This window comes from Solenopsis invicta, chromosome 10, assembly GCF_016802725.1.
Source record: "Solenopsis invicta isolate M01_SB chromosome 10, UNIL_Sinv_3.0, whole genome shotgun sequence".
Classification (NCBI taxonomy): Eukaryota; Metazoa; Arthropoda; class Insecta; order Hymenoptera; family Formicidae; genus Solenopsis; species Solenopsis invicta.
Window position 1 is genome coordinate 15303900 of NC_052673.1, and position 245549 is coordinate 15549448.

The following is a 245549-nucleotide window of genomic DNA, read 5'->3' on the forward strand; positions in this document are numbered from 1 at the left end:
TGTATAAAACAACTGAAAAATGCTATAAATCATAGACGGATTTAGAACGGAAGGGCGGGCGGCGGTGACGACGGTGCTTGGAGAGAGGCTAAGCCTTGTCATAAACATGTCAATAAATAAAAGATATACAAGCTTTAGCACAATTTTTTCGGTTTACTTTTCACGTGAGATTTCTCGATGCTAGTTCTTAAAATTGTGAGGAAAATTTCTGCTTACGCTACAAGTTAAGAGAAGAACTTTTTTTTACTTTCTTAAATTTATATTGTGAGAAAGGTGCAACATTTTTTTTTTTCTTTCTATTGTAAATACCAAGTACCGATCTCGCGGAATTTTCTCTCCGAAGAGATACGAAAGATACCTCAAGCTTCAAGCTCCTCGGGCGTAATTTGCTAAAACGTGTACCGGAAAGAACGGTATATTATTAAACAAAAATGCTCGCTTATCATTCTTTTCTCACGAACGAAAGTATTCGCGTATAACGATTTAATGTAACGCAACCGATTCGAAGGGTAACGATTCGTCGCGACCTATCACGGAAACTTTTGTCTTATTAAAGCGATTTATTTTCAATCATTCCTAGAATAGACGAGGTGCTTCGAACTCCGATAGGACGGAAGTTATTGGCGTAAAGAAATACGGCTCGCCGGGTCATGAAATATTTTTAGGTTCGTCCCGGCTTGCGGAAAATCGGCACGTTGCAGGGACGGGGCACGGTTAGGCAACGAGAAAGAGAAGGAAGGAATGAGGTGAGGCTCGGGTGTCCATCCCTTCGAGCCCCTTTAACGACCGTCCGTCCTCCTTGAGACACTCGTACGAACGCGGGAGTCGTTTTCAGCTTCCACGCAATTACCGTGCCTCGCATACCGGCGGACGGCACATTTCTGTGCCGGCCGCGCGTCCACCAATGCGACACCGGGGTTACAAGAGCGGTACAATCGTGGAAAGAGAGACGCGGCAGGGCTAATCGATAAGTACACGTCCCCGAAACGCGAAACTAAGAAGAATGCGGACGTCGACGATCGTGCCAGGCGACGTACGCTCGGCGACCGGCCGAGATACGATTGGACGAAATTTTCTCTTTGTTCTTTTCTGAGAGTCTGTCGAGATGGTTTCTTAATCTTCTACGAACCGAGTGGAAAAGATCAACATGGCGAATCATGTGGGACATCTCATGCCCCAACGCTACCCGGTGCTGCACGGACAAAATGATTTTCCTGAAGTATCTAAAAATTCAACTAGATACAGATTTAAAAATAATTTTGTTGGACTATATAAATAATTATGTATTGAGTTCCCTATATATAATTATTTTGATGTAACAAAATTATTTTCAGATATTCGTATGCAACTAAACTTTTAAATATAGGTACTTCAGCAAAACTGTTCTCTAGATACTTCAATAAAACTGTTCGTGTATACTTCACCATAAATAGGTATAGCAACTTAGCGCAACAATCATAACATCGCTTCTTGTCCACTTAAAGTATAAAAATAAAACAAAATAATAAAAAAGGGAAAAACTACTCTTTTAAAATAAGGAAACGAAAAAAAGAAAAAAATTATGGTATTTAAATCTTGCTGGGATATATGTCGCACCCCCCGTAGTTCACCGAAGATTAATCTCTCATGTATTTTTCCAAACGCAAAGAAGTGATAAATATCGTTAGATCGAATATAACAAACTATGTACGGAATCTGCTTCACTTATTAGACAAGAAAATTTACTACTTTTTTTTCTGAGTATGATGATCCTGAAATCTCAAAGGTGATTTTTGCATTTCTATTAAAATAGACTATCTTGTATATTTTTCCACGGTAAAGAAAAAATTGCGAGCATCCCATAGCATCCCATCTCGTTTCACAATTAAGCTCGACAAATTGTAAAGATTTAAAAAGAAAGATAAAAAAAGATTTGCGTAACAAAGGTTGCGTAAAAAAAGATTTACCGTTTAATTATAAAAAGAACTTGTCACATCTCAAAAAAAAAAAAGTTTCCTTGTGGTTCAAAAAGTAATAATTGTTATTAAAATAAAATGTCCCCTGCAAATAAAAAGGAGATCGGTATAGGGTTGATTCTTGGCTCGTTGGCATGACCGCTTCTCGCAGCCGCTTAAGAAATGTTAATTAAGGGCGGATCTAGTGTTAGTGACCGCTTACTTGCCTTGTTGAATACTGACACGTACGATGGTTATCCGCCGGTAAGATTAATCACCCTGTTTGAATATTAATGTTTTTCGAGCGACTTTCCTCAAGTGGTGGATTAACCGGTCTAGTGGGATTCTGGTGCATGAAGTCAAATGTACGTGCTGGCGGACCAATTTAATTAAATTAATGTGTCCTTTGCGATTAATACTTTTCGTTGGCCATAACTCGAGGCAATCCAAAAATCCTTTTTTTTCGCCAGTTATTTTACTTATCACAGGGGATGCGGGATACGTTAACATGAATTTTACATAATCGAGACCGGCCGAGCTCCCCGCAAATCTGACGGATACGATCTCGCGTCATAAACAGAATCGCAGAGGAACACCGTACCCCATTATACAGGTCTGTACATTCGTATACGTGAAACACGACGCGTATATTGTTAAACGGCGCATCGTTATCCCGATAATGGATAACCGCATTAAATTGTACGCATAATCTATATACATGCCAAACGTATAAACGCCCGTGTAGCTAATCGATAGGCATGATCCCGCGCCTCGACCCCAAATGGTATCGTCGTTGACGAGCGATCTGTGCGTGCTTTTTCCAACCGTAAAAAAGGGGAGGAATAAATCAAGAAGAGGGATATAATCACGGGTGCACTCTGTGCACTAGAAATTGTCCGCATGCGAATTGCTCTATCCAAATTGTTCAATGTACACTTTATAGAAGCAATATAATGATTTTTTCTGAAAATATCTTTAAAAATACAATCTCTGTCACATCTAGATATTTTTTTATATTTATTTATTATATCAGCTTTTTATTATATTATAGTTGTATCCTGTAATTACATACAGTACTTTGTTATTGCAATATTTTACAGTATATACATTAAATGTTCTGATATTGCGATTTTTAATCCACTTTACGTCTAATTTTTATTAAACGTATTTATAAAATAAATTACGTTACATTATTATTACTTATACAAGTAATAATACGATATGCACAGAATTTGTTGCAATGAATTAAAAAATACCGGTATTTTTATCAATTTTTTGTAATTAGACGGTAAAAATTCAAGATTATTCAATTTTATTCTTTCTACACGAGAAATATTAAATTTGAGTGAATTGAATTAAGACAAATCGGATTTGATCAATTCATGTGTAAAAAAGTAATTATAAAATAATATAAAGAAAGTTATTTTTCTATTTGTTATTGAAGATCGTGACCTAAAAAGTTTGTCATTTTCATGCATCTTCTATATTAGGGTTATAAATATATTTATCGAAGAAAATTTGTATTCTCATTTGCCCGATAAATTGCAATTTTGATTAATCTAGATATAAAATTTAAAAGAATATTACGTATCTATAATCTGATTGAAAAAGATACATAAATTTATCAAGGGAAACTTTTGCTTTCTATTTATACTTTACAAATGGCAATCCGATTTTATTTAATCCAGATACAAAATATGGACGCGGAGGAACGAAACCCGGCAATTATTTTTCCGTGCGTTGAAAGGATGTCTGAAGAGCAGCTGAAGTTTTTTCATGTTCGCTTCATACCAAGATCATAAATAAATTTATCAAAGGTGATTCTTGTTTTCCCATTTGCCCCAGCAAATGCACTACCCTATGGTGTGTTATTAGATTAGACTTACACTGTGTACGGAAGGACAGCCGGCGTAGGATTGAATAATGGCGACCACGTGAACCGGCCGCGGTGGTGTTCGCTTCTCGATTGTGCAGATTGTATCTATTGAGTCCCGTGAATGGCTCGGCTGCCGTTGTTATAAAGCGTGAACTGATCTCTCTGTTTCTCATTGCCGCGCGCGCTATGTATACCTGCCATCAATGATACGTATGTACATCTTTCCTCTCTCTCGCTCTCTCTTCATCCTCCCCCCCCCCCGCTCCCTCTTCCTTTCTCCCTTCGTGTGTGTGCCATAGAAGCGTGCTAACGAATTCCGGCAGGCCGCAATTAAAAGTAATTTGTCGAAAACCGTTGCCGACAATGAAAATGTACGTCGGCTATTCATTTCCCGGAAATAAAACGAACGTTGTCTCGCGGCGCGAAATATAGTCGGGTCGTTTTGCAGAGCTGCAATCTCTGAAGCGTGGAATACACATATAATATTCTTGCTCACAGCAGGCTTCCGGGGCAGTGTCGAAGAAACGTCTTTTAGGTCTAACGCAGCTGTGTTCAGTTATCGCTGAAAGTGTGTATTGGACGACTTGTACGACAAATGTTTTGGGACATCTTATCGGAACACGTACTCGATGCCGATGTCCTTTCTCTTGAATTCTTGGTAATCTTTTACTACCACGTGTCACGCGTGTACAAAATCGGAAAAATTTTATAGTATAATAATTCATTCGCGATAGCGTAACACGACAATGGGAAAGTTAAACAATGGCGGAGAGTTTCATTCTATTTTAGAAATTGGTAACACACAACTATAGAAAATTTACTTCGGGCTAGAAATAACATGTATAAACGAAAGATAATTCTCTATTCGTGCTTTCGCGGCAGAAATTACAAATTGAAAAATCAAACATATTTTCGAAACAGAAGGCGCGAATAATAAGATAACGATGAAAAATCGGCGAAAAATGATACGACACGATTTGCGCACGCAGCGGACGTACAGATTGCTCCTATTGAAGTCCATTAATAGCCCGACATTGTTGTAAAGCGCGAAGCGATCCTTGTCTCTTAATGACTGCCTATATATGTACGCGCGAAGCCATTGACGTGTAATACCTATTTGCTCCTCTGGTTCTCGCTTCTCGAGGTACGTTGCGGCGGCGGCCCGATTGATTTATACAATATATTGTGCAACAAAGTGGCAGAAATGAGCAGACGATCTCGAGGTAAGAAATAAGCTTAGGAACTAAACGAGGATACCAATTATAATTAAAAATGAATTTAGTACAGATTTTTTGATTTTCGGATTGTTTTAATTGAAATTACATTTCGTAAAATATTATATCTCGTTGTCAATTATTCGGTAAGCTTAAGCTTCTTTCTGTTACATATGTATCGCTGAATGAATTATAGTGTGAGATGCCATTTCACATTGCGTGGGCATTATTAATGTTCGCTTTGGGGCTTTGAAGTGTTAACACGTTGTATGTCACATTGTAGTCATCGATGACTGGCACTATGCTATCAATGCGTCTCATTGATTTACGTACAAAATACAACCAATCATACTCAAGAAGTTATATATGTATACGTATAAACAATGACTAAATAGGCTAATCATTTTATTTTATGTTTAAATATTAAATATATATGTATATATACATGGAAAGGACAATTTTGTTGTTGAAATACAGATCTGAAAATAATTATGTTATAAATCATTAAAAAATTTATATTGTATGTTTAAACAAACTGACCGCTAGACTGTCAAAACTTTTTGCATCAATATCATCATGATTGAACTTCTCACATAATTATTTTTAGTCCAGCGTAAAATTATTTTTTGATCTGTATCTAGTTAAAGTTTTAGATATTACAGGAAAATTGTTCTTTCCGTGTATATATTGAAAGTTTTATTATTATGATATTATTAGATATATGATTCTTTTCATTTATTATTAAGAAAATTGATGTATTGGTTTCATAATTAATTATGGCGATCAATTTTTACATTGAGATTGCCTGTTTTTTTTTCCTATTGAATATTTATTAGATAAGTGCAAAAGTTTTGATAGGTTTTCTATAGATTATAAACCAACATTTTCGTATTACATTATTGACAGACATGTTAATAATACATTGCACGTCACTAAAAAGGCAACACTGTCAGCCGTCGTTTAACAAAGAAATTTGTTAAACTCAAGTAAGTTAAGGTGCTTTTAATAAAAATGAAAATGAGCAGGAAAATGTTTCATGTACGTGTCATAATGATGTATGAATTTTGAGGAGGGACAAATATTCGAAATAGCGTGAAAAATAACCGGCGGAAGTTGGTTCATCAAATTTAAACGAAGTAATTTCAACCTCAAAGACAAACTACGGTCTTCCGATATTGATGATGACAACATGCGCGATTTAATAGACACAAACTTATGAATTTCAACTGAAGTTACCGATATGTAAATTAAACATTGAAATTAATTACATTAAAAAAACATTGGTTACAATACCTATGGAAAACTCATCAAAATTTTTGCACTCAATTAATTTAACTGTTCAACTCTGTGTTATTTTTAATTTAATTCTCGGAAAGTTATAGATAAAGCGAAACGTGTAAAGCGCGATATGTGTTATGTAATATGGAAATTTTTATCAAGAATCAGAATATATATGTTCGGGTTTGAGTCGTTTGTGTTAAATGTGATGTAAGTCCACTTCTTGTAAAAAATCAATTTTACTATATTATACGATTATAAATATTTCTCTAATCACAGTCGTGTATTTTTAAAAATAATTAACTCATATAAAATATATATATTAAGATACACTTATACAAAATTTATAACATGTAATAGTCTAAACCGAATTTTCTATTTGAAAATCTCATTAATTATTGTCTCAAGTGGACTTTAGTACATTTTGTGAATGCGAGTTAGAAGATCAAATTTACAGATCTCTCGATGAAAGGGCAACCAGAGGTAAAAAAAGTCAAACACATCTTCAGAAAGCGGGATATTTGTCGTTTCTAAGTGAATAATTGATTAAAATGAATAATTGCCCGAGAGTGTACAACGAAGATTGCGATGGGAGAGAAATACGAGCGCACAATTTAAATAATTACGTGAATACTGATGATCGGAACGTCCCGTTACCTAATGCAAATTCGCTGGGTTTCACATTTGAATTGATCACGTATGCAACGCCAACCGCCATTACCTCGTACTTGCTCTCATTTCTTTAATTCGATCTTCGAATTTCCGGGCTCTAGTAATATTTCTAAATGATCGAGATAATATGTATCTCGATGGTGTGTAAGCACGCATCAATTGGATCGCTTCTCAGGGGAGCGTGGCTAGTGATGGGTTTAAGATACATCAAATTATTTCGATTATATTCGACGCTTTGAAAGTCACTTTGCATACGCAAGACAAAAATGTTTTAAATTGTAAAAGTCTCAAGTTGAAAATTCTGAATATTTTCAACACATATGTTTTCTTCGTAACTCTTCAGCATCTCAATCGGCAGATATGAATTTGATTTTTGTAAGTTATAAACTTCTCTCTAAATCTGAATCAGAGAAATCTTACTGACTTACAATGCTATACTTATAATTGTGATCATCAGTGACTGTTCACTAGTTTTCTGTAATTCTGATTAAGAAAAGGATATTCTCATTGAGAGACCGGAATTGGTATATTATCACTGAAGTGTATATATCATCCACATAGCATCAGAAATCAGACTATTCACTCTTTTTTTTTATAATACACTGACTGATTTAGAGAGTTCATATGCTTCTGAACATCTTCAGAGAACGATTTTTCTTTTTAAATATTTGCGACTTTTGAACAAAGTCTCGGGACAAAGTCTCGGAGGTTTTTCAGGACTTTCAAGAATCTCCGACTGATATTCGAAACTTTACGCGATCGAATTGTTTGAAAACTTTGAAAAGAAGTATTCGAATACACGCCCATCGCTACGTGGCGGTTCGTAGCCGGTGTGCTCGTAAAGCGCGAACCGGTCCCCAAGCGTGGATCCAGCCGGTGTCACATCGCGGTCCGATCACGCCAAGTACGATATAATCGTTCGACATATGCCGCCGCGATCGCGCGCGGGAAACCGATCTGACTCACCGATCCGTATCGGTGGAAACTTAGGCGATTCCGGTTTCAGTTGAATATATTGCGGACAGAGTAAATTTCTCCTTAAGTGCACGGCCTGTTATAGCCTCGCGCGTTTGTAACGCGCGAATGCGTTAGAAAGAATCGTAATTACTAATGGAAGTTCTGCACACTTTTCCCCGATACGTCATCGGATTAAAAAGAGCTACGCGACCGGTTTCCTGCTTGTTCTCAAAACTATGAAATGTGGTAGGATGAAATGTGGTAGGAAGTATATACGCTCTTCGAGACTAGGAAAGTGTTATTATTCGTACGTATGCAGTGAAATATGAATCTAAAGTATTTTTTTATTTTTTTATTTTTTTTTTATAACAAACGTAGCAATAGTTATATGATAGTGTCAAAAAACTGTAATTACTCATTTAACAAATATCAGAATGTTTGCGTTTAATTACTTCAATGTTGCAATTACTCCGATCACCCTTGTGCTTAAAGAAATTGGCTTTTGTCGGGGAAGGAGTAAGGTGGCAAGATAAAGACAGTAACACGAGCGAACGTTTCTGTTCAAATTGAAATAACAACGGATCTGGTGACTAATTGCGGCTAGGGTTGCAATCTCTCGCTATATCACATTAAGGGTTTTAAATACGGGCGTGCGCCGCGTGAAAAAGTCGGAATCGCCAGGTGTCGCGGGTATATAACGGGTCGCATAAAATATCTCGAGTTGAAAACGCCGGGAATAATGGCCGCGTAGTAATATAAGCGGCGACACAATGAAAATGACCGAATAATGGCCGGGCGCCCCGGGGACTCTCTATGGATCTCTCTCTCCTAGAATATAATAAATTCCAAATTAAAAATCGACCGAGACGCGATGACGTGCGTTGCGTTGCGTTGCGTTGCGTACGCACGCACGCACGCATCGCGCGTACCCACCGCCATGCGCGCACGCCGCGTAATGAAATCTGAGCATAATGAACGAACGAATAATACATCGCGTGGAGTCGGCGCTTAGGCGCAATAAATTCAAAATCGGCCAGGGAGGTCGATAGGCGGGAGGGAGGAAAAGAGAAAGAGAGAGAGAGAAGAGAATGGGGAGGAGGTAATGAAATACAATGAAGCGATACAATAAAAAGTGCGAGTACAACGATTCGCGACGCCGAGAGAGCGTAATGCCCCGACCACGTGGGCGAATTCGAAAATGGATCGCTCCGCGAATGTATAAATCGCATCGTTGCCGGTTCTCGCACAACGTTCGACATCGTCATAAAACCCGAACCGGTCCCGGTTTCGATGCTCGCGAGCGCGCCCGCACATACGACTGTATTAATATGTATTATCAGCCTCTCTCTCCATCCTTCTCGGTCTCTCTCTCTCTTTGCTTCCTCTCTTTCTCTCTTTCTTCCTCTTTTTCTTCTTCTCCCTCTCTTTCTCTCTCTCTTTCTTGCTCGCTCACACGCTTCGCGAATGGACCGGCAATTCTGAGCGTATAACGCGTTATCCTTCTAGGATCGCGCACTTGTCCGGTGGGAAAATACGGCGTGTCTCGTAAAATTTGCGTGAGCAAACCTCAGCGAGATAAACGAATGAGAAAAGTTAATTTTTTCGGTAATTTGGAGCGAAACACGATATCCGTTCGTTGTGGAATAACACTTTGCATAAGTAACAGTTCGATTCAAATTGTTGCAAAGATATCGATTCGAGATTCTCACTTTATTCGCAGCTGTGAAACGTTCAATGAGGAATATCTTTAACAATTAGGTTTCAAGTTTATATTAAGCACGCTTCTCAAACTATTTAAGCAATAAACTTCCGTTATCCGTTTATTAATTTCTAATGTTAAATGACTCGATAATCTCCGTTTAAGTATTCACGCAACCCCGACGATCTGTTCCAAATTCTTACTTTCTTCAGCTTTTAAATTTTCAACGCGATAACTTGAAATTGAGACCCGAAGTCTTCTTATCTTACATTTCATTTTTTTTTTTTACACCCAATTCATCACGGGCGTTAATTATGCACGATGCTAATAACTTCTCGGTTATAATGACTTTTGAACTTGTACGGATGAAAAAGATCGAAATCGTCGGTGAGGATGATATTTCTATGCAAAGTTCTAGCAAGTCAGGACGGTGCAGTCTCGGAAGAGAGGTGCGCGATGCAAAGCAACGAAACGGAACAGCAGATCTTATAGCTCCGTTACAACCGGCTAGCTGACCGATCCCAACGAGTACGACCGGTGGTACCACACCCGCTCGAGTATTTCGAGCGGAATGATGGAGAGATAAGCGAACTCGCTAACTCGCTCGCTCGCTCGTTCGCTCGCCCGTGAGACGCTCGCTCTGGTAACGAGCCTCGGAGTCGCGCTCGTAGACGACGCGCCCTCGAGCCAGATGCCTGTTCTCTCGCACCGCGATTCGGCGCGACGACACGCGCCGGTCCGATATTTAGCTCGGCAGCCGCGGCAGGTGGTGATTTTCTGGCCGGCCGACCGACCGACCGGCGCGCGACCCGATAAATGAATCGCTCGCAGTTAAAAGCGCGCAATTTCACACACGAAACAGTGTTTTCGGAGAACGTGAGGCGGAAAAAACCAGGACGGCTTTTTCTCACTCGCAGAAACGGAGGCTTTCTTTCGTAAAATCAAATTTTCACGGAGACTCGAGGAAGAAATAAGAATCTCTTCTTGTTCACAGAGACGGAGACTGGATCAAGTTTTTGGGAAATAAGAAAAACGGTTTTTTTTTTATTTAGAATTAACGTTTCTTCTCACGAAAAAAACACTGCAGTTTTTTGCGATAAGTACGTTACGAATATTCTAGCGAAAATTGCCTCAATCAAATTGCTTTATTCTTAAATCTTTTCAAAACGACTAATAGCGTTTCGTTGAATGGTTACAATTTTAAACAGAACTATGGATTTAAAAAATCTCTGACTACATCCAACTCACATTGTTAATCATATTTATAGAAGCGTATTCAGAAAAAAAAAAAAAATGAGTGTTCGAAAGAAAACGTCGACTGATATTGATTTGGTTCGAATATTGATTTTGGTTAAATTTCTCGTACATGCAGCAAGGAGCCACAGAGCACAAATAATTTCTAATACTTAAAACAGCTTCGCCATCTGCTTCGTTTTAAAGTAATTCTTTTCAATAAGTAACAACCTGGGTAACGACTATTGACAAAAGTGCCAGCGTCATTAATAGTTGCTAACGATTTAAGAAAAATTTTACTTCGGGAATGTAACACGGGAATATCAACGAACTAATGGATATCTTGTCTTGTTAAACAGAGCAAGTTGAAATTAGAACAGATTATTCTGCGATACGAATGTACTGTGTTACTGTTATTTCAAGAGATGCATATAATAATTGTGCACTATAATGCAAATTACAATCGTAGACGTTAATTTTAAATGGAATACACATTATGCATATATGTTGTTAAGAAAATCTACGATATGATATGCATTAAGAATGTATGCAAAGTAAAAAATAAAATGTCTCAGAAAGTCCACTCTAAATTTTAAGTTAAAATAACTCAAAAGTTAAGTTAAAATAACTCTTATTTTAATTTATTTTAACTTAACTTTTGAGTTATTTTAACTTAAAATTTAAAGTGGATTTTCTGGGACATGCAAAAATTTTAAAATTATATTTTATTTTTCACTGTGTGTGTCGTGTCTTGAAACATTACCAAAAATATAAAAATTTCATTGATTGTCCTATTATTACGGTTGAGTGACTATGTAAAATTTAAGCACGATTCTCTTATTGGTTTAAAAGTTATTTAATTTTCGGTTACTCTTAATTCTTATACAAAATCACGTTTTGTACTTATTTAAAATTTAATGAAGGAGCAGCATTACGAATTAAATAAAAATATTTACAAATTGCTAATAAAATCTAATAAGTATTTGTGTAATTTATTTAGGCTACTAACTCGTTTATTTATTTAAAACTGCAACAAAATATAGTCATTTTTGCTTCAAAAATCATTATAAATTAAATTTTTTGTTATTGATTAGGAAAAAAAAAGAATAAATCTAAGAGCCTTCAGTTTTTAAATTTTGATAACTTTTAGCTCGTATGATAAGTATAGCCCAAACATTCTTAAATGGAAGGAAAAGGATCTAATGGCGCAGAAAAGATATTGACCTGCCGGAAATAGAAATGATTTCCGATTCTAGCCCTAATATAATTCATACTCGCTTCTGTGCTATGATATGCAGCGGTGTGAAAGACTATCTTGCTCTAATTTTCCTCCAGCATATCTACAAAAGACGTGTTCTAAATATTTCCCTGCCATAAATATCCTCTCCTGTCCGAAAATATAATATCTTTCTTCGCACGGTTTTGCTTGGGTGCTGTTCGTCATTAGCTGAACCATATCTCGACGAGAATGTTCCATTTAAATGTATAATTAAAATCACGAAGTTTAATCTTGTTCCGCGTGTCACAAAGCGTATCAAGCGGCGCTTTAAATATTACATGACGCCGGATGGGCGCAGATGTTCCGTTGTACATACGTATTCAGTTCGAGAAGTCCTATATGCTTATACGGAAATACATGGCGTATACATACAAGAAATCGATCTATCGACGGCTCGCGGTTCTTCGGCCGTTTTAATGCCTTTTGCCCTCGAGAGAAGCATGCCCCGGAATCGGCGCGGCGTCGTCGACAAAGGCGACGATGTGTTACAGCGATCTTAATTACCGTTTGAGTAACGAACAGCGGAGTGTGTGTACACTCCGTTTGATAGAATATACCGGAAGCAATTAGAGCCGCCGCGAAAACGATCTTTATTCCCGTGCGATAGCTTCGGCGGCGGAAATAATGAACCGACAACCTGGGAATGCGCTAAGGAGTAAACGAATCGCCGGTAAATCTTCCGTAAAGGCCTGAGCCTGAGTAAGAGGATACTGGCTTAATTCCAATGGAGATGCGGAGGAAGGCGCAGTGAAATATAGATAAGCAAATGGATGCGCGCGCGCTCGCGCTATCGTTCGCGCAAGTAAATTGGTACACAGATCGGTAGACACGCGATCTTCGCTATCTCGCGACGCATTTTTTCCAGAGCGATTATTCTCTTAGTACTTTTCGTACGTTAACCTCTTAATAGAGCACGTACGAAAGTAACTTAATGAACCATGCACGAAGCATGGGGTAATTGGTCTCAGTGCTCCCCGAACGTTGCGTGAAGTACGGTTGTGCGTGTTAGAAGTTACTTTCGTAATTACACATGCAAAAGGTGAGAATAAGCGGATATTTTTACGTATTATTACGATAATCACGATATCAGCCGCGATCTTAACAAACAAATTTCAGATCACGCTCAATGAACGCAAATTTATTGCTCAAGTTTTTGCTTTTCGTTTCATGGTGCGTCGATTTTGTCCAAGAAAAGTTTCGAAAATCGATATTCAAGTCTGCAACTTATTGGGTGGCAATAATTCGTGAATAAAACAACGTCCGTCGTGCGGGATCGATGTTTTTCTTCGTCTTCTTCTCAATATCATTGATTTCCGTCCTCTTTTTCACGGAGATCAACGTTAATGCGCGAAATGTGAACGTCGAGCGTTAAGTCGCGTTCAAACCAGTCGCGGTTTTCGATGCCCGATGCTTGCCGGAGGTCACGTGACGTCCTCTCGTTCGAGCCGCGTCGCTCCTTGCGTATTACCCTTACTGCTTTTTTCTCCGGACGCCGATATATTCGCCGTGCAAGAGTTTCGTCGAATCTAATCGAGTCCAACGCGAACAAAGAAGAAGAGCACAATTAAAAATAAACGCGTTAATATCGAAATGCGTTAAATTGTAAAAAATTTAATACGAAATAGTCGCGCGCTAAGATTTTCGATAATATCGCCACTGTAGATATCGATTTTTTAATTTTTTGTAATTGATTCTATAATTTTACAAGCGTTCTTCAAGATCAATTTAATTTTCCAAGTCACGGAGAGAGAGAAAGTTGCGGAAGAGAAACGTTACCTACCGATTGCCGCGTTTCCATTGAGACGAAGCGCAGAGAGACGCGACGTCAATTTTCACGGTAGAGCATTATATTCCGAGATGAATCACCGCGGCTCGAGTCTCGGTGAATTTCGGACGAGCGAATTTTGAAGGTCGTGGCTGTGCCGAGCGATGAATCGAGTGGAGCTCGAGTAGCAGAGCTCGGTGAAGGCCATGACGGTGCGCCGAGCGTGCGCGAGCGCGCGTTTCAACGGCGTAGCCCGCCTTAGTAGCCCAGGCTCTCTGTTTGACAAGTACGCGCGTATTTTGCGAGCGCGGCCGAGCGCAGTCGATGACGGCCGACTTCGGCCGAACAGCCAGCGGCCCCGGTGTCCGTGTCGTGCGTTTACTCACTGTGTGTGTGCGCGCGCGCGTATATCGGACGGAGAGCGTACGTCGGTGTTAATAGTGTATATGCGAGAGAGTCGGTGCGCCTCTCGGCCGTGGGCACAAATCGCGAGTAAAATGGAAGCGGAATTTCGCTGCGAGGTTGAGGTCCGTCGTTGAAAACAGGTGAACATGGGAAGGTCCAAGTTTCCCGGGAAGCCGCCGAAGACGGCCACCAGGAAACGGATCAAGGTGCTGGGCCAGCCTGAGGCAACGCAGAATGATCCGGTAACTGTCGCCGAGAACATCTACTACGGACTTTCCCTGTTCAACGAAACATTCGGCGACAACGAGAAGGTGAGGGGGGAAAAAAAGCTGTCGCGCCAAGGCGTTCGTCGTTGCCGTCGCCGTTACCGTCGCCGTTACCGTCGCCATCGCCGTCGCAGTCGCCGTCCCCGTCGTCGTCATTGTCGTCGCGGCCGCTACCGCCGCTGCCGCCGCCGTCGCCGTCGCCGTCGCCGTCGCCGTTGGGCCTCTGGCCGCCGAGGTCGCACGAGCTCGACGAGCGTCGTGTCGCGCGACGCACCGCGTCTCGCCGTGAACCGCTGGCGTAATATTGTCACGAGGACACGCACTCGCTGGACTCGCGATTCTACCGCGGCCTGATGTAGCTTTGGCGCGGCGTAGCGCGCTGGTTAACCTATCGCGCGGCGATCGTGGAACGGCAGGTGCGCCGCGATGCTTTCTACTTGCCGTTCGACGATTCGTTTCTCGCTTTAGCATTACCTCCCCTTCCGTATGTCGGTCGAGTAATAGCAATTTATATATATATTTTCTCCTGGTTGCTTTTGGTACGGAGTATGTCACAGAGATGTACCTGCCTTCTGCGATTCTTACTCCGTAACTTGTTAGTAGCCAGAACAGACTAACAACTGTCAGTTGTGAATGAGAGTTTGTAGTAAACAAAAGTTATCATGTAGAGAAAGTAAATTTTGTGTACTTGGCCACTTGCGCTTGTTTACTTTTGTAACTTGACCATTAGTTTGTTTATTGTATGCTTAGGTATTGCAATAGCTTACTGTAAGATGATATTTATAATTGGTGGATGTGTTTTGTTGATTCTAATATTTATATAAATGATCTTTCCTTAGGAACATCCACCATTCCACGGATTTAGCACTAAAGAGGCTAATCTTTCTGCATCTTATATAAAAACACAGCAACACGATGCAGAGAAGACCAGCGATAAATTGCCATGTGTCACAGTCGAAAATCTTGCACCACAATCCAGCACGAAGAAGGACATTACTGTTATTAAAAATTCTCCTACAAACATCGAAAATAGCACAGAGAAGTTTACCGAGGCAAATCCAAAACCAGTCAAAAATATTACAATACCAGTTACAAATCAGAATACTAAACATATTCCAAAGATTCACAGAGCTAAAAATCGTAAGAATTGTAAAAACATTAAATTTTCGAATTATTTGAAAAACCCAGTGCTAAAATCAGTGAACAACATCTTGGATCAGCATCAAAGAACCAGACAATTGCGTAACAGTACTGCAAAAAGATTGCTTCAAAGGGCAAAATCTAATGGAAGTAATACACGTAATTTGGTGGTGCAATCTGGAGAGAAGCCTAGCACAGTGAGAAAATTTGTTTTGCCCGTTCGTAGTGTGCATTCGTCGAGGGTTATAAAACCAAACAAAAGGTTTATCGAGGAATTGGAAGAAATTTCTGGTACGGAGCATAGCGAGAATGAAATTGGTACACATGTCAAAAAGACTAAATTAAATTCAGATAAGCTTAGCAACTTGGAATCAAAATTAAAAGAGGATGCAGGTAATAGGTCGTGTACAAAATTTAAAGATAAAGATACGAGAAACAAGCCAAAAAGAATGATTCAGAATGTAGACTCCAATGTCGAGATTATAACTCAACCAATAAAAAATATGGAAAAATCAGCGAATTCTGTACAAAACGCACAAATATCAAAACTCACTCCTAGAGAAGTAAAGAAATCTCATATTATATCGTGTAAAAATAAACTATCAAACAGCACATTCGACAACTCTAATAATAATCAAGAATGCTCACAAAATTTGAGCAGGACGGCACAAACTGTGAAATCAACTATTCTCAGAAATCAGAAACAGATTTCTATTCCTACAAAAGTTCTTCCCGATTCCAATGTTCCACACTTCGAGTCTTCCAGAGTTCAGACAAGATCAGGAACTCAAAATGAAATAGCGAGCGATTTAAATAATCAGGCGAGCTTTGAGAGTGGTGCAGGATTAACGGAAAGTGGCTGTGCAGAAACCGAGGATCAAGCACCTGAAAATGGTAATAAGACTGTGGTTAGTACATTGAACAATTTTGAGACGGAAAACAATTTATCTGAAAGCGAAAGCGAGCACAGTAATCACTCGGAAAATGAGCAATCCGAATTTAGTGGAATGAAACTCAATGGTGGGAAAGTTATATTAAGGAAAGCAAGATTAAAATTGGATAACAAGTGTTTAGCTGGAACAGAAGGACCATTTTCAACGACTAGCACCAGTAATGCTATGGGAGGAAGCACTATAGGTATATATTTTGCATTTTATGATAATCTTAGAATTGTGTTTATTATACTTATATCTTTAATGTGTAAGACTATATTTTATTCTTTAATTATGATTATTTATTATTTCAGGATTAACAGGAACTATAAAATGCGGTGTTTGTGGCGCAGTGAGATTTTATCGATTCGTGAAACAGGCTCGCAAATTTGGCATTCACAGTTGCGAATCTTGCCGAAAATTTATAAGCAAAATGATCAAACATCAAGCTTGCGCTAAATCTTCAAACAATGTTCTTCCTATTCTCCAGTGTCATAAAGGCGACGGTCTGTGTTTAGTTCCGCCCGTTGTAAGAAGTCAACAATGGAATCTCATGAGATGCGTTTATAGAGCCAGATGCCCGGCGTGTTGGTTGAAAATGTGTTTGAAATGCTACAACATTCCACCCGCCTTGAGGACAGGTTTAAACGCGTTGTTACCACCATTAATGAGAGACCCTTTAAGTATTTCTCTGCCCCTCGGTCAAGATGAGGATGGACAGGGACAAAAGTTGGGCTCGTCTAAACTCAGTTGGCCCGCAGAAGATAGTTCGGAAAGAAATTTGTTTAAGTCTGCCATGAGTTGGAAAAATTTTGAAATGGGTCAGAAGACAAGTTATCAGGGTACGGGAGGCTTTCTCTACACAAAAATAGACAAATGTAAGATAAATTATTTTATAACAGTTTTATTTTGGGATTGCATTGCTATTTATTTTGTATTTACGACATGATTTTGTTGCAGTCGATTCTTCGATGAGTATATCGCCTAACAAAAAACGGAGGAAAAATAACAGGATTAAAGTGAGAAAGAAAATTAATAAAAGTCCAGTGTTAATCTCTTCTACCGATAATCAACATTCGCAGCCTCTCAGACAAAGGCTTGAGTTGAAAGGGCCAAGAGTTAAGCACGTTTGTCGAAGTGCCAGTGTCGCGCTTGGGCAGCCGATTGCAACTTTTCCTACTGCAGACGCGAAAGAAGACAACGAACATGGCAAAAACATTCCAAAGACGGTGAAAGAAACTGAGAGAGCAGAGAAGAGGGACGATGTTACGAAAGAGAAAGAAATGCAGAAGCATAATGAAGATAATAATTTAAATCTTAGCGTTAACATGACACAACAGTCTCATTCGAGAAGAGGAAAACCGCAACAGGGTGTGTCAACGTCGCATTTTCCAGTGGTAAGATATCTTGTAGACACAATCGAAGGAAGTGATCTCAATGTATGCTATATTTATTGTGTCAGTGGCACGCTGATTGAGCTTATGTTATTTTATTTTTGCTGTATAACATTTATACATTTATACATGTTATTTTTTTGTACATATGTGAATTAACATTTTGATTAAATGTAAAACAAATATATCATACATTTGAATTCAGTGAAAGTAAATAATGTAAAATATTTAGATGAAAAAGTACTAAAAAGATATAATTATAATTCAGTAGCAGCGTACGTATGAGAAGGAGAAAGGCTACATTTGAGTTCTGGCTAGAGAGTCGATATTTTTTTTCATGTTAATAATAATAATGTATTTATTGCAGGTGTCTAAGGTAGCTATGGATACTGCATATACAGTTTCCATAGATTTCTGGGAGCAATACGATCCTTCTGAAGTTGGAGCGAAGGGTTTTGCTCTTATTGGTTCTGAGTTATTTTACATACCTGCTATTTGCTATTTGTGCGGAAGCGCTGGTAAAGAGCCGGTAAGTAAACATCATAATCGTAAAATATAGGTGGATGAAATAAATGGACATGTAATAGTATCATGTTATGTCTCTTTGAGAACTATCAACATAACGATCGTTCTTTGCAGCTGATCCACTGTCAATGCTGTTGCGAGCCATACCATGCCTTCTGTTTGGAACCCAGTGAATGGAATGCTTGTGCACAGCCAAACTGGTGTTGTCCTCGGTGTACGATATGTCAGTCCTGCCATCTCAGATCCGGTCCGAAATTATCCTGCATTCGTTGTCGACAGTCGTTTCATCATTCATGTTTGTCAAAGTCCGGTATTAGCTCCAGATTGTACAGTCCCGATCGACCCTATGTTTGTCAAAGTTGTATTAGATGTAAAAGCTGCGGTAGCGAGGGCGTTAATGTTCACGTTGGTAATTTACCTCTCTGCTCTATGTGCTTTAAGTTAAGGCAACAAGGCAACTATTGTCCTTTGTGTCAGAGGTGTTTGTGTCAGAGGTGTTACAACGAAAATGATTTCGACACGAAGGTGAGTATATATGCGTCTCGATATAGAGTAATTTATATTAGTAAAATTGATCTTGTATCTGCAACTTATTGTTATGTTTACATGTGTTTTTTTAGATGATGGAATGTAGCGAGTGTTCCTGCTGGGTACATGCCCGTTGTGAAGGCCTTTCCGATGAGCGTTACCAGATACTTAGTTACCTGCCCGATTCGATTGAATTCACATGCAGTCAGTGCTCTTCCAATTCGAATTCCTCTATCTGGAGAAATGCCATAGAAGCGGAACTGAAGGCGGGTTTCATCTCCGTAATTAAATCTCTGAGTAAAAACCGCAAGATTTGTACGGCTCTCAAGTGGAGTCCCAGGAAGGAGTGTCTCTGCAGGCCACTTGCAAGCGTGAGGAAACTCGAGTTTCCCGAGGACAAGAACGAAACGAACAGTACGAAAGAGAATGAGGAATTAGAAGAGTACAATGGTGATAAGTCTGTGGATACCGACTCGAATTCGGGTGTCAATTACAGGGATGGTATAAATAAGCCAGATTTAGAAGAACATTTAACCGATGGTACCGGTAAGAAAGGTCTGCGACGACTACGACAAAAATTTCATCTAAGAGAATGCTCGGTTAGAGTGAAGAACTGTGTTCCGAAAGACTCTCAAGACAACGAGAGAAAAGACTGGACGAATCAGGACTCGTTAGTTTCTTCGAATGACGTCACGGAATGTAACTGTTCCGAACAACAAATTATCGTGAGGCCTTCGCCTACTTTAATGTCTGTGAAGCGTAAGGTGAATGGTAACGAGTACAAATCGTTATCGCAATTTCATTGTGATATGGAGCACGTAATCAATCGTGTCGGTTCGACGAATCTATTAGAAACGTATCACGATATTTTGCAAGAGGTCTTTCCATGGTTTATTCCGAAGGATTTCAAGAATAGCGACGATAACGACGAAATATTAACGCCTACTAAAGATGTTGGTAAAGACACCACTCTAACGACAAAGTTTGATGATTCTATCTTGGAAGCGTGGAAAGAGGAGGTGATGAAAGCGCCAAAAGCAATTGCAGCGAAAACGGCGAATCTGTACAATATTCACGTCGAGGACAGCAGATCGTGTTGTTTATGCAAGGGCTTGGGCGATGGGCATGAGACAAAAGAGGGCAGGTTGCTGTATTGTGGACAGAACGAATGGGTACACGCGAATTGTGCGTTATGGTCAAACGAGGTGTTTGAGGAAATCGACGGTTCACTACAGAATGTTCACAGTGCCATTTCAAGAGGTCGTTTAATCCGCTGCTCCGAATGTGGCAAGAAGGGTGCGAGCATTGGATGTTGCGCGAAAAACTGCAGCAATACCTTTCACTTTCCATGCGCGAGGAATGTTGGGCTTGCTTTCAATGATGACAAAACGGTATTTTGTGTCTCTCATTCCGACAGTCACGCCTGTAAATCTCTGCAAAATGAGAACGAATTCAGTTTGAAGCGACCAGTATACGTGGAGTTGGATCGTAAGAAAAAGAAGTTTGCCGAACCCAACAAAGTCAAGCTGATGATAGGCTCTTTAATGGTTGATTGTCTTGGTACCATCATTCCGGAATTCTCTGATACTGCTGAGAAAATAATACCATGCGATTACAAATGCTCTAGATTCTACTGGTCCACAGTGAATCCTTACAAGATCGTGAGATATTACATTAGGACTTATGTGCAGGTATATATGCCAGATATTTCATCTGACATGGAGAATAATATCACTATCGATCACAGCAAGGAGGAGGAAAAGGAAGAAGTGCCGACAGATGCTCAGAGAATCGACTATTTGGCCGTTAAACAGACCTTAGATACGCTCATCGATATGGTGTGTAACAAAGAGGTCGATGAGAATTTAGTGGAGCAGAATAACACAGATCTTTTACCGCCAGAACTAAAGGAAGCTATATTTGAAGATTTGCCACATGACCTGTTAGATGGAATCTCAATGCAAGACATTTTTCCAAAGATGTCGTACGAAGATTTTTTAACCATGGATTTAAAGAATGATAGTTCTTTTAGTACGGATTTGTTTAAAGATGATATGTTGTCGTCGGAAGTCGAAGACGTGATAAAACCGTCGGAAAATAAGATCTCCAAAATGGATTCATCTCTGCTGGAACTGGGAACGCATAATGATCTCTGGGTGCGATTGGACACAAAGACCGCGGTGCAGGATCTCATGGATGACTTATTTAATTCGAAGAATCAGAAACGCGGCGGCAGGGAACTGAAAAGATCCAAATCCGAAGTGATGTCAAATAATCCGCTGATTGTCGGCGGTCAAAGGCATCATCAACGCTCCTGTAGCCTTACCTGGAGTTGCAAATTAGATAACACTTATGGTTCTAATATAAAGAGGCGGAAATTGCCCCGAAATCCATCGAGCACAAAGTCCAGTGAGACCGGTCTCATTGTTCTTGATACTCAAAACGAACGCACGTCGATGTTTCATGAATTGAGAATCCCAGAGATTATGGTTACCGTAGGAAGAGGGAACACGTCTAATATACTATCCGATTCTGTGCGCGAATTCAAGTACTGCATTGAGGATTCCGCGGGACTGAATCGCCGCGCGTTACCAGCCAGGGACGATGCGAAAGAGCATAAGAGGCTGTTCTGGCATCCGAGACAGCAGCAACCGCGAATAGTGCAAGTTGACGGGTCGGCTGACGCTAATAGCGCCAGTGAGTGCAGTTCACCAGAGTACAACGCCGAGGAGAAAAATTCGAGCCTTCAAACGTCCAAATCATTATCGATCCCTCAATTGGACGGGATTAACGACGAACATTCTTGTGACACTAGCGAGCCGAGCATGGAGAAGGAACTTGGCTCGTACGCGCGGCCTTCGAATCTTTTGCATTCAAAGTGTATCTTTGATTTTATCAGATCGCATGTATCCAGTAACTGTGACAAGTCGCAGAAGATGAAAAATGGTAGTGGTAATTCCATAGCTTCACCAATCGCCAGATGCACTTTACACAAGACGGGAGTCTTGTTCAAAGAGAAGAATCTCAAGATGAATTTGCAGATCCCGCAGGTGGATGGTGCAGGTGATATCTCGAGCGACGATGAGTGCGTTTCATCAGAACATTTAATGACACATGAAAGACTGATTCATACTTCGTACGAGTCGTCATTCGAACACATTGATGTCACTTGTAAGAGGTGTCGCAGTACGTACCGCACTGAGGAGAGCTACAATCGTCACTTAGCTAACTGCGATACTATGATTACCAGCGATAGCGATTCGGAGACCATGGACAACAAATTGACATCGCCAGAGTCAGGATTTTCGCCACATATGCGTTCAGGATCTCCGCAGTTCATTACACTTTCGCCGTCCGAAGGCCACACCCTGACGACTGATTACACGGATATCCAGGCAACTTCACCCATCGAGGCATCCGTAGCGTCACCTCACCCAAGTATCCAGATTGAACCAATCGCCCAGGCGATCATCACGCCGCAGATCCATGCGACACACGCTACCGTCGAGACTGTACACCAGACAGTATTAACGTCCAACGATGTGATTGTACAGACTCAGTACACCCGCAGGACCACCACCTTGCCGAACCCAACAGTATTACCTCCTCAGGAAAGTACGGTGCAGATAACAGAGATTACAGATTCGCCGTCCGTCTCCAGCGATTCTAACGTTACTGCGCATAACATGGTGAACACGCCAATGAATTCGCCGGACAGCACGAGTTCGCAGACCGTCCCAAGCCCGGAAATATCGCCCAATTTCTCGTCCACGGGTGTACCAAACGCGCACGAATCTGCGCAGATGAACGCACAGATCTCCCGAGTCTCATCCAAGTCGAAGAATTTACGGGTGGCCAAACCTAAGACCAAGAGCGTCAAGTCACAACAACATATTCTGAAAAACGTAATGCAAACGCCGCACAATGCCACGCACAATACCAGATTCCAACAGACGGCGATGACGAACGGTCCACCAGTAATCCAGTTACATCAGACCACCCAGAGACCACCACCTACGGTGATCCTTCAGCAAGTAGCATCGCCAGGCATTGTATCTGCTTACGTGGAGGCACTACAGCAGCAATCCGGCCAAAATTTACAATATATCACGACGATAGGCGGGCAGCATGAGACCGGCTTCAAGCCGCAGCTGATCGCCGCGAATCCCTTGATGCCGGGCACATACATACAGACACCGTCCCCCGACAATCTATTAACGTTACAGAATGGTGGTATATCCATATTACCGAGCGTACAGATCGCGCAAGCGCAGCCTACAGTATTGGGCACTATCATACAGCAACAACCCAGTGCGATCCAATGTGGCGTCATATCATCGGAACAGTTGCTGTTGAGCTCCACGCCTACCCTAGAAATGTTCACCGATCCAACTGGCGGTATGTTCGTGTCAAATCAACCGATGTATTACGGCCTGGAGACGATTGTCAGCAACACTGTAATGTCGTCAAGCCAGTTCATGGCGGGTACCGTTCCCCAAGTGTTGGCCAGCAGCTATCAGACAACCACACAGGTGTTTCAAGCGTCTAAGTTGATGGAGCCCATCGTTGATGTACAGGCTGTACCGGGTGTACCTACTGTAACGGCTATGCAGAATGTATCTAATATGCCGAACATGTCTGGGGTACCCAACATAGCCGGCGTGCCTAATATAGCGAGTGTACAGAGTGTAGGTGGCATGTCCAACGTGCCTGGAGTGCCTTATGTTGTGGTGAATCAATCGGCACCACCGCTGCCACCAACAGCTGCTCCGGCACCGCCACCAACACCAGCATTGGCGTCAGCGTCGATGCCAGCACCTGCATTAGCATCAGCGTCGATGCATGCACCAGCATTAGCATCGGCGTCGATGTCAGCATCAGCTTTAGCATCGGCGTCGATGCCAGCACCAGCATTGGCATCGGTATCGATGCCAGTACCAACATCAATATCAGCACCAACGCTAATGGAACCAATCGCCACACCAACGCAGATCAACATTTCTGCCATGTCCCAAGAACAAGTTTACGGTAGCGTCGCGTGTAATGCCGTGTCACCGATACCGTGTCAGAATACGACTATGGAACATCCAATGATGTCGATTCAGATGGCAGACATATGCTCGTCAAACGCGACAACGGCGAGCGTGGTGACGCCAACGAGGCTATCACCGCCGGCACCACCCCCGCCGCCGCCGCCAGCACTACCACCGCAACCACCTCCGCCCCCGCCACCTCATGCGATACCGACGATACCTCGCGTTGCTGTGAGACCCAGTCCGGTTACGCATTCGGTTCAGGCGAATCACGGAGCCGCCTGGAAGGTGACCGAGCCATTGTTTGGCTCAGAGCAACCGATGAGCAATAGCGTGCGGCCATATTTCGACTCGAAGCACGTATCGGAGAACACTAGCATGATCAAGTCTAGCATATCATCATCCAAGATACCGCCTCTATCGAATCATTATGTCACGCAAAGGAATCTAGGAGTTGTAAATAATAAGTCGAACCATGATGTAAATAATATACAAAAGAGCTACAGCGGCAGTACCGCATTAAATTCCAATTCGGCGAACACAAGCGTTAACAGTAATAGCCTGATTGTCGTCTCCAATTCCAATTCCGTGCAGAACAAAATCACGATGCCCACGAGTAATATGCCGACTAGTAGACCGATGAACAGGGTGCTGCCGATGCAGGCGGTGACGCTCAAGCAGGATCCGGTAAAGAAAGACGATTTGGTGATTGAAGAACCAACAAAGCCAGTAATCAAGCCAGCCGAACCGGAAATTGTGGAATCGAAAAAAGAAATCACTGAGCAAATCGTACAGATAAAAAAACCTGAAACCACGCTCAACAATATCAGTGATAATATTAAGCTGAATACAGAGACCATAGAAAAGGTAAAGGAGAATCTTAAACTGGAACTTGATAAGGAAAAGCTGCAGAACACGTCGTTGAAGATAGTTTTGCAGAAGCAGCTACAGGATGGGTCTTACAAGATCACGCGCAACATGAAGGCGGTCACCCAGACCAAAAAGTCCCCGCAAGTGACATCTGTAGAGATTTTGCCGTCGAAGCAAGTGCCTCAGATTGCGTCGTTACAACTGCTGCCGATTAAAACGTTCACCCTCAAGGCAAACAAACTTGAAGACAAGATGAAATCTGTGGATTCGAAGATAAACGTACTCAAAGCGAAAGCGCCGCCTGTAGCTGTCAAGAAACCGAGAATAATAACGAAATCGATCAGACCGCAGCAAAATCCGCCGCAAATGCAGAAAAACTGCTCAAAGGGACCGATCCTGATGTACGAAATAAAGTCACAGGATGGCTTCACCCACACCGCCTCATCTATGTCCGAGGTCTGGGAGACTGTGTACCAGGCAGTGCAGAATGCACGCAAGGCTCATAATCTGCCCCCTTTACCTCACAACCCTTTGTCCGAAAGTCTTGGTTTGGAGAACAATGCGGCCATTTACCTGATCGAACAATTACCGGGCGTCAATAGATGCAGCAAGTATAAGCCCAAATTCCATACTCTGACGCCGCCGAAACCCGATGAGATGGAAAATGAATTGCCGGCGGCGTGCATCAATGGAGCGGCACGAGCGGAGCCCTTCAAGGGTAGGAAAGTCCACGACATGTTCAGCTGGTTGGCGTCACAGCACAGACCGCATCCTAACATAATTGCTATATCGGAAACGGAATCTAGGTAAAATTCATTGCATGTGTACAGGCAAAATTTCATGCTGTTTTATTATTTCTCAAAAATTAATTTATAATTTTTTAATTAATTTCTGATATATTTGATTATTAATAAGAGTTTTAACGTTTTTGCGTATTATGCATTATTAATGTGATGCCTTTGCATTTTTATATTAATAATCGCATCTTTTGATACACGTTATATATTGAATGTAAATTGTACTTATGATCTCTGAGTTAAAAATAAGATCTGTAATATCTCTAGTTGAAAAAGTAAGTGCCGTTAATGATTTGTTTATTCAATGTAGCGTTATGAATACTGTGTTTCAGACGAGCCGCGAGTACCAATTTGCCTATGGCAATGCGCTTTAGAATACTTAAGGAAACTTCAAAAGCATCTGTTGGTGTGTATTATTCCCGCATACATGGTAGAGGACTGTTTTGTTTAAGAGATATTGAGCCTGGTGAAATGGTCATTGAATACGCCGGTGAAGTAAGTAGCAATCAATTATTTATACGTGTTGAAAGGTCACGTCGCGATACTTATAATCAATATTGCTATTATTATTACTATTGAAATTATTAATTATTATTAGGTCATTCGATCTTCCTTGACTGACAAAAGAGAAAAGTATTATGATAGCAAGAACATAGGCTGTTACATGTTTAAAATTGACGATCATCTAGTTGTTGATGCTACTATGAAAGGAAATGCAGCTAGATTTATCAATCATTCGTGCGAGGTATGAGATTTTTTTCTTTTTACTTTTTTCAAGAATTCATCTATAAATATGCATTGACAAAAACTTTTATGATTCAATAATATTTTCTATTTGTATTGATGTTTTTAAATGTATAAAAAATAATTATTTTTAATTGCATTATAATTTATGATATATAATCAAATATAAGTTAAGTTTCTGCTGTAAATTCTGCTATTATTTGAAAATATAACGTATGTTACAGCCAAACTGCTACTCGCGAGTGGTGGACATTTTAGGTAAGAAACACATACTGATTTTTGCTCTTCGTCGCATCATTCAAGGGGAGGAGTTGACGTATGACTACAAATTCCCATTCGAGGATATCAAGATCCCGTGTACTTGCGGTTCTCGCAAATGTCGCAAATACCTCAACTGAGACTGCGTATATACAGCTTATCCTAAGCAGCCGACCGATGACAAAGAAGTAAATTATGTGCTATAATTGCGCGCGCGCTTTCGAATAGGATTCGTTTTATTGAATGTTATTCATTTTACTCATCATCAAACTATTTTCAGAGATTGCAGCTTTTTATTACTATGAGAACATAGATTATACATTTTAAATATTAGAAGGCCAGACGTAATACGCGAAGCACGGCGATTACGATGATGTTACTTTAGACAGCTACGTTCCTGTAGTTGATTTAACGGGGGGCGGGGGAAGGAGGTATATGTGCACGTATACCTATAGCAATAAACCATTCGAGTATGTCCCGCTTTCGTATCCGACAAAGTCGTGCGTTTTACTAATGCGCTTCAGACTTTTGAAAGTGTTACTTTATTCACGCCTGTGCTTTCTCGCACGACTTTTAGACTCTACCCATTATCTACTATTGAGGCTTAAGTGTACAAGTTATCTTACACTTTACACTAAATGCGAGTGCTCCTTAGTTTGCATAATTCCTATGAATCTTTCATAGATATCTCTCGATGCTTTGATCGGGTTTGAAAACAAACTCTTCCTCTTAGATGTACGCATCATAAGGATGAAAATGGAAAATCGGTACAAGTACTATGAGAAAGCAGCGGGTTTTCGCCGATAATCGCAGCTTTCAAGAAATCACTTATGTTTCTTTCGAGTGTCCCAAGATAAAATTAATATAAGCGTCATGTACAAATGATCTTATGAAGCGTATGAACCTAAAACACGCGATAAGTGTATATTTAAATTTGTGTAAATTTTAAATTTAGTGTACAGTGTATGACTAACTTTGTGACATTTCATGTCTGCTGTAGGGCCAGATTTCAAATGTTTTTGTAAAATATGTAATTGTTAGACTAGATATATCGTCTTTGATGTAAGTACAGCAAACCAGTTTTAAGTTAGGAATGTAGGCATTAAGGAGAGAGATAGAGAATGGCAAGCAAGAACAGTCTCCTGTAGCAGGATATTGTTCGAAGGTGTACCTACTTTGGCAGACATTGATACAAGTTTGTTTTATTATTTACGTGGCATCATTGACGAGAGAATTTGTTTTCGAAATCACTTATTCGTATTCGTGAAAATGAATAATGCAAGTTCAACATGATTTTTTTGTATATTTTTTTTAGATATCGCGTATATATTTGTGCTTCCATCTTGCCAAAATCATATTCACATCAAGTTTATTATCCGAATTTTATTGTCTGAATGATACGTGAGATTTATTTGACGAATATTTCATAAAAATGCTAATGATTTAATAATTCTTTTAAAAGAGTTTCTATTGAAAAATTATTTGTTCGTTCAAATCGACGAAGATTTATGCATTGTTTGAGATAAACGTCTCCGGACACATTCCCGGTGAACGTTTGTGATATTTTCCCATAATGGGAAATATATTAGAAATGCTTTTATAGGAATATATATTTTACATTTTACGGATATATATACATATATATCATGTATTCCGTACCAATATCCTTCTGTGAAGTCCAGTTTTGCCTTACTTTTACATGTACCTACGCTTTTACCCGGTGATAGATTTAGATATATATTTACGCAAATGATATTTTATATTTGGAACTAACACATAATCGCAACGGCGTGGCACGGCGCCCTCCGATACAACTACGACAATGTATTTTAGCGCAATTAATCAATTTCTGCCGAGGTGGTAGTCCCTTAAACTTTGGTGCTCCATGGACACCGTTAAGTGCACTTTTCATGAAAAAATGGCCTAGAGTAAGAGATAGTAAAGTTGCAGTGCGGAAGTGTTTGATAATAATAAGAAATGCGTTATACGAAGAATATTGATCGTGAATTATTTAAAGAGGTAATATAAAGAGGTGAAATGATGGCAGGTGCACATTATTTGAGCACGCAAATAATGTCAGACGTGCTGCGATTTTAATCGGCCTGGTTTGGTACAAAGCGCGTACGCTGAGTTGTAAAAAGTTATAAAAACGAGGGAAACTTGTTCTGGTCACGTGAAATTGCCATTTTTTAGATATTTTGTGAATCTTTTTTTTTAAATATTATAATTACCGATAATTAATAATTATTATATTCGAGGATGAATATTGTTAATATAATGATAATTAATTTTAATCTGTACATGAAAAATAATACGACTAGTAAGGATGGTAACTTACTTGAAAATATAACAATGTTAGATATTTTATTGATATTTATTGATTATGAACGAGACGGTATTAGGGTTGACGAAAAAAATACTAACGTAAACTGAACGATTTAGAACCGGTGCACATATATGGTAGTCGCATTGATTGACGCGGATATACAAGGATCAGATCCTTTCTTTTTTTTCTAACAGGCGAGTAAATGTGTATTTTTAATTCGCTTCCTCATCGTTACGCTACGGATGTCAGAATTAATTTGGACTTAACAAAATGTATACTCTGTAGGCATGCATACCATGTAATCCGATTTTTACATCGCTATATATTATGATTATAGACTTGTAGGCTATCTATCATTGATTTCATTGCTACACTCGTGAATAGACTTAAATTCTCAATACATCGTTTTTTTCTTATATTATTTGTATCACTGACGACTTCTGTAAAGTACCCACACGAGTACTTCGGCAAAAAAGTATGGAACAGTTTGAGCGTGTACTTGTAACGGGACAAAGTGTGAGAAGAGAGAAAGAGAGAGAGAGAAAGAAAGAAAGAAAGAAAGATTTTTACTTGTCTCTTGATAATCTTTGCCTGATTAATACGGATGAATATCGGGTGCTTTCTGGAACATACTCTGTGTCTTTTTCAACTCTTTAAACTGCGTGGAAAGGGCGTATGACCCTCCTTAGTATTACGCATACAGCTTTCATTATTATTATTATTATCGCTATTAATTATAATCTATACACACATAAAAAAAGGAGAAAGAGAAAAACATAATACATCACTACTCAAGTCACTCGTATATTTGGGCACATTAAGCACCGTTTGTTTACTACACCCATCAGCACCTTTCAAAAATAATGCTGCGTGTAAAAAAAAACGAAGGACATCCGATGAACGGTACGATGAATAAACGTGTAGTTTAACAATAATTAAAGAAAAAAAATGATACTAATGTATAGATGTAATAAGTAGATCGTTTCTCTCCGACTTTTACGCATGTTTTACCTCTCGACAGGCAAACTCGCTTCGAACGGCGATTCAAACGTAACGTTTAAAATTACGTGATTAATTCGCGGAAACGATGAGTATTACCGCGTTCTCGCGACACGACGCGACGCAGTTTCGGCATATCGTCACGTTACGTGCGATCTCTCACAACCGGGAATTTTGTCTCTCATTGCACTATTTAGATCCTTTCATTTCGAGATATAAGGATAAGCTGAGAAAATTAAAATATTCTTACGATTTAAGGAATTAGAAAAAAGGGGAGAAAAAAATTGAAATATAAAACGCTTCTTAAGACGTGTATAAAATTACTATTCTAACGTTTAAACAGAGTGTAGAATTTTGAAATATTGTACTTGTTTAAAAGAAAAGTGAGAGGAAAGATAAATAACAATTACTGACAAACTCGACGACGGTATGAAAGGGAAAAAGAAAAATTGAAAAAATTGTCTGTGATTATCAGTCATAATAATCTTTAGGTCGACATATTTTTTAGAGAATATTTTTTAGGAAATTACAAAATTTATGATATATCCCTATTATTGATATGATATTGGATCAGACACGCGCTATACGCATAATAATATTAAAAGTGAATTTGAGGAAAAAAAAAGAAAGAATGATGAATTGTAAAAGTTGCAAACTGTTTAAATAGAGTTACAAATAGTTGAGATTCGATGGCTGTTGTAAAATATTCAGTGTTTGGACAAATAATTATTAAAAAAAACTATTTATAACTAATATCGAAGTACGGTAATATTATATCATATATTACAGTAGCGTTTTTATCCCTTCTTGCGTTTGCATATTTATGACGGACATAGGTTGTAGAGAGAAAGAGAATTTTCGGTAAATGAGGCCCGACCGAGCAAAACTGGTGATTAAATGAATGCGATTAATCGAACGAACGAAAAACGGAGTCGAAACGAATTGGAAGGGTGGAAAGGGGGAGGAACAGGGGGCATTTGCCACACGTTTTTTGCGTGTAAATTGTCGTTATCAATCCATCTACTTATCGTAGAGAACTTATGAAGTTTAATCGTAATATCTACATTAACCAGAAAAAGGTACGCGTACCGCATAGAAAAAAAAAAAACACATAGCCGCTTTCATCACAAAATACATAAATATACATACACACACGTACATGCATATACACACACGTGAAACGAACAGATATGCCCATGTTTTGTAATTAAATGTTTTGTTAGTATATATTATACCAGAAAATTAACAAAATAAAAACACAAGTGGAAATATGAGAGAAACATGTGCGTGTACATTTTGCCATGCGCGATGTATTCCTCTCTTTTGTGTAATTTGTTTGTTCCAATGTCGTGACGAACGGCATCATGATTACAGATTGATGCCTTTGATATCGGTCTCAAATACTGGGTTCGCACAAATTAAAATCACATCAGAGTACCTGCGCCATGTGAAATGTCAATTTCCTTTTAACGTGGGTTTTGATTTAGTTCTAAGAATTCAACATAAATTGAGGAAAAATATTATTAAAGTCATTCAATTTTTAATTTAATGTATTGAGGTAACATAAAATTATATATATTGATGTTACAATATTTATCACATATTAGAAAATTAATAACGCAATATTATTATAAAATGCAATTATAATATTATACTATTCATTATAGATAGAAATATGCTATCAACACTTTTTTTGGTTTTCTTGGGTGTGTGTGGCACTAGATTCGTGTCTCAATAGTAAGTATAAGACAATAATCGGTTAGAAAAATAATTTCGGAAAAGTGGATCGAATGTTTTGAAAATTTTGGAGAAGTATATTTAAGAAAAAGAAAGGTGAGTATTTCAGTATCCATTTTCTTCCCCAATGATATACAAAAATTATATTTTTTTATACTTTGGAACTAAATAGTAAAAAATAAAATTTATATAAAATGAAAAATTGAAAAAAATTCTTACTAAAAACTAGATATAAAGGAAAAATAATACTTATTGTATTTGCCTTTCGATTTTTTCAAATCGTACGCTGTATGTTTCAAGTAACGTGCTCATCTCGTTAAAGTAATGTGTAATTTCATTATTTAAGTTACGGCCCATATCGAGAACGATCTGGAGCAAATTATTGTACATCTCAACATAGACGTTATATATTTCAAAGACAACAGACTTTTCATGAGAGATTTGTATATCGTTTGTCGATTATTTTCTACATGACGCTTGACTTTTACAAATAAGTTGCAGTAGCGCACAAGGGCACACAACAATGAATAAAACATCTTTAGGAAAGATATGTGTAAACTTTAAGACGAGCAGAATTGTCTCGGTGGTAATGATATATTTTTGTACGCCACTAGTTCGTTGGCTCAACCAAAGGACGAGAACTTTTCCGTCATCTCCTTAGCAAAAAATACGTACTCTTCTATAGAGGCATGCAATATTATATGACGTATTATGTGTTTTGGATAAACAAATTTGATAGAGTGCACGATGGAATGATCGAGCATTTTGGACTCGGATGTTGGATTATCAGGTAATACTTGACAAGGGCGAGAGCATTGTGCATTCTGGTTGTCGATCACATCATGCATGTAATTGGATGTCTTCGTATAACTCAGATGTATATTTCAAAAATATTTTATCAATAGGATTTATGTCATTATTAATTTTTAAGATCTCGTTACGATCACTCATTGTCAGTAGATTGGGCGCAGCGAATAGAAAGCGTAATATAGATGTTCCACAATCCAACAAACGGTTCACATTAAGTTTAGAGTAGTAGGGTTTGGATTTTCTGAGCATTGATATTCTCTTGATTAATAATGAGATTAGCGATACGTAATTTGTTTTGTCCGTTGTTGATTCAACATAATTCACTCTTTCCAAACGTTCTATTTTTTTTCTCAGAACACAGCTCATGTGCATCATCACACAGAGCAGATTGGAGCAATTCAACATATTACTAGTCAAGCAAGGAATATAAAAATTGTTTAATAACTCGTCTGGATTTATTATCTGTGGAAAAGAAATGTGAAAATGAAAAATAAAAAGAGTAAAGTTTCAAAATAAATAAAAATAAAAACCAAGAAAAAATAAAAATAAAAATTACTATTATACAAATAATGAATGTATTTAAATCATTACTAACGGTAAATTTTGATAATTTTATTTAGATAGTTTATTTCTCCCCTCGGGTTTATACATACAGTCCGCTCTTACAATATCTGTGACTTAATCTAACGCAACGCACGCCGCTCCATCCAACGCACCCTCTCGCAAGTTACGCACTCCAGTTATCTCACGCCTTTTCTTTTGCCGTATCTCGCCTCCTAATCTCTCGCAATTTTCGCTTCTATCACTACGCAACTTTTCGCTTCCTTTCTCTAATAGCGAATTCGGTCGGATGCACTAGTGTGCACTAGTGCATATTAAAGCTGTTTGTACATTGATCTAGTATAAAAATAAACTGCAAATATCTCGACTGAAGAAATTTTAAATACTTGTATTTTATCAAATAACATAAAAGAGTACTGAAGATTTCATAATTTAATCTGTTTATATATTTATACTGAACACACATCTTACATCAATTCATGTACGTTGACTTTAATGTGCACCAGTGCACACTGGTGCAGTCCAACCGAATTCGGTATAACGCATCGCATCTCCACGCAGCTCTGAACATTGCCCATCAATCTCCTCACAATCTTCACTCTCCATTCTCGTCTCCTCACAAATAATTTTACTTAAATATACTAACAAAATATTGACTAAACAGATTAGCTATAAAGTAATAATAAATACAAAACATAAATTGTTATAAATAAATGTCACTAAAAAGAGTTTAATGAAAGAAAATTGCTTAATGTTTCATAATTAAAACAAATATACGTGCTAAATTTTTAATATCATTATTGCATGCATGTGTTTCAACTGCAAAACTTTAGAAAGCTGAATAATTTTGCCACGAAATTCATCTTTTCGAAAACAGTTTACTATATAGATCTACTCTAACATAAAAAAGAAAGAAAAAAATTAGAATTGATATATATTTTAACGCATAAAGAATTTTAAAAAATAACATAAATTTTTATTTAAACGATAAAGTTGATAAAAATTAGCTATTATGTTTATCTCATTTACCTCACTCTGAAGTATGTCATTCATAAAAATTTCAAATTGCACGTTGTTCCATGTAGAGTGATTACAATTCCAAGCGTCATTCATAAAATACGTCAGCATGTTATATTGATTATTTAATTGTGACATAAAAAATGAACGTAAATAATGGAACTCAAGATTTTTTAACACGACATTTTTATATTTCATCTGAGTACTACTTATTTGGTCTCTCACCAAAATGCTTAATACCTTCTTCGGGTGCAATAGAACATAGTTTAAAATAGTATAATAATTTTTTATGTTTTTATCGTCTTCTATAAAGCTCTTGAATTTTTCATTTTCGAACATACATTTTAAAAGATTGTCGTTAAAATGACGTAATGTATACCATAGTACAATATAGAACAGATCTGATAGCTTTTGCTCTTTTAACACATACGATATTAACGTATACGCTTCCTTTTTATCTTCGTAATCCGGCAGTGCAAGTTTATATTGAAGATATTCTAGTAGAATACCAATGTTATCCCTATTTATTATTTTTGTTTTTCTATAAACAAATTTTAATGTGGATAGGTGCCAGCTCTTATAGTGTCTTATTAATTTTTACTCATTTTTCTTAATATTGTATAGTGAAATCTATTATGGCAAAACTGGATCAGGCATTAGTTACCTTACTTCTCAATGAAATCAAGAAGATTGATTATTTCGAGGCTTGGACGGAGGTCACTGATGAGAAGGTCAATGATGAGGAGATTATTCCGATTTCGCTACAGCACGCCTTCATCACCGAATGCCATTTCCTTTATGGAGTTTATGAAATAGGATTGCTAGATACGGTCATCTCCATATATATTCCTCTTAAATCATCTATTCAAGAAAAATACGTGCAGCATGGTATTTTCCTAAAAAAGATGTTTCGTTGTATCAAAAACGTGCATGCATTATAAGATTGAGAGTTTGCCATACGACTACCCATTGAAAAAATATTTCAAGATCACGTATGACGATTCCGACGATACAAAATACCTTAAAATGTTTTTTATCGATGAACCAATTTTAATGTGGATAGGTCCTAGTGAATATTTATGTACAAACGAGCATTTGCTTCAATGCCTGCAGCAATTTATAGGTCCACAAGACACATAGTCCATTTTATCTGTTCAAGAACTCACCAGAGTTGGATTCGCCAAATCAAGTAAAGTTTTCAAAGCAAATGCAAAGACTTTTATGTGAAAAAGAGCAGGAATATGGACACCAATTAAAGAATATTTCTTTTCGAACTACAGAGACTTCGTATTTTATCAACCAGCTATTAAAAGCCATTGAAAATATTACAAGACAATCAACTTGTACGAGATTACGTTATTCTTTGACGAAGATACTTCTAAACCAAGCAACTGCATTACAAAGGACATTATTAAGAGTTACAATTATATTCTGTTGAATACTAACTTTTTTTCGCGGCTCTTTGTCATGCGGAATATGGAAAATAGTCATATAGGTAATTCGTGGCCTACTCTATCACCATATCTCTTCATACAGGTAATTCTTGTATTACTAATAATAGTAGTTTATTGATTTTGCTATAGATATAGTGAATATTGACGTTCTATTGCAATTGTTTATAATATAGATAATATGGCATATAAAATGCGAGGATCTAATGATTGAATCACTCATGCACTTACCATTATATCTATGCATGGAAGTGCTCATAATAACGATCAGATGTATAAACGAGTTGGAGATATCTCGGGCAAAACGTCTTATTTTTCTTTTGATCTCTAAGATATATTATAAATGTCAGTGTCTGCATTTAGATACGTTGTCATATAAAGATATAACGAAATATTCACAGCAACTACTAGAATATGTTCAAGCATTGCTAGATACAGTCATCTCCATATATATTCCTCTTAAATCATCTATTCAAGAAAAATACGTCCAGCATGGTATTTTTCTAAAAAAGATGTTTCGTTGTATCAAAACGTGCATGCATTATAAGATTGAGAGTTTGCCATACGACTATCCATTGAAAAAATATTTCAAGATCACGTATGACGATTCCGACGATACAAAATACCTTAAAATGTTTTTTATCGATGAACAAATTTTAATGTGGATAGGCTTAGTGAATATTTATGTACAAACGAGCATTTGCTTCAATGCCTGCAGCAATTTATAGGTCCACAAGACACATAGTCCATTTTATCTGTTCAAGAACTCACCAGAGTTCTCGAACAGATAAAATGGACTGTTTGTCTTGTGGATCTATAAATTGCTGCAGGCATTGAAGCAAATGCTCGTTTGTACATAAATATTCACTAGGTCCTATCCACATTAAAATTTGTTCATCGATAAAAAACATTTTAAGGTATTTTGTATCGTCGGAATCGTCATACGTGATCTTGAAATATTTTTTCAATGGGTAGTCGTATGGCAAACTCTCAATCTTATAATGCATGCACGTTTTGATACAACGAAACATCTTTTTTAGAAAAATACCATGCTGGACGTATTTTTCTTGAATAGATGATTTAAGAGGAATATATATGGAGATGACCGTATCTAGCAATGCTTGAACATATTCTAGTAGTTGCTGTGAATATTTCGTTATATCTTTATATGACAATGTATCTAAATGCAGACACTGACATTTATAATATATCTTAGAGATCAAAAGAAAAATAAGACGTTTTGCCCGAGATATCTCCAACTCATTTATACATCTGATCGTTATTTTGAGCACTTCCATGCATAGATACAATGGTAAGTGCATGAGTGATTCAATCATTAGATCCTCGCATTTTATATGCCATATTATCTATATTATAAACAATTGCAATAGAACGTCAATATTCACTACATCTATAGCAAAATCAATAAACTACTATTATTAGTAATACAAGAATTACCTGTATGAAGAGATATGGTGATAGAGTAGGCCACGAATTACCTATATGACTATTTTCCATATTCCGCATGACAAAGAGCCGCGAAAAAAAGTTAGTATTCAACAGAATATAATTGTAACTCTTAATAATGTCCTTTGTAATGCAGTTCCTTGGTTTAGAAGTATCTTCGTCAAAGAATAACGAAATCTCGTACAAGTTGATTGTCTTGTTAATATTTTCAATAGCTTTTAATAGCTGGTTGATAAAATACGAGGTCTTTGTAGTTCGAAAAGAAATATTCTTCAGTTGGTGTCCATATTCTCGCTCTTTTTCACATAAAAGTCTTTGCATTTGCTTTGAAAACTTTACTTGATTTGGCGAATCCATTTTAATAAAAACCTGGAAGTTGAAAAAATAATTTTAGTGCATAATTTAAAAATAATAAAATATATAAAATACTGGGGTGTTTCATTTATGTATTTCAAGCTACATTTAATGTATTTCAAGTTATTTAATTTAACATTAATTGTTTAGCTCATCTTTGAGGAGAGAGGAGATCTGTTTAACACACCTAGTATATTGTTTTACGATAACAAAGATATTGATATCATGTTATTAAATTATATAATATAATTGCTATATTAGTGCATTTATTTGTGTATACCTAAGGACAATAAAATAAATAAAATAAAGAAAAATCTATAATATAATATAAGCATGTAACAACATATAATCATAAATGTAACTGTTGTATTTTCTACGAAGGGTATTTTAAATCATAAAATCATTAGAAAAAAAAAATTAAAAGAACAAAAATTATGTGATATATAAACTATAAATCATATGAAATTAAAATCACATATATAAGTTGTCTTATTTTTTAGAAGATTTAGAAATACAGATATACGTTCCATGTTAACGTAAGTAAAGACTACGTTCCGTGTCACGCATGATGCGCATGATGTATCATGTTGTTTTGGTTTAACATTTGGGGAATTAGGATATGCCACGCGCATTATGCGTGACACGGAATCCGACACGTAGCCTAGAATCTAGTTAAAACAGAATAATATAGAAACAAACAATAAACCGTAAAACAAAGTCAAAGCAGATTCTTTTTCTTCTTCTAAAAAATATTCGAGGTCTCCTCTGTAGCCTGAGAAGAAATAAATTTCAGTTAGCCATATTCTTGCCTTTTTTTTTAAATTAAAGTTTCTGCATTTGCTTGGAAAAGTCTACTTGAGCTAGTATATCCATTTTAAACAAAAACCTGATAAATAAAGTTGCAAAAATTATTTTAGTGCATAATTTAAAAATAATAAAATATATAAAATACTGGGGTGCTTTATTTATGTATTTCAAGCTACATTTAATGTATTTCAAGTTATTTAATTTAACATTATTTTGTTTAGCTCATCTTTAAGAGGAGAGGGGATCTGTTTAACGCACCCAGTATAGTGTTTTACAATAACAAAGATATTAATATCATAATATTAAATTATATAATATAGTTGCTATATTAGTGCATTTATGTGTGTATGTGTGTCTACGTACAATAAAATAAATTTAATTAAAAAAAAAATTTAATAATTGTTCATAAGTCAAAAAAAAAAAGCGCGAAGCACTTTCTTTTCTCTGGCGTAAACGAGAATGCCAGATCCGTTCCACGAGAGCGCGAGGGATGGAACACGGCAACGTTAAGGGTACTATTACACGTGTCATACGCAAAATTTTTTGAGCGCGTTAATTGGTTGCAGGATAGAAAATTTCTAGAGACTCGAAAAATTTTCTATTCTTCAGTCAATCAACATGTTCAAAAAATTTGTCGTACGACACGTGTAATAGCACCCTAATGTGGCGAGAAGCAGTCGGAAGATAGAGAGAGAAAGTCGATAGAAGCGCGAGCGAGAGCAAAACGTTAGTGACGGAGTGAGTGCACTGTTACTCCGGAGCGCGGGAATGAGACCGGGCAACAAAATAAAATAAGGCAGCGTTAATGTTCATGAACACACAACTATCAATTTACTAATTGTCGAAGTGATCGTACACACAGGCGTCTCCGAGTAAAACTCCGCGTCTCACAGAATATTAACGTACCTGGGAGGTTCATGATCGTTGCGCAGGCACAATTTACCGCAATTTCTTCCTGCTCTCGATCACGATGCACTGCGGAGCTCTTGGTTCAAAAATATATAAATTTAACATTGAGTCAATTAAGTTCCAGATCACTGAATTCTTAGATAAGTTTCTGGTTCGGCGGCTCCCGTACGAATGTCACGAAAAATGCGGGATTTGGCTCGTGTTCCCTACTTTTCCAGTAAGAAGGGGAAGTGGTGATCACGGATCATTCGAGTGATCCGTGTCTTACAAGCTTGAAGCAGCGAAATTTAACGTGATACAACAAGTGCCCCTTGTTGTTCTTGACGGCTAAGTTTGACCCGAACGAACCGAGCGAGAACTTTCGCAGGTATTTTTAAATGTTGAATGCGCACAGAACGAGAAAAATAAAGAAATAATCTAGACTTTTAACGATACAATACAGGAATTAAATTTATGACTAACTAAATTTTGCGCGTATGACTCGAATAAATTGATTACGCGAACAGTCTTTAACAATAATATAATATAAACATGTAACAATATATAATCATAAATGTAACTTTCGTATTTTCTAGGAAGGGTATTTTAAATCATAGAATCATTAAAAAAAAATTAAAAAAACAAAAATTATGTGATATATAAACTATAAATCATATAAAATTAACGAAAACAATGGGTTGACCAGTAATATATGTCATTGTGATAGCTGATAGATATAATAAATATATTTATTATACATATGTGATGTTATATGTAAAATACAATATTTTATATTTTAAGGAAGTATTCTCGTATGGGCTTTAAAAAAAATCAATTTAACATTTTTCAATAATTTGAATCTTAAAAAAGAGATAAGAGAGAGAGAGAGAGAGAAATTTTTCCCCAAAAAATCCTCAAGAAAAAAATATAAATATGATATTGAAAACGAGACTATTCTCTTAAGATAAATAATATTTAAACAGAATATTATTAAATTGGCAAATCAAACTGTCATGGTAAGAAAGCTTTCAAAAAAAAAGTTATGAAAATATTTGCCATTTTTTATTCTAGGGAATAGTTTATCTTACCTTATCGTCGATTCAAATTTCGTCAACACAATATCATTGATAATATGAGGATTGGCGGATTGACTGTAGTCAGCCAAACCCTGATTGAATTTCGCCAGCTGATCCACAGCCTCATTGTCAACAAGAGCTTCTCCAACAAATAACACCAAGTCCGGCTCGTTTACTTTAATCAGCTTTGCCAGAGCTCGCATTAGCGGTTCATTATCCTGCATTTTACTAGCAGGACAACATCGATTCTGGAATCCTTCGCGAAGCGTATCATTTCCATGGCGATGCCCGCGGCATCCTTACCGTAACTCTTCTTTTACAGTTGCATCGATTGATTTCCGTGCTGGTGGATGTAGAGCATTCAAATGTCTCAATTGTTCAATAGCTCTGAATCATAAAATTATTATTATTATAGGTTATCGATTGTTCAAGTATATATTAACTTGTTAGAATTTATATTGTATAAGATGAGGCACATTAAAAAGTCTTAAAAAATTAAATATTAATGTGTTTATAAAACTTTTGTTATTAGCGTAAAATAGCCTTTTGTCTTTCCCATTTTTTTGAGAACTTTAATTGTATAAAAAATTCAGAATCTTTACTATAAAGCTAATTTAAAAAATGTCTAATAAAAACATCAGTAAATTTCATCTTTGAAGAAAAAAAAATATAAAAGAGAGTCTATTGTTTCAATAGACATGTTTGTGATAATATTCATTTACCGGAATGTATCATATGCGGCTATCACATGCGAAAATTATTTTCTATTAACCAGAAACAGATTTTTGCCAGATTCGTTGACTTGCCGACCCCATTAACGCCACAGGTCATCACATAAGGCTTGCTACTCTTCTTCGCTGCTAAAGCGTCTCGTAGAATATCGATTCTTCTCTTAGATGACAGTACCTGTACCAGAGCGTCCGTTAGGATGGCCTTTATGGTGTTTGCCATGCTGTCGAAAGTGCAGAGTATTTTTCCTTTCAGCTTAGTGCTGACAGAATCGTATAACTTCTGCACGATATTCTCAGTGATTAAATGGTCCTTCAGCTTCTCCAAAATCGGCAACATGTCATCCTGTTTTAGAGATTTGCTACCAACCAGACTCTTGAACTTAGAGAACATACTCGTCTTCTTTTGCACTTGTTGTTTGGATTGCTCTATCTTTTCTTGATCAGAACTGTCTTCAGATTCGCTGTTCACTTCGAGGTCGCGTATTTTTTGTCTTTTCTCCACCTTTTATCTGTCCAACTAGCTACAGAAAGTAATGAAAATATAAATAAGAAATATAAATAATAAAAATATAAATAAATCATAATTTTATCAACTGAGAATCAGTTGGTTCAATGTATTCTTTCTCTTTTATGTATTTTTTTTTCTATTTTATTTCAATGTTTATATTTTTTTATCCTTTATAAGAAGAATTAACTCATTCTATATTTACTTTTATATTATATATTTTTTTAAATTTAATGTCGCAAAAATAAAAAAATAAAAAACAGACTTTATTATTAGTTGGAGGAAAAATATCATTAAAATCACTCAATTTTTAATTTATTGTATTGAGGTAGATTTTTTGCTATGTGTGTTTCTTATACTGTTTATGTATATATATCGGAATATATATTAAAAAAATTTGTTTGCACAAATTTTACTTAAATTGGAATTTTTTAAATTAAAAATTGTGAGATTGTTAAAAAAGTGTATCATTCAAAATTTTTGCTGATGCAGGTAAATTTCTAGATGTTATAACAAAATTTTTTCGCTATTTTTTGTATCTGCCAAAATATTATTTGTCACATATAAAATGTATTAAGTAGCAATATTTTAGTAATCCTAGAAAATTTAGGTGTAATTGCCAATTATGTAGTCAAACATTTTATAAGAAGCATAATTGGCCTTAACATGAGTAAGTGCCACAGAAAAATTTTTTTCTAAATTTCACAAATCGTTTAGATATCAATTCTGTCTGTTATTTAGATTAGTTGAGTACCAAACATATACGATACACAGTCAAAAAATTGTGACTATATTTGCAAGACCATTTTTTAAAATAATTTGAATTTAATATATTAGAATTTGAATTAAATAGTTGTAACGAGAAAAGTCATTGATCCGAGAAAAGTCTTGTGTCGCAAAAGCAAGCGATAAGAAAATCATCTGCCAATATTTATATTAGAAAATGAATCAGGACTGATGCTTTTTTTCTGCAGCAAAACTCGCGGCAAGACGAGTAATGATAAAAACGTGGTACTACAACACGCCTAATTACGGGGACGTGTAAAATTCGCGAATCATCATCTTCCGATCATCCTCTGCGATTATTGCAACGAAGCAACGAAGTTGCATGTATGTAGCCGGGAGGGAACTCGAGGTCGCCAGTCCCCGTGTGTAGTATCTCGTTAGTTTCAAATATCGCTGGTGCGCGCAATTAGTCGCGAGGCGCACAAAGCGGCCAATCTTATCTCGCTTTGTCTCGTTCTCACGAACGAGAGGCGATGAGCGGCGCGCGGACCAGTGTCTCGGATCGACAGCGCGTCGCAACGTCCCGTTGTGAGTTGCGCTTTTCATGCGGTTGAGAATTTTTCGCCTACACGTCCGTATGTAGGTGCAATTACGTACACACGTGCGTGCGTGCGTACGATCGAGTCACGCGCGACCGGCCACGGCGATGCGTCACGGGCGACGCAACGCGGCCGGCTGCGCCTCTCCGAGGAAATGCACGGCGCATCGTCGTTGCGCGCGGGCTTATTCACCGAGCGAACAAATAAATGCATACGATCAAACATGGGACATTCCGCGCGACTTGACGCATTCGACATGGTGCATCAAAAAAAAAAAAGAACCGCCATCCGGGACGCTCTGTCGAAAGCAAGAATTCGCACTTTCATACGATGTAATTTCCATCGCGCAGCATCTAGCGATGATGTAGCCGGACGTAGGTGAAAATTCTCTGTTTTAAGAAAAAGATGCATGTACAAGACATTGGATGCATATTCCAAACAACTTACGTAGTTTACAATGCAAAAATGTAGTAATTCAATGTTGAAGTAATTATATTTATTTTAACATCATTTCGTTGATTTAAATGAATATTAGCTAATATAAAGTGATTCATTTTTAAACTTGGGAAATATTTTTTTTAATCAAGGAAATGATGTTAAAATAAATATATTTACTTGCTCACAAAACATTTTTTTCAGTAACATTTTTCGTTATGATGCTGATGATGAGTTCATGAATGTGTTATATTTAAAAATGAAAGAAATATTTGCTACAGATCAAAGTATCAGTCCTCGTGAAGGGTTAATTCATGAAATTTAAATTATACTCGATTGCTATTTTGATTAATTCTCTTCTTTTGTCCAACAACGCGCGCAAGTAATTACGCGTTGTTTCGATCTTCCGACAATGCGCGTGATCGGCAGAGCGTTTTGGCGAATGGCGGCGCATGATGAAACGTTCTGCATTTGTTTACACGCAAATTACTTGCTTTGCTTACCGCGCGGTCGACATAACTCACCGTAACGATTCAATGGAACCGTCGGTTAAAACAGATGCAGTTTTGATGCATTCAGCGCGTTCGGCGGGATGTTCTGTATTCTGGTATTCAGGTCTGATTTACCCTAAAGATCGTACGCGCTTTTACGCATCTCGACGCGAAGCAGATCAGAAATAACCGAGGCAACACTGATACACACGCACACAAAGAACGACGGGGGAATTATATTTGATCGAAAGAAGTTCTTTCTTTCAGTGTTATTATTTCAGCTCGAAAGTTACCATTACCGTTGTGAAAAATTGTAATGCCATTACCAAATTGTTATTATAAGAAAAAAAAGCAACGGTGACTCGTTAAATGTAACACGTTCTCACTTCCTTCTCATCGATATACAATTTAATAAACATCAGGTCATATCGAAAGACATCGCGCGTTGGAACAAAAAACTAACTTCAATTTTTCTTTATCATAATAGTATGAGAATAAAGCTTAAGCGAATTTATATTCACGCACCGACATTTTTCCTTTTTTCGCGTTTTCTAGATTTATCTCCGGAAGCATCGATGAACAAGGAACGCGTAAGGGTAAGAATCATTCTGCACAATCGTATCTCTGCGTGACAGTTGTTTGTTCGTTCAATCGAGCCTTCTCAAAGTCTTATACGCACGAATTTTTTTATCTTAAATTTTTTTCCGTCGTACACCTCCTAAATTAAATTCACGCGCAACCCAATCCGTCTATAAATCAGCAGATTCATGGATTTGCGGATTTTTGTTACGCCCGTATTTCGCCGCATTCCTCGATCTCTCTTTTCTCTCTCTCTCTCTCTCTTTCTGGTTTTGGCGACCAACAGCCGGAACCGTCCAAATTACGCGACGACTAGTGCGCCAAGAAACGCGCGCGCCCGCAACGTACGTGTACATTCACCGCGTCCCGCGTCTCCCTCGTTTTTGCCACGCGATCGCCTAGTCTTACGTCACGATTGTTCCCTTAGCGCTTCGCGCGCAAGCGGACCTCGCTCGAAACGAAAGCGCGGCTGCCGCGTCGCGCGTTCGTAAACGCATGCATGTGCACGCGCGCATGCATTTGTTTCCGCGGAACAGTGAATAACCTCTCCCGACAGTTCGTTCTCACATCTCGCGCGCGCGCGCGCGCCTGCGTATGTACGCACATATACGTATAAAGCGTTCGGGAACCAGACTGTCCCTCCCTTTTCGTCTGTGCCGTCGTTCCCGCCACTCGTCCTCTCGCCGCCCCCGTCGTCGCGCCGCACTGCTCGTTTTCTCCGGCGATTTCAAGAAAGCTATACGGCTCCTTTCTGCCTTCGGCTATCCCTACCTTCCCACCGTCATCCTCCTCCCTCCTCCTCGTCGTCTTCCTCCTCCTCCTTCTCCTCCTCCTCCGGAGCCTGGCTCCGCTTGACGCGGTTTGAACTCCAACTTCATCGTCGGCCGCGCGTCGCGTGGTTCGCCGTTCGCCTCGGCAACGAGAGTCCGCGTGTTCTCCCCTCCTCGCGGCGAGTATCGCCCGCTCGCCTCTCCTTCGTTTCTCCTGTTCACTCACCCTTCCGCGCTCTCCCCGACAATGCATTCGTACGTTCAGGAACGTGACTGCGTAAACGCTCGCCCTCGAGAGAAGGAATCGAGCCAATTTGGGATACGTTTCAAAATTCTATTCATCGGGTAGAGTAACTTTGAGTAACCAATCAGGATGAAGAAATCTTATGAGATCTCTTCATCCTGATTGGTCACTCAAAGTTACTCTACCCGACGAGTAGAATTTTGGAACGCACTCTTGTATTCGCGAATCTCGAGAACCGCGCGGCTCGACAGGGTTGAAAAGGATAACAACGTTGCGGTTTGTTGTTGAAGATGTAAGGGCAAGGTCGTAAACTCGCCTTTACTCCGCTCCGCGTTGATATTGTCCAGTTTCATTTGGTTCATTTGAAAGTTGTTTACGAGACGTTTTCTTCCCTCTCGTCACTGCAAAGGAAAGATGTTTACGTACGAGAGAGTAGTACCCTCAATACGATAGGCGCGAAAACAACACGATCGTAACGATATCGTACAAAGGATAAAAGTACGCGATAGGTAACAAGTTGTGAAAACTGTCGTGTCCACCTGTCCTCTCTCTCGCCGCGTGAGTTTACATACGTCGGTAATGAAAACATGTGCGTCTGGTAATACGAAACGGCGCGGCGTCCGCGAAGCGTCGTGGCCTACATACGTCACTGTTCTCACGAGCAGCGGGCGACGAGGTGTTAGTCACCTCAAGGACGTTCGTTGTAATTGGGATAGGTCGGACGGAACCGTCGGTGCAACGAGGAAAGAGCGCTACGCGCGACGTGAGGAGTGAGCGAGCGAGCGAGAAAGAGAGACGATTGTGCACTTCAAGGTACAGTACAACGCATATCGTTGGAAGAGCGCGTGGAAAAGAGAAAGAGGGGGTGGCATCGGGTGAGGGACACGGAGCGGAGAGAAGAAACGAGCGCACGCGCGAGAGAAAGATAAAGAGAGAGAAAGACGATTAAATTCGGTTTCGACATGGAGGAGAAACACAAGTGCGAGAAAAGGAGATGCAACGATGACGCGAGGATAACGAGCGAGGAATGAAGAGCGTGAACGATAAAGACAGAGAGCGAGGAGAGGCTGAGCGTAGCGCGGAGCAAGGGAGAGAATGAGAAACGGGACGAGGAGAGAAAGGGAGAGGCAAGACTCGAATGAACGCGGTAGGGGGGAGTCACTGGCGAGCGTGGTGGGGGAAAGCGACGAGACGGGGAGCTCGCGCGCGCCGGTGCTGCGAGTATCTGTAAATGGCGCCTAGCCGCGAGCGTCGGCACGTCACGGACTTCTTTCACTCCACCCCGTCTTTCTCTCTCTCTCTCTCCATCGTTCTCGGTGGTCTAGTCCAGTGTGAGAGCAGCGGGCTTTCTGTGCGCATAGTCCGCGGTGGAACAACGTAAACGCGCGGCCGCTTCTACTTCAGTACGAAATCGTAACATCGGGGAACCCGTGGCCGTGGTGTAGTGCAACGCGCGATCGCGAGTGCGTGTGCATCGTCGTGTACGACGATCCGTCTCTCTCTCTCTCTCTCTCTCTCTCCCCATCTCTTTTTCTCTCCTTACCCCCCCCCAGTCTCCTCTCGATTCCTCCGTAACCCATCGTCGTCCGCTACCTGCCTCATTCCACCCATCCACCCACCCTCTCCCATCCCCCTCCTCTTTCTCTTCCTCTCTATCCGTGTCTCTTTTACTCGCCGCCAACGACGTGACCCGTGTGCGTTCGCTTGTGTTTCCTCCGCGATTCGGAGTAATCGTGGGCTACTCTTTCTGGTGTGTGCGCGTCAATGCTCAGTGGCGCCCTTCGTAGAATTCGCGTGCAGGCAACATGGAGGAAGGTGCGGTGGTGCTACGATAGTGGTTTCCAGGCGAGGAGAGTGCTACGCGACGACAGCAGCGCCGTCGCGGTGCCTGGAACGACGAGTGTATCAACTCCTATCGTCTGCTGCTTACTCCTTCGCGACCTCCTCCTCCGCTTCCTTGCCCGTCGTTTCCTCCGCTTCTTCCTTCTCCTCCTCCACCTCCTCCTCCTCCTTCTCCGTCACCTCCTTGGCCGCCTCTCGTGCCTCCTTCTTCCTCTTCCTCTGCTTCTTCCTCCTTCCCTGGCGACTACAACGACGACGACGGCGGCAGCGGGCAGCAGCAGCAGCAGCAGCAGTGGCGGCGATTGCAACAGCAACGACCAGTCAAAGCACCGGTTTCCTCGCCTTTGTTCGGGCCGGCGATCACGTCGCCGCGGAGCCTACAGGTAAAGAACATACTCTCGAGATTTTGCTATCCTTGCCCTCCCCCATCCCCCCCCGTCTCCGTAAATACGAAACGCTCGCATCTTACTTCCTCCTCTTCCTCCTCCACTGCTCCCTCCCTTCGCCCCTTCCCTCCCCCGTTCCGCCGCCTCGTTACAGGACTCGACCATTCCAGATCGGAGTGGTGATGGAAATGTTTATGCTCGCGATGAGGGAGTTCGAGGAGTCGACTCCGACTACCCTCCTTGCCATTGAGTCGAGCGCGAGAGAAAGGCGTCTTTAACATATTTCTTTTTACATTGATTATTATGAATGTCGAGGAACGGACATGCGACGAGCGATCTTCTCTTTGTCCTTCACCTCGTGCTAGGTGAGTCTTTCCGTCTCTCCGGAGGACTCGTCTGTTTATCTGAGTGAAAAGCCGAGGTTATTGTTCGCGAGGACGATCCTGTGCGGCCGATCGTTTCGCGCTTAATTAAATAGAGCTGCTCCTGTCGCGAGACACTAGCGTGTTTTTAAATGTAGAAGAAAAAGGAAGAAAGAGAGAGAGAGAGAGCACATGATTTTGGATACGTATCCGCTTCTTACGGGGTATTTGTCTCGCAACTTGTTTGACTGGCGCGTATTCAAAAATAGGTCACTATGGCACCTAACGACATGTAGTAACACATATTCGAGATTAATAACGGCAAACAGATATGTCACGTTACCTCAAAGTTAGATTCGTTAGAGGATTGAGACGGATGGAAAAACATTTGCAAAGCAAATGGACAAAAGGATATTTCACCGGTGTTAAACGTTAGTACCAAGAGAAATAAATGTCGAACGAGACTGCCGTGAGTGAGCAGCGTGCGTCTACAACTGGGAGACGACGCGAAAATTTTCCGAATCAAAATCTATTGATTTTACGTCTCTCGGAAGAACGAATCGATTCTCGCTTCTTTACTCGGTGCCACACTTTTACACGCTTCCGTATTTACGCGTTTGATTCAAATAGAGATTCCTAGAACCCTTTCGCGTTACGACTTCGCACGACGAAGCAGGGGAGTCTTGCGGGAAGGCAGGAAGAAAAAAACAGCGGATTTCCTTCTCGCGCGTGCGATGCACCGGCTCTCGTTTCGCGCGCGCGAGTTCATCCCTCGGGAATCGCGCGCGGCACGGCGAGGCGACGCGTCTCTGCGAATCGATACGCCGCTTCGGCCAGTTGCACGCTGCCTCGCCGGCTCTTTAATGTGTGCTGCATCGATAAGAGGCCCCCGGAGGCGTTATTATCGCGTGAATACCCGCGGCTGCCGCGAGTCGTCTCGTGTGCCGTAATATATTTCGCGACCCGGCATCTTCGTGGTGGTGTTCCGTCGTCCAGGGTGAAATTTCCTCTAGGAACGGGATGGAGGGAAGAGAAAGAGAAGAGGGGAAATTCGAAATTCGATTGTGTGTAAATATACTATTTTTCTTTCTTTTTTTTACTTAAGCTCGCGACACTTTCCGGTGTGTTCCATCTTTTGTATTTATTTTTTTAATTGAATCGTTGGAAGAGAAAGGAGGAGAATTTCCAAATGCTCTTATCGTGTTACACTCAAAGAAATGATCTTGTGAGTACAGCCACAATTTGTTGGCTGCAAAAAATTACCTAAGGTAGATAAATGATGTGCAAATATTGTGATATCGCATATGTTTGGTACTTAACCAATCTAAATGACAGAGACAGAATTTATATCTGTATACTGTTTGTGAAATTTAGAAAGAAAAAATTTTTCTGTGGCGCCTGTTCATGCTAAGGTCACTCATGCTTGTTACGAAATTTGACTGTACAACTGATAATGTGATCTAAATTTTCTTGAATTGCTAAAATGTTACTGCTATGAATTCTATATATATATGACAAATAATATTTTAGCAGATATAAAAAAAATAGCGATAAATTTTGTTATGACATCGAGAAATCTATCTACATCGGCAAAATATATATATTTTTTTTATGTACAGCGAAATAATCATTATTAAATTTCTTAATAACATATTTAACATAATTTAACACTTATGAGCTAACGTCCAGAATTAAATACACATTCACGTACAACCAAGTAAGATCGTAACAAGGAACGAAGTCAGGGTCGTTGCGTGTTGTCAGCCAAGAGTTCTTTGTTTAGGAGGGACCAGCAGACGATGATCCCCACGGCCGAGTTACGACAATCAGGTGAATCGCTCGGTTACTGCGCTCGTCTTATCGTTTACTCATCGGTCGGTCGGCCGATCGGTTTGTCGGGGGCTCGACGATCCGTGAGACGATGACGACGACGACGAACACATGTGTTCCGCTCGTCCGTTGAATCGCGGATAAGGTCGAGAGAGAAAGGGAAGCGCGCGTTACGATCGCGTTGCACGCGTCGTGAGCGTCGGCCGATTCCCTCTTTACGTATGAAGAGTTGCGTGCGAGAGTCACTTTCGCGTAACACAATGGGAAAAGTTTACTCTTGCGGATCGCATCTCGTTGCGTCGTCGGTCGGGCGTATTGTACGCGTCGTTACTGATAAGGCGGCGCGCAACGAATAAAAATGTAATGTTGAAAAAAAATGATGTCTTACGACATGCATGAATTTTATTACGTCGCAAGGTTGACATTTATACTTAATTATCTTTGTTCTTCTGGAACGTGCCGCTGATCGATATGTGGTGGAAACATGGTCTATTATCGCTTACTATTTATCCTACTATTTGTATTAGAAGACAAATTTTTTTATACCTAGAAAAAAATTGTGTTGAAATCGATGAAATTGTTTTTCTTTGATTTAGTTTTTCTTTTTAAATTGAAGTCAAAATATATTTGTGGATAATTGAGAATAATTTAAGGATAATAAAAAACTTATGTGATTTCAAGAAATAATTAATTATCAATCTTTTTTAAAGAAATTAAATTATTTGTTTAAATTTATTTGTGTAATTTAAACCAATAATTTTTTTAATTCAAGAAAAGCACCGAGAAATGTAAGAAATAATTCAGCCTCGTGTTAAAAATATCTCTTTCATTTAAAAAAAGATTTGCGTTGCACAGTCAAACTATTTTTTTAATTCTAATAAAAGAAATAACCAAAAAAATTTCTTTGGATGAAAGAAGCTTTTCTCTGATAATTCGATGGATTCAAGGTATAGATAGATTCATATGTAAAAACATCACAAAGAGGAGTTTTAATAAATGAGGGATTATTTTTTGTATAATTGGTACTTATGTATTATGTAATTTCTCTAGGTAATTACGTGTGCAGTATAAAAAAATAATACCGCAACTTTGAGTGAAAGGTAAAACAATTTTACACACATAATCTTGAATTTTTTTGAAGCGTGAAAACTCTGATTTATAACATTAAGACTATTATAGACTTCTATAAAAAAAGTTTAGAAAACTGTAAACAAAAATTATAAATATAAAATAAGTAATTTGGAAGAAGATATAAAAGCTTATTTATTTTAAATTTGAGATGAGACGTTTCGAAAACTTTCCGTTTCGTTATAAATAAATTTTTATTTATATATTTATTCATATAGATTATATTTAATATGATATATATTTTATTTATATATTACATAAAAGTTTTTTATACAACATTTAGTACAGCATTTATTTCATACAATAAAAAAAAATTATCAGGACAGATTCAGAATAGGTTCACGCTCGGCACGACCATGCGAATAACTTCCTTTTCTTTCGATCTTTTCGAAGCGCACTGGCTGCTCGATTTCATCACACTTACGGCGAGGTGAGAGAAGGGGAAAGGGGATAGATAGGAAAAGGGAAAATTGTTAGAAACGATCGTTCGTCGGTTGAAGGCGTAGGTGAAAATGCAATTAGGTTCCGTGTTACGCGCGGCTGACGCGAAACCGCACGCGTAACGTGACGCGGCGTGCGTGCGTGCGTGCGTGCGTGCGTGCGTGCGTGTGTGCGTGCGTGTGTGAACTGTAAATTCGAAATGTAAATTTGTCGACCACGCGAGTTATACGGAATCTACTTGGAAATAGACATCGCAGGAGGGGCAAGCAGGTAGACGACCGTCGGAATCGTTTTAATCAACCGGCGACGTAAATACTCGCGGATCGTTATTCGTCTCTGCGTTTCGCGGCTCGCCTCGTATCGCCGTCCAACTTAACGTCGCCCGCTAATTGCGCGTAAACGCCGCGGATTAGATTACTTTGAGACTTTCGCTTCTGGACCAGGCGAAAAGATTTCACTACATTTTAACGCGCCGCAACCGTAATACCGCAGACAAACCCACCGATTTGAACATCTCGATTTATTCTCGCGAATAATTCATGTTCTTAATATTGATAATTTAATTTTCTAAAATTTGTAATTATGCATTGATGGAGAGAAGTGACCAATCAATTGTGTACTAACGAAGAATTGAATTTTCCAACGCATTCATCTTTAATACCTCTCTTTGCCTTATTTTTAATCGAATTATATATTATAAAGTTTTATTATCGTATTAACGACTTAATCGTATTTTAACATTTCACTATAATCGGGTTAATTGAATTAGAGTAATTTGACGAATCGATCATCTTCATTATTAAGAAGTGTGGCTCGTAGTGTGGCAGCGGGCGAAAAATAGAGCCGTCGGTGTCTATTTACGAATACCTATACAATATGCACCACCCGTTTATCCGTGTGCGCGCGCGCGCGCACGTGTGCGACCCCCGTAGAAACCTGTTTCTTCGTGACAAGTTATTTGGATCGCGGACGATTCTCGTCGCAGGTTTAATTTCTGCACCGAGCGTGCCGGCGGGCGCATGCGTCACGACACAGCTCCTCTCCTATTCTCACCGAATAATTTACGGCACGTGAGCTCCACGGGATCGAACGCGTTTATGAGAGCCCGGCCCCGGCATCGCGGATGAATCAGACAGGGAGAGAGAGAGAGAGAGAGAGAGAGAGAGAAAAAGAAAGACGGAGAGAAAGGGTGACGTGCGCGGAGTGTGCGCCTAGCACGACAATCAAGCCCGTACTCTTTTTATCTAAACGTTATCGGTTATGTACTATCAAGTATTTTGTTTATACCGTACATAAACAAAAGTTTACATTTGTCACATAGTTGCCGAGAGTTTACTGAAAAATGAATTTTTTACTAGCCCAATATTTTATATAAACATAAAGATTATTTAATTTTGTGTTAAATTTAATTTTTCTCTGTTTAATTTCACGGAGAAAAGGAAAAATATATTATTAATTTTTTATATAATTTCTAATTATATGTTACATTACACAACGTGCCAGAAGAAGTGACTTTTTGCTTTAGTAAAATTGCGTCTGAACAGTACTTAAATGAAAGTAATTTAAAGCTTATGAACGAGTTGCTTTAGGTGAATCGCATGAAGAATTAGAAACGACACGCTTAAAGATGAATGTGCATATTTTATTTTATTATTTTGCTAAAGACTTTATAATAATTATGTGTGATATTTAATTATCACTGTTTTGAATATAACATAATAAGAGAACATTTTCTAACGGTGATATTATTGAAGCAATAGCTGAAAGTAAAATAAGGAGATTAGATAACACGTGAATAACTTTGATACAAATTGCTATTTTAACATTCTAAAAAAGTTCGAAATCTTGGCATAACAAATTTTGAATTCAAATTATTCACAAATTATCTAATTTATTTTAATTTCAGTAATTTTTTGGTAATATTAGCTGAAAAATGTTCTCTTATTACATAAATTATATCAAAAATAGATAACATGCATTTTTAGCAAAATAAAATAATGCGCTTGTATAGTATGTATAAGAGAAATTTGCAACAACATTGCAAATGTTACAACGTAATATATTGCAGTGCAATGTTGCAGTAATGTTTAAAAAAATCATGTGAAAAATAATGTCCTATTCCGAGCATCACGAACGATATGATGCATTAACAACATCAAATAACGTTATTTTATTTCTCATAATCAAAATTTACATAATATACAATAGAGAAAAAAGCGTGCAGTATTATGAGATTTTTCACTTATATTTTAATAAAGTGATTCGTTGAAAGGTCGAATCCTGAAAATTGAATTTAAAAATGAAAATAAATGAAATGTACTTTGATAATATACCCAGAGAAAAGTTACGTTTACTTTGATGAAATTGTTTCTTTAAATTGGTTTAAGTTGAAGTGAAAATACTCTTGAGAAAAATAAAAAAATTTGATTTCAAAAAATGTTGTTAGCCTTTTTTAAAGTAAATAACTTTTTTATTTAAATGATTTGTTTAATTTAAACAAATAATTTTTTTAATTAAAAGTAAATATTGATAGAAACGTAAGAATACTAAATAAATATATTAGTTCTTCTGGTTTTAAAAATATATTTCTTTCACTTAGGTACAAAAGATTAGCATTTCACAACCAAACTATTTTTTTAATTATAATAAAAGGAATAACCAAAAAATTTCTTCAAAAAAATTTTTTAACAATAAATTTTGTAATATACTTTTTTTATGCAAACAAATATTTTTTTAGTCGAAGAAACTTTTCTCTGGATGTAAAATTTTTTATTCTTCTGTGTAAAAATTAATTCAGAAGCGTACAATATTCCAGGACGTACATACCAGAATGTATTAATGTAATGGAAACTGAAATATTAGAAACACACTAAACATATTATGTAGTAATATTACTTTCTAATATTTCTAAAGACATTTTATCAAGATTGTAATCTAGAATGTTCGTTCGTTAGTTTTAAATTGTTCTCTTTAAAAAGCACAACTGAGATGCAATTTTGCAAAAAAAAAAAAAATGGTTTCTTCTGTCATAGACAATTACACTATGCATTCCGTGTCTGCAAATTTTAGGACGCCCTGTATTATCATGTATTTATTGTTTTATTTTATATTTTTTTAATGAGAATAGCTTTTATTAAAACTACTTCATTTTTTCTATTGTTTTTTTAAAGCATCGTTAACAATTACAGTAAAATCTTATTCTGATAGAGAATTCTTTCGCTTTAAAGAATTGTGAAATTTTTATATAAACTGTAGTCTATCTTTTATTAATAGATATCTATTATTATGCTTTACATCGCGCATGTAGTGTTCGCTATATGATGACAATGAATAGATGATGATTCTGTTCTACGCACAAGCATTAAGCGAATATTATGTACGCAATACTTACATTAGGCGCATCGCCCTTATGTAGAGCGTTTCGCAAATGCGAATCGCGTAAGCGCATGGGATCTTGATTCATCGGCGAACAAAAGAACTTTCGCTGTGCACGGGTCACCGGTGCAACACGCACGAGCGACGAACTAGGTGGTCGCAATGCCCCCAACATACGATAATACGTTGACGCATCGACGTGTATCTTTTTATTCTATAGAATCTTCGCGAGATCGAACTGAATCTGCACGAGACGGTGTGTTCGCCACTTGTTCCGATATTGTCCCGAATCTTGACACAAGATGCGTCTCTCGGTTTCCCGGAAAACGTTATACCTGCAGTATTGAGCTAAAACAATCAATGTCATTTTGCGCTTTAGAGATAAATGAACGAATGTTTTACACCTGAATACCTGACACTTGTAGGTGATACGATAAAATGAAGAATTGACTAAAAATAAATGAGAATTTTTAAATCGAAAAACATTTCTTGCTGGGAAAGAGAATTGTATTTGAAGTGTAATTTATACATCACTCTAATTGTATATTTATTAATTTAATTTTATTGGATATCACGTGTTACAATAGCCTCTTGATTTATTTATATAATTCTATTAGATATATATATTCAGATATATGTTTACATTGCATCATTCTTTCATAACGAAAAATATTAATTATTTAGTGAAGAGAGATAAAAATTGTTTGAATAATGAAAACAGCTGTAAGATCCTACTTTAATTAAGAAATGAAATCGACTATAAATATCGACCCCAAATAAAGAATTAACTAAAGTTGAGATGTGATATATTTTTTTTATAAAATAAAACTTTCTTAATTTAATTTTTTTTCCTTCTCATAAGTCACCTCATATTAATTTATTATTGTATTAATAAATATTTACTATTTAATAATTACATTTACAAGATCGAAAAAAATATTTACACACACATTACATTTTCTATTTGCAATTGTCGATAAATTGTGTCTTACATTCTTTAATACGAAAATAAAGGGGCATGCGAAATGTAACATTACGTATTTCGTGAAAGACAAGTTTCTCCTTCCTCATACTCTTAATGATCGACTTGCGAGACATCGTTTCGTAAGCGAAAGAAGATTATTAAATGTCAAGCGATGCGCTCACGCCCGCACTCTTCGTTCCATATTCCGGTTAGAATCCGAAAGAATGTGTCGCTCAGAGTATCTTCGTTCGTAGTAAAGCGAGTAGGAGAACTCTTTCTTTCCCTCTCATTTTCCTTTCTCTAGGCCACGGGGTGCCCGGGGTCCTTCTCATTCGATGGCTCGTCCGATCCTGGTGAAATCTGTTGCTAACCGGGCGGGCGACGACGCTTCACAAAGGCCACGAGGAAGCGCGTCGAGACGCCCGCGAACACGCAACCGCCGTGGCTCGCGCACACATGTGCACGCACGCGCAAGCGCGTACCACACACGTATATAACGACATACACATACACACGCTTACGTCGCGCGTCGTACGGATGGTGGGTCGCAAGCGCACGGCAGGTACGTGTAATCGCAAGATTGCGGCCGAGCACTCTTTTAATAGACGATAGACCAGTCTTATAGACGCGTGCTAGACGTCGTCGTCCACGGTCAATGCTTGGCACATGCTGCACATACGGTGCATTGAATGAAATATTTTCAGAACGAGCGTATGTCCGTTCGTGTTGCAAATACGTGAATATCGTCCGCGTGTCAAGGCGGACCCGAACCGTAGGCTAACAAGGACGAGTGATCACGAGCGAACGTACACGAACGAACGTTCACGAACGAACGTTCACGAACGAACGTGTAACGAATACAGCGAGCGCTTTTCCTTTGAAACTGTGACTCCACCGACAGGGAGAGAGAGAAGTATATTCGTTGATGTGAATTTGAACTCGTTTGTATTCGCAACGTTATTATCCATATTCATTGAAATAAGTTAGTTCGCTCGTGTCCGTTCACGTCTTTGTTTGGTCTGGCCAATCATAAGTGAGATAGCACAATTATGATTCAGTTATGATTAAGATATTGAAATTGAAAAAAAAGAACATGTAAATGATTTGTTTCGAAAGATCAAGAAATTCGAACTTTATGTGTGTGAACAGTGAACTTTTGTCAGTTATGATTAAGCAAAATCGATAAAAAATCAAATAATCTGTTTTGTTTTTTAAATCTTGTCTGCAATTGCACTAATTGATGAAACAAAATTGGCGTAATGCGAATCTGCAATTGTCTTTATGTATTTCATCTAAAGTATCTTTTTTTTATTACGAACAATTTTTAGCACAGATGTTATAAATTAATAAAGTTATTCGCTATTAGGATTGTATTATTTGTGATGCTGTCCTAAACTGGATTTTTGTTTTACGAAGTTAGACATATCAAAAAATCTTGGAATGCGATGCCAAGCGCAAATTTGTGCCAAACTTTTAATGCTCCGTTTACCGACAGACTTCGCGGTATTTTCAGTGTAAATATACTACCATGAATTAAATTTGTATGACAATATTCTTATCAATGGATGATTTGCGTAGTGAGGGGAATGGAAATTCCGTAGTAGGTAGTCACGACACGTTGCTATACCTAACTCTTTATGACTCACGTTTTATTACTATTCGTAAAAAAAAACTACGATAGAACGTTCGTCGTACTCGAGAACGTTTAAATGATGTGTCAATAATTGTGAGCGTCTACGTCAGCAAATGTGACGTGCATTGCATAATTACGCTTTTCACTCGGAGTTAAATTTTTCTTAATCACCATATTTTTCGGCTGGAAAACTTTGAACAGATGACTGTACGTTCTCGTGAAACGAGATTTATCGCGCTTGATCTATTATTTCGAGTGAAATGTCACACTTAAAAATACCATCTACTGTAGACGGAATATCGTTTAATCTTGTCCACTGCTTTCGTTCCACTGCACTTCTATCTGGACTAGTTCGTGGATATAGTTTTCCGAAGTCGATAAAACGACGGTGAGTTTTTTCACTCCGCGGTGATAAACGATACGTCAATAATCAATTTACGCCATCACGCAAAAAGATATCAACAAAAATTGAATTTAATTGTGACAGTGATGATATCATGTGCCTGTAATTTTCTGGAAACTAATTAAGGATGTATTATACTTATTTTAAATGTATTCTAACAGACATGAATATGTGAAGGTATAGCGACAAAACTCTGAATAAAATTTTTTCACATAAGTGCTTTAAGTTAACCAAGATGATTTGTTTTTTTAAGTACTGAATTTTTCTGTACTGTGATAATTAACTAAATTAAATAACTGAATTAAATAACTGAATTAAATGATCTGTAATAATTCAGAAATACAGATTAATGAAAGCATTTAAATGGTTTCTGATAAACGTTGATTCACAGAAACGAAGAACACAGCGATTGATGAAAGCTTAAATGATAAAGTTAAATGATTTGTTTCATTCAATTCACGAGTCACTTATGTCGCAGTTCGTAGATTTTCATATGTAGAGATTGCGTATGTGGACAAAAAAACGTAATAATTTCTATTATTTGAATCTTCATTAAGCATTTGAAAATTTTACTATTTGAACGTTTTATTCTAAATGCAGAAGCTGCACGCGGATTCTTCATAATAGAGAGGTATATTTTTATATGTTCACACACACATACACGCGCGCACACAAGAAATAGGAACGTTTCGAGTAATATTTAATAAAGATGGACATATGAGTCTTCTCGTTTAAAAGCTCACTCACTCGCTTAATCCGTACTATGATGAAATGAGCAGTGAAAATAGTTTTTCCTCGGTGTTGTACACCTCGAACGTCATACTACACGCTTCGATTACGCGTTTCAATTGAAGTGTGTCGCCATATATATATATATATATATATATATCTCCTCCTCTCTCGATGGGTGATTAAACAAATGACATGCTGCGTTGGCCGTTCCCTCGAAAAAGGCCCTCTATTATGGCACGAGTCCATGCGTGAGTATAGTATTTTTACGCGAACAAAATGGCGAAAAAAAAGTATTAATGAACTAATACTCACTTAAGAATGATATTCATTAACGTCTCGATTGATAGTTTACCCACTATTTGACTCTTTGACCTTTGTTTGAAAAGCAATCTGCATTAAACGAAGCGATTAGAATCACTTAAAACTGTCATTAATATACTAGAGTTTAGTAATCAATTAAAAGATTAGCAATTAATTTTTAATAACCGGATGTTACCGTACAGAAAAATCGTGGCAATCGACTTTGAAACACGCGTCTGAAGCTCCATATAAATATAAAAAGGATCAGATTTTACCGTAAAAAAAATAATTAATTTCGAATAACGTGGCTCCTGTGTAGAAGATGCCGTTTCAAACACGATTTGAGATTGTGCAGCGATCTCGCTTTTTTGTAGCTTTCTGCCAATTTAATTTCAATAACGTAGTGTTCATTCGTCGGAAGCGACGACAATTTGGCTTCATAACATGTTTGCAATATTCGTTGCTTTCGTAAAGGTTTTATCTTCAGTTGTCTTCAGTTCGCCTGTTAGTTATATCTTCTTCGTGCCATGAGCTTGCCCACGTTCGCTCGCGAAGTAATTCTGGCAAGTATTCGGAAGAAGCAAAACGAGCGTGCAATGAAATGTAAAGAGCAAAGTCCTACCAGCGCAGTTTAAATATCTTAGCTTATACGCTTGAAGCTCACTACTTGGAGTCTAATGGCTCCTAGTGTGTGACTCTAGAGCTAATGAAGTTGTCCTTTGAATACGCAAACTGTAACTTTTACGATTATGGCCTCATGTTGTCTATACGTTACTTTTTACTCAGTTTTTGAAATAACGTTCATTGTAACTTTCATTGTTGGCACAAAAACCGAATCTTCTCCATGTTTACAAATATCTATATACAAAAGCGAAGGTTGAGGAGTCTAGAGGAAAGGTATTTAACCGGAGAATTGGTGTGAACGACCTATCTTTGTTAATTTAGAGAACTTCAATACGCGAGAAAGTCCGTGAGAAAGCTACATTTTTTCGAAATAAGAAATCAGTTTTTCGATTCCACTACACCGGAAAAAGAGTTTGGTAATAGCTATATCAAATATTAAGTAAAATAACGCCAATTAAATATTTTGTTAATGTAACCAGAAATATTTTTACTTTTCTGAATATTTAGCAAATTGTCAAAATCAAAAGTAATTTTTACAAAATATTTAGAAAAGTAGAATTATTTTTTGTTATATTACCCAAATATTTAATTGGCATTATTTCACTTAACAGTTGGTAGCTATCGCCAAACTTTTGTTCCAATGTATACAGTAAGCGTATTCAACTCGGACAACTTGGAAGTTGCGAAGTGCTCGGGAATTATACGAACGTGTTAATCGGCGCGGGTATAAGTAGAGTAATACGTGAAAATGGGGGAGATACGCGGATGACGCAAGTGTATACGGCAACTTTGGATTGATTCTGCGTCGGTTATAATAATAGCGTGTGAGATGGGGTGGTGGTACCGCTGCCGGGCAGTCTGGGCTTCCGTGCGATTGATTACGGGGTGCGGAGGCTATATCGCAGCAAGACGATCGACTGTCGTCCACCAATCGCTCGTCGGCCAGCACCACGATCGCTACTTCGAAGATACCTTCTCAAGTAGTACTTTTATCGCGTCGCTCTCTGTCCCCCCTCTCTCTCTCTCTCTCTCTCTCTCTCTCTGTCTCATTCTCTCTCACAGAATGCAAATAGCGATGTAAAACTGTAATCAACATGCCTCAGTTAACGGCAACGAGACCTGTGTCAATGACGATTATGATTTCAATTCTCATAGTCATCTCGCGAGAAATAAATGCGGAAATATTATTATCGTTCCGTTACCGGGACATCACGCGATGTAAAAGAAGTCGCATTAAAGACCCTGACCGAGAACACCGTCTTCCTCGCGATATCGAGATAAAGGCGAGCGTAATCTAGTGCTCTCGCGCGTCTTTACCACCGTTAAGATAAGTTAACGGAGTCCGCGTGAGACCCGCCATAAACACCACTCGAAAAGACGGTGACCGTAAACATCGGTTATTGTCATATCTTTCTCTCTCTTTCTCTCTTTCTCTTTTTCTAGATCTCATTTTTTTCCTTGTTTTTTCTGCGTTTGTCATCGCAGCACGTGAGCACGTTAGTTTAAAGTGGCACTCGGAATGTCTGTTGCCGTTAGCGACACATTTGCATTTGCGACATCATTCGTTCTCTCTCTCTCTCTCTCTCTCTCTCTCTCTCTCTCTCTCTCTATCTATCTATCTATCTATCTCTCTAGTTCTTCTTTTTCTTTTACTCCCGGAAAGGATCTCAACAGACTTGAAAATTATTCAAATTCGAAACAGACGTGATTTATTAGATTCAATCCGGACAAAAAATTCAAGCTCGTCTTACAACATTCAGACAGAGTGTGAGCTCATAATTTCTTCAGGATTTATTTAATCACGATATTATCTACTTAAAACGGGATTTACTGATTCTGAATTTATCTTATTCGCAAGCGAGAGATATATACAAATATAAATCATATTTATTCGGATTATTTTTTCATAATTTTTTGCATTATATATCTGAAGTGGCTTTTGCTCCGAACTATTCGAGAGGTGATATTTTTCGCGATCAATTTCCAGATAATAATGGAATGTTTACTGAATGCTTGTTATCGATATCATAATAATAAATTTATTATTAATATCAATTTAATCACACAAGAAGATGGTTTGGCTTTAATAGATAATCACGTTTAAAGACTGTGAGTAATAACTCACCAATGACTCTCTTTCTTTTCCTTTTCGGAGTCCTGTTTACATTTCCTTTTGAAATACAGCAGTAGTGTTTATAACTCGTAAATATTAATATCAGACTGACAGATGATTGAAAATGTCCAATTTATATTTTTTATTCTGTAATTTAATTTTTTTTTGCTCGTCTCTCTCTCTCTCTTTAATATTTATTTTTATCTATCATTTCGCGTTCGATGAAGAAAAAAACCGATGCTATCGGCAACGATCGCACGCTGCGTTGCCACGCCATTCAATCTTCCTTCCCTACTCTCTCTCTTTCTCTCTCCTTTTCTCACTCGCTTTGTCTCTCGCTATTTGCGACTTTTCATTCATCCATCGCTGTTGCAACGACAGCGACGGACAAGCACTCGACGATTACGCGCTTTCAACGTGTCGGCGGCTTCTTAACGATCCGATATGACGACTCCGGGATCCTTTTGCGACCCGCCGCCACGACTGGTTATTTGCGCGACTTAAATAGCGATCGATACGCGCGCGCCCGCGGTGTGCAATGAGCAATGAAAGAAAAAAAAGAGGGGAAGAGGGAGCGGAAGGGGAAAAGAGAACCGGCACGTCACGGACACTCGTAATCGTCCTACGCACGCATGTACGGAATAAGCGAGGCGCGTGCGACGTTATATAATTTACTATTGGCCGCTCGCGCGTCCGCTTCGTAATCTTCGGTAAGCCGATCGTGACTTTGCAAATCGTCTCGAATCCATCCTGATAGATCCCGCGGGAGGTACGACGCTCGCGCGAATAACCCGGGACGGTAATCGACTTTCGACTGTATGCGTTTTGTTTCCAGAGGTGCACTCGATTTCTGAAATTTTCGATAGAGTACCGTCTTACACGGTCAATAATACCGTCAGCATCAACAAATACTGACAATATTATTGATCGCGTATGATTAATTTTGATGGATTGATGTAGAATATTGACAGTGATCCAAGTTTCTTGATTCCATACAGTCAAATTTTATAACAAATACTGACAATATTATTGATCGCGTATGATTAATGTTGATGGATTGATGTAGAATATTGACAGTGATTCAAATTTCTTGACTATCAAGCATTAGTATCGCTGCGTGATACTCTCTGAATCTCATAGAGTCAAACGCGTTAGTATTTTCATCAGCACAGTTCTACAGTCATCATGGATAACAAAATCGCAAATATAATTTTAGGCTGTAATAATATTGATGCACACTGTCAGTATTACTATACTTAAAAAAAAAGAGTTTAATAGCTATAATAATTTTATTTTTCTGAATATTTAGCAAGTATTATCAAATTTAATAATATTAAAAAATATTTAGAAAATAAAATTATTTTTGGTTATATTAACTAAACATTTAATTGGCATTATTTCACTCAACATTTATTATAATAGCTACTACCGAACTCTTTTTCCAGTATATTATTGTCTCTAAAAGTTTTCTACAAGTTAACATAGTCACGCAAAAACGGACATTAGCTTGCATCGTAAAATTTAATGTAAAATTATGTCACAAGTAAATATCGTCTGTGACGGAAAAAAAAAAAATATTTTTGTTCGTTAAAAGTCATATAAAGTTTTGCAGTTGTTTACATGTAATTTTATATACTTTTCTCATTGTTGTATGAACAGTAATTCCCATATATAAAACTCATAAAGTAACTCCCTTGTAAAGAGGGAGTATTAGGGTTTAAAAGGCCACGTGCTATTTGCGGACAATCTTTCTCGCGCGTTCTCATGGTGTCGTAAAAGTGATTTGCGGCTCCTCGCGTTTACCCTTTACCCATCTTGCCGTAGTAAAGGTGAATTCAGACGAACGATCACGGATGAATGCGAACAATTTCTGTTCCTTTGACACATTGACGAGAACGCGGGATTTGGTAATGTAAATTTGATTTCGTTCGCATTCGCGGTGCCGCATTCGCGTTCATTGGGGCTCGTTTGTTCGCGTTCGTTCGCGCTCCTCTTCCCGGTCTGTGAATTCACCTTAACGCGTTCAGGTGCTCGTGTGTACACCTTCGCGGTGACTGTGTAGAACGGGCTTGTCATATCGGTGGCGGCGACGGCGGTCGCGCGCAGCCGAGGCATGCGTGTGCAAATTATACGCGGACCAGTTGCGAGGGGAGAATGAATGTCTAGCAGTGTGCACGTGACCCGAGACCAGCCAATAGGCCGCGGCCCATTCAACAGCATCTCACCGACCAGTGCCGTACCCGAGTATGGCCAGTGATGTTACGTTTGTCGTTCGACAATTTTTTTTTAATCGTGTCGATTGATTACAGAATAGAAAAATTATCTAAAAATTTTCTGTCCTTCAGTCAACCTGAAGGAAGTTCACACACCTGAAAAATCTATCATATGACAAATTTAACATGTTATTACCTTATATAGCACGTCGCCCGTTCTGATTTATCTAGTTTGTCTTCGTGATCTCTAATAATTCGTTCTCTTTCTAAGAGATAGCGTTATTTTTTTTTACGTTCGTTCAACTTTATTCCGGAATTCATCTGGCGGAATCTTATTCATTTTTAATCAATCGTAAGCGTGTTCTCGTGAGACTCGCACAGTTCTCTTACGAGACACGTTACAGATTTGACAAATTGGCCACGGTTTCTCCCAAAATAATCTCGCGGAAGAGGAGATGCACTTCTCCCAGCGAGTTTGGCACAATGGCACAATCGCGACTCTATGTTTATCTACTACTTCAATATCTGTTTGCATTTTGATACCGTCAGTGAGTATCGGTGCGCGATAATTCCCGGACCGACGTCGAAAATTCTCAGAATCCGCTTGACAATACGCGCACATTGCTGTGCGTTGGCATACGCGATGCTAGTTGTTGATTATACACACACGTACATATCCCTTTTCTCTCTCTCTCTCTCTCTCTTTCTCCTCGCCTTCTCTCTTTTTCCGTTTCTTATTCCAATTGCGTACGCGTGTGTACGGCAGCAGGGCCGCACGTGGCCTCGATCATTTGGTCAAGCAAAAAGAAGGATATAATTATCCTCCGCGAGAAGTATACACAACTTGGAAAGATTGTCCCTCAGTTTATAAACGAATATTTTACAGAGGCTTTATTATTGAATTGGTGACGAACGAAATAAAAATGCAAATGAAAAAAAATTCATTCTCTATTATAGATCTAATTATAAATCTCATTTCTCTCTAATTTTATTCTTCGAAATTGTTTAATTATATTTCGTTTTAATTATTACGTATTCGATAAGTTTGATCATTTCCCAATAATCTATTTCTAAGTAATTCTGGAAATGAGAAGTCTTACTATTACGTTTATCTTTCCTCGAGATATATCTTCTGTAAAATTAATGCAATTATTACAATTTTATATCAATTTTATTATTAGATTTCTCGAGATATATCTTCTCCTATAAAATTAATACAATTGTTACAATTTTATTTTTTGAAATTGTTTAGTTACGTGCCTCATGTTAATTATCACATTATCTTTGTTTCCCATTTTTTAATACAATTCTATTTCTGTATAATTACGTGTATCACTTCCTCCTCCCTCCCCCCGTTATACATTCTTTATTGTGAAATTAATTCACTTCTTCGTGCGTTTGTTGTTGCATCTATTACGGCACTCTATTTGTTCTCGCGTGTAACGACCGCCTCTGCTCATGGCTATCCAGATAGCAAGCATGTGTACATACACATGCAAGTGTGCGTCATGCGCACGAATCATCCCGCGAGCGTTTACGCACAGCGTACGAGAGGCCACTGTTACGCCAGATGCGTCTACTTTGTCTATGAGCCTCTTTGCTCGTCGATCTTAATGTCGCGATCCCGCGACACTTGACGACGAACAAAAACACAGATTTCTCCCTACGAAGAAGCGCTTTAAAGAGAGATTTCCGATACCCTTCTCAGTAACGAATTCACGGAGCTGCACATTTTCCGCTACCTGAAAAATGTTTCAGAATCGAAACTTGACGAAAGAATAAATAATTCAAAATTACGTCAACTTTTTGACAAAATACATTTATTGAAATAAATCCACGAGATTTCGATCTCAGAGTTCAGGTCCTTTTCAAGTTGAGTCGAAGGAATGTGACAAAACGGAGAGAATAGATATAGCGCTCGATAAGAGACAAAACCCGTGATTACGTGAATGATTTACGCATAGTTCGTGCGAAGCGTGATTTGTTCACCGAGAAAACGGTTCTCTCAATATTCGTGGAATAATAAACCAGGAAGATGCTTTTTCTCTTATGCAAAACGTTTCGAGATCTGAAAGATAGATAGAATTTATGCTGTTTTGAAAATCAAATTTTCTACACAATGAAACGACAGATAAGAAAGAAGGAATAGGGAGCGTAGAAAGTTTAAGTGATATAAACTACGGAGAAATAATAAAAATGCAAAAAGCTAAAAAGTCGAAGTGTGGCATGTCGCACAATAAGATTTTACGTTACAAAGAATTGAGGCGGAATGTGTGTCAATGTACTGATCCCTTGAACATAACGGCAATGATAATAAATGGAATCAAGGAATAGATCCAAGAAATTGGATTCGTTTTTGTTTATATTTATTTTTTAACTATTCGGAAGCAACTCCGAAATAGCATATGACCTGGTCTACCGGCGTGATTCATAATGTGTCGCGATCCAACTAGCAGTTAGTTGCCGATGCGAAGCTATCAGCTGTGTGTAATCAGCTCGCGAGTAGAAGAGAAAGAGACAAGAGCAGAGACAAAGAGAAAAGATAGCGAGATTCGTAATCGTCTCGCTAAAAATATATGCATAACGTAACGCAGGCTGTAAGAAGTTGCCCGTTGTTTTATCCGTAATCTATTATAATGATAATTATTGATACAATAATGAATCAGTCAAACAGTAAAATATTTTGCAATTATTTTTTTCAAAATCTATTAATAATAACTAATTAAATTTATATGTAAAACTAATTGGACAAAGAATGTTTTATTTCTACTTTGTTTCCTTACGTAACAGTCTTAATGTAGGCGATACTGTGGATTTAATAACGTAATCTGTGTTTAGTATAACTCTTTACAATAACTTTACATATACTTTGTTTAACATGTAGTCAAAATTTTTGATTGAATGCTGTATTTTTTTGTACTTTTTGTGTCATTTTAAATATCTTGATAGTCACATTTTGAAATTCTTTGTCTCTCTCTTTCTCTCTCAAATTTCAAGAAAAATTTGTTTAGAATTAATTGAGCAAGATATTTTATTATCAACTTCTGAAATGTATACTAAGAAAAAGATACTTAAAAATTTGTTTAATATAAATTTATTTCATTGAAATAAATCTTTATTTAAATACGGCGAAATACAATAACATTTTATAACATTTTCTAGCAAATCTTTTAATAAAAACAAATGAAATATATTTTACAGAAATGTATATTTTACCATTAAAATTAAATTTGTTTATGATTAATAAAAATCCAAGAAAATGTCACAAGTAATATTTGCTTTTGAATATATTTTGACTTTTTTTCTCAGTGTATAATTTGTCAAATCTTCCAGTAGACTTTCCAATCCTTGAAAAAACTACTCGTGTCTCGACATTTTTGTTGCGGAAATATTATTTCCATTTCTAATAATACGAACGTTGCTGCGTATACCATTAAGCTCTTTACTAAAGTTGATATCTACAATTTTCGTTCAATATTGATTTAAAAAATTTCTGTATAATAACGGCTCCCGTAGAGATTTGAGAGAAAATTAATTTAAATGTTCCCGATTTTTATATCAATTTTTAAGTTCTTAAAAAAGTTCGCAGATTATGAGTTTTTAAAAATAAATTGGCCCAATTTGTTTCTTCAACTAACATTAAATAAAACCAATTAAACTCCTTCCAGTTGCCGAGAAAGCTAATCAATATTATCTTGAAAAAATTAAAAATTAACCGAACTTAAGGATGTATAGGACACTTTTCAAAACATTAAGAAAATTACGAAAAAGTTATATATTGTTTTATATTGCATTTGACAGTAGTAGAAAATAATTGGCAGTGATTTTCTATCTGGATAAATAGTTATTTTAATAAGTAGACATGTGCTCTAATAAAAATATAATTATATTTAATGAAATTGATTTATTTACAAAATAACTAAACAGGTATCACAATAAAACTTTGTATAAATCATTTTGAATACTCAAAGTATTTACAAAAAAAAATTAAGATTTTTCTTAATTTAAGAAATTATTTAATTTTTAATAACAAGTGGAGTAAATAAATTATAAAAATATTAAACAAAAATATTTTATACCACAATCATACGTACATAGTTTATTTTAAAGTGTTAAAACATTTAACGAAATGAGTTTCAACGAAAGTAATAAATATATATTTAATAACTGGAAAAAAATTCAATTTATACCTAATTCATTTCAACAGTAATTTAATATTTCAAATGTTGGAAATTGAAAAGATCGTGGTGCGAGTTTCGTGATTTATCGATTATTTATTAGGGACGAAAAAAAAGTGAAGATTAGGTCGGGGTAGCAGCGTACAGTGCGGGCGGACTACGTTCCTGGAAGGCTCGCAAGTCCGTCGTGGCGACGACGGACGGACCGCCGCTGGTGGTGGTTGGCCGTGTGTGCGTAGGTGTGCGCGCCGCGCGCCGGGTTAGAGGCTCTCCGGCGTGCACACGCACGTATGTACGGTAACGTACGCGCGCGTGTCAACGACGACGACGTAGTCGTCGCTGCGCGCGGAACGCGCACAAGTGCATCCGTCCGTGTGAGCGTGCACCGCCGGGGACCGTACGTACGTGCGTGGAGGCAGACGCATGCGCGCGGGCACGCAGGCACGCACGTATGCACGCACACGTATACGTATATACGCACGCGGTCGAGATATAGCAACTGTCAGTGGGAGCAGCGTGTCTCCCCCTCTCTCTCTCTCTCTCTCTCTCTCTCTCTCGGTCTCTCAGCTGCGTGTGCATATGTGCGCGCGTGTGAGTGAATACGTGAATGTAGGGACTGTCAGAGAGAAACGAGCATGTCGTTTTGGCTCGTCCGAGTGACTCGGTGAAGCGTATGCGTGCACGTCCATCGAGATACACGAGCGTAGAAGTGGAATCATAGAAGGAGGCAGCGGTCGGAAAAGGTGAAGGTGAAGGAGGAGGCGCAGGAAAAGAGGTGGGGGAAGAGGGGGAGACGCACAGCGGGGCGCCGATAGTAGTAGTGGTGGTGCCTCGAACGTACACGATGTATGCCAATCTCTCTTTCTCTCTCTCCCTCTCTCTTTCTCTCTACGTGTGCATACGTGTGTAGTGCATGCGCGCGCGTGATCGGCAGCCTCGGTTATACGACTCCGGCTCGTCGCAGGCGGTTCAGTTGAGCAATCGAATTCGGAGAGTAACCGGTGCACGCGCGCGAGCGAGGGAGATCATCGACAGTGATACACGGGCGGTCGAGGGGAAGGGAGGTGCGTCCACGAAAAGATTCATCACGACGCATTGCATTCTCTAAACGCGTACGCGGCAACGGCGATGTCAATAATTCGGTGTCGCCGGCTCGACCCTCGCTCGCGTCCCCGAGCAACAGCAACAGCAACAGCAACAGCAACAGCAGCAGCAGCAGCAGCAGTAGCAGCAGCGACGACGACGTCGTTGCCGTTGCCGTCGTCGTCGTCGCCGTTGTCTCAGCTGCGCTGCTCTCCCGGTCGGTAAAGACTATCACCGCGTAGCGGCGAACGTACTTGGTGACGCGTGACGTGACGTGCGCCGCTGGTGCACGCGGACGCGCTTCGAGAGGCGCTCTCCCGAGCGGCCGTCGCGCTGGAAACACGGACGGGAGTTACGGGAGGGCAGGTAGGTAAAAAAAAACGCGCTGTGCGGCTCCCAAGCCGTTCATCGACGACGACGACGACGACGGATCTCTACTCGTTTCGACGTGCGATGTACGCGCGCGATTCCGTACGACGGTGACGTCTCCTCCTCCTCCTCCTCCTCCTTCTCCTTCTCCTTTTCCTCCTCCACCTCTCCCTCATTCATTCGTCTGCCGTGTATTGCGAGTATGGAAGTGAAAACGCGGGTGGCTCGGCGACAGGAATCTGAATACAGAGTGCGTAAAACGACTGCGAAACGGCGCAGGAAGCAAGGAACGTTTTGAGAGTCATGTGCGCGGCTAATATTCATTATATCATGGTATTCACGCGAATGCACGAGTGAACTCGGACGCGCTATGATGGTATCGCGCGTCGATGGTGTGTGTGTGTGTGTGTGTGTGTGTGTGTGTGTGTGTGTGTGTGAGTGAGTGAGTGAGTGAGTGAGTGAGTGTGTGTGAATGTGTGTGTGTGTGAATGTGTGTATCGTCTACTCTCGCGCCCTTGGCTTCGTGTGCGTGCGTGCGTGCGCGAGTGCGTGTTTGCGCGCGTATCGGTAACTCCCGATGTTGGTGCTCACGCTAGGTGGGAAGCGAGTAAGCGCGCGCGTGGAGTAGTCGCATGTTACGACGAGGCAGGCAGGCAGGCATCCACACACTACCTGCCCTAGGAGTCCGTACTATACGATGCCTATATCGCCTCTCTCGTCTATTTATACGACGACTATATACACGCCTCGTACTCTCTTCCCTCCCTCTCTCCCTTGTTCCCCTCCCCCCCCCGTCTTTCTCCCTGCCCCTCCTTTGGCATGCATTAATTCCTTCCCCACCAAACGTCCCTCTCTGGCATATCGGCTCCTTTTCTTTTTCCCTCGCCCCTTCGTTTGCTACTTACCTCCCACCTTACTCCCACACACACATACACATGCATATACACTCTCGTTCTCGCTCTTGCCCCTTTTCTCTTCGAGGGAGGGAGAGAGAGAGAGAGAGAGGCACATCTTTCTCTTTCTTCTCCACCTTTTCCGTCTCTTCCTTCGCCCCGTAACGACATCCGCGAACGCGAACTAGTCGAGTCCGAGCCTGCCTCGACACTCGCGGGGACTCTCTTTTCCTTTCTTTCTTCCTCTTTCTCTCTCTCTCTCTCTCTATCCGTCCCACTCGCTCATTCACTCCTTGTCTCTCTTCTCTTCTGCTCTTCTCTCGTACTCTTACATACACGCGGAATGCGCCGCCAGGAATTCTCCCTCACAATGGATTTATTGTGTTAGTGAGAGCGCTTCGTGAGCGCGCGCGCGTTTCCCCGGCACGCTCTCGCAAGAGAGTGAGAGCGGACGGACATACCAATGAACGAGAGCGAGTGAGCGAGCGGCACACGGCTCGGAGTATGCGCGCGTGTGTTTGTTGTGCGTTGCGTGTGCGAGCGCGCGCGCGCGCGCGCAGGCAAGAGGCAGAGAGGGAGTGAGAGAGGAACTGACTCCGAGAGCGCTGTGCGACCGCCGCCGCCACCACCACCACCACCACCACCACCACCACCGCCGCCGCCGCCGCCGCCGCCGCCGCCGCCGCCGCCGCCGCCGCCGCCGCCGCCGCCGCCGCCGCGGACTTGAGCGAGTCAAGATGGAGCTGCTAGACGCGTCGGGACCGCACGAGTTCCACGGAGATCCTCCGGCGTTGCGTTCCTCCGCGGATCCCAGCCTCGGCCGTCAGCCGTTTGTTCTCGCCGCGTGAGAGAGAAAAGTGGTCTCTTTCTATTTTTCCCCGTTTTTTCCGCCGTCGCAGTGAAACAAGGCGCCGTAACTTTCGGACAGTAACAATCGCCCTCTTCCGCGATCTCCCGGTTTCTCCTCTTCGCTATCTTTACGCCGAAATCTGCGTAAGTGTCGTGCTCCTCAGAAGTGCGTGTGCGTGAGCGTGTCCGTGTGCGTCTGGTGTCTCGCGTTCGCAGTTTTCGTTTAACCGTACGTTTTCCGCAGACCGACGATTGCTGCAATGTGAACTCGGAGTGCTCTCTTTATCTTTTTCTTTTTCTCCTTCGTCTCCTTTTTTTACTCGTCTATCTCTCGTGACGACTACTCGCCGTAGCGTAGCACAGGACTCTCGATATCGCGCTGCAAATTGCCGAAAATTCGTCGATGCGTTTCGCACGAGACGCTCGAGGCGCGTTCTTCGTAACGCGATAGTATCGCGCGATATTATTCTCGCACATACCGTGTAGTAGTTTCCTCTCCGTTTCTCTTTTTTTCCCCTTTTCCTTCCTCTGCCCCTCTCCCTTCTCTCTCCCTCCATCTTTCTCTTTCTCTCCACCTTCGTAACGAGATTACGCTCGCCTCTTCGCACAGTGCATCTTCGTAGCTTGGGACACGGCGTGTGACGACTCTTCCTCCATCTCTCTTTCTCTCTTTCTCTCTTTCTTTGCCGTTCTTACGTGCGGATGGATATGTGCAACGAGTGCAATAACGCCTTTGCACAGTGCGATTGATTACGCTACGTCGTCGTCACTTGAATGGAAAGTGCACTCTCGGTGCGCCGGACGCGATTCAACGACGAAATGGTGGTGATCCTCTTTCCTCACGTCACCGCCGTCGTCAGTTGTGGGCGGATTTACCGATCTGGGACTGCCGTTGATCCTTGAGGCTACCCAAACCGAGTAAGTTCTCGACACCTTGGCCACCTTAGCGCAAAGCGTCTCGAGCCTTAAATCGCCGTTGCACATTCCCCGCTCGACATCTATCTCGCTGATCTCGTCGAGCTTCGCGAAATACAGTCGGCAACGGGATGACGACTGCATTCCTGCGTTACGACACAATTGTATGTACGTTATCCCCCGGTGATCATTTTCTCGGCGGTCCGAGATGTATTAAAAAGGCTTCTCTATTACACCTTGTAACATTACGAGAGATTAAAAGTCACACTGTTACATGGCTTCGCTCAGTGTGATTTGAGTATAATATCGTAATTTAACCGCACGATTCTCTCTCTCTCTCTCTCTCTCTCCCTTTCGAGCGTTATCTTCATCGAACATCTAATCGCGCGGCTATAGGTTTCGAGCGATGTTGATGAAACCGATGATTAATCGTTTTTGTTTGCCGTTTCCTCGACGGTGATCTCAATCGAAAGGAAATCGGAAAAATGTTCCTTCGGGATTTGCGAAAATACCACAGACCCCGTGTTATTCGCGTTACCTCTGAATCGAACCGTGCCACCTCGATGGCCGAATAATCCGCGGGTATATTTTCGTCCGACGGCCGATGGAAAGTTCAAAGTTGAATCACTCACGATCGACGATAAGATTATGATGCCGCACGCGCGCGCGCGCGCATCATGCATATCCACTCCGGCTCGTCTCTCTTCCGCTCTTCCTTGTCTTCCTCTCCGGCGAATGGCGCGATCACCGAATATTCATAGTCGGGTTCATTGATCCGCTTGATCAGGGTTTATCGAATACAGTTTTAATATTTTGACCAAGGCGGCTACGCTCTAAATCCAAGTGTACACTTTTTACACATTTAAGTGTGTAAAACGTAATATATAGTCACTTTTTACATATTTTTATACGTGTAATTTTACACGCTTAGACGTGTCTAAACTATCAATGTTAAATTAAACGTGTAAAAAGTACAAAAATTACCCGCATAGGGATGTGTAAAATGTGATTACACGTTTTACACACTCAAATGTGTAAAGATTATGTACATTTGAATTTGGAGTGAAACTCATGTATAAAAAAATCTAAATGTGTAAAGTTATTTTTTATGCATGTACTTTTACACATTTAAATTATTTAGACGTACACGTATCCACATTAAATACGTATTATTATTATTGCACACGACGTGATAAACTAGACGTTTAAACGTGTAAAATTACTTTTTTATGCGGTATAGTATAGTATTTTTATACGGAAAACTGAATTCTGCATATAAATGTGTAATTTTACACACGTAAGTGCGTACTTATTACATATTTGGATTTGCGGTGTATTTATTCGCTCAAGTACATACTCAGCTGTCAGTCTTTATGCGAAAAGCTACAGCTCTGGACGAATGAAATGGAAAATTAACAAAAACGCAATGAGACGTTCTTATGAATGATGGTCTTTAGAACAAGCAAGCAAGCTCAACTGGCTAAAGTTGGCTGCTCGAAGTTCTTCAAAGAAATGTGTAAATTAACTCAAACCGGAGTATAAATATTCACGGTATCTCTATTTTCAATTCTCGTTTATCGTATTTTGCTACGATATATATATATATAAAATGTACGTTGCAACCATACGTATATATACGTACAAAGAGAGAGATTTGATATTCCGCAGATTATTCAATTCGGAGAAGATGTGCGACGATTTCGTAGGAATGATCGGCGAAGACAGCAGTCGTTATGCGCGCGTAGAAAACGTTTATCGGTTGTTACGCGTACCGATACAGATTTATGAGCGAACTGCGTTATCTGCTCCGATTGTTAAGCAGTAAGCCGGCCGTTGTGTAATCCAAGAAGCGAGTCGATCGCGATCTACGATCTGGGACTGCGACACGATCGCGATGAGTGCCAATATTGAAACACATGGTATCGCGTGAGAAACGTGCGCCGCTTTCCGATAGCATAATCTCGCAGCGCAGAATGATTCCACATGGATTTAATTGCGTATAGGATGTTGTCTCGTAAGATGCGTAATCTCTCGCCCAGTAGCGTAATCGCGGATTCGGGATTCTTAATTCTGACTTTAAATGGAAAGTTACTCGGAATCGCTCGTTAAATTCAATTTTCATTAGCAGGGAAATTGACATACCCCCGGTATTTGCCCGTATAAATTTTGCAATGACGCATGAGAGGTAATCAATAAATCCTCTACCCCCCGAGTTTAATAACGTCAATTTACGTTAGCGAAAGCTAAAATAATGAAATGTTAAAAATACGAACTGCATAAAATTGTTTCGCGTTTTGTGTCAATTCGAACGAATTACTCCGCTCTTCTTCGTACAGTCGCGCGTTTCGATCGATGGAACAATCTGTGTCTCTCGTAACGTGTAATAATACGTTTCGGAGTAATGCAAAATTAATACCAATTTCTTTTATAGATCCATTATACTTTTGCAAATTTATAAGATTACGGCGCGTCTCGAAACGGAAGGCGACGCGGCGACGGACGGGGGAACGGCAGGCGGCTCGGCGATCCTGACGATCCGCCGAAAAATGAGCGTTCTTCGCCGTAGGCGTACGGGTCACGATAAGACGGGTTTCTTTTTCGTTCTTTTTGAACGACGCTTCGAGGCGCGAGTCCGCGCTTATTATTTCATTGCGTTATCACGCGCGAGTCTAGAATATATACTTGTGTCTCTGCTCCGTGCACGGACGTATCTTTACGGCACACATTACTCACGCTCGCAGGGCAGGAAAGTCTTGGAGATGCGCCTCATTGAAACGTCATAAATTGTATAAAAGCTGTTTCATCATTATCATTCATTATCATTCATTATCATTAGCGCTCTTGCTGCCAATCGTCACGAAACTGAGAATCGCTTTACGACGAAACGTTTACGACGGTCTTTCTTTATTATCTCGATAAATTTATATCAATGTTTCTTCGTTCCTATTTGATCAGTGTTTCCTTTTCTTTAAAAGACAGAATTCTTTTTATGGAATTATCACTGACAATAAGAAAATTACCGTACTTTTTAAATGGCCAGAACTATTTGTTTAACCTGCCAACAATTGGCAAAAAGCACAGCCACAATTTCTCAGTAGTTTCCGCTAAACTCACTGATATCAAAAATTTTCCTCCCTCCTTGCCTCCTTTCCGCTCTCCCTCCGTCACCTCTCATTCTGTTGTTTCTATGCGGGAATCAGTGGTTTGCAAAGGTTCATATGTACGTACATGATAATCGTTATTGATTCGCGTTGCGCATCATTATCAGTGATTGGCAAACGTATGTAACGAGCGCACGTTACTCCTTCCGGAAAGTAGATTCTGAATACGTATCTCTCCGATTGATTATGTTCGATTAACACTGTCGAAATTAATTATCAGCGTGTTTGTACGAGTGGCGAGATTAATAGTAATCGGGAAGATCCGAGATCTGCGCCCGAGATTTCGGCGCATGTTGACGACGACACACTTACACAACTAATTTGCAATGTAGTTAACCTTTCTTTTTTTTTATTGCCGATATGCTCGTCTCGGACTCAGGGACTTGATCTTCTTTGGAATCTCTCTAATCGTCCATGAGAGTTTTCTTACGCCAGTAAGATTGTCGCGTGTATTGTGTAAGAAAGTGTTGCGTTATTAATTATATATACATGAACGATACATATATAAATAATGCTGGAATAAGATAATGAAGTATAGTAGTTTTACATAATTGCACAATCTATCAATAATAATGTAGAAAAGGCTTTAAAAAAAAAAACGTAAAAAGAAATTGCTTAAATGTCACTAGCGTTTGTGACAAATGTAACAAAACGTTGCATCTTTCATCGTACTTACGTGATTAAATTTTTTTAGTTCAAATATTTATGTATCTAATTCAGATACATAAAATACTTGAATGAAGAAATTTAATCAAATTAAAAGTTTATAGATAGTCGAGTTAACAACTTTTTTCTCGGTGTATGTAATTAGAACATATATTCTATATAATGCATTAAATATGGTTAAACGTATATAAAATATATGTAAGGAATTTCATTTAATACATGGTATTTTATTTCTTAAAGATAGCTATTGCATCACGACTTATTACACGAATTCAGTATAAATTAGTGGTATAGTGTGATTTACAGAAATCTTTGATTGCACTTTTGCTCTATCCTCCTTTTTTTTGTCTTGAATCTCTGTACATACAGTATCGTTTATGAGATAAGCCCCTTCAGGCATATTCGTTCATATTTCTGAAAGCCCTTTTAATTTGAAAGCTATTCATTGATTAGAAAATAGATAAATACAATTACCTTAAAATTCTAAAACAGATAATCATTATCGCCTGAAAGAGACATTTTCTGGATGAATAAATATTCATTTTATTTTAATAGCCGATGAGAAAGCCTTCGTAAATGCAGCTGAAACGAGTAGACGCATAAAAACGATCCTCTTACGACTAGAATGAGTATTTATGTGAGATTTTTTATTTCTCTTTTACTTTTTTACCTTGGAAAAGAAGAGCGATTTCGCGTGTAGTATTCAGTTATTTTCTCGAGCAGCTTTCATCATCTAGCTTCGCGACTTCCGGCGACATCATAATATTGACTCCGCGAACATGATTCTCTTCTCTCGCTTCTTCTTCTTCTTTTCTTTCTACGATCGGCGTACACGTGCGCACTCATGTGCACACTGCACGCGTTTGCTCATTGGTCGTGATATGTTGCATCGCGACGTTGCGTACGATGCGGAGTTACGTGCGTATTGCGTACGTGTTGCGGCACACGTGGTCACGAGGCTGAAGCGGTGGCGTCGTCGACGCAAACCCGCGATGATTGGTTCGCGGACTCACACTTAAAGCTAAATAAGTTTGATAGACAACTTTTGAGCGTTAATTATTTTAATTTATTTTTGCAATGTAGTTAAACTTAAAATCACGCAACTAGAAATACTGGCACAGTAATGTTATGAAGCTGATAAACGTTGCTGCATTACAGAGTTATAAGTTTGGCTTGCACATCCAAGGATCTGCTCGAAAGACCGTCTATGACATAATTTGTGTGACAATAAGTAGTATTTTCGTCAATACTATTTATATCACTATTATCTTACCTCTCTAATCATATTCATTATAATTATGATAAACATTATTATGCTTCTTTAATTTGTATTAATTTTTTTTTACCATAACTTATTAATTTTTTTTATCATAACTTTATAATGCATAGTTGCGTAAAATGTTCTTTCAACTTTTTACAATTCTTTTTCTGAGTGTACAAAAAAGATTGTAATCGGAATTAGCGCATAACGAAGCATCTTTGACATCGGAGGCGTCTCGTTATTACACATTTTTTAAACGTTTAACAAGATCTTTTTGTATATTTTTTAGCGAATCAGAAACTATTTTTTTTTACTTTTTCGTGACTTAGAGAGTTATGCTCCGGACAACGTAAACGTTACCGTTGGATGCATCCGCGATTACGCAAGTTACATGTGAACTTTATTTCTTCATAGCACGTTATTATCCCAGGCGCTAAACTTGCGTCCAATATATTTTGCTGTTTTGAAATCTGTTACACGCGATCTTTTATATGTTCTATCGCTCGTACGTGCGTGTATTGCAAGTGTGTGAGCACGTCTGTTTCCCCGTGCAGCACGATAAACCTCGCGAAGATTAGGACAGCGCTATTATTCGTCTTCGAGAACAATCTTGCAACGCGTCTAAAAGTTCCCTCGCTTCGTCGTTAATTCGCTCGTAATTTTAACATAGATTTGTCCAGCGAGATAACCGCGAATAAAGGGAAATAAATTTTCTTGCGCCGTGAGGACGTGAGGGAGGGAATTACGCTCGTTTTGATGATTCTTCGTGGCTCAACTGGGTACTTGAAGACTCAAGTGAATTTTCAATTTTGAATTATTCTGCTTCAAATTCAAACACGTACTTAAAAAAAAAAGTCTGGTCAAGCAATGAAATCGTATTTCGCAATATTGTAAGAGTGTACCAGAATTTTTTTTCAGATTTTTTTTGAAACCGTCGAAAACTTTCAAAAACACTTTCAGGCACTAATGACCCAGTTGGACTAGAAAAGTAGTGGAAAAAATATTGGACGACGAAAGGTTAATGTCCGTCGAACTCGAAATTTTCGAGTCGACTTTATCACATGTTTTACGATTTTTTCGAGAAAAGGCAGGACAAGTAGTCGGTATTAAAAATATTTCTAGTTTATAGTTTGAGATACCAGTCGTAATTTGATATTTGAGAAATATATTTTAACAGACACCCGGTATGCTACATGGAGAAACACATATCATAGCCGCAACACGCGACACACCAACGTATAACGTTCGGTCGATGTTTCACGTTTTCTCTCCTTCTCTCTCTCTCTCTCTCTCTCTCTCTCCCTCCCTTTAGTTTTGCTATGGAATATGACGTCATAACGGTGCGAGCGTGTGCTGGGCGTCGGTCAATCTGTTTATGGAAGAGACTCGCGTGTAACTCGATTGCGATTTGTGTGCTGCGAAGCGGCCCTTAAGAGCCTCCGCTTTTACGTAGACGTAAGCGCGCGTGTGCGTGTATACGCGCGTATAAGCGTGAATAATTTGCGGCCACCTCGCATGCAACCGCGGCTCGAGTGCACTCTCCTCTTCCGAGTAATGACTATTATCACCGGGAGACGGTCGCTTTCGTTTTCAGCCACCCAATGCTGCCAAGATCGGCAATGAATGGCGCGCACGTGCGATTTATAAGTATCGAGTCGTCGTCGTCGTCGTCGTCGTCGTCGTTGAAGTTTGCGTCGCGCTCGATTCCAGCGTGTTTCAAGGTACTGGAACTAGTTTCCTGTCACCGTTGTGCGCGTTTCTTTTCTTTTTTTATATATAATGACTCGATTAAAATCCGTAGCAGATGTTATAAACTTCTGGTGCTATAGAGTTGATATCGATTCCATTTGCAAGAAATTTATTGAATGATTTATGAGGGAAAGATTTCAGCCATATACAGTATCACCTTATCTAAAACATCGCTTTCTTTTTGATTTGCATCTTACTACTAATTATAGTTATTATTCCTTTATGCTATCACAGACTTGGAAAAATTCCATGATACATGCGTCGTATGTAAAAAAATCATTTAGAAACGCCTGAATATTTGCTATATAATAAAAAAAAATATATATACATATGTATACATATACATACACATACATACATATATATATATATATATATATATATATATATATATATATATTTCTTCTTTGTCTCGACACGTGAAGATTTACATGACGTCGTACAACACGAATGCACGCGCGCACATTCGTGCACACGTGCATACACGCGAGGATACAATGTGTGAATCGTGTGTGTACGTGACGATGGAACGTTAAAGGGCAATGTCACGCCGTAATGAGTCTGGAAATTCATCGATGCCTCGCTCAAATCGCTATAAATGTCACTTAATGCGCCTAACACGTCACTTTCCCTGTCGCGACACCCCATCAAAGTGCCCTTATTCTGCGGGGAAAGTATAAAATGTATACGAAGGAAGAGACGTGCTACGGAGAGAAAGAGAGTGTGGTGGTACGTAACTTGACTCTTCAAGAAACTTAAGAGTCGCGATTTAAGATAAGATCGCGGACGTTTCATCTCCGGTCTCCTCCGTATCTTGTTTTACTTTTAATATGCGGGATAACTCCGGTATGTACGCCGCACCGCGATCGAAAACTTGATTTATCAAATATTATTTATTACATTTAGGGAAATGAATTGTACCAATAAAAACTTTATACCGTTTACTACTCTGAAAAAAATTAGAAATACGAAATATTTATGTTTTTTATATTTGGAAAAAAAAACTTTGAGAAATCCTTACATTTTTTCTGTATGTCACAAGTGGTGGGATTTATGGCCACTCATGAATAGGACAATCAAATTGGAGATAGAATACAAGAGCTAAGCACTTCGTGTACCCCATGCTTTACTGCCTACACTTACGTACTATGAAATAATCAAACCTTTTATAATTTGAATCTCTCGTTTTTTCAAAATTTGCAGTAGATTTTTGCCGAGGGGTAGTTTATACTAATTAAAAAGTGTACTCTTTCTCCTCGCGTCTTCGTAATTTATCGGAAATTAAATTGTTTTCGAAATGGAAAATTGGCGGAAAGTGGCATTCGACCGCGAACTAAATTTCCATCAAGGGGGAACGCGAAACATAAAACCATGTTGGATGTCGGGATTTGTACGGTCGGTGCGCGTTCCTCTTGGTCTGTATTGCGCGAGCAGATAAAGCGACGAGAAATCTTGCCAGTAATTGAATGCGAGGCGACGTTGTGCGTGTCACGGGGAACGGTGTCTGTAATTTTTTTTAACGAGACGTGCATTCCGGCGATACCATTATCTATGGTACACGCCGGAAGTCGCACCGTCGTCGTGTGTTTATGTAGACGCGAGCGTTGTTCGCGCATGGCGGCAACGGCGGTCGTATACGAAAACTCACGCGCCGGTCTCTCGCGGCAGTACACCAGCGTATTATGTATACGGCGCGCGTCGCCGGCAAAGTTGCGGCTTGATTCACGGAATCGTACGTGCGCCGCGGCGTTTTGCGTCCTCATCGCACATTTATCACTGAACGTATTGTTCGTATCGCTCTCGCGTATGTAGATAGGCGAACGAATGAAATGTGATATAGATAGACACATAACATTTGTTTGTGATGGCGCGCGCGCGCGCACACACACACACACACACACACACACAAACGTGCGCGCATTCTAAGCGTGGATTAAAACTTTAAAAATTATATAGCGATTGATGTATATTTATGTATATTTACACATAATTTTCTCAGTTTAAAATACGAGATCTTTTTTTTGGTACAAAATTGTTAATGATATTAAATGCGTTTGCCATGAAAATAAGTATACGATGCTGCAAGATGAAACATGTAGAAAATGTACGGTCATTTAAAATAATCGTATTTTAATTGAGACGATCTAGTTGGTTTACGATTTATAATTAACTTGATTAGAAGGAAATGTACAGTAATCATTATATTTACATATTGACCGCTTTGTGTATTACTTTTCGTATTAAATTAAGAAAGTTTTTTTAGAAACTCTTGCAGTTGTGTGTACGTACGTATATGTGTTAATCACATACATACACATACACATGTACACGTACAGTACCGGCCAAAATTGTATTATCTTTCGATTTTTGGAGCATAACTTTTCGAAGTGTATCGAATTTTATAATAAATACTTGATGAAAGGTATACATAAAGTATAATGAGATTTGACAACATATACCATGATCTTCGAATTTTTTATTAATTTTTTCATAGTTGCACTTTTGTGCTTTCTTTGCTTTTGTGTCGCAATCATTGTTTTCACCTAGTTTTAGCAGTTAGATTTAATATTTCACATTATTTATACTTGTTATGACTCAAAATTAATTATGATTAAAATTTTATATATTTTGGAAATTTCAAATAAAAAAAATTTTTCACAAATTGCTGTTTTCATTATTTAATAAAAAGTTATTATTTACATAAGTTGTATTATCATCAAAATATTATTTAATAGAAATTCGTGCCTTTTAAAACAAGTTATGCTCAAAAAAAAAAAAAAAAATCGAAAGGGGATATAATTTTGGCTGGTACTGTATGTGTATGTACAAATTTTCCAAAACTTATTTCAAAAATTATTAAACTTATATATTTTATGTAATAAAAGTTAATTTAAAATGATAAAACTATCTAAAACGCGAAAGTTTATGTACTATTTAAAAAAATAAAAAAGAATGTCCTGCTTTCTTCTGCCGGATTCTGTAATAGTATTCATGTTACATAAAAGGTCTCGAAAGCATAAAATACAAACGAAGCTTTTTGTTATATATAATTTCCGGAAAAACAGCTTCTTATACATTTTACACAAGACATCCTGGTATACATGCCGTTTTCCTGTTTTGTTTAGAGCTGCAATGTATCATAAAATATTGAAATTTACTGAGAATCTCCTAAGGTCGACTTTTTCTTAATATGCTAACAGTTTCCATATTTTTATTCATTATTTTATAAGGTTTCGGAAGGATTAGTATACAGCCATTGTGCATTCTTTTATAGTTTCTGCCTACTGAGCACCGTAGGAATTAACGTGATTTATACATTTACCATTTTACTTTCCTGAAAATCATAAATGCATAATTCCTTACACATTGTGTAAAATATTGGATTCCATCCAACTTTTACTATACAGTATAAAAATATCTATTTACTATCACAGTATAATATGTGAAAATCAGAAATATTAATAATTTGTAGTAAATAATAAATTTTCATGATACACGAAATTTTTTTTATGTAAAAGGGACACAGATCAGTACATAAAATGAACGACGATGAGAAAAATGAGTTGTGAACACTGTTTACCGTAAAATGTTACGAAATGTAGAATCATACTCTGTCGAAATTGATGCTTGTTTATAAATAAAGAAGTATTATATACATTGTTATATAACGATTATATAATGATATAATATGTTAAATTCCATCAATTTCATAATATCTCTAACTTTATATATATAGAAGTTATGTAGAAGCAATCTTTGGAACGTTGTATTTCAGAGATGCAAATGGGTAGCGATATTTCACTTAATTTTAAGCGAAACTTTCTAAAGAAATACACGGAAATATCAATTTTATTCCAGTTCTTTCAAATTTTAATTTATGAGAATCAGACAGTTTTTCTAAATAATTTATATGGACAGTTTTTATAAGATAATTTAGATGGAATATTAAGAAATTATGAAAGAAGAAACAAAATATATTTAGTCGAACAAATTTACTAGCGAAAACTGACTCGATTCAATTTTAATGCGATTGGATAGCCTCTTGTGTCGCCAATAGAAAAATTACCAAAGGTATTAGGAATTTAGCGTTTTTTCTTCTCGAGATGCCGCAGGTATAAGATCTCTCGAAACGACACAATGACAGTACTCGAAGACGAGAATTGTTACGGTCACAAAATCCGCCCTTCTACCTGGCGGTCTATGGTAGCATTGTAGAAATACCGCGTCAAACACCAGCGCCGGCAGGTGTCTGATTTACGCTTCTGGCCAAGCACCGTATCGTCGGGGCTCCTAATAATCGGATTTATTCCGTTATTACGGGGTGTTTTCTTGACACGAAGTACATTCCATTTCGGTTAGTAGGTGGACGAAAAAACCAAGCATAGGTTACAAGTTGCGAAGAATTTTCATTAAAATAAGAGAAATTCTTTGAAATTTTCATTCACAATGAACAATAGAACTGTAGGTGGTACGATGTCATTGAGCATTTCTTTTTCTACCGTATACTTTACTATGCTAACTGACGCCACTCCAATGTCTCTATGTGTTCATTTAGTATATATATATCTGTTTGATAAAAAAAAAAAACTTCCAGCGACAGAACAGCTTAAGGGATAATACACAGTTTTATTAAATAACAATTTGTATGAGGACCGGCATCATAATAATCTTCCCAGGATTATATTTTTAATGAATATATAATCAAATATTTTAGTAAAAGCGATGCGATAAGAATATCATTTTCGAGCAACGAGACGTTTTCTTGAACCAAGGCTAAAACTTTCCCATTTTTTTTTATGTCTACTCTGCATAAAAGGGGAGTTCTTTTTAAATATTGAAATTTTTTCCAGGAATATTTTAGAACTCTGCCGACATAATACGGGAGCTTAATATATCTTTCGTAATGTTTTTATAAAATCGACGATAATGAACTTGTAAAAAAGATACTTGTTATTAGCAGAAAAGTTTCATCAGTTTATTACGAATGATTAGATAAAGATTGCTTCGATCTACTTCTATAATTATAATATTTTGATAGATGTGAACACTGAGCGTGTTGTGTCACACGTTGTGTTAATTATTTTATTGCGTTTCTCGGTAACGTATGTAAAATTTAGGCTGACAATATTATTAGCATAATTAATAGCGATATTATGTGATTAGGTTAATGGTAACTACATGAAATGTGTACATTAATAATAACTCCGAGGTGTGAAATATTAAATTAATGTCACGATCGTGTATAATATGAAATAAAATTCATGAATTTCATAATAAATACTATGGAAAATACAGAATTTTAAACAATAATTTTGATTATAAAACCTGACTTGTAAATTATAAAATATATAAAATTAATGTGTATGACTTCATTAATGTGTACAATTATCGTGTATGATGCAACGGAAGCTATAAAATTAACGGTGATTGTAGTACGTAATACAACTGAGAAGCTTGTCGACAATTGTTTTTTTTTTTTATCTATATTCTATTACTCACAGATTAGAGGATGCGATTAGTATCTTAAACGATAATTTCCCGTTAAATTTCTCGAAGTTTGGCATTTTAAGCAGTCATCCTTGCAAGCGTCTGCACTCGCGAGGAAATGCGAAGAAAGGGTGCGTGGCCAGGGCTCGAGAGACGCGGGAAAGGGATAGCAGAAACGAACGAACGAACGAACGAACGAACAAACATGATACACAATGGCAGATTCTCTCTCCTGGGTATAGGCGGGTGAGTCGAACGAGTCGTGAGTCAGACTCAAGGGAGGGAGTAACAAGCTTGATGCATTCTCTCTTCCACACTATCGGAGTAAACGTGAGAAAGAGAGGAAGAGAGAGAGTGCTCGGTTAACATACGATATTAAGAATTGAGAAGCTGCTTTTTGGACTAATAATAGATTTTTTGTGTTTCTAGTATAAAGACTAATCGAAACTAATAACAACTACCTTTGATCAATATATGATATATGTCGAATATATTACAATTGTTCTGCTTCTCTTTTTAAATTTTCCGAGAGTCGCAAAGTCATAATTGTTGAAAAGTATAAATTATTACGAGATAGAATATTCTTTCATAATTCATAAATTTCTTCAATATGTATAATTGATATCTTCCGTTTTCTAATATAAATATTTTCCTTTTTCATAATAATCTTTTTCAAAGGAATAAATCGAAGTCACTGATTATTGACAAAGAGAATTTTTTTAGTTGATCATCTCGCTAGAATTCTTCAACGTCCTATGTATCCGAATTTGCATTTGCCGACGTTTGACAGTTTTTGTGCGATCGAACTTTCGAATTATCGAAGTCGTCGAAAGTAATAACAAAGTTAAAGATGCCTCGAGTTTTACTCGAGTAATATTTATCTAGCCGTCGAGCAGAGCAATCGCACGTTGTGACGTAGTAATCGAAAAGAGACATGCGTAACCGCAGTTACGCGTGATTTCCGATTGACGCGGGGTCGGCCTTGTCTCACTTCGTCTCGGATCTTTCTACGCTTCTTCATTTATCTTTATTGTTGCGTATTGTCTTGTTGCGATTCGCAACGGCTTTCAAATAATCCGTTCGCACTCGATTTATGTCGACCACTTAATTTACCATTTTAGTGCAGTCGTTCATTCCTTCTGTACTACAATGGAATCGCTGGTTACTATCCTTTTCCCTTTTATTTCGAGAATACTCGCGTATTGAAAGAAATACCGTTACTTTGTTAACTTTTTCCACGTTTTATTCGTGTCTCTTCTTCCGCATATGTTCTTCTCTTCTTCCAATAATTACGAAGGCCACGTAAATGCGCTTATACCTGTTCGAACTTGTTCAAGGCCGAAAACGTACGAAAAAACTTGAATAGTAAACGAATCGACCAATCGCAATCGAGCTCGTTCCCTCAAAGATACGCCCAGAAAAAGATTGGAGAAAACCATCGACTGCGATTGGTAGATTCGTTTGCTGTTGGCGGTTAAATTTCTTCTTGCCTTCCACGGTCTAATCGTGGGTTTCTCAAATTTATGCGAAATGCGACTTAGTTTTTAAAATGACAACCATCTGCGACCTATCTAGTTTTAGGGATTGCAAAAAAAGCGGAGTGAAATGAATTTATTATTTATTTATTACACTGCTGTATTTCTTCTACTTTTTAATTTTTTATCAAATATAATTTTATAAACCTATTAAAATAGATGTGGTGTGAAGATTTGAAGAATGCACTTTTTCTCTTTCTATCAATAATATTAACATTTTGCACGTCGCATTGAAGCGTATCATTTTCATGTTCAATAATTGATGTTTATTTCGAAATTTTATGATTTTATTATTTTAATTTTTTGATCTTGATTTCTACCACGGCCGAAAAAATCGGTTTACGACCCACTGGTGGGTCATGATTCATCCTTTGAGAATTCCAGGTCTAATCAGTTTACACAACTATACATGAACGGTTACGTGGTTATACATCAAAATAATAATTGTAATAAAGCTGTTTAAAACAATGAAAAAAAATATTTTTCTAATTTTACCAGCGTGCACGATATTGTATTAATTTTTCCATTGAAATTAGTTTATCCTACGGATACGTTACTTTGAAATTAAAAAAAATTAATCAAAAAAGTAGTTGTAATCTATCCGAGCAATCATTCTTTTAAATTCATAGAAGTTAAAATAGCCTAGCTACATGAAAATCGTATCATGCGTAGTTATCGAAAATTTCTCGAAAAGAAATTACGACTACGGGATCTCGGGGTTGAGAAGGGTAGAAGGAAAAGTGACAGGTCGGCTGTTGCCAAGTCCGATGGTCGAGCTTGAGGCTATAGTGTCTTTCTTTTTTTTTTACAGAGTATTCAGTGGAGACGCGAAACAATTAAAGAGGAGACGACGAGTGTCCGCCTAAAAAGAGAATTTTCGGAGGAGGATGCTTGGCAGTTGGGGCTGGGAAGAAGAATTGGAGTTGGGAGAGGGTACGACAGCCCCGTCGCGAGAGAGACAAAGACGAGAGAGCCCAGACTCGACGCATCCTGTCCCCGACAGTCGGGTGCTGAGGTATGCACCCAGCCGGTGTCACCACCCTCCCAGCTACAGCTCGCCACATTTCAGCACGCAGCTTCCTCTCGACTGTACGGACTGTGAGTATCGTATCAGGGGTTTATCGTATAACGCACGCGCGTGCTGGCCCAACGATAGATACGAGCGATAGATAGTGCATCCATCGGAATGCTATCCGATCCGGTAGTACCATGGGAAACATTGGCCCTAGCCGATTTTGCCATCGTTTTCTGTTATTCGAATTATCCCCGAGGAAGCAGGGCAATTGATTTGTAAAAGTTGTTTTTTTATACAAAGATCAGTTAATTCTTAGAAGATATGTACCATATAATTATAAATATTTTTGAATTCATAGATTACTCACTGTCAATTTCTCAAACTCAACCGGGTATTTTTTACATAATTTTACTGAAAACGTTTTTCAACAAACTCTTTTTCCAAGAAACTGTCAGACATCGTAGAATATGGCTCATATTTAGAACGTCCCGACCGGAGCAATATGCTAACATATAAAGTTAGCGCACTATTACGTTATTTTATTTTTATCGTTTATTAGACTTAAAACAAGTATAAATTGACAAAAACAGGTGCGATAATGTTATTACAAGCACACGTTCTAAACGCAGGTCTATAAATGTAAAATTAAAATTCACGTAAACTAATTAAGTTGCAAAATATAACATTTCTAATTGCGACATAAACAAGGTGTTCCAAAATTTGTCAATTAAAATAATACAGCGAGAAAATTTTTGAAAAATGCAGTAAAATAATTATTTATAGGTTATTTGTAGGTTTTTTTATTTCCAGAAGTAGTTTTTGAAATATAAGGAATTAAAGCTGACCAATCACAAACTACGTTTAACAGTCACATGTCCGTGAGTCATCAAACTACTACTCGCGCGGTAGTATATCAGTCCAGCGGCCGCATGGCAGGCAATCGTCAAGTAATGTCTGATTGACCAGTTTAAAACCTTTATACCTCAAAAACTTTCTGAAACAAAAATTTACAAATAACTTTTTTTTAATTAGTTTTTTTGAGAACTTTTTTGTTGTAGTATTTTGATTCGCGAATCTCGGAACACTTTGTATACATATGGGTACACTCTTTTCAAGTAAGGTTTTTTTTTTTCTAAGCGTGTATGAATGTGTGTATTTATATATATGTATAAAATATATACTTCTTCTGTGGTGTTAAAGACTTAATTGATATAGTCGTAAGAATCAACAACTTGAAATTTTCAGTGAATCTCATAAATCCGTGTGCATAATTGTAGGATTAAATGAAACGAGGATAAATGTGTGTAGTCTGATAATTAAAACACAGAATGTGGAAATAGGTTTCCAATTTAAGTACGCGAACATTTGCGAAATTCAAGTCGAGGTCGAATCTGATTATTCTTGTCGAGTTCGATTCGTGTTCGGGTAATCGATAACTTCGGCTAACTTGAACGTTTGCGATTACCCTGTATCATGTATTCCCAATACAAGTATCTGGCACACATTAGGTCTATAAGAAAAGTTCACAGAAAGAAACAATTCGAAAAATATCACCGCATTATTTTATGTTATTTTCTGTATTCATTTTGCATATATAATACATATTATTTTTTTAAATAAATATTATTTAAATAAACATTTAAAATTTTTAAAATGTTTAATACTATTAAAATATTCAAAGTCGTATTTGTTGTGATATTATTCGATATTACTCTTCCGTGAAAAAAAGAGTATTTTATTTAACGGAAGATTTATTTTTTGAATGAATATTAACGATAGTTAACGTAAATCTTCAGAGCAGCGTGAGGTGGCTAAAATGCTGACTGCTCACCCTGAGATGCACGAGAAGCGGGATGGCCTCGGTAGCGGGCAATATGGGGCAGGCGGGGGTGGTGGTACTTCGATTGAGGAGAAACCTATTCCGGAACAACCACCCCCGCCTCCTGCACCGCCGCAACGAGACCTGTCGGATCCTACTATCAGCGCTAAAAAGCTTCCAAAAAAACGAAAATTTGATCCATCCGAGCTTGAGGAGATGGACAAGACCAGCAATGTCACCAGCAATATCAACAATATGGTTCATATTCGCGCGCCAGCTATACCGCTTGGCGGTCAGCCGGTTTTAGGACAACAATCCAACTTACCAACTACCACCAGCCGGCAATCGCCGCAACAACAGGAGTCTGATTGTTATCAGGTACGTTGATAATTAGACTAGTCAAAATTTAATATTACAGCAATGCTAGCAGCAATTTTGGTAGATATTTGAATGTTATGAAAAAATTTATTACATGAAATCAATTTTATATATATATATATATATATATAAAAGAGAATATATTTGTATATTGTGTAGCGACCTAAACAGAGAATATTGGATTTGACAAAATAGAATCTTGATTTATATTTTTACAAGCCAATCTTGTATGATGACAAAATTGAGAATGTTGATATTTCTTATAAGGAGAGCTGTAATTCTACATCGTATAAAAAAATATTTTTTATATTTTTAAATCTATGTAATCATTTATGTAAAAAGATGTAATTATAATATTTGATTTTAAATTATTTTTTCTTGGAAAGAGTTGCGTTATATATGAATTTTTTTTCTTTGTTTCAGGTACCCCCAGCTCATTCGGTAGTAGTGTTACCTCCTCAAAGTACAGCGGTGGATTACTCTCTCCGCGAGGAACCCTCTCGTTCTCGTCCTCGGCTTGCTATTGATCTCAGTGAGTGGTGCGATCATAGAGTGTTAGCTTTAAGGGATTCATTTTATTTCCCGGGTGTTATACGTAACGTTGTTCACGGTGAGATTTTAATTGAATTCGATGGCGAAAGGAAGCTAGTGCGTTATAGTGACGTTTTGGGTGCGAGACGGTACGACGTGATAGGAGATGCAAGCCCTTCTCTACAACAAGTAACTTTGGATACGAAGGTGTGCATCAGATGTCCGCCTACGAACAGTCATGTGGACACGTCAAAAGTATTTGTAAAGGGGACAGTGTGCAAGATATTAACGAAGCCTTATCGTTTTGTTGTGAAAATACCGCGAGAAGACGATCAAAGTGATAATTATGTTGTGAAACGCGCGGACTTGCGGTTAGTACAGCCTCCATGGGCGGACGAGTTGGAGGAGGGGCTGGAAGAATGCGATCCTGCAAGAGTCGAAAACATTGGTAACAAATTATTTATATAATCAATAATATCAATTGTTTTTTGACTGGATAATTTATAGCGTGGTAACGTTTGTCTTTTTGAAATTTACCAGAACATGGGTATCGCAATACCACGGAAGCTCCGACAGCAGTGCCAATTTTGCAAATCCATCATACTTCTCATCATACATCGCATATATCGAGTCATAATGACACCAGTTATTATAGAACGACCGGTACCAGTCCTCTCATGACTGTAGGCACTCCTGCGCATTCTGCCACGGCGTTAAGTAATGGCAGTCGGCCGTATGACGATTTAGAAAGCGAAGATGACTTAGACAGAGAAGATATTACATTTCCCTCAGACGCAGGTTGGATATAGCATCAAGTTTTTACTATCATATCACTGCGATTCAAATATATCGGTTATATTGTTACATGCGTACGCGCAAACGTGAGACATACGTAAATGTTTATTTATATTTTAATAACAAATTATTAAAATATTGTTCGACATTTTTCTGAAATGTATTTCTTATATTGTAAGAAAAGCTAAGGCTTTTTTTAACGAGAGCAATTTAGTCAAAACAATAGTATAGTAATTCAAGTATATTCAACTGACAGATGCAAAATTGTCAGGAAGCAGCAAAAGAAGCAGCATGCAGAGCCGGGGAAGTACCAGTAGCCTAGTTGAACAACGTAGTATAACGCCTCGTTCTCAGGCAGCCACACCTCGGTATTAATTTTATCATTAATTTTATCAGTAGCCTTCTATAAGATAAACTGATTAAAGCGTATAATAACGAAACTTTTAATTAATAATTATATACGAGTCTACTTTCTTTTTGTTAAACAGATCTCAGGCGGCAACGCCACATAGATATAAAAAGGGTGACATAGTGGTTACACCAAGTGGAATAAGAAAAAAATACAATGGGAAACAATGGCGTAGACTTTGTAGTAAAAAGGACTGTAACAAGGAAAGCCAACGAAGAGGATATTGTTCTCGTCATCTTAGCTTAAAAGGGTCTGGTCTCAGAGGTCCAACAAACACATTTCCTGGGTATGAACATCCGCTTAGATGTGACAGACTTGTGTCCGCGATTACTTTTTATTACAGTAGTACTTTGTTTATCCAAATATATTAGAGAACAAGATAGTTCCAGTAATCGAAGTTTGGATAATAGCGGTTTATAATCTCTGCCAGTATTTATTAATTTTGAAGCTAATATTTGGAAAATTTAAGTCGAGTATGTCAAGTTCTTATTATTCAAACTATCCAAATAGCCGCGTACGAATTTGTTTATATAAATACAGAGAGGATAAACGGAGTTTTACTAAGTTTGGATTTTTGTCCTTTAGTGGACACAATATTACGGTTTATTATTTATACAGTCATCTTGAAATCTGTTTTAGTTTTTATTTTTGTAACACGTGTTACAATATTATTATTTTATATTTTATGTAATATATTTTTTTACTTAAAATTTTTTATCATATATAAAGTGACAAAAAAAACTGGTCCTTTTGTTTGATAAGCTATTACTTTATTACTAAACTATCTAGTGTCTCGACAATCACTTGAAATATATGATGTAAATTTCTTTATCACGATTTTTTTATTTACAGTAGTAAAATGGATGGCGAAGAAACATCAAGAGATTCTGATACCTCGCCAAATTACGTTGACAGAAGAATAGCAGGTAGATTCGATCAAGACGAAACTGAAGCTGCTAATATGCTCGGTATATTCTTTATATATTCAATAAAAAATAAGAATCGTTAATATCAGAAAAGATTAGAACTTTATTGTAGATTATCTTGAATAAAAAAATATTTATCATATATATTGTATTTAACTGTCGATAATTTGTTTACTTTCTAGATTACTTTCTAGATAGATTAAATTTGTATTTTCGTTATTACAGTGTCTTTGGGGAGTTCTAGATCGGCTACGCCAGCTTTTTCGTCACCGACAGGCCAGTCTTCTATTTCTCCATGTATAAACCAGTCACCGGTGCCACCGGTGGGGTTCAATCAGAATAATGTTTTTATGCCTATCTCAAGCCCCGCTCACCATGCGACTCCACTGATCTCGCCTGGCGCAAAATGGAAGCACTCACCTACACAATCTAACTTTTTGGTTCAGTATCCGCAGCAAGTAATAAAGCCCGAGCCGAATCGGGTAGATAGAAATCGACCGATCCCGATAACTGGTGCAATCCCTACCAGTTTAGGGACAAGTGTGATAAGAATCTCCCCGGTGAGCCGTAGCATGCAACCCGGACAGAATCCGACTTTGTCGTGGTCGGAGCAGAGTCCGCCATCAACGAGACATCCTTCGGTTGTGACGTCGATCGCTCAGCAACAGCAAAATATAATTTTGCAACATGCGTTAACATCGAGCAACGATTTTCCCAATCAGGCTGAGATATCTGAACAGAGTTCTCAAATGATAAAACCGCCGCACTCGCCTCACATACCTCTGCCCACTATCCCGGTGCCGCAGAATCTGACGCTTGTACACAAATCATTGGAACAACCAGTTGACTACGCGCAGTCGCCTCAATCCCAGGGCCAACCGATCTATGTAATGCAGCATGAAAAAAAGTATCTTGTGATAAAGAATAGCATGGACATGTCGGCGCCATCAGGCGCGCATATAAGCAACCAAGACGACAAGTATCGGCAAGGACTAATCAATCATCCGGGCCAACTGCCAATATCAACGTTGCATCAAGTTCAGTGTCAACAAGCACCTCAATCACCCGCGGTTTCATCCGTCCACATTGACAAACTGTCTGTTTTGCAACCTGTAAGTTGATACGATATACAAGGGTGTTGCATGTCTATACTTTAGGAGGTAAATCTATACATTAAAATAAGTAAACGTTATATAAACACGTGTTTTACGTATCTTGGTTTTCAAGTTATTGATGATTAAAGAATTTCAAGCAGTCGCTTTAAATAAGTTGATCATCTTATTGCTAGGTGAATAAAATGAATACACACACAACCGTGCATATGGATATGCAGAGGAATCAGCCGCCGCCACCTACGAGTGCTGTAATGACATCTACTACAGAGGCATCCAGTCCGTCTACTCCGACAAGTGTCTTCCAGCACGTAATTGTTCAACCAGGACATTTGGTGCAAATTCCAAAAACCCAACCTCTTAGAGAAGAGAATACAAAAAACAACGGTATTCTTTGTAAGTTTTATATTCAAATATGAATTATTTAGACGTAAACAACCTTTATATATTTTGTATCCCCAATATAAATCTTTATTTATGTTTATAATAATTAATTTTTATTAAATGTTAAATGTTCTAAATGATTAAGTTTAAAAGTTCAAACGCTATATTATTTCGCTTTTTTTGGAATTTCTTTTGGAAGTTACAAAAGAACTCTTTAGATCTAGGTGACGTCTAGGGACTGATAGTCTCATCGGCTTCCATTACTTATCTCATTTTGCTGTCTCATAATTTTTTACAATGTAAAATCTTAATGTTGTAATACGTTGAACCGATGATACAAACAAATTTGACTAAACAATAAGGCTTTCACAGATGGCAGCCACGAAGTTCTTCCTGCATACCAGCCCCATCCCCCATCATTACCGAATAATGCAGGGCGCAGCTGGAAAAAAGGTTTGAGTTCTGACTGCCAACTGAAATATATCAAGCCTTTGAAATTGCTGTAGGTTGCAGTTTGTCAATGGTACATAATAAAATAACATTTGTTATATCCAAATGTTATAAACATGAATGCTTAATTATGTTGTAAATCTTTACGTTGTCGTTACTTTCCTTTTTCTTTTCTTTTTTTTTTTTAGATCTTTACACCATTTATTTTGTGTGGTTTAGTGTAATAACGTACGTTTTTATATTAATAAACTAATATTAGACAAAGTATTTCATGCCTTTAAATAAATAAACTCAGAAAATTATTATTATTCTGTGTCCCCTCTCTTTCACATACACGCGCGCAGTTCATAATTTATTGCAGATATCTTTTTTAATATGAGATATTTTTATTAATTTTGCAATTTTTTCCTGTGTACCATTGCCAATCTTGTAGCAGACGCAATTAATTAAACTTTATCATCCCTTAACTTTCATTTCATTTAACATATAAATTTAGAAAAGCATTTATCTACGAAAACTTTAATGCTGGGGAAGGCTATTCACTATCGTTTGATTTTCTGAACAGTTTGTGTAAATTTCTAAAATACAGAAATAATTCTATGTATAAATAATGATTTTATCATATTATATATTGTGATTTTTTTATTTTTTATTATCTCATGTGATTTGAAGATCTCATTTCAGCAATTTATGTTACACGATACATTGTTCCAATAGCATCTATTGATAATTGACACAAACTTTTCGGGCAAACCAATATTTATGTTAGCTTTGTGTTATGACTATTTAACACGTACTATTTAACACGTAGTTGCCTTTTTTACAAATGCTAATACATTAAATGAATAATCTTCAGAATAGTAACGTTGGCTTTTCATTATTTATCATTGATCAATAATCAATTTAATATTAACACCTCAATTTTTTTTATTAATTTATTCTTTTATCTAATCTATCTATCCACTAATCCATTGTTTTTCTTGAATATATCAGGGAAAACGCCTATAAAGTTCTTAATATTACTTTATCTGCTATTCCCATATCATTACTAACCACACTCATTGCAACTAACCCACTAACTTCATTACAGCTTTTTCCTGGCAGACGACAGTTCCGGAATCAGAAGTAAGCCCTCCTCCTTCTACTCTGAGTCCACCCCTGAGTGCCCCACCTGAGTACCAACCTCCCGGTAAAGGTTCTGCTGAAGAAGGCCTTGGTACTGGTTCAGATCCCATTACACCTGCTGAAGAAGAGGATGATGATGTTTTTGAACCAGAACCAACCCCACCCGCAGAAGTAGAAGCTAATGCTAATAAAAGACGCAGTCACTCGCTCAGTTCTTTGCAACCGCAGACTCCATTGAAAGTAAGTTCAATTATTATGCGCTTGCAACTATTGATATTAAGTATGATAGAACAAGTTAAATACATTTAATAATATTAACAGTATGGAGTTGTATATAATGATATTAATATTCAATAAGAATACGTTTAATAATATTTGTATTGTGTGTATGTATATATTTATTTTTTCACATTAATTGCAGGCTAAAGATAGAATACGTCGACCCATGAACGCATTCATGATTTTTTCAAAACGCCATCGTGCCGTTGTGCATCAACGTCATCCGAATCAGGATAATCGTACAGTATCTAAAATATTAGGAGAATGGTGGTATGCTTTGGGACCAGAGGAGAAACAAAAATATCACGAACTTGCCTCGGAAGTGAAAGAAGCGCACTTTAAAGCGCATCCGGATTGGAAGTGGTGCAGTAAGGACAGACGAAAATCTTCAACGACCAGTTTTAAGGGAAGCGAACCGGGAAGGACGAAGTTGAACAGCACGGGAGAAGAAACGGATGCTCTGCAAGGTTCTTCGTCGGAGGATCCATTAACAATTACATCTGCTGATGAAGTATCTGCTCCAATCACTACCACATATAATGAAACTTCTACTAACATTGAAGTAAGAAATTTTGCGATAATATAAACGTAGAGTAGATGCGTTTCGGGTTAATTTTAATTTATAAGTAAAAATATAATAAACAACTAATTTTGTTATTAAGTTTGATTATAAATTCTTAATCTTTACATCTTTGGCTTATTTTAAACATTTGCTAAGAAAAGATATTTGGTTCACTGACGAAATTTTATCAGCAGATTATGAATCAATCACACACGCAACATCGGATTGCGGAGATTCCTTTGCAAATTGAAAACGCCGAGGTCGATATCAAGCAGGACGACGACGCGAATGGGTCAGATGATGATCAGATGGTTATTTGTGAAGATCCCCAACCGGAAATAGATCTGAAGTGTAAAGATAAATTGACAGACAGTGATAACGATGTGCAAGACGAAGATACAGAGAAGAAATGTTACAACCAATCACAGTTTTCGGCAATGAGCGGTCAAAAGAGGGAAGCGATGAATGTTAAACAGGAAATAACATGCAGGCCTAAACCAATAAAAGGTATTTGTCTTGAGACACAAACGAGTGTAACGTTTGTACGTTACATAAATGCATTTTAACAATATGAATCTTGATGTTTATTTAGCACGGATACCCTCAACAGGTATAGAATCTACAACAAAATATCACCATTCTTCCATGGATAAAGGGAGTACTGTATCAGTTTTGTCAAGTACGTATCCTTATCACAGTCCTGTCAATCCAACAGGAGTGTCAGGATTTCAACCTACCGGTGGCGCTTTCATAACTATGCCGATATCGCCGAAAGTTATTAAGCCGGAACCGGTAAAGGGCGAGCAGCAGTACAGCACGCAGTATAGTGTAAATAATCTCGTGAACATGCACACTGAAAATGGACGGAACATGCCTAAATTTACAGCAGCTCCGGTGTTACACACTGTAAGTATTAGACGGATAGATACTTTAACATACATTTCTTGCAATTCGCTTAGAAATACTCACCGTAAATATCATATGAATGAATATCGTATCCGAATCATTGAGAATATGATCTATCATTGATGAATGATGGTGCCAACAAACCCATGTTTCTCTGTGATGATGTCCAAGTTACTTCATCACAATCATGATTTGATTAAAAAAGTAGTGCACACGTTTCTTCCGATAGTTTCGAATAAAAAATTTTTAGACGAATTCGAAGACTAAGTAACAAGTTTAACGATACTAACAGATTGGATCGAAACCTATGATGGCGCTGTTAAAACAACAGCAGCCGTTGCAGTCTTTAGGCACTACTCTTCGCCCCTTTACTTCAACTGTCCCTTATCAACCACCGCTCACTCTAACATTGCTCGATAACGATTTGGTGGCTGTTTCCAAACCGCAGCAGGGATCGCAGTACCTTAATCCGACGCCGCCGCATTCCAGAATGTACGGTGGATTCCAGATACCTGTCACTGGTGAGTGTATTTTTATTGTATTAATATCTTTATATGCTTTATACTATTATTAGATTATTTTATTATTAATATTATTATTATTATTTCTGATGCTCTTTTTTCAAGCACATATAACATAACGTAAATAATGAATCTGTGATTTGTACACAGACGCTGGCGCTGGTAGCCGCAACAATTCGGTACCTATGCAGAATTTGGTTTCGAATAACAAGACGGAAATCCAAAGCGTGATCGTGAGCAAACCTTATTCTACAGCGTTATCGACAATCTCCACTACGTCGACTTACCGAGGAATTGGCCATTCCATTGCTCGTCTCGCAGAATCCGAGAATAATGACAATCAATTGGCTACGAATCATACACAATTCTACGGTAATCTTTTTGCAGATTCATTAGTTCACTGCGTAATATGCGTAATGCTCTTATTCACCTTCCGCTTTTGTCTATTACAGTCGGTAATATAAAAACGGAAGACAGAAAGGGTACTGTAAATATTGCTCTTCCCGCAACAAATGAGATACATAAGCAACCATCGACGCCTCATACTCCGCATACACCTCAGAATAACCATGGAAATGGTGATCTATCGTCGAATAAATCATATGCATTTGATGAAAATCAAAGTAATGACGTAGGTCCAAGTAAGGGTCCGTTCATGCTTGCTCCGACTCCGGCACAGCTTGGTCGAGCGCCACTACAAAGGAGACAATCAATGGGTACATAATAATATTGAATTATATAATTTGTTATTTCGCCATTTATGCAAAAGCAATATTACTATGATACATTAAATAACTTAAAACTATAGGATTTAACATAAATTTTTCCTTAATAGAAACGTTTAGAGAGGTTGTTACTTATTGTAATTTTTCTATTTTTTTGTAATGTAAATCTTTCTACTTTTGGTACTCGGACACTTTATTGAGCAAATATCGATTTTAAATGAATCAAAATTTACAGTTAAAGATATATGTGGTAATTTTTACATACATGATAGTTTCACATCATTTGTTTTTATGAATTTTTATGAACCAATTTGATAAGTATTTTATTTTGTTTTCTTTTTTTTTCTCTTATGATTTTTCTTTAACTGCTTTTATTTAACAGCAATGCCTCCCGCACCAACTGCAGGAGATCATGGGCCAATAGCAACACCTCAACATTGTGATAATCGACCACAAACAAGTATATCTCAAATGACAGAGCAAACACAACAACAAAATTATACGGAATCTCATACTTCTCCCTCTCCCTCTACTAAAAAGGGCTCCTTCTTCAAGAAAAATGTGGAGGATGGTATGGACAGGTACTATCAATATTTTCTATCGCTTTATCATAATTTAACTTATATTGAGAGATTTTGTAAATATATCAGATTAAACTTGATCGAATAATTACAGAGTTCTTGAACAAGTAAACTTCCAAGAAAAATTCTCATCGTTGCCGGAATTCAAACCGGAGGATATACAAAGCCCGAGTGCGATCAGTATAAACACTCCGGGTTCATCTAGCCATAGTAGTGCAGCTTCTATATTACACCCGCAAACACCTATGCAGATACGAACTTACAGTCGAAAGACATCAGCACAAGGACCTCATAGGCCCACAAGTAATTATACTAAATAATTTATGTATATAGTTTTAATTAAGCTTATGCAATTACGTTTGTGATGTTATACATATATATATATTTTTTTTTTTTTTTTTTTTTACAGTGAATGAGGATGAGATCGACTCGGACACACCAATATCAGCTACTCCAAAATCTACTTCGAGTGTTAAGCTGACAGGTACAACGTTCTTTGGCCCAGATTTCAACGTTGATGCTTATAGAACCAACAACGATCTAATGGATGTCGATGCCAGTTCTCCACGTACGCCGAAAACCCCTGGGAGCAGTGCTGGGAATACCGTGCTGGGAATTGGTAGAAGTGACAACGAGCGTGGCCACAGAAAGATGCTGGAGCAACGGAGACAATTGGTCATGCAGTTATTTCAGGAGCATGGTTATTTCCCATCTGCGCAAGCGACTACTACATTTCAACTTAATCATGCGGATATATTTCCTACCAAGACTAGTTTGCAATTGAAGATTCGAGAGGTGAGACAAAAATTGAAAGCCAATTCGACGCCGAGTGCTAACAGCCTCGTTAGTCCATTGCCAGTCTCCGAATCTTCTCCTGTTGTAACTGGTAAGTATAAAAAATATTATTGCTATATTCGTATTATAAATGATTTCTAAATATTTCTATAGGTTCAGCTGCTCCTCCAACATCGATAGGAGCTCCACATTCACTGCCTGTAAGCAGTAGTGGTAGCTAGCACCCACGTGCCAACTGTGATACTATGCATCCCCTTACTCCGCAACACGAATACATCATTATCCTTTGAAGAGCGAAGTGTTTATTAGAAAAGTCATTAGTGCACACTCTCTTTGGGATTTGTAAAGTATTGCGAAAGGCTTTAGTGCAATGTTAAATTACGATAAAGTCTGGTGCGGATGATTTTAGGGGCATATTGAGACATGTTGATATATAAATGTTAACGATGATTTGTATATAATATTACAGTTTTTAATTGTTTGAAGATATCAGTTCTCTTGGAGTTTGTGCTGCAAGAGATTTTTGTATTCGATCGTCGTTGAACAATAAACGACGAAAATTGCAAATATTAAATACGTGTGTCACTATTGCGGCAGTTTAGTATTTTTGCATGCAAGACGTTACATATGAATTCAATTGTACTATGCTACATAGTAATGAAAGAACGCAGTAATAAAAAAATATAATGAGCAGTATAAACATGATGAATGTTGAAATGTATCACGACTTTTTTTTCTTTGAAATAAAAAGACAATACTGCATTCAAAGATGATTGAAAAAGAAAATGATTATAATAAATATGATATTTTATCACATTTTGAAATTATAAATCGCATTTTGCTGTGCATTCTTAGTTGTGTAATTGACATTTGTACATCAACACGTCTTGCGTGATTCATAAAAGGCCTAAGCCATTGTTAAATATTGTTGAAAATATGAAGAGAGTAAAATTCATAGAGAAACAGAGAGACTAGCAGAGAAGGGAGAACGAGAGAGAGAGAGAGAGAGAGAGAGAATCGTAATTGAAAACATAGAATTAACAAAACATTATGAAATTAAATCAGAGTTTATATATATATATAAATATATACTTTAGTTATACTTTATATATATATATATATATATATATATATATATATATATATATATATATATATCATATATAAGTCGAAATAAAACTGTAGTATGAAAATGCGATAATCTGCACAAAAATGTATGTAATACACTGATCAGAAATGTTTATTTCGCATGTAAATATTATGGAATAATCTTAAGACAAAGAATATCTGAAAAGTTGAAATGTCTGCAATTCTTTATCTGAAGAGTTGTAAAAATATCGTATTCTCGACTTATAGAGTACGATATCACACATAAAAATCGTGCCATTGTGCGGCGACAAAGTAAAGGGAATATGCATGCGCTATAATTCCCATACTAGTGGAAGAATAATTGTTAGATAACTCCTGATATAGGTAATATGTAATATGTTTCTCTGACATTATTGAAAGTACTTATTCTACTGTTTTTAGAGCTTTGCTAAAATTCAATGCAGTGATCTATTTTATAAGTATTTTAAAAACGGTCCATCTTTTTTTCATTTAATTTTTTGTTTATTTTATATTTTTTCTTTTTCTGGCCTTAGATTTAAGCGCTTTTATGAAGGTCATTATTTTTTTCTTTTTTTTTTTTGGCCGTGACAAATACACATTTTATTATCTTTATTGCATGTATAAGTACTTAATATGTACGTACTACATAAATGAAGAGGCAAGAACAAAATCTAATCGTTGTTGGTGTTCAAATGCTGACATCCATTTTTAATTACGGTAATTACCATACATCATTAATAGTAGCAACGTTGAAAGTAAAATCGCGTACACTTTTATCAAAGTTTAAACGTATATATTGTATACAATAAATTTGTATAATATGTTATATAGGATCAGTGTTGTGTTATATATCTATATATATCGTGTATTTTATTAAGTTTATTCTTTATTATACAAGAGAAAAGATACACAATGTATCGCATGTGTTTTAACATCCTCTTTTACTGATCCAACGTTCTCCCCTTTTTACGTTGTTAAAGTTCTTACAGAATTATTGCATCGAATTTTAGCAAAGATTGTTAAATTTGGCTGTAATATAGATAATGTAATTAGTGATTTGTTTATAAAAAAAGCGCACCTCGACAGGTTAAAGTCTCGCGCCACGGCACGTATATCGTAGTTAGGATATGAAACAGTGTCTATTCTACATATTTTGTAAATAGAAACTAATTAAAAAATATATATACATATATATATATGTAAAAAATATAAACATATATATAGATATATATACCTATATATATATTTATATGTATATATATATATATATTTATATAATGGAGATGGTAGACTATATGATATTGTAATTTGTAGAACTATAATTACACGAGGAAAAATGCAGACAGGATTAAGTTTAGAATAATTGCAGATTGCGGGCCTTCATCTGTAGTGGACTCTTGTGCTTGGGAGTCTCGGGACGGTCCTCCCACCCTTCTCCAAAGTTAATCCTTTCCTAAAGCGTTAGGATACTATATTGTTTGTATATAATATAATTATATTATCGTCCTATTATCTCTTGATTTATTATTTTTTATTGAATGTTAAGCGCACTAGTGGCAAATAGTAACATAGGAAGAGGGAAACTTAAAGCCTGGATTGATCCTGTAATATTTTCGTATTGTCAACATTACTTAATATCTGCCGATGAAAATTTATTTCAGATTTACATTATAAGCTATTTTAATACGTTTTAAAACGATTTTTATGGTTACGTTTCATGTAAACAATCTAAATTCGAAAAGTATCATGTAATTATAAGAATATTCTGGAGTTGCATACATACGTTTGTGTCGTTAAGTATGCAAGTTTGTTTTTATTTAATTCGGCTAAATTCTAATAAAATATCTCATCTAATATAAGAGATTCTCTCGTAAAATTTTTTAAAGAAAATATTTTATTATAAAATATTTTAGATACAAATGCTCAGTCTTACTGTATATTTATGCTGCATGCCCGCAAGATCTATATAGTACGAATTTGTGAAATATATTTGTGTCTTTATATTATTCAACAATAATGGAAAAAAAATCGTCCATTAAGAAATTGCTTATATATTAAGCACCATCTCTTTTTTAAATCTGTACGCACATTTTTCGTAAAAGTCTTTTTAAAAACATGTTAAAGAGATACATTCTTAGATCTAAATGACACAGGATCTTAACAGGGTTTGAATATCTCTCACATTCTAGCCCATCTCTCAAAGAATTAATACAAAAAAAATAAATACTATATATATTTTGTACTTGCGTAAACTAGCGAACTACTTTCCAGTATTTATAAGATTCTTGAAAAATCCTTTTATATATATATATATATATATATATATATATATATATATATATATATATATATATATATATATATATATGCATATCCTTTTCCCTCCCTTATTTCATATGGTGATGAAATACGTTCCGTGATTTAGCAGCCATGAATGTGACTGTGATCTAGGAAAACAGAAGTAAAGTAAAAGTGGCAGCTATTTTACTGACTGTTTCTTCACCACTAAACTTTCTTCCTATGTGTGTTCCCTTCCTCTTTGTATCTCTTCCTCAATGTATAAATGAATATGCACTAAATCGAGCGCTTCTTCACACCACGTATCATTATTCTTTTTTTATTATTTGCGTTAAATATATTTTTACTGTGCTTAGCCGCTACATGATTTATCGTAATATTCATTATTCTATTATTTCTTGTTTAATTTTGAAATATTTTTAAAACTGTTATGTAATTATATATTATCAGTCAAGATTAATGTTATGAAAATATATGAAGCATACAAAAGTAAATACCATATATAGAAGTCGTGGACAGTGACTCTATATGTATCCATGCAGTAAAAACACTTCACGTTGAACATTGATATTTTGTATGCGATGTACGTGCATATACATGCGTGGGGACAAAAAATAAAATATAAATTATATATATATATTAATATACATATGTATAAAACAAATTATTAAACGCAGTCGCATATGTATGACATCATGGCATATATTATATGTAGGAAAGATAATTATATATTTGGCTGAGGCATTAAAATCTGCACCAATCCAATGAGACAGTCCGCTTTGTACCCTGAGACGTGATCAACTAATACACACCTTTTACGATCCATTTCAATGTCGTTAAGCAATATCTCTGGAGCGCGTTCTTAAATGTAAATTGTATTGGCATTCTTGTGCATGAACTCTGTGGAATTACTCCGTTGGAAAAAAAAGAAGAAAGCGATATATATGCGTGTATATTTTTCTTAATCGTCTCTAATCGGCACGAGATGTAGAGGTATTAGGTATGGGAGAAACAAGGAAAGACGGGGAAAGAGAGAGAAAGATTCCTTTTTACATTTGTCTGTTATCATAACGTTCGTTTGCCGAGTTTACCATTGTGCCTGTATCAATATCTCGGGACTCACAAGTCATCGTTTCAAGCACGTTTTGCGGATAAATGAGCTAATGGCGATTGGCAGATTTTAACACTGACGCCCTTAAAACGAGTACCAGTTGTTGGACCAAATTGCCGGGTACACAAACACACGGCCATTTCGAAATGCGTTTACTTTTTCTAAGGAGCGATTGAAGGATGAGAGCAAGAACGTGAGATGAGAAAAAAAATAATTCGAACGGCATTTGTCGCATTTTTTATGTTTACTGGAATCCCCTGATCACGCAAAATCGATGTTTTCATCTATAATTGTATATACATTGGCATACAATTAAGTATACACGTTTTTTCTTCGATTCACGCATGTTTGCTAGGTTTATAATCTTCGATGAAAACTTGGAACAGTTTGAAAGCTCGATGCTGTTTCTATTACTTTTCTATTGAAAGATTCGACTTGGCGATTTCTCCAGTCGATCGTACAATATCTCACTGTCGGTCTTTCTGCCGAATATTTCCATATCTCGCATCCTGCAATTTCATCGAAGTTAAGTTATTCTGCTCAGTAATAAATTGTAGTGTTACGACTGTGAATAATAATAATAATAATAATAATAATAATAATAATAATAATAGTAATAATAATAATGTGGAATTAGAATTTTAACATTATTTCGGCGAGGCACGTTGTTGCGAATGATGAGGATTTACTATGTATGTGAAGTGTATTATATGAAAATTTATTCGTAACAATGTAAAATCTATATTTTATTATAAGGTGGAAAGAGCAGTATGGTGAATTATCTTATGCCTGGCCAAAGTATTATTACATCGACATTAGCATACGTAACAATCAGTTTTAATGGAGATCGGCTTGCGCTTTTCTTCCAGTAAATATAATCATCGCAGAGAGACCATAGCTTGTTGGCGAAGTGCCGTAAAAAAATTTTTTTCTTTTTCTTTCATGATATATATCCTGAAGTGCATTGTTCTGGGGGAGACATTTTAATGGCCTCTTGTATGTATATTAGTATTAACAATACTGATAACTGTAAAAATAAAAAGAAGGATTCTTAGCACATTACGGAGATATTACGAGTTTTCATGAAGCAGATAAATATGGAATATTATATACGAAAAATATTCTTCATCAAATGTATATTACAAAATCATATATATTATATACCGATGTCTGATTATAAAAATATTGAACAAGTGTTATCAAATAAAATGTTGTAATCTGTGTTGACAATCGGCGATTGTTCTAAGCTTGACATGATCGTTTAACGGATACATGCCTTCTTGAGTAATAAAAGCAATAAATCTCGCTTTTTGAGGATGTTTTATATCCAAATAATTTTTGTTTCTGTATATACAAAATACTTGGAGGAAACGTTTTCTTGCGAGTTAAAAAGTTCGCAACTTCTGAGTTAAGGAAAGAGGTATTAATGGAAGGTACATGAAAAATTGTTGGTATTGGGAAACCGAAAACACTTGTGTATTTTCTTAAATAGTTATTACACAGCTCTGCGTGACCCAGTTAGATCATAATGGAATATCAAAAAAGTAATGCAATTAAAAAATGCAATAAATAAAATGTATAATTCACTTGATTCATTGCCGTATTCACGTAACCGTGCTACTTAGATACGTTTTCTTTTTGCTTTTTCTGTTTCTTCGTTTCAATCTCGTCAATCGGTGCAACTTTCACAAATGGAATCTCGTTTTCATATTCGGAAGGCATGTAATCCGCAAGAATTTTTGGCACTTTGATGCCAGTTTCTGTTTGATGTACTTCCAAAATTGCGCATATTACGCGCGTCACGGCGCACATTGTCGCGTTCAACATGTGAACGTAATCCGTCGTAGTGTTCATTTTCTTTGTTTGACCATATCTGCAGATTAGAGTTTCGTTAGATTATGGTAAGTTTTAGCAACAATGTTTACATAAACTAACCTGACTAGCAGCCTTCTCGCTTGATAATCTAAACAATTGCTACACGAAACGAGTTCGCGAAATGCACCCGAGCCAGGAAACCAGGCTTCCAAATCCAACTTTTTGGAAGCTGCATGATTCAATGCACCAGATACAATATTTACTATACGATAAGGAATATCTAAGGCTTGATAAAATTCTTCCGCATTGGAAATCATTTCTTCCATCATCTCCCAGGATTTGTTGTCATGCGGTGAGGTAAGACAGAATTGTTCTACCTATAAATAAAATACATATGAAATTTACTATTTTGTTTAACGAATGATTAATTCTCATTTGGGATGCCGTATGATTTCATGTGGGAGTGGCAATCTTTTAAACAATAGGTCTCGGATTTAATTCTCTTCACCTATTACTTGAATTTTTAAAATCTGTAGAAGAGTAGATTTTGAAATCTTTCCCAGTTAGAGACTGTGCATGTAATTGATAATTATATCACATTAAGTACTTATTGTTGCAAATGTTCATAAACAGGAAGACCTTTTCAGGCCAAAATCCACCTAGATTTGAAAGCTAATGTCAATTGATTGATGATTCTTATTTAACTTGAGATACCTTTTCGAACTGATGCACTCTAAAAATACCCCTAGTATCTCGTCCATGAGAGCCAACTTCTTGTCTAAAACAAGTAGAGATTCCAGCATATTTTATTGGTAAAGTGTTTTCAGCTAGCCATTCGCCTCTATGAAAAGCTGCTATTGGTTGCTCGGAGGTGGCAATAAGGTATTTCTCTTCCATCTCCTTATCTTCGTTACGTTCACTACCTTTACCAATCACCTAATAGGATATAAAATAATTACAATAAAATTAATATGTTGTAATTAAATTCCATAAAAAATGTTACTTGTTAGATACCTTGTACAATTCCTCATCAAATTGAGAAAGTTGTGCCACTTCTTGCATAGCATCTTTCCGCATGGTAAAGGGAGTATAAAGAGGCTTGTAGCCTTTCTTAAATAATTTCCTCAATGCTAATTGTATTAAGGCTTGTTGGAGCAGCACCGCTGGTCCAGTAAGGAAATAGCCTCGTCCACCGGATACTCCTGTTCCACGCTCTCCATCCATTCCATCAATCATGTGGATCAGATCAACATGAGAGTACTTTTTTTTAAAAGAGCAGTCTCCCCACGTTCTTTCCACCTAAAACAATAAACATTTGATAAATAAAGGGCAACTGAGGACAATTAAAAATAATAAGCATGTAGAATCTCATTGAAGACATCAATCAAACATACTTTATTTTCTTCTTCGTCTTCGCTAACAGGAACAGATTCATGCAAATGATTCCCCACCTCCCTGAGAGCATTATTCCTCTCTAATTCAGTGGCTTTTAAATTCTCATCATTTTTCTGTATAGCTTCGTCGATGAGGGTACGTATTCTCTTAATCTGCGTCACCGTCAACATTTTCAGACTCTCGGAGGTCAAGTTGTCCAAATCGTCAGTGATCGCTTGGGGCACGGTGTCATCGTCGCCGAGCGGCTCTTTCTTCTTCATCTTTTCACCGATTTCCTTGCTGCATAGGTTCTTCAACTTGTTGAAATTGTCGGCACGATGACGCAATTGTCGCCAATATTTGTCCTTCTCGATCACAGTATCTACCAGCTGCACATCCTTGAAACGCTTCTTCTGGTTATCTCGGATCTTCTCCGGGTCGAAACCCTTATCTTTACGGAAGAAATCCAAATCGAGTACCATAGTTCCGATTTTATACTCGGCACCGAAAGATGTATCCCGTGCAGAAATATCCGCACACACGTGACACTTTAACCAGCTGTGACGGAATAGACGAACGATTTAGTATTTCCAGCGACGATATTATATCGAAATTTGCATTTTCTCTTTGGGATATTTACTTAGTTTTAGTATAACTACGTATTTTTACCTGTTCGAGTGGCAATGATCAACGATTGTCAACAACGGTAATAGCTGTCACAGGCTGCCACGAGAGAGTTTTGCCCGGAACGTTTGGGAACGTTCAGGTCAGAGGTTATGAAGTAAAATCATAGATATAACACGAATACAGATGGAATAACTTGTATGTTGAGCCCAGGCTTCGCTGATAAAATTGATATCGACGATACCGATCGTGCAACAGCGACAGTTGGCGAATACCGACCGAGTATTCTCGCGGAAGAGTGGGACTAGTGTCGCGCACGACGGGAGATGGCAGCACGCGTGCGCTGACCGGAGACGCGCGCACGCGCGGTCGCACCCGATAAAGCGGACCGGTGGAATCGAACCCGGCGCGGTCCGACGGCGAGGAACGCGACCGCGACTCCGCTCGCAATATGGCGAGTGTGCGATGAGGGGCTGTCGCATCGCGCGTGCCTCGTCTCGTCTCGCGCGCAGTGGTGACGTTCGTTGATCGTGTTGTTCGGTCGTGAAATATGCTGACGGTAGCGCGAGTTCGTGGCCGCCCGTCGTGAATCGGCGCGCGTCTCTCTCTCTCTCTCTCGCGCGCGCGATTGTGCCGACGGTGAACGTCGACGGCGACGGCGACGGCGACGGCGACGACGTCGACCCGCCTCCCCGAGACGTCAGGGTGAGAGACAGCGTCCGCGCGGCGAACGCGAACTCGGGGAGCGCGAGTAGCGAAGGTAAACAAACGGCATGAGTGCGATACTCGGCAGCAGCAGCAGCAGCAGCGTCGGCGGCGGCGGCGGCGGCAGCGGCGAGACGACGCCGGCGGGCGCCCTCCTGGACGTCCCGGACGTCGAGGGCCTCATCGAGGAGAAGAACCAGCTCATCAGCCGCCAATACGCCGAGATCGAGAGGCTGCAGCGCGAGCTCGCCGAGGTCGTCGGCGAGCGGGACGCCCTACTCTGCGAGGTGTCGAAATTCAAGTTCGAGCGCGAGATGACCGACCTCAAGCGGCTGCACGATGACAGGTACGCGCGCCCGTTTTTCTCTTTCTTTACTCTTGCCCCTCTCGCTCGCACCTCCTCCTACACTCGCAGTCGTCGCAGTCGTCGCACTCGAGAAAGAAGGTGGAAACGAGAAATCGCGCGATTCCTCGAGTGCACTTGTTCCTTTTTTCCTCTGCGATTCCTCCTGCCTCCTGATCTTTTTTTCCCTTTCGCGACGCCTCGTTTCAGTTTAAAGCGCGGAAAGTGTAACGCCCGACACAGCCCGAGAGGAACGGGGGGCCTGACCGCAGTAAAAATTCATTTTTACCGGCGTGAAAGTGCTCTCCTTTTCTACGTCTTGTACATTTTCATCATGTTAGTAATCATCGCGGCTCCGGCCCATCTCCGGCCCGCCTCTCTTTTGCGTCTCAACGGCGCAAAAACAGCGCGCGGGTTTGGAACGGGACAAAAAGTACAAAAAATAGAGACGTGGAAAAACTCGCGGAAGAGGGGAATCTATGCTTTCCAAACGCATTTTTCGCGTTTAAAGTTGGATGAGGCTGTGCAGCGAGTACAGCCAAATACCACGGATACCCATATTTTTTTTTAAAATGAAATAATGGAGGATACACAAACAAAAAATTGCGGCGCGATAGCTTCCTCGACGTACGTTATCGTTTATTCGCGGCAAGAACGATGAGAGGAGCAGGCGAGGCGCGGAAACCAAAAAAGGGCGTATCCGCCTTTTTCCCGCGCATTTGGCCCGCGTTTTGTTTCCTTTTTTTCTTCCGGGCCGATTTATTCTCCGACAGCGTCCCGCCCCTCGTTTTATTTCCCAATTTTCGCGCGAACCGCCGTAGAAAAGGCAGCGTGAATCGCGTTATCGGGGATGGCAGCGCCGCGAGTCGCGCGTACGTCGACTTGCCCCCCTTCCCTCTTCTCGTCCTTCTCCTCCTCTCGCCCTCCAGAAAAAGCCATCGGATGTCAATCATCGTAAAATTGATGTTGCACCGGCGAACGCGCGAACGCGCGATCGCGGGGCGCTCTCTCGCGAATTTTCTTTTTTTTTTTTTCGACGGATATCGCGATATAAATGCACGCTGGGGGAGAGAAAACTCGCGCGACTCGCGCGCGGATATAACGCGCACGGGGAACGAGAGATACCGTTTTCTCGTTGGATTATAACCCTTTGTTGTCTCCCGACTTTGTCGTTGTTTCCGCTTATTATGATCGGACGCCGCGCCGGCCGACGACGACGTTGCTGCACACGCGTCGCGAGCTCTCGTCGGTGGTCTTTTCTTCCCCCTTGGTTCAACAAGTAGCCGAGTATAGATCAGTCGAAAGAGTTGAAACGGGCGAAACGTGACTGTTACCGCGTTTTCTCCGCGTATTTCTCTGGTTGTTCCAGCTAGGAAATTAGAGCTCGCCGTAGGATATTTTTCTTTTCAGCTCGCGTTCTATTCCTGCCGAATGGAGGGTTAATTTGTGCGTCGCGAGCTTTTTATAATAATACGTAAGATCGATGCGCTCCATGCAACATTTCCTTCGATCAATTGCGTAATAATTTTTTTTTCTCTTCCTCGAAGTATCGAAGAGGATTATCGCGCCGTTTCAATTTTTGTTGTTGTATATCTTCGCAAATAAGATTTGTGCTCATTTCCGCCAATGATCAACTTTGATCTCGGTTTAACTTTTTTCTAATTCTTATGCCCATTTCCGTCAATGTAGATTAACTTTGATCTCAGTTCAACTTGCTCTTTATCTTTTTCGAATTCTTGGAACTAAAGAAGGATAAAGAGTAAGTTAAACTGAGATCAAAATTAATCTGCGTTGGTGGAAATATGCATTGGAGCTAGAGGAAGATGAAGAGTAAATTAAACCGAGATAAACACTGAAAGAAGAATCTCGTTGCTTTAATTGGAAATCTGATAGATTCAACCATATGTCTGTTAAAAAAAAAACGAACGAATTAGAAATCTTGCAGGAAATATACCGGATGATAGTAAAATCTATCAAACATTCCAGTTATGAAATCTCGAGTCTTATTATAATAACCAGAAATGCTGCTTGATTTCACCAAACTCACTTAATCACATACGTCTCGTTGATATAATCAAATCATTTTTCTCACAATCAGTGAAAGTTAATTTACATTGGTGGAAGTGGGACTAATGTGATATTTCAGCAAATCAAAATTTGAAAGTAAAGTAGTATTTTTATATTCAATTTTTTTTCTACCTTACTCTCGATCGTTTATCATCTGGGAATTGCGAATGTTCTCGGATATGTATATCGTTAATTAAGAAAAAGATCGATCCGAAATGCCAAAGATTCTCTACACTGAAAAAAAGGTAATAGCTACGCTAAGAGAAAAAATATCTCAAAACAAAAATATTTTACTTGATACAAAAGAAATTATTTACTCGCTCGGTCCTATATATAATTTATTTATTTGCTAAGTTCAAAATTTCTCAATTGAAACATTTATATTATTATTAAATAACATGAAATAATTTTTAATCAATATTTACTGTTACGTTATTTTTATATTCAAGATAATTTGATTTTTTAATCTGTGAAAACAATCTAGTTAATTTAATAATATTATTAGCTTATTTATAAAATCATTTAAATGTAAAAAATTTAAAAACTATAATATTTATAATATTTAAAGTAATATGTCTGTTTACTTCAAAAATTATTTTTACTTATTCTTAGAGTAAACAAAAAACGCATTAAAATGTATGGTTTTAAGAAAATATTTTTCATTGAAAAAAAAAATTGTTTCTCTCAATGACATTACTTCACCCGACATTTGGTAAATATTACCAAACGTTTTTTTCAACGCGTATGTAGCGAAACGAATGCCTGAGAGTTTTTTCAAGCAGTCGCTATTCGCTTATGTCACACAATGAAAATATCCATGACTAGACATGATGATTCGTCGTTGTGTTTAGCTGAGCGTTTCGTTTCATTGACACGTTAAATCGACGTTTCCCAGAGGATGTTCAATACGTTGTCGCGCGTATGAAAACCGTGACAATAACGTTATTAAATGCGGACGCAAAATAGAAGATCCCGCGCGCTATCGCTTGTTCGCCGCTATCAATGTGCAAGCGCGTGCCCAGATAAATTGATAATCTACGACGTGGCGGAGGGCAGGGGGCACAGAGCACCTCGCATCGTGTCGGGCCATCGAATTGTAGATAGAGATGCTGCGCCAACCGCCTAGTCGCTAATGCGATACGCATTCATTCGATGCGGACACGAAATGTCGTGGAATATGATTATCCGGCACGCGCGGTTTATATTCTCGTTCCCTTTCTCACCTTGTAAAACGCAAAGAAAGAGAGAGAGAGACAGAAATTTCGTCTGCGAGGTCGAACGATAGTTCGGGAACCAGTATCGCCGGAGCGAAACGTTTAATTAACACATCAATTAGCAGTCGGGTGAAAATAAACTACCTCTCGAGCTGCATTTTCCTATATAATCGTCTCGATTCTAAGAAAAACGGATGGCAGGGAACAGAGATATATTTACTAATAATTGTGACATAGACGATGAGATTTTTTTTCAATGGTTCGATTTTCACTAGAACATACACTCTGAGAAAAGTTTCTTCAAATAAAAAAATGTTTGTTTCAATCGAAGAAATTTGTATATTGTTATACGGTTAAATTTGATTTTTCAAGAAATTTTTTGGTTGTACTTTTTACTAGAATTTAAAAAATAGTTTAATTGTACAAATCTCTTTTTCTAAATGAAAAAAATGTTTTTAAAACCAAAACGGGTAATAAATTATTTCTTACATTTCTGTCAGAACGTTCTTTGGATGAAAAAATTATTTGTTTAAATTAAACAAATAATTCGAACAAATAATTTATTCACTTTAAAAAAGGCTAATAATGTCGTTTTTTTTTAAATCAAATTTTTATTTTCTTCAAAGATATCTTCACTTTGACTTATAAAAGAGCCAAGTTAAAGAAACGATTTCATAAATTTAAACGTAACTTTTCTCCGTAACGTCAGTTGTAACACTTGTTAATGAGAACTAATTCTGCACACGTCAATTATTACTTTTTTTTATCACAGTGAGTTAAATACATTGCACTATTTTCGACTTACGAAATTCGAATCGCGCAATAGACGATATTCTTCTTCCTCAAACATTTATTGTACACGTTATTACTTGACCATAATAATATTCATATTATTTTAGTTTCTTTTAATAATTAATTGAAAATAAATTTTGTTTTTAAAAAAAGGAAATCTTTTTGCTCGTTATCGGCTTTTATTATTTCGATGATTGTCTAGGAAAAAGTATTTCCAGCACAAAAAAACTCGCCGTGGGATTCACTTGTCGCGAGCATTAGGGATCAATTTGATACTACATTGTTCCACATAATGCTTCCTAGTATAATGGAATTAATGCAAAAATTCCGTTCGGCCGCTGACAGCCGTGCGATACGTTTGTCCCTTTCTGCGGATACGCGGCGTTTAATTAAAAGCGTAGCAAGTACGCTCTCGTCAGAAGGAAACGGACCGCGTTGCGAGACCACATCATACCTTAATAAGGACAACTCGAATGCGTACGCTGCATTCATAAGCGTGTACTCCCCTAACGCATTGTCGTGAGAGTAACGCGCGTAGGGAGTAGTAGACGCAACGACCTGGCGGAGCAGGCACGCATATCGTCCATCTGGAAAAGAATGGCGCGCACAACGCGTAAGACGTTCCCACAAGATAGACCCGTAGGGATACACAAACGCGATAGGCGTGTGTTGTTACCCGCTGCACGCTATAATGATAATAATTGATAATTGCATATCGGGCACCTTGTAATTCCCCGCGCTTTCCCGCTCGTCCTCGATCTTCATCGCGACAGATACGTAATCTTTCCCTTCCGATGATGCACCGTTTACGAGGAATCGGGGGGAGGGGGGGGGGCTGCTGCTGCTGCTACTGCCTTCTTCCGATACTTTACGTAATATTCTACATTCTCTTTCGCGTTTAACCCTCGCGGTACGGAGCAGCGCAATAAAGAAGCACTCTGCGTACCAGGGACGAAAATAGTAATTCTTATTATGCGCTCACAAGTGAGCTTCTTTTCCTGAGCGTCACATACGCGCCAGCGGTTAACTCAAAGGGTTAACGCGATACCTATGATATTTTTCAAAAGCAGATGCTAAACGACCGTTGCTCTCTCCGCTGGCTGACGAGGAGATCGGTTCGCGAAACTTTAAACGGGGAGAAAAATCACGGGCCCGCAAGTATAGGCGCCTCCAGCGATCGCGGCGGCAGAAAGAGTTCCCGAAAGAGGTGGTGACCTTGAGGCATCCTATTGACCTGCTGGGGATCTCGCTTTTGAAGCCGTCTAACTTTACTAAGCTCGTGATTTAATACATCTGGGCTGCAGAACCGGTCCGCCCTGAACTTCGGAAACTTCACCCGTGTCTCGCGCGAGCTCTTTATCTCGCGTCCGCGCGCACGCCCAATTGTGAGCGGTATCGCGCGGGGACATGCGTGGAAACTACCGTCTTGCTCTCTCGCAAAATGCTAATCGAGCAAACACGCGCGTGACGCGAACGACGTGGCCGACTGCCGATCTTATTCCTTTCTCCGTCCGAAAACGTTTCTTGTCAAAGAAAAAGAGAGAGAATGGCCACTTGGTAACGTTTATCGCAATAACCGATGATGTGTTCATTTCACATCGTTGGTTATTGCGATAAATATTATCGAGTGCCTCGGTGGTCAAATTGGTTAATGTTCATTTTCATCAATGTGAATTAATATTGATCTCGGTTTGACTTACTCTTAATCTTTTTCCAATTTTTAGAATTAGAAAAGATGAAAAAAGGTAAATTAAATCGAATCAAATTTCAAAGTTAATCTACATTGGTGAAAATGAATATGTGAAAACCGCACGGAATGCTGGGATTTTTTGGGATTCAAACCCTGGTCGAGGTAATATTTTTCGCAATAAATTTTTCAGTTTTTCGGGACAATAGAAGGGAAATAGTAGAGATGTTTGCGGACATTGAAATTATTAAACGGATTAGCAATTTAATTTTCGTGATACTACATTCTGGGTTCTTCTTAAAAAGCTTTCAAGTTTGGCACGCAGTTTGGGGAAATTTTGTAAATGTTTGTAAATTCACTTAGAGAATTATCGAGCACGAAGATCTGCTTTCGAGAGCGGTATAGCCTTTCTCGTTACTTAAAAAAAGAAAGAGCCTCTCTCGCGCAACACTTGATTCGCCTTTGTCCGTAGAAAGACATCGCGCGCATTCGATTACAACGTTACGACGACGCGAGGTCGACCGCGCGGTCACGCCAAATATATCCCGCACATAATTGGTTCTCTGCCTCCGTGCGATCGGGACGTCGGAAGATATTTGACACAGATTCGCCGTTGCACGCGATGCACCCGGCGTGACCATTGTCTCCAAGAAATTTATTGCGTCCGCGGTGTCGCGGGGATTGGACTTTCACGCGCGTTTTTCCATACGCGAGGGGGAAAAAAAGAATCCCTCCTGAATTCGATAAAGTAATTAATTTTCTAACGTCATTGTGCTCTTTCAACGCGTTTTATTCTCAACCTCCTCATCAGCTGTGCAAACAGTTTGCGTCGAATGTCTCACTTGAGTGAGACCTCCCTTTCGCGTTTGACGTCAATTCTTATCAAGGTTGAAATTACGTAAAATGAAAAGATATGTGATTTCAACAGTATCCGCTATTATGTATAAAAGGAAGGGAAAAAAAAGAAATAAATTATAATTATGATTATTCTGCTGCATAAGGAAGATCTTGATTAATACTTGACGGGTAGACAGACACTTGTAAATATTATCGATTTACGGCTCGAGTTGCTTAATTAATTTTACGATGTTTATGCGGATGTGAATTTTTCACGACAAAGGAATTATTCAAGTGGAGATGCGACGGTTTCTCCGCGTTCATTTCGGGTTTGCGGCGAGAAAGCTGCTCGCTCTTAAAGATTAAATGCCTCTTCGGCGGTTTTTCGTATTCTTTGACGCGCGATTGCGGTCGCACAGCCATACGTTTCCTCATCTGCGGGCGAAAAAAAAATCGACTCGGTCACGGCTCGGAAAAACGTAACGTACGGCCGAAAAGAGATTTATGTTTCCAAGAAGCGGCGGCGAACGTTCTATCCTGACGCGCTCCTCTTGTGTCCTCTCTTACATCTGGCACGAACATGTTAAAGCTATGCTCTCGACATCCACGACGCTTACCCTCTCGAGCCTTACTAAACGGTAACAAGCTTTTTTTCCTACATCTATTCTCGTGATATTTCCTGAAGGCGCTCGTAGATTTTCCTGAAGTCAAACATATCTCTCCCTTCGCTACCGACAAATTGTTCCCGCGAACTTTTTAGATGCCTTAAATTTTTTACGCTTTAATTTCTCCAGTTATTTTATTATTACTCCAAACTACTTTAGAGAGCAACGTTCAGTTTATGATTACTTAAAACGAACGCTTTGAGAACGCGCAACGTAAGATTGCATCTAAAAGTCATACGATTCTTCGTTGCGCAGTCCTTCAATGCTGATTGCATCCTACGAGAGTAGCCGCGCTACTCTTTTTGCTTTCATTGAGCAACATTTATGCGCCGATTGACTCTGGATCACCTTTAGCGGATGTGAGCAAGGTTTTCATGGCGGTTCCAAAGTTCGATTTCGAGTTTCCAACAGCCCCATTAGCCGCGACTAATTGGCCCCGTTTAGCATCCGATGATGCAAAACCGCTAATCATTAATGCAATGCATACGCGTAGGAAAAATATCGAAAGAGAATGCCAATGTTTTTGTTGTCATCGCCTGGAGGGAGGATCACTCTTCTCTTTTCTCTGTTTTTCTTTCTCTCTCTCTCTTTCTCTTTCTCTTTCTCACTTTGACGACGAAAATAGTTTATTTCCCTGGACCACTGCAAGGAGGACTTTGGACTTTTAATCCCACTACGCACTGCCGCACGCGATCAAGTGTTGCACTCTACTTGGTTGAATTTCGCTATTTGCGGAATAAATATATATATATATATATATAGCTTCAATTGCAGCATTATTGATCGTCGTCTCTCTTTAAGATTTTTTGATCTTAACAAACTTTTACATTAACAAACTTTTTTCCATTTTTCACGCACTCGGTAATAAATGAATGTAATCGTAATTTCCTCGTTTTCGGTTCTACGAATTTTGTACGCATCTTTCTACGTCCAGAAAATCAATTTCTCTGTCGCGAAAGGTTCAACTCTGCTCAAAGCTCTATGTAACTTTAATTTATCTCCGAGACTTGCCGATAAGTAGACAAAGGATCTGCAAGAATTACTAATGTAGCGTCGAAGGCTAAAATTACTGTAATTCCGATGTTCAAGAATACTATCCGGCGATGAGCAGACTAAGCCAGTTTTCAGGGTGGAAAAAGATCGACTTAACGAGAAATTGGACATTCTTAACAAGCTTTGGCACGACAGGCGCGGTATAAATCGCATTACCAGATAAACAGGTTCGACATTTCGGCCAAGGTTGTCGCTCGCGACGATGGAGCGTCACTGCCGTTACTGTCACTACCGCATCATCGCATCGTTCGCGTGTGAAACGGCGCGTGTCGCGCATCTCGCGCGTATGTGTATACGTGAAATCGTCGCCTTGGAGTTGTTCAGTGACTCTCAGTCAGGCCGCGTAAGAAAAGAATTGCGCGAGTTAAACGTGCCGCGTGAAGCGAATCGAGAGTTCAAGGGAAGCCCGTTCTCATTTTGCAAAAGTTTCCCCGCATTCGGTATTGCTATTTATATCTGAGGAATAGGATCGAATGTCCTCCGGAGATTGGAGCTCCACGTGCTCTCGCGCTCTCTCTGTCTTTCTCTCTCTCTCTCTCTCTCTCTCTCTTTATGGACTCCGTAAATGATCCACTTATGCGTTTCTATAGTTAGCCGGTATAGACCACACGGAATGGAGTCTAAATCTAAAGCTTCCCTGTGACTACTTTTAAACTCTCCTAGGGCCCTTCGTAGTCGCGAGGAGCCAAGCGTATGACGATGACCCTTCGGCGTGTCCGCGTTCGACGGACAAAGCGTGCGCGTGCCGATCGAAATCCGTCGTGGTATCCCGCCGAATGACGGTCGATAAACGGAAGCGGGCTGCGAGAATCGATGCATGAAGAACTAAAAATGCGAATTGTGCGCGGGACGCGGAACCGACGACGTTACTCCGACACGTAGGGAATTCCACGTCACCGTCTGCGTCCTCCGCGTAATCCGCGGTGCGGCACAGCGCAGCGCAATGTGGTTATCATCGTGCAATATCGCTGCGAGAGGCACGGGGGGAAAATGACGACTGACAACCGATAGAATGGGCCGCTTTATATGATTTCCCGGCTGCCGCGTGACAAGATGTTTCGACGCGTCTCGCCGAGTGTTTGAGATAGACGGCGATTTAAATATGGAAATGGGGCACGGGATTCGTTGCTCTTCGATCCTCTTTCCTGATTAAATTTCATGCACGCGCACACAGTCGTATGCATAATACGTCAGTTTTCTAATAACGTCAGATCCTCGGCGGAAAGAATAATTTTACTGAAATACAGATCCGAAAAAAATTATGTTTAACCATTTGGAAAATTGTATGTAATTGTATTTAACTTGGTTACTAGAATGTCAGAATTGTTTGGAGCAACGTTACAATGCTTGGGCGGTGAACAATTATTTTAATCGTTCAACAGAAAATTATTTTCCGATCTGCATCTAGCTAAATTTTTGGGCGCTGCAATAAAATTGTTCCTTTCGCGCGATGACAAAATATGAATTTCCGTGAAATATATTTCATATTTTTTTTTTATTAACTGATTTATTTGCTACAGAAATACAATTTTATTTTGCCGTATTTAAACAATGAAATAAATTTATATCTCGCGGATTTTTTAAATATCTTTCTCAACGTACATTTATTGCACTTATATAGTTTGTTGCGTCATACGGAATCTATTACTTGCAATTTATGCGGCTTTTGAATTGAAATATTTGATACGCGGGAGCATCAATTAAACATTTTATAAATATAAATGCCACTCTCTATTTTCCGTCTAACCGCTTCTTTTTTACCTTCACAATTGTCGGTACTCGCTTTTGAAAAATGTATTTCGCGAGTCTCATCACTGCGGTGAGATTCTTGGGTCTCGTCACGAGACGCTCGCCCGACATTAATTAAATTTTTCCTCGCGCGCAGAGAATCACGGTCAAGCACAGTGAGCTTAACCGCGTTACTCTTATTTCGTAGTAGTACATTGGATGGGTGTATCCAGGGTGGATTCTCTCGTGCTATATAGAGGCGGTTACATGGGGCGGTTAACAGCCCGGTGTGTTATAGATACGCGCGCGCGCGCGTCTGGACTAAATGGATCGCAGTATCAAAGCGGCCGTTTGCCGCTTGGCCGAAATATTGCATCGTAGCTACCCGCTATCGATTACTGTTTGAAAGTATTTTGACTCGGTTAGGTACAAAGAGTGAGACGGATAGCACGCGAATCTGGGACGTTTTAACCGTGTACGGTAGTGGGCACTTCAAGACGACCGGTTGATAAGCACTTATAAGGACACGGCGTATCTCTCTCGCCAATCGCTCCTAATGCAATCGGCATCGAACGCACGAAATCGCACGGCAAGTATGTCAACTGTTCGATAGACGGTTCGCGTTCAATAAACATGCAATGACTGTTCTCCGATATGAAAAACTTGCACAATGTACACGGGGAACGTGAACGGTTCTGTTAAAGAATCTAAAAATTAAGCCGGGCACAGATCTGAAAATATTTTTGTTAGATTGCTATCAAAACAATTGTGTGAGGTGCTCAAACTGGTTGCTAGAATGTCCAAAATTTTTGGCAGCATTGCTCATCATGCTTGAACTTCCTTTATAATTATTTTCATGGTCCACAAAATTATTTTTCAATCTGTATATCTGGTTAAATTTTTAGAAATAAGTTATGTTAAAATTGATTAAATGATTTCTTTACTTTCTGGGGGGGTTTTTTTAAGTTGAGGTGAGAGTACCTTTTAGAAAAATAAAAACTTATTTGATTTCAAAAAATGATTTTCTTATCCTTTTTAGAATTAAATAAATTATTTGTTTAAATTATGTGTTTATTTTAAACAAATAACTTTTTAATTCAAAGAAAATATTGATAGAAATGTAAGAAATAGTTGAGTTGCGGATTTTAAAAATATATTTCTTTTATTTAAAAAAAGATTTGCGTTGCACCAAATGCAATCAAATTATTTCTTTAATTATAATAAAAGGAACAACCAAAAATTTCTTGAAATTAAGGAAATTTTTTTTTAACCGTATAGCACAAATTTTCTTGATTCGAACGAATATTTTTTCATTCGAAGAAAACTTTTCCCTGAATGTGGCAAAATTATTCTTTCCGTGTACATTTTGCTTCGAAGTAAATCTTGTAACCACGGTTTCGTCATTACGGTTACTTTGCTAATTATCTCTGCTTTGGTGCTGTCAAAGTCCATTTAAATAGTCGGTCAAGAAAAAAAATTTTGCTTTACTTATCTATGAAAAGCGATTCGCCGAAAAGCACGTTTCTTTTATTACTTCGCGGAAATATTTGCCGTCGCGATACCTCTTTATAAAGAGGGATTGTCACGATTTGTGACAAGAAGTATCGTCACGTACACCAACCACGCCTATCGCTGGCGAGAACCCTGTAATTTATGACGCGTCAAACTCGGGAACTATTGACACGGAATGGTAGCGCGATACACGAAACTAAGAGACAAGTGTGATAAATCACCAGATTCTCCGCTGGCTATTGCCGTCGTATTACGCGTCGGCGGCTGGTTTATTGTTATAACACGCCGGTGTTATTCTGCAAGGAGAGACTTGCACGCGCGTACCGTTTATTCAATGCGCGCGGGACTAAGGCGTTGAAAGATTTCTATCTGCAGCCAGATAGGGCGCGTTGGGCAAAGTTGCTGAATAGAACGTGTGAAACATTCTTGCAGTTTCATTGACATACCGCAAAATCGATATTTCCTTATGTGATCTTCGTCAACAACAGCATCATAATGCTGCAGTAAGAAAAAAAACATCGAAATATCCAAAAACAAATGTAGGGACGTTTTCTTTTGATATTTATTAGTTGCAAAAACATTTGATTGCACCCAGAGAAAAAGTTTCTTTGATTTCAAGGAATTTCTTGGTTCCTTTTATTGGAGTTAAAGAAATTTGTACACGCAAACCTTTTTTTTTTTTAAATGAAAGAAATATATTTTGAAAACAATTAAAATTACTTCTTACATTAAACTAAACAATTAATTTATTTACTTAAAAAAAACAAAGAACATTATTTTTTGAAATCAAATAAAAGCATTTTCCTCGAAGGTACTTTTATTTCAACTTAAAAAAAAATTAAGTTAGAGAAACGATTTCTTCAATTTAAACATAACTTTTATCTATGTGTGTGATGACGAAGTATACATTTCTGTAAAATGTATCTCGTCTCTGTAAAATATATCTCATTTCTCTTATTAATTGGTTATTTGATGCAGGGAATAAAATTTTACCTCGTCGCGTACTTAACTATTTATTTCAGTGAAATAAATTTATATTTCACAAATAAATTTTTAAGTGTTTTTTCTCAGAGTTTACACGTGAGAAAAAAACACTTAAAAATTTATTTATGCCGTGCATGCAACATCCGTGCATAGTTTATTATATATACAATAATTATATATAATATAAAAATAATAATCCAATATTAATATTTTATAATTTCATCTATTTTATTAATAAAATTTGATTTATAAGAAATCTATTTATACACATACATCTCCATTTTCTTGTTACTTGAAAATTTAACTTCATTGTTCAAATCAACTTCGGTATGATCAAACAACTGTTCTTTTTCTTTCGCTCCCGATATTGTGCTTTGTGTTATCTTTATTTTCCGTTTACGTCAGCTTTGCGTTTCTCGGTGCATTCATCTCCTGTAGCAGCAACTAACAATTCATTTACCTTTGTTCAACGTGGACAGAAATTACTGTAGTTGCAGCAGAAATGACGCGGTTGCTTTTGAATTTGAGAATTGTACAGGGTTGAAACGGACGAGGGAGAAAAAGGTCGTGAGAAGGGTAGAGTGTCCTCTCCGTAGCGACGTTGCAATTACGCGAGTACTTTAATGTCTTTGGTCACGCGAATGCCGAGGATTGTCGATCTCTCTTTCTCTCTCATGGAAATGCTGCGGACAAAATTCTAAAAAATTTGCATAGCTCCGTAAAGAATACGCGCGTTATGCAAAATTTTTATATGTATAACGCACGATTACATTTTTTATCTCTGCGACCAGCGTTGTTCTCTCACTTGCCTCGGTTGCACTTTTCGTATTCGTCGTTGTGTTTTCCATCAATGTGGCGTCGAGGGTTCCGGATTCATCGAGACTACGTGCCTTTCTTTTGCTTTTGTACTCGACGAACACCGCGATTGGTTCTACAATCGGTCCCGATAGGATCGTCTAGCCGGCAATTAATGCACCCGGCAGCAGCCTTTCCGGGGCGACGACGCGCCTCACGGAGGCGGGCGCGGAGAGGTGGTGGTCTACCGTTTTCATCTCGAGCAAGAGGCGTAGCTCTCTTCGTACGAAAGAGAGCAACAGAGCGACGCGGACGTCGGCGTCGCGACGTGAGAAAGACTGCGAGCGTCGCTTGCAAGGAAGAGAAGAGAGAGAAAGAGAGAAAGAGCGAGAGGAGGAGAGAGGAAGAGCTAGGTGAGAGGATTCGTGGGGACAAAGGGACGTCGTCGTGACGGCGCAGACTCAGCGAAGGCCGGGCGTCCCGACGCCTTCTCGCGTCCCTTTTATATCGCGTCGCCGCCAGTACATCTCTGACGATTCACGTTGCACTTTTCCCATTCACGCGCATCGCGGAAAAACAGCGCCGGCGACGCATCGCCACCCCTTCGCCCGCTACCCTCTCCGTCTCCTCCTCCTCTTCCTCCTCCTCCTCGTCGTCGTTTTTGTGAAGGCGAAATTTGTCCTTTGACTCTGCCCGGCCGATTGTTCCGCACGAATGTTCATACGCGGTTGTACACGCGACACGCGCGTGCTCACCGTCGTACCTCGTACGCGTGTGTGACATAACGACGAGTGCAACGATTGTGCGTCATAATCCCTTCCACGACGATAGACTTCGGTCTTGCGATCGAAAGTTGCTCCGGCGCTTCCGAGTGACGGTGTACCCCGCCACAGGTAGATATACCCGTAAGAGTTTAACGTAATAGTATAACATTAACAATCCCCTGCACTCACAGTGCTGCTTACGAGCCATCCCTTAATCTCTGATATTTTCGCCATTCATTACTGTCGCTCGTCGAGCGATTTATTCACGCTCGATTTTCCGCGAGCTGCATGTTGATGTTAATCGTTGCGTTAGCGATACGCATATCTGTGAAGATAAATAGTCATTCAGGCTGAACGCACCCTCGGTCGCCCACGCACGCACGCACGCACGCACGCACGCTCCGCGGGAGTCAGCGGGAGTGCACCGTGCGGCGGCTGCAGATGCAGATGCAGATTTGCCCGACAACGTCCCGAGCGGTTTGTGAATGGTGGTGCGACCTTGCGGTTGGAATGTAAAGTGCTGAACCAGCGGAGGATCGTGCAACCGACGGATAAACCGACGTAAACGCGAACCGACCGCCACGTGCACGGTGCATGTTGCAATTACGCGACGTGCATGTAACACGGTGACCCTCTTTCGCAAATGACAATCTTGCATTTTTCAGACAGTTTATATCGCCTTCCCTCTTTCAAACTTTTCTGCAACGAATCGAAGGCTTATTCCTTTCGTGGCTCGCCGAGAGACGCCGCGCCGGCGTTTTATTGTACACTCGTTCCGTATTCGCTCGATATTCGTCGAAACATTCGGGAATTGGAATTAATCTTGATTGCTTTTTTTTCCCCCCCCATCTCGTAAAAGGCCATCTGCGGAAGAGCAGATAGAGATGATTTATTGTACGCGCGCGCCTCGACAGAGAGATTTATCGCGGATTACGGACGAACGCGGCACACACGAGCGCGTTAAAATCACTGTCGATACACCGTGGGGTATATTGCACGAGACCTCTTCGCTCAAGTGGGCGTCCCGCGAGGAGATAGTCGAGTACTTTCTACGCGTGTTTCCATCGCTAGAAACCGTATATCCCATTTGCTGGAGGACGACTCGTTAATTATACACGCTTCTTTCTTTTTTTTTCTTGTTACGCGCGCTCATTCTAAAGGTGGATTACATTATGGTTTAATGACATTATTTACGCCTACGCATTTACGAGCACGTGGGTAAAATCAGCATTGAGGGAACGGCCGATCAAGGCAAGCCTCTACGTGGGTCGGGCGTGAACCACAAATGGTCACGCGACCGTTCGCTGTCGCCATATTGCCAAATTGTCCGTGCATCCGCGGGCGTTTCTGCTACTTGATTTCATTTATCGCGTATTTTCTTCTGTCGTCCATCGTGTATTTGCGTAATTAACTCTTCGGGACGGCCAGCACCGCCGCACGTGGCTCCACATTCGTTTCGCTCTCTGCCTTAAAATGAATATTAAAAGAAAGAATTCGTTTAAATATAAAGCGAACGAGGTCCTTGCCGCCGCCGGAAGAAGAGAGGTCCCCAAGCGTGAAGAAATAAAATCGACCATAATTCACTCGAGCCGGTGCTCGTTTTAACGAAATCTAAGTGACAAATCTCTCGTAAGAGCCTCTCTGCGGAACTTGCGCGCCGAGTGAAACTTGAGTTCGTGCCAGTTCTCCGGGCTCCCCGGAGCTCCAGCACGGTATGATAAAATAATTGGATTGTCGTGAAAAAGGGCCAATGTCAATAAGTACCTACGGATTTTCTACGGAACAGGGCCGCGCATGCCTGCGCATTTCGCGATAGAATCTCGGCTCTTTGTTATCCCGGGCTCTCGAGGGAATTAAGCTGCAGCAGTGGAGATGCGTCTAGGGAGTAAACTGCTCGATGGTAAAGCGCGATCCAATCCTCGGAGTACCTCGCCGTTTCGTCTGTCGGCGGAAGTAATACACGGGCGCAGAAATTAAGGTGGCGGAAGGCCTCGGCGTTGTTTCGGTTACTGCGCTATTGATTTTTGCTGTTTGTTTCGTCGACCCCTACGCACCCTACGAGAGTCCTACCCTTCTGAATCATTCACCATTACCTCCGATGGCGGCGGCGGCGGCCCTCCTTAATAGCGACCCGACCCGACGCTACTTGACGGTATCGCGTGCCTCGTTCGCCCGCGTCACGTTTTGCTAATTTCGATCGAAATGAGTGATGACTCATCGGGAACTAATGACGGCAACGCAGTCTAGTCATTTGTCGCTTATCGCGCCCGGGGTTTCGCGATTTGGCAAAACTTGACGTAGGTATCCCACGCACGCGGTCGCGCGTGGCATACCTCCGATCATCCGAATCCCCGAATTTCCGGCGGGAAATTTGCGGGAATAAATCAGACGGACGACGGGTGTCGCCCGTGACCGGCCGCAAACGTACGCACGTCGAATATTCAAACGGCGTCGTCGAGTTTTCGATCCGCGGCACGCGAAATGGAACGTGCGCACGTCGAGAAAATTTATCGCCGCTGATACTCGCGTCGATACTCGCGTCGCGCTCTCGCTTGACGACGTTCTCCTCTTTTCTTTCTTTTTTTCCCCTTTTATTTTTCCACCGTATTTTTTCCCTTTCGTATCGCTTACATTCGCGCGGGCTAAAAGACAGCGGGTACGCGAGGCGCTTTATGGGTGCGCTTTCGGAGCGTATCGATCGCTTTGGACTTTATGGCTCCGACGAGGAGGATATACACCCCCATGTGGTCGCCATACGTCACGCACGTCGTCACGCTCCGCACGCATGACACGGTGTTCGTACAGGAAGATCTGCTGTTGATTGCCCGCTCCGTTGCCACCGCAGAATGGCCGATAACGGTCCGGTGACAAAGAGTTAAAAATAAACGGAGTCACGCTATTTTGCTTTGGGGAAAGTATTGTTCCGCGGGAATCTTCATTCGCGCGCGATAACGACTTGGATTGCGTCAAACAGTGGGAGGAAACCTGTGGGCGTAATCGACTGAAAACATTGTGCCTGTACTATCAACCTATCGCTATCAACCGACAGCCTGCCACAATCTAAATTTCCATTTTCTGAGAATGACGTTGAAAACATATACATGTATATACAGGACGTTTCAGAAATAGTGGACCAAACTAAGAACATGTGAAAGCAGGTCCAAAAACGCTTTTTTTTAAGCTTTAATAAATTAACAATTTGCTCAATTTTTTGTTTCGTAAAAATTCAATAATTAATAATTAATTATATTAATGTCGCTCGATGGTAAATAAAAGCTAGTTACATTGTAACCTGCACGTTCTCTCGATTTAAATCCCTTGAATTTTTATTTATAAAGACATCGTAAGGCCTCCTGCGTATAGAGGAATTATATTAATTATTAGGAATAGGAATTGGGAATTTTTGTTTTAAACCAATGATACGGAATGGCCAAACGCACAATGAAAGAATTAAAAATGAAACCAAATATTCAAAATAAAATATTATTTATACAGAGGTCAACAAGGCTGATTAGCTATGCGAATACATTAAATATGAAAAAAAACGATATCTGGAAATTGCGAGAAAAATAAAAATGTCAGTAAATATAATAAAGATGACGAATTATTAATTGATTTAATAAGATTATTTGTTAAAACTCCACATTTATGAAATAAAAAAACATAAAGATTACAAAGATACAAATAAATATAAATTCTTGACATGAAGAGGAGGAGAGAGAGCGCAAGACTTTTATCAAATGATAAAAAAATTTATCAATATTTATATGTTGTTATCCAAATTCCATGAATTTCCAGGCCATGTTCATATGACTTTTCTGTCATTCTTACAAGTAAATAGATTAATGGTCTTAACGTTTGGCCATCTATTTTTAAAACATTCTGTATATAACGGATATGCAACGAAAGAAATGCCCCCCCCCCCGTAAATAGCGTCGATGTTATTTATATCTTTTTTGTTTTTAATATAAATATTTGTATCAAGGAAGATTAATGTTACGAACGATATAATGATAACAAGAGATACGTCGGTTCTATAGATAAATATGATATTGCTTCCCCACTTTTCGTTCTATTGATTAATCGAGTTCGTATAAATGATCAGCCGAAAAACCCATTCGGTCGCCGAGGCGGCTTTTTTTTTTACATATACGATTGTATCGTAATGATACAAGAGATAAGATAATGGTATGCAACTTCGCTTCGCGAAGTATCTATTGTTCACGACTATCACTGCTGTATAACACGCGCGAACATTTAGCACATTTCGACTGTACGCTTAGCGTTTGGTGTAATCGATGTGTTTTCTAATCGTGTGTTTTAGGAGGGCTCATTACAGGTATAAACTTTTACATATTTAGCGTTCAAGTACGTTTAGATACGCGCGAGTGAGTGTGAAATGTGAAGTGAAAGCAAAATTGATAGCAGCCATATTGGAATCTTTTAATTAGTAAACGTATCGTATGTATAATATAATACTTGAGTATAATATAATACTTGATTACATAAAAATATATATTGCAGATTGCTGTTGAATTCTTTAATCAAAATTGATATAATCACAAATGCTTCATCACGCACATTAGAAAAAGAAGTGCTCAATTTTGAAATATTAAAATGTTTTGTTTCTGTCTCCCTTTTTTAAATACTTGAAATGTTTTAATTTAATAAAAGGCGTTTTTTTTAGATTTAAGATATTTAAAACTAAAACGTTTTTAAAATATTTAACAAAGAGAGGTAGACATAAAATATTTTATTATCTTAAAATTAAACGTTTTTTTTTTTTTTTAAGTATAGTTGTTGCTCAAAGCGTCGTGATTCACCGCAGATATCAAAGTTTTTATGTTTTCAAGCTCGCATAAATTCATTTACGGCAGGAAGTCAGTGGATAACTCGATAATTAGAAGTTATTGTGGGGCAACTTAACAATTAGAAGTTATCGTGACGGGCGCGTATGTTGTTGACACTGTTTTCATATTCCCGCGAAATCGTCTATTCGCCATTCTGATTGTTGGGAATTAGCCTCGATCGGCGTAATTACTCGAAAGTTTCTTGACGTTCTCGCCGATCTACGTGAATTCGAGTTGGCCGACGACGAATCTGTTGTCATAGATATAGTATCGCGTCGGGAGTGCGACCGAGGCAATACTGCTAACGGATGTTGCGTATTCCATGATACTATCTATGTGCAACAATTCCAGGGCGGAGATCTTCTCGGCGGCGATCGTAAGCGCGCCTTAAGGCACAAATATAAGTAACTGCATCGGTGAATGGTACGCTCAGACTAGGTCAGCCCATAACTATCGCACTATTATAGACAAGGTCGTTCCTCCCTCCCTTCCATCTGCCCGTTTCTCGAATGTACGGCAGTGCGTCGTAATATTACATTATTGTATAGTTTAACGTAGCGGCAAAAAAAATGTAAAAAAAAGTGAGACGACCCGCCTGGAGGAATCTCGCGCTTTCGAAAAATCGGTGTCTCGTAACTGCACAGACATTACTGTATAATATGAACAGTCGCGGCGTTGAAACGGTCCGCGTCAAAGGATACTGGAATTACTGGAAATACCGGATTATTTTATACGTGTCAGAGCATTGCGCGGTCCGATAGAATCGAAAAATCAACGATCGAATCGACGGCAGCGGCGACTCCTTGGCACTCCGTGTCGAGAATCGACTGCTATATCTCAAGGAGAGAATCAGTTATCATAGTTATCAATAAGAAAATTCTACGTTTAAATACGCGCAGTAGATCCACGTGTAAAGCATTAATTATTGATAGACGTAAATCAACCATTAAAAAATTTTAATTTTTCTTTATCTTGGAAAAAGAAAATTAAAAGTTCATTTTGATAAAATCAGGGAAGAATTGTTGATTGAGTATACCGTATAGATTGTCTAAATTGTACGGTAATATTTTATATTTTTACTTATACTGTTAAAAATCAGCAGCAGAATTTAATATAATGTAACGGAAGCAAATTTCAAAGAGTTATACATTAAAAACATTTAATGTAAATTTAATGTTACAATTGTACTAAATTTTATGCAGATGCTTTTGAATTATAGATATATTAAATTTAACAAAAATATGAAATAAATGAAAAATGAATGTTATTATAAAGATTAAATCGAGAAATTTTATAAAATTTATCAAGTTTCCTAAATCATTTGACCACAAATTTTATTACAATAAATGATATCAATAAGACTGATAAGTAATAGTATAGATAATGGATTGTAATAGATAAGTGATAATAGTAAACCTTGATATGAATAAAAATATGTCAATTGCACAAATAATTTTATTTCGATTTTTTCTTTTCTATTATTTATTAATTATTAAATATCTTGTCTTTTTTTGACAAATTATTAATAAAATAAGAATTAGTTAATGGTTCCTTATATTTTTAATTACTTTAATTCATAAATTCGATACTTTTAAAGATAATATGATTTAAGAACTCACACGAACCATTTAAGTTATTAAAGGATTATAATAAATTAATGAGCTAAAGGATTATAATACATTAATTTCTTATTGGTGAAAGATTTTAAGCATTATAGTTGAATATTCTAATAATGTACTGAGAAAAAAGTTATTAATATTTAACAATAAGTTAAATTAAATTTCTTCAGTTTAAATTTTTATGTATTTAACTTAAATACATAAATACTTGAATTATAGATATTTAATCAAATTAACATTTTTTTTCAGTGTAGGTACCTAAAATTTCAAGCTACAATTTCCAACGTTCATTTATATAAAAATTAATATCACAAGTGGAAAGTATTATAAGAAATAACTTATAAAAATAGTATGCATTTGACTATTCTCCCCTTTTTCTTGAGAAGACTCGTAAATTCAATGTTAAAATAATTATATGTAATTCGATCGGTGCGCGATACTTCATAAACGACATTACGCGTATTTAAAGGACTTCCGAGCATAGTAACGAGAAATATTAAACGCCATGGGAATCGCACTTTATACCCGGGCTCATCGTAACCGCCATTGTGCCGGTAGGAAGTGCATAATAGAGCAGAAAGTGAGACAGTCCTCTTCCTGAAAAAGCGATACTACTTGTAATCCGCCGAGAACAATGCTCGCGGCAAATCGCGAGACGGAAGATCTTACGGCTTTTCGTCGTGTTACGAGTGCACTTGTATGTTTCCCGCGTTAAATTTTTTTTAGAAGTGGAACACAACAGTTCTACTCAGATATCCCACCGGATACGCCTAGCGCGTCTGTGTGTGGATAGACTATGCATAATCTATTCGTTAATGTTGATGCGCTTGCAGAGGCGCATATGATGAAGACGCATCTGAATACGTTCGTGGTTCGCAAGTTAAGTGGATCGCGTAAAAAAGCGAGGCGTTAGCGGCACAAAAACGTACTTGAGAAAACCTCATTACCCTTTATAAGACGCTTTTTCCCCGATGCTCATGCTGAACGTTTGCGCAGGTTCGTTTCGTGCTCGCATAACTATTTTTCATTATCGTACACACTAATTACGTATAATAAAAACAGTCATAATTTTCGACTGAGAAATGAGAAAAGATTCGAAGCCTACGAAATCGAATTCATGTGCTGTCGTATAATTTAACGAATTATTATTATTAATATTATTTAATTACTTCGCGCGGAGTAACGATGCGCGTACAACAGCAGTGAGTGGTCTATTTCAATATCAAAAGAGAAAATGCTGAGCGGGTCGGCTGGAAAGAGCTAAAAGCGTCGTTGACTTGGAGCCAGCTTGAGAATATTTTCACATCAGACAGAAGTATGCGAAGGCGACGAGCGCCACTTTCCGTGGTTCGATGCTCCGCGGGGAGGAGAATAATTACACGCTTATCGTAATTAACGTTGACATTTTCATGATGTACATCGCGAAAAAATGAGAAAATTCGAAGCCCCTGTTTATAACTCCGATAACGCTTTTACACGTCGTAAACAGACGGTATATTAGAAGAAAGTTGATAATTCACTTCGCTCGAGCGTGTGTTTAACGAGAAAAATAATAAAAATTGCACAACCTAACTAACATCCCGGATGTGGTTGGTTGAGCGGCGAATGAAATCAATAGGTACGCAAAAACGACGGAAGAAATTTGTGTTATCATAACTTTCACCTACTCGAACGGGTTTGTGTGCACGTGAGATTTGTGATGCCTTGTCGGGTGATAGGGCAACGATCTGTATTAGATTTCATTCAATCCTCACGCGAGTCTGTGAGACCCAGCGAAAATTTCGCGTCTTCGAGTTACCCCTTTATTTAAACGTTCGTATTTTGCAATTCAGCATATTTAAATTTGGATTTCATAATCGTATTGTGTGCCTTGTACTCTTATGCTCACTTTCATCACTTCTAGATAACTTTATCTATGAGCCATCTCCCAGAGCATGCGGTAATTTCTAGTAAAATTCTACTACATTTTGTGTCGAAAGTTAAACTGAAAGAAAATTTACTAAATTTTAATAAATACTTATTCAATTGAAATATTCACCAAATATAAATGTATATTTATTTAGTACAAGAATTATCAATTTAAGTATCATTTTTTTCTTTTAGAGTAAATTATTTACGTGCCGTAAGTAAATATTTCATTAATACTATTCGGCAATATTTATGATGTTTCTCCATTCAGCAAATGAAGAATCTCTTCATTACATAAGAAACTTTGACATATAAAGGCAAACTAGCAAGTAACTGCACAACATACACTTATACGCTTCTAAATAGATCAGACTATCGAGAACAATTAACAAAAATGCGCAGGTCTACTAAATTGTTTAAATTATATAACGAGTTATTGCAGAAACAAGGGAAGGAAGCCTCGGTCGGGGCTGTAAATTTTTTTAGAACATCATTGTAGGCTTCTAAATAAATCCCGACTAGCAAGAAAAATTAAAAAAAATGCGCACGCCTACGAAAAATTATTTAAACAATATAAAGTTTATTGCAAAAACAGGAAAACGAAGTCGCGGTCGGGGCTGCAAATTTTTTTAGAACATCATTATAACCTTCTAAATCAATCCCGACTAGCAAGAAAAATTAAAAAAAATGCGCACGCCTACGAAAAATTATTTAAACAATATAAAGTTTATTGCAAAAACAGGAAAACGAAGTCGCGGTCGGGGCTGCAAATTTTTTTAGAACATCATTGTAGGCTTCTAAATAAATCCCGACTAGCAAGAAAAATTAAAAAAAATGCGCACGCCTACGAAAAATTATTTAAACAATATAAAGTTTATTGCAAAAACAGGAAAACGAAGTCGCGGTCGGGGCTGCAAATTTTTTTAGAACATTATTGTAAGCTTCTAAATCAATCCCGACTAGCAAGAAAAATTAAAAAAAATGCGCACGCCTACAAAAAATTATTTAAACAATATAAAGTTTATTGCAAAAACAGGAAAACGAAGTCGCGGTCGGGGCTGCAAATTTTTTTAGAACATCATTATAACCTTCTAAATCAATCCCGACTAGCAAGAAAAATTAAAAAAAATGCGCACGCCTACGAAAAATTATTTAAACAATATAAAGTTTATTGCAAAAACAGGAAAACGAAGTCGCGGTCGGGGCTGCAAATTTTTTTAGAACATCATTATAACCTTCTAAATCAATCCCGACTAGCAAGAAAAATTAAAAAAAATGCGCACGCCTACGAAAAATTATTTAAACAATATAAAGTTTATTGCAAAAACAGGAAAACGAAGTCGCGGTCGGGGCTGCAAATTTTTTTAGAACATCATTATAACCTTCTAAATCAATCCCGACTAGCAAGAAAAATTAAAAAAAATGCGCACGCCTACGAAAAATTATTTAAACAATATAAAGTTTATTGCAAAAACAGGGAAACGAAGTCGCGGTCGGGGCTGCAAATTTTTTTAGAACATTATTGTAGGCTTCTAAATCAATCCCGACTAGTAAGAAAAATTTAAAAAAATGCGCACGGCAATGAAAAATTATTTAAACAATATAAAATTTATTGCAAAAACTAAAAAATAAAAAAATTCTAATACCAAAAACGCAAATAAATTTTAATATAAAAAAGTAAAAAAAATTTTAACATTCACAAACAGTAAGAACATAACAAAAAAAGAGACCATATTCTCGCCACCTCCTCGTTGGTTGGTCTTGGGTAGCGCAAAGAGAGAGAACAATATGTATGTTTAGCAGTCAAATTATATTTCTGATCTATAATTTACATCAAAGTAGAAAATTGGGAAATCATACTATTTCTTTTCTATAATGACAATATTATTCCTATACGGCGCAAGCAGCCAACCTTAATATGATTGCTAATAAATTTCCAGCGCCGACCAAGCCCTTGTTTCTGCAATAACTCGTTATATAATTAAAACAATTTAGTAGCCGTGCGCATTTTTTTTAATTTTTCTTGCTAGTCGGGATTTATTTAGAAGCCTACAATGATGTTCTAAAAAAATTTGCAGCCCCGACCGCGACTTCGTTTTCCTGTTTTTGCAATAAACTTTACATTGTTTAAATAATTTTTTGTAGGCGTGCGCATTTTTTTTAATTTTTCTTGCTAGTCGGGATTGATTTAGAAGCCTACAATAATGTTCTAAAAAAATTTGCAGCCCCGACCGCGACTTCGTTTTCCTGTTTTTGCAATAAACTTTATATTGTTTAAATAATTTTTCGTAGGCGTGCGCATTTTTTTTAATTTTTCTTGCTAGTCGGGATTGATTTAGAAGGTTATAATGATGTTCTAAAAAAATTTGCAGCCCCGACCGCGACTTCGTTTTCCTGTTTTTGCAATAAACTTTATATTGTTTAAATAATTTTTCGTAGGCGTGCGCATTTTTTTTAATTTTTCTTGCTAGTCGGGATTGATTTAGAAGCTTACAATAATGTTCTAAAAAAATTTGCAGCCCCGACCGCGACTTCGTTTTCCTGTTTTTGCAATAAACTTTATATTGTTTAAATAATTTTTCGTAGGCGTGCGCATTTTTTTTAATTTTTCTTGCTAGTTGGGATTTATTTAGAAGCCTACAATGATGTTCTAAAAAAATTTGCAGCCCCGACCGCGACTTCGTTTTCCTGTTTTTGCAATAAACTTTATATTGTTTAAATAATTTTTCGTAGGCGTGCGCATTTTTTTTAATTTTTCTTGCTAGTCGGGATTGATTTAGAAGGTTATAATGATGTTCTAAAAAAATTTGCAGCCCCGACCGCGACTTCGTTTTCCTGTTTTTGCAATAAACTTTATATTGTTTAAATAATTTTTCGTAGGCGTGCGCATTTTTTTTAATTTTTCTTGCTAGTCGGGATTGATTTAGAAGGTTATAATGATGTTCTAAAAAAATTTGCAGCCCCGACCGCGACTTCGTTTTCCTGTTTTTGCAATAAACTTTATATTGTTTAAATAATTTTTCGTAGGCGTGCGCATTTTTTTTAATTTTTCTTGCTAGTCGGAATTGATTTAGAAGGTTATAATGATGTTCTAAAAAAATTTGCAGCCCCGACCGCGACTTCGTTTTCCTGTTTTTGCAATAAACTTTATATTGTTTAAATAATTTTTTGTAGGCGTGCGCATTTTTTTCAATTTTTCTTGCTAGTCGGGATTGATTTAGAAGCCTACAATAATGTTCTAAAAAAATTTGCAGCCCCGACCGCGACTTCGTTTTCCTGTTTTTGCAATAAACTTTATATTGTTTAAATAATTTTTTGTAGGCGTGCGCATTTTTTTTAATTTTTCTTGCTAGTCGGGATTGATTTAGAAGCTTACAATAATGTTCTAAAAAAATTTGCAGCCCCGACCGCGACTTCGTTTTCCTGTTTTTGCAATAAACTTTATATTGTTTAAATAATTTTTCGTAGGCGTGCGCATTTTTTTTAATTTTTCTTGCTAGTCGGGATTTATTTAGAAGCCTACAATGATGTTCTAAAAAAATTTACAGCCCCGACCGAGGCTTCCTTCCCTTGTTTCTGCAATAACTCGTTATATAATTTAAACAATTTAGTAGACCTGCGCATTTTTGTTAATTGTTCTCGATAGTCTGATCTATTTAGAAGCGTATAAGTGTATGTTGTGCAGTTACTTGCTAGTTTGCCTTTATATGTCAAAGTTTCTTATGTATTTTATTTTGAATGAGAATCCCTGCTTTGACGAATCTGCTGCTGCGAATCCGCTGCTAGCTTCAACATCATTTTTTTCTTTTAGAGTAAATTATTTACGTGCCGTAAGTAAATATTTCATTAATACTATTCGGACAAATATTTATTGATTTTTTCTCTCTCAGTGTAGCAATATGAAGAATGGCTCTTCGTTATTTTAGTTATTCGTATATCTTTATTTGGAAAATAGTTATCGGGAGGTATGTAGAAATCGAGCATTAGGTAATTTTTTTTAAAATTTCTGTCATAAGTTAAAAATATTTGATCGGTTAAGTATGAAAGACCAGGTGCGCGGTCCGTTTATACAGAAATATAGCGTGTAGGGTTAAATCTCTCCTGCCTTTGGGCCGATAAATTTCTTCGCTACCGTGGACGAGCCAGTTGCTTTAGGCGAATGATGTATTTTCTGCCTCGAGTCTGCCTCGTACGTAGTAGCAGTAGTCGACCTCGATTTTCATTCCATCTATACCGGTACTTGAACTTCCTACGTTTATTTGATCGTGCATTACAGAGGAAATTGATTATCTGCACACTGTGGGGCTGCGATGAATAAAACCGTTTCTGTGATTTGATTAATAACGCCTTATTTTCACAATTTGTACTGTCTGTGCGAGCACAGATTGAATGCAACGGAATATTACCTTGAGCGTGGGCAACCTAGCACATGAATCACGCATACGTGACGGACATTATTTTTATAAACGATTTCCATTACGATTATTTCCCACCTGGACAACCTGTCGAACGTGTAAGCCTTTACATTACCGGTCTTATAACAAAAGTATCCTTATAAAAAAATATATCCAGCTAGGCGTTTGCCTCAAGTTGGAGATTTATTTGAGAATTAACACTCAATTTGAATGTCATTTCGGACCACCAACGCCTAGTTGGGTGTATTTTTTTTTTTTTATATAAGCGTAAGGGGTAAATGATATGGGATGTTGATAAGAAGTTTCTCCATCTAAATTATCGTAACGCATAAAGAAGCTTGGAAGCAGATGGTACGTGCTAGACGTTAAAATCATTTCTTCGGATCGTCGTTCGCGCTATATTAAAATGTAGAGTTACGACGTACGATGTTTACGTTCATCATGATCACGAGGTCGGCAGACGAAAACCGATTCTCGCTGGACCGGTTAAGTGATCGTATTAAGCCGGAGAGTCCACGGTGGCGCGAGATCGACGACGAGGGAGAGGTGTTACTTCGGTGAGAGTAGTTCCCCGCGCCATAGTCCTAAATACTGATTTCGTGCGGCAAGTTCGCCGGCAGAGAGCAACCCGCAAATTTACGATCGTTAAACCCGAGAAATTACCTTCTTATCTCGACGCATCTCAATTTATGGCAATGACTTGTTTGCCATAATTTAATGCGCGTCGTTCAATTAATCCTACCTACATTGTTGTGTCAATTGCGATGCATGTTTTGATCGCTCAAACCCCGCGATAACAATGTGTCGAAGGTTTGCGGGAATTGAAAGAGAGACGCGAGGGAGAAAAAATGATTTCGAGAAAAAGTTAGATCTCAGATTATGTGGCGCGGAGAAGCAGATTAAGTGGAAAAGAGAAAAAAAGGGTTACATTAATAATTTATATCAATGTAATTAATTTAATTTATAATTAATAACATTGTAGCTATATATAATTGCGAAGATGTTAAATAACTTAATTTTTTTTTATAATTAATGGTATATTTTAATAAATAAAGCGTGATAAAAACTGCGCGGGGTTTCAATGCACCGTCATCTGATGCATTTTTTCCCAGGTTTCTTCTTCACGCTTCTTCGCAATAATGGATGCACCGCATCGTGTCGGCGTGCACTTAATCCTCTCGTTTCAACGCAGCGTATATTAGCGTTTTGAGCAAGTTACCCGAGCATAAATGCAATTCAGACACGGCCATATCCTGCTGATCGCGCCGGCGACCGACGGACGCCGAGCGTGCGGCTCCCGTCACGTTGAAGACACTCAGGTCTAAAGCGAAAGTCGAACGCGATCTCTTTCGTTCCCGGCCTCTCCTCACCTTCGTCCGACCTCCCTCGAGCCTTCTTCGTATGTACAGAGCTGGCCCGTCTGCCGTCTTTGCTCCTCCGTTTTCCGGAATATCCCCCGATATCTCTCTTCTCTCTCTCTCTCTCTCGCTCTCTCTGTCTTCTCCCTCCCTCCCTCTCTCTCTTTCCCTCTTGTGTAATGACAGACCGTCTCCGCCTGGTACGAGCTAATCGGTACTCGTTATATAAAGCGACGACCGCGCGCGACACTATGTCAAGAACTCCTCGCTCGGGAGGCAGAGAGAAATAAGTCCGAAGTGTCATTGCTTCTGATAAGAGACGACAGAAGCAGCAGGTCCCATCATTTTTGTGATTTAAAAGGAGAAAGGAAATGTTTTCGTAACAGTGCTAAAAAAAAAAAAGAAAACAATCGTAGTTGTTTACGTTTTAATGAATAATGCAATGAGTTTTATATTACATTAAAAAAAGTTACTAAAAGTTATACTGTAATTTTTTGTGTAAACAACTTGTTTTTAAAACAGAAGGGAGACGAAATATAAAATTGAAAAAAATTACAAATCAATCTCATTCTAAAAAAACTCGAGTTTTGATTAAATTTATTATATGTTCATTTATTTAGTTTTTACTTTGAACACATATGAGCATTTCTCAATTTTTGATTTTTTGTAAGCATTTGCGAGAGAATGGATTTCTGAACTCTTTACATTCTTCTTACGGATGTGTAAGCGTTTGTTTGCACGAAATCTTACGTCTCACACAAGTATAATATAGCTCGGAGCGTGACATAAACCATTCGCACTTAGCAAAACGTCTCTTAATGTTTTAAAATGGGCAACGTGCGTCGGGGCAAGCTGTTTATGATACAACGATGAGGAAATGATGAGTGTTCTACCGTTTCTTCGAATCGCACGAGAAAGAGAGCGTTCGATTATATTAAAGCGAGATTTCATTAAATTTTTTGTCGCATTACTGATTTCGCAGTAGCCGTAATACGATCGGATCAATATAAAATAAAATAAAGTTATATCGCATCATGATGAAGAAATAGAAAAATTATATCGTATCCTGATGAAGTTCTCATTGTATTAGATTCAGAATTTAATGTGTATGAGAAAAATATTGAACGAATGAATAACATCGTACGTAACATCATAAAATTATAACAATCAATGACTAAAGCAAATATAGGTGATACCAGCGATAATCTCAAGATAAGAAATGCAGGATCTCTTTTATCTCATTGAAACTGTTATCATATTAAGTAATGATTATATAATAAAAAGGATTCTTCCAGTAATAGATAAAATCGCTAATAATATCAGCCAATATTCTTTTTACTTACATGTGTTTATATGAATCTGGCATAAAATTATTTAAAAATTAGTTGTTTCTTTTTATATTAATTATTTCTATAATGTAACTTTCTTTAATAGAGTGTAATTATTTGCAAAGATAATTGTTACAAAAAATCAATAAAAATCCGACAGTTTTATATTTCGCGTAAAATATCATCACATTTTACGTTACAAGTACATTGTAACTAAAACCATTAAACCATTAAACCATTGAAAATATTTTACATCCCAACATTCTTTAATAAATAAAAATTCTGTGGTAAGGTATACAAAGTGAGAAGTCGTTTATTGGTATTTTCGTCCAATAACATCGCGATATCTACGCCGGAACAATTATGGGAGAATGAACAACCGCGTCGCAAGTGTTGCAGCAAAACAGCAGCATATCTGTCTAGATCGGGCAGGCAAATTAGCGAATTCCGGTCGCGAGATAATTTATAATTTCCGTTGCTTGCAAATGAATTTTTATTTGTTGCACAATTAAAGGTACGCCATTTCTTCCGTGGTCTTTGAACTTATGATAAATGTTCCAGTCGCTGCACATTACGAAATCGATTGACGACAATAGTCGAAATCGTAGTTGGATAGCATCGAAACGCGATCGCGAATCGATACGCGAAGCGTAACGTTAGTAACAATGAGTGAAAGTCTCCCGGCTGGCCATCTCGACGAGAAAGCTAATGAGAAAACATCGCTGTGTTTTGTAAGTTAAAATATTGGGTCGCGTCAGTAGAAATGAAACCTGTCGTGTCATAAATTATAATTCGGTTTGCGACTAAATTAGCAAATCAAATTATATTCTCAAATTAAACTGAATTCGATACAGCGGATTTGCTAATATGGGAAAAAACATCTTAAAGATGTATATCGAGGAAAATAAAAAAGTAAAGACAAAATACGTTTAATGGCTTTAATAGAATTAACTGTGAGTAATTGATCATATCCAGCTTTTCCACGTTCTCCATAATAGTCTATTCCAATTATCACGTAATTTAAAAAATGTCATTAAAATTTTTTTCGTATGTTTTTTTTTTTTTTTTTTTTTTAATTCTTTCCGCACAGAACAGAGAGGGAGATATTAAAGGATAAAAGTTTAAATTGCTAAATACACGGATTTCGTGATCTAATTCCGATGTACGTGCCCGAGGATCTTATTTCTGGCCGAAGGTCGTTCCGTTCCGTTCGTCGCCAGAATTCGTCATGCAAGAATATCATCGATCAGCGAGCCATTTCCTTGATCAAATAGAGTCGTAAGCGAAACATCGTCGTCCGGCGGGTTCTAGTCGCGATCGTGCACGAGAAACGAACCCGTCATCGTCGTCGTCGTCGTCGTCGTCGTCGTCGTCGTCGTCGTCGTCACGTCATGTCGCGTCTATCGACGGCGGCGGAGGCCGAGCGCGAGGTGGGGTATCACCATTCGACGATGTGAACATCCAGCCCGCCGCCGACTGGCTGGCTCAGTCAAGCTGAAACCGCGAAAGACCGCGATAGAGCGAGGCGAGCGAGCGGGCACGCGCGCGTGCCTTACTACGGGGGCCTCTCACGAACGTTTCACCGTTTCTCCGATGCCGCTCGTTCGCCGCCGACCGCGCGGGAGGCAGTGATTCTATAACGTGCGCGGTGATCTGTCAAATCGACGACGACGCTCGAGGACGACGAAGTGATCCTCCCGCGCGCGATAACGCCTGATAACGACGCGATGGCCCGGGAGTGCGGCGAGTGCGGTGCGATATAACGCGCGGATTTTTTTTTCTTTCTTTTCTTTTCTTTTTTTTTCGTTCGCGCGGACTTTGCGCGCGACAGCGCAGCGGCTCGAGGCGGAGTAACAACAGGGCGAATCCTCGCGATTCCGCACGGCCGCCGCAGCGATGCTCTCTCGTCGCAGTCGTTTACGGCTAACCAGGCGGAACTCGCTTACGGGATATGATGTCAGTGAAATAAACGAAGGACGTGTACGCCGTGTGCGCCTTACCGGTAGTTACCGTATCGGTGCGCCTTAAAAAGCGCGCTGAATCATCGCACGGTAAAATTCATCGACGGTGCGGTGCGTCGTTTACGCGAAGCGAGGTGTTGCTGCGGAATTGCACAATAAGCTGTACAATAAGCGAGGAGGAAAAAAAGAAAAGACAAGAAAAGAAACAGCCGCGCGCGCTCCGCGGCGCCGGGAGTGTCTTCTGCCGCGAAAGTCGCGGCGCACCGCGCCGACCGTGATTACCGCGGCATTTAAAGAAGGTCATCGTTCAACGAGGCAGAGATCACGGGATCGAAAGCATCCATTAACCCAGCTCTGCTCTCTTCCTCGCGTTTATTATACACGACGGAAAATCATGACGGAAGGGGGGAGGACGGGCAGCAGCTTGTGAGTAGTCTCAGTCGGTCGGTCGCTTACGGCTCGCCACGGCTTTCACGACGGTATTTACACTCGACTGCATTCTGAAAATCGCACGCTGTCACTGCGCGACGATGAAAAAGAGGAAAGAGTTTCGTTTAAAACGCCGATTAAGAACACTAGATAAGAATGCTAAGGCCGTGAGAAAAGTATAAACGCGGAAAGAATTTCATGCTCGTTTAAAATAATCTTCTGTTGTTCACGAAACAACGATATAAGTCACGAATAATGATACGAATATCAAATCAAGTCGTAAGAAAACGAACAAAGGAGAACATGTATACGTACATATTGAGAGAATAAAATTATATATATTTTTTTTCGTCGTCCTTAGCTCATTATCATATATTTTTATTTAGATTTTTCTGCTCTAAATATAAATTAGATTTTTAATGCGCCGTGTATTAAGGAAATATTTTTTTTCATAATAAGCTCTTCTTAAATGCTGCTTTAAAATTAATATCTTCTCAATTATATTATCACATATATAGATAGATTTAAAATTTTTACATAATGTAATCTTTGAAGACTCTAAATGAGACTTAATAATGAGCTAAAAATACAATAATTAAAATTGTAATAGTATTAAACAAGAAAAACAGGATACATTCTTAAGAACGTAATTTAAAATGTTTTTATGTATTGAATCTTAAATTGAAACTCTCCGAAGGAATATTAAAAGATATTTAAAATAAATAATTTAAAATAAATTTAAAATAAATAGAGACGAAATAAAAAATATTTCTCAATTTTCTATTTCGAATCTCTAAGGATCTCATTTAATGTATTAAATGTGTTAAAAATATCTGGATTCTGGTAATTAAATAGGAAATAATTATTAGGCACAAATAATATAATAATCTATAAAAAATGATGACAAGGGAAAGTTTTCTTGATCAATAAATAAAAATTGAATAAAAGAGTGAAAATACACGATAACAACGATCTCGCGAGAATTTGCCTACCTGTAGTCTACATAAATATTTACGAATTACTATTGAATGGCTACTTTAACATATTTCTCCATCAAGATAAAGCAGTCGCTATCGATTTGAATAATAAATATTTCGTCTGTCTCCGGGTTTTCTGTTCTTTCTTGAAAAATGTGAGCCGCTCTCCATCGGCGATCTTCCCGACTTTTAAAGGTATTGCGAATTCGCGGACGTGGCGGGCGAGACGAAAGCGCCAGCAAAAGCGGAAAGCTATATCGTCAAAGCCTACGTCGCGGCGGTCACGTATGTGCACATTATACGGCCGTCAATATAACGCTACGATAATGATACGTATTAAATTCACACAGTGTGCGTCACGAAACGGCGCGGCGCCTGTCGCCGACGTCGTCGCACGCTCCGTTTCGGCATTGAAAGCAATTTGGGCAGTAACCCATTTGGGTGCGCGCGCGAGTGTGCGAAACGCGTGCGTGTACGTACGTACGTGACGTTTCTCGTGGCGGTTGTCCGTTTAAATCAATCGCGAGTGCATCGACATGCATGCGCGGCGGGCGCCGTCAGACAACGGCGCGCACTGTTGCGCGTTAATGGAAAAGTGTCCGCGCGTTTCATTATTGAATAGTACAATACGTAGGAGACATAACGTAGAAATAGATACAATTCATCCCGGCGATAGAGTATCGCGGCTCGGAACTAACAAATGGCGCGCACATAGTGTTTTTCACGTGTCTGCCACGTAAGCACGATAAGATACGAGTAATTTAGAGTTGTGTACATATGACTCGAGCGGCACATAAAACTCGGCAGTTTCAATTTATCTCAAGATTATTGCTCGGCGGGTCGATTTATTTTTTGTTGCGTTAAAAGAAAAACAGTATATTTTTATTTTCTTATTCCAATGAAGTGACTGCGGAGAAAATGAGAAAATTGGCACGCGATTGTATTGAAAGCTTTGTAATGGCGAACACGTCGTTTCATCGTAATATCTGAGTAACATTAATGGAACGTTAATGACGGCGATCGTAAATGGAATTAATACCGTTAAATTTTGCATTACATATTTTTTTTTTTGTTTACTGTTATTATTGTTTCGCGCATTGTCCTCTCTTTATTGGGACGCTCGCTCGATTCCACGTGGAGAAAAACAAATTTGAAAAACTAAAATATTTAATCCGATACGTTCAACTAAACATTGGCTTGATTCAACGATTTGTTACACAACATTTATTACACAAGAAAGGATGTAATTTATTCATGTCACCCATTGACATTATTTATTCAAGAACTAAGCCAGTTCAGTATTTAATTGAACGTCAGAGATAAAATATTTTACTTTTTCAACCAATTTTTTTTTTTTTCACCGTGATGTCGGCGAAGTGTCCTTTCGGTGATCGTAATCGGAGAATTATGCACCTCTGACGCGGAGCTGACCTTCCTTCGTTCGCTCTGACGTCGCCTCAAGCAAGCGGCTGTCCAATATAATGGCCGATTGGCAATATCGCGTGCGCGCCTGGATATAAGCGGGCTTAGAACGATATCGGTTTCGAAGCTGCGGATACGTTCGCGGCGACATCGGCATGTATATCATTGTGAGGAACTGTTAGCGCGACGTACGAGCGCGATAACTATGTTAACAGCGTCCCATGTGCACACACGCATCGAGCACGTGGAGCACAGGCACGTAGCGCGGAATAGTATTGCCGGTACCGTTAATACCATTCGCGCGATATCTAGTCGCTCAAGAGAGTGCACGCGGGCATGCGGAATCGCCGCCGCCGCTGCTGTGCGCGTGTGGGAGCGCAAGTGACGCCATTTCCCGCCCTCTCCTCCCCCTCCGTCCCTCCCTTTTTCGCGTGAGAACAAAACTCGGATACAATGATATCGGGATAATCGAGCCCGGCGCGCTTTCGGCTACGCCATCCTACGCAAGCGAGTTCGCTAACTGTGCTTGAAAAGTGCCAGGAAACTCCCTACTGCCGGGAGAGGAAGCGTGCGAGTCATACTCGCAATACTTCCACGGAATTTCGCACTCGACTTTCGGTTGCTCGTATTTTTCGTTGCTGCTCGTTTCTTTCCGCTGAAATCTAAATGTACATCTTTACTTTTATTGTATTTTAGTGTGTGTACATGACGAAAGAGCAGCTGAAAACGGAACGGATCAGTCGGAATAATTGAAAAATTAAATATCTGTTAAATATCGTTGAAAACAAAATTGTGTTTAATTTTAAAATATTGAAATGTTTTACTTCCATCTCCATTTGTCAAATACTTAAAGCTGTTTTAATTTTAAATGTTTAAATTGAAAACACTGAAACGTTCAAGTTGTAAAAAATTCCAATTTTAAACGCTTTAGTGTTTTTAAATCTGAATTCCGTTTAGAACGAAAATATTTTCAAGTATTTAAAAATCAGAGAAATAAACAGAAATAAAGCATGTTGAAATTAAAAAACGCTTCTTTTCATTTTTTGAAATTAATTGTTGGGTAAATGCCGTAGTTAATCGAATAAATTGAACAGCTCACATTAAATTAATTGCTAATAGTGAAGCGACGTTCGACGAGTCTAAAACTTGGGAAGATACCTCTATCGCAATTTAGAGCACGATCTTTAGTGCTCTTCAACCGCGAGGAAAAGTCTTTCCAGAAATCGATCCAGCTCGTTCACCACCCGTTTTATTATTCACTCGAACGTCTCGGCACATTTCCTCGAGGGTATCCGATCCACACGTTTTCTCCGGATTTCGAAGATAAATTTATCCTTCAAACGATACCAAATGAAAACCGCACGACCGTGTATTTTCTACGTTGTATTTTACGGACCGTTATCCAGAACCGGACATTTTCGCTCGCGTTTAGTCAACCGAGAATTCGCGTGCGCGCGAATTGTGTGTGTGTGTGTGTGCGTGTGTGGGTGTGTATGTGTGGAAAAATACAATTTGTCGACTATACACACTGTACGTGCGAAGGGATATATGAGAAAAAGTTTTTCTAGCGAGTGTGTTCGAAAATTTCGAGAGAGAGAGAGAGAGAGAGAGAGATTCTCGTTGATTGACGTTCGGCACTGTATAAAATTTTCGTTCAATTTAGGAAGATAAAAATACTTCGGTTAGCAGGATAAAAATATTTCGCGTGGCAACGCTTCTATTAGAAATTTAATATTAAATAAATTTTTGGTTAGATCGTGTTCGTGTCAAACTCCATTGTTACGTAGTCCCGATAATATCTTCGTACGATTTGAATTCGAGGTTAATGTATTTAAAACGCATAATTCCAAGGCGGAGAGAGGATGCGGGATATCTGTGTTCCACCGTACATAACACTTTTGTTCGTTAATAGTGAGCAAATTTCACAAGTAGACGCCAGGTAGAAATCTGCTCGCGGTTTCCACACGCGTCGTACGTCGGTACTTTACTCCCGCTATTCTTCATTGCACATTAGGCCGGGAATACCGTCACTGTGTTATTAGGGAACGTGAAAAGCGGATAATAAAGGAATGTGGAAAAGAATCGCGGCTTTCTTGACTCGCGTGCGCGCAACTTATTATCCTATACGTGTGTACCCCCGATAGTATGCCGACGTGAACTTATTATTAGAGTGTGACGTTTCGCCGAAGCGTACTTGAACACGCCGCTACTAGGGCTCCCCGTTACAACTGTTAAAGTCGAGGAAAACGCTCGCGGGACCGAAGAGTCTAGCGACTCATTCCGTCAGCGAGTGCCACTTTTGGAACTCGGCAATCGACGAGAAAAGAAAAAAAAATAAGAAGAAGAAGAGTCCTTTTCGTTTGTCGGATTCCTTTCGCGCAACTTACTCTCGATTCCTCTTTCCCGGCGAGGAACTCGCTCGTGGGTTCTGCTTCCCGCAGAAATCACTCGTAACCTTTGCCACTTGCAATTCGTGCGCCTAGACCAGTCCCACAGTCGCTCGCGTCTAGCCGCAGAGAGCCATACGGCTCGACCGGAGCTTTCTCCCGATCGCTAACTTTTACTTTTGCCACAGGCAAATTGAGGATCTCGACGTGTCCGCGCTCTTGTACGTATACGCGCCGCTCGCGTATGACGTGCTGCCGCGAAACTAGTATCCGATTCGCGAAGGGAAGGCGAATAAGTCAGACCCGGGCCGCGTGTGAAAATTGGTATTTGCTCTTCGTGCGTTCGCAACGTGCAAAGAAATCCTGTAAATTGCATCGTCAAGGAGGACTGCTACAGAAAATTGAATGTTCGACGATCGGCTGTTCGACGATCGGCCGACGGTTTTGTTAAAGCAATTCTGTTGAAGCATCTTCGCGAATGCATTCGTTGAATATACTTATTGCGGCCGTGTGAAGTGAAAATGCGACTTTAATCATATTTAATCGTTTCCACGTGAGAAACTCAATGTGTTGTCGAACGATTGAGAAGCGGTAGCTTATCGCGCCAGATCTCAAAATTGCCATCCATCGTTTTCCAGAGGATAATTGCTCGGGAAAAATAATGATTCATATTCTTAGATTATTGTATGAAAAGTTGAAAATAGAATCGGACTTGTGTATATATAAATTTAGCTGTACAAAATCTCGCATATACCTGACGATCACCCTCAGGAAAAAAAAGCTACGTTTGCAACCGCAGGAATTCCCATTTTGATATTGCGCGGAGTGTATTTCGCTTGCGTGCTCTTCAACAGACCGGAGGTTTGAAAAAGAAAAAAAAATCAACATCCCGCACACAGACGATGCGAAATTAAAACTGGAACACGCGCGCTCGTTGAAACTGTCGCCGTATTGACGCGAAAGCCCTATCGTGCCGACATTAACATACGTGAAAGTACAGTCGGTACGCGGATATACCTGTTGTCCGCTATTATTTTTCTATTTACAGTTCAGCTGGCGGGTACGGGCGCGCGGGTGCTGCTCAAAGAGGGATAAATCTATCGTCAACCATGTGTAGAGATACACATGGCGGTTACAAATAAAATCACGCGAGAAACGCGGACGCGACCGTGTTTCGCGTCTCGTTTCCTTCCGCAGGCCTCTACCTTTTGTTATTCTTCCGATTCTCTCGATCGATGTGTCGAGCGTCGTAATTAAGGATGTATCGAACGTACGATCCCTGCGAGGTAAATAAAATTTAGAAATATGTTGATAATAACACCTTAAATAAACTGTGTACATACGAAAGTAGTGTGAGCAAGATTATATTTTTATAATTTGTTTACTCTGTTGTTAAAAATGAAATTATTTTTTACAACATTAGGAAAATTTTTAATTTTTTTTGTCTAAGTACTTTATTCATTTATTTAGAAATAAATAAATAAATGTTTTCTTTACACAAATCATCTTGAATATTTAAAGTACTTAAATAAAAAAAAATTCAGATTTTTTTTCATTATTTATTATATTTTCATTAGAGCACTCGTCTACTTCTTATTTGAATAACTTTTTCTGCAAATAGAAAATTCTGCCAATTTTTTTTTCACTACTTTTAAACGCAATATAAAATAATTTTTTTATAATTTTTTTACTGTTTTGAGAAATGTCCTTAGTCATTCTTAACGCCGACACGAAAATTCGAAGGACACGTTCGCGAGAAGTTTCAATTTTTTCTTCGGCGTTTTTTACACGTATCCCGGAACATCTCTCGAGTCGTTTTTATTGCCGTTCCGGTCCTCGGTACAAATCGAAAATTCTATCCCGCGGAAGAGGTATAAAGAATTAACTCGGATCAATCGGCGCGAGCGCAATTGAGATCGCGATTGGAAATCGTTTGTGCGCCATAAATCGATCGGGCTTCTTTCCCGCCACGCGTTAAAGTGGATCTCCCCCTCGTGGGTGCAACGACCTCTCGTCCCGTTCTCGTCTCGGCGCTTAAAACTCTCCTTTTTTTAACGTAGATTCAGAAATATATATATATATCTACACGTGCGACGATCGCGCACGGCCAGAGTGAATTGACCTGTATTTCCGAGCGGTAGCAGCATCGAGACGAGCGTAACAATGTATATGCGCGCGGCCGCCGTTGAAATCGCCGCCGGTGGGAGGCCGCCGCCCCACCTTTCATTCGACTTTGACAGTTCCATTATGGTATCGAAGCTAACGGCAAACAGAACGGGTGTAGTTGACGATTGTGAATCAACGTGCTCGCCGGTCCGACAAGGTATTTTTGTTGTCCCTTTTTTTTTACCGTTTCGTTACCGAGGCACGATCGCTCGACGTGGAAAATGGGCGTCGTACTCCCGCGTTGTGCTCCGTTTCCTCGTAGCCCAGTGTCGTAGGTGTGAAATTGAATCGCGATAAATGGGAAAAGTGTATTTCTCGGCGGCTCTCGAATGGAAATCCCGAATTGATTCGATTGGACGCATTCAACGAGCCGCGCGCCGCTTCGCATCGCGTTGCGCCGCGCTCATGCCTCCTTGGATCAATTCGACGAGCGCATCCGGTGGAGTTCCGCCATTGTCGTCGTTGGATTAATTTGATCAATCTCGTCGCGTTCGTCTACTGGCAACCCCTCCTGGGCTCGAGGAGGTCGAGACAAGTTTTCGCCGCACGAAAGAGAGCAAAGTGGATCGTATTAACGAGCTGCGCGACGAGTATGCACGGCGCGCGAAGTTTCGGCATGTAAAAGGACTTATTTCGTTGTATATGTCACACCACGTTCACGTGCGGTCTCGTTTGCACGAAGGATTTCTGTGCTCATTATTATTCGCCGCCTTTGACTTTTTCGTACGTGCGTCCCCGATACGAGCCAACCGAAGACGAACAGTAAACGGTATTTCACCGGCCCGCACGCCGTATTGTATCGGTCGTAAACTAATTACGCGTTAATTCCGCGAAAATTTCAGTTTGTCTCGATTGCGCGAGTCTCATTCCGAGTCGAATCCGATTTATGCCAAACAATAAATATTATTTATGACGATCGATCGTGCGACTGCTAAATAAATTATATTGTTGTGGAGAATTATGTTAAGCACGTAGTTGAAACATCGTTGCAGTTTTCAATTTCCCTCCTCTTACTGTAATATGCATTATTACAAAATTGAGATTTGAAAAATTCAAATAAAATTTAATCGGAGAAAGATTCTTAACAATTTTTTAAAAAATTGATTAAAGACGTTTCGATTGCTAGGAACGAAGTAGTTTAATCTTCGTTGGGAATGCTCGATTTCACTTTTGTTGTACTCAAGGTTGGATTATTCAGTCCGCACACGGAAAAGACAATTTTGTTGAGATACAGATCTGAAAATAATTTATGTTGAACCATTAAACAATTTATATTGGATGTTTAAGTTGATTACTAAAATGTCAACGATTTTTGCAGTAGTATCATCATGCTTGAACGTCTTATATAAATTATTTTTATAGTCCGACATAAAATTATTTTCGATCTGTATTTAGCTAAATTTTTAGATACTACAATAAAATTGATCTTTCCGCGCAAGCGTCGAACAAAGCACCACCCTCTGTGGGGAACAAAAGTATAGAAAAAAAATTTATATAATTACACATACATAATTATATATATTTTTATATATATTTTTATATTTCTTTGTTTCCATATGCATACAAAATTCGAGGCTTCCCACATAAATATACGTATACATACTTTCATTAAAAAGAGATCATTGATAAATACACATCGCACGTAGATATCGTACTGTGATACACTTACTGTTACGCATATTAACCAAGTATCGTTAGAAAGTTTTAACGATTGCTCGTGAATCAACCGGAAAAGGCGGACGAGTGAAAACGACACTATTGATCGCTGCCGAGAGTAGCTCGGTAATAGTTAACCCAATTACTTAGTGTCAAGCGTCGAAGCTCAAATCCAAATGAAATTCAAGGTGGTCTCCGTGTTTAAGAGCTAAATTAGGATTTCGAGAATTATTATCTATTAATAAAGACCGAAATCCGATGTGCTTTGATGAATTATTAACTCACTGACCTAAATTTCTGCAACGATTATAACGACGTAACTGAATAAACTAATTTTAATTCATTACCAGAAATTATCCGCTACTTATAATCACGGCAACTCTGATTTTATTTCACGTCCGTAATAAGTTACAATAATTATCGCAAGACAGGATATTACGTTAACACTGGAAATCTTTTTCTTAATTTGCGTTACAACCGACCGAGATATAACGGGTTTCTGCTTTAATCGGATTTAGGTCCGTTGGATATCGAGTGTAACTTCTCTAACGTGTTGCCTTCTGCCAGTTAACCAAAGAATACTGTGGTAAAAAAAATTCGCGAATATTATCTACGAATCGAATTGAAACGTAAAGCTGTGCGAAGAACGCGACGATGGGTTCGAATCGAAGCGAGACTCTTACCTCGGAACGGTGAACACTTTCGCGACGAACAGTGACCATGACCACGTATACAATGATCGAACCACGCAACGACAGGGTGACGGTCTGCTCGCCCCAGACTCAACACCAGTGCTATCAAGTGATACGAACCACCAGAGTGCATCAAAGTTCGCGAAGCTCGAGAATGGTGACCGTTCAAGAGAAGGTCGTCAGATCGCGTCTTCAGTTGGGTTACTCCACGCCGACGTCGTTCATCAATCGGTACTTATTTATTATTTCTATTTCATCAAAATCACGACCTGTCGATGCAACGATGACGGATGACCATTATGATCCACTATTTGTAATTGTACGACAGTGTCGATATATTATTCCATTAAAACTTATATCTACATCTTCAACGCTACTCGTAAAAGTATTATCGAAAATCTTCGAAAATTGTCTTAAACACATATTTTTTTTAAATATAATTGGGTTTTTATATATTATATTTAATTTTTTAATGCAAGTATCACGCTTGAAAAAAAATCACAGCTCTTCGATTATAATTTACTATTTATATTTTCGGAAACGAATTTATGTCTTTGGTTTAACTCGTTTGTTTCGTATAAAATGTACAAATTTATCCTAATTTGTTAAGTGTTTCTGTGAATCTTTACTTCTGAAATATTTATGTAAATAGACGGAAGGAAATAAAATGAATTCTATTGAAGAAAAGGAAACTCTGCATCAGCGATGGTAACATCCTACCTGCGCTATCTCGACGAGATTCGCACGAATGTAATTATCATTGTCGGGGAAACGTAATCTCTCTAAAGCGGCATCATCTCCTCGCCTCTTCCTCTCTAATACATGAACAGACCATCGCAAATACACGCACGCGCTCGCGCGAGCGGTAGAGAGCAAAATTATTTCAGGTAGAAGGTAGGATCGCTCGATGCTCGCGCAAGCGTGCGCGCTCGCGCACCCACGCCGGTAATGGCAATCAACGGTTGTTAATTGCTCGATGATAATTAGTCCACGATGGCGCGCGAGCCGCGAGCAGCGGCTACAATAATGGAGCACGTTTTAATAATTTCCGTAATGAATTCGAGACTGTGTACACAGACTTTTTCTCGTACGGTTTGCTCGTACCGATTCACAGCACACTTACTTGACCACTACAACGTCCTTCGGTGTCAAAAATGTTACGTGCCGAAAGTCGCCGAAAAGCAATTAGACGTACAGCTATAATGACGTACCATTAAATTTTATTAACGGAAGGCAATGGAGAGAACCCTGCAAGTCCAAGTGTGTGAGCCTTGTAGTAGTCACTTTTTTACGTATTTGCATTTCTTACGCATTGAATTAATTTTATTCGTGTAAAGAGTCACTATATGATTTTACACACAATACATAATTGCAGTGTAAAGTTGAATTTTTCTGAAAAATGTATCCTTTCATTTATATATTGGTCAGGTTCGCATATGTTTCTTATACTTATTTTTTTATATCTGTCTTTTAATCTACTTCCTGAAAATTATTATCGCAGAGCATCCCGTAAAAGGCACCGTAATGTCGGAATGTATTTACGTATCAAGAGAATGTTTGTTATATTTTGATGCCCCGTCAAGTCGTATGAATGGGATTAAGAACTTCTCGAAGCGATTTTTGCGTGAGTCTGCGCCACGGAGTTTATTAGTATCACTCCGATAAAATGTGCCGTAACTGCGTGCCGTGAATAAGCGACGTTAGGCGTAATTGACAGGAGCGATGGACACTTGCGCAAATCCTCTATATGCATCTGCATCTGCCGAGGCGTCGCGTAAGTAGAGCAATGACGTCCTTAAACGCGCCTCTCTGAGAGTCTTCGTGGAAATGAGCTGTCAGGTGATTTCCACATCGTAATTGATCGCGAGAAAGCCGGCGCTTTTATCAAACTGTCATCACTTATGCTTAAAAGCTCTCTGATTGAATAATTTACAATACCAAACATTTTCATTTCACATACATGTTTGTATTGCTTTTACATACGTGTCTAATATATTGTATTTTCTACATGTATAAACTGAGAGGAAAATTTCCTAAATTTTAATGAATATTTATTCGGATAGTATACTAATGAAGTTTACTTAATGAATATTTACTCTTACGGTACGTATAAATATTTACTCTATAAGAAAAAAAATGACACTTAAATTGCTAATTCTTGTACTAAATAAATACATTTAGTAAATCTGTCATTGGTATTATTCGAATAAATATTTATAAAAATTTAATAATTTTTCCTTTAGTGTGTGTATTAGGTAATCCTTATTTATAGGATTTTTTTTTTAATTAAAGTAATAAGAACCTTCATTTCTCTTGTATTACATAAAGAGAGTACCCGTAAAGTTTTAGATCGATTGAGTATTAATTCATGTTCCTATTGAATTCAAATTTGAAAAAAAGAAACTTTTTTTTTAGCTCATCAATATCTAAAAATTATGTAACGATTATAAATATCAAAGTTGCGTAATATAGAACCTGTTTATTTACTTTAGTATATAGTAGTATATTTTATTATTTAGCTAATATAGTTTGAAAGATTTATATATATAATAAATAATTATAAAATCTTAAATCAATAAATATTAAATTTTGCATTTATAAAATAAATGAACAGGTTTTATGTTACACAATTTTGGTATTTATAATTTTTTGTTACATAATTTTTAGAAACTGATTAATAAAAAAAAATAAAAAGTTTTTTTCCCCAAATTTTACCTCGATGCGGCAATATTTCAACTGATTAATATTTACTAAGTGATCCCAAATATAGGGAATCGTTACTTAAATAAACGAACAAATTGAGGCTGTCCTCCTGCATAAAAATATGTCCTGTTCGAAAATAAGGACCACTCTTATATACATATACATATATATATGTATATATTTTTGGTGCGCGTGTACACGTATGCATTGCGTAATTAACTCAATGACTTCGTAAAGCGAATGTGATATGACAAATGTGTCATCTGCTCAGGGAGTTTGCAATATGCAAATGGCTTATATTGTGCCCATTTAGGCCAATGATAATGAATGTAAGCTATCACTACATGGTAATTCAATTCTCTCTTCTCCGTGAACAAAGGACGTTTGCATGTACTTCGAGGATATATCACGTTACATGTTTAGAAGTTAACGAGATACTACGCGTCTGCTGCTTTTACTTGTGAAACTTGGCTAAATTGTAAGTGCGTTGTATCCCCTTATCGTCACGTCACGTTATCATCATGATGCATCGATAATCCTTAATTTACACACGCGTGCGCGATGCGCATTATGGATACTGTGACATTCTCTCGTGCAACTGCATTTATGGGGATACTGCGGCATTGTCTCGTGCTACTGCATTTATAGATTTAACGAGTTAAACATTACGAATATGAGATAACGTTGTAACAGGATAATCATTAGCACTATTATTGAAAATTTTAAAACCAAATGTTATAGTATTACTCTGAAATATATGAAACATGAGTAAAACGTGATTAAATATACTTGTAATGAAAACGTAATTTCGTCTTTATTTAATTTCGGATTGGTGTCCGTATAGTGGTTCTCACTCAATCCTATCGTATTTTCGTAATGTTGTTAAACGCTTGCTGCATATCTTTTATTTAAAATCACATTTCGAAAATATTTTATTAAAAGCACAGCAATCACGTTAAATAAATTTGACTCATTTATTTTTTCCGCATTTCTAATTTCAAGTCGATTGAAAACTTTGCCTTTTTTCTCATTTTACATAAAAGTGATAAAGAGGAAAAATATGTGTAAACAAGTTTTTTTTTTAATAATCCAATATTTTCTTAAGACGCGACTTTCTTTCGGTGGATTAAAGTGAGGTAAAAGCTATAAGGAGATATAGACCGCCAAGAAGCACCTCTTGAAAAAAAGGGAGGCAGGAAGAAGCCAACCATGCATTTGGCTGCCCGTAGTATCTTCCCCAAAGAAAAAACATCGAGCCAGGTGCGTGTCGGGGCACCATCGGCACGGCAGGCAGGCGGCAGGGTCCCGTGCCACTTCTACGAAGCCGTGTCGGGGCGGCTCCGGATAGCACGCGCGCGTGGCACGCGAGTCACAGGCAGCCGACGATGGAGCAGATGTTCCTCCACCTCCTCCTCCTCCTCCTTCTCCTCCTCTGGGGAAGCTCTAATACTACGCTGTCCCTCGCGTTTATTTTCCTTTATGCGCAGGATATCTCGACTCGCGTCTTCGGCGACGTATCTGCTTCTGCGGAGCTCGCCGATGTTCTCCCCGAAGAGTTCGAATCGATTCGTGAAAGTAGGATTAATAAAAAATATCGGTTTACTTTAGTCGCAACTTTACTCCAGGCGACGTCCGGGACATGTTTCCTTTGCTCGGGAGGTTTTAACGTTACGTCCGTCGTGTTACCTCTTCTTCCGGAAGCAGATGTTTCCGGAACTTTCCAGTGTTTCCATTTAAGTTTCACAACTGATTTTGTAAAAGGCTGATATGTAAATAAAATTTATTCTTTTAGCAGCAATGGCGAATATATTCCTCCTGCTGAAAAGTTATGCTGATACGCTTTCTGAATTTATCTTCCTTCGTGTGTCCAGAAAGGTACAACTTCTACTCTCACGCGGAACGCGTAATGTTTTCATTGAGCTTCAAGCTGAGACTTTCAGGAATACCATCTATTATGAAAATACGTGCAATTCGATGCTAATGAAGAGAATGACTCGTAATTATGATTCGTAATTATGACGTTGGACGTCCCGTTTCTAAGTTTCGATTTTACGCTTTAAGACCCACCAATTTGGACATTGCTCTTACATATGCGATTACGTGTTGTCGTTTGCGCGTTGTCCGTCGCATTTATATTGTTAAGACGCCACACTTTGTATTGTTCAACCGCATTATCGTATAACATTTAATGGTACACGCACTGATTACGGCAGGGAAATACGGCTCAGTTTACGAGAGCGATACGTTTTACAGCGGAGCGGTACTACCATCGATTTCTCGACCACGCTCCAATTTTAATTGTCTAGTAATACGATTCTTGCCAGACTTACACAAATACGTTTCATCATTTATTTCTTCACGTATTACCGCAACATTTTCTTATTCTGTTCGTTCGTCTGACGAGGGGGAGGGGGGGAGGGGGTCTGCGCTCTTGCGAAATTTGAAAATCGAGCGAATCGTGAATCGCCTCTCGTAACTCGCGGTCGCGAATTGCATTCGTCATTCGGCGGCATATGCATCTGTCATACGTTGCACGCTCATTTGCTTAAGTTATGTCTTTACGTAAGTCATTTAATTGACGCTCATTGCGTAAGAAACGTTCTCCTCCGTGGAAGGTTGAGTGTCACGGTCAAATATTACCGTCGCCGATGCTCGCTATCGCCGCGTGCACCTGCCAGATGCACACCGGCGAGAGGATACGTCGGAGATATACGGGCGTATATAATACGCACCTTTGTGACGTCCCGGGGAAGGGAGGACTCTCGCGTACCCCTCGTCCTCAATCTACGATCCCTTCAGGGATTTCTTGTCCCGATGATCCGAAAAAGCGGGCCTTGAAAGCGCCAGCTGCTCCTCTACCACCGCCAGTTCGTGTTCGGTGTCCGAGGTGGTCGACACGCGAGACGCGTGCCCCGTTTCTTCGCGAGAGAAGAAACAGTTTTGTGGTGCAATCGCGTGGTATAATTGCGCGCAAGAGCGCGCCGTACATCGAGGACGATCGTGGCTAGGCACGCAACCACGCCGCATCATAGACGAAGATAGATCGTGCAATTTGATACACGTGGAAAGTCGTCCGAGTCCACGAAAGCAACATGATCATTTGCGTTTATCATTTCAGGGGGTGCGTCCTCTTTATTTTTACGTTCCGCATTATACTTCGCCTATATGCGCATTTATCTAGTAATTAAAGACACCTGGCGTTGGTACGAGGCGATACGGTGTCGTTTATCTGATTTCAATTATCCCCGCACGCTCCCGCTCGCGCACAGTGTTTCTCTTGTACAAGTTGTCTTATAAATTGGTGGTGCCGTTGAAAAGATGATGAAAAACTAAATTGAAAATGTAGAGATAAAATCTCGTATATGAAGAGGTTCCATTTTTGATAGAAGGATGACTGCGAAATTGAAAAATTGATATGAAATTTTTTCGGTTGATAGTGTTTCTTCGATTTTTTTTTATCCTCCGCGATTTTTATCAGAAGAGTACTTTGCAATTGAGGAATGCAGAAGTCGTTAATAACTTAAGTTTAGGACGCAATGTCTCACGGACGTGATGCCCCGGACAAAAACTAATTACACACATGTCTGTTTCTCGCGCAGCTTTCCGACGAAGGTCGAGAGACCTTTGGCGTCGCATAGTAGCACGACCGCCAACCAGATCCACGGCAACAGCATGCACGGCGCGTACTCGTCCGGCAGCCAGACGTCCCTGTCGACGACGTCGTACATCACCGGCCAGTCCTACATGCAGAACCAGAATTACGCGCACGGGCCCCCGTATCCTGCCTCGAATGTGCAGGTATACTCGCACAATGCGACAGGCTACTCGCAGCCGCAGAGCTACGGCACCATGGTGCAGGGATTCGGTGGGCAACCGCAGTCCGCCGGATATCAGCAGAGTCACCTTAAGAAGGGCTCGGTCCGCAACGGCGACGTGCTCAAGCGGTGTCGGCTGCAGACCGCGTAAGTCGTAATCTTATATGTTCCTTTTTGCGACCGCGAACAAACAGCGGACACGCGGTAACCCGGTAACGGTTCGCGTGCGGATGAAAAATCGTATCGAGGCTTCGCAACCTAGGTCGGAAGTTAAAAAAAAATTGCGTGATCTTGTTCCATACAGATACGAGTTGTCGCAGGATCTGCTCGACAAGCAGATCGAGATGCTGGAGCGAAAATACGGCGGGGTGAAAGCGCGAAACGCGGCGCTGACGATCCAACGTGCCTTTCGGAGGTACACGTTGCTGAAGAAGTTCGCGGCGATCACGGCGATGGCCAAGGCGGAGAAGCGTTTGAGCAGGAAACTTCAGGAGACGACGACGGATCGCAACCTCAACGATCACGAGAGAATGGTTTATCACAGTCAAATATACATTCAGCAGACACAGTCCGCCAACAGGTAAATCAAGCCTCTTTTACCACGAGCGTATTTTTCCTCGTGTTACGTAAAGCTCATCGCGCTAAACTGGCTGCGAATCTAACAGACCGATGCCGATCCGAAGCATGTCTCTCAGGGAAAGGCGGCACGTGGACAACTCGCAATCGCCTATACCGAGGAGTCAGAGCGGTAGATGCGAGGTTCAAGTCAGCGGCCATCAACACACGAATCACAATTTGCATCAGAGCGGTAGGCATACACCCTCATTGGCGCCCAGCCCGTGCAACCGACATCAGCAATTACCACCAAGTCCCTGCTGGGAATCGAGCTCCCAGGAGAGCGGTAGTATCCATTACTACAATCCACAGGTGAGTGTCGACGAGCGTAACGGCACGTTAAACGGCAATGAAATACTCGAACAGTTCGATCGATTATTTCATAAAATAAACCAAGTATCTCGTTAATTTGATAGAAAAACGCAATTTCTCTATTTAATGTAGGAAGCTTTATGCGGCCTGAGACAAGAGACACCGCCAAGAGATCTGCTGCGGACACCATGTACGTCGCCGTCGACGCCGCACAATCTGCAGACGACGATATCGCAAAATTGGAACAACGCCAACCAGCTTGGTCCTGGCAGAACGAGAGGTTCCGCCAGCAAGAAGGTTCCGCCGGAGGTGCCAAAGAGAACGTCCTCCATCACTTCGAGATCTATGGAGCCGCGACACAATGGTCTCAGTAAAAGTGTGGAGAACGGAAGTCTAAGTTCGGTGCAGAGTTCCGGCAGCGATTCCACCAATTGCGAGAGCTCCGAGGGCGATGCTCAGAGAGGGTCGCCCGTTTGGAAGCACAAAGGGATTGTGAGTATAGCTGATTTTCTTCTTTCTCTCATTATATTCACACGTTGCTCGCTCGCATAGCGCAAGTAACGGCAATTTCTTGAAGACGTAAGCGAAAATTGTTAACGGAATCATTCTGATTGTGAAATCAGTCGAGTTCGCCGGAACATCAGGAATGTGCGAGTCATACCGCGGACGCGGCGGCGATGGCCGCTAACGTGAAAGAGCTCGGCCACTCACATGCCAGCTCCGGCTACCAACTTCCCCTAATGGACCATACGGAGAGTCTGCCGACTCAAACAAGCTATAAGGTATCCGAAACGGTGAGGAAGCGGCAGTATAGAGTTGGCCTAAACCTTTTTAATAAGAAACCGGAAAGAGGGATTAGTTACCTCATCAGACGTGGATTTTTGGAGAACAGTCCACAAGGGGTCGCCAGATTCTTGATCAGTCGAAAGGGATTGTCCAAACAAATGATAGGAGAATACCTTGGAAATTTGCAGAACACTTTCAATATGGCAGTGCTTGAGTGAGTGACTCAATGTGTTTAGTATTTTTGAATTAATATCGAAAATAAAGAAACAAATCTCTGTTAGTAAAAAAGATGCTCATAATTAGTTATATATTTTTGAAATATATGTTTAAATATATTTTTAAAATAATACTTTCGTAATATATTTAAAAAGATATATTTTATTATTATAAAAATTATTATCTGTATCTATAATTTAATTATAATTTGCAGATGTTTTTCTCAAGAATTGGACCTCTCTGGAATGCAAGTAGACGTCGCTTTACGAAAGTTTCAAGCCTACTTCAGAATGCCTGGCGAGGCACAAAAGATCGAGCGGTTAATGGAAGTCTTCAGTCAACGTTACTGCCAATGTAATCATGACGTAATATCGAGGCTGCGGTCGGCAGATACCGTTTTTGTCTTAGCCTTTGCTATTATCATGCTTAATACGGATTTGCACACACCTAATCTAAAGCCCGAACGTAGAATGAGACTTGAGGATTTTATAAAGAATCTCCGAGGGATAGATGATTGCGGCGATATAGACCGGGATATTCTAGTTGGCATTTACGAACGGGTGAAAGATAACGAATTCAAGCCAGGCTCCGACCACGTGTCGCAAGTAATGAAGGTCCAAGCGACTATTGTTGGAAAGAAGCCAAACATGGCGTTGCCGCATAGAAGATTGGTGTGTTACTGCAGACTCTATGAGATACCCGACATCCACAAAAAAGAGAGACCCGGCGTTCATCAGAGAGAAGTTTTCCTTTTTAACGACCTGCTCGTCGTTACGAAGATTCTAAGCAAGAAGAAGAACAGTGTAACTTACACTTTCAGACAGAGTTTTACACTTTGCGGCATGGTGGTTACTCTATTCGACGTTCCCCGTAAGTTTCTGCAATGTAAAAAGTTTACGCAAAGATATCTTAAATATTAACTTATTAATTCTTGGTTGCTGTCTTGCAGATTATCCATACGGCATAAGACTCTCTCAGCGTGTCGACGGAAAAGTTCTAGTCACATTTAACGCTCGAAATGAGCATGACAGGTGTAAATTTGTAGAAGACCTTAGGGAATCCATTAGCGAAATGGATGAGATGGAAACTTTGCGTATCGAAACTGAATTGGAGAGACAAAAGAGCAGTAGAGGCGCGCGAGGCGGGGCGGAAAATAGAGACTCCGGCGTCGCCGATGTGGAAATCTGTCCTTGCCCCGGGACTTGTTCCGACAGAGCAGAAACAGTTGATGTCGACACACAATTGAAACGTTCCGCACTTAGTAATTCTCTTTTGGACATACACGAGCAATGTAAGTAGAAAGAAGTATATACTTATATTTTCTTATGTACTTGAAAAGTTAACGATATGTCAATGTATATATTTAGTTGCCGGTGAGAAGCCACAGCGTCGTGGAAGTGTGGGCTCTCTGGATAGCGGTATGTCTATTTCATTTCAATCTACTTCTGCCAGCTCGATGAGCCAAGGCATTAAACATCCTGGACAAGTTCATCCTATGCATCCAGGGGTTACGATCCCTGGTGCCGGTGGTAAGGGACTGGCTCAGCAGCCATCTTTTTTAGGAGGCCTCTTCGCCAAACGAGAGCGAAAATTATCGCAATCTGAAGAGTCCAGCCCTTACAGTCGTACCACGGAAGTATAATGTACTCTTCCAGTTTCGTAAGCGAGGTACACTTTTTGTATACCGATTTTCTTCTAGTACGCTTCGTGTTTTTAAGATAATGTCTCTCGATGATGAGAATTTTTAATAGCAATAATTATTCACTAATTTATTCGTATTAATAAAATTACAATTGTCATTTCTTTTAGAGCTTCTCGGCATACAGTTTTGTCTTCGAAAAAAAGAAAGTGATTTATAAGCAGCAAGACTGCCGCGAAATGTTCTATTACTAAGTATTGTCATTTTATACGTATACCACGAAGCGTGTTAAAAGATTAGACAGATAATGCTAATGAGAACGTAAATCTGACGGATTGGGCAGGATCCAATCGAGATCACCTCTGGCGCATTTAAAAAGAAAAAGAAAATTTTAAGATATTCACCTATTCTCTCCTCCCGAAACTGTATAGTATTTATTAATCTAAAACAAAAAAAAACTGATGGACACATTTTTCATACTGTATTTATAATTTACGAGGACGCGATATTGAATGATAGAATTGTGTGTAGATAATATTATTACATTTTTGCTTAGTTTTACATTATAGACAGGCGTTAACGAGTAGAATTTAATAAAGAGAGAATCGTAAGTCACAAGAGTTGTAAGAATACGAGATACCTTATCGAGAGTTTCTAATAGTAATCTATCGTGCTATCAGCAAGTATTATCATTACATCACTGATTCGAGAATTTGTAAATAATAGACGTATAACGAGTTGTCATGTTCGAAACGAGTTGTAACAAAAAAAAAGAGTTAGCGTAAGGGAAATGATAAGCAATCTCTATCGATGTTAGGTGCATGTTGATGTCTAACGATTTTTATTATCGGAAACGTGAAGTTTGAATGTAGCAATGAAATAAGACTTAACGTAAGATGTAAGACGTGTTTGTCATTATAACGACCTATTGATAATCATTCACGAGAAGTAGATTTTGCTTATGTATGTTGAAATTTTGACTCGAAGTTGTTCGCATTTTCACTAAAAGGAAGAAAAAGAGAAAAGAAAAAAAATCAGCATGTTAAAAATATCCACGATTAATTCGTTTCTCGTCTTCCGCGGCGAGAGTAGATTTAAAACGTCGATAATACCGTCGCAAGAGTATAAACACGTAAGCTAAGAAACATACGCGGAACAAAGAGGAAAAAAAAGAAAAGAACGCGCATGCCTTATATACTGCCATGATAAAAATCTCGCGCGACCGAGAAACGAACTAATGAAATCACAATCGTAGAAAAGGTCGGAAAATTTTTTCCAAGAGCTGTGGAATTGTATGACAAACTAATCATGTACATAGCGCTGATCGCAACATCAGCTGGCTGTAAACAAGCAAACGGCGTTTCATTAATTTAACGATAATCTCCTGTTAAAATAATGCATCTACATAGGAGGAGTGTTTAATATAATTCTACATTAGATTTTATCTCTTTCTTTGACCTGCGCTCTAATCTTTTTCTAGTATCGAAAGTATCAGACATGTTTAACTAAAGGATTTTAATAACATTACGGAGGCGAGAGAGAGAGAGAGAGAGAGAAATATGCTTTTGGCTGCATTTTTCACTCAGCGATAAAGTTTGTAATTATCGTTAACTTAAGATTAAAATCCGTTGAAGGGAACGAAATTTTGCTCTGTCAAAGATATTATGTAAAAAAGGTTCTCGTGTGTGTGTAAGCATCGGAATTACGCGCGAGTGAGAATCTCTCACGCGCAAAAAGAAAAACGGTATCTAGAGATAAGTTACATCGCGCGCTGACATTTTTATACGTATGATGATCGTCTAATTTTGCGCTTGTCTCACGTCTGCTAATAACTAGGATTACCAAATGTCCTACTTTAGGAGGACATGTCTTAACAATTTGGCTCTCCGTTCTACCACATTTGAATCAAAATAGTAAATATTCTATTTTTATAGTTTTGAATTTTAATCTTCAGTTTCATATGAAGTGGAACACATTGTCTGTTCATGATGTTCACAATGAAGCAGAAAGTTGATTAAAACTATGAAAAGTTTAATAAAATTCAACTTACGCGATAAAAATTGCATGCAATTTTGTACAGAATTTTGTTAAGAGATCCTAAGTTAACAAGCAATTGCTTAAGAAAATTGATATTGAAAAATGTTATTGTATAAAAAAAAGATTAAACATTAACTCTCGTTAATATGTTAACAATTTAATTTGTTTTGTTATAAAGTTAAAAGTAAAGTTAAAAGTAGATTAATAAAACATTTTATAGAAATAAAATATAGAAAAGAAATAAAAAGGACACATGATATTAATTGTGCTAACAAAGTGATTTACATGATTAAAATTTTAGATAGAGATTTTTTAAAAAATTTACATTTTTTTTTACTCATTTCCCCTTTGTTAATATTTTTTTACAGAATTTGTCCTCCTTTCGCTACTGTGATATTTGGTAACCCTACTAGTAACTGTTATCGATTGACTCTTGATACGAAAACAATAACTGCTAATGTACTTTATAAACGTTGTAAACGATCGAATGTTGAACACTCCGTTCTATTTATGATTCTAATAAAGAGAAACGAGAAAAGAAGCAGAAGATGTAATTGTTGAAATTGTCGAGGGACAATTTACATATTCGTGGTGGCTTGCCGACAATACATTTTGTTTACAGAAAGAGAGAAGAGAGATAAACGGAGGGACATTTCTTGTACTACTGCGTATCTTTTTTTTAATATTGAACAAGCTGCTCGCACGCATCACCAATATCGATTCTAGTCTTTCTCATCGACATGATGTACACGCGGTACGATCTCGTACGAAAAAGTACGGGATTAATTTGCAAAGGTAATCCTTCAAATTGTACAGATACACACAATCGACTTATATCCACTTTCACCAATGTGAATTGGCTTTAATTTCGATTTAACTTAATTTTTATCCTTCTTTAATTTGTAGAATTGGGAAAAGATAAAGAATAAGTTAAATCGAGAGATCACCGTTAATCTACATTGATAGAAATAAATATTAGACGCAGCGTTAACGTCACACGTATGCTAAGTTCCATGAGGTCGCGTCAATTCTTCTCACTGGCCACTCACTTAAATAATCTGAATTCTGTGATAATCTCGCGCGAGGACAGGAAAAAAAGACTGATTAGGATGACCCCAAATTTTATTACGACATATAGTCTTTTTGTTGTCATTTTTTCCTTCCCTCACAAAAAAAGAAGCACTTTATTGAACAATGAGAAAGATGAACTCGAGCATCTTCTACCCCTCACTCTTCTACCTGTCGAATTTGATACCTATTGTCACTGTCGTCGTCAATCACGTGAAAGTAGAAAAATACGTATTCTTGTTTGGCGGAAAAATATCAGGGAAGAATGGATTGCACCAGATTGGCGCGATCAAAGTTTGACGCCCGATTGAGCGGCTGTTATTCGGCTTGATCTGCAAGAAAGTCTTGCTGGTGAGAAAGCGCGTATAATCAAGATCGATCCTCCCCCCCTCGCTCCCTCCCCTTCCTCTCAATGCCAAATTATTAGTAAATTTCTCCCTCGTTAGTCTAGTGAATGCTGTAAGTATACTGTGTTAATAAATAACTCTGAATCCGAAATACGTGTATTTTCATTGTCATCGTATTCCTGACGCTCAAGACACGAGTTTTTTCAGTAGTAGCTTCAGCTAACTTCCGATTAAACGTAATTAATTTATCAAATAATATACGTGCCGTTTCGTTAACACGAAACTATCGATTTTCTATTGCTTGTGGAAGGAGATTTGCATTGGAACCGCACATTTTTGTACACTGCCGACAATGCTTATTGTTAGTCAATGCCTACAATGCCGTCAATCCTATATTAAAATTAAGGCAATGCCATGCAATTATGAACACTATCGCGTGCCCATTATCATACGCCAATGCCTGCACAAGAATTCTAAAGCTTTCCCGAAGTATTCAAAAATTTTTGTGCTCAACCCCATGATCGAAAAACCGACTCTGAAGTGAGCTCACCACTCCCCAACCACTGACGACAATGCCGTCAATATTATAGATCACTGCTTAATCCGATACGTGTATTTTCATTGTCATCGTATTCCTGACGCTCAAGACACGAGTTTTTTCAGTAGTAGCTTCAGCTAACTTCCGATTAAACGTAATTAATTTATCAAATAATATACGTGCCGTTTCGTTAACACGAAACTATCGATTTTCTATTGCTTGTGGAAGGAGAGTATTAGATTAGGAACGGCAAATAGAAATTTTGCCGTGCGTAATTCTACTGGTTTAATTCGAATATTAAGTTAATCGGAGTTTGCCCGAGGTTGCAATAACATATCGAATGTAACGCTTTGACAACGAATAAATTAATTATTTGTTGGTTTGCTTGATGCACAGAAGGAAAAATTGAATTAAGGACGTATTGAATTATACGAATAGAAATTTTGTCGTAAGCAATTCTATCGCTCGATTAACTTAATTCAAAGTTTGACTTTAAATCGCTCGAGAATAGAATGCTTGAGAAAAAATAATTTCAAATCATCGCTGTACAATTTTGAGGCATGAGATAAAATTTCGCGTAACAAATGAGCGATTTATTACTTTAAAAATTTTTAAGAAGCATCTTTGATATTTAAACGATTTTTATCAGGGTTGAGGAAGCTAATGTTTTTTTTTTAATTAAATTAAGTTGAATTAATGGTTTTTGAAATTTATGTAAAAAATATGAAAAAAATTAACTAGTAAAAGTTACGTTAAGATTAAATTTAAGTTAAAGTAGAAATTAATTTTGAAAATCATTATTCGTATTAAATGAGAAATTCGCAAGTTTTTCAAGTTGTATTACTCAAATCAATTATAATACAAACCATCAAATCATTTTATTTGTAAATTAAATTTATATGAAATATAAGAAATATTTTTTTAACGGAAATGTTTTACTTCTTTTGTAACTTCCTTTTATATAAATGTTTAACTTAGAAACAAAGTTAATAAATTAAAATTAAAAATTAACGTACATGTATTTTAAAAATAACTAGTTAAAATTAAAAATTAAATTATTAAAATTAACTAAGTTAAATTGATTCATTTTATAATTTATTATTTAAATTTTGACTACCCAACCTTGATTTTTATTGATTCTTATTTCTAATAGAGCAAAAACTTCAGCAGATTTGGTTGTTCATTAGCGTTTCAAATCGAGATGGATTATTATTTTACAACAGAAAGAAGCCTGAAAGTGGTGGACATATAGGTTAGATCTCGGAAAGTTTTTTTTTTATTAGGGAAATAAGGAAGGCCTGGCAGAGCCATCTAGAGATATAGATTTCGGAAAGCTCGTCGCTTGAATGTTGGCGACACCTGGCGAAGGGATCGCTAAGCGCGCGTTCACCAACTTCAAATTTTTCCCACCCTAACAGCTTTCGCGCGCAATTCATTGAATCGCCTTTCGCCTTGTCGCGATTTATACAAGCGCAGTCGAAATGAGGCACAAATACTAAAACTTGGGGGCGAATAAACAATAGATACAAATAAATTGACTCACCATTCGTCGCTCCATCCAGCTCCGTCTCGGTCGCAGCTCTCGCACATTCGAGATCCAATTAAGATTCTCCTCACGATGATTCGTCTTGATTCACACTTGATATGAACGCGCGACTCTCGGTTTCATTTTCGGCACTCCCGGTATTCACGCGCGTCAGAAACTCGAGATACGAGGCAATAGAGAAGATGCGAAACATGATTGAACGCGACCATGCATCGTATCCGACACGACGGATGTTAGCACGAACGCCCAACATTTCACTTTACTGTCGACACTCTACTGTCGGCATTCTCGGAACACTCATTCGCATCAAAAACTCGTACAGGAAGACGAGGATGCGAGTTGAAATGCGCCACGATCTTCAGCCTGCTCCCTAACCGACCGACCAAAAGTGACATCGCGACCGAATACGGGCATTTGCTTTCCACGTTGGCACATCATTAGTCCTGCTTCGCAGTTGGCACGAGAACGCGCGACACTTCACTTTCGGCACTGCCCGACACTCGCTCGCGTCAAAAACTCGTACGAAGCGACGAAATGCGAGTGAAATGCGTCGCGACGCATTACGACTTCGCGCCGTCCCGTCCAACCGATCGTAGTATAGTAGCGACACGTAGCGACATTACTCAGCGGCGTGAAGCCCAATATGGCCGCTGCGCAGGTGCATGTTTTCCGAATTTTGCGATGAGGAATGTTTTTAACTTTGAGATGACGCGTTTCTAACCTCCAAACATGACGCGAAAACAGTTCTATGTGATTTGACAGGAATATCCACACTTGCGTTCGGTTAATCCGATTACGAACAAAGTAGGTATCATAAAACTAAACTGGTACATTCACGGTATATCGCGCACGTTTCTCGTACACCTCGAAATTCATGTTTTGACAGCTATGGATGGACAAATCCATTCGGAATTAATTATGAAGGAGGAGCAGGACGAGGATGAGATAAAGGAGGGCCGGTGCTCCGCTGAGAGCGAGAAGAGCGTCACCCCGGACGGGTCGGCGATCGGGATACGGCCGAAGCCTCTGATCTGCAAGCCGGAGAACGTGAGCTGCAAGTCCGAGCCGATCGAGACGAAATGGGCACCAGGACACTTTGCGCTAGGAGCGTGGCAAGATGCGACCAGGACCAGCGCGTTTCAACCGTACAAGGTACTCCTCCCGCAGTCTTCCCCCTGAACTCCATGGGACGTCGGTACCAACCTCAACATTCGAGGGATTCGTCCGTTGCAAATTGACCGCGTAATTCACTGGAATACTATCGTCCGTACGTCATGAAAATGTTTGTATTTTACAGAGCTGAATATAAGATCTTGTCTCTTTACAGCCACCCACCCTGCTCACGAATCTGCAAAGAGGTAACACTCAGACGCAGATACATCAACTTTACATCGGCAATGATATCACGTTTCATACCTTGGCAGGTCAGGGGGAACTTACGTCTGATCACATACATTCAAGTAAATCACTACTTGTACATATTTTCTACATTGCCCATAGATATTGTTGTGAAATAACTCTATGCTGCGCAGGTTCAGTGGATAAGACTGATGAAAATGGTCTAACAGGATTGATGTGGGCCAGTGCTTACGGACAATTAGGTAGTGCTAGACAATTGCTCAAAAGGGGCGCCAGTATAAATCGTTGCGGATCAAAATTACAAACTAGTCTACACTTGGCGGCTGCTTATGGTCATCACGATGTTGTCAAATTGTTGTTGAGTCATGGTGCTGACCCTAATGCACGTGACAAGGCGTGTTGCATCTTCTTTATCTAAGTAAAAATTTAATGTTTAGTATCACGTCATATAATTACATTTCTGTTCTTATAGGATGGTAATACTCCATTAATATATGGAGCACAATGCGATCATCCACATGTGTGCTATGAATTGTTAACAAAGGGTGCAGAAGTAACGCTTAAAAATTCTTCAAATATAAGTGCATATAAAGCAGCAATCATGAATAATTCAATGAATGGTAAGTTTTTCTTTTAAAATTATATAAAAGTATTTATACACACATATACACACACTCACTCACAAATAATTCAATTTTTATTAATTTACAGCTAAGGCAGTTATTGAAAATTATTTAATATCACGAATTATAATAACTTAATGTATGAATTATAGCGATATTTGTACATAATTAAATATTTATTAATTTACAGCTAAAGCAGTTATTGAAAATCATTTGATACCACAAATTATAAATAACATAATGGATGAATTATAACGATATTTGTACATTAAATTGTAACAATATTTGTATATTGTATAAATTCTTAAATTGTAAATAAATAATAAAAACAGCAGTTGTATATTTTCGTTATTTGACTGTAAGAGAAAAATTAAGCATTAATTTTCAATAAAAATTAATAAGAAAAAAGATGGCAATGCAAAGCGTAAAATATTTTTGTGAGATAAGGTATATAAACTTACGAACGGGTAACAAAATTTGATATATATATATTTGGTAATAATACAATCCTTTGCAGGAGCTATACTAAAATAAATGTAAGAAAGCAAAAAGGATAAATTTGTGTATGCATCGTAATCAATTTTGTCCAATTAAAATATATCTTCCTTTTTTTTACAAATGTATATAAGTATTCGGCACGGGACAGTTATTAAAGAGCATGTTAAATTGATACATGCACATAAATATAGTAAATGACATATATCAATGTAAGGAATGACGGTATGGCAATAAAATAAAAATTCAAATAATCAATCTTGATTGTTGACCGTAACATTATGCCTCCCCACTGAACTGTGCCTATTTTTATATTCTTATATGCGCAAATATTTTATCTATGCGTTATGTCTTATACAACTTCATAATTATCAGTAAAAAACACAGTTTGTACCGAATATTTAACTGGGCTCTCATCTTCTACGAGCCAAACTTCATTTACCTGAAAAATAAAAATAATTATTTTTAAATTGTGTAATATAGGTTTTTTTGCGCAACACACAGAAATTCAAGTAAATTCTATACCTTAATTTTGGCATACGGCGTTTTAGATGTAAATGAAACATGAAGTGGGAAAAAATCTGCAGGTGTAGAAGAGGGGGCTGAAAATTCCATAGAGCCTGATTTCGTTGAAGCATCGATCACTGGCAAGGACCAAATTAACGTGTTTCGTCTTGCCTCATTTGTGTACTGCCCGTCGCATTCACTGATGACAGGATTACATCCGATAGGTAGGGGAATGTTTATTTGAACATCACTCAACTCGAGATCGGCCTGTTCCAATTCGTACTCGATATTTACGTCGCAGCCGCCTTCTCCGTTTTCAGAAGGCCAGCAATTTACTGAGCAATTAATTAAATGTTTATATCCATAAAAATTTTAGATTTATAAAAGTAAAAATTTAAGTAAAATTGCATGCAAAAACTATTATTGTCTTACTTGAAATTGGTAATGCTGTTTCATCTTGCGTTTGGAAACGCCATTTCAACACACCGACATCAGTGTTCAATGGAAATGGTTTTGTAGGTACTTTTAGACCTATCTGTCCATGCGCTCTAAACAATTCCTTATCCACATTTGGATGAGTTTGTAACTGTATTCCTCTTGTGTCGCTGTTCTCGACTTGCACACGGATGCGTCCCCATTTCTCGTCAGAGATATGTAAAGTCACCAAGCCATGCAACTCGAAGTACTGTAAACCTCCATCCCGACCGACACGTACCTTAAGTTGCTCTTCTTGCCTCAAATGAACCCTTTTGATGAAAATGCATTTAAGTGATTTGTTTGGGAATAATTTTGAAACTTCTCTATATCATCAATATAATAACATACAATTCTGTATTAATTAGTGGAACATTGGTTTGTGTTGTTTTTGGAGCAGCGAGGGGTCCTGATACGACATTTTCTCCTTCCTCCTTTAATTGATCAACAAATGAGTCTACGTCGCGGGACTTGCCACCTAATTTCATTGCACCTGGTCCAGCGTTTACTGGTTTCCTAATAAAAATATTATTTACAGCAAAAACGTCTACAAAACAACACAATTGCAATTTAGATTAAAATTGATCATACTGTTTGGGTTTGTAAGGTCTAATCGGTTCAGGCACAAAGTTAGCTGTATCACCAACAGCTGGAGTAGCCGGGGTGCTACCACTTCCATATCCTCCGCCAAATCCAGGACTTTTAATTCCCCCTTTTTTGTTAGCTTCCATCATCCTCTGCCTCTGCAATTCCTTGGCTTTTTCACGCATTTTATTCTTAGCTTCACGCTCTTGTGTCATTCGGACTGCTTGATAGACCTTCTCCTCATGCGAATCCATCTCCACAAAGGTTCTAATTTGTGCTAAAGTGACATTCTCCCTATATCCTAATGCAACTATCTCATCAAATGCAAATATCAAATTGAACGCATTTTCTGCTATTTCAAGCTCATCCATTGAGTTGCAATATTCTGGAATCTGTAAGATTCAGGTATTATTGTGTATACATTCAATACACATATGACAATACATTTTGACAAGTATACATAGGAATACCAATATATCTACTTACCACTTTCGCAAAGAGCCTCAAAGTTTCCAAGTCCTCCAAAATATTGCTGGCCTTAGTTGTGATAAGCAGCATGTACACTTTCTCAAGAGGCTGATAAACATACCTAACCGATTCCGTTTCCACGAATGTATGCTGTTTACCCGAGCTCATCAGTTTTGGGAACGCAGCGAGTAGGCCTTCTATTCTCGCCTTCGTCATTTCGACAAACTGTCGAGAGATTATGGCTGGAAGAATCATGCAAACCACAATGATGACGCAGTCGTAGCAAATGATATTTTTCAAATTATTCAATTCTATCGGTAAGAGGATTTGAGAAAGCAGAAAATTACGCGACTTTCTTACAACCGACCGGCTGACACTCATGCCTCAACAAATAAAAACGCAGTGTGGATTACAAGGTAAGGAATATCATATGATCAGCTTAGTGCAGCCGGGCGACACTATCAAATCGAGACACGCATACGGCAGCGGCGTAACACAAGGACGTTTTGCGAACTCACTTTTCCCGGCCTTGGTGCATACCGCGGCGGCGATGAGTACCTGGAAGAAAAAGGAAGAGCGAACGATGCAGCATACATTTAGACTGACAATACTTGCGAGATTAAATGCCTGGCGATCGTACGCCGCTAAATGGATGACATCTGCGGACGATGTCACGAGCTCGCGGCTCCGCCACTCCGAGGCTCTCGTTTCCAGAAGCGATATTTCGACATAGCGACTCACAATCGCGAGAGACGATCACTTACCATCTTGGCGAGCGATTCCGCAACGGGCTCCGTGTACGCCCCGCGAATTTAGTCTAAACGTGCTTCTTGTCACACACGTTCCGATCCGCTTTCCACATCACACATATACAAATACATGGAGAAGGGTAGCAGAGGGCGCACTGTGCTGACGTGTGCCATGATGAAATACGTTCCGCCACGAATTACGATAATTGTGTAGTCGGAAGTCACCGAGCGGCACTCACAGATCACGTGGACTCGCGACAACGCAGTCCTGACAAACGTTAGCCAATCACGATGCCGGAAGAATAGTATGTGCGTAGCAGAGAGAAGCCAGAGTGGCCCAAGCCACTCGATCGAGACGCTGCGTGCGCCGCGCGCATGCGCCGCGGCCGTCCTGTTCACGCCGCTACGCAGTGGCATGGAGACGGTCGGTGAGCCGGCGAGCCGGTCGGTCAAGTAGGACGGCGCGTAGTTGTCTCGCGTCGCGGCGCATTTCAACCTGTATCTTCGTCGTCTCGTGCGAGTGTTTGACGCGAGCGAGTGTATCGAGAGTGCCGTGGAGTGTCGAGAGCGAAGGTGAAGTGTCGGCCGTTCGTGTCAACATTCGTCGTGTCGGTTACGATGTATGGTGGGAAGTCGTGTGGCGTTCAATCGTGTTTTGCATCCTCTCCGTTGTCTCGTATCTCGAATTTTCGACGGGCGTGAGTACCGGGAGGGTCGAAAACGAAGAGTTATGCGTTCGTACCAAGTGTGAATCGATCTTGGATCCCCCGTGCCGCTCAGACGACAACTGTGTCGGTTGGTCGGGACGGAGCGAGGTCGCTCGTGTGTTCAATCTCGTCTTCTCGGTTGCCCCGTATTCCGCATCTCGAGTATTCGACGGGCGTGAGTACCGAGAGGGTCGAAAACGAAGAGTCGTGCGTTTCGTGCAAAGTGTGAATCGAGACGAATCGCCGTGAGGAGAATCTTGGACTTCGAACATTCGAGAGCTGCGGCCGAAACGGAGCTGGACGGAGCGACCAGCGGCGAACGGTGAGTCAATATTCATTTGTAGCTACTGTTTATTCGCCCTCTCGTTCCTATTGCGTTCGCATAAATCGTGACAAGACGAATCAGTGAATCGCGCGAAAACTGTTAGGCTAGGCATAAGAAAAATTCGAAATTTGTTTACGCTCGCTCGGCGCTCTTTTCGTCAGGTGTGCCAACATTTTGACGATGTGCTTTCCGCGGTCTAATCTGTGTTCATTGGCAACGTAGTGCATGTTCACGTTGTAGAGATGGCGTTTCGAAAAATTCGTATCGAATCGTGGGCATGGCCACTCTCAACTTCTCTCTGTTCGTAATTCGCAGTGTTTGGAATGAAACAGACTGTTTGGATGGTTTTTAGACAGTGAAAAAAGAAAAAAAAAGAGAAATAACGCATAGAAAGTGTGAAGGATCCTCGCTATATATTTTTTTTATTTGATTAATACGAACTTATCATTGATTTGTACAGATCAATTTCATCAATTTTACATCGGTATTAAATTACATGTCTTTGACCAAATTCCGATTCTCGATCGCAATTGATTCAATTATTTATAGAAAATTTTTTAATTTTATAATGCGTCTTCTTTAATTTGTCTAATTTTTTCTTACATATCCAACAATAAATTAATAATTCTATCCGTGTCAATGGTATATTATAGTTATTATTTAATCAGTTAATCACAGATTAAATTAAACGGAGTTGTCTTAAATAGAAATTTAAATTGCAAGTGTTTTCTGTCGTATTTCATTTATATCTAAATAATTTATAAAGAATGCATTATTCCGAAAGCTATGATTAAAATATATGTCAGACATAATCGTTCAAATCTGCAATATCCGAAACTGAACATGGTTTCGAAAATACACGCTAGAGGACACCATCGAACAGAATAGACGCTGTTTATTCTGTGGAATGGCGGGCGCAATTTCACATCGGTGAAAGGATTATGATTACGCTATTCGTGCAAAGAGCATTAAAAGGTAAATGTGATATACGTGTAATTATACTGTTGTGAGCTTGTCAGAAGTTGAAGTGATCAACTCCACTTCATGTGAATCTCTTAATTTAGTATCGATTTGCACGATTAGTTAGAACTTTATCAATTTTCTCTACGGTCTATTTTACGGAGTCGATCAATTGACAAGCTTCTGAGAAGTTCATAAACTCTCATATAATATGTTGCACAACTGACAGAGAAATGTTTAGAAAATAGTGGCGATTTTGAAAAGCAGTGTTTCCGTTCACTGAAACAGAAAATTATCGTGGCAGACTATTTCCTGTCTGACTCGTTATACTGAGAAAAAGAAGTCTAAATATTTAGAAGCAAATGTTACTTATGATGTTTTTTTTCAATATTCATGAATTATAAATAAATTTAACTGCAACGAAATATATATATGTTTCTGTGAAATGTCTCATTTTTCTTATTAAATGGTTTATTTGCTAGGAAGACAATTTTATTGCCGTATTTAACCATTCTTTTATCGAAAGTGTACCCGAATATCCATTTTTATGTTAAATAATTTTTTTTATATTCTACAGTAGCCTTAGCGTTTGGTAATTTTACAAGTAAACATTTTTTATCTAATTTAATTTTTTATCAAAAAATACTTTTTTGAGATGAACAATCAAGTTTTATTTTTAAATTAGTTGGATCTTTAGTAAAATAAGGCTTAAACAAGTATTTATTTCAGTGAATTCTAAATATTTAAAGAAAAATTTTATCTTACAAAAAAATTTTTAAGTATCTTTTTCTCAATGTACATTTTTTTCAAATTTTTTTTGTCAAATCATCAACGTATCGTTATGATTATTTGAAGGCGAGGAAGGTAGGTTATATATATTTTTGTAACTCTTCTAAAATATTGAATAATTTTTCTGATTGATGCAAAACATATATACAGTCACGAAGTTGTTTCAACGCAAGTTAAATAAAAATTTATTTTATATTATATATTCATTAAATATTAGAATTTTTTAAAGAAAACACGACTGATAGTGAAAGCTATTGCCAACGATGCATTTCCATTAACAGTACACTTTTGATTTGTAGCATAAAATACTTCTAATATCTTGTGTCCGGACAATTAATTTAGACTGTACATAAGTTTATCTTGTTTATTTAATATTATTTTGTTACAATTTTATCATTTTTTTACACACATTTTCAGACGTGAGTAAAAAGAAGTAAAAATAGTAGAGAAAAAAATCGATGCTTTGTTGCATTTTTATTTAAATACATATTTCAATCTTTTGTTAATAATAGATCAATGAATTTTTTCAGTTTGAATATAAATTTGTTTCTGATGGAAATGGACGAGTTTTTTAATTCATCGATTGACTTTGTTTTGTAAAAGTTGCATTTGCGCATAATGCGAATCAATCGACGAATTAAAAAATTCGCTTAGAGAAAGGTTTCTTTAAGTCAAAAAATATTTATTTGATTCAAAGAAATTGGTGAATTACTATACGGTTAAGGAAAGCTTTTTTAATTTGACGAAATGTTTTGGTTATTTTATTTAATTAAAATTAAAGAAATTTGGTTGTGCACAACGCAAATCTTTCTTTAAACGAAAGATGTATTTTTGAAACTAGAACTAAATTATTTCTTACATTTCTGTCATTTACTTTTTTTTGAATTAAATAATTATTTGTTTAATTTAAACAAATGGTTTGAGCAAATAATTTATTCACTTTTAAAAAGGCTCTCTAATAATCGTTTCTTCAAATCAAATAAATTTTTATTTTTTGCAAAGATATTTTTATTTCAACTTAAAAAAAACCAAGTGAAAGAAATCGATTTCATTAATTTAAACGTAATTTTTCTCTGGATTTGTATATTACTGAATTTTTATTTTACGAGAGTTTCTAATTGAGTTTTCCCTATAAAATTACGATATTTGATGAATTCGAGCACATCAAATAATCCCCCCGATAACCCCCATCTCCCAATATTCTGTGTCCGGGCAATTAGTTTCGTGACTGTACATATATACAATTTGATCGCGCGCCATTCGAGCTAATGACCGCGCCATTTCTTAATGCGCCAACTTCAGGTCGCACTCATCGCGACGCAGCTCCCCCCACTCCCCCCTCCCAGTTTCCCTCGAACTTCCGTACTTGATGCAACGTTTCCGAACGTGACAAGGGAAATCGCTCGTTATTCTCATTAATCCGATCGCTCGTGGTCAATCGATCGTCGATTCGTCACGCCGGCAACGAGTAGATCGGTGACGAGTAGAGGAAATCGACGCCGAAGACGCTACGTTGGACGCGAAACGTCCTCGTCAGGTACACACACCGGCGCGCCGTGCCGCTAATTTAGTGGCGGCCATTATCGCGACGTGTATGTACATACATACACATTCGCCGGCATTTGCTTCGCGTCCTGTCGCGTTTCAACGGCTAGCCGCCGCGGAAGATGAACGGCGCGTATCGTTATTACGCCCTGGAGGGATCCGCGTTTCCACCGCGTTGCCCTGCATGCGCCTGCCGCGGACCGACTCGTGCCTTCGCGGGTAAAAATGGCGGGAAAAAGAATGTCGCGCAACGACGATCGTTTGTGGCAGATTGGCAAGAGAACGGAATTTGCTTCCTTTCCTTTCCTTCTCTCGGTCGGATCGATCATCGAATTCGAGAGAATTCATTCCAAGGGGGGTAACGGATCTACGCGGAATTAACGAGTATTGGAGCGACGTGAACGAGGGGCGAGAAGCGAGGAGTCGGCCGCCGTCTCGTCGAAGGCTTTTCGGTTCTCACGAGCCTCCACGAGGCGGCGATCGTTGTAATTAATTTACGACGCTGCTCCTTTCCCGTGTTTCACGGCGCGGCGTCGCCGTTATTACTACATAACCGCTGTCGGCAACAGAAGCGGCGCGGCCGACGAGTGGCTTTTAGAGGGAAATTAAGCCCCGGGCGTAAGCGGTTAACAAAGAAATTAATGCGCGTATATCGCACTTGTACCGCCATCAAGCGTCGTCCAGTGAGGGACGTGGGGAGGGGGAGAGGGGACGCGCAGGGAAGGAGGGAGAGCCAGAGGGCCGAAGGCGGTACCGCCGGTTCACCCAATTAGCTAGCGAGCTAATTGGACCTACGTGCCTTAATACGGCACTCTTTTGCGAACGTGAGCGAGTCACCATCTTGGTAACAAGAGGGGACTAACCCCTGTTCTTTTTTCAGGTCATGCGGCGCGGATTAAGGAAACACGCTGACGTCGGGTGCCCACCCTTGGTTTTCCGTTCTTGTAGGAGCAGAACCTCGGAGTCGACATCGTGGAACGAAACGCCGGCCGATCGTCGCGTTAACCGGGGATACGGCGCCGGGGACAGCCGATCGGTGAGTGAGCTTTACGATATTTGCACGAGTTACCATTTTCTCGTCCGCACACGTGAAAGGGAGATGAGTGAGATCAGAGCCGGGACCGAGGATGAGGCAAAACGAGACATTTTTCTTTTGTCAAAAATTTTAAAAGGAGCAAATAGGGTAATTTAAATTTTGTATATATAATACATATTTTAATTTATTTAAAACATTTAAAATCATTACTAAATCAAGGAAAGTTACTTATTGTTAGACAAAGAAAAAAGTTGTTAACTTGATTAAATTTTTCAACTTGATTGAATTTCTTTGGTATTTATGTATTATATTGAAGTCAAATACATAAATAATTAAACTGAAAATGTTTAATCGAGTTGAAAAATTGAGACAAATTAATTTTTTTCTCAGTGTATATGAGAATATAAGGAATATTATTTAAAATCATTGCTAAGATTGGTATTCATAATTGAATCTTGTTTCAAGACCGTCTTGAGTAATATCTTAAGTCTTAAGATATTAATACAGGCTTATGATTAGTTGATGACATCTTAAGACAATACTTGAGACAGTCTTAAATATAAAAATCGCTTAAGTTAGGAAAAATTATTTATGTATAAGAATATGAAAATTCTTTCAATTAAAAGTAAAATTAGAAAACACGAAGAGAATTATTTTAAGCGAAAAAATACATTTTCTCAGTATGAATATTTACAAGAATTAATGTTATATGAATATGAAATCTATATAAATATGAAATGTACATAAATATAAAAATTTAAATATAAAATGTATATTGTACATGAATACTCTGATTTTATACTGTGATTTCAGGAATTATTTCGTTCGTTTGTAACATACAGAATTTCATACAGATACTCGTAATCTGTATGTTGGTATTATATACACGCGTGATTATATGTTCCTATTAAATTAATATTAAAATAAAATAAAATATGTTAAATATTACTAATTAATATTGTTTCTTGTTATATCTTACATAGCGTAAAAGAAAAATTATTGTTACTAAAGAGCATGTTTTTGTCTCTTTTGCTTCGGATTACCGAAATGTCTAGTCCCGGCTCTGGTAAGATAAAGTAAATGTTCCAGTGACCAAACACATCTCTATATCCAAATATTTACACAAAAACTCATTATTAGTTCATCTTAAATGTGTTTTTTCATAACATTAAGATTTAATTGCAATTTTGGAATATTTTAAGAATATTTATAAGATGTTATTTTAAATATTATAAAAATTAATGCTATAACAAAAATTAATTTGCTATAGAACTAAATTAGAGTTCATATTTTGATAATGTTCTTAAAATTTTTTAACAAACGTTATGCATTTGTTAAGATAACATTTTTTGTATTAATTTTAAACGGTACAGAGAAATTCACACATTTTCAGACATTAAAGACAAGCATTTTAGATCATCCGGATATTGCTTTATTCAGTTAGTTTACAAATTTTTTATATTTTCTACGTTAACAATTATACCTCAGTTAATTGTATAATTAAATCGCTTTATATCATGAATTCATACAAAAATTCAACAATCTCGACTCTTTCTCATTACGTGTCCGATTACTAGAACATTTACCTTATCCGACTGCTTGGAATCTTATTGCACCTCGCCAAGTATATCTCCCTGGATTCTCGAATTTCCGTATAACCGCGTTTGAGATATTTAAATGATATTAAAACACAGTTTTATCCGCGTTATTCGCGAAGATTAATATCTCCTGCCTTTTCTTCGAGCGAAAGGAAGAGAGTTTCCTCCTTTCTTTCCCCTTTTTTTAAACTCTAAATTTATAAATTTTCCGACGCTGCGAGAGAAGCGTCGTTGCTGATACATCTCCCTGAAGGATGAAAAGAATAGGGTTTATATTTTATGACGACGGAATTTTTTTCTAAATGTCACATTTGATATTCGTATAAAAATGAGACGCGTGTGCTTCGCACGGCGGATCTTCATTTCGCGTTATTACGGTGACACGTATCAAGAGAGAACAAATTCCGATATCAAAGGGATTCGAATAATTCCGTTTCGAAGTAAGCGTCACGTCTACCTCGCAAACGTTGTATTTTATCGCTCCTTTGGCGAGAGCCCCCGAGCGTGCATTTATCCCGATAAGTTGGAAACTCCGCGAGTTCGTTATCGCGATTTTTTTCCGCGTTAGATTGTGGCGGCCGGGCGTTTTTGTGCGTACGGTTTTTAGAGAATGCACCAACGGTATTAGCGTAATGTCAACGTGAAAAAGAACGAGATAATACGAGAGTACACAGTGTGAACTCAGCTGTTCCTATCGGAAATATAAGCCGGGGAATTTCGACGGAAATTCGTTTGACGCTTGTAAAAATTAACGGAAGCAGTCTCGACCCATTTTACGTTTACGTTCGAGTTACGAGCTTCTTTTGGCTTAACCAACCACGCGTTATCGTCCCTTTGTGCAAGAGAATTACCATTTCCGGTATACCATTTTTCCTCGACCGGAATCTCACGTTCCTCCTCTCGGAAGAGTCGCACGTACGCGCCGTTGCAACCGCGACGAGGATAAATTTCGATAAGAAAACCCGGCGTTATCGCGATAATTCCCGGGGCGTTCGGAGAGACTGTTAGGGAGGACGTACAGAATCGCCAAAGATAAACGGCACCGTGCGTCATACGACGGTCGGATATGATCGCGAAATCCGCGCTTTCAAATGCAAATGTAACGGACCACCGCCACCGCAGCGAGAACAATCGCGAGCGCGCGCGACCAAGATTTACTACTGTTTACCGCAATTTATTTTTGCGCAAAACACAGAGTTTTCCGCCGCGGCGCGCGGCCGGGTTCCATCAGAAACGAGATTAATACGCGGAGAGATCTGCATCGCCACATCCACGCTGCTGTTCCATCATTATTCTCGTATTATTTACGCGCCCTTTTTTTTACGTTTTGAACTCAAAATTATCATTTAATTTCTAGGATACGGGGTGTCCCGAAATTCGCGAATCGAAATATTATAAGAATATTCTCGAAAAACTAGGTAAAATAGTTATTTGTAAATTTTTATTTCGAACAGTAATTTTTGAGATACAAAGGCTTGATACTTTCTTGCACACAATTTTTTCTATTGAATATTTTGCTGAATTTTAGGATATGGAGGCTTTTGGAGTCACTTATTACAAATCTAAAGTCAAAATTAATTTAATTTGTCTTGATAATTATTTTGGCTGCCATTTTGAATCTATCATTAAAAATTTGTCAATTATAAATTTAAATTTGAAATCAGTAACATCGAAAACATTAATATAAAGCTTTGAAGATACGTTTATTATCATTTTCATTTCAGAATGAATTTTTTATTTAAACAATGCTAATTTTGATTGATTTTTTTGTTTCTAACTTATAATTAATATAAAATAATTACATATATTCATGTATATACACAAGTCTTAGAAATGTAACTATACGAAATGCGTACTCTCTAAATCTCGTAGAGTGAATAAAAATTGTTCGAAAAATTGCACAGGAAAAATTGCAGTTTTTAATCTTTCAGAGTGATGTTTCACTTTGCAAGATTTCGAGAGTAATATAAATCAATTACCAAATACGTAAAAACATACAAAAAATGCAGCAAGAAAGTCCTTTGTAGAGAACACATTATACGACAAAGGATTAAACTAGTCAGTCCAGTGATTAAATTTAGACGGTCACCAAACCATCTACCGCATGTGTAACTCACGAACAAGCGACTGTCTAAATGTAGGTAATTTGTGGTTGACCAACTTTATATTCTTACATCTCAAAAATTACTGTTTAAAGTAAAAATTTATACAACTATTTTATTTAACTTGTCGAGAAGTTCCTTGCTATAGAATTTTAATTCGTGGATTTTCGAACACTATATCGTTAACTTTGCATGGGCAACATACTCTTTTATTAAAAACACTCTGCTCGTGTTTCGCAATTAAATTCCTTCGTGTAGATCCAATCGTAGAAAACGTCTGCCCTTGTCGCCGTATCGTCATCGCGGTAATTGCTGCATTAATATAATAACCGTCTATCTTCTCGCTATTGCATTTCATCACGAAATTTCTCATTTAAGTTTGATATCATGTAAAAAATGTAATTACTCACAACGCATTTCTGCTTCAACCATTTCCATAAGCGACGTAGGTACACGATATTATTATTACAAACATTACGGAGTCAAGAGATCAGACGTAATTACTGCAGTCGCTAATACTAACGTTGCTCGCGTGTAATCGACGCGAATTAATTGTTAATTGTCTGGAAATGTGCAGCAACTGTTCCTAATTAGACGTCTTGACAATTTCTTATCAACATACTCCTCACAATCTAGACACCGAGAGAAATAATTATCAAACGTTTAGTTAAATAGCGATCAAATGAATTTTGTAGTTACTGATACCAAAAACTTAGTTACATTTAACGAAACATTTGGTCACAACTTGTGTGAAATGTTGTTTGATTAAGGCCACATATCGTTTGGTCAAAACAATTACACATTTAATAATTATAACTATGAAATTTATTTGTTCACTATTTATTAAACGTTTGGTTTATTTCACCAGATATTTCTCTCAGTGTAAATAATCGAACCAAGTACTGACGCAAATTATTCATGCAAGTCGAGCGAAATATACTTTTGCGATTTATATTTAGATTTGTTATATTTAGTTTTTTGTATGCGTGCTTAAGGGAGTTTCTTTTTATGATTTATTTCAAACGATCTTTTAATTCGATTAAATTTGAATTTAATTTATTTACATACGTTTTATCTAATTTAATTTAATCCGCGGTAAAGTATCGGTACGGTTTTAGAGTAGAGTTTTATTTTGTATTTTCAGTTCAAACGTTCTCGCGAATTTACTTAGAGCTTTATAAGATCTATAAACGAAGTCGCTGAGAGATATTCCAGTGACACAAGCGAAGTTGGTACGTAATCTTATTAAACGGATGGGAGTTTACTGTTGAATACACGAGATGTAGGTCAGTGGTTTTGACAAGGCCGGCGAGCCCGAATTCGAGGGTGAAACTGGTCGCATAAACCCGCGCGCAACCGCTACCGAGGTTTGCGGTTGAAGTTGATCAGTTTTACCGTAATGAAAAGACTTAATGCCCCGCCGATATCTTGAGCGCGTCCCATGGCGATCGTTAAGTTGAGGCCTCGCTCGCGCGCAGAAACGTTTTTCCTAATGGCGCTCTCGGAGCTCCGGATAAATTAATCTCCCCGCGAACGATCGTTCAGTTATTAATGTCTCTTTCTCTCTCTCTTTCTTTTTTCTCTATTTTTTCCCCTCCTAAAGAGAACTAAGATGCGTAGGATTTCCTGTCAGAGCGGGCAGGATAAATCCCTTCTCTATCTTCTCTCGGTAGTCCCTTCAGATCGTCCCGTTCGGATCTGATTAATTGAGGATCGCGCGAAACGATCAATCGCTTCGAAGGGACAATGGCAAGTGCGTGAGCTCACATTGACTGATGATCGACAGGAAGTCTGACCGAGTTTGTGCCAATTCCAAGTTCCGAACTTGGTACGCAAATTTCATCGTCGGGACACGTTAGTTCCCGGCTTTATAGCCTTCTCCCCGATGACGAACAATGAATAGCTTTTTGTGATTAACGAGCGGCATTTAACGAAGACGCGTCGCACCGTTCTAGCCGTGGCTCTGTCTCTCAAGCTTCCTTCTCTCAAGCTTCTTGTCTCACTTGATTAGAGTCGTATAATCAGATTGTCGGTATGAAATTGTATCTGGCGGCCATAATACAACAATATTTCATGCAAAAGTTCGCAATGGTTATGACACTTAATTTAGCAGGGAATTACATTTAGATTTTTAATTAAATGTGAAATACTAGCATAAATCAAATCAATTACCTTTGCTAATGAGCTTTTTAAATTCAATTATTCGTTTAATTCTCTCTCCCTCTCTCTCTTTCTCTCTTTCTCCTTTTTTGTAAACATTTTTAATCAAATATAATTTATCGCCACAAGCGTTGCGATTTCGATTCATTTGGACAACACCCAATTTGGGTCCTTAATTAAACGCAGTTACTCGATTTCTTTTCGCACATCACCCTATTTTCATCGCGCTGTGATACATATTTTCTACTGAAAAAGGACTTCATAATTCTTTTCTCATTCTCGGCTATTTTATTCTCGGTGTCGCTCTCGATTTATGAGAGCCCTCCTTCCGCGTGCTTTCCGACCTCCTTTTCCTCGTACGAGAATTCCCGTCGCGATATCGTGGTCAGTGATGGGGCGCCTCTTTCAGCCGGGCACGAGTTCTTCCACTTTGCTAAGCGAGGGTTCGCGCCACCATTTGTCGGGCCGTCCATTCATCTGTCCGTCGGTGGTCGGTCGGTCGGTCGGTCGGTGGGTTCTACGCCAACGTAGGTAGAGGCGAGGTGGCGGACCAGAGCGGGATGCAACTCGCAACAGCGCGCGCTTTCTCCATCGTCGAGGGAGAGGACAGTGTGTGTGTGTGTGTGTGTGTGTGTGTGTGTTTGTGTGTTGTGTGTGTGTGTGTGTGAGAGAGAGAGAGAGAAAGAGTGAGTTAGAGCGCTGGAGAGGGAAGAGGGAAACGGAGGGATCCCGGGAGCTCTATCGACCGACTTCTCTCTCATCCAGCATCCCAGCTACGGAGCCGTAGGTAGTAGTTGCAGCTGAAATCTCCTCCTCCTCCTCCCCCTCGTGCTACTACTACCACTCTCTATGATTCTCTCTCTTGCTTCTTCTTCTCTCCTACTCCATCCCGTTATCCCGATTCTCCCTACCGTCCCGTATCTCTCTGTCGGTCTTCCTCGCGTTCAGGAAGAACGCCTCTCTCACTTCGGCCAAAGCGAACTCTTGACATTTCGCCGTGCCAGTGCACCAGTTCTCTATCCCAGCGAAAGCCCAGATGTCCTCCAAGGTTTGTTAATGTGCGCTGATTGCCAACGTCGATCCCGCCACGCTATTCTCACCGAGCGTGAAGGAATATGAGGGGAGAAGGCCTAGGTGAAAAAAAAAGTCGAGAGGGATGAGTTTAATGAAAAAGATAGAAACGCGTTGATTATACGGGACGTTGAGGGGCACGTGGTGGAACTGGGGATCATTTATCTAAGGATAGGGATCGCTTAATAACGTACGTAAATCCTGCCGACACTTTTCTACGTATGCATTATAATTTTTAAACTAAAATATTTTCAGCAGCATTTGTAGAAATAGAATTCTTTATCTTGTCGAGATTTCAAGCTCAACCCTCGCCCTTTCGCCCCGTTTTCATCTTCTACTTCCGCCCGAACGACAATCTCTGACCCAGAAACTTTACGCGCCGTAAAGATTCTTCGTCCGGAGAATTGGAAAACGATTTAAGACGGCGACTTTTCCTTTGGCCCGATAAGACGATGCTCTTCCAATCGTAGAACGATACATCAAAGCGGTGAGTTTACGAGAGGAACAGGCCCGTGTAGCCTACGAGTTGTAATGGCGGCAGCGTCGGCGGCGGTGGCGGCGAAGGGATGGTCGATGGTAATGTTTCCGTGCCGGAAGTTACATTATTTTATTCATGCGGTGCCACGTCGGGATTGGCGCAAACATCGTGTGCCGAGTACGGCCAATTTCCATATGCAAAACGTCGCTCTGACGTCGAACAAAGTGGTATCGCGCGAATTCGCCGTGTGGTTCGGTTCGGCCGCTACGATTTAGCCGCGGAACGACCGCGGAACGCATACGCTTTCAATAATGTTAGGAGACAGAATCGCTCTATTGATTTCTCTTCTCCGCAACAATAAAACTTACTAATCGTAATAATGACACAATCCGGACCAATATATGAAAACAAAACGAATTAGTTGAGCCTTAACGATGTTATTTTTTGCAACAAATTCTTTACAGGTTTTTTTTTATTTTTAAATAAAGAAAAAGAGTTTTTTTATTGGCATCATTGCCATATCAGATGTCTGATAGCATTATTATTATTGAATTGATTATGAATCTAATATTGCGATATTAATTTTTTTGTTCAATATATAACTATATTTCAAGACTGTAAATTTATTCGGCGCGCAGGTTGATAAACTTGTATCAAAATGTATATAAAATCGCACAACAAAATATCAGCACTGAAATTTGGCTATGGCTTTTCAATTAATTTGTTGTAAATTAAAATTATATCTTTCCTTTATTATTATATAAAATATCGTTACATATTTTAATTTATAATTAATTACAATTTACAATCTATTAATTATTATAGAAAGCGTAAATGCTTGAAACTATTTAATTTCGTTAGGCGTACGGTCGGTTTCACTTCAACGTTGTTCAACTTTAACATTAAATCATTTTTCTTTTCCGTTCTGAATTTTTATTTTATGAAAAAATAGACGATTGATTAAACTGACTTTCGTGTGATCGAAGTAACGAACTGTACGCAAAAAAGAAATTAGTATCAAATCAGCGATTTATTGTTTCGTATATAAGCAAGAATATAAATTTTATTTAGAAAGAATTTATAATTTCAAACAGACATAATTTGCTAACATAAAGAAAACTTTATTGTAGTAAAGTTTCTGCGTACGATTATTTTATTATGTATTTATTGCATTAAATTTACTTAAATACAAGTCATATGAACAATTTGTTCTGCGTGATTTCAATATCACGTTATGCAATGGTCATCGCGTAATAGAGCAGGCGATAGTCTGATGAGAACGCGAAGACGGCAATCGATGCGAAACGAGAAGCGTTTCTAGGACATTCCGCGCGAAATCGCCGGAACATCGGCTCTTTTTCCGCAATTTCATCAGTTCCCTTCACGTGCGAACGACGCCGCGGAGCAGCAATTTCCATTGCATATTCAGGGGGCCTAAACGCTCTGTCGTTGCCAGCAGTCGCAAAGTTATTACAGCCGACATTCTCCGCGCGAACAAGGGAGGTAGAGACGTGAGAGAAACGTGCGAGCGGTAAGAGAAAAGAGAAAAGTCCGTGCGGCGGATTAATTTTCTCTCGCTTTTCACTGTCTTTTACGCGCTTTTTGCTCGACTCAATGAATTATACCACACTAGCTTGCGAAGAAAGAAGAGAAAAAAAAAGAAGAGAAGAAAATTAGCTGTCTGTCAAATAACGAACCGTAGATGTGTCGTTATCCAAATTAGTCGTTTGCTCGTAAACTTCAAAGATACCCAGAGATATCCACGTGCTTCGTAAAATCCTGTTATATCGCACGTATCTTTACATAACAGTGCGCCCGACACGCGTCAACGTTGTCGCGGTGAGCGAACTCAGTGTAACGTGTTGCCAAAAACAGTCCGAACTCCCGCGTGTAATGATAATACGAGATAATTCCGCGGGACAGCGTTACCGAATTTCTCAGCGCGAGCTGAGACTCGCGAGACGGGATCGGAACGAAAGTGGGTCGCGAGTTCCGACTGGAATGCCTTGTTATAAATTCTCACGTGGCCCGCCGGATTCCGCCTCATCACGTAAGGCGATATTACATTATCCTCGGACACGCTCGGTGCTGTGTTCCGTAACGATCGGGGAAATTCTGTAATGGTAGCACACGATCCGTATGCATAACATTCGACGACGCCCCGACTATGTACTTTGTAGATGGAATATATGTAATCTTCCTCTCATAGGGCCCGATGCTCTGGGTAATCCGATGATCGTCTACGCTATACAATTCAGGCTCGTCTACGATTTGCCGGTATCGATCGCCGGCTATATACACGTAACGGACAGACGTTATGGAACTAACGCATCATTACACCCTACTTCAGAATATATCTTCTTACCCCTGGTGAACGCGAGTTAGGTCCCCTGGTTAATAATACATTGCTACAAAAGAGGGAACAAATATGCATACGTGCAAAGACTGAAGAAAATCTCATGTCGTCCGATGTCTTCGGTAAAGTTCCCACTTGAGACTGTCGGCAAAATTGTGAGGATAAATATTACATTTAGTACTGGGAAATAACTGCGGAACACGAATGACTTTTATTCTTTATGCTGACGCTAGAAATCCCGTATGCACCTCGTGGAAGTTTATGTACATGCAACGTGCATCTTTCGTTGCGAACGCTATTGTTAAGCTTTTAGCTGTGAACACTTGTTTTAAAATCAACGCGCGCATGACAGAACTACATTATATTTACTAGACAATCCAATAAAATAAGTTTCAAAATGATGGAAATATTTTTTTTGTTTTTGGTTCGCCATATTAATTCTACCATCTTGATTAAAAAAAAATTTGAAAATTCTTTTATCTCAGACTAAAATTCAGAGATCCAAAAACATTCAGAACACTATTAAGAGATATTTATTTGAATTTATATTAGAAAATATTGATTTTTCCATATTTTTTAAAGATTATTAATTTATAATAAAAAACAATATAACGAAAGAAATCTAAAAGAATTCTGAAAAATACTTCTGAAAAATACTTTTATCCTAAATAAGTGCCTAAATTGCTAATCCAATTTATTGATGGAATGATATTTCAATGTTAAAATAATTATTACTTTTAATTAGCATTATACACTGAGAAAAAAATTGTTAATTTGATTAAATTTTTCAATTTGATTAAATTTGTATATTTTTAAGTATTTCTTCCAAGTTAAATGTATAAATACTTAAATTGAAGAAATTTAATCAAGTTAAAAAACTTAGTCGGGTCATCAATCAATTTTGTCAAATTAACAATTTTTTTTCTCAGTGCAGATTGCAGATGCAGTTTGATACAATCATCATCCGAGCACTCCGAGCACACTATTTGCTCTAGTTTGTCAAGCGAGATTTGACCGTTCGATTAGCAGCAACGATTTAACGTAAATATAATTTTTGCGGTAGGGCTTTCGTGCCATTTATAAACGGCAACAGTCCCCGTCGCGTAAATTCGCCAACACGAACGGCGACTCATTAGCATTCTTCAGCAGCGTCGAGTCGGGGGTTCTAGGCGGGGCACCGAATAAATTCACCGCTTCAGGTACTTCGCTTCGATTCTACCTCCCTTTTGTCACTGCCAGAACGCCCGGAACGCGGTCGGGGGAAGGGCTATAACGGGGGTGTAACGCGCGTTCGCGATGGCGCCTCGCTTTTGTTGCGCCCGCAGAGTTCGAATTCCATCAACCGGAATTACACAACGTCTCGCGTTATTCTTCGTCTTATTGTGGATTTCAGGACGCATAAACTACCGCCCCGGATAAAATCCTATTAATCCGCGAGCATTTATTTCGCCATTTGAATTGTATCACGCGTCATCGCGTTGTACGCCGCGATTATTGAAGCTGACAGTGATTTATTACGCTTTATCGTCGTGCGAAATTTAATTCCGGCAGAGATCTCCAACGGGTATAATTATTACGTTACAACATTGCGCCGTGAAAGATCTCATCGCAATTACTTTTATTTAATTATCAATAGCGTCCATAAACAACTGTAAAGAAGTATAGAAACATTACAAACCTCGGTCCGTTTATTTTACGGTTAAACAATGAAATATGCTCTTATTTAACTTGTATTCCGTATCGAGTTTTGCAAACCTCTCCTCGAGCGAGCTTCGTTAGTTAGTTTTCTCTTGCTCTCCCCTTGGTTTTGCTTTTGTTCCCTTAATCGCTGTTCTTCCTCTCGTCGGGAGAACTTTTATTAGCGATCCTGAGGTGAATGACGGAATTCGTTTTAAAGATAAGCACGAAAGAGTAATTAGATAATGCGCTTTATTACTTTATCCGCTAAACTTCCGCATTTCCGATGTGTTAACACTCGGATTAATCAGAGATCCACGTGGTGGATCTTGCGCTCCACTACCAACGAAGCGACATATCGCTACTGAATAATAATTATTTTGCAAAACAAGACACAAGAGCGATTTCGCCAGGACCCACGTGATAAATTTGCATTTCGATTGTTATCGCTGAACAATAACAACCTGACCATTATTAATTCGGTTCGCTCGATAACGGGGAATTAAATTTGGCCCGCGCTTCGCGCTCCATTTTGTGATCGTGCGTTTTGTTCGCTTGCTCGTGTCCTCGATTTCATTTGCATGAAACACGCCATCGCATCCGGACCGGTGGTTGGTGTACGCCCGAGCGCGCCATACCAGGTGCCGCCGACATTCCGCGAAATTACAATTTAAAAAATTACATATTTAACACAGCGACCCCAACGCCGTGTTTGCGCGGAAAATCGCGAAAACCTCGGAATTGTCCTTTGGAAACAAAATGCTATGATACAGCTCGACTTAAACGCGGCTCTCTCTGCGCTGTCAGGGAATTAGATATCTTCACCCTGTACAGCTCGAACAAAAGAATTAGTATGGATTCTCTCTTTTTCTTCTTTCCTGAGAAAGCTTCGTAATAAAATTTTTCATTAAGTATAATAAAGAAAGCTATTCTCTTTAATTCTCGATAAAAAGGATTAAACTCGAAGACATAGAGCTCTCTTTAGAAAGCGTTGTTTGAAAAGATACCTCACAATGAGATCGATTCTCTTCGTCATCTGTAACTGAAAACCGAATCCCTTCGGGCGTATCTTTAGCAATATCGTTACCGCACCTCGACGTAATGATTATCTGTAGAAATATTAAAATATACCATGGAGATAATCATACCTCTTCTAATCATCGTGACGGTTATTACTGATTGCGAGATAGCTATGACGATCTAAGACAAAACGTTGAATCAGCAGATAGCGTCGCGTGTAACGGAAAAAGGGTTTCCGCCACCCCGCTAACCCAGCGGGATTTTGATACGATGGCTGTAAATTGTAACAGTCACGCTTCCGCGATTCCATTCAAGGTCTCGGTAGCGTAAACGATTAGAACCCCGCTCGCGTTGGTGTGACGATGGTACTACAGCTTTGTAAACTTTCAGAAGGGTAGATGGAGAAGAGGGAAGGGGGAGGGGAAGGATGGCACAGTGAAAGGAGGGGCTGAGAGTCAGGCTACTGAATGCACGGCGACGTGCGTGCGTGCATGTAGAGTTTCGTAGATAGTGTGCGAGGGTGCGAGAGACTTCGTGCAGGGACGACGAAGGTGGAAACGGGAGGAAATGGAGGTAACAGGGGTGTGGAGGAGAATGCAAGTGGGGATGAAAGGCAACCGGTACCGCTGTTACCTTCCTGTCGGGAATGGGGAACGGTGGCTGGCAGGGGGCGGGAGGGAGGGGGGGAAGAGAGAGAGCTAGGTCAGGGCAAAACAACGTTAAATCCGCACTGCCAGCCCCGGGGCGCAATTTCCGCCAACCAGGACTCGAAGTAGGAAGGCGACGACGACACCCGCCAGTTCTTTGGATCATCTATCTTCGTTCCCAGAAATAATCTACGCGATATTATCGGCACTCGGTGTATCTCTCATTGATCTGCCTTTATGTAAGTGATGTGGACTCGAGTCTATATAAACGAACGTGTACATCGATGCTATTATAGAGATGTCTGGTAAAAATTCTTTACAATTCCTTTACGACCTCTTTGACATCGATTCGTTTAACCGTAATCTTCACTTGGCCACAATTATGCGAGAAACGTCCAATCTATAAAATTATAATTCTTAAAAATGATTGTAATCAGTGGATAGTCCGTACACTTTTCTACATCAAACAAAAATAGATCCAAGCCTAATGTGTGTTTAAAATTAATAAGAAAAAAGTTTTTACAATTTTTTAAAATTGCATCAAATATTATTTGAATTTTTCTTAAAACGGACTTCATGTGGATTGAACGTTTCTTGCAGAACTACGAAAGAAGAATCGCGATTAAAATTAATCAATAGCGAAGCGCACAATCAGCTAAAGTAACAATGTTACTTGCAATTATTGCCGTTATTTCATTCTTTCTAAGACGTTCATTGTTGTTAAAGAATTCCTCGTCATCTTAAAGGTCGCCTTTAAAGAAAATTATTGTACCGCGTTGCTGAGTGCGCTTCTTTGTGAGTAAAACAGCGGTAACATTCGCGAGTATTGCTGTAAATTGCGCCGCGTACGGTACTAGAATTTTTACGGCTGTGAAGAAATTACGAGCGGTGTGCATGAAAAGGATATTCATCTAACTTCGCGCCTGTGCCGTGTGACTTTTTTTCTTCGCAGCTAACGGCCGAACCGTTTTCCATTCCTCTCGGCGAGCACTCTCTCTTTCCTCTCTCCCTCGCAATATTGATCTTCTCGTGTTCATGAAATTGGTAGGTGGTACGGCGCGTCATACAGGACGCGTTTACAGGACGCGGTTCGTATCGCGACAGAAATCCGAGCAAACGCGTCGGCGATTATCGAACGCTGCGTTCCGCCAAACGCGAGAGCACAGATTGACTCTCTTCCATCCTCGATGGTTTAACCTTAATGATATTCCAGACAGATTCCGTCACGTTCAAGTACCGCTTCACGATTTTTGGGCTGCGTGAGAAAGAGAAAGATCGTCAAATATTCCGTTAATGTTAGGGAAAAAAAATACTGCTCTCGTCGTGCATCGAATTTCATCGATTACGATTTGACGGATTATGTCGATCTGGATCGTGGCGTCTACTTTGCCATTCCGCTCGTTACAATCGCTGACGCAGATCGGTAATTGAGACGGTCGGAGTAATTGCATTTACTCTGCCGCCATGGCGTCGGACACGTACCGAGCGTCTCCTTCGTGGAATACCAATAAACGTGTTCTTGTTACCGAAGGAATATATGCATCGAACGGATCGGCACGAAAGCGAGCGAGCAAGAGAACCGGCCCGATGTTGCCGACAACGCAACGTCCGCGTCCTTATCTATTCAAAAATCGATAGCACGCTCGTGAACGTGTTCATTCCAACGAAGAATTTCATGTTACTTATTGTCTGAATCTATCGGGAAATTGTAGCAGCGTTTTCACATTCGAAACTATAAAGGATGTATATAAAAATACATGAGCAATACAGTCTGCTATGGACGTTTACAAATCTTTTTACTTGTAATTACTTAAAATTATGGAACGTTGTAACAAATATTTGTCGCGCATGCAGAAAGTATAATCGTCGTGAATATATACGTTGCTTAACGCCAATGATCAGTGATACGTGCTAATTGGATGTGCCAATTAAAATTTTTTTCTCTATCGCTATATATTTTCCGATAAACCGTGTTTATTTGTTCATACATTTGTATCTTTGTGTTGTGATTTATCGTAGCTGAAAATGAAAGAAGTTGAATAAAAATTATTAAAAAAAATCTTTTAAATTAGTATATCGTAAATCGAATTATCGAATTATCGAATTCGATATCATGATCATGATATTGTAATTTCTCGAAAGTTAGTTTGGTCTATAAAGTAGGACTCGTTGCTAATCAGTAGTCTAGTCACTCGATATTTAACGATCTTCCAACTTTGAAGAGCCGCAGCTTCCCGTTAAATCCTTCTTTACCAAAATCTACTCGTTACGGGACAACAGAGATAAAACTTGATCACGCGAACTTGAGAGGTTGGCTCCATGAAATAAAAAGTAGCGGTATCATCAGAAATTCGGTTTACCGAGTTGGGATTACGAGCAGACTTCAGAGAGAAAGCAGCTTCTCTTACAGATTAGGGAACTACCGATTTATTCTTTCTTCTTTTCTCCGAACTGTTCCATATTTTGTTACGTAATTTTGAAGAGTACGCGTTAACATTATTTAATGGATAAAATATAAATAATAATAACAATCGAAATGTTGCTTCTGTTGATTTTCGGTGATGCAAAATGGGGGCGATATGGTTTCTTCGGTACTTTCAATTTACATCTAACAAATTTTACAAACTTTAATCCGCGACATTTCTCAATAGTACGGCGTATTGCATGACAGTTACTATCTACAGCGGCATTTACATTTACTATTAATTCGTACGATGGAGTTCTCAGGCTCTCGAGCCTCAACGTGGCGCTTCTACTTAGACTATCTCTCGTAAAGAGGAAGCGTTCCGTCATAGTTGGAATAACAGTCGCATTGTGAAGAGATGACGAGGTGCTTGATCTTGTTATAAAATTAATTCATGCACATACAATGGAAACGCATCCGATTTTCTGCAACTGCATAATTAAGCGTATAATACCTGCGTTACACCATTTATCCTGGATTTTCCAAGTTTGTATGTGGCACACATATGTACATCATACATATTTAGCTATTAATAATTATAACTACTAATATAATTTGAGTTCTTGAGAATTTTGATTATAAATTTATGTAATGATAATGTGTGATGATTGTACACACTCAATGAATGATCGTCGTCGTTCATTCAAATGTTTGATTCTGTCATTGATTGTCTCTTTGTTCCTCTAGTCTCTCTCTCTCTCTCTCTCTCTCTCTCTCTCTCTCTCTCTCCTCCCCCCCCCAGATTGGCTTTAATTGGGTCTTCGCAATTACCGCCAAAGGGGTTCCCATTCCATCTCTACCGTCTCCTCGTTAGTACGCATCGATAAACGATGTCACCTTGCAACGATTAACGAAACACTACAGCGCCTCTGCATATCTCGATCTGCATCTGTTCAACCCACCCATTCGCATTTATCGAGCACATTTAGCCATCTTTTAATAAATCGATTCTTAAACGACTCTTACTTATATCGAAATTTTATTGACTAATTAAGATAGATAAATATTAATTTATCTATAGATAAATAAATGTTTATTTATTATTAAAATAAATATTTATTATTCATTAGAAAAAAGAAAATAAAACATGTGATGTTAGTATATCGGTCAACCTACAATGCCGTAGTAAATCATTAATTTTCTTTTTTAATTTAAAAAAAGTTTTTAGTTTTAATTTGAAAATTTATAAGTGATACTCGATCCGCATGTTGAAATGTTAAAATGTAATAATTGTTTATTATGAATATAAATTGTGATAAATCAATTATCACATTTATATTTATAATAATACGTATTATTGTGATTATACATCATAATAATCATACACGAATAACATTTGTATTTTCTTGAATGTCATGGCATATTTGAATACCATTGCAGGTCTAATTTTTCATTTAACTTTATTATTTATATATCTAATAAAATATGTAAATTGTGAATGCGATTTAAAGAAAAGATAAAAATTATTATTAATTATGTGTAAATATTTGCAATCAAGAAAATACAGATATATTATGAGATATTGATCTGAATCTCAATAAAATTCAGAATTAAAATTGTGGCAATTTGAATGCACGCAATAATATGCAGATTAGATTTAGATTTGGCCAAGTTATTATTATCGAACATAGCGACTTTCTCCTCTTTTCGTCTAAATATTAGATTTGATGAGACAACAGAGTGTATGAAGTTAGCATCTCAAGTGTGAGCATCTCACGATTAAACTGCGTATTAATTAGCATCCAGCATAGTTGCATAGTTCTTGATAAGTTTTAACAACAGTTTTGTCAAATTTACTACAAAAATCGCGGTTTTATGAAATAAGATGCTAACTTCCGACAATGTCAAATAGCATCTAATCGTATCTTGAATCTTTAACGGTGGGAGAGTAAAAACCGTGGAGTTTTGAAGTCTGGATAGTTCAGTGACTAGTTCTGACAATTAAAATCTAATACTTATAAGTAATTATTATAAGAAATGTACAATAGTTAGATGCTACAGTTCAGGCACGGTTTTGGGTTGTACAAAAGTTTTAAATGACGAATTTTGTTCCCACACACAAGCTCGTAAAGAGTTGTGACAGCTAGCGCACTTCTAATAATTATAAATAATTATTATGCATAAAAAACCCACACGATAGGGAGATGCTGTGACACTGTCGCGAGTTTTGGGCCTCAAAAATATTTTAAATCATGCATTGTGTCGCTACACACTAGTTCGTGAAGAGTTGCGGCATCTGACCCGCTTCTGATAATAATAACTAATTATTATTAATAAAAAATTCACACGATAATGAGATACTGTGACACTGCCGCGAGACGCTGGTCTTTTTCAAAGAGTTCTGTGTACGAAAAAATATTTTTTCTACAGTTCTCAACATATTAAAGCACTTTTCAAAGAGTCCTGGTCGATTCCGTTATTAATCAATTAACAAAAAATTACTAACTTCTGAAAAAACTTAAATACGTTCAGAACTAGACAAAAATATTTTTTTGTACACAGAACTTTTGAATATAGACCAGCGTCTCACCAATATAGACGAAAATACGTCTTTTGCAAAGATAACAATTTTTTTTTAATTAATAAATAATTGAATCAACTGGAACTCTTTGGAAGATGCTTTATTATGTTGAGAACTATAGAAAAGATATTTTTTTGTACATAAAACTCTTTGAAAAATATCAGCATCTCACCCATATGTAGGAAAAATCGGTTTTTTCGGGAGTTATTAATTTTTGTAGATTAACTAACATCGGAATCGACCGACACTCTTTGGAAGGCGCTTTAATATGTTGATAATTTTAGGAAAAATATTTTTTTGTACTTAGAACTTTTCGAAAAAGACCAGCGTCTCGCGGCAGTATCACAGCATTTCATTATCGTGTGAATTTTTTTATTAATAATAATTAGTGAATATTATCAGAAGCGGGTCAGGTGCCGCAACTCTTCATGAACTAGTGTGTAGCGACACAATGCATAATTTAAAATATTTTTGGGGCCCAAAATTCGCGACAGTGTCATAGCATCTCCTTATCGTGTGGGTTTTTTATTCATAATAATTATTTATAATTATTAGAAGTGCGCTAGCTGTCACAACTTTTCACGAGTTTGTGTGTGGGGACGTAATTCGTCATTTAAAACTTTTGTACAGCCCAAAACTTGTGCCAGAACTGTAGCATCTCACTATTGTATATTTCTTATAATAATTACTTATAAGTTTTGGATTTTAATTGTCAGAACTTTGCACTGAACCTATCCACACTTCAAAACTCCACGGATTTTTACTCTTCCACCGTTAAAGATTTAAGATACGGTGAGATGCTGTTTGACATTGTCGGAAGTTAGCATCTCATTTCTTAAAATCGCGATTTTTATAGTAAATTTGACAAAACTGTTGTTAAAACTTATCTAGAACTATGCAACTATGTTGGATGCTAATTAATACGCAGTTTAATCGTGAAATGCTTACACTTGAAATGCTAACTTCACACACTCGAGATGACACTCAAAATAAGAAATGCCGTTTTATTAGTTATTTGATTATTTATAGATTATTTGTTGTTAGCTGTAGTGCTGCAATTTCTCAACCGCAGTCACGATTACCAATGCTATTCTCTCTGTCGCCCTCTTCGTCTCTTTTGCATCTCCTATTGTTGAATCTAAGACTGAATAACGAGAGGCTGTCGAGTAGCCCAATACGCTATTCTGATTCTTTCACAGATGTATCGTTGGCACTTGAACAGATTGTAACCTGTAACCGAATAAGTACGTGAAATTCAATTCGTCGCAGCCATCTCCGTGAAGCGATTCAAACGTTCGCAGTTTGATCAGTGATTAACAATCCCGTTAATTACGGATGATATCAAACATTTATACTGATTCGACTGTGTTTAGAGGATCTAGGTAAAAGCGTTTCCTGAGTTAAAATGATGTAATGTAGTTAACTCACGGAGTGTATGCAGCTGCAATCGCAGAGCGCTACGAAATGTAATCAACTCCGGAAATGCAAGCGAGGATTAACGGAATTAAATCGAGGCACTTTGTATTTCCCCTTTTCCCCGCCTTGCTTTATCATCTAACTTTTTTCATAGTTCGCTGTTCCTTATTCTTCTTCTATCGCATCGATTCTTTCTCGCTCTCTCATACACCCGTTTCTCGTCCGTGGCTTTTGCAATAACATTTTTATAATTGCAAGCGCAGAAAATATAGGATCCGCGTGCGATGCTGGAAAACGTGAAAGCTTTTAAGGCCAGGGAGTTAAGAGAGAAATAAAGGAAATCGTATAAAACAGCTGCCCAAAGGAAAACGGAAGGGCCGAAAATAAAATACATAGAAACATCCGTTTCGAAACATTACTCACACGAGCTCTTAAACTCACGAGAGGGAAATAGGAATATAAACGATTTGATTTTACATAATAGTATATCATTACCGCGCAGGTTTTCATTTTGCGGATGAAAAAGATTAAAAAACTAAATATTATCTCAGCTATATCCGCATTTGCAGCTTTCAGAAAGACATTACGACACGTGTGTGCAATTTTATTCATTTCGCATTTGACACGTTACTCTGTAAACGGAGAGTTTTTATTGCTTTCGTACTAAAAGGCTTTCGGTAAAGAAAACGTATAAAAATATGTATTGTTGTTACATCGCGTGTTCATTATTGTCTTCGTATTTACCATACTTTTGCTCCATTTAAATTATCGTAAGGAAATTGCTTTACTACTCGATTCAGAATTTATAGCTGAAAGATTTGCATTATCTGACCTGTGTTTATCTCAAATCACAACAGTTCACAATTCTAGTTGCGCGGTACAAAAACTAATTAAGAAAACCAGGAAGCCCGTTCCTTACCATTTCCTTTTTCTGCGCTCAGCAAAACTTCCTTGAGACACGAACTTGAGTTTCGTGGCTTCATCACCTTTGAAACAGAAAGGCAGCAACTCGTCTTGGGTTGGCCAAGGAGACTAGTACGTACTAATGAGTGAGATTCAACGAGGTAGTAGTCGAGCAGAGGGCAACGTTACTACTAATTAAGGATTCACGATGTGCCACCAACTTCAAGATCTTAATTAAGAGAAAGCCGTTAAGAAAATTCCTTGTTTCCCTTCTTTTCTCACTTTCCTTTCCTCCGCTTCTCTCTCTCTCTCTCTCTCTCTCCCCCCCCCTCTTTCTTCAAAAAGGAGCTTTCTTGTGGCTCTTGATCGTGAAAGGAGCTTCTTGTGGTTCTTGATCGTGGAAGTTAAATCGAGCAACTGGGACCGATAACAATCTGCTCCGTCCTTAAACGCTCGCCCGAGAATCTTTCTGCTGTTGCTTGAAAAACATTCTCGTGTTACATAACTCTTTTTAAGGCTCTTTTGTTATATAACTCTTTATAATAGTGGATATTCCCATATGAAGTCTCTCTCTATAAATGTTTACCGCGGTTTACCAGCGTGTATGTACCTTAACAAATCACGCGATACACACACTTCGGCGCTACCCTAATTTTATTATCTCTAAAAGCGTTGCACACGCGTGTACACGCACACACGCACGTACCTACACGCAAGTGCGTCGCGGTATCTCTTAGGTTGGGGAGATGTTAACGTTAACTAAATTACACATTAACCCGCATGCTGATATACATCCGGATGCATCCGAACATAACGTGTATCTTTGATGTTCGTCTGTTTCAATGTAATATAAATGAGTTATCCAATTCATCGACTGATCAGTCAGTTTTAATGAATTAAAAAAGTTCGCTTTAATGCGAGTATCGGAATTTTGCCAACGGGATTTTGTATAGTATTATTGAATGAGATAAATATGAAAAGAGGAATAATACAAATGAATCTGGTAATAAATCTAAATCTTGCGAAGATTCGTAGCATTCTTGGCGCGGCGCCATCGGTGATTCAATTTTGGGCTACAACCCCAGGGTTAACAACCGTCGAATATACCCCCTCCCCCCTCCCCCCGACTATATAGTAGGCTATTGCTAATAACACGATTTTCTTCTGTACACTGTTTTCTGGCGATGAAATTTCGTATGCTTCAACGATTGCATTTATGAATAAATTCTTTGTACGTCAAAACATTTTCTCCTATTATCGAAGTTAAGTGAATTGTCGCGCGACTCCCGCTCAAAATGTTAACAATATATGAAAACTGAACAGAAGTGAACAAAATGATCGATGCTTTGTTCATTTTACAAGATTGACTCTCTTTTTCTTTTAAACTTCCGTTTTGAATAAAAGGCCAAAAAAAAAGAGGTATGCCGCGATATAAACGGCCATATAATCAAACTGCGTTTGTCACCTGTACGCGACACAAGCGAGGATCAAACAGCACATGCATTTCCCCCACCTCGCGTCGTCCTCCCTCCTCCCCCTTTTCTTCCTTTCCCCGTTCGTCGTCGTCGTGACGTCACGACGCAATCCCGTTCCCGGGAGTTTGCTGCAACGCAGTGAAGGGAGATCGACGGTGCGAAGGGTGGTTCGGGGAGACGGATCCACAAACTGGGGCGACGACAGAGAAGGACGCGCAACACCATCGTGAAATGGTGGGGAACGATGTGGGTGTACGTGCAAGGGGGGTAGGTTTAGCTCGCACTGCGCCCGGGCATGGGCCCTCACTCTCACCCACGAAGGGCACCCGCGGTCGCGTGTACGTGCAGCTTCCAGGTTTCAGCGTGCCCGTGCTGGGATTTCAGCCGCGGTTGCTAGGAAACCGTACAGTGACGTCACGGACTGACGTCACGACTGTGTAGCACCGCACGCGCTATCCCGGACCAATCGTCGATCCGAGGATAGGGCTGCGCTCACCCTCCGCCGTCGGGCGTGCACTCGTGCCGAGATGTTGATTTCGAAAATCGCCCACCTCGGTCATGTCGAAACGATAACGCGGATTAAAGTGGAATTGCGCAGGAACGATATTATATTAACTTTCTGTTGCGTCGGCTTCTCTCGAAATTTCTCTCTGAACGTTTCTAATCGTCCGAACGCGTTAACTATAATCAGAGTTACGGAAAATACAATTTCTTCAATCTCTTAGTGATTTATTTTAGATCTAGATGGTATTTTTGTGCATTGTACATGTCGATTATGAAAGAAGAAAAGGACGGGAGAAAAAGAGAGTAAAGTGGGTCAAGTAGTTAAATATACGCAACAGGAGAGTTGAATTTCACGTTTCACGTTAATCAATTTTATTACATTCGCGTGTCATCGGCTGTGCATGGTTACAGTTTATAAATTCCGCGGCAGCTAGAGAGCAAAATTCAAAAGCGCGCTTGCCCAACCTCGCCAATGTTTTATTTCCCGTTTTTATTTTCTTAAAAAAAAAAAAAAAACGAGAAAGGGATAGTATTGTAAAACGAGACGTAAAGCGAGAGTTTTTAACAGTTTGATTCGCGAGCCGGGAATCGATGCGGGCAATAATACGCCACTCGTGCGTATTCGTTTTAGAAGGCGCGTAAAAATTTATACAACGCCCCTATACGAATCCGACACCGTATGTTCACACATACCATATGCGCAAGTGTCTTCATGCTACCCTTTTAATTTCGACGGGCAACGCGCGCGGCGCGGCGGTTTCGACCTGTGACCTTTTCGCGAATAGTGATAAAGCGCATCGATTATAGCAAATCGATGAACGCATCACGCCAAAGCCTAGCCTGGTGAGATCGCCCGTTAATTTACATGTAATTTTGGATCGGAGCGCCGGAGCAGTATACACGGACCCGATAGCGTCATTCTGGCGCTTCATTTTATACTTTTATTTCAGTGTCCTATTTCCCGCTTAATGGCTCGCTTTCGTTCCAACGAATATTCGACGGTTTATTTCAAGCCGGTTAACTTGAATGAGCATTTCCCTCGGAATAAGCAAAAAAAAAAAAAATCTCCACTAAAAGATCGTAATCTGCGAGGTGCAGCGCTGGCTAATTACGCGTACGAGATCGCTAATGTCTTGAGAGAATCGGTAGTTTCCATTGCCAAAAAATATCTTCTCGTCGAGCAGATCTTCATCGGACGAAAATATCGGAAATTACGATGTCGATGCAAAAAGAAAAAAAAACCAAGAAAAATCTTATTCTTGCTTTGTTGCGTAAAGAAAAAGTTATTCTACAACACAAAATCCGTAGTTTCAAGTTCTTCGAGGCTCTTTAAACTTTCGAAAGTTTTTCATTTTACACGCAATTATTAAATAAACAAATCTCGTGCCGTGCGTGCCCGGATCAGGCTGTATGTCGTCAGGCCATCTACTCAGGCGACGCGTTTGCAAGGTATTTTGTACGAGGGAGCATCGCGGTTAATCCGGCTTTGTGGCGATGCCAGTTACGAGCACCGGGCCCAACAACCGGATCCGGGAATGTTTCGACCCCTCGTTTTGACCTCTTTCGCCGATACCGGCGTAAATACTGTATATGTGGGTTATCACGCGCCCCGCAACTATTCCCAATCTAGGTTATTGCCGTTGCAATCGGCGCGACTGTTGTGGCTTGCCAATTATTGGGAGGAGAGCCGGCAATCCTCTCTCGCGTCTTCTCGGCTTTCTCTGCTCTCCCTCGGATGCTCTTGCCATCACTTCGACGAGCGACCGCAAGGTTTCTCGTCCTCCCCCTCGTCCCGTCCTCGCAAAGGCACGATTTTCCTATGTTCTTGGTATAATGCCCGAGAGGCAACTGCAAACCATGATCGGCGATAATTACAAAGGATGCTGCGCTCTTGAATGCGGATTAACGGAAGTTTGCGCGCGCGGATAAACGAGATAACGCGCAAGAAAACGCATAAAAATAGTTTTCGCCCGGATTCTTGCGGCGGTCTAAACAACTTTGTAATACCGTTCTAAGCCGCTTAGATTGTTTATAAACTCCAAATGTATAATAACGATATGTGCTACAATGATTCGTGTTACGTTAAAAAACTTTTCTTTTGTAAAGTTCGCTTATTTCATAGAATTCTTGTATATATTAATACACTTTTTATCTCGACTTTTTATCTCTAAAACGTAACGTAAAGCAACATTCTCTATGAAACTTTTAATATTAGAGTAACTGTATTCTATATGGCTTACCTAAGCTTTGCGATTTTTTTCTATTTTTTTTGCCGAATCTAAAATAAAAAAAAAACTGATGATCAGATTCAAAGTAAAAAAACATTTCTGAACATTTAATTTAAAATATGGGACAATTTCAAATATTTACGTGCGTGCAGTGAAGATTTATTAGAAAAAAGTATTATTTAGATCGTATTGAGCACAAATGTAAATATATAATGCATAACAAAATACCTCAATATGAATAATAATTCAATGTTGTATTTAGAAATTTATAATATTTATAAGTTTATAATATCAATATATTGTTTATTTGATGTTTTTTCAAATTCAACCACTTGGAAATTAGGCCATGTAGAATACAGTTACCTTAGTATTATTGCAAAAAAATTTATTAATGCAGAAATAGATTAATCAAATACTTTTTTTCACATATATGCATTCATGATATTTGATATTTAATATAGTAATTGTAGTATCGATTATATCTTGCACTACTACTAACTGACATTAATTTATAATATTTTTTTAGTATTGAAATATTAATTGAAAAGCTACCTTTTTCTTATTCTTTGAGACAAGCTTAGCTTCTCGAGAAGAATAAGATATCTTTGTTTTTTTCTTTAATGAAAAGTTGAAAGAGTTTCATTAATAATTCAATCATATAATTTATCAACAACAATTATCTATAATTAATTATATATATATGAGTATTAATTATTTGCGAAATATGAGCAGTTGCAATTGAATTCGACAATTCTCATTTTATATTGCAGTTAATAATAGATGCATATTACAAAAGGTGTGTACAACTGTCAATAACACGTGTATAATAACAGAAAGATGGAACTTTCTGTTATTAGCATAAGCCGTTTATGAAACTGATTACTAACAGTCAGCGAAATGTTGCGTGTTCCATATTGCGGCTCTCCATCAAACATGCATGTTACAAAAGATGAATACATCTAATAATGACATACCTAACATGAAATTACTAGAACTTGATACTGTAAACATAAAGTATTTATGAAATGCAGCCGGTTATGCCGCGGCTAACAAAACGTTGCACGTACTGTATACAATGAAGCTTAATGTATTATGTAATTACACATTGCACACAATTGCACATGGATACGGATTTGGCATTTCGCGGACCCGCATCTGTTGTTGAAGTTATAATCTGTTTCCTACAGAATCGTCTAATCAGCAGTCTGTAAATAATACCATGTAACAATAATCTATGACATTTTGTCGACGTTTTAATCGTCGTCAAATTTAAAAGACCCATGTTAGATCCTTGAGAGACTTTAGTAAATCTAACATCTCTCTCTTTCTCTCTCATAAGTAAACCATTTCAATATATTTATTCGATATTTCTTCGACAACTTTGCAGACATCGCGATGAACTGTTAGCTCAAGTATTCGCGCAGAATGGTATTCTCATCGCATTGACCGTTCGAATTTGGTATTAATCCGTGATATTTACGAGCATGCTTCAGGAATAATCGCGGATCGATAGGAGTGAATCCTATGGAACGGCGCTTCGCGCAATTCCGCGTGATGCACGGCGTTCGCGCGCGCAGCGACGACCTTTCCTACGAACTAACCCGGTGCAGACACGTGCAGTAGCTAACTAACTCGCCGGCTACAACCCATTCGGTTGTTCGGCAAAGCCCAACTCCCTCGCATTTACATATCGCACGTCGGCGATCGATTCGGTGGCGGCGGCGGCGGCGGTAGCCGGAATACATACGGGAGCGCGAGAGAGTTTCTGTAACCCGTTATGTAACCCGCGAACGAAATTTCTCGCCGGAGAATTCGCGAAGATTCCGAGCGATATTGAGCCCGATAGCTCGATGCATGCAGCCGTGCGTTTCGTATTCCGGATTCGGATGCGCGACGCACACGCGCGTATACAACAACACAGACGGGAGCGCATCCGCGTGCGGCGCGCATCACGTACGCTAGAACAAGGTAGCATTCGTTATTCCGCGTTTCATAACTCACGCCGCGCATCGGGAGACCGGGGCACGAGTCGGTAGGATTATTTATGTCCGGCCGATATGATGAACGAGACGTCCCTTCCGGCGCTATTGTTATGCGGCAGCACAAAGGTCCATCCACTGTCCGGTCGTGCGCGATGTCGCGGACTTGGATTTTAGCCGGGCATTTCTTCCAATTTGAAAGGCGGGAGAAGAGGGGAAAATGGTCTTTTCCGGAAGACAAATGGAATCTACGCGCGAATCCAAATGCAAACGGAGATACATCGGAGTCGCGATCGCTGGGCTTGCGAAAGCTCAGATCGTTTTTCATTCTTTTCGGGGTGAGTCGGGAAAATCAAGTGCTTAAAGCGCGGACCCCGCGCAACTTGATCGGATCAGCTTTACCCTCGATTTCCGACGAAATTAGGGCAATTAGTCGCGAGTTCACTTTCATCGATCGGGATTAACGGGATACTTAACGCGACATAATTCGCTCCTTGAGTGACACGTGTCATTACGTTCTGAAGCTTTTTAACTAGCATGAATGAACGCGAATAAATCTCTATTATTGTATTCAGCTGTCTCTATGCCGGGGCCGAAATTAAAAGAAGGAATATTTCATAGCAACGTAACAGCTGCGCTGCGCTTGTCGATTCTGATTATCTATCGTGCGTCCGCATGAATGGAATTATCGTTCGTTTTAATGTCGATGCCATGTTTAATCGTTGGCAAGCAGTTTTGCATAAAATGCCGTGACATCGCTGACGCATCACTCGCAAAACTGATTTAACGCGCAAAGCGCATCGGCGCGTACTTTTACGACTGAATATTGACAATGTGTCTCTATAAAAGTATCGCGCGTACGTGTATATGTCCTTGATTTATAAGCTATCTACCTCCGATATAACTGATCATTCGATAGATATTTGAAAATGATGATCATTACGTTCTCGCGCAGTCCCTTCTTTCAGTTTATCGTTCGATGTGGAAAATTTGCTGCGCGATTAATGTACATAACAGAACAATCCCATAAATTCCGAACGGCGCTTCTACAATTTGAACATGACAAGATATCTTCGATGTTCGCAATGCGGAACTGTGGAACTATTCAAGATGTAACAGGCTGCTCCTGATGATGAAATGCATCTGACATTGACGCACGATTCAATTACAGAAGGTTTGCGAATTGCCTCGACGTTTTCAGCAAAATGATATATATATATATATATATATATATATATATATATATATTAATATATATATTTATATAACATATAAAATGATTAAAGAATTATGAGATAATTTATGCAATTGTTCTCTATTACGTAACTGATTTGAACTCGGTCAACCTATTTTGATAAAACGAGAACAAATCCCATTTAGTACTCAACAGAGAAAATGTCTGTATAAATAATAGTCATATAAATATTTGAATAACTTTATAAATTATTATGGAATTTATATAAATTATATAAAATAATATAATTAATATATAATGATTTTATGATTTATTAAAATACTTCTAAAATACTAAAATGGTTCCAATAATATTAATGATTTGGTGTGCTGTCGCTTTTTCGACGACACGGAGTACATTTGACGCTGTCGAAATTGAGAATTATGAGTATTCTTCGAACTGATATCAAACTGTAGCACAGAAAGTTGCAGCCAACAGAATATCACTGATACGTACGAAGCAACCGCGAGAAGATTCCTAGGAATGAGTTTCGCCCGCCAGGAAAGTTTCGATGTCGGCAGGTAATCGGAAACTTTCGGATTGCATTAGTTCCCGACATGGGAAAGGAACAGCCACGAATTCATTCGGAAGGGTCGAGAGTGTGTTCGACGTCGATGCGTTCGATAAAGTGTGTACTTGGCGCGTCGTCAATAGAAAGTAACGATACGATGTCTGATACCGAGATTCAAATGACAGTGCAAGATTCAGACAGTGTAAGATTCTGAAATGGCAAGTGAAGTACTTGGCACGGATTTTTTTCTTCTTCGCCGCAAAACTTTCTATTCTTAACGATTTGATATCGGTTCGACTTGCATATTGCAAGCGTGGAGAGGCATCGCCACTGAAATTCAACATGCTCCGGGCACGTACTTGGAATGTATTTCCCAGAAATCGTCTGTAGAAAATGTTGTAACTGACGTGTTTCATGAGCACTCAGCGTGGCTTGACAGCTCGGTAATAATGCGACCGTGCCCATGAGAAGAATGACGATGCACACGATTTTACCGGAGATCCGCCTTCCATTTAGGAACTGTCACACGCAGATGCAATTGCTTTGTATTAATTCATACAAGACAAATGATAGATGAGGACAAATATGAGTCTGTCTCATTGAAGATCTCGCACTTCGTTGGTCGAAAAAATGTTTGAAGTATATAAAAAAATACCTCGCTTCAATCTCACCTTAAAGATTTTCAAATCTCTCTTGTACTATAATGTGCGTTTCAAAATAAATATCGTGATTCTTTTCGGAAAGAATCCCTTGGAAGGTACATCTGGTAAATTAAATTAAAGCGTCTACGAGCGTCTGGTGCAGATAGATATCGAAGTGGATAAAAAGAAACGAGATGTTCAATGAAGCAACGAAAGTACTGCTTTTTGTTACTCGCGCATTCCCTCGATGCTCTTCCTTATACTCGGAATCGCGTCAACTTTAATGTAGCCGGACCCTCTCTCATGACAATTTCCATCGAAATCGAACGTGGCTTTTATGGGCTGACTCTCGCCTCAGCCTCGTTTTCTACGAGTTATCGTCACGCGACATTCCCAATCGTAGTGGCGGTACTAGTCGGTTTTTCTGTCCTTCGATCGGATTCACCAGTGTGTGGGGAAATTGCGAAGACGACGTGAGGATTTCGATTTAGCCGGAACTGGGGCCGCTTATCGCCTTGTCCTATTCGCTTTTATTCGCATCTCGCCCCTACGTGGACGAACGCAAGCTTGCGCGCACGTAAGGGTGAGTTTATATTTCACGAAGAGTATAAATTTCAACGGAATTCGTGATTCCGGTCTTGTGTGCGGACCGCCATTCGAAACGTGGCACGTATAATAATCGCGGAAGTGGGGCCGAATGGGGCTTAACAATGGATAATCGAATGTGAAAAAAACTTGAGAAAAGGTCTTAATTTCATTTCTTTAGTTCTTATCGAAAATGTGCGCGGAATGTGGAAAATCTTGCAAAGAGATATAGATACATTTTTTTTACTTGTCGAATAAGGCAAGATATTCAATTTTGAATTTAGAATAATTTATTGAATTTAAGCTATTGTTGTTTTTGTATTATTGCAAGAAACGCGAATTTTCAATTTAACTCTAAAACATTATCGTTATTGAATAACAGTTATTTATATATTAATAAAGTTCATATGTGTATATTAATTATATATTATCAATTTAATATTTTAATGAATGAATGAATTAATATGTATTTAGAAATTATTTATAAAATATTTATAAATAATTAAACTAGATCCTCATAAACACAAATAATTTAATCATTAACTTAAAAGGAAAGATAAAATAAAAAAAGCACCTAATCAAAATCAACTTCAATCTGCGGGCTGCATAGCTTTACGTACGATAATTAATGCACCGAATATTTCTTAGCATTTATACAACAATTTAATAACCAATTTTGAAGATAATCAGAAATAATATGAAAATATTGAGTTTGCTTTTTGAATTATGTACAATCAAAATGGATCATATTGCGCTCAAATTCGCAAATACATGCGCTTATTAATAATCGGTTATCGAATTTTCAGTTAAGATAATATTGATTTTAATATTCAGCTCATTTCAATAAATTGGTTTTAACTTGTTTGTTATACTATAATGTAAATTATCTGCTATACGTTCTATTTATTATACATTACATAAATATTATATAGAAAAACTTTTTCTTTCTCTTTCTACATTTTTTAATTGAATTTCACGTAAATAACATAATTATCTTTAATCTCTTTGATTTATTTTAACTCCGTTTTATGTAATATAAAATCAGCTCGCCTGAATTTAAATGTAATTTTCATCGGACTTTACATTTTTCGTCGGACTGAACGCAATTTGTTTAACGTTCTCTTGGAATGAAAGCGCGACATAACACGCGGACTCGGCGTATCGAGTAATTCAATGGAATGGAAAGCCGCGTGTTATGTATACCACTTGTTTAGAATTAAGTAATTTGAGATATAGGGAATAACGGGATTCTCTCTGTGCGTATTTTATTGTGCGTCGGAGCAATGTAAACAGGCACGCGGTAACATTCGCTCGTTCGGCGCTCGCTCGTTTTGTCTGTTTACACAAGGTCGCCGCACTATCATTCATACGACTACGTTCGAACAAGCAGGTAGTGACGCGAGGCCGCTCCGTGTGTGTACGTGCGGTCGTATTACCTCTCGAAACGCGATCACAAGTAGGGGATGTCAAACGCGATCTGTCCCTACAATTAACGCACGTCTAATTAACTCTCGCTAATCACCAACTTGTAAGCATGTCGGTGTATTTGTTGAAGTAAATACTTTGCGCGATTTATTTATTTTAGAAATTGAAGCGATACACACATTGTAAATGATATTTTTTTACTAGAATATTTATGACGATGCTCGATTCTTTAATATTTTAATGAATATCACGTTTTTAAGTTTTTCGTCAATTTAATCCTGCAATTTGCTCATCGGTTCTGAATTGAAAATACGAAAAAACGTACGAAAAATAAATTATTTACACGGAAAGAACAATTTTATATTGCAGCATCTAAAAATTTAACTAGATACAGATCAAAAAATAATTTTACGTTGAGCGATCAAAATAATTATGTAGGATGCCCGCAAGCATGATAATGTTGCTGCAAATAATTTTGACGTTTTAGCAACCAAGTTAAACATCTGATATAATCTTTTAAATGATTCAAAAAACATAATTATGTTTTTCGGCAGAAAACAATTTCGCCGAAATTATGTTGAACATAATTATGTTCAACATATTTATTTTCAGATCTGTATTTCGACAAAATTGTTTTTTCCATGTAGAAAACAGCTATGATTATCGCAGTTAGATACGAGAATACAAAGTTCGTGAGTGAATAATAAAAAAAAAATCACAATGCGAGTCACAAGAAAGGAGAAGAAGATCTGTATTTTCCGCTCTCCACACGGTAAGAACACACTTTTGCTGAAAAGCAGATCTGAAAATAATTACGTTGAATTATTAAAAAATTTATATTCGACATTTAAGCTGATTATCAGAATGTTAAAACTTTTTTGACAGTAGTATCATCATGCTTGAATATTTTACATAATAATTTTGATAGTTCAACAGTGATAGTCCAAAATGATATTTCCTTGCATAATTTAAATATATTTGTATATATTTGTAGTTCAACGTGGTAGCCGCGACTCTATAATACTATTGCATTGTATCGGTGAGTGTCGAATTATTTTATATTTTAAAGTTAAATAATAGATTTATAAAAACTCTATCAGACATATGTTAGGCAAGAAGATGTACGCGCGTGATTATAAAAATACAAAAACGCTTTATATTTATGTAACTTATATAATTTATATTTAATGCATTTGATTTTCACGCACGTACACAGCTTCGTAAAATACATATATTTTCCTCTTTATCAGAAAGATTTTGCGCGGACAAAACTGTAAAGTAAGTGGAATATATTCCGGTTAGTAGTGAAAGAAATTTCGGCTCTTACGATCATAAATAATTCGAAGAAAAGAGGAAGAGGCATGAGAAAAATCGCAATTTTCCGCATGGCATACGGATTCAAGCGAATTTTCATACCGTTGTAACTGTGTACCCGGTCTACATAGCCGCATTAGATCGATATAATGGAACGTAACGAACCGCCCATCGATCAAGTTTCCTCCCATGCTCGCCGGATTTTTTGCCACTTAACGCGTTCTATCCCTGGGCGAGGGTTATAATAAGGGACGATGTAATAATGCGAACGAGCATTGGTCTCTGCCATAACTCGTGTAAAAACATCCATCTCGATCTTTTTGCGATGCGCGTACCTTCTGCAAAATCGAACGTCCCGCTCTTTCTATTATCACGATTATGATGTCACCTAAATCACATTTTCAATAAATGAGAGCAGCCAACGGAACGACAGCGTTCACAGGTGTTTGGACGGCGGATGTTTAACGAGTGTGCGAGAATATCGCGCGAATCACGGGCTTGCAGAGATGCGCGCGGGATAAGATTGCGAAGTATGAAAAGACGGGTGAATGAGAGTATGGCGATTTCGTGACGGGAGAGAACGAACTCTGTTGCCGTCATATTTGATCGCGCTTCGCTCATGAATTTCATCGCGCGGAGATGAGCACGAGGAGAGATTCCGAACACGATCGGGATACACATCCCAATCTACTGTATCCTGTCGCCATGACGATGTCCCCGGCGAAGTCTGACGAGCGGTAACTACCCTCTCTCTATCTCTCGCAGCCCGCAGTTGAATTTATATGATCGGCCGAGCTATCGACCCGATATCGAAAGAGTCAGGAGCGGGTCAGCTCCTTTTTCGTGTCTCTCACGATAGTTGCCGAGGTGCTGACAACCGGTGAGACAGATGGCCGGCGCGTGCCGCCTGCGACGACAAGCCGACCAATATCGGACTACGTTTCGGTTCGAACCTCCGCGATTTTATATTTTAGTTCCTTACCTACCTTCCCTACCTTTTCTCTTCTCCTCCTGCATATTATTATCATCGTAGTTGCGCCACTGCGAGCTTTCGAGCTAACGTATAGCTGGAATTATAATTTTCAGCTTCTCTATTAATCTCGAAGCGTGTGGAGTGTCCGCTGCGATTTTATATGGAAAAAAAAAATTCTGCTTTGACAGAGAAAATTTTAATTTCGATTTAATATGCGTGATCACAGAGGTATTCGTGTATCTAGTGATAGAGACTTTTGGGAGATGCATCACCCCAGTTAAACGGGACCAAAGAGCGCTTGTATCGGGAACGTTCTCGATTATGCAGTTTCAGGGTTGAACCGATGCCCATCTTGTTAGCCACATGCTCGTTCACTTTGTACTATGCATTGCTAATTTTAACCTTAATGTTACGTCGCCCGACCATCGAAGCGGAAAGAAAATCGTAAATCATTGATCGCATTAGCATGACAATTTCTTCTCCTTCGATTCCTTCGATACGCATCTTCCGAGTGTATTGTGAATAAGTTGACGCCTCGGGCTTTAATGTCGACTGTCTTTCGTGTTTGAAAAGCGTATTTGAAGTCGCTACGTTAAGTCCATTTAAATTTTTCTTTGTACGCGTTATAATCTTTTAAAGTAAAGGCTGTTTTGTGAGATACATCTGCGTATAATCAATGTTAAATTCAAATTTCCGATATAGGATATGATGATCGTATCGTCGAGGTCAAGGTAGTCGTTTTGTACTTTTAAATTGTGCATTCGTTTCAATTTTTAGAAACGGTGAGCACGACAAAACTGACAGTAAAACATGTTCGAGGAATCTTATTATACCTTGGGTGGAGAGGAGAGGAGGGGTAAAGATCTTTAACCTTTTCCAATAACATCGAGGAAAAGATATCCGCGTTTGATGCACAGTAAAATAACCGGAAAGATAGATTCTTATCGTTGTAGGAATGTTTTTTAAGAATTTGTTTTCTTTTATCAGTCGTCGTATCAAGTGTGTTTGTTGGGAATCATCCCAAGCTCACGCACGTGACACATCGTTATCACGTGTGAAAGTTCAAAGAACTTTGAGCCGAATAAGGCCTACTTAATTTAATTTAATTTTATTTAATTTTGTTAATCTTACTTATGGGGACATTAAAATAAGTGAGAATAAAATACTTTAATTACTCATAAAGATAAAATGTCTTCCGTACAGAATATTTGTAAACAAAAAAAATATATAATATGTTAACAAATCATAAAATAATGTATACTTAGTCAATTTTGCAGCAAATATTTTATAAAAATGACTCACACATTTACTTCGTCACAAGTTTTTGTCGCATTAAACAGCGTGGCTGCCGGTTTTAATTTCTCGGCCCTTCCTCACTTGCTTCCTATGATACAAAGCATGAAGCGCGTTTTTAAATGATTTAAAAGCAGGCTTTATTCGTGCCTCAGGTACCTTACATTATTTAATTTCTTTTCGTATTATTTTACAAAATAATTTATTAATCATAACAGTCGCGCGATGATAATAACGATGCAGCTGTTCTCTTTGAAAAATTAATCCGTCAAAGTTATTCACTGTTAGCGACAAAGTTTTGATATACAAATTGCAGTTACTGTATCTTCCATTGATGTGACAGAATGCGAAAATAATTGTGGCGCGTTTGGCTGACAATGAGTCTTCTAACGGTGAATAACGAGAGAAGGAAAGGAGTCCACGTGTCAAAGGGAATAATAATAGCACTCTCTTTAGCGAGCAACTGCGCTAAACGCCATGCACTTCGTTGAAGCTCGAGTGCTCATTGTTCTTTTCAAGTATCGCGCTTTACTTACAACGAAAAGCCCTTTTTTTCGCGTTACACAGACTTTCATTCAGCGCCGACCTTGCAAATGCCAAGAGTCGCGAAAACGTTTACCGGGCATGAATAGAAACCCTAGGTACCCGTTTCGTTTATCAATGCATCGAGGCATCCTTCTCTCCCTCAAGGATCCTTTCCTTTGGCGTGATGAGAAATTGGTTCAAGATGAATTTACAACATAAAATATCTATCCCGAACTTGCCGCAACGGTCTTGAAAATTTCTCAACAAGTTTCACACAGAAACTTACTTTTATCATCTTTCTTAAAACTAGGCCGCAAATGTAAAAATATGTAGATATTATTATAATATTTTGATTTAAAAAAATATATAATATAAAACATTTTGAAACTTATATTAAATGAAAAGAAATTAAATAAATAATACGGAAGCTGAAAACTACACTCTTGCTAAATACATTTTTTATCGGTACGGTGACAATTGAGTTTTGTTATCGCGAATTTAATTGCTCTTATGAAATAGCGCCGGTTAAAACTGGATTGCCGCATTTAAGTGTATTCTTATCAGATAGCAATTTACGTGTGCATACGTTAGTCTAAATTCGCTTCTTTGATGGCTCACATATTTTCTTTCGGCGTCGAAATGCCGTTACATTTATTAACTTTAATCAGAGCGTGACGATAACATGTGTCGTATAAAAGAAAGAATAACGTTTAAAAAAATCTTTCAGTATGCATTTTGAACGAATAATATAATAATATTTGTTAATCGCTTTCCTCTTCTCAGCAAACGTGATAGTGGAACGGAGACTCTATATCTTCAGGATATGAAAAGCGAATATCGATCATAGAAATTGAAATTAAGATAATATGGCTTAAGAATTAGAATGGAGAGACTAAGTTATTATATTTAAGAAAAAAATATGCTATTTTTTCTTAAACCCCTCAGTAAGTGAATTATAGGGAATTCATAAAGTATGAAATATATTTAACCAATATATCTCACGTGCGACTGATAGTCTTTACTGTCTGAACGTCGTAAAGTAAGAAATCACTTGAAAAGTTACACAAGCTTAATTTTCACTCGGTAGAAATAAATTTTTATTTTTATTAGAGTGACGAATCATTCAACATTGCAAAGGCTCAATTTTCACTCTTTTAGACTGACGTTTCACTCTACGAGATTTAGAGAGTATCTAAGAATACACCTTTCATTCCTCGTAAGCATCTGTGCAAGATATAAGTAGGCAGTTATGCAAGATTAATACCAGGCATATCTCTAAGAGAATTATATGCAGGTTATCATCTGTACGTTCATATCTTCATGTGTGCCTAAGATAAGTGACACTCTATTTTTAGATCATGCCTCGTTTCGTATGAAAAGAACAAATACATTTTAGAGCTGTAAAGTAACGTCACTTGTAGAACATTGCAAAAAGGAGCTATTTTAATACTGGAATGAACATTCATTAATCTCGTGTATCGTCTCTTTATAGTTTCTTAGAATATCGATAATTGAATCAGATTTTAAAGTATTTTCGTTATCGTTATCATTACCAGAAATGCCGGATCAGTTGAAGGTGCGTCAGCGTAACAGTGCAGTGATATGATTCACTTGGGGATTTAAGAAAAATAGAATATTTTTTCAATATAATAACTTATTCCCTCCATTCTAATTCTTAAGCCATGTTACCTTAATTTCCATTTCTATGATCGACATTCGCTCTTCGTATCCTGAAGATATAGAGTCTCCGTTCCATTAACTATCACGTTTGCTGAGAAGGGGGAAGCGATTTGTGGCCGGAGCAAGATAAGCTCTTCGGGGAATTTCAAGTAGATGTTTCGTGAGTGTGACAGATCGCCGGGATCGAGAAGAGTCCCTCGTCTTTCCTCGATTTTGGGGAATAACCTGCGATTGGGAAAGAGAGAAAGAGCGAGGAATGGCTTCGAGGAGATCATACTGTTCCCATCCCCGGCGCGCCGGCGGTCGGATTTACAGGAGAGAAGGATGCGGTTCGCGAATTCAATTCGGTACGATCGTTTGCATCGTGGAAGCCATTCGCACGTGTCCCTAAGCCACGGTTGAGACTATATCGTATGACGATCCACGTGCACGGAAACCACCCCAGGGACCTGTTCATGAAAATAGGGAGAGTCGTCGTTGTTTCTCTTTCCCTCTCTCTCTTTCGCTCTCTTGTTCTCTTCTGCTATATCACATTCTTTTCACATCCCGTGGGATATCCTCTGCATTCACGCACGATACTCGCTGCGGAAATAGGAGTTCGTCGACGACTTCCGAAAACTTTTTTTCCATGCAATCTTGCGTGTCGTGTTCGTACCAAAGCCGCAGTTTACCTTTTCGTAGTCGGCGTTTGACGTCCGGATTTGCTGAAACGTTTCCCGCGGCATATTGCATCCTACTGGTCAACTTTTAGAAATTCCTGTTATCAAGGATTTTGAAAACGTGCTATTAACAATAATATTATATTAATAACGTTAGGCGCGTTATTTATTAATTACGTACCGAAAGGATCGTTGAAAAAACGTTAGTAATTTGCAACGTGATTAACATTCAGCCGATTACTCGGCGCTTCATCGCAATGCCTTTTAACAAAGGAAGAACGACTTTTAACGAAACTGAGGGCGAAGTTGTGAGATGGTTTGCAATAACCGCGTGCTTAAAAATATGCGAGGGATATTATGTCTCGCATGCTAATGCGCACACTCTGATACTCCGGCGTTGAATTACAATGACTAACGCGATGCCTGAATATTCTCCCGAAATATTCTCCGCTATTTAGTACTGTGAAACGTTCATCCACACCGTGCACATATTTCAAGGCTTTAAGCGGCGCTAGAATAAAATTTTCGTATACGAGGCTCGAAGGGGGCGTAGCTCCGGCTTGATAAACGCGCGCGAAGATAGCGGACGCATACGCTTTTTTCCATATATTTATGCAGAGGTGGCTTAATTATAATCGCGAAACTTCGGTGGGGTTTTCCCGCCCGCGGTACGGCATTCGTCATCCGGTAGTACATCCACGGCGAGCATTCGGTACGAAGTAGGAGTACCCGGAACTTTCAAATGCCCCCGGCGACTTTCTCTCTCTTCCTCGCGCCTCCTCGCCGGCAGAAATGTTCTTCCCGGCTTCGATCCACCTATGCGACGGGAGATGACAGAGGGTCTGAAAGGTCGTGAGGTGACTTCGAAAGTGGGTAATAAAAGTTGTAGAAGAAACCGCTGCAGAAAAAAAGTGTTTGATAGAGAGAGAGAGAGAGGGAGACGGTGTGTGGAGGTGGAGAATGTGGAAAAAGCGGGAGGAGACTGAATCTCGCTTGGAGGTAAAATCGGTGTATAACGAATAATAAATCATACATGACACATCCTTGTTTTTCCGATCTTCCGAACTTCTCTCGCGCGGTTCTCCAGTTTATGGCTTCATTTTGGTGACAGGATCATATTTTCTGAAAAACAAACGGACGCCACTAGATAAACGCGGAAAACGGTGTAATTAAGATATTATACGTCGATCAAAGGATATTCAATTGTTATAACGAAGGGGTTTGCGTTCTCTTTTTAATTTTGATGATCTCTATTAATAAAATCAGACCTTCTAATAGAGTCTGTTTTAATATCAGACTTCTATCGAGTTAATTATAAAAGTAATGTGACATTAACGATATTACTACCTTATACGTCTACACGCTATAATTATTGCGCGTAATGGCAATATTATTACAATAGCGCCAAGGTTATTTAGAACGTCAGTTTTTTTTTTTTTTTTTTTTTAGATAAATTTTTCCTCTTATCATCGGTACAACAGCGTCGCGATGCTAAATTGATAAAATGAAATACGCATGCGTTATTTTAGAGTTCGTAATATCAAGTTGAGCGTTTTTAACTCGGAGCAGAGGAGAGATCTTAGTCAAAGAGATCGGGCGAGAACTCTTTTCTGAACTCGTACTTCAAATCTACATTGAGTTTCGACCCAAATAAAGAATAAAGAATAGCTCTGTGTATGCTGCGAACCGGCGTTAAGTATTCATTTATGCCCCTTTTATGCACAGCTTCCTGGTTTACGAGGGTCGGAATGCAAAGTACTCGACGAACTCCTTCGGCCGTCTGTCACATTCTCTTTTGTACGTTTTTATAATGCAGCTAATGTAACGGCGATTCTCATTCTCTTTCTCCCGCCGCGGTGACTCGGAACGAGCGGGAGGGGACAAATAATTTCGTGCCGCTAGTTGAGAGTACCGCTAATTCAAATTGTCGTAACGTGACTTGGGCCCTCGGTAATTTCTATTCTGTTATATTCTTACAGACAAATATCTAACCGCAAGTCGTCATAAAACTCTCGTTGTTTACCTAAATTCAGAAATATAGAAAATGCTTTCGTTGTATTAAACTGTATTTATATCCAAGAACTAAGATCTTACTTCAACATTTAGTTTTTCTTTATTATCTCTGTAAGATAAAATCTCATTACATATATCGTACGTTTCAGCGTAAGCGGACTTTTTTTTATTAGCGTCGTAAGACCGCGGCGACTCGTACAGCATTTCTGTAAAACGTCGCGAGCCGCGTCCCGAATTTGTCTCCCGGTTTTATCGTGTTTGTAATATTAAGGCGCCTTTTGTCATTCGTTGAGGATCGCATTGGGACACCGGCTGCAAGTGCAGCCCACAATGCACCGGGCACAGATCAACATTCCTGTAGCAGAAGCACCGTGACAAGTTCACAACAATCACGTTCAATGCGAGACGCGCGAGGTCATGCTTTACGATGCTATTTTCATAAACGCCAGACGACAACGATATAATTTTCGTGTCCGTTCCCGTGGGAGCGGAGAGTAGAGACCACCGCGTGGTTGATATCGACCGGGACTCCGCCCTGTTCCCCGTTCCCCCGTACGCTCTTTCTCTGCCTCCGCCGGTGTTCCGTTTACGAAAAATATCACCCGCAAAACGCGATATGATATCTTTCGCTGACGTTGCACAACTTTCGGCCGCTTCATTTAATAAGAATTATAGCGTGTCTTTTTATGACGACGGGATAAAGTAATCGTTGACTCTCTCCTTCGAAAGAATCCTGAACTATCCGCAAAACTGATGCTGATCAGCGTGAAGAAAGGATTCTGAATTTGTTGATTATCCTCTAACATAATTCCGCAAGATATGCAAATACTATTTTGCAAGTTAAATCTGTGCGTGAATTCGCCGGTTTGCTACTGTGCAATTATTATTATTATGTATTATTGAAAGTCGTTGCCGACAATGTAGCCCTTTGACATTACGAGACTTGCGGGTATATTTATCGAAGATAATGTCACCGTCTGAAATAAAAATTCAAGTCGTGTTATATTTCAACGTTATTTTTGCGGCTTTCCGAGAAATGTAATTATTGGGCTTTCCCTGTCATCGTTCGTTCTCCAATTTGGACGCGTTCGCGTACCAGAATAAAGCGCTGTGCCGGCGGTATGTATCGCGCGACACAACTATTTCGGTAGGCCGCTTTTCTAAGATATTTCTGGTTACAGCTGACCCTTGACTTACGGCAGGCGTCACGTTCCGCGTGCCCGTTTTACGCAATTCAGAAATTTCAGGAAAGTTACACAGCCGCGAAATTTTTCTCTCGCCGCCCTTGAGAAATATCAATACGCGTCTTATCTGCCTTGTGCTTTGAATCTCCGGGGAAATTAAGAAAGTGTAACAAACGGAAATTTGCGTTCTGATAGAGCTGTGATACGAAGCGACGCTTTACCATTTTCCCGTTTCTTTTTATTCTGGAGACGTTTGTTTACCTGTTACAAAAACGGGATATAAAAAGATTGTATTTTATCACATAAAGATAAAATTTCCATTAAGCTGAACTCTCAATCATCGTAAATTAAATCTACACCTTCTAAAAAAAAATTTAGTGCTATTTGTGTGTTAATTTATTGCTCTATTCCGAATTTTATTATCTAAATTGGTCGTAGAAAATCGAATTAAAAATGGAAGGCACTTGCCATTAAGCAATTATAGGTCCATTCTGTTCTATTTTATTTCGGTTTTGAAGTTACATTCGAATTGTCTCAGAAAAATACATTTGGCATTAAGCTGGCGCTCCGACTCCCATTTTGAACGTAATTTCCTGCTAAACAGTTCGAACAACGAAATAGCATTAAGTTTTTTAGTATGTGCGGACATCAAGTTCGCAAGCGGTGGTGAGAGATTCAGCTTAATAAGAGTAAATATAAAACCTCGATTAAAACTTTCTAAACGAATGCCATTGCTTTGATTTGCTTTGATTTTTAAACTGATAAACTAAAATTGATTACGGAAACAAGTTTCCACGAGGAATGTGAGTCCTCCAAAAGGAGAGGATATTGGGACAATAGGATCAACAGGTTTAGGCGGGGTTCAGCCCTTAAATGCACGCTTCATCGCTACCAAACAATTCGGTTCGAAATCAATGTGGTAATGAAAATTTGAATAAAAAGTTTTTATTCGATTCTTTCGAATTATCTTCGCGAAAGGAAGGATCAACGTACACTGAGAAAAAAGGGTCGAAATATTACTTGTGCAAATATTACTTGTGACGTTTTATTTATTGGTTATAAAAAATTTGATTGCCATGACGAAATATACGTTTCCGCGAAATGTGTTTCATTCCTTTTATTAATTGGCTTATTTATTAGAAATAAAATTTTATTTTGTCGCATTTAAATATTTATTTGAATGAAATAAATTTACATTTCTCAAATAAATCTTCAAGTATCTTTTTTCTTAGTGTACGTGATAATTGCTACTTTATAAGTTCTAATATCGTGAAAAGATCTGAACCGTGCTCGAATCTCAAATATAATACGATTGCATTAATTATAATAACAGTAATCAAGATACATATCCTATTTAATTTTTAAGATTATATACATTTACGGAATTGTTTTTCTTTAAATTAGTTAGTAATTTAATCTTGAACTTTCTACAATTTTCTCACATTTTTCAAAACTTTACTCTTTTTCTCATTTTTGATTGATCTATTTTTCCCAATAGATGAAATTGTAACTAGTCAATCATTTTTCGGCGTAGAAACATAATTTGCTTCGCGAAAAAAGACGGCTTTCATAAATCGATACACGCGTTTTCGTCGTCCTGGGCGCGGAAAAGGGTGCATGGAAATTCTGAAAGTGTCAGTGATCGAGTAGCGGCGACGATCATGGTCGGGAAGCAAGAGGAGAGGAGTCGAAGATGCAAGTGGAGGGATGAAGACGAATGGAAGGGAGGTGAGGGTGGTTTGTTGAGGTAGGGAGATCGAAGGAAAACGAAGGGGGCGATGGAAGGACGAAGTTGGTGGGGAGACCCATCGAGGGTGGGTCAGATTGAATTGCGAGAGGGTAGAGCAGTCGGGTCTACATGTTGTCGGACGTCTTGCTGATCGATAACCAACCTATTAACCCAGTGGCGTGGCGCGCTTGCGCCAACTCGCGTTCGTAGGCGTCACGGCTACACTCCCGTGACGTCACGGGACTCGTCGCAATATCGATTGAAAAATCCGGGAAATGTCCCAGGACGTCGACGCGCTCCGTTCTGGGATTCTGGGCCGAGATCCGGGCGACAATGCAGAAAGAGAGAGAGAGAGAGAGAGAAAGAAAAAAGAGAAGGGGCTGTTTGAGAGAGAAAGAAAGAGACCAGGACTCGACCGCGTAAATGTCAAGGGGTGTTTTTCGCTACGCGTTTTACCCTCCAAATACAAACGTGCGTTTTTCCCCAGGGAAAAATTGTCGGCGTTTATCATACATTTACATACTGCGCGCGCGCGCGCGTTGTGTGTGTGTGTGTATGTGTACATATGTATGTATATGTACTATAAATTTTTATTTATATCTCTCAGAAAAGAAAACAACAATTACACAGATTACATAATCAGAGCTAATGCATTTGATAAAATGGTGGAAACGTCTCTTTCAATTACGGAGTGATAGGTAAATTTCGAAAATTTTATATTTATTTATTTAACAAACTCCACATTAATTGCAGTAAATAGCTGCAATAAATCGGCATGATCCTGTTTCAATTGGTCAAAATACAATTCGTCTTTATTTAATTTAAAATACATTCACGTAATATCTCTCTCTCTCATTATCCCCCCATCCTCCCTTGATATCGCATTTTTGGAATTTCGTGCAATTTGTACAATTTCCACAACAATGCGTTTTATTTACTTTCAAATCAGGTTCTGAAATTAATTTATAATAATATCCCAAAATTCGATTAATGTAACTGTTAAAATGGCGTAATTTCTCCATATATTAAATTACGTTCTTTTACGAAGATTTTCGGCTAGACAAGAATTGTGGGGACATTGCAGGGGGGATATAACTTTGCAATTGTATTCCATGAAATATTAAAGGAAGATCTCTCTGTGCGAGAGATATTTAAGCGCTTCGCACTTTGGCAGAGTTTCAGACAGTAACACTATCTCTCGGCAATGTTATGTGCAATTGCAAAGTGGTCGTATTTTATCAAACTCATATCTTTTAAACCTTACATTCTATAAAATTGTCATGTTTATCAAGCACATAGAAAAAAAAAACTTGTTATATTTTATCAATTATTTCGCGAAGCTGCAGAGTACACTCATATAACGTTCCGTAAAACTATCTGAAATTATTGATATTGCTTCATCATAGCTGGCTCATTATTTTCTAATTATCTTTGGCATCAATATCACTTTTAAAATTAACTAGCGAAAGGTGTATGCCCTAAATGCATTTATTGTCAGTTTTTTTTATAAACGAACATCGCTCTTGAATAATTTCTTTCGTTGAAAAAATTACAGATATTATTCAAAGTTATTCTAAAAATATGAGAATTAACTCGAAATTACAGATATATCTATAAGCGTCCACAATAATAAAATTGTAAATGCAGGTAAACATGATAAATTTCATCTTCGATGAGGCGAAGAAAAAAGGGTGGGAAGGATCGGATCGTGAAGTAGCCACGGTCGCTCTTAAAAATTACAAAATAGGTGATCAGGCGGCTACAGCACCCGCAGACTTGTAAACGTAAACGCGCGTGCGTGTCGATCGCTTATTTACTGTATACCGTAACGATCGCGGCATGAATTATGTATGATCGTTTGCGCGTAGAAACATTCGCGCGCACAACACGGCACGCGCATAAAACATATTACGCATACGCCGTCTTTCTTTCCCTGGGCGCGCTGCTGCGCACGCGATGCACGATTCTGCATTCGCTTTACGTTCGCTTAAACTAATCAACTACATCGCGTCTGCTCACGGATACCGAAATCTCACTCCCATTAACTCTATCGATTGATGCGGGATACACGAATGTTTATCGCCCGTTCATCATTAATTTCTCAGCCGGTGCTGCAACATGTGAATCGTGCAAGTTTGAGAGTGCTCGATAAAATCATGTATTTTATTATTATATTTTACTTATTACATTTGTTTCCTGATGGATTTCTCGATTAGCAAAATGCTCATGTAGATTTGAACGAAGCGATATTACTATTTATTTTCCTCGACGCGCAGAGATTTGACTAGACCTCTTGATTTTTTTTATCAATTAAAAAGAATTAAATCATTCGAGACAAGGTATGAAAAATAATTGGCCACTTATTGTATTATAAAAATAAGAAGCAATGAAACAATTCGTAAACGCAGTTTTACAATCTATTGACAGGAAATAAGATTTGACTCGGTTCCTTTTAATATTCCACATTCGATTGATCCAAAAATACATTGTGCGGCATCTATTCTTACATTTAAACGTGCTATCTCCCGAAAAGATTTCCAATAATGTTCTACCGGTTGACGCTGGCGTCGCTGTAACTTTCGACCGGAAATAAGAGTCGTCGCACAGCCATTGTGCGCGCACTTACAGTTTTATTTAGACCAGAATAATGGAAGAGCGAGTTTCTTCGGTCAAGCTGTCGTAAACAGATCATTGTTAACATTATCACGTAGCGCATTACCGGATCATGTACTTGTGTACTTTCAATTGGGATATCTGAAGACGTTACGAACGTCGTTAACTTTATTTGTAGCGGTGGTTCATTAAAACCCTTGGCGAGCGTCCGAGGTACCTTAATAGTTGGCTGGTTAACCTAATCCTCGTCGGTTGGCACAGTTTCACGGTCGACGTTCTGCGGTGGTATTTTATGACGGTGACAGTAAAACCGCACAATTCCGGTCCTTACCGCCGTAGTGCAATCGATAACATGATTTGATTTGATGGCCGTGTTTCGTGGTGACACGATTGCGGGGAAACGAAAACTCGTCGTAACAAAAAATTTCACTGCAAGAAACAATTGATTATTAACATAACGAGATGTCGTTATAATAAATCAGGCGGCTATGAGTAGGTTTACTTAAAAACTCTCCCGAAGAATTATTTCTAATTATTAAAAATATTTCTGTAATTACAGAAATTGTCTCGTCCAGTCGAATCGAAGGACAATAAAATAGACTTGATTAAAAATTCTTCAAAACTTAGGAGAAGGTGGTATTATGGTGTAGGTACTATGAGCACCATTATCTCCGTTATCAGGTGACGAATTGCTAATAATTACTTATATGAATCATTTGTTAGTAGCCTGCTGTTACGTATGGCGCTAATGTACCAATAGCTAACAAGTCAAGTTTTAATATAAAATATTAATTATTAACAAAGGTATTGAATAAAATAGAAATGAGTCCATAATACTATCTTCTCCTATTTCTGGTCATCATTAAAAATATACATTAATTTTTCACAATGTGTGAATAAGATATTGTATAACATATATGTAAACATTAAGAAAGAACTTCTCTCTCTAAGTTATTCTCCAATAAATAGTTTCTCTTAACATTTATTCTCACGCCGGAGAATGCTCGGCGTCGAGTACACACAGAATGCACACTGCAGGGCGCTGATTCCGTTCCCGTGTCAAATATTTGTGTTTACGACGTGGGTCATCGTATTTCCGAACGTTGGTGGCGCGCCAAGGGAAGACGGCGCGCGGAGCGGCCGTGCTCTCTCCGCGCGCGCGTTCAGAAAATTAATTCAATTAGACGCTAATGAAAATGTACGTCGGCGCGGGTGACCACGTTGCGGCTGCAGACCGGCAATTTTGCATGCTCGAACGTGCGTGCGCTACGCCACGGGAATGCAGTAGGACACTCCGTAATAATTACTATAACGCCGTAGATCGGGATTGCGCGCGGAGAAGAGGCTGTGCGCGCGCGCGCGCGCGCGCGAGTGCGAGTGCGAGTGCACGGTAATTGCACGTGCTTTAATGGCGTGTATGCACTTGGCGTTACGCCGGTACACCGTGCACGGTAATTCAGGATAAAGACTCGCGACACCTGCGGTATGGCCTGTCAAACCGTTTTCACATGCCGACACCGTCACCACGCGAGACGTATAAGACGAACGAATGGGAACGATAGAAATCGAGTTATTCTCGAGAAAAATGTCAAATAACGCGCGTTGTACTAATTTGCGAATCTTCGTTTCCAAATACAGATTATTAGAATCGTCGACGCGCGTGGAGAATGTAATGAATTTCCAATGGAAAATTAATAGACATTATTTTTAACGAGTATTCATTTTTCCATTGGAAAATCATTATCGTTCCATTTGTTCGACAATTCCCATTATTCCAACTCGTTCTCGTTTAATTCATTCTTACGCGTGCAGCGAATTGAATTACAGATGCGATGCAGCTCCTCTGGCACTTATTCGCAATTACGCAATCTCCGGCGATATCTCGACTTCGGAAAAGCGTAGAGAGAGAGAGAGAGAGAGAGAGAGAGAGAGAGATTTATCGATATTTGGTACTCCCTGACGTTCTGCTAATGGTCAAAAAAATTCGTGATGTTCCCGTTCTGCCAAAAAGTTTGCTTATCGATGGCGATCGTCCATTTCTGGATCAGTATTAGCGCGAGCTTCCGCGGATATTTTCGGATGCCACCGAAAAGGCAAGGGCGGCGTGCCGAATCGCTATTGGCTTCGCCAACCGCGCCGGGATGCCTCGTGTTTGCGATCGGGTTAAGAAGGATTGCCGCAAGAGCTTTCGGAGGCTGCTGCCAAAGCGCATTCGAAAGCTCAGGAGTGTAGGTGTATCGCCCCCCGGGGTGTATTTTCGGCGAACGCTTCGACTATTCTGTCTTTCTCTCTTAGACAGGCAGCCTACGTACGTTTCGCTTACAATGTAGTTAATTACAAATTAGATCGTGGCAAAGTGTCGCGCACGGACAAACGAACGGCGCCATTAATCATCTCGGGAAAGTTAGTTCGTCGCTGCAAAAGCGCGCCTCTCGGAATAAAGTCTAAAACGACAGTCCGTGAACGTCGTCGAGCCGCAGTTGCACGCGCGGAAAATTTCAACAGTTTCTCAAGTGCTAGCTGCCGTCGCAGGTGAGCACGTGCTCGATGTGTACCGTCCGTGTACCGGAGCACCGATTGTGCCAACCGTTACGCAATTAGCGAGAGCACACACAGATTGCGGCAGCGCCGGTTGGCCGGTCATCAAATCCCCAACTGCTGTTCTTCGCGATTCCGACAATGTTCCAGCTTATGGTGACGCTTCGCAAATAGGGACAGCGCACAGCCATACGTCAAACGTGGCGATGATGCCACTTTATCTTACGGTTGATTCGTGATTCTCGCTTCACTCCACCTGGTGCGCCGATTAACGTCGGATCGTCCGGCGCAATATTTGCGATTAGAAATCTTAAGGTCTCTATGAGATAACGTTTCTCGCCTTTTGTAAAAAGGTGAAGAAATTTGCAAATAGAAAGCTTCGATAGAAAATTTTTTATACGCCGCAAACTTTATATCGTATAAAAATATTTTTGTTTATTATTTACATATTTATTATTTTTTCATTCGTTATGTGTACTTGTTTTTGTTTTCACGATTGATTACTGCTTTGCAAGGAAATTCGTATTATTCACTTGTATTTTCGTACAAATTCTCTTCGAAGTATATTTTCAAAATTCGTATGTTACGTTAATCGTTCGTTCAATCAAGTGGCACTAAGTTATACGTGTTTGAAGTAATGTATATATACGTCAACTCGATTCCCGCATGCGGGCCGAAAACAATAACGTATACGTACACTTATTTCGCCGAGTGAATAGCAAACGGTCGAACGACGGCGTGTCGGAGTTGATCGTATGTGGCTGCGGTTGCGCAAGATTTACGGACATTTTGACCGCGCCAGGTTTACAAGGATTTTGCCATGAATTGCGTAAGCGCCGTGTGACAGGCTTTATCGACGTTTTTCGTGGCACAAGCTCTGTGACAGTTTCGTCACGCTTTGCGTAAACGAGACCCGGTTTCCGACATGGAATTGAGTAACAGAAATTTCTATCTAGGAACTGCAGAATTTTAGGAAAAGATTCTGTTTACGTTTCCGCATTACACTGAATCAAAAATTTACAAAACTACGGCACTCAAAGTTTCACTCGCGAATGAGAGTGGATTTTATCCGTGAAATCAGGTAATTCCTGACTATTATTGAATTTTCCGAATGATGCGATTCAGCAGCCATCAGCGATATATCAACAGAAACTAGAGAAATTCAAGGGGAATCGAAAAATACACTCAAACTTAATTTCGGTAAAAAGAAGGCGGAATGCTCCGACGGATAAGTGATACCGGTCTGCGCCAAGTCCGCAGCGTACTACCAATGACAAAATATTTGCTGCTACCGAGAAGAAAGGAGGGATTCACGTAACCGTTTCTGATGGGACCAAACAACTTCGTTTAAACACCAACGTCTACGTGACACCGATGAGAGACGGATCAATCTGGGTACTGAAAAAGATTTAAGTACCTCACATTTATTTTTTGTAGAAACAAATTCTTTTAAACTCTTGCGCGATAACAGAAATACCTGAATTTATAACGTTACGTAAATATAAAAAAATGTAATTAATAACCCAAAAATTGACTTTATACTGCAATGAAAAATTATTACTAACGTCATCATCAATTAAACTAATTTTTATTATAAACTAATTACTAGTTAATAACTAATTTTTAATCTAAACGAGGCTGTAATAATAATGACTATTTATTGCCGTAATCAGTTATAAACATTAGTAATCCGAATTGACGTAACGATTCAAAGGATTTGTGTAATTAGTGAGTATAATAAAGCATTACGGAAACGGGAAGGATACGGTGCCAACCGACCCTATTGTCTCTTACATTTCCTCGTCCACGCTCGGTCTTCGTAGCAAATTATCAATGTCACGTTGCGCGGTTGAGTACTCGGCTAAATCCATTTAGCACACGCCGCTTGTTGCACGGAGATTTCCCTTTTACCCGATGTCCTCTGCGAGGAAACAAGAGGGCTGTTCAAAGCGAGTTGTCGATATTCCTTGTAACTATAAATGATAACCAGGGGTTCCTTAGTGCGCTAAATGATAGCGAAACGCTCAATACCGAATAACGAACTCTAATACGGAATAATAATTCAATTATTGAGTTTTTTAATAATAAAAATTATATACTTGGAAAGTACTTTTATTTAAAAAAATTTGTATTGCACTTTCTTTTATAAAAAACATGATGACAATATGTACAAATTATTTTATGTAGGTTGTCAAAATTTACATTATTTGATTCAAATGCTTTAGAATAGATGGAAAATAGTTTTTTCATATAAAAAGCCCTTTTTCTATTATCTGCATTTGAATGCGAAATTTCTCGGTCTCTCGTCGGAACTCTGCACGGATTTTACGCGGCAGTTTAAACGCGAGTTTGGAAAGATTTAATTTTGCGGCGGAATGCAAATGTCGTAGGAAGAAAGACGGATGGGATTTCGCAGTAGCGAGATATTGCGACAAAGATCGGGAGGGCGGTCCAATAGTTCTGCGCGCAAGAGGCTTTCGCAAAATCAGCGCTCTCACTGGAGTTACTACACCCGTCACTTTATTGTCAGCATTGCTGAACAGTCATCGTCACTGTTCTTGTCATCTTCGCTTTCGTTGTCGTTGTCATCGCCGTCTTCGCCGTTGGTATATTTAAATCGCTTCTCTTTTGCAAAAATAGTATTTGTAAAGGCAACACTTTGTAGCATCTTAATTTTAATTTTTAATTTTTACAAGTTTATCGGATATACAATTACTTCTTTGTGATTCGTCTTTTTTTTATGATAGACGAGAGGCAAAGAAATAAGTATTTTAAGTGAGTTTTAGTTCCTGTTGGAAACGCTTCTCACTTAGCGTTTTATTATTATATTGAAATAAGAGAGTAGAAATTAACTTTATTAATCTGTTTTATTATTCCGACAACATAAAGGAAAAAAAATAGAAACGCGGATGTGACACTCGCGAAACAAGAAATAAGACCTCGAAATATAACCTCGATAAATTTAAGCTAAAATTAGGTAGCCTTCGATGTGTTTTATGCATCATTAATTATGTTATTTCCATTTATAAAATCGCTATGCGAAATGGCAATAGATTTCAATTAAATTATTCGATATTAAAGGTTTTCTTTCTAGGTTTCAAAGCAGCGTGCAGTTAGCGTGGTGTTTCGGAGTTAAGTCCAATATTAAAAAAAAAGTAAATAAATAAAAGTCAGCATCTCATTAAAATACTGCAAAGCGTCGCCATTACGTAATATCCATTCGGGACCGGTCTTTTTACGCGCGACGTCGTCATAATTTCAGAGAAACGTTGCAATTACTCGCCAGGGAGCTCGGACCGAGCATTCCCAGTCCGATCAATCATTTCAAGATACTCCATAATTTTGAAATTTTAATATACTGATTGCAAATTTATCTTTGCAAACTCGACCAATTTTTCGATTCGGACGATCCGCTAATTACACCCAGAACGTCAGAGCTTAATCGTATGAATGTTGATTATCGCACACGTAAATACGCAGTTTTCATTTACATAATTACACAACAGCATGCTCGATCGGATTTCTCTGTCGACAAATAAATCTTTACAAATATAGAAGCAAAGCGCATAAATCGAGCATTATTTCGAGTTGAACGTGAAAATCGGGCCGAGAGCCTGAATAACGCAATACGCGCGTAATAAATATTTTATAAGCGCGGGTCGCTTTTCGTTTATTCGCCGCACGCGTAACGCCAGACGATAATTAGACCACCATGACCTAGTCTCAATTTTTATCATCAGCCGACTATACCTGGCTGGTGGAGGCTGGGCCGTGCATGACTATGCTGCAAATCAGGCTAGTAGTGTGTCAAGGCGAACACACGTGTCCTCCTGGCACCCGCGCGTGCGTGTTTGTACGATTGATAAGAAAAAGAGGCCCAATAGTCTCATACGTGCTCGTCGTGCAAACAATTCGTCCGGGGAAGAGTCGCGCGATGATGATGTCTTACAGAAGTTATATTCGAGGAAAAAAATATATCGCACTTCGGAACAGAGATGTGTGCGAGCGATATTTGACGGAGACAAATTAATCTACGAAATTAATACGCAGAAAGAGCTAACTGGGTCGGGAACTCGAAGACTGCATTCGAAATATAATTTATTTGAAGCAGTTACAGCACAGAATAGCAAAATATTTCATATACAGAACATTTCAGCAATATTAATACAATATTATACAGGGTGAATCTGAATGATTATCTGAACGTTATAGGATGACTTACCAACTACAATTTTAAAATTGCATATATGTATACATGTACACACATTCAGGATGAATATTATAGTTGCTGTTGGTGAGTCATCTCTTATAGTAAAACGTTGGGACAATCTTTAAAATTTATCCTGTATATGTTGCTGCAACATTACGTATCATTATTTCCGAAGCAAATATTTTGCCATTGCTGCAATGTTGCTGAAACATTTCAACAATATTTTGCAAAGCGTTTTTCTGTACTTTGTTGTGTACACAGAAAAAAAATTAGTATCAAATCAACAATTCATTATTTCATATATAAACAAGAATATAAAATCTTGGAAGAATTTATAATTTTAAACAGACATAATTTGTTTACATGAAGAAAATTTTTTATTATGTCTGTTTAAGATTATAAATTCTTCCAAGAAGATTTTACAGTCTTGCTTATATATGAAACAATAAATTGTTGATTTGATACCAATTTTCTTTTCTGTGTATAGAATCCCGACGATTCGACTGATTCTTGTTTGTTGCGATAAGTGGCGCATGCGTACCTACACATGTATATACGTTTTACATGTACATTCGTGTACAGCGAGCAATGCTGCCGTTGTTGCACGTGATTTCTTTTGTAAACAAAATTTTGCACTCTAAGCGTTCGCGAGAAGCGCCAGCGGCCTTGGCCGAACGCCGCGCCTACCTTCTCCTTTTACCGGTTGCATTCGCAATTAAGCAAAAACCGCTGGAAATTGAATTCGTGCGAAAAGTAAAGAAAGGCGACCGCCTTCTTGGCCCCGCTCTCCCGTTCCCGCGTCACCTTCACTCTTCACTCCTCTCTTTCTCGTCTATCCTCATCGGGGCTCTCACCGCCGCGTACTTCCGCCTTCCGCTTCTTATCCGCCGCGGGCTTTTCAACAAGCGAAGGACGGGACGCGCACTCGAGAACCAATTTACTGAGTAATAGAAACGCGCGAGAGGTACGGGAGAGAAGATCGAGATGCGGGTACAGATTTGAACGGGGAGGTTTCCAGGACCTCGTCGTAGAAGGAAAATGCGATATCAAACGAGTCGCGAGGAAAACGTTTGAGCCGGGGAAACACAGTTCGTAAAGAGATGGAGGTGGTGGTGAAGGAGGAGGAGGAAAAGTCGGAAGGAAGGTAGAAGACCACCTGAGCGATTCCGGCGATTTTGCGTCTTCTACGTACACGTTCCAACGGGATTTCAATTTCCCTTTGAGTGAATTTCGAACGTAAACGCGACTCACCGGTCTCGTGGTCTGATGACAGTTACCTTACGGTTTACGGAATTTCAGTTCTCACAGATACGACAGGGACCATCTCGTTCGAGCGAGCGAACGACAAACTGATCCTCTCGCGTGTGCTTTAGCGGCTCTCGAAAGATTCGCAGTTTCGCCTTCGTTCGGGCGCGTTAACTCGATACGCCAATATAGGGTACCGCCTCGCGAGCGCGTTGCGGTTTGCAATAATTGCGAATGCACGCATGCCATTGCCATTTGCGCCAGTTCGTGCAAATAACGCCTAATAAATAACATTGACGGGAGCGACGAAGGTGGACTGCGTATTGACGCTCGTTCGGCTGGCGCCCCCTCTTCGTTTCGTTACCTGATTTCATGACGTCCACCGCGGTTACGAATTAGCACGAGAGAGTCCCGGTAAAATTGTTGCTCGTTGTCGCTGGCGCGCAAATATTTGCGGGAGCAACCGCGTCGAGCCGGCTTGTACGGGATATATCGCGTGTATCTTCTTCTTTTTGTTTTTAAATTGCGCACATTCTCGGCGATAGCTACATTTGTATCCTGCGATATGCGTTTCTCTCTCTCTCTCGACTCTCGTTTCAATCTTCATGAATATTCATTCGGAAAATAACGAAATAGTCATACCACTCAATTACATGTCTCTCAATGAATAAATTTGAATATTATCGCTTGAAATTTTTCTTTACTCCAGAAAGAAACTGTTAAGACGTTGAATCAGAAAAAAATTTAATTAAAATTGTATCCTTAAGCAAACAATAATAAGAAAGAGCTCTCGGTAAAAGGAAAATGATTATAATATTTAATCTTTATCTCTAACCAAATGTAATTAATTTTACATAGTTTTTTTTTACATTATGTTCTCTCTCTCTCTTTCTTTCTCTCAACTTTGAATTAATCTTATATGTAGATATTTATGTTCTCTTAATTTTCTATTAACTTATTAACTATTTAACTATTACTTTTATTTTTATTTATTTTTTATTTTTGTGCTCTTTTTGTTTTTATTTTATTTTATTTTATTTTTGTTTTGTATTTTCTCACACGATATTTTTTAAGTCAATGTTCTTAGAGGGCCTGCCTTAGAACATTAGTGCTTTGTCCAAAAAATCCTAGACTATTCTTTTCTGAGTTTAAATTTCGCAATATGCATCGAAAATCGATCGAGCGATGCGACGGAAATACAGCTGCGTAATATTTTGCATAACCCAGCTCAATCATGCGAAACGTATATGCGCAACTGGCTTCGTTAATTAACGACAAGTCCCACGCGCGAGAGATAACCGTGCATCTTGGTCGACAAAATAATTAGTTGTCATCGTGACATCAATGCAATTAATTCACTCGACGCATCGGGCAAGAACCGCCGTCGCGGTGTCGCGATACAGCCGCTGCACGGCACACAAAAGAAGTCATATATTTTATTTCTGGCATTAATAACGGTCCGCTCCCCGTCCCGCGTCCCGCGTCCTTCCTCTCGTCGCTCACGAAAGGAGATTTGCAGGCGGCATCGTTATCGCGGCAAATATGTTTCCATTTCTTCTTGCCGCTCGTTGTGCTTCCGCGAAGGCGTAACGGCCACCTTTAAAGCGCACTAATGAGTTTGCACTCGGAGCGATAATTGCCAGCGGTGCCGCCGCGCGCCGCGCTGCGCCGCGTCGCGCTGCGCCGACTGTTCTGCTTCTTTTCCCTCATTGTTGCGACCGGTCGATAGCAAAACCCAAACAAACGAATGTCCGGGTGCAAAATAACGAGACAACTTTGTTATACTGTAACGAAGTTGCCTTGTTCATCGTGCCGTGCCGTGCCGATTTACCGCGAAATCGAAGGCGCTACTTACGATCCGGGTCCACGATCGCGAACTTCTCGAAGAAATTTTGCCGATCTCGCGAAACTACGTGACAAATTCGCAGAGTACGAAGAAGTGGCCACAAGTCTGAGAAATACCGTTTTTATTTACAATACCTAATAATTAATTGCTGTCGTAAATTATTTGCTTTTATATATATATATATATATATATATATAGGTTTTTATCATCCTAAAGTCATTTATTTTTATTCATAAATTTTTTTTATTTATGAAGATTTTGATATTTTTGTTGAAAAATTTCTTCAAACTTCAACTTTCCATTTCATGAAATTTTTACAACAGAAAAATATAGTTTTACCTAAATTACAGATTGTATATACATTAGCAGTAAATATAATTTAATGATGCGTGCAGCGAGTTAAAACCGGCTTTTTCATGTATTCAATGCTTTAAGACATAGCTATAATGTCTTATTGTCAATACGGATGAAAAAGTTGTGAAAGATGGATCGTAAAGGAAGAAAGTTGGCAGATACGCGCTGTATTTACAGCTGGTAGGCGTATTTATGGTTCCTCGATCGTTTACATGGGTAATTATGTTTAATTTGAATTAATGCGTTGCCTCGACTGTCTCTCTCTCTTTTTCTCTCACTCTCATTTTCTCTCCCTCTCGTCGCCGCCACTCCGTAAGAAGTTATCGGTTTGCGTACAGGCAAACAGCTTCTTAAGCGACTCCACGAGGCGGAAGGAAGCCAGGCACGGTTCGTTAATCTGCGTACACACCGCGCGATCTACTCCGTTCTATTCGGTAAGCGAGAGTGAACGTTTTAAGAGGACCGGCGAACTCCGTGGCCACATCCGGGATCAACCGAGGTCTTAAGTCGAATAGTTTTATCTTGTCAGACGTATTTTAATTTTACAAAAGATTTTAGATATTGACTCAAAAATTTTACACGATCCTAAAACTGTAAACTGTCGCGTTACTCCATCAATTAACGTGTCGAAAATCTCGTGATCGTTCACACGTACTGTAATTATTTTTGCGTTTAAAAATATTAACTCAATTGTCTTGGAAATATTTGAAATGTGAATCTCATTATTCGAAAAACTGCATTTTTTTCACGCCGAGATAAAATATGAAATCTGGACAAAGTAAATTGCTAATTTAGTACATTTCGCTATTGCACTTTTAAATTGCAGTCTAAAATTTGTCCGTACCACGTTTGTGCAGTATGGAGTAGAATTGTGTAAATTGATTAAATTTACATAATTAGCGATTACTAATTTACTAATTTAATTAATTAATTCAGTTTTGTAAAGTACAAGGAAATTCAGGAAATCTTATCGGTCGCCGCGTGAACGAAGTCTTGTTCAATTATTTCTTGTCACCTCGCGTATCGTGCGGATTATCGGAAACTCATGTCCATTATCAAAGGAGGTCAGGTTGGCTCTTTCGGATTACCACCGCGCGCACTTTCTAGCATCGGCGGATGTGGTCGCTGAGTGGTCGCTTGGATATCATAATTTAGCGAGCCGGGGTCACCGGTAACAGCGAATAAATTTGTGAAATGTATGCGCACGTATTCACTATTTATCGATAATTATACATTGAAATATGAGATTCGCTAATAATTTCCGCAGCGTTATGCGAAACGAACTAGTTTATCGAATAATGAGTAACGTAATAATTATAAGGGACGTATCTCATTAACCTTTAGCTACAGCACGTCAAATCACATTTTTTTCTGCTTAGCAAGGCAAAAATGCAGTTACATGTAGCCAAGTAAAACTATTTTTATTCAATTCAATAGTTGAAAAATCTCTTTCAATTAATCTCTTAAAATATTTCTTCTTTATTGTAAAATGATTCAATATAAATGAACTGAATGCTCGTCAAAGCACGTCTGATTTTTTGACGCGAAATACAGCGCTGATATATCAATTAATCTTTTATTTGTGTCGAAAGATAAGCGCGAAACAACGGTATGAAATTCTTTATCGAAAGCGTAAACGATTTATTAATGAAAATAACACGAGTTCGTGTGACGCGAATCGTCTTTCTTCGTGATTCTGTTTTGCTAAGCGTGTGAACTTTTCACCGGAGGTGACATTAAAATTCGAAAACGTCATCCGAAACGGAAGTACTAGGACAAGCGAGCAAAGCAGGTCGCTACGGATCACATTCTAATGAGATGGCGCGACCGGGTGGGTTTGTTTCTTTTTATCATCGCGCCCCGGACATACTCCCCAAATAATTAGCATTTTAATGTATGTATCTGCTTATCTAAACGATGAGGCGGTTAGTGAGTGTAGTTTTGCATGTTAATCTCTATGGGAAATTACACGCGCCATCGCACGACCGCTCAGAGAGGTGAAATAACTTGGACAAAGTCTCAAATTACGATCGCTTTAAAAAATTCAGTTTAATCTCTTTGCGTGACGATTTAAAACAGTGTATTTTTATAATCTTGCTAAAAAAGAATGACACATTGCGAATACGTTATGTAAAAATATTTTTACATATATTCAACAAATTGTTTTTAATTTATCTTTTTCAAATTATAAAAAATTATTTTTTCTACGTATCTCAACATTTAAATTTTCGTGTAGTTTGCGGGAATTGATTTCAGAGGAAAGCTACTGACAATGAGAAGACACTCGTTTAAAATCATTTTGCCTTCATTGAGGGGAAAAAAAATCATTATGCGCGATGAATAATTTTTAAATTGAAGATTATATTAATTGCTCGAGTCGTAAAATTCCCTTTACTCGCCTAAAGGATCCTTTGAGCGAGCGTTTACCCGCGTTTACTCATCTCGATAAAATAATATTTTCTCATCTCTTCGCGAGCTTCTCGCGGCTTCTTGCCGCGGAATTACTCATTCGCCTTTATGTACACAAAATCCGCATTGCAGCCTTTGCATATTCAACCTCCATGGAATGCTGCAATTATTACTTTTGGAGACTCCTGACGATGCCTGCTTAATGACGGTCGCCGATGGCAGCGTTGATTACAGACTTCGGCGAAGTAACTATTATAACTCGGTCCGAGGCTGATTAGAGAGCTCGCCGACGCGGCAACGACGTGATAACGACTATTAATGATTTTTGCGCTATTCTTGTTGCGCGCTATTCGTTCCGAGAGAAAGAGAGACCTTTTTTTTTACGGTGATTCCCGCGTACTTTTCCATCTCCGCCGGATGGTTGTTCGGCAATTATTTTTTGGCCAACACAAAATACCGATGACGCGCGACAACGTGAATCCGCGGCACCGCGACGAAATAATTTCCGATCGCGGAATATTTCTCGCGATGATGCACGCATGGGAAACGACGTTTTCGCGCAAACGCTCGAGAGATTGCGGCGATGTGTATGCAAATAAAAGGAGACGAGGACGAATTCACGGCATCCGGGGAAATTCGAGTGGAGGCCAATAAGCGCGCAGGCAGAGGCGGAGCTGGATGTTGCCAGTCACCGCCGCTCCAGTTGCATATTTACGAATTTGATTCCGAGACGTGACGTCGAGGTTTGAAGAAGAATGAAATATCACGAGGCAATATTTTTTTTCTTCCTTTCGAAACATATAAACAACAATGACACACTCACACGCATGCGGAATTGCTACATCTTCACTGTAAATTTTCCGCGAAATCAGGGAGTTTACTACCGAGAGGACGAAAGAAATTCTGGTATTTTTAGGGAATTTATTTTTTATCCTCGAATATTCCTGGAACTTCATGGGATTTTGTTGGTGCTCAGGGAAATTTTTGGAAAGTTTTACTTTTAAATTTTAATTTCATCTCTCTTTTTCTGGTAAAAAGTTGTTTCTTTGATCTTGATGATGCAAAATTGATTAGCAATAAATATGCACATACATATCCACGTACCTGGTCCCTTGTGATGGGACTATTTTTTTTACAAAAAAATTAGTGACTATAGAGAACAATACATCGTTATAAATTGACGTTGTGTGTTAAATCACTTTTCGAATTCTTTACTTCTAGTGAGTTAGATTCATGTGTTGCCGACGGATCGTTACATGTCATATTTAGTTTATATCGTTTCTTTTATACCTTCCCAAATTTAATATTCAAAACTCAAGTAGCTTCTCTGTCGTCGTATAATTAAACAACATTAGAGGGTATAATAGAATAAATTAATTTTAGAGCTATTAAAAATTCCCTAATTTCTACTTGGAATTTTCGATAAAAATCTTCAAGAAAATTTTCAAGGAATTTAAAAAAAAAAATTGAGCACCCTGTAAACGTAGTCGCTTACTTCTATCTTTTTCCAAACGACATATTCACACATCCGCGAATAACATTCCGAATTTAGCAGTCTCACTCGGCGCTAAACGTGTGCAACGAGATTACGCAGGTCTAAAAGATGTTATACGTAAAAGTTCTCGAGACGCTGCGTAAGAAGACAAGCGTAAAAAGTACACGCCATTCGTCAGCGGATCGTGAAATGAGATATGACGACCGCGACATATGTCACAGAGAGAATACACTGCCCGTATCAAGGATAAGAAGACGCGAAGAAACGGGGTTACGTAAATGTTACCGCGTTCGCGCGTTTAACTGTCGCGCGAGTGTTTATTCTCGTTGCGCGTTCGCGCTCCTGGCGATCGCGTACTCGCGATCGAACATCCGAGTAGCGATCGCGGGGATCGCTTTATTAGCCTCGAGCGGTGCAGAAGCGTGTGTCGGTGGCGGCGCGGCGGTGGCGGAATTTTGGGCTACATTAGGAAGCGAAAATGCGCCCGCGGGGAGCCTTAGAACGTCCGAACGTGAAAAAAATATTAGACGTCGAGTATACACACCGGTTAACCGGCGATAAATCAACGTCAAGCCGGCCCGTACCTTCTTACTGTACTCCGCCGATTATTGCCGAGCTAGAGGCCGTTTCGGACGATATTTCACTGTTACATGACAAGCACTTACCTCCGCGATTTCTGCTACGTATCTTTCTGTCGGAACGAGATCACTGCGGGAGGCGATAAATCCAATTAGACCGCGCGCATTCGCGTGGTCTCTCTAACGTTCTCCTGTTTCTCCATAAAGTTGCACTTTTATTCGCATTTTCGATGAATCACGAAATCGACCTGCGTGTCGTATTCGTGCACCTGCTACACTCGCCGAACGAGCGAAATGTTCGTCGCGATAAAGGTCAAGTCACTCGCATTTCCGTAGGAATGGCTGTTTGCCGTAGGACGCACGAGCAACGAGAATTAATGATAAGTTGCTAATTACGTCAAACGACGTAATACCATGACGTCTCGCTGTCGACTCGCTTTCACGAGAGCGAACGAGAGGAGTCATTGAGCAACGTCTTCTCCAAACAACCAGATATACTGCGGTATACTCGCTCGATTTGTGGCTTGGGATACGTTAATATCGCGCTACTCACGTTATATATATGTGTATACTTAGTACTTACCCTCGAGTTGAAAATGACTACGTGATTAAATTAATTACGAGACAACGAGCGAAACTATCGTAGTTACTTAACGTTATGAGAGAGATCGAAGGCTTCTTAGGAAACATTAATCCTAATCGAGGATAGCATCTGTTGTGGCACTAGAGATGAAACTTAGAATATCGTATCAAATACAGCACGTTAAATGATTAGGAATAAGATTGTTATTTCAATAACGTAAAATTATTCAGAACGTTGAAGATCTTGGTGAAACATCGATAATAATTAAACCGAATTAATATTATCTTCTACGAAATTTGATTATCCTGTAATTATAAATAGTTAAAATGTAATTAATCATTTTGTACCTGACTTTTTTCTAAAAATAATTAGCATCTAATTCACATCTAGAGGTTTTTAGGATCGATTGTGAATCTGTAATCAAAAATTCAAAATTCAATAAAATTTAGTGTTTTTATCTGCTACATTGAATTTTAAAAGTGTGATTACAGATATATAATCAGTGACCTCTTAACATAGGAGTTTCATTTCAATCTAAGAAAATTTTATATTTTGGTTCGCTCTATTAGATACGCCATTTTAAAATTAAATAGCGATTTTTTATCAACAACTTTTATATTAACTTTTAAAATCTAGAAAGAGCTCGTTATTTTAATTTTTGTGGAATATACAATTATTTTTCACTTTTACCTTATTTTACAAATTTTTGATAAGGTATGCGGATAAAGGAAAAATTCCTTGATTTTTTTTACGAAGAATCCTATCTTTTATCTTTAAAATGAACCCAGGAAGAAGTTGTTATTTTTATTTCTGTGGAAGTTACGAATTTTCGAAGGTTTGACATTTATGTGCCACCAGGTACGAAAGGGTAAAGGGGCTCTGACTGATAAAACGTCGAAAGTATACAATGTATAAAATTTTATTTCTCAATTTTGATCAATCACCTACGTGCGAAATAGAGTCGGAACAATTCCGTTAGAGGAACGACACATGCAACCGTGCGGAATTTCTCGCATTCAGAATAATTCGCTCATTATAAACGCGTGTTGAGGCGCATAACGCGAACGTGCAGGTGCAACGTGCGCTTTTGCTCTTCGGCATATCGGTCGGAAACGGCATCACGTGCGCCCAGATGACTCCCGGCATTTCTGAAATTATGCTAATCGGTAGCCGCGGCGCAGCAACGATGGCTTATCGGCGGCGACTGATACGGCGTGCCACAATTTGTACGTCCATAACTACGAAAGTACAATTTGCTGCCACCCGCGTGTACGCGGCTGGTACCCGTCGAATCGATAATCGCGCTTCGGCATCGCTAGGCGATCAAACAATCGACTGTAACGTTTTTGCTAATTTACTTTTGCTATGTACGTTTAAAAATCTCGTACGAACATATACTTGCATATATTTTCTTTTCTTTTTTTTTTTTGCTTTTTTTATAGCGGGCGTTTCATTTCACGCATGATATACGAGTACATCGTTTATCCTTGTTTACTATTTAATAAACAATAAGTGATGCATCATATGCATCATGCGTGAAACGGAACGCATTTATAATCCGTCGTACGTGCATGTCCTCTATATTTATAAGTTTTATACTCAATTTTACAGATTTATCCGAGATTTCGATTTAATATGAATTTTATATATTATTAGACAATTATTTGTATCTTGAACGCAATAATTCGCTTTAGCGCGAGATAAACGCTACTTTTGGTATTACTACTACTACTAGAGTATCACCGAGTATGCGACTAGCTGCGCTAGTCGTGCCTCTTGACAGTTAACGGTCGAAATCTCGTTTCGGGCAACGGTGGTGCGCTCGCTCGCCGCGTCTAAATAAATTGTAGAACCTTCGCAGTCGCGGAAGGCAATCGGCCGCGCGATCTGTCATTGTGCCGCGTGCGGTGAATACCAGCGCGACGAGTACAAGTACGGATACGGTTACAGGTACGGATCGACCGGGATAATGTTGGATAATGAGCGCTCGCACGGGAGCAGATCGAATCGAAACCGCCGTAACCCAATTTTCCGTGCCACGAACTCTGTCCACGCGTCCACGTTTCTCTCTCTCTCTCTCTCTTCTTCCCTCCCCCCTCTCGCCGTCTCTCTCGCTTCATCGCGAATTGGCGCAATTAAGCGCATCGGGCGAATCCCGCGAAGAATTTCATTTCCGGCTTCCAATTAGCATTCAGTGCGGAGGGAAAATTGTATTTTCCGTCTGTCGAAAAAGACTGAACGCGCGTAATTACGGACGATTCAGCCCGTACTTTCCCAGCACGGAATTAGGCTGCTTCGTATTACGGGGGGTGTTTTTTGAGGAGAAAAAAAATGTATGGCGCGACGATAATGACGGATGAGAAAACACGCGTGTCTCGCACGAGAAACACCGTCGTATGAGGTTTAAAGCGCGTGTGTAAAACGAAGCGGGCAAGTCGCAAGTCCGTTTTCTTCTCAAGCGCGACATCCGATTCTCGGTCCGCGTACGTGCTTTGCGGATTTATTGAACGTAAAAGTGGTCACAATTGGGCATTCATAACGAATCAATCACGTGGCGTAATGAGATTTTCGCGGCGGCATTTCGCGGTGTTAATAACAACGCCCGCGAGCCGCGCGATGGAATCTCTGCGAGAGGAGCGTTTATTTTACGCGTTTATAAACGCCGATGTTTAAACGCGTCGTAAAAGTGTTCCGTCGTCCGACAGTAAACGATTGAACAATGTCGGCGTAGTTTTCCGTAATACGCCATTTATGTAATATGTGGAAGCCTCGCGGTAATGAAAGGCGGCGAGATGACGAAAAAAAAAAGAAGGAGAAGCAGTCGATGCTTTCTTTATGTAACACCTCGGGCGGGTACAGTGTATTTCTCGGCGCGCACGTGCAGATAATTATACAATTGTAAAATCGCAATAAACGTTGGACGAGCGCGTGTTTAGTTATTATTATCAAACGTCACTCGCTTGCGATATACATATGTGCGAGGCGTCACGAGAATGAGGACCGTTGGAAGCAACGCCGTGAAATTCAATCCTGGATTTGCAGTTGCTAACGTAGAATGCTAATTTTCATTCGCTCTGATGTCCGTGAAGGACGCGTAAAAAGACGCTCGAAGGAAGCGGTTGCTAAGAGAGACAGAGTCTGCCGTTCTTACATATTTATAATAATAACTATTATTATTATTTCTGCGCTCTAATAGAAAGAGAAACACGTAATCGTGTCTCTACGGACGAAGCTCGGAAGAACACCTTTCACCCGCGGGTCAACCAGTCGTTGACCATGGTGGGTTGATTTACGTCATTCGATACTTCATATCGCGTATCCGTTTTATGGCTAATTCCGTACACACACGCGCACACGCATACGTGTATATGTACTTTTGTTTCATTTGTCTATTCTTTCCCTCGTGCCGTATTTTCTCGCGACGGGCACGTTTTGTCGCGCCGCTTGTTCCTCCATCTCGGGGTCTCGCGAAACTTCCACGCGAGGCAAACTTCCGCGACGTCCTCGCATCGCGCGTTGTACATGTCGCACCGTCGCTTACATATTCTCACGCGCGTCGCGATGCAAAACATTTTATCGCCGCGTAATCACATTTCGCGGCGTGTAGCGACTCTTCTGCCGTTTACTACGGCGAGGATTTACAGTCTACTTTGCGTACGCGTCTGTGATACGATTCTACTACGGCATTTGCGTCTCTCGTCGGTCGCGTCGTACTCACGGACAACATCGAGTTGTTGAGAGGAGCTTTTATCGCGAGAACCGGACATTTCTCTTTCTGGATTAAAACAAAAAAAAAATGTTTCCGAAGCTTTTACAAAATTGAATCGGATTGCCACGATTCAATTCTTTTTCGAATTACCCTGAAAGACACCGAGGTTGAAAGTATAAAAATTCAAATATATACAATATGCATTGCAGGGTTTATAACATATCTAGTCTATCTAACCAATGGATATTGTATGTTACAGATATTCCTGGAGATGGAAAGCGACGAGAAGAGGACAACACCCATCGTCGCCGACTTACAATAAAATAAACGAACCGCAGCCGGTTCGTCGCGTCGCGCGTTTTTTTCCGGGAGTGCCGTTCAAGTATTGGACTAATGAACTTTTCATAACTCCCATTCGATAGAATCCTAATTCGAGGGCCGGGAATCGCACCCCCGCTGCTTGGCAGTGAATATTCTTACTGGGGCGTTGCGTATGGTGGGCGTGCGCGCCGCACCGCGACGTTCCATGCCGAGTGCCCGTGCACGAGGTAATGCCGGGCCGGATGTACGACATGTTCGTGTGCATGTTGCGCGGCTGTCTGGTTGTGTGAGTTTACACGCTCTGTCTTCGGCGATCGGTTCGGTCCTAAGCGGTTAGAGTTCGGATCGGTTGCCTTGGATTCGCGCGTTTCTCTTGCTCTCGTCCGCCATCCTAAGGCTTTCTTAGATCCTTGATACCCTTTTCGGATTCTTTGGATTTGGGGTTCGAGCCAGTGAATCACGTTTAATCTGACTTGGTCAGAACTTGGCCTTGTAGGTTAAGCTTGTGACGAGAGGCTGGCTCTCATTTCCTGATTCGTCTAAAATGCCAGACGTCGGCAATGAGTACCTTCTTCTCTCGTCCTGCCGGAGTGTCTTGTCGACGCCGCTTGGATATAGGATCCAGTGGGACTGATCTCGATGATCCGTTGGCTGGGCGTATGAACGAGTCAATTTTAGACGTGACTTTGTGAGACAAGGGGCGTCGGATTCAATGCCATCGATTTCGTTTTCTTCCGCGTGGGGCTTACCCTTGTTCGGGGGCGGGTACGCGTGCGTTCTACTCGTCGACTCGGGGTGCTGAATCCACGGGAATCCCTATGAATGGGAACTCATATCATGGGTTTTATAAACCCGAAGTGCCGCAGTATCGCGCGAAAAACTTTATAAATAATTAGTCCACGCGCGCAAATTTAGTATATTGTTCGCGAGTGTTTTGCATATGCAACGAGAAGAAGAGGCTTAACTACCTGGAGGACTGAGAGGAGGAGGAGGCCTGGGAGAGGCATCGGGCCCCAGCGGAGCAACCTTGGGGTAAATATAATTTTTTATTTATATCAATTTAATAATCATTTTCTCTTTTATTCTATCTCATTGCAACAAATTAAAAAAAAAGATACTTAAAGTTAGAAATATATATATAAACACAATTTTATATACACCCAGAGAAGAGTTATGTTTAAATTGATGAAATCGTCTTGATTTGTTTAAGTTGAAGTAAAAATACCTTTAAAGAAAATAAAAATTTATTTGATTTGAAGAAATAACGTTATCTTTCTCAAAGTAAATAAATTATTTGTTCAATTTATTTGTTTAGTTTAAACAATTAATGTAATTCAAACAATGTACAGGTAGAAATGTAAGAAATAATTTAGTTGCTCTAGTTTTTAAAAATATATTTCTTTCATTAAAAAAAAATATTTGCATTGTACAATTAAATATTTCTTTGATTTTAATAAAAGGAACAATTAAAAAATTTTCTCACATCAAAGAAATTTTTTTTAACCGTATAACAATTCAAATTTCTTTGAGTAAAACAAATATTTTTTTACTTAAAGCAACCTTTTTCTGGATGTATAAGAATTAATTTTTGAAATCTTGGTTATTTTGAGCGCAGTTTAATTTTTAAATCTTGTGTCTGTGTGTTACAGTAATCATCGCAGCTTCGTGGCTGATCGACTCCGCTCGTTGCGCATCGAGTCGGTGAGTCAAATCAATTTTCTTATTACATTTTAATGCTTTACAAATGTCGTGCGCAAGATCAAAAGAAAGTGTACAACGGAAAGAAATAGTTTTGATTAAAATTTTTATAAAAATTTCTGAAAAATCTTGGAATTTTTAGGAAATGGATTTACTTTTAACACTCTGATTATGTTTTTTTAAAGTAAATAAATTGTTTGTTCAAATTATTTGTTTAATTTAAACAAATAGTATTTTAATTTCAAAAATGTACTGACAGAAATGTAAAAAATAATTTAATTCTGATTTTTTTAAATATATTTTTTTTATTAAAAAAAAAGACGTGTTGCATAATCAAACTATTTCTTTAATTCCAACAAAAGGAACAAGCAAAAAATTTCTTCAAATTAAAGAAACTTTTCTTTAACCGTTTGCACACATTTTTTGATTCAAACAAATTTTTTTCACTCGAAGAAACTTTTCTCTCCGTGAAATTTCTGAGAATTTTGAATGAAGTGCATCGCATCATTCAAAGTTGATTATTTTACATATATTATATTTGCGACTGAATATCTACATTTTCGATTAACTTGAAATAGCTAATGACTGATTATTATAAAAATAGTAGCTGTTCGAAATAGATAACGAGTTATTTAAAACCAACTGTAGGATATGATTGAAGCATTATCGTCAACATGTTTTCTCGTAGCAAAATTATTTCTTTGTCTTCAGGACTGAGCAGCGCGTTTCTTACTTAAATCCTCATATCGGTTATTGATCCGTGATCAATATTTTAAAATTTATTTCGAAATAATTCTTTGCCTCCTTTTCCCTTAACATACGCGAGGCGATATCGTCGTGTTACGCAAGAAAGTTGTATCGCTGCACAATTCACATCGCGTACGCTGTATGTAGCTTACTTGCACAGGGTGACACGGAGCAAACATGTGACGACAGCCATGTATACGCTTAACGTCGTATTTTATCAATTTTAAAGTCCGCTCGTGAAGATACGTGCGCGCAGTAGTGTGGAAAGGAGGAGAGACGTCTCGAAGGTGCAATGCCACGTCGCGATAGCTCATTCGATTTGTATTCACCGACCGTCATGCGTTTACTGTTATTCAAGGCGGTATGCCGCAACGGATCGTGCGCCTTTACATCGTGCAAATTCGATATTTCAGAACGAATTTCTTATCCTACCTGCGTAAATACGTTGAGAATTAATCGATGCCTTAAAATCACCTTTTTAAACTTTAAAGGCTGTTGTTTACGATGAATCTGCGGGAAGAGAAATTTTTTTTCCCGCATTTGTTGCTCACAGGTGTAAAAAGCACTTTGTATATTTTGCATAATTGCACAATTGACGTACGATATAACTAATGTTTGGTTTATTATCACACTCTGTGAGGCACATTTGTAATTTAAATAAACATTCGCATCATCACTTGTTGACAATGCAGCCATAATGAATGGCCATTTATATAATCAACGAAGATATTCGAATGACGCGAAGTTTCGCGAACGAAACTTGATCGCAAATACGAGAAGGAGGATGCTCATAACTCGTGATTAGGCGGTTAATTACACTCGAAGGACGTGTTATGAATTACAGTGCGCCGACGCTGGTTGACGGTGTTAAGAAGGAGAAGGAGACAATAGTTTCGCGAGGAGAGGAGCAAATTCCCTTGGAACTTCCAGCGATTAATTATGTTTCGGCCATTGTCGCGCCGGAGAAATTGATTACGCGCTGATGACTGGTGACTCTACTAATACACGTACATTTCGAAATTTACCTGCGCCGCGCGGGGCATAGACACTTCAGTAGTAATCGTTAACGATTCCACAGCGGCGCGGAGCATTAATTGTTCTCCGGAGAACAATTGGAATCGCGGCGAGCGGCGAGCGGCGTGGAAAAAAAAGCGCGAATTTCGAGAGTGCTACGATCCGTTTAATTGCGAATTTGCGGGACGGAGACGCATCGAGAGCGAAATCGAACATTACCGAACATAAAATCATTAAAACGTTCGTGTTTCAAATTTATGATGTTACGATATCGAAATATAATGCATCACAAATGGAAATGAATGAAAAGAAATCTCGCATGGATAATTCTTCAATTATAAACTCGAACTTTTTTATAAATCTGACAAAATTGCCGAAAGAAATTATTTACCATCCGTACACTGAGAGAAAAATTTAATTAGATACTTGTAGTAAAATATTTACGGTTTATAATATTTATTCAATAAAAAAATTATAGTTCAATTATATTAGCGATTTTTGTACTGAACAAATATTAATTTACATTTAGCAAATGTATTCGTTGCAAGTATTCAAACAAATGTTTATAAAAATTTAATAATTTTTCCCTTTCAGTGTGCATATCAATTTAGAATTAAAATAAAATATTTTCCATCATGTACTACAACTTAGAACACGATTTACGGTAATGTTTCGCGGCGCTATACGGTAAACACATGTGCCTGTGAGCAGTAAACGGTTTTTTTTACGAATATCCTCATGAATTCTGCATGAAAATTTTCTTCAGGCGCCGCGGGAAACGCCCGAAAAGCCCATGCACAGAGATTACGCCACTATTGCGTATCGATAGTGCGCACTCCCGTTTCTCGGGAAATATTTCTCCCGGCGGTGATCGGCGACAAAATACAGAGGACGGGGATAAAAGCGCGCGCGCGGAAACGCAGACAGTTTTGCCGTATGTGCGATATATATTTGCGATGCTGCACGCGAACCTGACGAGCGCGTACGTCGACCCGCGTCGTTAGTTCACACGGCTAACTTTCCGAGCGGAATCCACATCAAGTGCACCGGTTTTCCATGTTAGAACGCAAGAAAGAACGGCCTAATTAGAGTGCAACGAGATAAATAACAGATAATAATCCGGCGGGTGTGTTTGCCGATTTTACGCGACAAATGGAGAATACGAGCGAGATAGATCACTTTGTCGTGTTATTTTTGCGAAATAGAGCTCGCGATAGTCTTCAGGACGGACGGATTTTTCTATCTTCTATTTTATATCAAGGGAGAATATTAGAATTTTAAGGCTCGCAAAATTACCCTCGTTATTTTCCCCTTAGTTCTTGCACAGTATTAATATGCTGCGAGGTAATAATAATAATTCTATAAAATAAGCGATGCATCTGAAATTCCTTTCTAGAGCACAAGCGCGCCACACCAAGGATGTAATTACGATGTAAATCGCATCATCACTACAATAGTTTATAGCGGATTAAATTTAACTTTAGGTGAATGAAATTCCCCGTTGAAAGTAGAGGAATTTTCGGCTTCCTGTAACGACGTACTTTCACCACGATATACCTGCGCTATGTCGTCGAGCGATGAAACACGTAAACTTGATTTAACGCGTCTTACATTACGAGCGATAAGAGAGCTCCTCTTTCCCGTAAAGTGCACGTCGAACGTTGGGCGTGGCAGAGATTCCAGATTCAACCGAGCGCTCGCGCATAATTGCGAATTATAATTAGGCGGATCACTCGCGGCGCGCAATCGCGCGCTTT

General features: G+C 38.8%; 6 protein-coding genes, 2 long non-coding RNA genes and 1 pseudogene across 23 annotated transcripts in view; 5 read left to right on the plus strand and 4 right to left on the minus strand.

Moving 5' to 3' along the window:
• The window catches only part of LOC105197865 (histone-lysine N-methyltransferase trithorax), a 102044-nt gene extending 70640 nt beyond the window's left edge, over positions 1-31404 (plus strand). The window contains exons 1-10 of one of the 3 annotated variants that reach the window (XM_026137409.2): positions 14282-14554; positions 15418-16855; positions 16965-17528; positions 17611-18047; positions 18412-18573; positions 18684-19094; positions 19190-25806; positions 26130-26292; positions 26396-26542; positions 26766-31404. In XM_026137409.2, coding sequence (XP_025993194.2) covers positions 14459-14554; positions 15418-16855; positions 16965-17528; positions 17611-18047; positions 18412-18573; positions 18684-19094; positions 19190-25806; positions 26130-26292; positions 26396-26542; positions 26766-26939 — 10209 coding nt within the window. In that variant the 5' untranslated portion in view covers positions 14282-14458 and the 3' untranslated portion in view covers positions 26940-31404. Of the gene's footprint in view, positions 1-14281; positions 14624-15417; positions 16856-16964; positions 17529-17610; positions 18048-18411; positions 18574-18683; positions 19095-19189; positions 25807-26129; positions 26293-26395; positions 26543-26765 lie in introns of those variants that run through there. The other 2 variants (XM_011164452.3, XM_039454105.1) reach the window with 2 other exon arrangements.
• A 1877-nt stretch (positions 31405-33281) lies between these two features.
• Positions 33282-36315, minus strand: LOC120358786. The gene is made up of 2 exons (XR_005575644.1): positions 35270-36315; positions 33282-35145 (listed from the first exon to the last, which is right to left on the minus strand). It is a non-coding gene; the product is annotated as an uncharacterized LOC120358786 (long non-coding RNA).
• Positions 36316-36947: 632 nt separating this feature from the next.
• On the minus strand, positions 36948-45494 carry LOC105197912 (annotated as a pseudogene).
• A 41330-nt stretch (positions 45495-86824) lies between these two features.
• On the plus strand, positions 86825-103232 carry LOC105197911 (putative transcription factor capicua). 7 transcript variants are annotated; one of them, XM_039454529.1, is made up of 21 exons: positions 86825-86962; positions 88676-89076; positions 89500-90055; positions 90148-90405; positions 90659-90770; positions 90891-91097; positions 91664-91779; positions 91963-92849; positions 93026-93245; positions 93606-93686; positions 94774-95048; positions 95230-95649; positions 95841-96156; positions 96242-96555; positions 96848-97076; positions 97227-97448; positions 97529-97792; positions 98184-98382; positions 98477-98685; positions 98792-99268; positions 99331-103232. In XM_039454529.1, exons 2-21 carry the CDS (start codon positions 88696-88698, stop codon positions 99396-99398), a joined length of 5811 nt encoding a protein of 1936 aa, XP_039310463.1. In that variant the 5' UTR covers positions 86825-86962; positions 88676-88695; the 3' UTR covers positions 99399-103232. The 7 variants fall into 7 exon arrangements, with proteins under 7 accessions (XP_039310463.1, XP_025993220.1, XP_025993218.1 ...); XM_026137435.2 differs by having other exon boundaries at positions 97004-97076; XM_026137433.2 differs by having other exon boundaries at positions 96260-96555.
• Positions 103233-105150: 1918 nt separating this feature from the next.
• LOC105197859 (serine--tRNA ligase, cytoplasmic) lies at positions 105151-107695 on the minus strand. 2 transcript variants are annotated; one of them, XM_011164437.3, is made up of 6 exons: positions 107555-107695; positions 106906-107443; positions 106526-106810; positions 106226-106447; positions 105632-105888; positions 105314-105569 (listed from the first exon to the last, which is right to left on the minus strand). In XM_011164437.3, the coding sequence occupies exons 2-6, from the start codon at positions 107365-107367 to the stop codon at positions 105314-105316; spliced, it is 1482 nt and encodes a 493-aa protein (XP_011162739.1). In that variant the 5' UTR covers positions 107368-107443; positions 107555-107695. The 2 variants fall into 2 exon arrangements, with proteins under 2 accessions (XP_039310467.1, XP_011162739.1); XM_039454533.1 differs by lacking the exon at positions 107555-107695 and having other exon boundaries at positions 105151-105569; positions 106906-107367.
• A 248-nt stretch (positions 107696-107943) lies between these two features.
• Positions 107944-163512, plus strand: LOC105197858 (IQ motif and SEC7 domain-containing protein 2). 5 transcript variants are annotated; one of them, XM_011164435.3, is made up of 10 exons: positions 139587-140573; positions 149650-150054; positions 156126-156488; positions 156646-156921; positions 157007-157268; positions 157401-157760; positions 157892-158268; positions 158485-159140; positions 159220-159561; positions 159638-163512. In XM_011164435.3, the coding sequence occupies exons 2-10, from the start codon at positions 149852-149854 to the stop codon at positions 159910-159912; spliced, it is 3114 nt and encodes a 1037-aa protein (XP_011162737.1). In that variant the 5' UTR covers positions 139587-140573; positions 149650-149851; the 3' UTR covers positions 159913-163512. The 5 variants fall into 5 exon arrangements, with proteins under 5 accessions (XP_039310465.1, XP_025993222.1, XP_011162737.1 ...); XM_011164436.3 differs by having other exon boundaries at positions 139587-140520; XM_039454532.1 differs by having other exon boundaries at positions 139587-140520; positions 149699-150054.
• A 2432-nt stretch (positions 163513-165944) lies between these two features.
• Positions 165945-167761, plus strand: LOC105197857 (DNA-binding protein RFXANK). Of its 2 annotated transcripts, none has more exons than XM_011164429.3 (6): positions 165945-166249; positions 166332-166597; positions 166773-166905; positions 166978-167198; positions 167277-167424; positions 167618-167761. In XM_011164429.3, the coding sequence occupies exons 2-6, from the start codon at positions 166334-166336 to the stop codon at positions 167680-167682; spliced, it is 831 nt and encodes a 276-aa protein (XP_011162731.1). In that variant the 5' UTR covers positions 165945-166249; positions 166332-166333; the 3' UTR covers positions 167683-167761. The 2 variants fall into 2 exon arrangements, with proteins under 2 accessions (XP_011162731.1, XP_011162732.1); XM_011164430.3 differs by having other exon boundaries at positions 167516-167679.
• Positions 167762-167895: 134 nt separating this feature from the next.
• Positions 167896-170869, minus strand: LOC105197856 (coatomer subunit delta). The gene is made up of 8 exons (XM_011164428.3): positions 170721-170869; positions 170475-170514; positions 169975-170198; positions 169495-169880; positions 169255-169419; positions 168862-169175; positions 168448-168764; positions 167896-168364 (listed from the first exon to the last, which is right to left on the minus strand). Exons 1-8 carry the CDS (start codon positions 170721-170723, stop codon positions 168275-168277), a joined length of 1539 nt encoding a protein of 512 aa, XP_011162730.1. The 5' UTR covers positions 170724-170869; the 3' UTR covers positions 167896-168274.
• Positions 170870-170969: 100 nt separating this feature from the next.
• Positions 170970-242269, plus strand: LOC105197854. Of its 2 annotated transcripts, none has more exons than XR_005575653.1 (4): positions 170970-171734; positions 175912-176067; positions 240272-241365; positions 241983-242268. It is a non-coding gene; the product is annotated as an uncharacterized LOC105197854 (long non-coding RNA). The 2 variants fall into 2 exon arrangements; XR_850845.3 differs by lacking the exon at positions 170970-171734 and adding an exon at positions 174420-175023 and having other exon boundaries at positions 241983-242269.
• Positions 242270-245549: the final 3280 nt, after the last annotated feature.

Excerpts from the sequence above, each read along its gene's own strand:
- LOC105197911 (XM_039454529.1), top strand. The coding sequence starts at position 88,696 with ATGCTGACTGCTCACCCTGAGATGCACGAGAAGCGGGATGGCCTCGGT. Across the intron at positions 93,687-94,773 it reads AGGGCGCAGCTGGAAAAAAG|CTTTTTCCTGGCAGACGACA; the intron begins GTTTGAGTTCTG and ends ACTTCATTACAG. Across the intron at positions 96,157-96,241 it reads CAGGCCTAAACCAATAAAAG|CACGGATACCCTCAACAGGT; the intron begins GTATTTGTCTTG and ends ATGTTTATTTAG.
- LOC105197859 (XM_039454533.1), bottom strand. The coding sequence starts at position 107,367 with ATGGTACTCGATTTGGATTTCTTCCGTAAAGATAAGGGTTTCGACCCG. Across the intron at positions 106,811-106,905 it reads AAGACGAAGAAGAAAATAAA|GTGGAAAGAACGTGGGGAGA; the intron begins GTATGTTTGATT and ends TTATTGTTTTAG. Across the intron at positions 106,448-106,525 it reads TTGATGAGGAATTGTACAAG|GTGATTGGTAAAGGTAGTGA; the intron begins GTATCTAACAAG and ends ATATCCTATTAG.
- LOC105197858 (XM_039454531.1), top strand. The coding sequence starts at position 108,283 with ATGAGTGCGATACTCGGCAGCAGCAGCAGCAGCAGCGTCGGCGGCGGC. Across the intron at positions 157,761-157,891 it reads TTTGGAAGCACAAAGGGATT|TCGAGTTCGCCGGAACATCA; the intron begins GTGAGTATAGCT and ends TTGTGAAATCAG. Across the intron at positions 159,562-159,637 it reads TTTGGACATACACGAGCAAT|TTGCCGGTGAGAAGCCACAG; the intron begins GTAAGTAGAAAG and ends GTATATATTTAG.
- LOC105197857 (XM_011164429.3), top strand. The coding sequence starts at position 166,334 with ATGGATGGACAAATCCATTCGGAATTAATTATGAAGGAGGAGCAGGAC. Across the intron at positions 166,598-166,772 it reads GCGCGTTTCAACCGTACAAG|CCACCCACCCTGCTCACGAA; the intron begins GTACTCCTCCCG and ends GTCTCTTTACAG. Across the intron at positions 166,906-166,977 it reads GTCTGATCACATACATTCAA|GTTCAGTGGATAAGACTGAT; the intron begins GTAAATCACTAC and ends TATGCTGCGCAG.
- LOC105197856 (XM_011164428.3), bottom strand. Across the intron at positions 169,420-169,494 it reads AGACCTTACAAACCCAAACA|GAAACCAGTAAACGCTGGAC; the intron begins GTATGATCAATT and ends TATTTTTATTAG. Across the intron at positions 168,765-168,861 it reads AACAGCATTACCAATTTCAA|TAAATTGCTGGCCTTCTGAA; the intron begins GTAAGACAATAA and ends TTAATTGCTCAG.